Source organism: Melanostigma gelatinosum (genome assembly GCF_949748355.1).
Source record: "Melanostigma gelatinosum genome assembly, chromosome: 5".
Taxonomy (NCBI): Eukaryota; Metazoa; Chordata; class Actinopteri; order Perciformes; family Zoarcidae; genus Melanostigma; species Melanostigma gelatinosum.
In genome coordinates, this window is record NC_136638.1 from 12,407,442 (window position 1) to 12,695,217 (window position 287,776).

General features: G+C 43.9%; 15 protein-coding genes and 1 long non-coding RNA gene across 30 annotated transcripts in view; 5 read left to right on the plus strand and 11 right to left on the minus strand.

The window, feature by feature from the left end:
- The first annotated feature begins 570 nt into the window (after positions 1 to 570).
- LOC306777697 lies at positions 571 to 5,414 on the plus strand. The gene is made up of 2 exons (XR_013772000.1): positions 571 to 631; positions 5,064 to 5,414. It is a non-coding gene; the product is annotated as an uncharacterized lncRNA (long non-coding RNA).
- Positions 5,415 to 7,838: 2,424 nt separating this feature from the next.
- Positions 7,839 to 9,283, minus strand: LOC306777603 (homeobox protein MSX-2-like; the record flags this gene model as incomplete). The annotated part of the gene is made up of 2 exons (XM_079268766.1): positions 7,839 to 8,287; positions 8,995 to 9,283. 2 exons carry the CDS (start codon positions 9,281 to 9,283, stop codon positions 7,839 to 7,841), a joined length of 738 nt encoding a protein of 245 aa, XP_079124892.1.
- A 13,714-nt stretch (positions 9,284 to 22,997) lies between these two features.
- LOC306777167 (cytoplasmic polyadenylation element-binding protein 4-like) lies at positions 22,998 to 31,502 on the minus strand. 6 transcript variants are annotated; one of them, XM_079268178.1, is made up of 12 exons: positions 31,372 to 31,502; positions 29,312 to 30,416; positions 29,095 to 29,208; positions 28,263 to 28,353; positions 26,955 to 27,005; positions 25,834 to 25,857; positions 25,299 to 25,475; positions 24,577 to 24,666; positions 24,348 to 24,466; positions 23,636 to 23,750; positions 23,366 to 23,547; positions 22,998 to 23,227 (listed from the first exon to the last, which is right to left on the minus strand). In XM_079268178.1, the coding sequence occupies exons 2-12, from the start codon at positions 30,359 to 30,361 to the stop codon at positions 23,000 to 23,002; spliced, it is 2,241 nt and encodes a 746-aa protein (XP_079124304.1). In that variant the 5' UTR covers positions 30,362 to 30,416; positions 31,372 to 31,502; the 3' UTR covers positions 22,998 to 22,999. The 6 variants fall into 6 exon arrangements, with proteins under 6 accessions (XP_079124304.1, XP_079124302.1, XP_079124303.1 ...); XM_079268176.1 differs by having other exon boundaries at positions 28,263 to 28,356; XM_079268177.1 differs by lacking the exon at positions 31,372 to 31,502 and adding an exon at positions 30,901 to 31,001 and having other exon boundaries at positions 28,263 to 28,356.
- A 3,795-nt stretch (positions 31,503 to 35,297) lies between these two features.
- stc2a (stanniocalcin 2a) lies at positions 35,298 to 41,528 on the minus strand. Of its 3 annotated transcripts, none has more exons than XM_079269048.1 (5): positions 41,343 to 41,528; positions 39,290 to 39,432; positions 38,464 to 38,675; positions 37,851 to 38,228; positions 35,298 to 35,941 (listed from the first exon to the last, which is right to left on the minus strand). In XM_079269048.1, exons 1-4 carry the CDS (start codon positions 41,479 to 41,481, stop codon positions 37,865 to 37,867), a joined length of 858 nt encoding a protein of 285 aa, XP_079125174.1. In that variant the 5' UTR covers positions 41,482 to 41,528; the 3' UTR covers positions 35,298 to 35,941; positions 37,851 to 37,864. The 3 variants fall into 3 exon arrangements, with proteins under 3 accessions (XP_079125174.1, XP_079125173.1, XP_079125172.1); XM_079269047.1 differs by having other exon boundaries at positions 37,826 to 38,228; XM_079269046.1 differs by having other exon boundaries at positions 35,298 to 38,228.
- Positions 41,529 to 87,769: 46,241 nt separating this feature from the next.
- On the plus strand, positions 87,770 to 89,224 carry nkx2.5 (NK2 homeobox 5; the record flags this gene model as incomplete). The annotated part of the gene is made up of 2 exons (XM_079268303.1): positions 87,770 to 88,115; positions 88,611 to 89,224. The coding sequence occupies 2 exons, from the start codon at positions 87,770 to 87,772 to the stop codon at positions 89,222 to 89,224; spliced, it is 960 nt and encodes a 319-aa protein (XP_079124429.1).
- A 2,925-nt stretch (positions 89,225 to 92,149) lies between these two features.
- LOC306777095 (vesicle transport protein SEC20-like) lies at positions 92,150 to 94,408 on the minus strand (the record flags this gene model as incomplete). Its single annotated transcript, XM_079268066.1, has 5 exons — positions 92,150 to 92,346; positions 92,542 to 92,660; positions 93,140 to 93,231; positions 93,363 to 93,455; positions 94,328 to 94,408. The coding sequence occupies 5 exons, from the start codon at positions 94,406 to 94,408 to the stop codon at positions 92,150 to 92,152; spliced, it is 582 nt and encodes a 193-aa protein (XP_079124192.1).
- A 384-nt stretch (positions 94,409 to 94,792) lies between these two features.
- On the minus strand, positions 94,793 to 96,939 carry atp6v0e1 (ATPase H+ transporting V0 subunit e1). Of its 2 annotated transcripts, none has more exons than XM_079268827.1 (4): positions 96,739 to 96,939; positions 96,224 to 96,271; positions 95,276 to 95,403; positions 94,793 to 95,150 (listed from the first exon to the last, which is right to left on the minus strand). In XM_079268827.1, exons 1-3 carry the CDS (start codon positions 96,840 to 96,842, stop codon positions 95,310 to 95,312), a joined length of 246 nt encoding a protein of 81 aa, XP_079124953.1. In that variant the 5' UTR covers positions 96,843 to 96,939; the 3' UTR covers positions 94,793 to 95,150; positions 95,276 to 95,309. The 2 variants fall into 2 exon arrangements, with proteins under 2 accessions (XP_079124953.1, XP_079124954.1); XM_079268828.1 differs by having other exon boundaries at positions 94,793 to 95,153.
- A 2,982-nt stretch (positions 96,940 to 99,921) lies between these two features.
- rpl26 (ribosomal protein L26) lies at positions 99,922 to 103,606 on the minus strand. The gene is made up of 4 exons (XM_079268405.1): positions 103,522 to 103,606; positions 102,632 to 102,803; positions 102,399 to 102,539; positions 99,922 to 100,087 (listed from the first exon to the last, which is right to left on the minus strand). Exons 2-4 carry the CDS (start codon positions 102,797 to 102,799, stop codon positions 99,959 to 99,961), a joined length of 438 nt encoding a protein of 145 aa, XP_079124531.1. The 5' UTR covers positions 102,800 to 102,803; positions 103,522 to 103,606; the 3' UTR covers positions 99,922 to 99,958.
- A 972-nt stretch (positions 103,607 to 104,578) lies between these two features.
- ppp2r2ba (protein phosphatase 2, regulatory subunit B, beta a) lies at positions 104,579 to 151,379 on the plus strand. Of its 2 annotated transcripts, none has more exons than XM_079268401.1 (10): positions 104,579 to 104,691; positions 141,639 to 141,736; positions 142,715 to 142,880; positions 143,784 to 143,896; positions 146,177 to 146,354; positions 146,559 to 146,723; positions 148,906 to 149,075; positions 149,632 to 149,723; positions 149,810 to 149,933; positions 150,599 to 151,379. In XM_079268401.1, exons 1-10 carry the CDS (start codon positions 104,613 to 104,615, stop codon positions 150,752 to 150,754), a joined length of 1,341 nt encoding a protein of 446 aa, XP_079124527.1. In that variant the 5' UTR covers positions 104,579 to 104,612; the 3' UTR covers positions 150,755 to 151,379. The 2 variants fall into 2 exon arrangements, with proteins under 2 accessions (XP_079124527.1, XP_079124528.1); XM_079268402.1 differs by lacking the exon at positions 104,579 to 104,691 and adding an exon at positions 134,069 to 134,260.
- Positions 151,380 to 153,274: 1,895 nt separating this feature from the next.
- Positions 153,275 to 154,594, plus strand: gpr151 (G protein-coupled receptor 151; the record flags this gene model as incomplete). The annotated part of the gene is made up of 1 exon (XM_079268767.1): positions 153,275 to 154,594. One exon carries the CDS (start codon positions 153,275 to 153,277, stop codon positions 154,592 to 154,594), a length of 1,320 nt encoding a protein of 439 aa, XP_079124893.1.
- Positions 154,595 to 162,930: 8,336 nt separating this feature from the next.
- Positions 162,931 to 179,737, minus strand: adam19b (ADAM metallopeptidase domain 19b). The gene is made up of 23 exons (XM_079268879.1): positions 179,291 to 179,737; positions 178,915 to 179,027; positions 178,744 to 178,814; positions 171,903 to 171,981; positions 171,608 to 171,684; positions 169,905 to 170,106; positions 169,729 to 169,794; positions 169,222 to 169,293; positions 168,948 to 169,114; positions 168,633 to 168,717; positions 168,199 to 168,338; positions 167,875 to 168,052; positions 167,701 to 167,790; positions 167,299 to 167,494; positions 166,598 to 166,706; positions 166,262 to 166,478; positions 165,954 to 166,031; positions 165,196 to 165,304; positions 164,974 to 165,103; positions 164,772 to 164,853; positions 164,311 to 164,667; positions 164,127 to 164,224; positions 162,931 to 164,051 (listed from the first exon to the last, which is right to left on the minus strand). Exons 1-23 carry the CDS (start codon positions 179,412 to 179,414, stop codon positions 164,045 to 164,047), a joined length of 2,847 nt encoding a protein of 948 aa, XP_079125005.1. The 5' UTR covers positions 179,415 to 179,737; the 3' UTR covers positions 162,931 to 164,044.
- Positions 179,738 to 182,488: 2,751 nt separating this feature from the next.
- thg1l (tRNA-histidine guanylyltransferase 1-like) lies at positions 182,489 to 187,006 on the minus strand. Of its 2 annotated transcripts, none has more exons than XM_079268071.1 (7): positions 186,821 to 187,006; positions 186,289 to 186,492; positions 186,024 to 186,200; positions 185,766 to 185,935; positions 185,583 to 185,671; positions 184,151 to 184,258; positions 182,489 to 182,973 (listed from the first exon to the last, which is right to left on the minus strand). In XM_079268071.1, exons 2-7 carry the CDS (start codon positions 186,480 to 186,482, stop codon positions 182,812 to 182,814), a joined length of 900 nt encoding a protein of 299 aa, XP_079124197.1. In that variant the 5' UTR covers positions 186,483 to 186,492; positions 186,821 to 187,006; the 3' UTR covers positions 182,489 to 182,811. The 2 variants fall into 2 exon arrangements, with proteins under 2 accessions (XP_079124197.1, XP_079124198.1); XM_079268072.1 differs by having other exon boundaries at positions 182,939 to 183,019.
- A 630-nt stretch (positions 187,007 to 187,636) lies between these two features.
- Positions 187,637 to 189,923, plus strand: lsm11 (LSM11, U7 small nuclear RNA associated). Its single transcript, XM_079269400.1, has 4 exons — positions 187,637 to 188,109; positions 188,660 to 188,799; positions 188,880 to 188,963; positions 189,438 to 189,923. The coding sequence occupies exons 1-4, from the start codon at positions 187,650 to 187,652 to the stop codon at positions 189,774 to 189,776; spliced, it is 1,023 nt and encodes a 340-aa protein (XP_079125526.1). The 5' UTR covers positions 187,637 to 187,649; the 3' UTR covers positions 189,777 to 189,923.
- A 2,520-nt stretch (positions 189,924 to 192,443) lies between these two features.
- clint1a (clathrin interactor 1a) lies at positions 192,444 to 202,739 on the minus strand. 3 transcript variants are annotated; one of them, XM_079269039.1, is made up of 12 exons: positions 202,603 to 202,739; positions 199,568 to 199,672; positions 198,562 to 198,658; positions 198,143 to 198,251; positions 197,540 to 197,701; positions 197,232 to 197,412; positions 196,604 to 196,820; positions 196,424 to 196,505; positions 195,846 to 195,911; positions 195,059 to 195,351; positions 193,650 to 193,848; positions 192,444 to 193,508 (listed from the first exon to the last, which is right to left on the minus strand). In XM_079269039.1, exons 1-12 carry the CDS (start codon positions 202,641 to 202,643, stop codon positions 193,243 to 193,245), a joined length of 1,818 nt encoding a protein of 605 aa, XP_079125165.1. In that variant the 5' UTR covers positions 202,644 to 202,739; the 3' UTR covers positions 192,444 to 193,242. The 3 variants fall into 3 exon arrangements, with proteins under 3 accessions (XP_079125165.1, XP_079125164.1, XP_079125166.1); XM_079269038.1 differs by having other exon boundaries at positions 195,059 to 195,354; XM_079269040.1 differs by lacking the exon at positions 195,846 to 195,911 and having other exon boundaries at positions 195,059 to 195,354.
- A 23,704-nt stretch (positions 202,740 to 226,443) lies between these two features.
- LOC306777329 (transcription factor COE1) lies at positions 226,444 to 279,854 on the minus strand. Of its 3 annotated transcripts, XM_079268398.1 has the most exons (17): positions 279,153 to 279,854; positions 278,145 to 278,301; positions 277,132 to 277,195; positions 276,434 to 276,489; positions 275,178 to 275,251; positions 273,723 to 273,791; positions 250,563 to 250,644; positions 249,569 to 249,710; positions 247,128 to 247,258; positions 245,490 to 245,616; positions 238,123 to 238,211; positions 234,716 to 234,781; positions 233,963 to 234,125; positions 232,624 to 232,797; positions 230,518 to 230,715; positions 230,245 to 230,313; positions 226,444 to 229,050 (listed from the first exon to the last, which is right to left on the minus strand). In XM_079268398.1, the coding sequence occupies exons 1-16, from the start codon at positions 279,284 to 279,286 to the stop codon at positions 230,246 to 230,248; spliced, it is 1,794 nt and encodes a 597-aa protein (XP_079124524.1). In that variant the 5' UTR covers positions 279,287 to 279,854; the 3' UTR covers positions 226,444 to 229,050; position 230,245. The 3 variants fall into 3 exon arrangements, with proteins under 3 accessions (XP_079124524.1, XP_079124525.1, XP_079124526.1); XM_079268399.1 differs by lacking the exon at positions 230,245 to 230,313; XM_079268400.1 differs by lacking the exons at positions 226,444 to 229,050; positions 230,245 to 230,313; positions 230,518 to 230,715 and adding an exon at positions 230,756 to 230,872.
- A 7,703-nt stretch (positions 279,855 to 287,557) lies between these two features.
- Positions 287,558 to 287,776, minus strand: part of il12ba (interleukin 12Ba) — a gene marked incomplete at both ends in the record, with an annotated part of 1,793 nt that continues 1,574 nt past the window's right edge. Inside the window, one exon of the mRNA XM_079268768.1 lies at positions 287,558 to 287,686. Coding sequence (XP_079124894.1) covers positions 287,558 to 287,686 — 129 coding nt within the window. The remainder of the gene's footprint in view (positions 287,687 to 287,776) is intronic.

Genomic DNA, 287,776 nt, shown 5'->3' on the forward strand with positions numbered 1-287,776 from the left:
CTCACTGAGGATATGAATCTTGCATGACTTGAACCCCCATTGACTCTTCTTCCTGCGGTTCAGACTCAGATTAGCTCACTCAGTATATCAAATAACTCCTCAAAGCACTTTTTCCAAATTGGCATGTCGATTTTATGTCGATTTTGATTCCTTTGACGTATTTTTATATGAATGTTTTTACTGATAAGACTCAACCCCTCGTTTTCTTCTTTCGAGGCCAGCTGCTCCACTTTGGATTGTGCTCTTTTCCTCCACATTGGAAACATCTGAAACTTGAGGCTGAGGTTATTGGGCAATCAAAGCCATTAAAGACCTCACTCTCAGCTTAATGCCGGCCCTAATTTCAAAATGGAGGGAAGCAAATGGACTATGAAATATGTGCTAATGGTAACAAGCTTTTCCCAAGTTTACAGACGGAGAGAGAAAGCGAGAGAGCGACCATATAATGCCCTGTGCCGTTATCACCAAGTCTCCACATATAATTTAACAGAGCGTTGGAGTCAGAATTCAGCGACAAGGACAATTAAACCAGGGACTGCAGGGACAGCCTGGCATAATGTTGTTACACACGGAGAATACTCCCTCCCGGGCTTCCGCTACCCTTCAACCCTACTCGTTGGCGCAGACGGAGGTAACGTTAGCTCAACGGTTAGATGCAAGGCTTAGCGAGATAGAAGTACGGCTCCGCACCATGGAAGCTAAGACGCTGGTGACTGCGGGCGTAGCCGATGCGGCCCAAACAGACGTGGCTCCCGCTAGCCGTCTCCCTGCAGCCCCCGAGCAGCCGGGGGGCCGGGTGACTGCTCCCGGGAGGCTTAAACCTGGGGCGAGGCACTCGACTCACCAGCAGCCACCTCGCGTTACAAACGGGTCTTCTGCACCCAGCAGAGTTCTGGTCATAGGTAGCTCTATTCTGAGAAACGTGAAGCTAGCAACACCAGAGGCTACAGTTACATGTATACCCGGGGCCAGAGCAGGCGACATTGAGTCCTACCTGAAAGTACTGGCTAAAGATAACCGTAAATACAGTAAGATCGTTATTCACGTCGGCGGGAATGACAGTCGGCTACGGCTCTCTGAGATCACTAAAGTGAATGTGGAATCTGTGTGTACATACGCAAAAGCCATGTCGGACTCCGTAGTTTTCTCTGGCCCCCTCCCGAATCTGACCAATGATGAAATGTTTAGCCGCATGTCATCGTTTCACCGCTGGCTGTCTTGGTGGTGCCCAGCAAACAATGTGGGCTTCATAGATAACTGGGACACTTTCTGGGGAAAACCTGGTTTGCTTAGGAGGGACGGCATTCATCCCACTTTGGATGGAGCAGATCTCATCTCTGCAAATCTGACCCAGTTTCTGTATGGACCTGGTGCGTGACAACTCAGAGATCAGACCAGGAAGCAGAGTTGCAGTCTTACACACTCCTCTGAGCTTCCATTAGAGCAGTTACTCACGCAACACCACATAGAGACTGTGTCTGCCCCACGGCCACTTAAATTAATTGAATCAAAAATAAACGATCGAGGAGTTAAACAAAATAACTTAATCCAAGTTAAAACTACCGCAACAGTACAACAAAATAGGATAATTAAATGTGGACTCTTAAATGTCAGATCTTTGTCATCTAAAGCTGTACTAGTAAATGAGCTGATATCAGATCATCATATTGACTTATTTTGTCTTACTGAAACCTGGCTGAGTAATGATGAATATGTCAGCCTAAATGAATCAACTCCTCCAAGTCATATCAATACTCACATTCCTCGAGGCACTGGCCGAGGAGGTGGAGTAGCAGCCATCTTTGACTCCAGCCTATTATTACACCCTAAACCTAAACTAGACTATAACTCATTTGAAAGCTTGGTTCTTAGTCTTTCACACCCAACCTGGAAAACAATACAGCCAGTTATATTTGTGATAGTGTACCGGGCCCCGGGTCCGTATTCTGAATTTCTATCGGAATTTTTTCAGTTTTTATCAAGTCTAGTCCTTAAAACAGACAAAGTAATTATTGTAGGTGACTTTAATATTCATGTGGATGTCGAGAACAACTGCCTCAGTACTGCATTTATTTCATTATTAGATTCGATTGGTTTCTGTCAGAATGTACAGAAACCCACTCACTGTTTTAACCATACTCTCGACCTGGTTCTGACTTATGGCATTAACATAGACGATTTAATAGTCTATCCACAGAACCCTCTTCTGTCGGATCATTATCTAATAACTTTTGAATTCTTACTAACTGAGTTTACACCGTTAAGCAAGAGTTACTACACTAGATGTTTATCTGATGGTGCCGTAGCTCAATTTAAAGAAGCGATTCCGTCTGTATTTAACTCAATACCATGCTTCGATGTGACAGAGGACTCCTGTGCTAACTTTAGTCCGACCCAGATTGATCATCTTGTCGACAGTGCTACAAGCTCACTGAGAAGGACACTAGACTCTATTGCTCCTTTAAAAAAGAAGTTGGTAAAACAAAGGAGATTCGCTCCATGGTATAACCCTGAAACCCGCAAATTAAAGCAAACATCGCGAAAACTTGAAAGAACATGGCGTTCCACTAACTTGGAACAATCTCGGTTACTCTGGCGAGACAGTCTTAAGACATATAAGAAGGCCCTCCGTAATGCCAGATCAGCTTATTACTCATTGTTAATAGAGAAAAATAAGAACAACCCCAGGTTCCTCTTCAGCACTGTAGCCAGGCTGACAGAGAGTCACAGCTCTGTTGTGCCGAGTATCCCTATAGACCTCAGTAGCAATGACTTCATGAACTTCTTTAATGATAAGATTATGATTATTAGAGACAACATTAATAATCTCCTGCCCTCGACCGATCTTTCCACAAATAGAGTAACCTTAGAAACAGCTGTAAACCCTGATATATGTTTAGATGGCTTTACTCCCATCGACCTTGACAAACTGACTTCAACAATTTTTACATCTAAACCGTCCACCTGTCTCTTAGACCCTATACCGACTAGGCTGCTTAAAGAAGTGCTACCATTAATTAGCACAACTTTATTAGATATCATCAACCTGTCTTTAGTAACAGGTCATGTACCACAGTCCTTCAAAGTAGCTGTGATTAAACCTCTTCTTAAGAAGCCCACTCTGGATCCAGAGGTGTTGGCCAACTATAGACCGATCTCGAACCTTCCCTTCCTCTCTAAGATCCTTGAGAAAGCAGTTGCAAATCAGTTATGTGACTTTCTGTGTAACAATAGTTTATTTGAGGATTTTCAGTCAGGATTTAGAAAGCATCATAGCACAGAGACAGCTCTGGTAAAAATAACTAACGACCTTCTAATCGCATCAGACAAAGGACTCGTCTCTGTTCTTGTTCTGTTAGACCTTAGTGCTGCGTTCGACACTATAGACCACTACATCCTGTTGCAGAGACTGGAACATTATATTGGCATCAAAGGAACCGCACTGAACTGGTTTGGATCCTATTTATCGGATCGATCTCAGTTTGTTTATGTAAATGATGAAGCCTCAATGAGGACCAACGTCAGTTATGGAGTTCCACAAGGTTCTGTGCTTGGACCAATCTTGTTCACCTTATATATGCTTCCTTTAGGCAATATTATCAGAAAACACTCTATAACCTTTCATTGTTATGCAGATGATACTCAATTATATATATCGATCAAACCGGACGAAACCAACCAGCTTGCTAAACTGCAAGCGTGTCTTAAAGACATAAAAACCTGGATGACCTGCAACTTCCTGATGTTAAACTCAGACAAAACTGAAGTTATTCTACTAGGCCCAGAACACCTCCGAAATCAGTTCTCTAATGATATAGTTTCTCTAGATGGCATTGCGCTGGCATCCAGCAGCACCGTCAAGAATCTTGGAGTTACCTTTGATCAGGATTTGTCTTTCAACTCTCAGATAAAACTTATTTCTAGGACTGCCTTTTTTCACCTACGTAATATTTCAAAAATCAGGCACATCCTATCTCAAAGCGATGCAGAGAAATTAGTTCATGCATTTGTTACCTCTAGATTAGATTACTGCAATTCCTTATTTTCAGGCTGCTCTAATAAGTCTCTTAAATCTCTCCAGCTGATCCAGAATGCTGCAGCTCGTGTACTAACAAGAACTAAGAGGAGAGATCATATTACTCCTGTATTAGCTTCTCTGCACTGGCTCCCTGTAAAATCTAGAATAGAATTTAAAATCCTTTTACTGACCTACAAAGCCCGAACTGGTCAGGCTCCATCATATCTTAAAGAGCTTATAGTACCATACTGCCCTACTAGAGAGTTGCGATCCAGTGATTCAGGGTTACTTGTGGTTCCTAGAGTCTTAAAAAGTAGGACGGGAGCCAGAGCCTTCAGTTATCAAGCTCCTCTTCTGTGGAACCAGCTTCCCGTTTCTGTCCGGGGGGCAGACACACTCACCACATTTAAGAGTAGGCTTAAGACTTTCCTCTTTGACAGTGCTTATAGTTAGCGCTTTATAGTTAGGGCTGGCTCTGGCTTGCCTTGGACCGGCCCATGGACAAACTGGTATAGGCAAAAACTACAGGGGGACTTCCTACACTGAGCACCTCTCTCCTCCTCTTCTTCACCTCCGTCTGTATGCATTGATGTCCCATTAATGCTCATTACTAACTTTACTTCTTCCCCGGAGTATTTGTGCTTTTTCGCCTCACAGGATGACCGCAGTTTTATCTGGACACTGGTTCTTCAACCAGCCATGGCCCTGCTGACATCTACTACGATCTTCATGATTAACATTATTAATCCTATTACCGACACCATTAATGCACAGTACTGATTATTAATCCTATTACCGATACAATTAATGCACGGTACTCATTTTGTCTCTTCCCCGGAGTCCTTGTGCTTCCTCTCCTCACAGGTTTCCATGGAGCATGGTTTCATCTGGACCCTGGTCCTTCCTCCTACCATGGCCCTGCTGACTCCAACTGCTAATATCACTTTTATTATTACTCACATTACTATTTCATACTACCGATACCATTAATGCACATTATTGACCTGCTTCTTCACCAGAGTCTCTGTGCTTTCTCGTCTCACAGGTTCCTGTGTATCCGGGTTTACCTGGACCAGGTCTTGCCTCCTGTCGTGGTTGTGTCATACATTGAATGTGCTGTAATTACATTGAATGTGTTGTAATTCACTATCCTGTTCTACACATGACATCATTGCACGCCTGTCCATCCTGGGAGAGGGATCCCTCCTCTATTGCTCTCCCACAGGTTTCTTCCTCTTTCCTCCCCGTTAAAGGGGTTTTTGGGGAGTTTTTCCTGTTCTGATGTGAGGGTCCCGGGACAAGAAGATGTCAAACGTGTACATATTGTAAAGCCCTCTGAGGCAAATTTGTAATTTGTGATTTTGGGCTATACAAAAATAAATTGAATTGAATTGAATTGAATTCACAGAGAGAGAGACTAAGTTCATTTAAAGTATACAGCTTAGAAATACAGCTCACATGAAACGAATAGATCTCAACCTCTGTGGTGTCCAAGAGCAACGTGAAAACACATGCTTGCAATTAAGACGAGGCGAGGTGTGCTATTTGCAGAAAACAGTCAGATTTGCAGACATAATTTCACATCTTTAGAGGAAATTTGGCTGGATAAATATTCATTTGAGAGTGCAACACCTCCCCACCCGGGCCACCCAGTTGAACATCCGCCCATGCGATGCATACAGTGGATCCGAACTTCTCCATATGTATGAGGTGCAGACGACCATACAGAATAACACCAAGCTTTAGTAAACTGAACAGCTCAGCCTTTTGACTATTCTTTGTCCGCGTGAAAAACGTCCATACTTCAAACGGTTCCTTGATTACAATTGTAAGGGGCAGGGTAGTGGGAAGAGACACACCTGATCCCGATCTCCTCATCAGGGAGATGGACAAAGGGAAAGCAGGGACACTGAGCAGAGAGAACATGCGGGAAGAGGTTTGGTTTTTAAATTCCTTTTATTGATCCAGGAGACACCAGATCACTGTCACATCAATAAAAAAAAATTAAAAAAACTCATCCAAACACACAAGAATATCAACTTATCATACACGAACAATCAACTCTCTTTATTTGGATTTCCAATAAGTGTTCATGGTCGATGCAGTCAATTGAAGCAATACATTCCTCAGTGCGTGATCTATTGACCGAGCAAGCTGAGTGTTCCCGCTTGCGGGGCACGTGCCGGCAGCGACATGTACAAGGGCAGGAGCTTCTGATGCCCTAACCCTAACCCTAACCCTAACCCTCGCCAGAAATGTCCTCTTGCGCGGCTAAAGCAGCCGCGGCCTTGGCCTCTTCTTCAGCTGTATACGCTGGCTCGAGTAAAATGTTTCCCCGTAAAGTTTCCTCGTCCATAACATCTTTTGCACTCATATTTCGGGATGCCATTCTCGCTGTTGGAGACGTAGCCAGTAAAGAGAGTTAGTAAGTTCTGATTTAATAAGCCCCCGTCTACCCGGATCCAAGTCCATCTACGTCACTGTTACGTGAAATGACGGCGCTGGATGCAGGAAGAACAGATTTTTCAGTTGCGAACTCACCTCTTTGGGCCAACATAGCTTTAAGACTTCGACACTGTTGTGAAGCCAAAATGATTTACTGTTATCGAATGGACTAATCACGGTGTAAAGACAAATGGTTTTATAAATTACTACGACGCAACAGGATCTCAACTTTAAAAAAAGTAAGTTTTGCATACTTTCTTAAGCAATAACTGACAACTAAGGTAGGAAAGGCAATGAGCAAACTTCTGTCCAGGATGAAACTAAATCATTCATGACCACAAGTTAAAAATCCAGCAGGCTAATACATCTTGACATATAATGGTGGCAAAAGAAAAAGTGTGAATAAAATGAACGTCCCACCATCATGGCTTACTGGGATATTTGAATGCAACGTTGCCATCGTTTGTGTTATAAGTTTCACCTGTTCTTAGATGGGAAGTGACGGTTGATGTTGGGAGTAGCTGCACTTATAAAGGTGATCTATAATACTAGATGTCAACAAACAAACAAAAAAACTATCTGGTGGAGCTCACAGTGCCCCTACTCTGCTCAAGATGTGATGAGTGTGGCGGTCTTTAATTTGTGGAAGAAGCGTAGCTCGCGAGCACCGGAGCAGTGTGCTCGATGTGGAGGACACATGAGGAGGCAGGAAGTCAGACTCAGATGGAGAGCTAACGCACACATAAAGGCTGCGTATCGCTACACAACTGTATTTGAGCTAAGCTAGAGCTAGCTCACCAGTTAAGTGTGGAGATCAACAAGAGAACAAAACACAGGTTTAAATAACAGCTTTAATGTCAAACAAATAACATTAATGTAGATATTCATTATGATATGAATGAATTTAAGGACGACTGTGAATAAATATGTCATTGGGAATGCTTTGGCTTTTAAGGAAGAAGGCACTTCTCCAGGCCAAAAGGCCTCTTATTGTTCTAAGATGAGTATGATGTGTAATATCCCCGCATATTTAAGGCTAACAAGGGATTTTTTAAATTCCCAATGCTGGAATCATCCAGGAAATACAAGAAGTAGGCTGCGACAAATGTAATCTGCCATTCAGGACAACAGTCATATATGCTTGGACTGATATATTCTATTCATATTCAGTGACCCAAGCTGAATCACAGGCAAAGGATCTTCAAGATTCTGTATCTTTGCAAAATGATATCAATAAAGACAAGACCAGAGAAGATCATAAAGCTTCGGCTCCACCTCAGGTCCTTAATGAAGTCTCTTATAAGGTGCATGACTTCACCATACACCCATGTCCTTCTGTTTTTAACACATCCGCATCACTCTGTGCCAGTTCCCCTCAGGAGAGGTGGAACAGGCCGTGGCCGACCTGTGAGGCACACATGGCCAGATGTAGAGCAGGGAGGATGGGGCTGCGGCCGTACGAGCAGCCCAGTCCGTACAGTGCCGCTGATCCAGCATGCAGGTCAACACTGAGGGGGAAACCTAAAGACGGGAAGCCTGGGTGGAATACGGCTTTGGGTCCGATGCCAGCCGCTATTTTGAGTTTCTCCACCTCAGCCTCCTGGAGCCTCTTGGCTTTAGCTCGCCGGTTTTGGAACCAGATCTTGACCTGGGTCTCAGACAGCGACAGAGAGGAGGAGAACTCGGCCCGCTCGGCGATGGAAAGGTACTGTTTCTGATGGAACTTTCTCTCCAGGGCCAGGAGCTGCGTGGTGCTGAAGGGAGTGCGAGGCTTGCGGTTGGTTTTGTGCTTCCTCAAGGAGCAGACCGCTGGACTGAGCTTCCCTAGAGGACATGGGGGAGATGAGTGAGGCTTACACTTGGAGTCAGATACACTATTTAATTGGTCTAATATCCAAATAACTTAATGAGGGCAGAAACCATTCATCAATTATTCAAGTATTCATCTTCTTCTTCTTACTTTGATAATGGATTGATACTTTTTTCACAGAAAAGGGAAAAACCATCCGTTTGCTATTTTCCATTTTAAATCGATGTAATAAGATTATCATCACATCCATTTGGACCGTTGATCATCACCTCATTAACCTCTAGCAAATCGTGATGACTATTTGCCATTCTTTTTTTGACAATTTTCTTTTGACGAAATGATGAATCAATACAAAATCTGAATTTAAAAACTTTTTTAAAATTATCGTCAGGTGGAGCTGTAAACAGACACAATATTTCCAAATTATGAATACAAGAGTTAAAAATGTTATTAAATTGTTTATCGTTTCCCTTTTACTTTATTCTTTAACTTTAAAAAAATGACTGAACGATATTGATTAATATATTTATTGGACTTGAGCCCATCTCTCCTTAAATAGCGTTGCAGTTATGAACTTCATTAACTTATAGAGCGCGTTAGATGAGATCCTTCCTCGGGTGATTTAAGGCACCAAAAGACGTTTAACTACTGTAATATAATTATTAACAATAAATCTGTATCAGTAAATCTTCAAATCCAGACATTAGCCCGGATCACTTACTGGGTGGTGCTGACATCTTAATGGGGCTGGACATCCAGGACGCACATCCCCCTCGTTCCGATGGCTCTGATTTAACAGATACTAATTGCCGGGACAAGTCATCCAGCCTGCGCGCCTCATCGTTCAAAGAGCGACTTCCATCTTTGCTGTCCGTCACAATATGCGGCTCTTTGTCCGACATGAGCGCCTCCACGCTGAAGGGCAGGCAGGACACCTGCGCCGCGCGGTTCTGCGTCCGCGGAGGTTGTACCTCCTCGTCTGTTGACAACTCGTCTCCGGGGGAAGACATGCTCCGTTTGTAGGGTCGATGTATCTAAGTCCGATCCAGAAAACGCATAACTTTTCCCTCACGGAGTGCAAACATTCAGCGTAAGTCGGAGGAAGTTGTTACGAAGTTGACAAAGTTGTGCTGGAAAAAAACAAACTTTGGGAGAGGTTCTAGGGAGTTTCAGTGGATGATGCGTCCTCACTTGTGATTGGACGGTGTGCTTGGGGCGCTTTGGACGGGATCCCAGTGCCACCCCCCCCCCCCCCCCCCCTCCAAAAAAAAGGTCAGCTGCACATCAGCCTCATCTAGCAGTAATTACGCAGGGGAGAGTTCAGGAGGGATTAATCATAACTGACAGTAACAGACCGTATTTTATTCACTCTGCAAATTGCAAATGCTCTGCGTCCATTGAAAGTATAGTGCTGAATTAATGCGCATGAATATTGTTTGAGGCTGATGCCTGGTATTTTTTGGGAGAATAAAAACCGACTAAAATGAAGTAAATCAATCCCCTGTCTACTCCATCCTGCAATTAGGCTGGTGGATTGGCCTGGCTGTCTGTCCGAGCGTCCGCAGCACCAGGATGAAAAGCATCAGTGTGACATCTGAAGAGCTGTATTTCCACTGAACAACAGCTGACGGAGCTCCTGATTCAAGCCCCAACTTGCAGGACCTAACACACCGATTGTGGGAGTAATCACAATGGTAATCAATAAGAATCAGGGTGCTTTTAAAATTTCAAATAGAGAAACCGTACTTAGATGCGCGAGTCAGTTGGGAAATGGATTATGGTTTTGCGCAGGCTTTAAAATGACTGTCATTACATTGTTATTATTAACACCTTGTAATTAGGTCTGTGGAATCCGGTTCTTGAAAGCGGGATTTAACAGTAATGATGGAAAATTGCTACCTTCCTGAGGTGTGTGGCGCCCGCTGCGATTAGTCCCAGTCTCTGCTCTGTTGGAGGAGACGGAAGTGTCTCGTGCCTGTTTGAAGCTCATACCTGTAGGACTCCAGAGCATTAGGAAACATCAGGAGAAGAACAGCAGCAGCAGCTCTACGGCCTCTAACCGCTCCGTGATGGGATGAGACGAGGCAGCGTTTTAAGAAACAGTCAAAAAGGGGCATGGATGTTAAGATTGCCATGAATAGCAGACGTGCTTCATGTCTTTCTGCGTGAGATTAAATGCACCCAGTACGGAAAAAAACCCGACCTAACCTGACCCTAACTTTACCTAAACCTTCTATATGTATCGGGATATTTAGTCACGAAGAAGAGCAGAGTAGTGATGAGAGTAGCTCCTTGTAAGAATAAAATCCTGACGATAACTATCCCTACAGGCCACCGTAGTTCTCCGACATGCGTGGAAAGGTAGGGGTGAGCGGATTGGTATTTAGTTGGTTGCAGTCTGCAGCACACCCCTAACACACTGTTCCTTTAAGTGTTCATTCAGCCAAGGAAAACATGATGCAAAACCTATGAGCTTATTGCATGTTGTGTCCTATAGTCTGCCCCCCACGTTTCTATCTTTACTCTCATGTCTGTCTCCTCGTCTACCATACGAGTCGGTCTTGTATACAGATGCCCACACATTCAAACGGCCACCTGTGAGGTGACTGGAGTGGAGTGTGCTGTCCACAGCTCTGTGATCAGCCCTCAGAGTGGCTGTGTGCTCTCTGTAATCAGCAGGATTACAGTGGCATCAGGGGCTCGACTCCCCAGCGCTTCCACATCATTATTCTCCACGTGAGGCAAAGTGCTCCCACAGCATGAGCTCGCTCTCCTGCAAACACATGCAAATCAATTAAGTGGCCAATGTGTCACTTCAGTGTGCGTCCAATAAGAAAGAAATTATTTAAAATTCGCAAACTGTATGAAACAGTTCTCAACCAGTATTTAGACTAAAAAATACAGACATATAGAGGACGTGTGGAGTACGTATACACACACCTTCACACACACGTGGCTCAAATGTCTCCAATTTGCAACTGTAAAATCTTTTTTAAGAGGAGCCATGTGCTGAATACAAAATAATTCCTTGTATTTTCACGAATGAAATATGGTAATATAACCTTCCAAACTGTTTTACAATGGGAGGTTGGCCTCTACTTCCATTTTCAAAGCTAAACACATTAACTCCTGCTACACACAGACAGGCCAGTCAAAACTGAATTAATATTTCACCTGAAGACAGTCAACATGAACGGCCCATAAAAAAGAAAGGAACAATATCAACTCATGTCCAATGTCTTTATAAGTACAGCGTAGGAATGGTTGCAGCTAAAAGTAACATCAGCTCTGAAGATGTTTATCTGGGGGTACATTTTTGGACCGCGTGCCTTCATACGAGTCCTGTGTTATAACGCTGACACCCTCCACTTCCAGAACAGTTTATTTACTGACGCATGGCGTTGAGAGTGTACTTTTCTTACACTGCAGTCCTGTTCTACATATTAATGACTACCTCCCAAGTTTGCAACGTATTTCCAACACCCCAAAAGTCCAAAAGCACAGAGGACATCAGTTGTGCCCCCTTAAGCTAATGTACATTAAGGTTTAATCAACGTTACAATTTGAAGTCTGACATGATCCATGGGGGGGGGGAACTGGCTTTTCCAGACATTGTACTACAAAGGAAAATGAAGCTACAGGGCTTTACAGTAGCACTGTTGCATGGTATAACATGGCTATTGACTGCAAATATATGTAATGCAGAGGACATTAGGGCTTTAATTTATCTTAATACAACTTGCAAAGGACAAACTAGCTTCAGTCTGAGAGGGTAATTATCTCCTGAGAGGCTGAAAGTGGTGCGATGTGTTTTCTCATTACTGCTTCCTGAGGCCCCTCAGTCAGTGCAATCATTACTTCATGCTTAGTTGATGGATCTTTCAGCGCTTCATTGTGTTTCCACACAGTTGTTTAAAGTCAGTTCATTATGTTTAAAAAAAAGCCAAAACACATTAAACTAATCCTCTGACTGACGAATGCACCGCGGCTACGCTACATCCCCGTCTCACCGCAACAAATTACAGATGTGCAAATGTGCGTGTGAGACACTATCCCCAACCTAGTAGCACCTCAAACTGTGAATGAAGTCACGTCTTCAGATCACATTTGACAGTTGGAAAATATTGCGATTAAGATCACGAGCGACAGAAAAAAAGACACGCACACACGACCACAATCACTAAGCGTGCCGCTGAATGGTTATTAAGCACTGCGTGTTATAAGCAAAGAGGAAGTAACAGCTACTTCATGTCACTGAACTCTTCCTCTTCCATATGCTAATATCTAGCCATTAGTACTGCATGAGTCAGTTTAATGGAATATATATATTGCTGAAATGCAATCACCAAAAAAAGATGAATGAACATCGTTAACGATGCAGGGAATAAGTGTGCTACAACACCGCGACACAAAGTAAAGCACGCACAGAATGACAGCACGCGTTCACAATAAGACATTCAAATATTGATCCAACAATGACGACAAATGGGAGTTGGTATTGTGCTTTGATAATTGTATTTATCAAAGCACTATTGGCTGCTAAAACTTTAAAACTGTTTTCATGCTTTACAACCTGATGCCAATAGAGAAACATGTCTATGTATTAAAATATTATACGTTAAATTGTGTTGTAAATATGAATGTGGAGATTGACAATAATTGACACAAACATGATTTGAAGTTGTTCTAAATGCATTAATATCTCAGTCTGAGGAGAGTACAGTACAGATGATGTCTGTAAAATAACCCGTTTATAATCTGATAAAACTACCAAATCAGATACATAAAGAACTCGTGAACCAATTCTTTTTCATTGTGTCGCTGCCGTGTGTGAAACACGGTTTAAATGAAGGTTCGGAGGACAGCCTGGTTGGTTAATGTCTCGTCTGTTTCTCTGCAGATGTCACCAGAACTAAAAGAACCACATTAGTCTTCAAACAGCAGTTTAATCCTTAATCCTTTCATTCTCCCAGGGATGAAAGCGCCTTTCAGACTGGACAAAAAAAACTAAAAACACGAACACGCCATTAACATCTGGCTTTTACCTCCAGTGGGAAATGCAACAATCGCCATTAACTCTCGGGACAAATGACTCTGCAGTATTCATGGGTATTCATCTGCTCCAGCTCTGATTAAGGCCGCAACTAACAATTATTTCCATTGTTCACTAATCAGTTTGAGTTTCTTGATTGGCGTGTGGGCGGGCTGGCCCTCTCCGGGGCATTTCCTCCGCAGCGGTGCCCAGCGACCAGCTCTAGTTCGGATCAAAGAACAGCAACACCTCGCCCGGACTTCTCCGCTTCTCAGGGCTGTGAACTTAGTGCTCGCTGCGCCCTCACTTCCTGCAGAGAGACGAAGCCCCCTGTTGCTACCGCAGAGGATGTGAAGAGCCGGTAATTATTCATATTTAAGAAGCTGAAATCAATTATTAATAAGACATTTAACGTGACACACTGGGGGGGGAAAAAAACAGAAAAGCAAGTGAACAGCACACTCTCAATGGGAAAGACGTCTATCTAATATACGTTCTAATGTTGGTGGGGAAAGCGTTTAGGATGCCAGTATTTGAATAGACCCAACACACACTCCAACCTCAGAAAGCTGCTGACAAGACAAAAAGAGACTTTGAATTTTAAAGCAACAGAGGGAGACTTAATATGTTGAAATGAATTCATAGCTAGGCCCAAACAATACTTAAAACACAACACACTTTGTTGCTTGAATAAAACAATTACAATTAAGTGTCTTTTACAGGTCTCCTCTCCACCACTGTTTCTGCTGACTATATTATTTTCTGAACGGGTCATGTACAACAAAACCAGCTTGTTTCAAACTGCACCACATCACGGGGCCTCTGTCCACACAAACAATGCAGAGAGTAGTCGGTCATCAGGCTTCTCAGTGCAGTCTGGAGGTACAGCTGCCAGTGTGCCGGTCTCCGTGCAGACCACAGCTCTGATAAAGAAAGTCTGTAGAACTGATAATCAAAACCCCAACAGCCATTTATCCTTAATGCTGTAAAAACACACGATAAAGCGTCTGTTTACCGATTTAAAACCCACCAGCTCTTCTGGCTTCAGAGTACACCGGCCTGTGATCTTCAGGACACGTTCATGAAACTGTGTGTTCACACCTAGCTCGTTTGGACTACCTGTTTATTAAAAAACCCTGGATGTGTTGCAAAACAAGTGGGCCTAGAAAGGGGGGTCTCGGCTCCCCTCCGCTCGAACTCTGGAGGGTTGTGTTCCCAGTGAGAACGCAGGCTTATCTAATAAACTGTATCTAATTAAAATGACCTGATTCAGTGTCTGAAGAACAATTGTCTCCGACCGGCCGGTGCCACGTCTTCAGGTTCTAACACGACATTGTTTTCTAGTCGCATTCTAGTTGCTGGCTGAGGCTGGGTATTTTGTTCATTTAATGAACACTGGTATATTAACGACATGAAAGCAATGGAAACAGTGATCAGTACATGCTGCTGGTGCTCTATGACGAAGAAGGAATAAAAAGAAAGAGGAGGCGTTTTGAGGCAAAACTTTCTGACCGAGAGAACAGCTTTGAATCGCTTTGTTTAAACATAATGCGAATTGTTGCAAATGCAACAATTGACCTTAAGCTAAGCCCCTCCCTAGAACAGCCACTATCCAATCCTTCATTAGCAACCCTAACTAGATGCAGGAGGCCTGTCCAGCTTTCAGCGGTGCGTATGGAGCCTGCAAGGCTGAAGCAGATAACCTCATAATTATTAAGAGTTGTATTTTTCACCTTCCCGAAGTCAAAAACCCAAAAGAAGAGATGTCCGACATTAAACAGTGAAGAAGACTTCATTCCAAGCTGAATCCATCGAAGATTTTCAAAAACAACTTTGTTTGCTCCAATGTAAGATGCTTATAACATTAGCTAGCTTAACACACGAGCAAAGACACACATTTGAATGTTAATAATTATTCATCTATGAAGTAAATTATCATGATGCCACGATGGCGTGCTTTAAACTTAGATAAGCTAGTTTTATATTCGATGATGAAAGGGAGTCATAACTTACGTTAACGTGTGTTACAGCCCGGCTCAAAGGCTGCAACATGAATGGGAGACCAGACGAGTGAAAAGTAATAAATAAACCACGTTCATTTCAACATCGAGAGTCAGTATTCAGTAATGTCGGCATGTGTGGAGCGATCTAAACGAAACAGCAGCCGTGAAGAAGAGAGGTCGTTCATGTTGAGACTGTATAGCTGGAACCACAGCGGGCTCAGCGGTGGCTCATCAGCTGACCATCAGCATCCTGAGAGACAAAGAAGAGCCAGCCCACAGGACAAGAAACCCCCAGTGGAGGGGAGGGGTCGTCACAGTTGGCTTTAAAAAAAACAAACCAAGATATTGACCTACCCTGCTGTGCAGGCACATTATTGTTCCTATATAGGGTTGTCCTGCACATGAGTTTTCAAGACGTGGGGCGTCTGACACTTTGAATTGGGGCCGGTGGGCTTTTCCCTCAACTTAGCAAAGAGTCAATTTGATCAATTTAGTCCCTGAACAAAGACAACACACTGCCTGTCTGAAAGCAACCAGAATGAAAGCGTCTTTGTGAAGCTACCTAACCTCCTCAGCATTTGAGTGAGAACTCTGGTGAATGTGTCATGTTGTGTTTAGAGCAGAAAAGGGTAAAACGGGCCTCCAAACACAGAGGCAATGAGGCTAATCAATCAAAACATTAACAAACCTGCAGAACAATTTTAAGTAAATTGCCCGTGGTTTAACAGCAATTATATCACTGTTCAAATAATCACAGCCACATGCTGCTCTCAAGCTGATTCAGTAATATATACATTCTGATACAAACCTCTAGTGACACATTCATCACTGAAACCTTTGATGAACAATGACAATAAAAAATAATAAAACTCTACACTCAAAATATTCAACTCATAGAAGCACAACACGGGCCACTGTTTGAAACGTAACAAATGTTTATTTTTACATTTTTAAATCGTGAAAATTATAATCATTAATACAGCGAGGAAGTTGCACCATCAACAGGTACAGAAATGTATTAGTTTCCTGATGCTACTTTAAAATAGTCTGGTGAAATGTTTGTGAGCGAGGCGTCAAAAGGAGAGTTCACAGTATGAGAGTATAGAGGGTTGTGTGAGCGACAGCTGAAAACTACCACTCAGGTATTTATAGTAGAGGAGCTGGTGCCCTCTGGTGGAGACTTAAGAGAGTTGTATCTGAAATAATATAATATAATAATTGTAATTCCTGCAACATGGTGTACTATGAGTTGTTAAAGTAAATATCATTAACAGCAATTCAATCTCATACAACTCAACTTACTGATATTTTACGAAACAGTCGTTTGTAGTACACTGTTAATGTGTACATAATATTCTCTCCATACATTGTTATTGAGGGGGACAAAATATTATAGTACACATTACAGTATGTAGTACACTGCTCTGAAACAGCCTCAGCCACGTGTGCTGCAGTCACTATACTGTACTCCATTTATGTGTATTTTAACTCACGTTTAAAAACTAAAAACCATAATTTGCCTTCATCATGAAACTGAGAATGAAACCAGACTGATTTGAATCCAAATTTTAGCACAACGATTTGAATATGGACTCTTTTAATAAAACAACACTGTTAATTGAACATTGTGTAAATGACTGTTCTTTGGCAAATGCATTATATATATATATACATATATATATACATATATACACATATATATATACACATATATATATACACATGTATATATACATATATATACACATATATATACGTATATGTATATGTATATATATATATGTATATATGTATGTATGTATGTATGTATGTATGTATGTATGTATGTATGTATGTATATATATATATGTATATTATACACACACACACACACACACGTATAAATGTAGATGAACCACTATTTAATGCCTTGTTGTAACGATGGTTTTAAACATCCCATGCTTAAGGAACTCAATGAATTAACCAGTAGGAACTTTGATGTGAAACTCTGATGAGATCTCTGAGTTAAAGAAGCTCAATGACCTGCAATGGTTTCAGTCAGTCGTGCAGCCTCGGCTGACAGTGGCCAGTCTCTGTCGGATAAGCTGGTTCTGCTTCAGCATCTTGGAGATGGTCCTAAGAACTGCAAGCTTGGCCTACCGAGACAGGGGACACATTCCCAGTAAAAGGAGGAAGAAATAAAAGACAGTCGGAAAAGCGCAGGGATTTACTGATAACATTACCAGTCACTCTGTGTGTCCCACAAAGCCTTTGCAGTGTACTATAATCAAAGGCAGGCATCATTCATTTTCTCTTTTACGCCTGTGCTTTTCCTACTGTGATGTGTCATATGTCCTCTGTAATAAAGGACTATGGATTTAATAGAAACACAAGATTACTTTGACTTGTATTGGCGAGTATTAAAGTCCAAGTTGAATCATAGTAACATAGTAGTGTGTTATCTAAACAAACATGCTGAATAGGTAAATATCAGATAAAGTACGTAGGCCTCAAAGCCAATGAAAGATAGATCGTTTTGGACTATGACTGGTGGTTGAACTCAAAGTGATTGCGACACACGTGATTAATGTTAACCTCCAAAGATGCTGCAACATACAGTAGTGCTGAAGATAAACAGTGAGCGCCCGTATTAATGATAATGTTTATCTTCACGAGAGGGTCACACAGCCCACCTTTTTGTCATCTATACACGCATAACATCCAGTGTCATAGCTCAACGGGGAACTGGTCATATTCAAAATAAGTTACAAAGTGGGCCTAATAAAATGTCACCACGTTTCACATGTTTGGTTTTTCATTAAGTTAAAAGGAAAAACAATACACGCAAATATTTTGTAGTTCCATCATGTTGAATTATTTTGAGTGTATCGTTTTTTCCCATGATGCATTGCACATGTACAGTTTGCATAGGTCCTACCTTCTCCTCCTCGCTTTTTGCTGTGCTGGTGGGTATTTGGGAGAAGAAGAAAACATCTCTGACAACAGAGTCAGAATCAGTGGCAGCACCTGACATAAAACAAACAAATGAAGAGGTTTCTGACAGTTCAGGCTACAATATGCAATACTAGTTCATAGCGTATTTTGACTGAGTTCAGCCAACGTGAATAACGCAGGTCTCTGTTTGATATCTAAACATCTAGCTAGCTACACTATGTATCCAGATATTTTAAGTCAAAGTGATCCGGTTTTTAGATTTTGACCTTTGGAAGGTGATCTAAAATGTTTTCGTGATAATAAGAGTAAACTTGAGGTGAAACAGATTTTGGGATGTGGACGCAAAAACAGTTTCATGAAAACAATTTAACGCAATCCTATGCACAGCACAACAAACAAAAAAACTTCTTCTTCTTCCAAAATCTAATCTAAAAACTTAATTATAATCATATAGTGTTTCGCAAAGGAAGTTTGTATAATATATTTTGATATAAATAAATGAATTTATATATTTTTACAGGGGCCATCTTTAGTGTGTTGTGTTTCTCTTATTATGTCCACTCTAGACACGCTCCTGCTTATTTTGATGGTTTACTCTGGTCCACAGCTAGCATTACGGAGAGCTAGCTCAGTTAGCTCATTTAAGCTAACCTATTTAAGCTATCATTAACAGCAACATTAGCGTTAATGTTAGAGTTACCTTGTCGGCTCACAGTAGTCTTGGTGTTAGTTGCAGAGGGCTCTCCCGTCCATCTTCCCGGTGTGCTGTCCACCTTCTTGTTCAAAGTGCTGTTGACTTTTTGTAACTCGACTTTTAAAAGGAACCTTTTTTTTCCAACTCTAACGTCACCCATCTTGTTCCCGCGCTTGCCACTCTGGTGCCGAGAGGGGGACTTGGTCTGGGGGGTCCGGTCTACTTGTAGTTCTTCTCTTTGACTGGAGCCCAGCAGCGCGTCAAACCAGGGAACATGCACCTTTTTAGACATATTTCCTACCTCTCCGTGGCCAACCATCGTGGAGTCGCGTCTGTCCTGCAGTCCTACTTTGTGCGCGTTGTTCCGCTGTCAGCCAGCAGGGGGCAGTAATCCGGTTAATGTGACCCAGGTGCGATTACACCCTAAACTACAGCAGCTTTCCCACGAAGCAGTTACGTTAAGTATAAACATCTTTTCAGTAAAAAAGCAAGTTAGTGATATTAGCAAAATGGAAGTGCAGAAAAATGCCCCATAGTGTTACTAATTGTACTATTATATTTGCTGATGCTTTAAATTGCAAGTATCATTAAAACATAGCTCAAGGTGTTGCCTTTTTTAACAAATGTTTATGCTGTTACATTAGCTTAATCTATTCACAATGCATCACATTTCATAGCCCTTCAGAAGTTGTGTGTATGTCAAATTTTAAAAATTGTGGCAATAAATAAACAGTGGCGTAAAGAGTAAAAATGTTCCCTCATAATTGCAGCAGTATTTTTATGTGATTTAGTTTTATTTTCTATATACTCAATACTAAACATGTCTAGTTCTATTCTGAGCTGAGGTTTGGATGGAGGACTAAACCACCATGTTTTTTAAGACCTCCCTGTTGTAATAAGCATTTAAGTACTCCATTGTTAAATGGAATTGTGTTTAAGTGTATTGTAGTTGATATTTTGTGGCCTATGTGTATACTTTTAATGAAAAACAAATACGGATTTTCTTTAGACTAGAGCAGGTTTGTTGGGACAAAAGGCAGGCGGTTTAGGTGAGCTCAATAGCACTCACCAAGGCCTGAAATAAGCCTAAAGGCTGCCGATTAATACCTCTGACCTGATTCAACATAACCCACCAGATGTGCCCAAAAATGCTGTCGCACAACAATAGCATCAGGAGTGAGATTCCCAATAACTATGAAAACCTTCAGGGGGCAAGTTAATAAGCGCCACTCAGAAAATGAAAAGGGGAAACCCTTAATTCTTGTGAATCAACATTCGGCATAGAATTCTTCCTCACAGCTGTTTTATTCGTTCAACAACTCACATTACAAATACTTCAAATGAATGCATACAGTTACAAACAGTTGGCAGCAAATGAATATATGACATTAGATCTTTGTTTTACTTCAATACTACAAACCAACTATAAAAACTGACGTCTGTATTGTTGCGTAACTTAATCAGGAGGAAAATATAAAAGTTGGAACTTACGTATAAATGTGAAATGACTTAATAAAAATCAAAATGATATCCGGTAAAAAATAAAAAAAAAGAAAAGTTAATAAATATAACCGTCCCAGCATACGATTAAAAACTATTGAAATTTTGCAATCAAGTAATACTAACAGACATAATCAATCTTTTTTTCATCTGAAAATGTGGAGCACAATACAGCAATTAGAAAAACTAGACACATCAACGAGTTTAACACATCACCCAAAAACAAAAATATAACAAAAATCTGATCAAAATGATAGTTATACATTTCAATTGAAAATATAGCAAATGCTAAATACATTATCGACCTAGTATATACACAATGTTTTCAATCACAGTAGCATGGTAGTAGCAAAATAAGTAAATAAGCACAAAACTAATGTTTAAAAATAAATTCAGGTATAAATTATTTTTTTTTTCTTGCAGACATCAGCATGAACAATAGGAAACAAACAGTGTAAATGACTGCATGGGTTTTATGAATTAAATGACTTGCACTGCGGAGACTTGTTTCTGGAAAGAATAAGTATTGCACATAATGGCTCAAAGTTAACTTGCAACATTAAATCACATTCAGGTTATGTCCCAAAGCATGCCACATCACAAAGGGGGTCAAGTGATCAAGTCTCCTCACCTATGTCCTACTGAGTATCCTCTACATTACAAAACGCATCCAAAGTGTTGTCACTGTGTAGATTGCATAAACATCATGTCTGTGTAAGGAAGGCAGACTCCATCATGTAAAGAGAGGCTACAAGAGAGGTGATCTCAAAGAGACAAGGAAAGGAAAGTTAAAAAGGAAAAAGGAGATCTAGTGCATTACATTAGGTCCTGCATTAACACTAGCCATGTTATTTCTGTATTACATTACGCATGCCAAGAATAAGTAGAACTTACAGGCAGTCCCAGAAAGAGGATCTAAATATTCAAATAGCTGATACCCACTCCGGTGATAGAAGGGAAGATTTCACATTGACCAAAGCCAAAACATTTACCCTATTGATAATCTCATTGACTACACCTAGGAGCGAAATATCAGAATATACTTTCAAGACTATCAAAATCAGTTTAGAAAGGTCTTGTCATGCCTTAGGATCCTGTAATTATGTGTATTAGGACAGAGGAGAATCCATATATGACTGGCTAATGATAGCCTCGGTTTTTTTGTTTTTTTTAATATATCTACAGAATCACACCAATGCACCAGACAGTTTTCAGATTTACCAGCACTTAAATATATAAAAGCTAATTGAAAATTATATTAATATCATTCATTTTCTTTTTTAAATTAAGTTTACCATAAATGCAGATCTCTTAGTAACAAAGGTACAAAATTATTTTTCACCAAGTGAAAAAAATGAGGTATTGCAAAAGGAGTTCTCCCATCTGTGAAAAATGTGCCTAAAATGACTATTGAAAAAAATATTTAGAAAAGTAGTGCATAATAAATGTATATATGTTCATGACAAAATAATCAGCTATAAAACACTGTACAAAAATCAGCAGGCCATGTATAAAATAATATCTTTATCTCTGTGACAGCAAATTCTAGCTACTACCATATCCAACCACAACACTTGTGATAGAAGCTCCAGTCATGGTAGAGCGTGCAGTGGTACACCATGAGGACAGCTCAGGGAGACTGGACTGTGCGTTCCCATTAGTTTGTACTACATTAGCATGTTAGCTTCCAGTGCTAATATCCCTGACAATATAAAGTGAGCAAATACTACTGCCAATACCTGAGCCCCGAGGGCCGTGTCTTTATTAGCCGACACCCACAAACCGAAACTCCAGACAACTCCAGCCTCGTCCTCCGCCGAATGACGAGAGGACGCAACATTATCCTGAAAACCCTCAGATCAACATCTGCTTTTTGATGATGTGTTTTCGGCCAATCTTTGGTTTGCCCTTTCTGGTTACAAAGTGTCGACTTTTTAAACCAAAAACCTAAAAACTCATGCCAGCAATCGAAACGCATGTGCCAGACTGAAGGGAGATTTTGTTTTGTGACGTGGCCAGATGCTATACACTGAGCTTCTTGAGAAACTCAGCCGCCCCACCGTCTGAAACGGTGTCCCTCCTCTGTTCAACCCAACCATTTGCACTCAACCTTTGGTAAATGGTACAGCTGTTCTCTAATCCTGCAAGCAAAAAAGTAAGAAAATGCACCCTTCTTAAACTCAAATTCCATAGTTAGTATACTGATTTAGGTATGATGAACCTCACTTAAATTTTTATGTTACTCTTGACAACAAATGTAAGCAGCTTTGCCAGCTAACACGAAAAGAAAGTACAGTCAAGTCAGAAAACATCTAAATCCAAATCTAATGCATCCATATGCTTCATGCACACTTAAAGTCAAAACATAAATGGGATTTCACTCTCTTAGCATTTACTTCTTTTAGAAGGCCCAATTAAAATAAAATAAAAAAATAAATTAAGTTTATTTGTTTTTTTAATTAAAAGAAAAGTGCATTTATTTTTCATATCGTAGCCCGTACCCCTTCCCTTACTACCCCCTTCCTTTCAATCCCTCCCCCATCGTCTCCCTCGCCCCCTCGCCTCAGTTCCAGCGGAAGGAGATGTGTCGAGGTCGGTCCCCGCCCTCCTTCACCAGCGGCTTGTGGAACTCGCGTCCGGCCCGGGAGTGGATGGCTGCCCAGCAGTACTCGCAGTAGTACTGCAGACAGGTCACGTTGGCGCAGAAGAACGGGGCAAACTTGCCCCCACAGCGGGTGCCCTGGCACTCATCACACAGCTGGTCGTCCAGGACGTATGGCTTCACTTCCACCTGAGAAAGAAGAGACGAAATGGACGACGGCAAAACTGTTAAAATGGAGGTCGAGGAAAAATTTTAACGCACGCACGGCAGCATGTCGGATAGGTTTTAAAGATAGTAGAGGATGCTGCAAACATCAGAGGGACTCACCCGTTTATCAATCTCCCCGTGCTGCAGTTGAACAAATCGGGCACTGATGGCCGCAATGTAGCTTTGCTGATTAGAGAAGGCTACTCGCCCCGCCCCTTTAGGATACTTCAGTTCAGGGTCTGTGTCGATCCCAGCGTAACACACTCCCCCATACAGACGATCCATGATCATGGCGAGCTCCACTGGGAGAGCAATGCACAATGCCATTAATGGGATCAAAACAACACCTTGGAATGAAACACATTTTAGTGGATCAGCACACACGCTTACCTGCACGCAGGGGACGAGGGACACCTCCGACAAAGATAGTCTTCCTGGGGTCCAATGGCTGAGAGCCGTCCATCACAAAGTCACTGTCGTTTAGGTTCCAGGGCCGGATCTGGACCTGCAAAAACAAATTTCCTCTCAGTTAGGCCTCACTCATACATTGGATTGTGGAAATAAAAGCAGCTTGTTGCTCATGTAATTTGGATAAACACATTTCCTTGGTTCCTTTTGACTGCTATTGCAGGATGTTGTTGTTGGCGGCGGCAGCGGCCGGGGATTTATACAGAAAGCCTCTGGAATGATGGTGAAATACTGAAGATGTTGAGGTAAGGGAAAGTATACTGCAGCAGCTACATAAAAGTACATAATAACTGATGAAATAAACTGAAATGAGCCTTCAGTTACTCAAGATTAGTACTTTACATGGTTACCAGTGTTTTTTAATAACGTTTGGAAGTGAAAATAAGCAGTGCACTAAACCTACAGGATACATCTGATGGATTACCTCACCAACGCCGTCCTTTGGGCAAACAAATTGAGCTGAACAAATTGAGCTGAACTTCCCTTTCTAGTTTTCCAAGATACAATAACCAGACACACTGAAACAAAGAAGGCCCGTGTGAGTCTACGATTTTAACATTCCTGTTAAAGTTCTGTACTTGACGGGCACGACGGACAGCGAGCATGCAGCAGCTAAACGGAACAACACACTCACGGGCTTGTCCTTGATGGTGGGGCTGGAGACACACAGGTACAGCTTGCCGTCCTCCTGAATGCAGGCGTCAATCAGGGCCTGAACAGAGCTCTCGTCTTGAAACAGCAGGAATGCATATCCTGGAAAGGTTGGACGACAGAACAATGAGCGCGCACAAATACGCATCATCGCCGCGCTGTAGAGTCAACACGCTGGCGGGAAAACATGACGTTCGACTGGTTTGACTCACCTTTCGGTGGGAAATAGGACTTGCTCTCTGCCTTGTGAGGCCAGTCAACAAACAAGTGACCGAATCGGCGGAAACTGGCAGTAATTTCATCTGAAATAATGAACCCAAAACCATCAGTAACGGCATTTTGTGTTGCCCTAAAATCAAATTACGTTTAGTGTTTCACATATGACAGTAAAAATGTATATATATTAGGGGTGTAACGGTTCACAAAATTCACGGTTCGGTACGATACAGTGGAGCCACGGTTCGGTACAGTAGAAAACTATAAATGCCAGAGAAATGTACTTTATTTTAAAATATATTTATTCATTACAACTAACATCATGAAGTTATTCTTTGACTTTGAACAATGATGGAACTATACCTGAGTGACTCATCTTCTGGGGTGTCTTCTTAGCAACACATAAGCATAAAAACTGCTCCTTGATGTTATGTTGTATTGTTACTTACATCTTGCAAAAGAGATGTTTAATCCCTTTATTTAACTACCTGGTTAAATAAAAGGTTTAAAAAATATAATTTAATTTTTTTTTTTTTCTTCAAACTTATTCGGTTCGTCATGCGTACCGAACCGTGAACATCGTACCGAACGGTTCAATACGAATACGCGTACCGTTACACCCCTAATTAAAATAAATAAATATATATAATTTTTTTTAAACTTTGCTCTACAACCACGTACATTGAAAGCATCCTCTGCAGCCATAACATGTCTTTACCTTCATCTATGTCTGGGGGCAGCCCGCCAACAAACACTTTGCGTGAATAGCGCTCCACGCGTTCACCGTTGAGGTGGGGGAAACAGTGGGCTGACCCGAGGCCAGTGAGCCCCTGGTCGCCGGACTCGTCCTCTCCAAAGGAGCGCTCGTCCTCCATTGGGAACAGAGACGAATGGCCTGGTGGAGGAAACCATCTGGATTACACATATTAGTTCACCACCAGGGAGGTTGAACCACAATATTGCAGTATTAATGAGCAGGGAATTTAATTAGATGTAAATGAATTAATGTCAAGAAATACACACACACAAAAAGCAGCCGTGATTGCTATATCTGATGAAATCATAGTATTAACACTAGTACAACTCTGGAAGGAAGAAGGGGCTTAAACCCTGAATTATTCAAAAGCAGGATAATCAGTGACACTGAACAACGGAGCAGACAAACACAGAGGCAACACCACAGAGTTAACATTTCAGGAGTCTGCTTTCTAGAAATCACATTGAAGAAATCAAGACGTAGTCACAAGCTTTACCTCGTCTTCTGCCATAACTTCTTGCTGCATGTAAAACACAAAACACTTTGATATGGCTTTTTGAAAAATGCACAAAATAAGAAGAGCAAGCAAAAAACCGTCAGGGCTTGAAATTAAATCCGTTAGATCAGCTACCAAAATGGCGACTATTTTAATAAAGTAATAACCAGTAGGAATCGCCACCAGCCAAAATACTTTATCAAATGTATCCATTTAGACATGAATCCATTTTAACTATCTCCTCCAGCATCCATAAAATACAATCAATACCAAATTGTATCTTTCAGTTACTCCAGATATGTATGAAGAAACATTGAATCACGGGTTTTTTTTTTAAATTAAATGCTCATTATTATGTATGGAAGAATTGATGACTATTTTTCAATATCACTACAAAAATAAATACAATTTACAAACGTACAGTATCTGCCTCTGACGACATACAGTTACTCTCTGCTGTATCTGAACCTCTCCGACAACAATACTTATTTCTTACTTGAAGAAGCCTGGTCATATTTCAGTCAGACATTTTGGTCGTGTGTCACAGCGACTACCACGGCTCTTTAGACGTGTAACAACACGTAACATGACTTAAGGCAGAATGAGTAGGATTTTCCTGAAGAACAATGTCTAGACTCACACATAAATAATCCCTCTCAGTCATCACTTATGCCCTCTGCCTGTACGTTCTTATTGTGCTGTATTCAGGACATTTCTGGGCACTGACCCCGTAGAAAAAAATGAAATGTATTGACCAGGTGCCATTTTGTAAGCACGCACCCAAGCGGAATCTACGACGATGGTGGACACGTCCGTGGAAAAACCGCAAATATCCCCATAAAAACAGCCAGGCCTGGTGCCGCTGCGCTAGGAGGAAGGCCCAACTTTAAAACGTTGCCTTTACAAACAAACGACAAACTTATTCTGCCTTTAAGTGAGTTTGTGTTTTTACCACTTGTTTTATCTCTGTGTGATTACGTGATATCCAGAGGTTTCCCTTTTTATTTTATATGAGCTCACCGAATTCCTATCAATGAAGAATTTTGTACCCAGACTTGCGTTATAAATCATTAATTTCAAGCCCCGACTGCTGCATATTAGTATGCACGTCATTTACATACCGTTCATAGGCAGAGGCCCGTCTCCACCCTGGTGAGAGAAGCTGTAGCGTCCTACATAACAAAAAACAGGAGGCCTCAGAACACCATGTCATGACATTTAACTCCTTTCACTTACGTTTAGATTCCTCCCCAACCCATTGAAGGTACATTGTTTTCTAGATTGTTTCGGTGTCCATAAGAAAAGGACCATGATAGCAGCCACATTTGGGATAATAATAATGAAGAACTCTGCAGACAAACCAAATAGTGCTTCAAATGCAGCTCAGCTTATTCTTACATGTGCCCGTTAGTGTGATATCATATGCTAGAAAAATACTGGAATACATCCGAGAGTGTGTGTTAGACTTGCAAATAATTAGGTCATTCTATTATTGAGGAAGAAGCTGTAAAAAAAACTAAAAAAGTACATGCATCAGCTGGTCTAGATTAGCATCAGATGGTTGTGATGCGGGGAGAAAAAAAAAAAAAAAAAAGTCCTTGTAAGAGTGGCGAACATGTTTTTCATCTCATCCAACTCTCTATAATAAGAGTCTCCGCAGCAGAAACGCTGCAGGCGATTGTTATCATGAGTTACGGAGAAAGACAGTAATGTACTGTAATGCAAGACTGCACTGTCACTAATCTGAGAGAGTCTCATTCATAACATGTTCACCTGATTTAAGTACAACATACGTGTAACGACAAGATAACAAAATACTTTTTGAGAGGTACAACCAGCTTACTCTACAAGACCCTCGTTGTCACTGGACAAGAGAAGCCATATTCATCCAAGATGAATAGTCTAAACTTAAGCAGCAGTCAAAGCATAATTATGCCTGCATGATCTAAAAAAACTGGAAGAATCTTGATTTAAATTAGGAACTATATGATCAAAGAATCTACCCAGACATTCAATGCCAGCTTTTGGCACTTTTTAACTGCTGTGTACACATTTTGGTCGACACTTAAGACGTACTGATGTTTGACAGCCATGTGTGCTGACGCTGCATTTAAGTCACAGTCGAATGAAGTTAAGAGGAAAACATATACTGGTGGTGTCCAATATTAAAATATATATTTTATATTATACATTTTCCGTGGCCACAGTGCGAGGTATCATATTGGCACAAATATATTGAAAGAGTTTGAATGATACCCAGCCCGACATAAACTACAGCATGCATTGTTCAAACTGAATCAGTTGGCAGCATTGTGAAAAAACATAATTTCTTCTTGCTGGGAAACACGTGCAACAAACGGCTGTATTTATCGACAGCCAGCAGTGAGGAAGCGTATCCTTTCCTCACCATCGCTAGTGTGGGAACTAACCTTTCAAAGAATCCTGCTCAGCCCTCATAATGTCAATCAGGGAGTTCTCCAGAGAGTGCATACTAAAACCATCAAAGGAGCGTGTTCTCTCCTGCTGAAAGAGAGGTAGACAACAATTAGCCTCCTCGCTTCCCACATCGCCATCTGAAGCTGCAGGAGCCCCGACAGTTTGCCATGATGCTAATAAAAACTGCAGAGAATATCCCCCGCAGAGAGCTTCAGCGGAAGGCACTGTAAACAGAACATGGAGCCCAGAGTATGTTACAGAAAATCACCTGCATATCTCTGCAATCACATCTTCCGCTCTGTCCGATAGCATTATAAAAGGAAGATATGCTACTCATGCAGCCTTCCACGTACACCGATTTCAGATCAATACAAATTCTAATTGAATATTCTGAGGTAAAAAGAAATACAAGCATTTAAAACATTTTAAAAAAACACCCAGAAAAAAAAAAAAAAAACCTATGGTGAGTAATACATAACATGAGAGAGTGCTTCACTAAATGGGTTGCGAGCATGCAAAGCTGCAGAGGAGCACAAGACTTCTCAAATCAGGACAAGAGGAAGGCCATGTGATCAGAGCAGACAATAAGACGCAATGATCTCAATAAGAACCGAGCGCACACAATACGTTTCCATTCATCCGTTTAGTTGGCTTCACTGTCACGCGTCCGGTTTTGCTCGGTGGTATATTTATTGCATTTGACACAGCCATCTAGCGTTTAAGTCAACATCAGTCACCCCTGGAGGACACACTGAAACTGACCTACTCTTAGGCTGGTGTTTTAGGGATTTGCTAGGTCTGATGCCTCATAGAACTGAGTATTACCTGTGATATGCTCGCCTGGAAAGGGTAGACACTGTCACTGCGGCTCATGCCGTCCTCCACCCAGCCCTTGTGATTGAAACCAGAGCTATTTCTGGGGAACTTCTGCGATGGAACCTGTAGGACAGTCGGGAGTTTCATACACGCAATCATGTCAGTTATTGCAAAAATCTGTGAAGATATATTAGTGCATGAGATGAGTCATGACAATTATGTCTACCTGATTGTTGGGGAACGACTTCTTCAGCGGGGAGATGGAGTTAAGACCCGTCACCCCTCCACCGACCCCGCGCCTGTACTCCCGGACACCCTGCGTGCCCCCCCAGCCGCCGTACCCACCGGGGCTCCAGGAGGTGGATGTGGGAGTGGAGGGACTCTGGTAGCTTCCCCATGGTGAAGGGGGTTTGCTCTGGGCAGGAGCGAGGTGGGGCAGCTGGGTGAACGGTCCAGTGCGATGGGGATGCGGAGGGAAAGAGGGCTGGGTTGGATGAGGGCTAGCTGGGGAGCGTCGGTGCTGCTGTGGGACCCCCTGACCGTGGGGGTGGTAGTGCTGGGGGTGAGGTGTGGGTGGGTGGTGCTGCGAGATCTGCGGGGAGAAACTACCTCCGCCTCCAAAGCCAGGCGCGGCGTGGTGGGAGAAGTTCTGGAACAGCATGGGAGGTCCGTTGGCGTTGGAGCCAGTTGGGCCGAAGAACCCTCCGACGTCTTCCCCGACCACTGGAGACTGGTTGGATGGGACAGCAGGCGACCAGTTGTTAAAACTGGTCAGCGAAGATGAGGAGGACTGTGCACAGCTTGTACCCATTCCCAGGCTGTCCTGGTAGTCGAACCCGCTTAGCACAGGGGACTCCATCCTCAACTTCTCCTTTCCACCGCTGCTCTCCAAGGAACCCTTCTCCAATTGGCCATCTTCAGGAAGAGCTCCCTCAAGCTCTCCTAGGCCTCCCACGGCCTCCTGCTGGCCCGGGGACAGGGCCTGAGGCTGGGTCTGGACCTGAGACTTCTCCTGCATGTCCTGGAGGTCCAAGGACTTGGACTTGTCTGACTCGAGAATCTCATCTTGCATGTTACCGTGTTGGGCTACGGCAGGGAACAGCCAAGCACTGCCCCCATTGGTGGAGCAGGTGTTGTTTACGAAGGAAGGGGGGCTGGGGGGGTTGGAGGGGTGGTGAGGGTGCTGTGGTTGGAGGTGAGGAGGGATCCTTACAGGGAAAGGAGATTTATTACCGCTGCTGTTCTTCACCAGAACTCCAAACCCGTAGTCCCCCATTTAAGACACCCAGTAGATCTTCAATTCACTTTTGGCTGTCACCGTCGTCTTTATCCTAAAATGTGGGTCGAGGAGGGGCAGGATAAGGGGGGAGGAATGGGTGACAAAAAGCATAAGGCTGTTACAGCTCAAATTGATCTGGCCTACAAAAAAAAAAACAAGCCTCGCCATACCCTGTGAATGTGCTTAGGCTGCACCCTGTCTGGTCTTGTGATGCAATCAATGAGATTAAATCATTGACTCGCGGGGCCATGGGAGGCCTGGACGAAACATTACACTATAATAGCAGGCAGCCAACTACGGAAAACACACATCCGAGCCAGCGCCGGCAGCTAACAGCCGGGGCCGGTGGCGCTGACGTCTCTAAAGGTCGTTACGCAGCTAGCAGCGAGCTAACAGCTGCTCCGCCACCTTCCATGTGTTCTATTAAAATCATGCAGATCCCAGCGGTCCATTTTTTTAATGTACTGCTCTATGCGTTACAGTGCACCCGTGAAACGCACCAAGCGCTGCGTTGGCTCACAAGCACGGACACTTACCGAATAATCCTCCTTTTTCAGCGATGACCTCCTCATACGCGACCATTTAAACACGGGGAAATGTTGATGACGTCTCGTGTCTGCTCTGAACCGGAGGGTAGTTCCCTTCACCGAGCCGCTACGCTAGGATAATAGCCGACACCGCAGAGACGCTGTAGCATATTTGCAAACCAGCTGGGAGGCAATAAATGAATTCACTGGCTACAACGTCATCGACATTTCAATGAAGTACACGACAGCGTTAGCAACGACACGACGGTGGAAATTTCCAGGACTTGTGCGGTTAGAAACGGTGCAGCGTTGTGGCTCTTTAGACGACCTCGTCTGTTTCGTGTCCTGTATGTTCAATGTCACACAGCCTACCAAACCCTGTCATCATTTACACGTCTGGAAATAACGTAACGCAACCTCGACGGCTGTTCTAACGCATCGAGGAACATGTGTAATCGGTAACATGTCGGGTATAGCTACCTTCAGTTCGGCGTCATGATCTTATCGTTTAGATGTTGCCATATTTTAGCGTTTTCCCTTTTTCTGCATTTCCTAGGCAGCCGGTGTAAATGGTCTCTTCTCTCTTCTAGATGACAGCTGGACCAGTCGGGAGACACTTCCGTCTACAAGCCCCGCCCTCTCCATCAGCCACCAGCCACTGTGTGTCAGGATTTCCCTCGAAAGCCCCGCCTACTTTACTAAAGTCTGACATGTGATTGGGTGTTTGCCGTGAGGTCACGCCCATAGCACTCCTTCTCAATGAATGGCACATGCACTCCAAACCTTCTCCTCCCAAATAAGGATGCCTTGAAATCAATGGGAGGAGTTGATGTAAGGTAAGGAAAACACATACAAGATCCAGGGAAATGTCTATCTAAACCCTCAACCAAGACTTTAAAAAAGCAATTTTAATACAAGAGTACCGCAGGCCAATGGAACACAAAGGGTTAAAACCCAAGCTTTAGAAGTTGTATTTGCATTTAAACCAAATGCAGATGAGTTAATTTGACGAAGCAATTGTTTTTTCCCTCCACCTCAGCCTACAGCATTTGTCTAGTTGAGCCGTGTATCAGACAGGCCCTGAAAAAGAAATGCATTAGATTGATATTGATGGAAGACAGATAGACAAATAGATCCTTATGTTTGATTTGGTTGAACTGTTATAAACCATAGCAAAGTACTGCACAGCAATCTCATTAAAATAAGCTGCTGCTATTTTCAGTACATAATCGAGCTTAAGAGCTGGATTCATTTTACTTTGGTCAGATCTGTGCAGTGCTCTGATCATACCATCATATCATACCATCACATGGTGTAATGCAGGTATCTTTAGGACATACAATATGGTCTTCCTCATCTGATGTCTACTAGCAAGCCAGAACCTCAAATAGATGTGCTCTCTCTTTTGTTGAAGCCAATTCATTAAAAGCTTAATGATCCTTCACCAGGAGAGGAAAAAGTATCCTTTTCAATAGAAGTACTACTGCTAGACCTGCAGTATACATTACTCAGGCGGGAGTACAATTACTTGTTAAAGCTACCCAAGCAAAAGGGACTCATTTAGACAGTCCTAGTAAACACTGCTGGGTCCTGTGTCATATTAACATGAACTTGAGCAACAAATTCCTGTGCAGGTCAGTAATGCTGTTTTGACTGTCGACCATTTTGTCTGTGAGAGCATGAGCAAAGGTTGCCTTATTTAGACAAGGAGTTTCAAAGCCAGTTCAAATAGAATACCTTCATGATTTTGCCACATCACCGCAACTGTAGGCTGTCAGGTGACTTTTTTCTCTAAACGCAATTTGACTGCAAACCCTCATCAAAATGAAAAAAGCTTGACATACTGGTTTTACCATGTACTAAAAAGTATCTGAAAGACACACTCAGTTCCTGTCACTTTCCAGAGAGAATAATTCACTGCTTGCTTGTTGAGTTCGTCTTGTTAACATTGTCTCTCTGTCCCCCAAGGCAGACCCACCCTTCATTTGTATACTGTAGTAGCACACCCCACCCCTCTCCTATGTGCAGCAGGGCCTGTCGGGGTGGTTTAACGACACACACAGCAGAGTATCTTGAGCTTCTTTAAAAATAACAGACTGCTGGTTCACGTATTACTGGTCTACCAACTCAGCAAACCATTGGTAGCTCTGGCACTCACTTGACTTAATACCAGTTAGTACACTGTGTGCATGCCGAAGGTTGAGAGTCTGAATGTGTGTCGGGCTCCACCATCTTATGTGTGCTGCTGCCTGCTGTAGTTCTTTTGAGGCTGACAGTAATTTGAGCACAGTGAGTTGCGTCAGCGCTTTCTTCCCTGAGAGCAACTCGCTCTGTATTCCCCAGTGCAACTGAGCTTTGCTGATTCGGTTCCACTTATTTTATGCAGTTTGTTGTTCCAACTTTAGGTAAATATAGGACATTGATCTTTCTGATGCTTAACAGGAGACAGAAGCTTGGTGCACCCGTTCACCCTGTGTGGTTCTTTAATGATTCATCCGTGGAACTTAGGCACCCAGTCATTAATTCATTAGTTCAGACTGGAGCACGGGGCAGATGTTCACAAAGCACCCGAGGCCAGCTATCTCGGGTTTCTCTTCTCAGAAGTGCCGTCTCTCTCTGCTGCTCAGCCTCCTCTCATTTGTGACTTATTCTGCCTCCGTATTGATAGAGCTACGTTGCCATACCAACCATGGAAACCGGGAGATTTCTGGTCCAGCCGGCAGCCCGTTGTTTGGCCGGGAGGTCATCCATCTCAGCCTCAACGCATTGTTACAACAAGCTGAGTGTGACGCAGCATGAATTCTCCCACACACTGTAATCTATACAGTGACTATAATGTGTGACACCAACAGTGTACAGGCCATGACGTCAGCAAGCAGCTCACATTGCCCTTTTCATATGGGGGCAGAGAGAATAATATAGATTTCACTTTCTGTCTACACTGGCACGGTTGATTTATTGCAGTTATTATAATTTGTGTGTGATAAGCGTGGGAACATATTGAGAAATTCGACCCTATTTTACAAATTGCGTACAATAGGGTCATCCCAGCAATATCTTCTCTGCCTGAACGAGCAAAAGTATTTTTTTTTGCTATGTATCAAGTGTGTAATAGGGGGACAGGCTAAAGGAGTACCATAAAGAAGGGGGACTCACAAGAGATAGATTTTTAAAACAAGGGTCAATCCTGAAGCCGCAGAGAACCAGATATTCTGACTTTTAGATCCTAATCTGGGTCAGTCTGCAATAATGCTCGATTTTGAATGATGCAACTTGATCATGTTTTCCCCCCAAACTGAGATAATAAATGAGATCATTTTTTTTCAAACGTTCTAAAGCTCTGCTAGAGCCACAGAAAACATGAAGGCAAGGTAGTACTCTTTGTGATGACTAAACTCAGTCCTCCTTTAATATGAAACATGATTGAAGTGCATCTGTTTTCCCTTATTAGACTGTTTGGAGATGTGCTGTTCATGTGTGCGTCCTTATCCAAGGAAGTGAAGACACTTTAGATTCAAATTTCAAATCAAAAACAGAGACATCAAATACGTCAATCAACTTTTCATTTCAGTTTCAAAAGCATGTGTAGCTTCAATCAAGCAACTCACTCGCTCCTATTACAAATCAATCACTTGCACCTGCTCCCACCAGCTGCCTTCATGTCAATAACAAGAGAGATGTCCCCACCCAGTGGTCACTTCGCATCACTACACACTCAGAGATGACTCGTTCAGAGCTGGTGTCGCTGTGACAGAATGTGCAGGGCAGATTCCCACTGAACGGCAGAGGGGCTGTTATCACAGAAGCTTTATGATGCTTTATGACTCTGTGGATACATTCTTTAAAAACAGCAAGGGCAGGATTTGTGTGTCAAATTCCCATATATGGCCAGTAGAAACGCACCTCAGTACACTTAACTTGACCCTTGAATGACTCAAAGCTACAAATCAACAGTTGGAAGTCCTCCTTTAAAATAAGAGGACTGTCTAAATGTTTATTGAGGCAATGTACACTGTTGGGACAATTCATAAAAGCTGACACCCTGAACCCATCCCAAGCATTGCATACAATCCAGAGCAGCTGACGTAAATGTTTAGGCCTTTTCAATGGGGAGGATATTTCCAGCCCTTGAAACTCTAAACAAAGCTTGTATCTCACAAAGCCCGTCAGAGGCAACAAGTCAAACTAACTTGTGTGTATACCTGAGACGACAGAGGGCTTCTCTGCTAACCTGCTCAGGGATCGTTGGTTTACCACTGAACGTCACGTCCTCTTGTATGAACTCTTCATCTGACGCACAATGTCATGGTGTTTATGCCACGATTTTACACTATTTCAATGTTTAAAAAAAAAAAAGAACTATATTGATGCACACAAATACAGACAAAAGTATTTTAATGGGAACAAGATACATTTGATTCCATGAGTCCAAAGATATTGATAGGCTCATATGCCCAATGTCTTACAGGTCAGTTACAAACTTCTAGACCATGTCCTGTATTTTCAAAGGTGAGAGCAGAGTCCTTGTGCTTAACGGATGAAAAGACGTAACATGGTGATGGAGCACTAACAATAACTGAAACGTGGTTAGTTTTATTTTCCTCTGAACACATAAAGAAAAGCCATTCAAGCCACTACATTATTACAAAAAAAGGCCATATCAAACCTAATGACAGCGAGCTGAACAGATTGTCACTTCACACACATACAGTACATTCTCAATAGGATTAGCTTATGTCTCGTGCTGGGATGTCACAGGAATCCAAACTTCAAAAAGAAAAAAGGAAAGAAAAGCCTGAAAAGCCTCACTGATGATTCAGAGCCGCTGCGCTTATAATAGTCTCTAAATGATTGGGAGGAAAAGCATTACCTTACTGTAAGCACATCAAATAGAAACATGAAAGAAACCCTTAACTGAGCAACACAATCTAAGCAGGTTTTATTTCTTTGCACCAATCCCCCCCCTCATGTGGTGTAATGTGTTCACAAACTGCACTTCCACAGCTAAAAGCACGTGACCGGCCTGAAATGGTGAAAGCCTGCCTGTGACCTAAAGGAGGGAGAGAAGAAGAGTACTAGGAGAAGTAAAAGATGGAGTGAATCATCACATTTAAAAAAAACATTGTCTCTCTCCTTCTCGCTCCACTCCCCTCTGCCTCTGTGTTGCTGGCTCTTGGCTGTGTCCCAGAGGAATTCTCTGGTGGCCTCAGTAAATATAACATTTAGAATAACAGCGCCAGAGCCCCCTTGTGTGGACTTAACCCAGTTCCTGGTTCCTCGCTGCGTTGCCCGCAGCTCTAACGAGTAGAATAACAGGCCTTCATGTCTCTCCTGACCTAGGTAAAGGACCAGAGTGGAATAAGGGCTAATTTAGAGGGGCCAGAGATCTGGAGGGTTTCTGTCAAGCCTCTGTCCTGCCCACTGGGACGCCACAAAAAGGCAACATTGATCTTCTGAGAAAGGGGCTCGATCTGGTCCGAAGGAGCACGTGGGGACACAAAACTTGCTGCCGTTTTTGATAAGGGAAACCAGGGTTGCTCAAATGAAACATCCTATCCAGTAAGGTCTGGTTGAGAGGGTGACAGCTCTGGTAACTTGGTCTTCTCTCCTAACCTGCAGCAGCCCAACACACAACTGACAATCATCCAAAGTGCAAAATCTAAGACTTCTGTGGCTCAACAGCGTCGTAAAACAGCTCAACATTAAATCTCCCCACGACACAGTATCATCCATTCACTTAAAATCACAGAGAAGCGGTCACTGCGGACAATAACAACTTTAGGCACCTTGATGTGTGTGACTTGATTGAACATCCTCTCTTTGCTGCTGTTCACCGATAGCTGACAGTAAGACGGGAAAACCAATTCAAAGAGAGAGAATGCACAACATTGGAGAGTTCAATTATCATTCGTGAACAAGAACAATGACGTCTCCTGAAGCTATAAACGCGACGTTAATCTGGATTGTCACCGAGACATCGTTCTAAGGTACGATTAACAATGAATGAGAGCGACGGGATACCTTTTTGCGTCGTGCCAGAGTTGCACTAATACGTATGAAACAAGAGAGTGCGTGTTTGTCTCCCCAGTCATTTCTGCCCAGACAGCAGTGCTTGTTGACGTCAGAGATCAGCCCCGGCTCACTTGTTTCTAGCTTTGTGAAAGACTTATCAATACATACATGTGTGGAATAAGCGTCCATATTCATAGTATTACTTTTGCATCCTCTTTAGAGTGGATTTTCACTTTAAGAATGCACAAGTTTGGTGGCTTCGTGGCCTATCATGCACTACAATTCATATGTGCCAGAACTGGACTTAAAACCTGTACAATATGTATTTAATCATCAAGTATCTATAATTATAATACACATTCCCACTTTGAAACAACAAATGGTGTATGTTACATATCTACAGACCGATGTGTGATGGGTGCAATACTGTGAGGAGAACAACAGACCGCACACCATCTACTATGTCATCTATAGTATATCAGTGTTGCATATTGTAACTATATTTATACATGTTTATATAAATATAGATAAGTATATTTCTATGTACATTTTGATACTTCAACATTGCATACAGGATAAAATAAATAATACAATCAAATCTTACAGTAAGTATGATTTGAGAAATGCTATATTAGAGCCAAAAATAATCCGAACAGTTGAAATCATCATGATAATAACATTATTCAATTATTTAAAAATCGAGGCCTACGGTCTGGCATGACAGTACACGCTACACCACAATTACCCTGCAAGTTTACTATGTGAGATTGTTGGAATGACTGGAGAGGGCGGAATAAGGACAGGAAAGGGCGGGGCTTGTTTCCTTTTGCTCAGTCTGTCTGGGATTGTGTGTGTGTGTGTGTGTGTATGCATGTGGTTTTGTGTGAAAGTGTGCATAAGTCTGCAAGTGTGGTTTTTATACGTTGTATGGAGTCAAAGGTCGGTACCGTCTCCTGCGCTTTCACCTCCGGATGTCGGTGGCCCTGGGGTCTTCCTGCTCAGCCACCACTCCGGCCTCTGGACTCTGGCGGCGGGGTCCCTGACTGCGATTGCGTGGGTGAGCGTTGAAGCCGGCCTTAGCGGGTTTTTCCTTGTCACCTTGCCGCGGGGGGCGAGCGTGCTCCGGCTCAGGATGGGAGGGCAAGGGGCGGCGGTGGTGTTCGATGGCAGAGCCGGCGGGAGACGGAGCGAGGGAGGAGCAGAGGCTCAGACTGTCGCACAGAGCCCCCCAGTTCTGCTCGCACTGTAGCCGGACACTCCGTGTCAGTGCCTCCTTCACCTCCTCGCCACAGCTCAGGAGAATATTCACCAGCTCCACATATGGGCTGGGCAGAGAGAGGCAGATAACCCACATGAAGCTTATTCATGTTTGGAAGCACAATAGATCTAGGTCTAGGAAATGACAGGAGTAAATGGCATGATGCTATTACTATACATGGAAGAAGAGAACAGGCTTAAAGTGGCAGAAGAGTCCAGGGAAGGTAAACACTCAGAGATAAAAAGAGAAGGGACAGGCTCGTGAAAATGTATCCAAACATGCTGTCCAGAGCAGCCACTCACCCTTTAGGGAAGAGATCCTGGAAATGGATCATCTCCACCATGACGGCCACATTGTCCTTAGCGGCAGAGCACAGGTTGTGTTTGATATAACACTCTCTCTGGAGCTGGAACACCATCTCTTTAATGGACACACACTTCCTGCTGATACAGCTGAACTTGTGCCGTAGCCCATGAGCCATACATTTCAGAGCATCCTTGATGAAGGACTTCCCCTGTGTACATAAAGAGACACAACTGTTGAGTGAACTCAGGACAACGTTCCCTGAAGTTGTTGAAACCTGAGAGCACACACATCCGCAAAAGAAAACCCTGGTTTCAGTAGTGTCTGACAGTATGTGTGGATGCATTGGAGGAAACTTTGTATGTACATTTCTAATACAGAATGGGGTGATGGGATTCTGCATGAATAGCAATAAATTGTGTTACTCTGCTGCTGAAATCTTCTGGATTTGTCAGCCAAAGATTCCTAGAAGCTGACCCTATAGAAATGTGAAGACCCCACTCAGACCCGGCTTGGCAGGGCTTCAGCCTTCGCTATGTATGAAAAGGGAGCAAACTAGGCGTCTGGCCAACTGGCTCATGACCCTTAGTGCAAACTGTACACCAAGTGAACTTCCCAAGAGAGGAAAACAGATGAGGAGGAGATCAGTGTATGTAAGATCTCACTTCTAGAAAAGGTTCTATGTTTTGTAGAAGAAAAAAATAAAAAGCAAAAGTAAAGAAATCAGTCCATAGATGAGTGTGGAGCAGCAAAAACAAAAAGAAAAGGAATGTTGCCTCTGGTTATACCATTTTTGCAAAACACACAGACGGACCAGTTTAGTACCTGAGAGTCAAATTTGCCAGCGTTGTGCAGGAACGTCATGCAGATTTCCTGTAGCCCTCGTATCTCGCAGGAGTTATTCTCAAAGCACTCAAACACACCACAGCCGACATCCCCTGCACTCACCAGGCAGTGCTGGATCTCAGCTGGAAAGAGAGAACAGGTTAGGGGGGGGGGGGAGGGACCTTATCATCTGTTCACAGCAGAGACAGCGGCAGACTGTTGCAGGCGTGTCTGCAATGAAGTCCACACAGCTTCAAGGCACAACTCCACTTTTGGCACTTCAGATTGCTGCACGAATCACAAAGCTGATGTGGCCAATAACTATTCCCACAGACGCAGGCAGAGTGTGTGTGTGTGTGTGTGTGTGTGTGTGGGGGGGGGGGGGGGGGGTCTAATTTCCCAAGCTGAGGGGTTCCTGCAGAGGAACACTTTGACAGATATTACGGTGTCATTCTGCACCACAATCCATCTGCACTGCCTATAGCATTGAGATGGGATGGTGCATTGCAGATACAGCCATGACTACTCGTGGAGGAGGCAAATGCAGTCATCTCTATTGTCCGTCAACTGAATGTGCAACAGCAAGTCCCGCATGATTGCATTCAAATATAACCTGAGATTGCATAATGAAATGACAACATCGAGGGAGAGAAAAAAAAGGTCCCTCATTAAGCGACAGCAGCAATGCAGGCAAAAGCACTGGGGGGGGAACATGCAAGTACATGTGAATACATAATATCAGCTCCTGCACATCACTCGCTGGCTCTCCAGTGCCCCTTTTCTCTTTACTGTGGCCGTGAAAGACAGGAATAAAACAGACGTTGGAGGACAGACATTACCATGTGAAAGTGAAGGTCTCTCTTTTAGCCCCACATTGCTGTCATAGAGCGTGTATTATGAGACATCTGACAAGCAGCAGGGAACCTGTCACAGAAACGGCTGCTTACCATATGTGACAGCGTGTTTTACTCTCAAGTTAATAATATGGCAAATTGCAGGTTAGCTCGGCAGCCAACGGGTCGTAGTTTACACAGATCGTAACTGTTGACTTCAGTAAAAAACATAATTACACGCGTGATTTGCCTTGAAGCTCATAAGTTACGGGCGTAATAACATTTCCCCCTCAGTCGGAAGTGCGCGCCGTTGCGTAATGAAGAGAGAAAAGAATGATCGAATGTGACTTTTGAGAAATCACGCTTGTCAACAAAGAGCCTCTGTTTTTTTGGGGGGGGGGGGCAGTAGAAGGGGGGTTAGGGGAAGATCTGCTGCGGGGTTTGTAGTTTAACTTTAGTGCGCAGGAAAAGTGAGCCGCTGTCAGCAATGCTGGTTTTGGCATCACGGGAATGTGCTTGGATCGTACGCGCTTGGCCGCAACGTGCGTTGAATTACACAGTGGTGGTGCTACCGGGGTCTCTGTTGTGAAACATGCGTTACAGTTTGGCCCCTTTTTTTTCATTGTAGAGGCAAGAAAACAATTATGCTGTAATATTTTACCACAGGTCCACATGATGCGCTTTTGTCTTTACGGTATTTCCCCTAGATGATTGGTTCAACAAATAAAAGTCCTGCTCGCCTTCAGCGCTGAACCACTCTACGACAATCATTACTGCCCCGCTAACCTGCGTGGACACATCACTCAACAATCACTTCAAGAGACAGCTTGGAAAAAAACCCGCGAAAACACAGATTTCGTCCAGAAAACCACTGAAACTGTTACCTAGAACGCGCTCACACCAGCGCACACGCACGCACACCTAGATGCGCTGCCGTATACATTACCTATTACCTTGTGCCATTCTATTAATAGTTTACTGACATATTGGATTTCTGTCTGTGAGTATTTACAAGATATCGTCTTTCTGAGTGATCGAAACGGGTATACTGAGAACCGTGGCGCCGGGATTTAAGTTAGAAGCAATCGGAGGAGTCCCCGGCATGGTTTTAATTTGCAGCCAATGAAACACGTGTATGGACAAAACCCACGGAGACGTGCGAGCAGTTGCGCCAACGGAGAATCTCCACATTCCTAACTCTGTTGACACTTAGTTCATACCTGTATTCTGCAGGGACAGGCGTCCTTTTTGGCTCACGGGCTTCTCCGGGAGGCTGTCATGGATATCGATTTTATCCGATCCCTCCACTTGCTCCAGCAATGACAAAACCAGCAGCGCCACGGCCAGTTTGACCATCATTGCGTCCCCGGTAGTGTGCTCCGATTTCCAGCAAAGATCCGGCTGTGTGTGTGTCTGTGTGTGTGTGTGTGTGAGTGAGAGTTCACCTTGGATCAGTGATCAGCGCAGCTGCGGCTTGGTGTCTAGTGGGGCAGCTGTGGGACTGAATGCATGAGCTGGAAGGGATGCTGCCTATATTTCTCAGAACCCCGGGTGTCAATTTGGATGAAGGAGTTAAGCAGGTGTTGTCGGTTGAGGCTTCACAACCAATCAGAGACGCAGATATCCACGTCCAAGGTTTTAGGGGAGTGTCCAGTGAAAGTCCCCGTTTTGCAATAAAAGTGGCGCTATAAAGCAATATTCATGAGCAAACTGAGTGTGGCAGCTTTGGGGTGATCAAGCAGTGTTTAAATAGACCAATCGGAGAAGCTCAATCATATAATGTCCAATATAATGCTTCCTAATTAATTTGCATATATTGTAAGATATCCAGATCCTGCTTGTTGTTGCAGCAGCAGTGCAAAGTCAACAGAAAAGTCAGTTTTTGTCATAAATGTGGAGCACTTATTTAGGCTAAGTATGAGAGCGGTGGGAGGATCAAGAAATACCAAGTTTGCCAACAAACTGGAGAAAATGGAAGCATATGATGTTCAAGCAGTCCACATAAAATAGGCTTAACTTGTGGGGTTTTCAACCTACTAAGTCATTAATGCAAGGTAGTAATTCAATTCAGCACAGCTCCAAAGCTGTGGACTTTACTTTCACAGAGAGGTCTGCAAAGTCTGCAGAAACACTCAATGAAAATGAATTATCTTAATCTTGCCATCGATATTCTTATAATTATCATACACTAACAACAGGATATGGCAATAGTCTATATTGATTTTGAGATGACGCTATAATTACTGGATACTTACAAGTGAAAGCTCCTAAAAATAGAATGCCTTTATTAACATTTATTAACTTCTAACCGCTACTGCAGGGACAGATCTAAGAATAGAGGACCAACGTTGGTATGGTTGAGCATTTGGAGACTTTAGAGGAATCTTTTTCAAGAGCAACCCTTGAGGATGCCATGTGGAATAACTGCAAGAAGACTGAGCTTGCAGTAACAACATAAAGTCTCTGTCTTCGAAATGTTTCCAGTGACCTCATGGTGTTAATAATTTCAGGTCAAGGCCTCAGTGGTATGATGCTGGCCGCCATGTCGCTGTTTGGAACCAATGGCAGGACATCAGAGTGCAGGATGGGTAACTGCACTTGGGTTCCAAGCCTATAGGGGGGCCAGTGATACAAATTGTTCCTTCCTTTTTCTTAATTATAACATCGCACTAGAGCAACTTCACCATAATGGGCTTCCAGGCAAATCACAGGCCTAGAGATAAATACAGGAAATTCAGATTTTTTCTTTTCACCTGACTGGCATGTCTTTGGTTTGTGGGAGGAAACTGGAGCACCTGGAGGAAACCCAGGGAGACATAGAGATGACAGCCAGTGGTTGTCTCATCTCTGTTAAAATGCTCGTTCGAAACACAATTCAACCTCCCTCATAGTGTGGCAGTAATAATGAAGAGCGATGTGATGTGGTTTAGTGTCTGCGTGTGATTGGCTGGGCTTGGAGACCAGACTAAAACTCAGACCCCGAATGAAAAACGGTACAGCACTGCTCAGGCACCCCATAGACGAACATGGGGAAACGATTGGCTGCGGTGTGTGTGGAAGACAGACAGAGGAAGAGACAGACAAACGGGCATCTGATTGTGGCCGGAGGAATTTCATAGATCAGTGACTTTGAAATGTGTTTATCGTAACATTTCATTTATTTTTATAAACTCCTTTTCGAGGAAGCGCTGGTTCTGTCTGCTGGAAAAAACTTTAAACGATATTTAGACCATCAGTGAAATTAGCCTAGAGCAGGAATTGGACTCCCGCTCTAATCTAACTAAAATGACGATCAATTATTGCTCTAAATATAGATAATTATTATCATCAGACTTCAGTATCTATCGGTTTAATTGAGGTTTTAGTCAGTGGAATGAATTTTGGAGAAGTCACCACAGCTGAGAAATGGGAGGTGTTTTGGCCAGGTGCACCAGATGGTGCAGCACAGAAAACCTCAACATTTTTAATATTCTCATTATGTTCTTTGGTGGATGTGGTAGACTTTGTCTGCATGAATTTACGATGATCTTATCTTACGTTTGTCTCCTCATAATATTACTCGAATACAAAAATAGTATGGCCACATCTCAATGTAACATAGCATCATTATGAACTTTGTACTCAATAAAAACAAGTTGTTCCAGTCTGTGTGCCACAAAATGGATTAATCTTGTCGAGCACAGAGCGGAAATTGCAATGCAGCAGTATTTTCAAAGTCCACTAGATTTCCAGCACGCTCACACAGGAGGGTGTGTATGTGGCGCACCGTGGCGCGCGTCTGGAGATGGCTTGGATGGCTTCCAGTTGTGCCTACACCACAAACTGGAATCTCCTGCTCAATTCACGTCTGTTAAAAGCTGCCCACGCTGTGAACACACCCTCAATTTGGACCAATCAGTGTGCCGCAGCGGTCCACGGGCCTATGAGAGTGCGTCACCGCTACCGACTGGTGCTGCGTTCAGGTCACATGGGAAAACTGCAAGAGGTCTTCAAACCAAGAGTAACGACCTAGAGGCATTCGAGCATTATAGTTATTTAGAGACTCATGTGATTCTCCAGCACTTTAAGCCACTTAGAAGACATTAGTGAGTTAACAGCAGATATAATGCCAATGCAGAAATTCATCTTTACTCTGTATTAAAAAGATATTATGAAGATATTTTACAACATTTATTTTGACCACTAATAGTGCCACTGAGCACAATTTGCTTGTCCTGTGCACTAGTGCACCAACAAAGGCAGGAAAGAACACTGCTTTCTAGTTCATGTACTAATGTTCACTGTAATGTTGTATCCAAACTTAAAAGAAAAAAAATGTCTTTGAGTAAGGAAACACATTCAACACATTTATTTTAGAGCTCAGTGAGACACACAATGCATTTTAGTCAGTGAACACTGTGTGAACATAACTTTTGTTTGTTCACAAGAAAACTCCACAGAACTGTCTCGTAGTAAGAACATTCAGAGGTTTGACCGATCAAATGAATGCACATCCTGATTTTAAACTTCATTCACAAGGTTTAAAATAATCACATTTCTCAGATCAGCTTGCAAGGAGTGAGCAGGCAGCGGCCAACTGTATATTTTGAAAGATATCTATAACACATATTTGAACTACATTTAAATTTGACAAAGAATTCTCACCTCAACTTTCAATCATATCACGTGATAATTGTCAGCAGCAGAGGGAGCAAAGAAATATATTCCATTTTGGATTGAAAGTTTAACTACATTATATGTTCAAAATGTAATGAAAGTGTGTCATTTTCTATGAAGACCTTCTTCCCCCAAACACTTGTCAGTCATAACTTGGCTGCATCTGTTACGGCCACCCGGATATTTGAACACAATGCAGAGCCGTCACTGCCTGTAATGACAATCATGTAGTATCTACAGTGTGGTGACTGTCACAGTCTGGTTGCCCCGGTTGGTCGCGTGACAGCGAGTGATATGTTTACATTTTTATTTCCACATTTAATCTGTTGTGTTGTTTCAGAGGTATTAGAGTGTGTTTCATGTTTATGTTGCGTTGAAGGCATTGTCTCCTTTTGGTGATGCTGTCCAGAATAGACAAGTGTGCTTTGACAGGAGTAACGTTCATTCGCTTTGACTGCTGTACTGTAAACATACAGAAAGCAGACATGTGTTCTGAGTTGGGACCCCTGGGGCCCTGGCAAGTGATCAACCAATGAAACCACAACAAAGAGGCCAGGCTGGGTTGTGTTGTGTGCGTGTGCGTGTGCGTGTGTGTGTGTGTGTGTGTGTGTGTGTGTGTGTGTGTGTGTGTGTGTGTGCGTGTGTGGGGGTGACTTCACTGGGAGGGAGGCTTCTGTAACAGCAATTAATGTTACGAGTTTACAGACTCCTTATAGTACTTTGCAGGAAGCATGTGGGTGTAATTCGGCAAAAAGTTCAGGCTAAGTTGTGTAAAACTGCTGGACAATAACTCCTGAGTGACCCCACAGAGACTTAAAAACTTAAGTCTTGGATTTATGCCTTGGAAAACGTATCGTATCCTCTTAATTGACACTCACACACTGGCTTTTTGTTATCAAATCAGTGTGAATATGACTATAATCACACTGCAGGCTAAAATGGCCCCTATCTGGTATTTTCTCCATAAGTTTTCTCTATGTGGTGCTTGATGTGATACATATCTTACATGTTGAAAATTGTGACTTTGATGTTTGAAAATGTCTCATTGTTCTGCACTGGCCAAACATAGTACAGCTGTAATGGAGGTGTCTGGCTGCATAATTATTCTTGGAATGGAATTCGGCATTTTGCCTCAATGCCAAGAAGAAAAAGAAAAAGAAAACAAACAAACACGCAAAAACAGCTCCAAGTGGTGTAACTGGTGTAAAAAGTGATGAGTAAGCAATGCAAGGTAAAGAAGAACGGTTTTATAATCTGGGAAATTTGCTTGTTCCCTATCTTGCTGAGAGTTAGAAGAGAAGACTGTCAGCAAGAAAGTGAATACATGTTTCCCAATATTTGGAATCATTCCTTTAAAATGAGAAAACATGCAACTTCAATGTACGTGCCAGTTTTACACTGAGCTCGACTGTATTTTGTGCAATAAACTGACTCTCTCAAGAATGCCACATATTTATTCTTAATAACAACATCAATATTTGGCATGAGAGGTTAATTTAGACTGATGCAGGACATGGCCACAAAAACAGACAAGTCTAAAAAAAAATATGAGCAGTAAATCAAAGCTGATTACAGATTCACATAGCTTATAAAACCTCCCGGGGAGAAAGAGCATGAGAAGGGAGCAGGGTCTGGCTATGAGAAGAAGAAGCCGTGAAATATAAAATAGCAATGTCTTCGAGGAACCTGAAGATGATATCTTAGTTTCTAAATTTGACTCGGTTTGACTGTGTGTGTGTGTGTGTGTTCCCCAAGGTGTCTGGGGAAAACCTTGTGTCTCCTAAATGTCTACATTTTGGAGCCACCTTTAAGAAAAACAAGCTCTTTTAGCAGCATGACAGTGCATGTTTGGCCTCATCCAACAGAGTCCAAGAAGTTGAAAAAGTGTCTCAACTCATTAAAGAGCATGTCAACTTGATGTTTTGCACTGCGAGTGTGCGTACCACAACAGAAAGAAATACACAATTTTGTAACACTGAGCTGCAAAATCCTTCTCTCCCCCTCCTATTAATGCACTCTTTGGTGTGTTAGCTCACCTGACTTGTGAAAAGAGAGGTTTTACTGGCCCAGCTCAGCAGGCAAACTCTGGGCTCTGATTCCAACCGGCGTGAAAGCGCCACATCTCAGACCCTCACTTAACTTGCCTCAAACAATGTGCTATTATAGACTTTTCTCTGTATGGGTTATATTGCTAGAGCACTGGCAGATTACAAAGTGCTCCGTCTCATTACTGTCCGTATAAGCCCACAGGCCTCTCCAGCACAAAGGAGTGATTGAGCGATAAGGAGAAAGAGATGGCCCGTAGCTGCCCATGAGAGCCCTCACCTTGGCTGCTCTAGCCTCGATGAGGGCAGAGGTGATGTCATCATGGCTGGAGACACAGGGGTCGACCCCTCTGATATAGGTGGGCATGCTGGAACAAAAGAGAGCAGCTGGGACACAAAGGCCCCATTTAATGAGAGTGAGACATGAGGCCAGAGCGGACTCCGTGGGTGGCACATCGTGTCATAGCTGCTGAAAAGACCGGTGAGCAATTAATCATCTGATTCAAGAACTGGGCAAAGGGCTTATTATGTAAGGTCATTTTGGACAGCATCCTTGAGGCAAAGGGAGCCTTTCTGGGTTACACTTATATTTGATCACACTGATGTCCTAAAATGTCCTCAATCCCATAATATTGGATCCAGGGATGCTATATTTATCATGATGATCAGGTCCAACAATTGTGCAACATAATATGACACACTTACCCCTCATGAGAGATGAAGGGTCCTTTGTGGCAGCCTGACAATCATTAAAACTTCTCCCCTGGCTTGGCTTGTTTACTCTGTGGTAATTACCAGGTGATTGTGTAGCCCGTGACCCACATTCAGTCGGGTCAGCCAAGACATGGGGGATAATTGACAATTTTCAGCGAAGTGCACGTAGAGAAAGAGTGTTAGAGTGGATAGTCATTTGTTCCTGCCTCATTAGACTGTGTTAGAAGACAAGCTGGCTCACAGTATTCTTGCAGTGGAACAATACCCCTTTCCACTGGAAGACCAAATCGTGGGCTCTGGTGTGTAAATGTGTTTGAGAGGGCATATGGCAGCCTCATTTATCCATTTATGCATTCATTTATTCACTCGCTGTTAATATGGAAAATAAATGAATGAACTGACTGTGTAATGTATATGTCCTCTGAGGTGAACTCATTTGACCCAATATACCCTCCGAGGCATTTTTGGACCACATGGCTCTTCAGCTTCACTCAATTCACCTGTCCAAGGGAGTACACAACTTCTCCTGGCAGCACTCCAACCATGACAGAAACACATGACTGACTGCCTCCCTTACACACACAACATAAAACTTCTGCCCTATATGATATGAATCCTTCTGTGTATGCGTATGTATATATATTCATTGGCCGGAGCCTCAGGTTATTGAATTTCTGAATATGGTTTTGTGGTTTTGCAAATCTGCTTTCTGCTTCTGCTATTCAATGTGTTTCTTATGTGATTATCTCCACAAAGCAAGACTGGCATAAACACGACCAATTAAAGCAAATGCTAGACCAACCTGTGAAAAACGAATATGTGTCATGCCCCCACATCACTAAGGCTGCCAAACTAAATTGAATTTAGCAGTGCTCTCAAATTTCTTTGACATGAGGTCTCGTCTATGCGATGTGATTCCAGGTCTATTTGTTTGAAGGTGTCCACACAAGAAGGTAGACTTTGTGGGTAAAGTTGGGAGCAGAAACCACTCTTTAGTTCCTCAACACAAGAAGTACCGGTAATACTAGTAGGATGGTGAATGAGGCTGTTTAAAAATGTTTGGGTGATCACAGCCAAATGTTTTTGGTTGCATCATGCACTTTTAAATTGTAAACCAACTTCTGAAAATGTCATAAAAAGGCTAACCCACTTCTCTGTTTGAGCACCAAAAACTAAAAATAACAACATTAAACGTATTTTTTACGAACTCGTCAACTTTGTTTTGTGTGGCTGTTTGGAGTTCTAAGAAATTTGTATTCTTGTCTGTGATTATCCAGTGCCCCTCAGACACACGTTGGACAATAAGACTATGCATTTGTGAGCAATATAACCTTTTAGGTAGCTCATTAGAAAAGTGTTTTTTGACATGTCTTAATTGTTTCTATACTGGCGCCTGTGTCTACAGCATTGGACGGCCTCATTCTGTTTGTAAAGAATAAATAATTGTATTGTACTGATGAGGAGTGCATTTAGCATTTGTTTTGTTGTTTGGAAAGAACTGTTTTCTGATGGTGGTATAAACAAAGCACATGATATATTTAGAATAGTTGAGGTTAATTAGCCAGCCCATGAATTAGTGGTTGGGTCCAGATCAAACCAGCATGTCACAGATGCTTGTGAACCTCAGTACCATGAGATTACAATTTGATGTTTTGGGATATTTGTTGTTTATAATGTGTTCTACTGTTAGGGTTAGTCAGGGTTACAGATCAGTAATTGATTGCTGTGATGGTGCGTGTTGGAACATGTATTTTTCCATAGAAGGCCAGCGGCTGAGAGGGGGCTGGGCTGCTGCAGGAGATGAACGGTTCTAGGACCGTCCAACCTTACCAGGAATTCCCAGAATTCCAGCTCCTAATTATGACATCCGCGGCACAGAGGCCCAACAACCACCCCCACCACCCCACACTTGTGTGAAGACGTGCACACATTCCAATTACCCCTTTGCTAGCGTCATCACAGACAAAAGAAGTGAGTGAGTGAGTGAGTGAGGAGGAATAGGATGAAGAGCCTCAGAGCATAAAGAGGAAGATAAGAAATCAAAAAAGGAGGAAGAGCTGGTCTGTATGTCAGAGAAAATGGATTTTAGTGGATAGTTGTGTCATGCTATTTCCCTTTCTGTCTCTGCGGCATTTTAAAAGGTATGGTGAGCATACCTCAGCTTGGCCCAGTTCCTGGAGGTCTTTGGGTCAAGTAACAGGCCTTGTTAAAGGTTAGGAAATACATTACACCCTCACCAGCGTTTAATACTTTGTACAATTAGCTGATCAGCTTTTTTTTTGATTAACTTACACAAGTTCGTACCGTTCAAAATTAGAACACATGATTGTTGGAAACGTTTTTCTAAACTAGCATAATTGCATTCATCCGGCATTGGGTTGATGTAACTGAAAGTATGAAATTGTTAGTATATTTTAATAACTGATCTAAATTGAGCTAAGCTAGGCTAAACTCAGTTGTCAATGTAGTGCACACTGCACGCGGAATAATTAAATCAGTTTTTGTTACTTTAGTTAAACTTACAATAACTAATATATTTTGCCACTTGGGGGCAGCAGGAATAAGCTCTAAACACAACACTGAGATATTATCACCTTTTAACTTTCTATGAAGGACTTGTTAGTACAGTTGTCTATTTGCACATCCGGCCAACAGATTGGAAACATTGGCATTCATTTGGAGTTGTGTTTCTCGTCACCTCATAACGAGTCCAGTATTCTCTCTTTTTAGCACTGTTTATGGCCTCTACCAACTCTTGAGGGGAATATCTGGCTCATTAGCCGCTAAATGCTCCACTATGTTCACTAGCTAGTCCGTCGGGCTGCCAGTTTACATTCTGATTTTAGTACTTCTTTCATAAAAAAGTGGGTATTGCGCCCAAGCAGTGAGAGAGAGAGAGAGAGAGAGAGAGAGAGAGAGAGAGAGAGAGAGAGAGAGAGAGAGAGAGAGAGAGAGAGAGAGAGAGAGAGAGAGAGAGAGAGAGAGAGAGAGAGAGAGAGAGAGAGAGAGAGAGAGAGAGAGAGAGAGAGCGGCATGAGTTGGGGCTAGAAAACCAAAACAATGAGTTGAAAGATGCTAAAGTCATAATGCTCTCTAAAAATGAGGGAAGTAGAAGAGGCTGGTGATAATTATCTGTGGGTTCATCACTGACCCCTTTCAGATACACAAAGTCATGTGATCAATTGTTCGTACAAGAATATTGCTAATAGTGGCTTTAAGTAGGAAACATATTCAAATTCTTTAAAAAAATGTGCTTTCTAACTATCAAGCGCCCACATTTCCTAAACAAATCAAGCAATATAGGGCTGATTAAATGGGTAGTCAGCCTGGCTTTATATACAGCTCTCTCATTTCATGTGCCAGAAGTGCTTTGGGACACAAATTCTCTGGTGTGAGTCGTGGGAGGTACAAACTGTGCATGGGTGTTTCTGTTTGCTCTGTACATTTTGTTCCTTGGGGAAATCGCACTGATTAAGTGCTGCTATTTTGACAATATGTCAACTCACAGGGAGTGAAGATGAATTTATGTGCTTGGCAGTTCTGTAAACAGCATTGCTGACCAACATGTTCCCAACCTCATCCCAATGCCTTCTGAAAAAAGGGTCAGAAGACTGCATATTTTTGTGCTGCTGTCAGCCTATAAAATTGTAATGAATAGTTTTAATTAAAACCCATGAAGTACCCTTTCTTTTTTCTTTTTTTATTTGTCTTCTGAATAAATCTCTGGTGTGAGCATCAGTGAGTGTGCATGAATTCTCTATGACACAAATATACCAATTTCTAAAATGCATATGCTTGTTTCTTTATTTTTAGGATCGAGCCCCTGGCCAGCCCACTCTGTGAGTCGCCGTGAGGATAGAAGGGCCCTTTATTAGAGATGGCACACAGGGGTCCTTCATAAGGCCCACATGGGCACTTTATAACATCTGACATAAGCATATGAGAGTGTGGTTTTACTCACTTTCTCTCCCCTCTCCACTGCTCTTCAACCAAGAGAAATAGAATGGGAGAAAGAAACAGACAGGCTAACCGTAAAAGCAGAAGAAGGAGAAAGGGGAAAATCAAAATCGAGTAATACTGGACAAAAAAAACATACAGAAGCAGTTGGATAAACAACTTCTTTTTTTTAACTTCATATAAAAGCTCTAAGGGGCTTTTGCAGAAAAAACCTACGAATAATTGTTAGCCAATGCTATATTAGTCTACATTCAAGGTGTTGGCTGATTTCATTAATGTGTTATAAAAAAGCAATTCCAAATGCTGATTTATGATCCCTTGCTCCTATCGGAATCTTTGTCAACACTTTCCAGATAAAAAATGCATACAGCCACCACAAATACCATTCATATCTCCATTTCTGATCCAACACCTCTATGGCTAAGGTTTGATTTGGTTCATCCATTTGGTATGGTTAGGGGAAGATCATATTGAGTTGAAACACGGTGAATCGTCTAAAGTTATGTTAGAAGGTCTGGGAAAGTGAGCATAGCAGTGCTTTAAATGGGATGCAAACACCAGCATGACAGCACACTCACAATGAGATACAGCCATGTCGAAACAGTTAAAAACAAGAACAGGAGGGACAACATAATACAACAGTTACAGCAAGAGCAGAGAACTATCAAGAAGATGTACCAGGTGGCCAGTGAAGAGGAATACGAGCCACTAGCAGAACTGCGAGACATCCTGAAGAAAAAGCTCATGACTCTTCATAGAGCACAGTGGCACCTAAGACAAGGAAAAGAGAGGCCCAAAAAGTGGTCGAAGAACATCTTTCATTGCCAACACCTTTGGCTTGACCAAGAAGCTGATTGGTGATAAGCAGAGCAGCCACCTCAAGTGCTCAGCAGACAAAGTCATCACTTTTCTTCACAGCACCCAGAGGTACCTGGCAAGAAGGCAGGAGCTTGGCCACAACAAAGCCCTGACAAATCCAGCACCCCCTACAAGTAAATTTGACATGAAGGATCCAAAGTGGAAAGAGGTTCAGGCAGTTGGTTAGGCAGCAAAATCAGCCTCTGCCATCCTCGGCACACCTCCACTGGTTGACAACTCTTCTTTTAGCCAGGCAACTAAGTTACTGGAGGAGTCTGGGACAGTGTTTGTACTGAGGCTGATGAAGACTTGGATATACCAGTATGCCGTTCTGCCCAGGGTTTTGTGGCCCCTATCACTATGTGATGCTCCTATATCGATTGTGGAAGCCCTGGAGAAGAACATCATCAGTCATCAGCAATCATGCAAAGGTTGATTGGCCTGACAAGGAGCTTAAACAGTGCTGTACGGGTCCACCAACACCCTACAGCTCCCATCCAGGAGCCTCTCTGAAGAATTTGTGGTGACACAAACAAGAGAAGCCATACAGTACAGAAACTCCAGGGACTCTAAAGTGGCAGTAACTTGCATTGAGGTCTGTACAGGAAAAAAGCGGAGTGCTGCCAGAGAGTTGCAGGTGGCAGAGGCACAGTTAAGGGAGGAGGCTCTTGTTGGGACGGCAACAAAGCATTCAGGCCTAGGCTACTTCCCAAGCCGCCAGATTGGCAAAGCCAAAGGAAAGGAGCGACAACATCTCCTCCAGGAAGAGGTGTGCGCATGAGTAGAGTAGGTATGGGTCCGCAAGATCGTGGGTCAGCAAGGAGCCTGGACAAGGTGAGAACACACTGCAGCAGAAGATTTATGGCAAGTTGCACCCCACAGTGTCAGATTCCTGATCCAAGCTGCCTGAGACCTTACCGAGCCCAGCAAACCTTCACACATGGGGAAAGAGTAAAACTCCTTCCTGCTCTCTATGTGTTGGGGCGAGGGTCCTTTCAACATCTTATCAGCAGCTGCCCCACAGCCTTGGCCAATGCCCTCTACTGCTGGCCCCATGACCAGGTGCTCAAGGTAGTTGCAAAAGTAGTTACGACAGCCATTCAGTCCAATAAACACCTCCCCGGGAAGAAATCCATCCCTGTTCTCAAAGCTGGAGATAAGCCCCATTCACTACCACAAGCAAGACAGAGCCCACCTTCCACAACCCCTAAACTGGAGGTGCAGCCCAGTACATCCAAGAGATGTGTCTTGCAACCTATCTAGTAGATGCTAAGATCATTCTTTCAAGAACTGAAAGTCAAAGGTTCACCTAAGACAGATGGCTTTATCCTCTAGAGACCATAAATGTCTGTAAAAAATGTTATAACAATCCTTTCTGTATTTGTTGAGATGTTTAATTCTGGACCAAAGTGGTGGACCGACATGTCCATGACATGTACATCTCTAATGCCACTAGCATGGCTAAAAACTTCTTGGCCAAGGTCAGACATAACATACTATACATATATACATAACATATTGTGGTTTGGGTTAGAAAACATAATGTGGTTAAGTTTAGGGAAGGATTGTGGTCACAAAGCAATGTTGACAGCTGGTAGTAAAAGGGTGCCGCAAAAGCAGTTGCTGGTGTCACCCAACCATCCATTCAGACCTCTTCCCTAACAGCTTTTGCGGTACCTTAACAACATCACTCTGCTACCACCGTTGCTTCTGACAGACAACAGTCATAATTCGCATGGCCACATGAGGTCCTTCTCAGAAAATCGTTAACTTTTAAGGCATTTGAACAAACAACCAGTGCTGTTTTTTGTGGGGACTGGTCTCCAAATTTAGCCAATGTCTTCCAGGTCAGGAATGTTAGATTGCCTGCTACCAGCTTTCAGGCCATGCCTGAGTGTTTGTGTTTGTATCCGTATGTGTGAACATTCCTTGCACGGCCAAGCATCAGAGCTGAGTGCACAGAGGGGGGTCAGTGGAGTGCTTGCAGACCAACTCAGTGAACCCTGGAAGTCATCATTACCTTGTGCTGAAAGATCACAGTGGGAGAGAGGGAGCAGGCTGCCTTCTGCCGTTTGTACACACACAGAACACACTTTAATCCAGTTCACAATGCCTGATCTGTCCCATAAACGCTTACTTATCCATTGCGCCTTGGTACATTCATGTAATAAATCTGTTCTGTGTGTGGTTGGTTGGATTTCACGGCATACATTTAAGTGATTTGCTATGTCTGAATCCTAATTTCTTAAACCTTTGAATTGATGAACGAATTGAAAGTCCCCAAATTCTATGTGTTATAATTCTGTTTTAAAGATCATTGAGGAAGCTCCAAATAGATCAAATAGTCATTGTGATCAATGTTCCCTCTAATTTTTCATGTGTCTGGGCATACACACAAGCTCCCTGAGCACACTGAGGACCACTGTGAGCAACATCAGATGTGCACGCTGTGGCCACACACCAGTATCACACCTGTTCAAAACCTTGGATCATAGCAAGTTACATGGCTTATTAAAATAATCAAATTACAGCAGCAATTTTCACTAGTTTACTTTTAATATAAGTGATTTGACAAACTTTAAAGGAAAAAGACAAAAATCTTGTTGTTCATGAGATGTGTAGTATGTTTTATGTGAGAGTCCTGCTTGGCCATGGGAAGAGTCTTGCTTTGGCCTGTGTGAGGTCCTGTTGTGGCCTGTGTGAGGGTCCTGTTCTGGAAGAAATGATACATATACACCTTTCAGACATAACATTTTGTTCACATTAAAACATTCACATTTTGCACAATGACGTGTGCTGTAGCTTGTGATACAGTGTAAATTCCTGTAACTCTGTCTGTAAAATATGTAATTACTCAGTTTTTTATTATCATTTCTACTACCCATAAATTATCTAGTAGTAACATAATTTAATGATTAATATCCATAAGTTAAAAATCTTAATAAATGTCACTAGAATATGCACAAATCTGACTTAAATTTTACCTTATTTTTCACGTCTGTCCTTCTCACTTCTCCAATGGTTGTACACTTTGTCCAGGTTGATGGCTTCGTCTGCTTCTTGCTTTGACTTTATGCGCATCAGCTGGTCCATATTTCACCCAGTTTCACCGCTTGTTCTTCTATTTCAACATACTCCGACAGCCATTCCATCTTAAAAGAACCACATTTCTTTTTTCCAATGGCTTGGTGAGTGGATGTGTCGCTGCCCGTTCGTTTCGCCATGATAAGGGGTTAGCATTTGCGTCTCGTAACTCCGCCGCACTGTTGATAGCTAGCTAACCTGCACGGCGCGAATGGGCAGGGCAATAGTGTCAATGCTATGATTGGCTGCGTAGCGTAAGTGAACCGAATCGTATCATTGGCTGGACACCTGTCACTCACTGAGTTACGTTGCAAAATAGTACAGAAAACAAAATTATTATTATTATTATTATTGGTTTAATTGATTAGATAAGATTAGGACTAATATTAGATATTAATTAATACGTTTATGTTGAATTTTATTTTATGCGCTGCATAGATTTTCTTGTGCGCTGAGAATGTGCGAGCAGTGCGCGATTGCTCAAGCGCGCAGCTTAGAGGGAACATTGATTGTGATATATTCAAAGCTTCTTATATCTTACTATAAAGCAATGAGTCGCTGTCTGTCTGTTTGTATGCAGCATTGCAGAAACAAGTGGAGACAAATAAGCTCCTACAGAAGAAAAACAGCACCCTGCACGAAGAAGTGAGGGAGCTCAAAGCGGCTCAAGCAATCAGTCAAGAAAAGTTCTTAGCAGAGCTCCAGGTTGAGAACGATAAAAGTGAAGCTCTCCAACAAGAACTTGAGAAGCTGAAACTTTCAAATACGATCAATCTGTGGTATGAAACTGAGCTTGAGGCTGAAAGAGTAAAGAGTGACAGCCTACAGGAACAGCTTGAGAAAGAGACACAGTCCAAAGCTGAAAAGGCCAAAGAACACCTGAAGGCCATAAAGCAGCTGATGGCAGAGAAGAAAAGTCTGGACGAGGAGATCAGGACCCTGAAGGACAACGCTTCTGAGAAAGAAAATACGTATTTGAAAGACTTGGAGGACCTGAAAGAAAAACAGGTCACTGAGCTCCAGGCTGAGGTCAGTCAAGGCCTCCAAACTGACATTGATAAGTTCAAGGAGAGAAGCAAGACAAAACCAGGAAGCAGGACAAGTACACCCTCCCTGATTTACCAAATGTTGAGGTGCTGATAGAATGTAGAAAATAGAATCTATATAATATAATATAATCTATATTTGATATAATATAATAAACTATAATCTATATTTGATATAATACAATACAATAAAAAATAATAACCAAAAAAGAATAATAATAACCAAATATAATTAAAAATGCTTGCCTGTTCTGTTGTATTTTCTTTCGTACAGGTGTGTTGGGTCTATACTGGACTCGTTTTTAAAGAATCTGCTATTTTATATATTTATTCACTTTTTCTATCAGCTTAAAACCTAAGACTGCTTAGCTAAAGTTTGCAAAAGATTTACGTCACGGTTAAAGAAAAAAAAGCATAAAACATATGCCTACCAGCACCTCTAAAGCAACAGCACAGCAGCATAGTACTGTGTGTGTTTCTTGAGCCTAAAGCCAGGTTTGGATGTTATGAAGGCGGCTCTCTTTTAACCTGGCTATATCATGCAAACTTGCTGATGCAGACCCGACAAGAGCCCTGTATTACGAAGCAATTCGTTGGGCCCAGGCCTCCCTGAGATGACTGGCATTCATTGGTACCATAAAAGCAGTGACGAATTGGGAGATCAAATGTTTAGAGTTTGGCTGTGAGAGAAGTAAATCATAAAAAATGTGGCACTTTGGTTTGCTTGTGAAATATCTGGGATACACTCCCACACCAAATGCCTGACTCGAAGGTAGCGGTAAAAATATATATATATATTAGTTATATATAATTAACAATATCTCCAATACGGCACAGTCCAGAAACACTCTGTCCATCAGCACTGGTTTGAACAAGTGATTGTATGTTGGTGTGTAGAAAGACAATCGGCAGTTCAAGGGATTTTTTGATTTGATTCGAAATCTTCAGGGAATTTATGAGGATGAAGTTCTGACTAAGTAATTTGTAGGAAGGCTGTGTTCGAGAAGAGAGGTTCCTGAGACTGACATGAATTTGATTTTAAATCAGAGTGGGTACACAGCAGACCAGTCATCACCAGTGGAACCGCATTGCCAGAAAGGGAGAGCCCTCCCATATGCAGCCCAGTAATAATGCCTAAATACAGGAAGGCCGAGGCCAACCCTGTTTACATTCTTCTGTAAGTGGGCTTAAGAGATGCGAGGGGGTTTATTCGCCCAGACAAACGAGAGGATAGTTGAATCTGGTCGTTTAAAGAAAGGCAGTGGTAGATAGATAGGAAGGTTTTGGAAAAGGTACAGGGACCTTTGAAGTGCAACCATTTTTATAGCATTGATGCTGCCAATAATGGAGAGGGAAGCAACTTCCAGTTCCTGATGGTAGCTTTTAGTTTTTCTACCATGTCCAAAAAATGTAATTTCAGTAACAGTTGTTTTTGTTTGTAAATGTTAAATCCAAGGTTGATAAAGGTTACCAATTTAAATGGCAGAGATTTCAAGAAGGGCTCAGATTATTCATCAAAGCCATGAACTTACTTTTATCTTGGCTAATTGTATATTCTGACAGTCTATTACTGATTTAATGTAGTTCAGTAGATTGGGAACGGAAACTACTGGGTTAGATAAACAAATCAATAAATCGTCAGCACATACATTTTATTAATTTCATTATCAAATTATCTAAAACGTTCTCCCCAAACCCGGATTGTTTCAGTGTCTCAACGCCTTTCTATCTGATCAAATGCCTTTTGGCGGTCAAGCGATAAGATGGCAGCTTGTGTTTCCTTTGCATGAACTGAGTAGTCTATTTAACAGCAGACAGGCATCACTAAATGAGACCCCACCAGGAATAAAACCGGTCTGATCAGGATGAAAAATTGTAGAGATGTGATTACCCATTTTTTTGGCCAGGATTTTAATCATTACCTTCTGATCGCAATTAAAAAATAGCAATGGGTCTGTAACTTTCACGGTCGGTCTCTTCCTTTCCCCTTTTTAGATGCAAGCAAATATTTGCTTCGTAAAGTGAGCTGGGGATCCTCGTATTTTTCATTGAATCGTTTACCGTCCTTAACATGAGAGGAATGTTTTTTTTCCATGGAACGCCTTGTAGAATTCACAGCCAAAGCCATCTGGGCCTGCTGCTTGAATTGCATCCAAAAGGTCAACCTCAGAGATCGGGGTGTCTATGTCATCGTCTAGTTGGGGAAAATCTAGGTTAATAAAAAAAAATGCTTCATTGGCCTTTACTTTACTGGAATATAGTTCCGTATAACTCCTTGAAGTAAGCATTTATCTCCTTTGGGTTAGTAACCACTTTACCTGATTTAGATTTGATCTCATGGATGGCTTGGTACTCCGTTCTCCGCTGAGTATACCGGTACTTGCTAATCATTTCTCTTCTCTATCCCCAAGTTCAAAATGTTTCTGTTTGAGTTTTAGTAGAAGGCTGATACATTTGCAAGTGATAGTATTATATTCATATTTCAGTTTTAAAATATGATTGTAGTCAGACTTTAAGAGGAGGATCTATACGCTTCTTCAAGTACTGGGAGCAATTTTTCAATATCCATAAGACGGCCATTAGGTTTTTTTTAGATGATTCAAATGAGATGATACGGCCCCTTATCACAACCGTAAGGCCCACAGAGTAGAATCAGAGACAACCTCCCCATTGTCATTCGTGGCAAGAAACTCATCTATACAGTCATGTGCTCAATGAAAGAGAGGTCTTCAAGCAAGAGAGGGTTGAAGCGCCAGCTGTACTTTTGTTGAGACAGGATATTTTGAAATTGAAGTGAGACTGGGCTATGATCAGATATGAAAATATTGTGATAAGTAGAGTTGGTAATGCTGGGTAGTAATTCAGAAGATATGAGGAAATAGTCACTCATTTTGTCAGATATTTCAGGGTACAATGAGTTAGGAAAGTAACATAATTCAATATTTCTCTTAAACATCATCATGAAGTTATCGCTGTTTGGGGCACAAGGCCCAGGTTGCCTACCGTGCCTAACTACAAAGTCTGCCTCTGGGAAAAAACCCCTGGAACCAGTGTTTCTCCAGGGTTTCTGACCATGCATAGCCATGACTTCGGTGCGTGATGCAACTGTGTCATGGCAGGTGTAAAGCCCAAGACCGAAGAAAGCAAATTGTTGAGTGTGAAGTTTGTATGAGTGGTTCCAGAGAAAGCTGCAAGCAGAAACACCACAGGCAAAGCGTTTGTCTGAACAGGCATGTTTTGAACGGGTTCACGAGTTCTATCTTAATATATTATATAACATTCACGTATGAGTTTGACGAATCGCCTGTGATTCTGTTTGCATATTAAGCAACCACAAATAGCATCTTGACAACTCTGGTGTAAACTTTTTAAGCCCTGCTGCTCTTGTGCAACAAGTTGAAATAAACTGTACCCCTAAGTACTTGTTGCAATGTTGATGTCTTCCTCCAGTGTGAACCTCTTGTTTGGCTCTAAACTCTCTATCAAGGGAGACCACATTGCATAGCGAGACATTTTTAAGGTCCAGGGAGCCTCAGCGCAGCGAGCTGCAGCTTAGTTTTCATGACATTGCGATGGTGGGCGCCACTCATCTTCATGGTTGCGGATTCCAACCCCCAATCTGCTGATTACGCTGTCTTGGCCATCCTAGCGTGCGTAGTCATACCTGTGGGTTGGACGGGAGCTGCAGGCAGCTAGTGAATTGAAGTTGAGCGTTTATGGTGTGAGGAGCAGCCCCGGGGTCTGAACATGGTCTTAGTGGAGTCTGTCACGGTAGGTTTGGTGAGAGGGGCAGACAATGGCTCCTCTGGTGCGTCTGTGGTTGTCAGCCTCTGTGGTTGGAGCTGATCTAGGCTGCGATATCACATGAATTGAGTTATCTTAAACCTATATGTTAGTGGACTCATCTTTTTGTTTAACAGCTAGCCAGCCAATTTGTGTTGCGAGTTAGATTTAGCTGTTAACCCAAAGCCGGGCTTCTTTGCGAGACCTTGATGAAGTTGCTGTTTGGGCTCTTTGCACGGTTGCTTTGGGTTAGAGGGAGTTGGCCTGAGGAGCTGAAGATGTAGCAGACATGCACTGTGGTGGGAAGTATGTGATAATTATTGTGTTCAGGACTGCCGTCTGTCAACTCTCCCCGTTTAGATATTTACAGGGCCCGCATTCGTCCTGCTGGTTTTGTGGATGGGATTCAGTGTGTGTGTGTCTGATAAATGCATGTGTAAGAAATTTGAGTAAAAAACTGTAGTTAGTAGATATAATAAAAGTGTTTAATAATTCATAATTAATAATTCATAGTTAGTCATAATCATAAGGGTTTTGAGAATGCATAATTAAGATAAACATAAGCATAAACATAAACATGCAGAAGCATGAAACTTCTGCCAAGTGCAGAAGTATAACTTTTATTTTGAAGGATTATTATAGAAGGGTTTAAAACGTAACTGACAGTCATTGAATGTGATATTAAACTCAGAGCCAGACAAGTGAATACGCTCCTGGAGGATAGCCAATAGGAATCGGGATAAACGGAGGAGGAGGTGTTTCGAACAGATGTGGGAGGATTAATTTAAAAGACTTTTTCCTCGCTCTCTCTCTCACCTGGATGCTCCCGGACGACAGACGTGTTTTCACCGGAGGAGCCGAGCGAGGTTTTTTGCAAATGGGGTTTTATTGATTTAATATGTCATAGGAGTGCATACTCCAATGTATAACTGTAATCGTGCTTACATCAGTGGAATTAAATTCCTTATAATTGTAAACCAGTTTTGGTAGCATTATTGGTGCAGCGTGTCGACGGCACAAGCCGGCAGCATGGCTCCGGCCTCCCCTTTGTTATGAGGTAAAAATACTATCTTAACAAATTTGGCGAACCCCAGATGGGACAGTCTTACCGGCCTCGCTGTGTGTGCGGAAGGCGGCGTTAGTCAAGCAGACAATCCCGGGCCCACAATATCGGTAGGCAGAGCCGTTTCATGAAATCTGTGAGTTAGCTACTAGGAACCTTAGGGGAATCTCTGCTTGGCTAAGCGCTGCTAACGGCTAACGCTCCGTTGCCGGTGGGTACGTTCCACGAGGGAGGCCATGTTCCACTGAGGTAAGTACGATTTGCTGTCTGAAGTATGATGAACTTAAGGGATTAGTCAAGAGTATAAGGATCCTAAGAATTAATTAAAGACGGACAGCGCTGTGTAAGTAAATCACCACATTGGAATCAAACAAGCTGTGGTACGGGCGAAACTGCTTTGCTCATGCTGGGAGTCTCCTTCGGCCCAACATAAGTATTGTTAGGCCTGCAGATAGCTAGTTTAAAGCAGTTATGTAGCGAGGCGAACTGAGATGTTGTGGCTTTGAGAGGCTTAGGTGTGCAAACCTTTGTGGGCTTAGTCCACGAATGTCGGGTCACGTCGCATAAGCTGCTTAGAGAGCTAGGCTAGCGGGAGTTAGCTTCTGAGGCTGTGGCTTCAGGAAAGACACACTCGCTTGTTTTGGCTGTGAATGGATAATTAGTGGATCGTGTGGTTGATTCGGAAGACGTAGAATAAGGGCTTTTGGTGAAACTAGACAGACTGGGTGAGTGGTTTGTGGCGTTGGCAGTGAATAACTCGCGTTTCACATACGTAACAGTGAACTCAGGTCCGGATGAGCTAAAGCCCGTTAACCGGAGGTTTAAGGGTTAATAAAACGATAATACGTGTGACTAGTCTGTGTTTTAGCAGCGTGGAAATACGTTTAAAATGATGACTAAATATGTCCAATAATACGTGTGACTAGTCTGTGTTTTAGCAGCGTGGAAATACGTTTAAAATGATTGATATTGCATGATCGCGCTGTGGGGAGCTAACGCCAGCTACGTGTAGCTCCGGCGTTGCGGTACTCTGTATGTAAAATAAGTGCTTATAAAATAAAATAACGGCTGGATTGAGAGAGGAGACAGAAGGCGTATGAGTGGAATTAAAGTGTGGGATTTTGGTGATACTTGTGTGTGCGTACGCTTTCTTAGAAGCTCCGTTTTTGTCGTTAGCATTGCGGTTAGCATATCTGTTACAAAAAAGCCGGTTTCATGACAACTTCCGGTTTGGCGCAGAACAACTTCCGGTTCGGCGCAGACGGCAAGGCAAGTTTATTTGTATAGCACATTTCAAGGTGCTTCACATAAAACCATTGGAGGCATCAAAACATAAGGCAAAAGAAAAGGAGATTTAAAAACAATTAAACAGAAGAAGGAGGAACTGCAGGCAACCGTAAAGAAGTGTTTAGAATCTGAATTTTTCAGAGATTCATTGTCTAAGAGCTGTGAGCTTATATCCTGACCTTAGTTTTAATTAAGCATTATAACTTTAGTCGTTGACTTTGGTTTTAATTCAGCATTTTAACAAAGATTAATGGTTTCAGGTGTTCTTCAATTCTTGAACTTAATTGTGACTCATTACTGTGCAGACCAGAGTGTAAGTGCAGTTCAACAGTTTGACTTGCATTGGTATTTCTGATTGAATATCTTTGAACACAGTTATTGATTTTAAAGTTGAATTTAATATTTAATTGATTAATTATTCATTGTTTTTTAATTTCATTTTACTTCCAATTTTAAACCTTTCGAATTCTGATTTGGAACTGGATTGAGATTGTGATTCTGATTTAGATGTTGAGTTTGATTTCGGAATTCTAGCTTCAATTTTGGATTCGAGATTCCTTCACATATCCAGTATTGACTAATTTTGGTACACTTACTATTTTACATAGTTCCTAAGAATCAATTTTGACACGGACGGCGCAACATATTTGAGAGATCATTGACCTCTCGTACACTACAGACGTATGCTAACATTTACTGCTGAACTTTTGGCAGTTCTGTGTTTGTTTTAGTCAAGGTGCGTGGTTGAGTGGGTCCAGATCTGGGAAGTGGAGCAGCGGATCCCAGCTTTGGAGTCAGCGGCCACACGCCATACAGCACAGAGGGTGAGTTGACTTTGATTCATGTGATGACAAGCGTGCACATTTAATACACACATTTGAATACTCCTAGGCTGCATAATGTTTACATTAAAGAAGCAGAGTAAGGAAGTAGGAGCACTGGTAAGAAGACTAAAATGTGAAGTAAGAGAAGTAGAATGCATCAGAAAAGATTTGCAACAGCAGATAGAGGAAAGACGAGCAGAAAGTAAAGAAGACGAGGATATAAAGAGCATGCAGCGGCGGCTGCTGAAACTTCAAATAGCGGCGGCTGACAGAGAAATAAGTAGAAAACATCTGGCCAAGAAACAGATGGCCGTAGCCAAGGCTCAGGCCTCACAACAGCCCCAATATCCAGCTGCACCCCCGACCTCATACCAACCAAATCCAGCAGTACCAGCCCACACAGTGGTGTACTACCAACCTCCACCACATTATAGAGGCAGAGGACGTGCACGAGCATCTAACAGAGGGAGAGGTAACTACAGAGGAGGTTATGAAAGACCTGTAGGTAGAGGGAAGTGCTACGTATGTGGGAGAGAGGGTCATTGGGTAAGAGATTGCCCACATAAAAGGAGAGGAAGACAGATCAGTGCAGCACCACAACATGCTCCGTTCCCACCACAACATCAGCAGCACCTACGACCAGGTCCAGCTGGACCTCCTCCCATGAGACATCAACAGATGCCCATGCTGTCACCAGGACCATGGGGGGGTTCACTGTATAGCCAAGATACATAGATGGTTGCCATGTGATCCCTTACAGCAGAGATATCGAGGTGAAGGGGGGATATGGTAAGGTGTCAAACATTTATGGTAAGGTGTCAAACATTTTTTGTAGATCCACATTTAGAATCGTTTTCAGTAAAGGTGCTACTCACAAATTTTGAGATTTAATAACGTCATGATAAACCACAACTAGACTTGCTAACTCTAGAAATTGAGAAATATACGGGAGCTCTAACTAACATGAGCCGAGTGTTGTTTTCTCAGGTGACAAACGCAGAAGCAGCAGCTGACGAAAGGAAGCAGGCTGATGTGTCACCAGGCAGTCTGGTGTGGATAAGAGTCCACAAACGCAAGTGGAGTGAACCAAGGTGGACCGGTCCATGGGAGGTAGTATTGGCAACCTCACATGCAGTAAAGGTGAAAGGTAAAACTGGAGCTACTTGACACCACCTCACTCACTGTGCAGCAGCGAAGGTAACGAGTGTGACACTCGCAGAGACAGGAGTGAACATCAGACAGGAAAATTTGAAGCCAAAGACACCTCAACAGAGGGGTTAGACAGTACTGAAGATGACGTTTCCCCCACAGTTTAAGCGAGGGCGTCCTGTAGGAGACTCTAGGGTCAGTGGGTTATGGAAGTCTGTAATTATTTTATTCCTGAGTTCAGTAGCTTCCCTCTTAGTATGTGGAATTAACCACAGACAGGAACCAGATCACATGCATGACTACATCAGGATTCGACATTTAGCCTCAGTAGCTAATCAAACCGATCTTAGACCACGTAGAGAGGCTTCTCTGACGACACTCACCTATGAAAAGGTAACTCTCACTCCTATGTTCAAAGAAGGTACAACATCAACGGTCCAGTTCGACTTCTGTGAAGTAATTTCCAGTCCCAAGTATGAACACGCCTGCGGGTGGATGACCAAAACCGTGTGCATCATAACTGACGAGTGTGGGCCCGCCACAAATAAGTATGGTAAGCTGTTATCGTATTATAACTGTGCGTGTGAAGATTGGGGATGGGCAACGATGAACACAGGTGGCGAGGGTTTAGGAAAAGACCCCAACCCAGGTCTTAAAGACCGACTAAAGATGTTAAATGCCCCAGCTTCTTATCACATGTGTAGAAAAGGGGTGGGTAGATGTAATCCTTTAAGACTTACCTTAACAGACCCAAAATTGACTGACGGAGGACTTTACGTAGTACAGGGAAAGGCTACTGATAGTCCTGCCCCACAAGGGCTCATTAGGATTATTGTTAAGCCTGTAAAAAGACCAGGTTCGACATACGACTGACGCAGAGAATGAGGTAAGGGGTGGAAACTGGAATGGCAGATGGGAATTTATGGTGGGTACAATATACGGCTTCAAGCCAGTAGTACAGATTGTATTGTGTGTTTAGGATCTAGACCCCTAGCAACACCAGTTCCTTCAAGATTCAGACTCCTAAGTCCTGAATTAGTTGTATTTTAACTCTGTTTACTGATGACACTTTGCCCCTCCAACACACTTGTCAGAGGCTACACTGGCATTACCCACCTGTAGAATATAATACCCCACCTCTGTTCAAGGTTTCAGAGGGTCCATTTGATTGTATAGCCTCAGATACAGCTATGGGGCCCAATGTAGGCAGTATTATTGAAGCAAATTGTAGCAACAGTCACAACGCTAGCGACTATCTATATAACAGTGTGTTAAGACAGACAGCACCTAGAGCTGATTTAGGATGGTGGTGTGGAGGAAGAACCATATATCCAATCCAGCCTAAAGATTGGACCGGTAGATGTGCGTTGATGCAACTTATATTGTCATTCTATATCCTGCCTGTCACTGATGCAACTTATGGAGAACTCATCTCTCCACGCCCACATGCTAACAGAAGATCCAAAAGAGATGCCGGTGGCCCGAAGGGAGCCTTTGATGACCAAGTGTACATAAGATGTCATAAGACTGCCAAGGGGGGTGTCTAATGACTTTCAAGCCAGAAATCAAATAGCAGCAGATTTAGAATCTGTTTTCTCTCAGAGGGTGATGATTAATAAAAATGTCGATTGGATCAACTACATTTACTATAACCAACAGCGTTTAGTAAACTTCACCAGTGACGCCATATCAGGACTGCATGCACAGCTGGCGAAGACTAGTTTAATGACCTTGCAGAACAGAATGGCATTAGATATGATTTAGCAGAGAAAAGTGGCGTGTGCCAGATGTTTGGGTCTGCGTGCTGTACTTTCATTCCAAATAACACAGCTCCTGATGGATCGGTGACCAGGGCTCTGGAGGGACTGACAGCACTCAGCCAAGAGCTAGCAGCCAACTCTGGTGTCACGAATCCGTTCACCGACTGGTTGGGAAGTATGCTTAGCCAGTGAAAACATACATTTTTGGCAATCGTAATTATTCTGTGTGCTGTCATCATAAGCCTCCGAGTTGTCTGTGGATGGGGGTTCCCTTGCAGCCGTGGACCTCTACAGGGGTTTGTTGCTTCACCGATGAGCCAGACACCAGTCCAGGCAACCAGTTATGTGACGAGGATGAGGACGAATTGGAGCTTCTGATGGCCACAGTCTAGATGAGGCCACCAGAGGGACTTCATGAGCGGTTCCTGACCATCCTCTCGGAGATCCTGAAGGACCTGATAGAGGCCCAGATGGACTTCTAAAACATCCAGTGAGATGTTGGAAGTTTGGAAAATAGACGGATTGTTTTGGATGAGTATTTGGAGATTAAATTTTTTTTGTTTAATTGGGTTATAAAGGGATTTTAAGGTGTAAAGATTAAGAAATGCAATTTTGTCAAGTGTAAATGAACAGTCAAGGCTTCTCAGTATGTGTTCTCTAGCCTACAGGCTGTATCCTGATCCTGCCAGCCCCAAGACATGGAAGGCAGTGACTTTCAACGCACTCCATCTTGAAACGAACTGAACAGAAATACTTGAAATGATATCTGTGTGCATGAATTCTTTGCCTCTGTTTAGATAGATAGGAAGCCTCTCCCTGGATTGAGTAGGGGGGAGGTCTCCAGGGACATTTGAAAAACTAACTACATTTGAGTAGCTAACTCACAGTGAACTGTGAGTTAGGGGGGAATTGTAAGAAATTTGAGTAAAAAACTGTAGTTAGTAGATATAATAAAAGTGTTTAATAATTCATAATTAATAATTCATAGTTAGTCATAATCATAAGGGTTTTGAGAATGCATAATTAAGATAAACATAAGCATAAACATAAACATGCAGAAGCATGAAACTTCTGCCAAGTGCAGAAGTATAACTTTTATTTTGAAGGATTATTATAGAAGGGTTTAAAACGTAACTGACAGTCATTGAATGTGATATTAAACTCAGAGCCAGACAAGTGAATACGCTCCTGGAGGATAGCCAATAGGAATCGGGATAAACGGAGGAGGAGGTGTTTCGAACAGATGTGGGAGGATTAATTTAAAAGACTTTTTCCTCGCTCTCTCTCTCACCTGGATGCTCCCGGACGACAGACGTGTTTTCACCGGAGGAGCCGAGCGAGGTTTTTTGCAAATGGGGTTTTATTGATTTAATATGTCATAGGAGTGCATACTCCAATGTATAACTGTAATCGTGCTTACATCAGTGGAATTAAATTCCTTATAATTGTAAACCAGTTTTGGTAGCATTATTGGTGCAGCGTGTCGACGGCACAAGCCGGCAGCATGGCTCCGGCCTCCCCTTTGTTATGAGGTAAAAATACTATCTTAACACATGCATGCAGTACACAAAGTGCATATGGTGTGTACACCAGATTTTATGCCCCAGGCCAGCTTCCATCCTATTATCTTATTGTCCAATTCTCCACCCCCCCCCCCCCCCCACCTCCCTTTCTTATTTCCTCATGGTTTATATCTCCTCTACAGATTCAGTTTGTCTTTTTGAGTTATTTACATTTTTCAGAGACTCAGTTATTCATTGAATATACAAATGTAACTTGGTCTGTTTATGTGTGTGTGTATGTTAGATTCCAAACATTCTCCATGTAATGATTTGCAAAGAATGAGATGCATTAGTATGTCTGTTTGAGGAAAGAGGGGATGAATACCCTTTTCCACATTTTTGCTTTGTATAGTTACCGGTAGTCTTTCCAAGAAAAACAAATAAGAAAATCTGTGGGGTTGAGTTTGTCTTCACTGTTGGTTTTAAGTGTACCTGTCATGGTGTGAGCTGTGTTCACCTCCACAACCTCCTACAAAGTTTGTGTTAGAACTGATTTTAATATTTCTGTCCATTATGAGCACCAGACTTTAGTAAATAGAAACAAGCTGACCAGCATCGTTAAGAAGGCAGGGAAGATATAGGTCGCCAATAAAAGCCATCAGATGACCTCTACTGCACAGCTGTACACGGGAAAGCCCTGCCAATCATAAATGTTCAAATACATCCCGTCCCCCCTGAGTTTGGGTTGCCTCCCTAAGTGTGACACTATATAATACCCCCGGCAAGAATATCCCAAATGCAATTACCTGGTCAACAGATCAATCAACTTCAATATGAGATTGTAGACTTTACATCATTGGTATGAATGCGATGACTGTTGTCTTTGTTTTTGTCTTTGTTCTGTTAATGTGACGTTCTTATCTTGTGGACATATTTCGTGTTTATATTTTCCTGGGCGTGACCAAAAACAATTTTACTGCCTCGACTGAATAGTTCGTTCTGTTTTACTTCACTCTGCAGGGAACACAAAATAAATAAAGAAGGATTAATGATGACATGTTTCCCTTTCTCTTTCCTGGTGTTTCTGGCTTCAGGAGGGAGCAGCTTTAGTTGCAACATCTTATTCATGGGATTATTACAATCCATTTAGCTGACAAAGATCTTATTTTAACAAGAGCTCAAGAAGCCTGTGAAACGGTTATGACTCAAATGAAAACAATGCACAAGAGAGACATGAGGGACAAGAAGAAAGGCAGATGGGGACAAGCTGAAGGTGATGCAAGACAGGCACACATTAGGCCAGTTTTACCAAACTTCTCTTTCTGGATGTCCTGCCTCTCTAGAGACTGGAGATGGGTAGCTACTTTGGTCTGAGATGGGATTTGTTTTAGCTCCACACAAGTCTGCCTACCGTCCCCTCGCAGGCTGAGATGTACAGTGATGTCAGGGGAACGACTTGTGTCTCAGAGCTGCTCTTGGCAACAGACCAGACAGGTTGGTCAGTAAACACGGCACGTAGCATGCTCAATGTTTGAAGTATATACAGCAGGCAAGGTGCGAGCAGTGGTCTTGGCTGTCATGGTGGGACCCTTGAAGGAGTGTTGTTATAGGAAGGGTCCCAAGCCACGGCATTAGCTCTTATTCCCCACAGCCACTCATGACAAACCAGGAGGCTTCAGATGTGGCTTTTCCACACACACAAGAGCAGAGTGGTTCAGACTAATATTTTATAGACCTGTAAAAACAGCACCATAAACACAGGCTTCACTGAGTTACACATGGGGGTCTTGTCCTGTAAACCAACAACTCAAAGAGGCAATGATTCATGTGTTTGTGTATGCAGCCGTTAAAATGGCGTCATCATGATGTTGAGTGTTAAACCCCCATCTGTAAAATGAGGTGTTTGATTATTTTTAAGTGAACTCAGAAATTCATAAAATTCTGGCAGTAGGTTTTGCACGTTCAGTGCGTTCAGCTTGGATGTAGTCTCCTTAGAACCGTGGCAGCGACGACTTTACTGACATGTCGGCAACGGTATATTTCTTTGAATGTCTGGTTTTCTCATGGCCATAAACTTTATTTGTTGGCTGCATGCCCCATTGGCCCAATGTTCAAAAACACTTTCGTAAATCAAAAATTCCAATTAAAGATAATTCCTGGAAATACTTTATAGTCGAGTGTTCCAAGAATATGCCGTTACTAGAAAACTGGGTGCTGAATCTCAGAAACGCATCTAAAACCAAGATGTGGGCCAAATGGTTTCCACAAAAGCCAAATTTGGAAACAGATTGACGCGACTCTTTTTGGACTATCAATAGAGAGCATTGTAGTGTGTGACGGGATGGTGAGAGGCACAAGGGGAGGAGGACGAGGTGGGTGTCCTATAATGATCGCGTGGCTCATGAGTCAAGTGCTAAGATGATTGATCCCGATTGAGCGAGCACTCTCCCTGGGCAACCTTTATGGACTAGGCGTTGGGCACTGAGGCCGGAATTGTTTTGTGTTTTGTGGCACACAAAAACAAGCATGAGAGCCACACCACATGAACAGAGATAAATGCAGTGAGTGCCTGAGGTTTCCAACGTGGCTGTGTTATATGAGTAAATGATTAATTTGCATAGTTGGACCCTGTCTCCTGTCCGCAACAGCACACTCCAAGGCCACACAGCTGGTTACAATTTGCATGCCCCCGCCACATCGTGATCCAACGGCATGTGTAGGAATCATGGCTTATCGCGGCAGTAATTCACTCCTTCCTCTCATGCCAAGGCTATTCTTGGCCTTTCTGCCACGTTATTTTTAGTCATGGCTGCTTCGCTGGATCATTGAAGTGGTCTTGATTTGGTGCGTCAGCTCAAAGCAATGTACTCTCGGTACCTTTGGTATGCATGCTACAGTGCAGTCACACCCTCTCTGATCGACACAAAAACTGCTTTGTGTTGCTTTGTTCCTCATAAAAGCTACAGATGTTACCACTCACCCAGATGAGGTGGGACCAAGGATGCATCTGTGTTTTTTTAGCTCTTTTTGAGCTCTTGTGTGACTGTTGGGTCGTGAGTGCATGTTTGCCTCTGCCCCTCAGTTCATCAGGTCTAAATGGTATCTTGTACAAAACAATCTGGGCCCCATTAAAGCTTTGGGAAATGAGAACAAATTAAAATAGACTGGATAGTCTCTGATAAATCTACGTTTAAGTATGTCTTCTGTAAAAGACATCAAAGTGGTAACTCATGGCACATGTGCTGTATTTCCCGGCTGCGACAGACCCTGAGGTGAACTTGCAGAAAGATGGATGGCCCCCCGGGTTCCTCGTTTAAAGACTTCATTCATTGTTCTCTCCGTCAGCCGCGGGTCCATGGGTGGACTGAGAACAACAGAGAATGGAGTGCATCCCAGATTAACATAATGGAATTAATTGATCAAATAAAGTCCCTGAATGAGCTCACTCCTTTTCTGTTTGTTACTCACTGAGGTCCAAGATTACCTCACTCCATGCATCGCTTCATACCTGAATCTGAGCTCTCAGGTCACAGCAGATCGTACTGACAGCTGCCTTTGTCTATTTCTGGAGCCTTTTCTTTGTTTAGCTCTCTTATTACTGTTAGGGTCAATGGAAACCAGTGGCAGATGGACAGTTAGTTCCAAGTTTTAAGATTAATGTAGATGAATCATTTCTAAAGATATTGAAGGAATGGTTTGCTATTTTGAGAAATTGACTAGTTTGTAAATTAGAAGATTGACACCACTTTCTAATGTCTGTATGCTAAATGTGAAGCTACAGCCAGGACATGGTTAGCATGGTGTAGAAGTAAAGTGCTTGCTTGACACAGAGTCTATGGTATCCACCATTATGGAAATTTCCTTCAGGAAAACAATCAGGATAAACTTCAGTCTTGTCATTGGTTGCAATTACGAGCTGTAAATAGGTTAGGTACACCATAACATGGCTATTTGACTCCAAATAGCTCAGAAAAACCATAAGTTCAGCAAAACCATGTCACGGTGGGGTGTGCTGGTAGTTAAAGCCCCCCCCCCCCAGAGCAGTACCACCCACCTGAGGTTCTGGGAAGTTTGGGCATGAACATCATTCATGGTTGTTACATGGTTGGAGCTTTTTAACCAATGTGGCCCCGATTTGTTTACCCACTCCAGGTGTTCAGCATGCTCCCGAGCCATGGCAGCGAGCCCTCCAGTTGTGTCACCAGGCTGAGATTCAGTCCCCTAGTTCACAGGCAGGCCTTGCTATGGTGCATTGTAGGAGCACGTCCGCTCAGTTTGGGTCCTCCGGTGCAGTCTTGTTGGAGTCGTTGACCAATGTCATCTACCTGAAGGGTTGTTAATGCCTTCTGCCGTTTGTGTTGCTCTGGGAATAGCCTACATATTGATTGTTAATCTAGGTCTTTAAGCAGTCATGCTTCATCCCCACTGCCCACTCTGGGCTTTTGACAAAGGCAGAGGTAGTTAGCCTACCAATAGAGGTTGATGAGGTTGGGAGTGAGTCAGGACAAGTCAATGTAATGGTTAACTCCCAAGCAGGGAAGGAAAGAGTCGAAGACAGTAGAAGAGGAGTCCTTGGGTGTACTCTCTAGAGCTAAGTGGTTCTCCATAATGGACTTAGTTAGCCAGTATAACCAGGTACTAGTAGCGGCCAAAGACAAGCCAAAGACTGCCTTTTGCACAACTTTTGGGCTATTTGCGTTCAACCGACTGCCATTTGGGTTGTGTAAAACACCAGGTACATTCCAGTATATAATAGAAAGGCTGTTTGCAGCTAAGCATCGCCAACCACTCCTGTCGTTCCTAGATAATATCATTGCCCTTTCTTCCATGGTAGATGAGCAATCGAGCCATGCTGGCTGACCCTCACCGTGTACATTTCGTCAATGGCGGTGCGCATCAGGCAAGGAGTGAAGGTGGCTTGACAAGAACACAACATTGTTTACAAGAGCACAAAGTTCTTCATAGATCCAGCCTCTTAATTCTTCTCTCAAATTGCACCAGATTGACGCATTTAACTTCAACCTCCCAACACCTGATGCCCTAGCGCCGCCTTTGCCCATAAACAGCCTAAAACAGACAGAAGCCAAATTACAGCCTAATTTGGGTCTTAAATCATTACACCTGTGTGTGACTGGCTTGGGCCTCTCCGGGCATTAATGAGTGTGTGTGAGTGTGTGTGTGTGTGTGTGTGTGTTTGAAGGGTTGTGTGCTGCCAACACTGTCTGGCCAAGCACAACACTGGCATGGTAGCAAAATGGCCATAGCGAGCGCCTGGCAGCGGCATTCGGGAAGAGAATGCCAAGCTGAGGTGGCAAGAATCAAGTCTATGTAAAAAAAAAGGTCACACCCTCACCTCCGTCCTATACACTCCAGACTACTACACAACACAGGCTTGACAGACAAATTAGCATCTCAGTCTAGTTGTCATTAAAACACCAATGCATTCATTAAGGTACCTCTACAGCAACTGGGGATGTCTAATGACACTAGTTTCGTGCTCATAACATCCACTGAACTCTAATCTTTCACGAAAAAAATATGCGGCGATAGAAGCATCTACTAAAGGCAGCTACATGTAAATTAGGAGAAGCAGTGGTCCCAGACAGACTGCTGGCTCTGGCCTCTCACAGGGCTCTGGCACCGATCATCATATCATATCGCAGACATTTAGCATTATTCAAACTGAGGCATTGAAATCCTTCCTGTGTGTCAAAATGACATCTTTACATTTCTTCTGGTTGCACCATAACTATTTAACTGTTTCCTGGGAAACAGAAGCACTGATGGATATTATTTGTCAAATCCAGTTTTTCCACCATTCATCACGGGGGCAGCAGTAATTGTGGAGGTTACAGCCTATGGAACATTTCTCTCAGGGAGGAATGATGGGGGTGGACAGATTCAGTATCTCTCCTGCGCTTGACAGGGCCTTCGCACTGTCCTCCATTAAAGCATGTGTTCTGATGAGTGATTCAGTGTGTCTATATTGGGCAGGAACTCGAAACAGTGACATGAAAACGCAGTTGGCAGCAGCTTCACAAATCCCACATCAGGCCCAGAGAAACCATAATCACCACTTTCATTTTTCAGCCTTGTTTATTTCGAAGGCTGGGGTTACAATTAAGACCATTTGCCTTGCAATTACTGTGTTAAAAATAATAAAACAATTTCGGCCTACCTAAAATATCTGCATTTTGTGTAATGATTCAGGGCGTGCAAATTGAAATTGCACTGTTTGGACATTGTCGGGGAGCTGTGCGAAGCTGCCAGAGTGATAGAACTATGTTTATCTGGATGTTTGTCTACTTCTGGAGTGCTAGCACTTTGTCAGAATGCGGCCAAACCCTGGTCATAATTTTTGCCTGACCTTCATCGGATAATTTTAGCTGTGTGGATGTATAATGTCATGATTTACTGCAAGCATTAGTTTTTCAACAGCCACAACGTAACTGAGAAATGTCTCCCGAGAGCCAGTAAGTAAATTCCCTTGTCACTATTCTATTATGCTCATTTGTGCACAAAGATGTTTACCGTGTAAACATCTTTGTCCTGTGATTGCCTCTCATCTCAGCCCTTGTGACTTAACTTTATTTTCATGTTTTTCCACAGTCGCAGCATTTTAATCTCCTTGCATCCCCTTACTATTACACTCACACGTCAACCCAAACTGTATCAATCAACCTTTCCCCCACAACGTCTTTTCCCAACAGCCCTCTGTTATCTGTTAGAGGCCTTAATCCATCCACTCTTGTAACACTTGTGAGACGTTTGGCACTGGTGAGCGCCACGGCATGTGTGTGCGAGAGCGGGCACGGATGCGGATGTACGCGTTTTATGTTTTTGATCCAGTTGTTGTGGATTCTTGTTCAGACTGTGACACATGTGCTGTTAAGATGAGAAATAGCGAGCAAACAAATGTTGTGCGGCATATCCCACGCAATGCAAGCCATATAGGCACGAGGTCTGGCTGTGCCGTGTGGGGGAGAGCTCACCAAGCTCTGTGCTGCAGGCCCACATACACTAATTAGACCTGATACACAGCCTGATGTGGGCTGATTGAAAACAGGCTCATCTAACTCAGGACAGGGTCCTGTTGCACTGCTGTGGGACGCCGGAGGGTGTCATTTTGTTTAAGGTCAGTCTCATGGTCTCCAGACAGATTTCTTTGGTATGATTTAGAGCGGGTAAACTGATGTAGATCTAGGGGTGTCATGCACCAACTTATTGATGGTGTAAAAGGATGTGGTGGTTTGTGCTCTCACAGGACTCTGCAGCTCACAACCAGCTGTCCATGTGGCGACAGCTTCAGCTTCACACAGAAATGAGTGGCATGCACCAGACCAATAGCATGTAGAGAACAGCTGTACCCTTGTGATTTTACAGCTGGTTTGCAATTACAGAGTATTTATAGATTAAGAAAACACGACTTGTGTCAATGAAATAATGGCAGCCCATCGACAAATGTACTTTTAGCAGCCCAACAGCTGGGGAGCGATTAAATGTTGGGTTTAACAGCAAGCCAGCTTGAAAAGAACACAGCGAGCTCATTGGGTTCATTTTTCCAACATTTGTCTTTGTAATGAACCAAAATGTCTCTTTGGGATAAGAACAGAGCTTAAGCAAAGTGTGTTCCAATAACTTTCTCAATGAACCAGAGGTGATTTGACTTTCCTTCAACTCGCACACTATTAGTCAAAATATCACATTTCTGTTTGTACTATGAGGACTGTCTGTACAGTCTGTAGCAGAGTGGTTGACTTGGCTGATGGTGGTCACAACCTAATAATAGACAGTGGCTTTTATCTGCCAATTGCGCACATGCTAATACTGGCACAACTGATTCCCAAGCGGACACGGGTAATAAATGAGTGAATACTATACAGGTGGGACAGCCAGCCAACCTGAGTTAAAGACTCCAAGCTGCATTCAATTAACTACTAAAACACAATTGTTCATACAATACTTTCACCAATATAACAATCGATAACATCAGCTCTTGGTAATTGCACTCTTTTGAGGTTTTAGATAATACCAGCCTTTACTGGAGACAGGGGCAAACAGCTGGCCTGGCTCTGTCCAAAAGTAACAGAATCAAACTTTCCGCACCTCTAAAGCTAACTAATTAACGCTATGTCTAGTTTTGATGAATCCATACAAAAGAATGAAGTGTAAAAACAATATTTATGCAGTGAGTCACCAACTCATTTTTACACTTTCGTTTTTGTAGGGATTAAACAAACGAGAGACAACGAGTTTGAGAGCTTTAGAGACGCCGGTCGGCAGATTTGGTCACTTTTGGACGAGCCATTTCCATCGTGCATTGCATTGTGGGACAATAGTGTTCACCAGTACTGTCTACAGTCATACATTTAGTGGTTTCAACTGCATACTGTACATCTTGTAATCCTTCATGCACAAGCACACAAAGAAATGTAGCCGTCGTAAACGTCTCCACCACAAATTATGTTTTTATCTCATTATCTCTGCACTTCAAAAATGAAATGATTTTGTACGGAATGACTCACGTATGAGCCAACTTCGAGACGCAAGTCTGGTGTCAGAATGTGCTGATTCAGCCATTCTTCATCATACTTTGTTTGAAAGAGAACAGGCTCTGTTAGTGGCAGAGGATAAATGCAGAGAGATGCATGATGGGGGACGTCAGTTTGTCCTGTGATTTATAACTACCAGTTGGAACTGCTCACAGCGGCACTGATTCACTTATACAAGTCGTTTCAGTAGCGTCAGCTGAAGCCAACAGTATGCCGACCACATGGTGGATGCTGCCTCCTCAGACCCCAGACTGTCTGGACAGAGATACACCTTGCTGTTTCAGTGGTTGGGAATACAGGAGTGTGCCAAAAAGCATGAAACCATTTTCCTCCTTTAATCAACTGACCTTCTTTTCTTTGCCCGCAGGTAATGGGGTTGATTCCGTTTGTGTTGTTTCACATTTTGTTCTCTCTCTCCATCCAACTCTCTTCTTCCCGTCTCTCTCCTCCTCCTCCTCCTCCTCCTCCTCCTCCTCCTCCTCCTCCTCCTCCTCCTCCATCATCCCTTTTCTGTCTCCCACTTAAAACTGCTTCTCTTCTCTGTTGACAGCTTTGCTCGTCTGAAAAAAAAGAAGAAGCAGAAATACTGAGTAAAAGGGAAAAAGAGAGCAAATAACAGCTCTTAGAATGTTTGGATTGTGAAACCAGAACATTAGTACAAACCATAATGGCTGGCCCAGAGAGGCCAGCGCCTCTCCAGAACTTCACTCTCACAAGCAATGATGTAACGCCAGCCATTTCATATACAGCACTCGCTTGTTGCACTCCTCAAAGTCTATTTATACCTTCTTCGTCCAATCAAAATAAAGCAGCCTATGTTAGGCTGATGCCCTTTAAATAGCCTGTTTGTTTAAGATGAAGGAATTGGAATACAACTTTATGGTGGTGATAATTTAATGTTGTTTAATGCCAGCAAAGTACAAAAAGATGTGAGCTGTTTATCACAAAAATGACGAAAAGAAGAACATCATAATGTCTGGGGAACTAGCCTGTTAGTGATGATGTTCTCCGCTCAGATACCCATAAATGACTGAATTCATGGACATTAAATACAAGTGACTCACTCAACTGGCAGGTACAACCTGCTGCGCTGTCCAGGATATACTTTTACTACTACAAAGCGATGTGTGTGTGCTTGTGTGTGTGTGTGGCACGTGTGTTTGTGGTGCCAACCAGGCCTCAGTGTATACGACGCAGCAGAATAAACAAGTCTGTCTGTGTTCGCAGTCTGTAATTAAAGCCGTATAAAAGTGCACACGCATGCAGTAACGGCACACGTCATGGCCCACAGAGGCTGTTTCCCTCAGCCCTCAGCATGGGCTTGACAACAGCACATAAACATGTCTGTGCGCTTGTGTGTGACACGGACACACACACACACAAGCGCACAGACATGTTTATTTGCCTACATACATGCATGTGAGCTCGAGAGACTCTTCATTATTGTTTCTGACCAGATTTTGCCCTCTGGTGGTGCAACTTAGGCAGCAATGTTTTCAGCATCACCACTCGGCAAGTGAAAAGCATCACCAACAGCTGCGGACCACAGATGAATGGTGATTTTTTTCCCCCCCGTTCAAACTAAGGAACATGCTTCAAATGAAAACTTTCGTGTACCTTTTAGCTTAAATTTGGGGATTTCGTTGGCACACTCAGCAAAAAGCTGCAGGTAAGTAGCTCGGATGAACGCCTGTTGCAGTCAAGCATTACATGAGGGGTTGTTGATAGGGGTGAAGTGAATGAATAGCTCTACGCTCAGTTGTGTGTGTGTGTGTGTGTGTGTATACCCATGCATACATGTACGTCCGTGTGTCCGTCAGTCACCAAACAGATCCCCTCGGAGCCAGTGATGGTCCAAAAGTCCCACGCATTTCCCATGCTCACTCACACCAAGCAGTGAGTTCCACCACACTCTCTCACTCTTCTCTCTCTCTCTGTCTCTCATTTTCACTCCGTCATGTCCTCTTCCACTCTCCCTTTTCATTCGCTCGCTCCCGTTGTCACCGCTGCCATCATCATCCCACTTTGTTTTCAGCTGGTTTTCAGCCTGACCTCATCTCTGGGGGAGGATAATTACCAAATGGGGACACCGTGTTTTAACAGTGATTTTGAGGTCAGCGACTCACTCACATTTGCAGGTCTTTTATGCTCTCGGCTGTGAAACTTTCCAATGTTCTTGCCCCCCCCCCCCCCCTCATTACCCCCTACTTCTCTGACCCCCGGGCATACATCAGTCCATAGTGAGATTGCTTTAGGAGTAATCAGTGTAATTTCTCACTGTCTGAAGAGTTGGCAGGCCTCTGTGCACTGCGTTTTGGAACATTTTGTCCATGCAGTGCTAGATGTTAAAGAGTGGTGATTGCGGAGAATGTGGCATGGTTTTGCAGAATGCCAGCCTATTAAGTTCAGCCATGCCAGAGCTATATTTGTGTTCCAAATGCTCTGCCCAATTACAAAGCAGAATGTACTGTACATTTTTTTCGCATGAAAACAAAAGAACTGGCTCCAGTTGGTAAAGATAAAAATAAAAAACAACTACATCTTGCCCTCATAATCATCTGAGTTGTATGTGTGTGTGTGTGTGTGTGTGTGTGTGTGTGTGTGTGTGTGTGTGTGTCTGTGTGTGTGTGTGTGTGCAGTCGGAGCGGCTGCCCCCATACAGGTTTCATGAGTGTGACCTGGTTAGGGGACAGTGTTGGAGCAGGTGGTCAGTGGTAGATAGGGCAGAGAAATGGGGGGGGGGACCCTGAGCAAGTAAAGCAAGGAGCTAACAGGAGCTGCGCTGGTATTCCACTCACCTTGAGCATGTAAAACACTATCCCGGTGGAAGCAGCATGAGGCGTGGGGGAAAGGGGTCAAACTGCTCTTCCCTGCCTGGACATGGATCACAGAACTGAAATCAACAAGAAGGGACAAAGTCAAGATGACCCTCTTAGTTACCGTCCCATTTTAGCGCAGTTTTAATTAAATCAGACACATCGCATGGACCCACATCCATCACTACCCTATTCATTCTCCACTAACACCCATCACTGCCCCCGAAGTGTCAGTTTGAAGGAGCAGCATTCGGGGAATGTTACTCATGTGGTACGTGCCTCGAGGTTGCCACAGAAATTAAGCACATAGGTGCAAAGAAATGCCAGTCAGCCTCTCCATGGCTCCTTCAGTCCAGCTCCTGGCAGAGTGCTGGCGAGGCCAGGAATGCTGTGCCCATCTGTCAACACAGAGCTGCCTTCCCTGGCAGATGCCACAGAGAGGATTTTTGTAACCTGGCCCAGGGTGGATTTCATAACCTGGCCTGGCAAGTATAGCATAGAGCCTGAGGGCTGCAGGAAGAGTATATGTGCTGGCATGGAGCTGCATACGTGAGTGTATGTGTACGTGAGTGTGTGTATGTGTGTGTGTGTGTGTGTGTGTGAGAGAGTGTGTGTGTGTGTGTGTGTATCCTATGAAGCTGCTTCTCACCAAAGTGAGTTTGACTTCAGGCTGATAAAGACACTGAAAAGTTTACTTCTGCAGAATGTATTGAGCTGTCATCTAACAAATATCCACCATCCCCTCTGCTTATCTCTCTGTCCTGCTTTCTCCTCCTTCACCTCCACCTTCTCCTCCCTCTCTCATATCTCTTCCCACCGTTCCTGCTCTGCTCCCGTGATATTTATAATGAATGGTGTTCTCTATGTGGGGCCCGAATGTGTGTGGTGGAGCCGAGGGAGCACCACCTGAGTGATGATTCTGTCTGCCCAAGTCTCTCTCTCTCTCTCTCTCTCTCTCTCTCTCACACAAGCACACATACACACACACACACACACACACACACACACACACACACACACACACACACACACACACACACACGCCTGACCTGCTGGGAACACAGGGTCTTGCTGTATCAGGCCTCTGTGGCAGGGGCAATTAGAAAGGTCCAGACGGAGCACAAGCTCTCTTCTCATACTGTCCCCATTAGAGAGGGAGAGACAGGCAGTGAGGAAAGACAGGAAGAGGACACACATTAACATACTGTCTCTCGCTCTCTCTCTCTCTCTCACACACACACACACACACACACACACACACACACACACACACACACACACACACACACACACACATACAGTGCCCGTACAGTAACCTTACGCAGCCCTGCACCCTGTCACTTGGCATAATTCTACACTTCATAGTGAGTGCCCGCCATGTTTGCCATGTGTGTCTAAGAACTCCACTGTCAAATACTGAGAATAATGGGCTGGAGTTGGGTGAAGCGGCGTCCGATCTATCCAGACACAATCTCTCTGCCAAGATGACGGCACAATGATCGCTGCTCTGAATCCCGCAGAACTTGCCACACAATTAGAGGTGACAAAAATGGGTTCAGAGTCATTGAATGATGAGTTTTTGCACATGAAGTATTATGCCAACGACTTGGTGGCCTCCCTGGCAATATATGTGCGTCAAGGCTGTGTGCCTGTGTGTGTTTGTGTGTGTCATGTGGCACAGGGCTCACAGTTGAAAAGAGACGTGCACGGAGACCAGTGCTCTTTCCACGCCACCTTTGTCTCCACATGAATTATCCATCAAGGCCAACAGTGGTAATCAAGCTGCTCCGGCGAGCCTTATTACAATGTTGGTCATTTAGCCTATTAGCAATGCTCTTACCTCATTTCTTGGTCAACTCAGATTGCATGGAAAACAGAGCAGTCAGCATGTTAAATGGGCTCAGGGAAGGCTGGGTGAGTTAAGGGCCATAAAGTGACGGCAGCTGATACAGCACACGCAGGCTCGCGGAGAGACGCTGTAAACCTCAGGGTACATAGTCGGTCCTGGGTCACTGCACAACTCTGGTACGATGTGTTCCTGATCATGAAAACTAATATTTAATGAGGGGACAAGGCAAGACATGGAGCTATACTGTATAGTTACAAATAGGCTGAGCATTAGGGAAAATTACAGAGCTTACTAGTGTAATTTAGACTTGGAAAAGCTCAAATGAACAGATCACTTCAACACTTTTAGGAGACAATGCGTCGGTTCGTCTCACCTGCTGTGAAAACAGGAGTACAATTGCAGGAAGTTTCCATCTTCAAAAGGAGTTGCAAATGGGAAAATATCTGTTTTCTAACAATCTGAATATGATATGACGATGTGATAAAATATTCAATGATGGTTCCTTTAGCCAAAAAGACATGTTCAGTTTGAGCTACTATTTTTGGAGCAGCAATAAATGACTGTGTTATGCTGCCCTCCTCTGGCCACTTTGTGTACTACGTGTGCAGTAGATCACATGGCACTTGAAAAGAAAAGTAAAGAAAAGTAGTGACTGTACCGGGAGTTCACAGGTGGAGAAGATCCCCAAAATACCACAATTTCTAGCAACACTCCTACAGTATACAAATGCAGTGAAATGAAACGGCGACCGGTTGAACGGAACGTTGCAAATACTGTGCAAGATATGAAACAATATCATTTTGACGATGCATTAGTTGTATAATCTTTTCGGTTGCTCTCGACGGAGCTTTCTGAAGTCTGAGGAAGTAACTCAGGTGATGTCATCGGGGTAATCTCGGGTTGGACTCGAGACTTAAAATGGTTCTCATATAAATAGATGGACAGCGTTAATATAGTGCTTTTCTACATTAAACAAAGCGATTTAGCAGAGCTGCTTGGGGTTTAGTGTGTGTGCTCAAGGGCACTTCAACATGCGGACAGGGGGAGCCGGAAATCCAACAGTCAACCTCGTGGGCTTAATGTGTGACCCACTCTACCTCGTGAGCCACCACCGCATGTCTCCTCGCTACTCGTGTGACCCGGAAATTGATCTGCTCCATCACGAAGGATGTCCCGCTGCGGAGGGTTCTCGGAGGCGTTTAAAGTGAGAATGGAAATAATCTTTTGAGGAAGTCTTTTATCAGAGAGATACAACTATGGTGTCCTATGGTAACTATGGTAACTATAGGGTCTCAAAATGTTTAGATTTAATACGTCTGATTCAGCATCCATTCAGCAGCTAGTTAAGGGCAGGGACTGGATGAGAAGGTCTGATAAAACCTGCTGTTGAATTCAGGCAGGGAATATGGAAATAGCATGTAGTGGTTCTGAAGCTTGACTCATACAAATGAGTACAATTCAGGCTATCTCGGCCTCGGCCGCTTCCATTTGGAGTGCAATGCTCAATCACTGGAGTACCCCTTTCAAATTCCGGTTTCGTATCCAGTTTGCAAATGTCAACAGGGCACAACCTGTCCCTTAAAATCCATTCACCAGCTCATGAGCCACAACGCAGCAGCATCCTACCACTGACCTCAAACGTCAGCTGTAGACAAAACTAAAGCAGCCCCAGAGGAGAAAGCCTCCTTGTCTTTCCCCCGGGCGGGCTCTAACATCACCTTGAACTCAGCAGAGGACTGTGTGAAGCCTTGCCAGGCCTATGAACATGACCTGGGCAGTGCTCGTCAGGGGGTGGAGGGGTGGGCGGGAGGAGGCAGAGGATGGAGCGAAGATGAAGGGGATGCTGCTGCCTCCATCACAGACAAGACAAACGACGCACAGACAGATGGCACTTGACATCGCTGCCATATTCAGTTCGTTTCCAGTTACAACACGCTGGCTCTGGATCAGCGGATGCTTAAGTCACACAATAAATGATACAGCGTCCTGACCGCTGAGCGATCTTTGCCACAACAGAACCTCCGCCGCAATCATTCGTATGATTAAAAATCCACATTTTCATCATAAACAGCATACGGGTTATGGATTAAGTCACCGTTTGGGTGTGTTCTTTCAACGGCCACATGGTGGTGGTGTAACTCATGAGGGAGGGGTGGAGAGGACACAGGGCCAAGGGGCCGAAGATTGAACTCATCGGCTGGTAAACCACATCAGTCACGTCTAAATCAGTCAGTTCATGATATCTCCACCGCCGTTACTAGTAGTATATGAAACATCCAGGGTGATGGAGACACAGCGTCAGACTGCAGTTGCCAAGGCCTGACCTTGAACTGAAAGCAAATTGGACAGTATCAACCATTGACTGACACGTGAGGTAATAAGGAGGCATACTGGGAAATATAATATAGGATGATCTCTTCAACAAAATATGCAACAGCAGGTGGTGATATGGATTTACAACCTATCAGGGTCACACAAGAGCTGTCTGGTGTTATGACTTGACCGTAAAGGGAATCAGCTAAAGGTCGATGTTTAATTTGAAGGGAATGGATTTCAGGTCGAGTCAGTATACATGTTGTGCAAGTGTATCTTTTAATTTGTATGATTGTGAGAAGAGGGCAGGCTGGAGCTGATTGCATTACATGTAGTTGAAAAACATCAATAGGAAACATCTTAATTGAATATGTTTACATCAAAACTCAGGATAATTACTGGCAGGAAGAAAACTAACTGATAACCTCAAAATTACATTAATAGATATATGCATATATATATATATATGTATATATATACATATATATATATATATATAGATATGTCTATATATGTATATATATATATATATATATATACATATATATATATATATATACACATGTCTATATATGTATATATATATATATATAGACATATATAGATATACATATGTCTATATATGTCTATATGTATATATATATATACATACACACATATATACTTTTTCTTTACCAAATTCTCCATGGAAATGTATTTGTCACATCAGACAATTCATCCAAAAATAGATAGTACCCCACAATTCAATTTCCAATTGTATTTATTATATTCTCCTTTGAAGATTGGTGCATTTCAACATAATTCCCATTTGGACCCGAACACAGAATATGATCAGTCTGAATCATTGTATTGGTCCACAAGTTTGCATTGTTGAATTGTTGGATTCTCCTTCTAACAATCTCATTTTGTTGGTGTTATAGGTTTGTGTTGTTTGTAGTTTTTCTTATGATTTAATCTCGGATTTAGCAAAACAATGTAAGTGTTGTATCAAGATTGGTGCTCTTCTTTTTGTCTTCTTAAACAATAAAAGAGTTTCCATTTGACTGAAAGTTTGAATGTCTATATGACAAATCGATCTGATACAATTTTTAAAAATAGAAAGCAATCGTTCTGTCCACCAGAGTTTAAAATGCCAATGAAGTTTAGAGATTTTACAGATTCCGACATCACAGATCTTGTAACTGTATATGAACCGGGGTGTGTGGTAAGATCCTCAAACAGGTCCTCCTGGCTGTCCAGAGCTCCAGATTAAAGGCATCGTGAGCGGGCTCTTTCTGTTGGAGCCTGGAGACTTTGGAAGAGCCGGTCTGGTCAGGCCAGTTCATTGTGTGTCCTCGTTTGAATTCTGAAAACTCACTTTCTCTTTCTTCATTTGTGAAACGTTTTATTTGATTTCACTTTATTCAAATGGTTTACACATTATTTCACTGGGTTATGGATGGAGACGTTTTTCTATTTGTATGTCTGTGTGTGTTTATATACATTGGTATGATGCAGTCAAATACAAAAAAAATAATGTGTATTATTTTTTATTCATGTGTATCTGTGAATAGTTATATATGTTTTGAAACTTATTTCAGGCTCATTTTCTAATGCTTTCATTGTTTAGTTGTTTTTAGTTGGATTATTAGCCATGTGTTATTATTTGTATTTCTTATTTGTTCTTTTAATCTAGTGTATCAGGGGTTGAAAGTGATTACATGTTCTCATGTACTGTTATATTGTATGGTGCTATATAGAGAAAAGATGAATTGAATGTACTGTGGATAAAGATTTTGAGACACTTGCATGATATATTTTAACATTTCTTGAGACTTTCTTTATTTACTAGTTTTAGGGAAATGTTGGATTTTTTCTCACCTCTGACAGATTAGGTTTACTGCTTCCAATTTAAGATTACATAAAAAAAATATAAGTGCACCTCATAAAATATGAGGTAAAACTGTAAGCCAATAGAACAAGTCACAACTCGGCCAACTGAAGGACCTAAAACATTAACAAACAGCATACAATGCATCCACAACTCAACACACATCCTTCAGAACGTGAAGGTAAACATTTCCCAATTCATAATTGCACCTTTTATACATCAAACGTTTTGAAAGCAGGGACTGCATGTTGCTACAAAGTTTTACAAAGGCCACTGCTACTGGTATTTTGAAAAGGTAAAGGTTTTTGTGGAGAAAGTGTAAAATCGTTGCTATGCCATTCTTAACCAGATTACATCCACATTAGTCTAATCACCAAAGAGTTAATGGATCTAAATCACCAAAAAGGCCTCCAGGACAGAGAGCCCTTTTTAAAGAGGTATTTTGCGCCACCAGGAAGGTTTAGGCAAGAGGCAATCATTTTAATTTAGGTCACACACACACGCGCGCACGCGTACACGCACACACGGAGTGGCTCCCAACTCCGACCCTCAAAATACCCACACGTTCGTGCAGCGGAAGTTTTTAAGCAACCTTATCTGAAGCTTTATCTGAGTTGGAGATGTGCTGCAGAAAGACAGGTCAAAGGGGACCGCGGGGCTGCTGCGGGACGAAGCATTAGGGATATGAAACACATGCCAGACCTGTCATGTTCAATTTACAGTTGACTGAAAAGTTAACTCTCCGGTAGAACTGAGGACGTGTTCAATTTGGTGGATAATGTATCATTCCAGACGATTCGTCTTTTAGAATTTCCCTTTAAAATAATACTAGAACACAATGAAACTTTACAGTCAAACCGCTCAAAGCAGGCGAAATCAATCACGATGAACACATTTTCCTCACGTATTTTGCCCCCCCCCCCCCCTCCAACCCCCTCCCCTGTGCGTTTACGTTATTTCACCAATTATTACAGCAAGAGCCGGGCCAGTGTTGACTCTCGCTGCGCCTGAGTAAGATCGTCCAGCCATTCATCAGCTCTCGAGGCGCACAAATAGTCTTTAAAACTATAAACACCATCGCTGGGTCGGAGACAGGGGGACCCATTTACCCCGTGGCTGTGCTAAACGCTGTAGATAAAACAAACGATAATACTGTCTGTCTCCTGTGACCGTCTCCACAGGCATTAATAGCAGGTTTAGTGCCAATCGTGCAGGGGGAAACACGTGTCGGTTATACGCGTCATTACGCACAGTTGTCTCCATTGTAATACCGTCCGGCGAAATTAGTTGTGCTTTGTCATTTCTAATCCATACTTTATTGATTGCATGTTTAATTTGACAACATCTCATTTAACTATGAAGAATGCACGAATGCAAGGAGAGAGAAGTGTCTTTTTTTCCCCAGTGGAATTTACAGCTGATTGCTGGTCTTGGAATTGAACAAGAAGGCAGTGAAATTTGCGAAATCAAAAGCGTAAAAGCAATAGAATTGGGCTGTTTTATCGGTTAAAAACGTGGGTGTCATATATGACACCGCTTTAGGGCCTGCAGCGTGGGTGGGAGTGTGTTTGTGTGTGTGTGCAGGTTTGTTGTCGTCTGTTATCACGTCCTGATAACGCAGACAGTGGCTCCAGAATCTCTTGGAGGCAGACAGCAGAGTGTGTCGCTCCTGGTTTCAGGTTCCGTGTTGAGGGACCCAAAACCTGTTGTCTGCTCCCCTCTTTCTTGGCGCTCGTCTGCTCCGTTTCCCATCGGATGAGGGACGGGTCAACACCCCCCAAACACACGCACGCGCACGACCAAGCTTATCAGACGCATCAAGCCCTTTTATAATTCCTCCCAGTGCCCTAACTGATGCACGTTTTGACTCGTTGGTCGCTATTATAGATCGTTGATGTTCACGGAGTTCGATAAATCATTTATCTTGCTACTTGAATGTGTGTGTGTAAACATCCGTCTAACGGCTGGGCTTGTAGAATTGACTGTAAACGCATTTGCATTGTGCGTATAATGACTGGAAAACTGAAATATATTAATCTAAAAAGATATTTATTAAGTTTCACTCAATTTATGAAGTTTTTGAAACAAGTCTATCCTCAAACAATGCATGATTATATTCCTACCAGGATCAAGCTGATTTAGCAAATGCTTCTAACAAGTTCATTTGCGCTGGAAAGAGCGTAATTGGGTCAGGGCTGGAACATTTGGTGATTGAACGCATGTAGCTGTATATGTACCAGACTTTACGTCACGGAATGGGAGTAGTACCAGTGGCTCCATGCAGAGCGTCCCACTGGCTCACCCCTCCCTCCCTGCGTCACCAGGAGGAGAGGGAGGCCAAGAAAAAAGTTTGGAGACAGGGTTGACATTCAAAATGCAAACTTCACTCAAGATCAGTCTGCTCCACCAAACTAATACTTAAATCCAGTAAATATTGCCAGGAAGGAGAGGGAGTTTGTTGACGTATTCTTTGTTACGTCCTATGACAAGTTAATAGATTTTTTTCCCAGTTCTTGGCAATGTTTCCCAGCCCCAGCAGCACGTCCACTCCCTTCTCTGTAAAGGATATATTAAACCTGGAGCAGAGTCATGACGTTACGGTGTCCTCTCTGGACGTTTCTTCTCGTATGGACTGCTGCACCGTGCCGACCTCCTCCTCCTGTATGCTGGCCCGCCTGAAGCAGGAGCCTTTCCGGGACATGTCGTCCGCGGCCGCCTCGCTGTTTGCAGAAGACCTCCACGACTCCAGAGCCGGCAGAGGCAATGCACTCAACTTCGCCACTGCCTTTTATGGGAAACCGCTCATGGAGATGGATATAGTTAAGGATGGGGAATCAGACGCGTTTGAGGCGAAACGTAGAAAAGGTGAGCTGAGGAGGACATCATTTGATTTTGCAGGCCTGTGCAGAAATGAGGCCCACAGGCTCGTGCTCTTTTGATTTGTGCGAAACGCATCAGATGCAACAACTCCACTAAAGCAATAAGCATTCATACAGGAGACACTCTTATATAAAACAGGCTTCAAACCGGATGTTTTCAAAGTAAAACAATATCTAAAAGTTGAGTTTATGGTTATCATTTTCTTGTAGGCCTGCTAGATTTATTTTCCAAAGTACATTGAATGCATCATGGGAAGCCCAGGGAACTGAATTATCAATATTGGCACAAATTAACAATAGGCTAAGTAATATATTACAACATATTATATACTACTATTATTATTATTGGTCAGAAGTATAGTAAACATAGCTCATATATAACATAGAAAATAAATATCCATCCAGCCCCTTTGTTAACACAACTTTTACAGATATATGTATATATATTTTTTCATCCTTTATTTCTGTCTGGTGTGATCAGAGGAGTTCAGTCCTCCGACCGAGGCCGCGGAGGACATAAAAACCGACGACCCAGACCGAGCCAAGCCCCGGAGACGCAGGAAACCGCGCGTGCTCTTTTCGCAGGCGCAGGTGTACGAGCTGGAGCGCCGCTTCAAGCAGCAACGATACCTGTCCGCCCCGGAGAGAGACCACCTAGCCGGGGCGCTCAAACTCACCCCGACCCAGGTGAAGATCTGGTTCCAGAACAGGAGGTACAAGTGCAAGCGGCAGAGGCAGGACCAGAGCCTGGAGATGGTGTCCCTGCCGCCGCCCAGGAGAGTGTCGGTGCCGGTGCTGGTGCGGGACGGGAAGCCTTGCCTGGCGGGAGACACAGCCACGTACAACCCTTCCTACAGTATGGGTCACATCAGCCACTTCTCTTATAACAACTATCCAGCCTTCAGTAACTACACCGGCCCCAGCTGCAACACAAACTATGCGTGTAATTACCCTGCAGGCACAATGCAAACAATGCAAGGATCGTCCAGCAACGGGAATTACATGAACTTTGGGGTAGGGGACCTGAATAATGTGCAGAACACATTTTCCTCCAGTAATGGGGTGTCTTCGTTACATGGCATTAGAACATGGTAACCTATTAAACACGTGTGTTCCCGATTCAGTTTAACGGGATTATTTTATGACTGCATGCTTTCTTTTTCATTGTGCCAAGACTTTGCGGAGTTTGTGTAACTACTCCTATATTTAATTATTTACTTTTTGTAGTTTATTGTTTTAGTTCTCAGCACAGTTGAATGATCTACATTTTAATTTATTTCAGTGACATTTGCAAAAAAAACAAAAAAAACCTAGTCGGCAAACAGTTATGTCAATTTAAAATGTCAAATAAAATCATTTCTTATTCTCATTTTATTAATGCTTTTTTTCCCTTCACACAATGGCTAAATATTTTACTTTTATTCATTCTAGGCTATTATTTTTATTTGTCAATATTGTTGACATGCAACTATTTAATCCTAATGCTTTAAGTTGTTTCACGTAATAATTTGCCTCAGACTTTCAATCCCTAAATCATAAAAGAAACTGTAAAAAATATAAAATAAAAGTATATAATATGTCACAGTGAACTATGGTCACATAATGGTTGAACTGAACCATAAAACCTGTCGGCCCTCATGTGGTTTGTGTCTGGTTAAAATGTTCAAGTGGCTATTAGGAAGCTTCCTTCAATATGCTTAAACAAGGTTAAAAGGTTGTAAAAAGTTTACACTTTTAACAAGCCGCTGTCAGCCGTGTGTTCGCTCTCCACGCATGTTTAAAGCTGCTGGGACAGAGATGGCTGTGAGCCGTGACCTTGACCTGCAATATGTTATTAAATGAAGCTCTGCTGAGGAAAGGCTGTTTTTAAACAAACGTTTTGATTTTCATTTACTGTATTTTGTGTACAAGCATTTTATATACAATCTGGCAAACGCCATCCTGACAGTCAGCAACATTTTCTCTGTACAAATTCAAGATGTTACCTGATCCAAGACATTAATCTATTGTTGAACAATACTTGATGATTAAAGACTCCTGTTTTGACAAAAAATAAATCTGTCTTTGCTAAATCGTCACTGTGATGTATTTGAGAATTGACCAAGTTTAACGGGGCTCACAGTGAGAACGTACAGATAATGAATATAACAGATAAATAGCTGAACAACTTCAGCTGTAGAAATGACGACATGAACGCGGAGCTGGAGGGATTCTGTCTGGTTGTTTAATGGCATCAGTGTGGGGCAGTTTACGCTCCCCCTGAGACCCCAGTCCACTTGTCCAGATACAAACCCAAACACTTGATTGACACTATCACAGTGCTAAATGCAAGAATAGTCCAATTTGCTCGACAGAGAGCCAGAGGCCTCGTCTAAGTGTGCAGTTATAAACAGGCTACCCAACTGCCACCACTTTACAGGAGTAAGAGACGCTTAGTCATCTCTCAGCTCTCTCCACACACGCTCTGTCGTCCCGTCTCTTTTTAAACAACACACGGTCGAGAAACATGTCAAACATCAAGCCAGACGACTTTATGTTTATTGAATATGGACAACATGAACACATATCAAACAAAATGGCAATGCCATGGCAATTGCAGAGAGGGTAGCAAGGTCATGTATAGCTCCTCTGGCCACCCTCTCCTCCGAGGTGTTGAAAAGGCGATGTCAGATAACAGCACCACACAGACCTAAAAATATCCCCCCCACCTCACCCTCCACCCAGCCTGGAAAAGGGAGAGGGGAAACGGGTCGGAATAATCTGCTTTTCCGGGTCTTATCTGAAGAAAGGCAGGGATGCATGCTGCTCTATCTCTGCCAGTGTGATGAACACGGCTGCTCCTCTGCAGGCCAGAGCCACGCTGACGCGGGCGGAGATGGAGGTGTGCACACTCGATTTTTGATTTTTTTTTCTTTTTTGTTTGCGCACTAAATTAATAAAACATTATGGACAACATGAAGTGCACATATACAAGTAGAAACACTGATTATCCAGCTGGGGAAACACAAACTGAGCAGGTGCAGAAGGGCTTGTATTCAAAGTTAAAAGCTATTTTAATATTCTATTTGCAATAAGTAGCATTAAGTCACTATAATGCTGTAATAAATTATACTTCACACAAAACATTATAAATAACAATTAAACAGCGTGCTTCATCATCATAGTGTACATCATTTGCACAGTTAATGATATCAGGTGATGAAAAACGGTTCGGTTCAAACATCTGTTAGTAAAGAATATATATAGGAATATATCCTAATATCTTTCCCACAATATACGTCCTCAATGTTGTGACATTTACCAGGACTGTTGATTAATCGTAATATACTACGATAACGTTGCTTAAATGACATGCAGGCCAATACAAGCTTGTTCAACTGAAATGAACAGCGGCACTTTGTTTTGTGATCAGATTCCACTGAAATTCTGTTTGCGTTATGTTTCTTAGACATTGTTCTTATGAGGTGAGTTTTACTGCATTCAGCACATTATGAGCTGTCACGACAACATCTGAAGTAAGGTAAGAGAATATTTTAGGTGTCTAAGAATTCATTTCAGTACACACACGCACGCACACACAGTATGGCCACTGATATCTTCCACAGGAATGTAAAAAATAAATGATTATTATGCGTCGTCCATTCCTCTCACGATTGATATCATTAAAAGCAATGCACAGCATCACTGTCACACCAACCAAGGATGGATGTCTGACACATTTTGTGTCACCAACACGTACATTTTTCCCCCCCCTCACGAAAATGAATTATTCCCTTTGTATGTTGAACCAAAACCTTCTCAACAAATAAAAAAAACACCGCACGGAACGAGAGGTTTATCTTCACCCTTTGTTGACAATATTTCAAAGTTCAGCAGAGTGAGCAGTCCACATTCCACCGAGCAGACGCTGGTGTGTGTGTAATATGACACGCGGCAGTCAGGGTTGTTTAAAATCATTGGCGCTGACCACGGAAAGTACAGTATGTGGTAATGGGAGTGCTCCTCAGAAAGGTACCTGGTCTATAGGAAGGGGAACAGTCTCTTCTTGAGGATGTAGAGAACTGTGGCGAGGAAGAGGGCGATCGCCAGGAAGATGAGCAGTTTATCAGTGAGCTCTCTGCGGTTGTACTTGGTGATGAGTTTCCTCCCGAGCTGGATAGTCCCCGTCATGGTCTTAAACTCCTCATTGGTCTCTTGGATTGTCCTCGAGGAGGTTGCTGCGAAGAAGAGATACACAGTTAACATAAATGGATAGACATTTAAGATGGTGTGCATTAACATCAAATCTGTAAATCCTGTTGAGTCTTCTAAAGTCGGTGGCCATGAGGTTTTTAACCCAACCTAGAGTATGTATCCACTGCAGGCGACACAGTGTTAACACAGACTTTATATCAGGTGTTTCCTTCACCAACCTAGTGACGTCATGGTCTCCTCGCTCTGTTGAACCTGCTGCGCCATCATCCGGCTGATGCTCATGAGATTCTCTGTAATATCACTGGTGGTCTGGGCCAGGCCCTCTTTGGTCATCTTCCTGAGAACAAGACAGCAGACACAACTATAGCAGTCCGAGAACTAAATGAATGTATTCTATAAAAAAAAAAAAAGGACGAGAAGGATGTAGAAACAATGCACTTTTCTAAATACAACTTTGAGAGGATTTGGTTTGTTGTTCCGAAAATACTTTGCCAAGACATTAAGCTGATCCCCGTCTCTGACTGAATCTCATTTAAGAGGAAGTAGCACACATCCGCTCACCTCTGCCTCACAACGCTATCTGCTCCATTAAGAAGTGCCTGCTTTTCCATATTGTCTATGGACAGTTTGCTGGCCAGGTTGGCTTTCCTCCAACCTGTCTGGTTACTGCTAGAACAGACATAAATAATATGTATGAATATTTTCATAAAGTAGACATTATGCAAGTTTAAGCTGGCGATTTGCACATGCTTGTACAACAGTTCACATTTATACAAGTCAGGGAGTGGCAACATATTTAAAAGGTATAGACATTACCTCAGCATCTGTTTCCTGTGTCCCTCTACCTGACTGATCAGTGCTTGCTTGTCTGACTCTTTGTCCTGCTCCATAGCCATCTGCTCAAAATCCTGTCAAAGTGGCACAAATGTTTCCTGAGTTATTGATTATCATTGAAAGTGGTTGATGCACAGCCCATAATGGGGTTCTGTCGTGTTTGCAGAGACATTTAAAAAATAAAAATAAAAAGAGTGTTTCTTACCTGAATCCGCAACCTGAGATTGTGGAAACTCTTTTTCACGTCTGCGTTCAGTTCGGTCAGCTTGCTTTGAGGGCCTGAGCACTCAGTGATGTCCTGGTGAGACATCAAGACCAGGATGAGACAGACACGTGCATATACGTTTTTATTGTCACTGTAAGGTGAGGTTAGTGGTATCGACATGCTGCAGTTACAGTGAACTACCATTGGGACTCTGTAAGCAAGAGGTGCATTGTTCTGTTAGGTGGCAATAATCTGTCAACATGGGACACCAAATGTGCTCAGAAAATAAAGCAACTAGCCTGCAATGATCATTTGCATTATCAATTAATCACAATTTCCCACAGTCCAAAGACGCCTTGTTTTTCCCCCTAAAGAACAGTTAAAAAACGAAAGGTATTTGATTTAAAATTATATATAATAGAGAAAAGGGTGAATACATATTTCGTATTTTTGCTTACAATTACTTTTAACCATTAACTGATAGTCAAAATGTGTCAATTATTACAAATATACAAAAAAATATATATAATATAATTAGTGGGAAAAGGCTAATCAAACTTGGTAAATAGTAGTGTTGTCGTTGATCCTACTGGAAATCAGTTAAAATATGAATCATCTCTCACTGACGGAATAACGTAAACTTTAATTATAGCCAATTTACGACACTGGTGACGTCAGTCCAGTTGTCTTCTTTTACTGGCAGTTTTGATTTCCCACTTGGTACAATTGCCTTATCAGTGAGGACATTAGGCACATTTCAGAGATACGCTGCAGCACTTTTGCTCTGCTGATACCGGCAGCTCATCCTGAGAGCGGCTCGAGCTGCCGGTACACCGGCTGCCTGCAGCTGGGACCGGGTAGCACGAACGCTATCAGACAACAACACGATTCCTTTGAATGACAAGCTAAAACACCAGCGTGTATCAACGTGGCGCCAAGTAGTCTTACCAAATAAATACTCGCACCTGGATGAGCACTTTGATTTCCAGGTCATATTTGAGTATTTCTTGTTCACTTATTCGGTCGTTGACATCTGAAGACGCCATTTTGCCAAGGTAGTCGGCTCAAACTACGGAAAGCAGGAAGCCTGTTTTGAACGTCGACTGTCAACTTTGTCCATACAAACCGAAAAGTTACAATTTCTGCTATTAAAAACAAACCAGCCCGAATAAAAAAACAAAAAACATTCTCTATATAAAACAATAAATAATTAAATGTATTTTATATGCAGTCTGAAATAAAGAACTTTCAACAGACTAAAATGACCTATATGGTAATAAAATGCATACATCTTTACATGTCAACATAATGAGGACAAATTATCATATCTACAATGACATTACTGACTAGGAAAATGAAGTCCGAACAGTTAACACTTAAAAGGTAAACATCATGAGCTCATATAATAGGCAACACAAGTTACGGACCAATGGTGCTGATTATTGGTTTATTATTAACAACTACCAAATGTATTACATCCATCACTAATATTATGAGACAAAACGAGATCACATCAAACACACGTCATGAGGCACGGTCATTCATATTAACAATAAACAGGATTACACAACATATAAACCAAACAACAAGGTTGTTTTAATTTAACGTAAAGCACATTCAGTGAGATCTCTCAGAAATCCTTTGGGAAAACATTTTTTGTACAAGGCACCAGTGTGGGCGTCACTCAGTAATCACACAGGGGTCTGAGTTTAAGGCGATTCAGAAGGAATGATCTCTGCATGCAATTAGGAGACATCTATTGGTCTGCAGCCGTGTCAGGTCCCCCACCTGCTGGCAGAAGTTACAATCAACAAAGATTTAGAAAAACAAACAATCATACATTATCTGTAGACTACACGTACCGTCTCTATGAGCTGAATAAAATCAAATGTCTTTCAGAGGACGATGTTTACCTGCATGATCAGGAAGAGGTCCTGGAAGAGTACATTACTGCCAGTGATAGTTCAGGTACCAGATGGTGTCAGTGGACAGAGTTGGTCCAAACAGTGGGTTCAGCTGGGCCAGAATCGCTATCAACCAGCTGATGGACAGGTAGGATATTAAGATCACGTGTGTCAATACAAACAACTCTGCAACAAAACTGTGCAATTGAAAACACACCTTTTAAAGCTCAATTTCCTATTCTCTAAAAAAAAAAAAAAGGAAGCTAATTCTGAATTTAGGCCCACATTTTCAACATCAAACTGAGGGCCTGAGGGAAAATAACTTCACTTGCCTCCAACACTACTTTGTCTCTGCTGTGCTCTTATGTCCATCTCACGTGACACCATAGTGCACCATATATTAGGAATATAAATAATTTATCACAAGACAGAACTACTAAATGGATGTACTAACCGCAATGACGAGCTTTGTTGCATTATGACACTAATGCACACATTAACATGGAGTAAAGGAGGAGAAACAATTATCTCCACGGTGTCAGTTACACAAATGAACATCCACTTGTATACTCTGTTTTATTATTGATGATGCACGTTATTAATGTTGCAAACTAAGATTATGTTAGAAAAGAATGCCCATTACAATTTTCTAAAGCCCAAGGCAACATCTTCAACAGTCCAAAATGAATCAATAATACAAAGAAAAGCAGCAAGTCGTTACATTTATAAAGTTTATTTATATTCATTTATAAAGTCATTTTTGCTAATCAAACTACTTAAACAATTAATGTTAATTATTATCCAAATAAATGGCCATAAATTGTATATAAATGGTTGAATCGTGATCATTTCAGCGATATATATTATAAACCGGATTAAATATGCGTTATTGGTGAACACCTGTCACAACTTAGTGTTAAAGAAATCCTGGTACATTTCCAGGATGATGATACTTACAACAGGTAGCAGCAAACTGCAGTCAGCACCAGCATCGTGACAACCACTCTGTGGGAACAGGAGGAACATTTAAAAGTGGTAAACTTAACATCTAGTGACACTAGAAATGGGTTTGAACATCACAGGCTGTTAACAGCTTGATCTCGTGATGCGAGTGACAAACAGGCAAATAAGGGAAGTTTCATTCTGCTCATTTTCCAGAGATGGAGTATATTTACTCTTGATCTAAATATATGTGAATAGACAGCATAGATGTGTATTAGCCATGTGGCAATAACCCCAGAATAAAAGAGGTAACTGGCTTCAGTTAGCTAACGCTTACTTTTACTTACTAGCGAGTTCAGTTCGCCCACAAGGTTTACATTTCATAAATCGTTCAAGTAACGTTGAGAAACCGTTTGTAAAAAGTAGCGCCACTGTGTACACGGTGCAGCTACTTGTATCCAGAGTCACGGGACAACATAGCATTAGAAACTTTACTTGCTAACTAGCTGAAGAGAAGCTAACAAACTCACCCTTGGTTGGGTCCTTTGGGGATAAACCAGGGCACCACTCCTCCAACAATGCCCCAAAACAGAGTCACCACGGACATAGAGATCACAAAGCCAAGGTCCGCCATGGTGGTGTTTTTCTTAAAAACCAACAATAACTCCGAAGCACAAACTTTAGACGACTTCAGTAGAGTCCAGCTGCCAGACAGGATCCACAGTGCGACAGAGAGCACGTATCACGTGACCATTAACCACAGAGGGCGGAAGTAAAGTGAGTCTTTCTGTGTACTAGACATGGAAAACATCTGCTTAAAGATGCAACAATGACAATCTAACCTTATGTCCCCCAGTAGATCAGCGAAGTATTTGATGTATTATGACATTCAACAGTGAAGAGAAAGTAGTAAATTAGCTTGAACAATATCATTCATATTTTTCTTGGAGGAGTATAACTTGGTTAGGTATGTTGCTTGGACTCTTCACTCGGAAATTTCTGTCATGTAGTATTTCATATCAGAGTTCCTAGAATTTGGGAAGGTTCCGTCTGTGGTAAAAACGTGCCACCTGTCGTTCATTTTATAGAATTACAGAATGATTCGTACCACACAGGCAACAGGCCCCTGATGGTAACAATGTGGCAGAAGAATCTGATTTACTTCTACTTTTATTAGAACCTTTACCTAAAAATGTCAATAGCGAAAACATTTGAACTTATAAGTATCACCATGAACTTCCCCAGTGGATTACTTACATTACGACAGCTACTTGTATGTCTTACAAGTTTTCTGAAATGGAATGTTTAAATGTACAGATAAGACAATTGTATTAAATATGTGCTATAGATATGAATGAAGCTTGAAGGGTTTGTGTTTGTAAGTAATGAAGTGGAGATTTCTCATTTGGAGAAAACGGTCTGTAAATATATGGATTGTAAAATTATATATATTTTGAAAAAGACTTCCAAGTGATTTGGGAAAAAAAATGTTAATAGATCTGGAAAATGCAAATGAGGCATTATCTATATTGTTAATTAATTTTGAGATAATCTAGGAGAAATAGACAAAGTGTATTAAAATAAACACCTAAATATGTATTTTGAATGTTCTTTCCACTAACCTGAAACAGGGTTCATACACATTTTGACCAATGGATTTCCACGACTTTTCCATGACTTTAAACCAAATTTCCATGACCAAACATTTTGTGAAATCTCGGTGTATGAAAAAGTGAGAAAATGTAGTATTTAAAACAATGAGAATTCCAAAGCATACAGTATACCTTAAATGATACAAACGAATGAGAGACAATAGTTTGATTAAAAGAATAAACATTTATAAATATACTCTGGTTGACAGGCATTCATAACACTGACATCAATAAGAGCTTTAGTAGGTAGTAGCATCCAGCTCGTGCACATATTGCTTTCCCTTTTGCAGTGCAAAGTTTTCATTGAACCCTGTTACTGTATGGCTTAATATTAACTTCCAGTTACTGCAAAGCTGTTGGAATTGTGGCCTATCTTCTATTTGCAATTAATATGCATTCAATCCAGTTCAATTATTTAAATGAAAATGATAATCTACTCTGGCTGAGGTAGCTTATCAAGAGTAAAATAATAGTTGTGATCGATACACACCTCTGCATTAGCAACCTGCTGAAATGAAGGTACAGGCACCTTAACTCTCATTATTTCAGGGTTCTTGGGAGCAACGTGGGACAGTTGGGACTGTTTGTCCACTGGCTGTGGTCATCACAGTGAACAGTGTGATGAGAGGACATGTGAGCCTGTGTTGCTGTAGTTCATCTCCTTGGAGCAGAGGCTGCATTTAGCATACCCTAAATAACAATGTATTTAAAACACTGTGACAGCAGGAAGCTGTACTCACGTCTGTTTAGACCTCCACCTTTATGCAGGCCCAGCTCCATCTTAATGCAGGCCCAGCTCCATCTTAATGCAGGCCCAGGTCCACTCACAGCTCAGCCCTGCGTCAAGCTGCGCTACACAACCAGCCTCCTCTCCCTGAAGCTCTTTGACCTCATCATCTCATCAGTATCTGGGCCTCATGATTCGTGGTCATGGAAGTTATTCTGACCACGAAATCATCTCAATCTACTTTGAGTTAAAACAAACAACCTGCAACCAAATGCGCCGTTGTTCCGGTTTAACGTTAACGACTGACCCCATGAACTGAACCGGAACCCGGGGGGGCTGCACGTTTTATCACGTTACGTTTTTTCCTTCTAAATCGCGATAATGACGAACGTTAACAGTCGACAAGGTTCCGCATGCAGTGGACGTTAACTTAACCCAGCAAGTCTGAACGGTAGCAGACATAACGTAACTTAAACTTTAAAGGAGGGAAAGACGCTGTAGACATCTAAACGCTGATTGGCCAAGACTTGACACGTCACATCAAAGATGTTCTATTGCGAAGATCACATCACATTTTCTCCTCGTCTCACTCCAATCTGAGAAACGCTGGCTGGCAACTCAGCGCAAATGAACGACATGAAAATATGAATATAACTAATTTCCATGACTTTTCCAAAACTTTTGGGATTTGATTTTTTTTCCATGACTTTTCCAGGCCTGGAAATAACCATTTTAAAATTCCATGACTTTTCCAGGTTTTCCATGACCGTACGAACCCTGTGAAAGAACATGTTAGGGAAGCAAAGTAGGCCAAAATCTCAAAATGAATCCACCACGAGCATTTCATTTCGACAACTTCCAAGAGGCCAATTTCAATGAAATATAATTTCTATGCAAATATCACATCTGGGCCTTTGCATCACTTAGTGAGCTCAGTTTTGACATCTTTACACCCAGACGGGCCCCGTACACCTCTGCATCTATACATGCACACCTCAAACAGGAGCACAATTCATCAGCTTTCAATTAGATTCTCTGTAGAGCAAACTACTGCTGGCAGAAACTCGTAAATAAAAACAGTTCCCTTCACATGGCTGGTGCAAGATTCATTTGAGCACTGGATTAACATCAGTGCACTACAGTGGGCTACATACAGACCGTTCATAATGATCAAATCTATTACAGGTGATGAACGTACAATAATCTTGGTGTAAAAAGTACCTCAAAACAAGTTGTGCACATTTTAAATAGAAATCCCTGGACCTACAAATATATATTTGACACCATGCACAACATTCCCACCTCCACAGCTAAAACAAGACAGACAAAGTATGTTCCATTTATACAGTTTATTGACACGAAAGATCATTTTCAGTCCTGCATCTTCTCAATGGTCTCCTCCTTGTATTTGCCCTTCTCCTTTCCATCGGCGCGAGACTTGGCCTTGCGCTCCAGGATCTTCTTGCGGTCCTTGTCCAGCTTTAGCCTGGTGATGACCACCTGCAAAGGAAAAAAACATAGCAGGTTGTTGAACAAGTCATAGAATGCCTCTTTGGTGGTAGTATCACCCATAAAGAAAGCCAAAGAATGGCTGAAACTAATACAGTGAATTCACAACTCCTTTTCTAATGACTGGACTAGTTCTCAGTGGGCATTCTGCAGTGTGTTGATCAAGCAGTAAAACTACAACAAATACACAACTTTAAATCCAATGCAACACAAATGGCACCACAACCTAGATGTGACAAAGGTCTGACATGTTTGATAGTTGTTAGGCTTTAATTATTTGCTCATGGTGTGCATGAACCACAAAGATATGTATATTTAGATCACAGCATTACATACTGTTGTCAGTGGAGTTACCCACTAATGTCAAGTTCTCTTAAACAGTCAAGTAAACCTTTTCACAGCAGATGAAGAGGCCACAAACAAGTGTCAACAATTATGGCTGAATTCCATTGAATTTCACTACAATTTTAATATTTATTACTGGAGTAATTATGGCATATTGCGGAATACACTTAACATCGTACAAGGAAGTGTCTGGATTGAATTTAATATGTAGTCATATGGCTCAACGTAGCCAGAGTTAAAGCGGAGTCAAGGGGAGGAAAACCGAGATGGAAGCTAAGCTAACCCAGCTAGGACCTAAGGCTATTCCACCACCCAATCTGCTCCTGACTAATGTTCGTTAGCAGGATAATTCAGGCTAACCCAGCACCGGGAGGTTGGCGACTGTCCAGTGGCACAAGAGAGGGGGGCAGACTATTTACAGCAATGATGCTAGGTGCTCAAACAGTCAAAGCTAACGGACATAATTTCCCTGACATCCAATTTTTCATGTTAAGATGTCGGATATATTGCCATCTTTCTGACAGCCCAACAATTATTAAATTTGATCATGATTACAAAAATATCTGTGCGCTGTACCGAACATCATTTTTAAATTAATTAAATACAAGAAAACATTGTGGTGGGGTCAAAAAAAGCCACAGCAGCACGGTGAAAAATGACAAACTGTAGGACTGGCAGGTTTGCTGCAGTGGGTTGAACAATAAGACTGTCACAGGGCAACAGTTCATCCTGTTAGTCAAGTCAACTTTGTATGAATGACCCAATATACAGCTGCCAAATGGGGCTTTACAATCTGTTATGAAAACGACACCCTCTGTCCTTAGACCCTTGCATCAAATAAGGAAAAAACATCCAACAGGCCTTTTGCACAGCAGACATTTAGGAGGAAAAGCACATGTTAATAATAATAATGTGGGCTAAAGTCTGTCCAAGTCTCTCAGTGAGCCAACAGGCATAAGAAGAAGACCTACAACCTGAAGCAACTAAAATGGAATGCAGCCATCAATTGCTTTTATCATATTAAAACCGCTCTATTATTCTATTATCTTTTCAATCTGACCAAGTTAAACGCTGCATAATTTGTGTTGTATCGCTGCAAGATCCACTTGGTGCTTCCTTGTTTCCTACAGTCTTTAAGATCTTAAAAAATTAAGTTGGACATTCATTTTAACAAACACTTCCTAGTTACGCACACAACAATTCAAGGTTGATAACAAGAGAGCTCGAGTCTGGATTATATGATGGACCTATCGAAGGCTGAAAGTGGAGAAATATTGTCGACAACCAGTGGTAAGAGACGCACCATTTTATCGTTTAAGACAACTTCGTATTGCTGAAGTAGCTGCCTCACACATTATGGATGTAAATGTGGTGGAAAACATCAGAAACACTTCTCAATAATAAGCAGTCCAGTGCAACTCCACAAATGACTGCCTCACAGAACACCACAAACTTAAATCTGCGCCTCTTTCACAGTGTTAAGAACCGAATAATCCCCGTTTACTTCAAGCCTTTCACCTGATATACATGGGTTAAATGAAATAAAGTGTGGGGCTGCAATTTTTGGCAAATAATGAAATCTACAGCACAATTGTTTGCCGATCCCACCTCTATTGCAGAGTGCTGATAAGGGCAGCCATACAACTTCTGAAGCATAATAAAAAACATGTTATTTCCAGGAACAATAGAAGGAAAGTAGGATACAATTCTCCTCAGGGAAATGGTGTTTATCCTGTAACAGTTTCTGTAACACTTATTTTTTACTTCACTCAATGAAATGCCAAACAGGAACAGGGACACATCTCAAAAGTGTGCATCTTAACACGGCTAAATAGGTTGAGATTCATCGACTTTCCTGGTGGAACGTACAGTGTTGAATAACACAACACATTACGCAAATGTCTTGTTCCTCTGAGGGAGGCACACCAATTTGAGGATGTACACGACCGTGGCTCACCTTGCTCGGGTGGATGCCGACATGGACTGTGGTTCCGTTGGCCTTCTCTCTCTGCACACGCTCAATGTAGATGACGTACTTTTTCCTGTAGACCTGCACCACTTTGCCAATCTGCTGGCCTTTGTAATGTCCACGGACAACCTGTTTGTGAACAACACAATTGAGTCAAGCATGTAAAGCTTACTCTTTTAAGACAACTATGACAAACTTTCAGCAATCCAAAAGTACAATACCTGGACTTCATCATCTTTGCGGATGGGCATGGACCGCACGTTGTACTTCTGGCGGAGCTCCTTGGAGAGGGGGGAAGACATGATCTTCCTCCTGATGTGTGAGGGGGCATTGAAGTGCCTCTTGCGGTTCTTGCGGCGGGAGGACGTTACGAATGGATTCAGCTTCATGATGCTGAGCACAAACAATACATACGGGATATTAAAAAGGATTGAAAACGTGCAGCTGTTGACAAGTCACTCAACAATTGCTGAAAACGTTGAGTTTCACAACAGTATGGAGGCAAGTTAGCAAAAAGATGCTAATCTACAAACGCCAGTATCAACACGTTTGAGTACTTTGGGGAACTTTAGTTTATCTGCACACCAACTCCCCTGAAACCTAAAAAGTACCGTAATGCGACTAGCATTGCAGCTACTCCAACACCTCAGCTAACGATATTAAAACAGTAATCTAGCTGGCTGGCTAGGTCATGGCTTGACTTCAAATGCTAAACTAGCGAAAGGATGCTACTTAGTTAGCATAATATAACAGACGGGCTGGAGCGTTAGCATTTCAGTGCCAACAGTAACTCAGAAACATAACCGAGCGAGTTGCAAACAAACCAGAAAACCCATTCACGGTAAAGGAGCCGAATATCAGCCGCTAGCACCAGGAATCAAGCACCTTCACGACCCGTAGCCGACATGCGGAGACTGGCGGATCCAACAGGGGCACCAAACAGTGAGAGGTTTAAACAAGCAATCTATCATCAATATGGGTTCAATATTGGCCGAATTTTAATGGTGATAATGTTCCCGAGGTGTTTAGACGTTTATATGGATACACGGTGGCACCAAAGGGAGGATGGATGGTGATAACTTTAGTGAAATAATCTGCCAGGAATTCTTACCCTGCCGTTTGCTCCTCTATGGCCGGCGGAAAAGAGAGTCACATAGTACTTCCGCTGGCATTAGTTCACACTCAAGTCTCGCGAGATGCACTTAAAATGGGAATAAAATACACATGAATTACAATAAATATTAAAAAAACTAGCACTTACATAATATCATATGAGTATTTAATAAAATGTTGCGTGTATTTCAAATTTTCTTACATATGATTATTATTATTTTTTACTTTTTTGTGATCGTGATACTTTTTTTTTACCGCAAGTTAAAGCATAAATTTCACGAGACCCATTTGTTAAACATCTTTCACTCGTTTTATACCTGGTTTTATTTTTGCGTCATTATAACTCTAGTTTGGTGTCCACGCAGATTACCACAAGATGGCGCCAACCCAAATGAATCAATAACCTGGTCAGTTGGAAACAAGTTTTGTCTATGATTCATCAAGTTCTGTCCAATGTTCATTCCACACAATAAACTATCGCGTATTTGCTTCTTTACCCTCAGGGATTTTCCTGCCACTTAGAATAAATAACTAGTACACAAATATACCGGCACATCACAGTGAAACCAGGAAATGTGTAAATCAGGCAGGCTTTTATGGATGATATGTAACAGCGGTCCAGATTCACGTGGGAACAACATAATCATCCCCATAATTGCTCTTTTCACTCCAATAAACTGACACACAAACACGAAGGGGTGGGGGTGTTTACACCGTCAGACCACACATACATTGACCTCCCTTCTGAGCGGACAGAAGACGAGCCCCCCTGCGCTGCTGTCACTCCAACAACTATATTCACGGAGTAAACTGCCGACACGGATGCGGAGGTGCGCTGACATTGTGCGCTGTTTGCTCCCCGGGCAGCGCGCAGTTTCACCGGAGCCTGCCTGCCTGCCTGGCTGCGCTGTCTTCCTGCGAAAAGTGATGCTGTCATAGCCCCCTGCACCGCGGACAGAGAGCCTCTTTCCCCTCCCGCACCACCCCCCACCCCCTTGGTTCCTCTCTAGCTTGCTGTCGCGGCGGCAGTGCGGATGTGGAGCCCGCAACGCAACGCTCTTCACCCGTCGGCAAGCATCGGAAAAGAAGATGAAATGTTTTTCCCGTTATCTGCCGTACCTCTTCCGCCCTCCGAGCACCATCCTGTCCTCCACTTGCCACACCGAAGGTAGGGTGGGACCCCGAAGGGGGGGGGGGGGGGGGGGGGGCTGCCACGGGCTGTCAGTTAATGCTTACTTTGTGCGTGTGGCATGAATGTTTCGGCTGCTCCTCCGTCCCTGACACATACAGCGGGCCTTTACGTGTGTGTTGTCAGAAGTTAAATTGTCCAGCTGTGGGGCTGCTAACCCACTGCAGATGTTGTCACAGTGCACGAAGTTGTTGGAGCCATTCACAAATGTAGAGGTGAGGAAAAGAAAGATGCAAATGACTGAGAGGATTTGTGTGATTGTGTCTCCCTCTGGGGCAAATAGCCCTCCTCGTTTAACTCATTTTGCTTTCCTCAGAGCTGTCAACACACAAGCCTTCGGCATGTCAAGAGAGGCACTCAGTTTGTGGAGTTGCATGACAAGTATCACCCTTTCACACTTTGCTTCAAACTCCTATGGCAACATGGGTGGCAATAGGCCTTTCTGAGACAGGATCAGACTTAATTCATCTGCAATTCACTCAGTTCAGAGGGGTGGAATTTCCTCCAAATGCCAAAAGCCTTATATGTAAATACACCCAGTGTATACACAGTCATTGTGCTGGAAATGACCAACGTCGTGACAGCAATAAATGAGTGAATAAGAGCGGGTCCATTCATCCTTCTGCTGTCAGACTGGGCCCATGAGGGTCTGAGTGTTTGTATAACCAGCCATTTAGGTCATAATGTGGAGACTGAGCCACTGCATTATTTAGCTTTGCATGGTTGCCCTCCTTCCTGTGCACGCTCTGCCCTTCAGCCCCCTGGCACAGGAGGGAAGATAGTGTACAGTAAAGTATGTGGTGGCCAAAGTCAAGGCCCTTCACAGCCTGTAGAGCTGACCTATATACTGTATATATTTAGTAAACAGGAGGAAGATGTGGAAGTAATTTATTCACCATTTCCACTATCCTCCTGAGCAATTTTACATTAATTAGCCATTTAAAATATGATAAAATTGCTCTTGATTTGTAGGAATTTAGGCCTCAAGGATTAAGAGTGAAAGATTATTTGTTGACAAAATATTGAATTCAGTGTACGAAAGATAACATGAGCTTGACACAGAACAAAAGAGAAAATACATTCTGAACGACGCTATGAAAATAAATATACAAAGATGTATTTTACATGAGTTTATGCTATGTATCAATCATGAGGACATGTTGGGGTTGTGGTCTAAAGAAGGAAAGGCAAACTTTTCAGGCATTAACACATTTTGAGATTCAGCCAACAAAGTGTAAAAAATGACAATGCACTCAAAACAATTATTCTTGAAGCAAAAGTGTATTAAAGAAACTGGTCTTTGTTTTTCGAGTTACTTGTGACAAATTCTCACGATAACATGGTGTAATCATCGTGACAAAAACAAAAAGTGAGATGTGGTAGAAAGTTCTGGAAAACGTGCGAAAGCGCATCTTGAGTTCAAAACATTTTTTTTGTCAAAGTTACGTTCTCGTAAAAAAATGTTCCCATGTTAACAGCTTTGTTGAAATGTGATATTTGAACGATGAATACACCACACTTTTTATAAACATAGCCAAAAAGATTCTTTGCCAAGTCAAATGTTGAGATATGATCTGAGTCATAAGTGTGAGGTCAACAAACACGATCTTCCTCTCCCGCTCCCTTAAGACTCATTCCTTCTGCCTGAGATAAGGGAGTGGTATAAGAGAGGAAGTGATAGCTCAGTAAACATGGAGCTGCTGTGCTCCGCCACAGTGTGATATATGATCCTGATTCCTGCGTTGCTCTCTGTGTGGAGAAATGCGAAACAGTTGCACTAAGAAAGCGAGTGAGAGACGATGAATCTCATGCGCTGGAGGCCAGCGGGGTGTGGTGACACAGCAGATGACCGTGGAAACATGATGTGCCAAAATAACAAGAGGCCATCTCATCGGCACGTTATCTACAGTTTGTGTTAAAAAAATACGAAAAAGTAGAAGCCAGTAAATGTCGGTTTGTTTACGCTAGCAGTTGCGCTTCCTGCCTTGACCTTGCTACCGGGCTTCGCCTTTCCATAAGACCTCCTGGTCCTTGAGGAAGCTTCTCCGTGGGCCGCTGTAGCCCCCTCCTTTCGTCAACATTTCCCAGCATTCATGTCCGGCCCAGCTGAGCCGAGATCCCCCCAGGGAAGAGGAGTATGCAATACATTATATAAGCCCCGTACTGGACCATATTGGGTGTGTGCGCGTGTTCTCTTTGTTTATCTGGACCATTGTTGAGAGTGGTGTGCCAGCATCAGTCAGATTCACCTGGGTCAAGTCTCTGAGGGATACACAGCTTTTTCCTGCCTGTGTGTGTGTTTGTGTCCCTGTGTAAGTTTGAGTCAGTGGTTTTTTTTTCCTTCTGTATTTTCCCCCCATTTCACATCAGTCAGTTCATCTGTCACCTGTCAGTTCATGTGTGATGGATTAAGTCTTAAAGGTTTCTGATGGGGGTGTGATTGTGTGTGTCTCCCTTCTGCTGTCAGGGGAAAAAAAAATACGAGTCCCCAACTGACACCTCGCCACATCTCACGTTGCCATCAGTCAACGCAGTGTTGAGAATAAATCTCATGTTGAGGAGAAAACTCAGGTGAACAGACTTAGGTCGAGGCGTTTAGCTCAATTCAAGCAATAAGGTTTATTTGTGACAGAAGTATTATGTCCAGCAGTTAAACGTGCACGGACCTAAAAAGTTCACTCTGTAGGAGTGAATGAAAAGCTAAAAGGCGCTTAGACAGAGTGCGCATGCGTTCATATATTAGGTCCTCCTTTTGGAGCCTATTGGTCAAAGCAATAGTAGGAGGCGGATTTGTTTCTAGCATTCAAATGGCCCGATGGAGCACTGAGCATCTCCGCCCACACTGGCTCACGTCCGGGATCCGCCTTCTCTGGAACATCAGTGTGAGATGTTGATTCAGCAGCATATTGTTATGTTCGGCCAACTAGATAAGCTAGGCGCTAGATATGGAAGGGCGCCTCTTTCTATCTCTAAGATGGAGCAGGCAGTTGAGACTGGTTCTCTGTAAGACTATGTGACATTTAACTGGGGCAAAAGCTATCCTTCAGAGTTCTAGTAATTTCCACTTTGTTCAGGCGAGTGCGAGAGTGCCCCACCTGGCGTTTTTGACCTTCTTGTACTAGAACTCACATATCCGCGTATAAGCTGTGTTTAACATTGAATGAATGTATATTTTTATTTACAAATCCCCCTTTTCACACCTGCTAGGTGTGAACTTCTATGTTTTGGAACTACTCATTCAATGGCTGTAACTCTATGTTTAGGTCCCTATCATCTGAATCGTCTGGATCGGAAACTGGTGGGGTGCTATGTCTAGTTCGGGTGTGTGTCTGATTCGGGGATGGAGAGGGAAGAGGGGCAGTTGAATGAGATGGGTGCTGGTGTGTCTGATACTTGGTTTCTAATCCCCAGATCAGTAAGGCAACTAGTATGCCCATTCCCACCCCCATTATAGTTTTCTTCCCACATCCCACCCTTTCCCAGGTGAAGCGCTGCCGACCTCGGTCGGCGGGGTTTGCATAAGATTGCATAATCTAAGTTCCTGATGCATTTTCCAAATTAGTGCGAATTTCTCCTAGTGTTCTGGTTGGTACCGGTGCTGGGACACAATGTGTCAGGTGGTGCCAAGGGGCGCCTGATTTGCCCTTGACCTGGACCGAGTGTGAAGTAACCTCCTTCACCTCGTACGGCCCAGTCCACCTGGGGTCAGTCCACTTGCGCTTGTGAACCTTGACCCTGACCCAATCACCTACTTGTATCTGCTTTCCAGCTGCCGCTGCTTCAGGTACTGCTCGAGTCCTCTCGATCTGCTTGGAGAGAGCTTCAGCAAGAGAAGTTAGGGCACTCATATAGTCAGACATTTCAATCTGCTGTACATCCAGAGGTGGCATATGACCTCCATCTCTGGGTGGACCTGGCATCGGCCGGCCAGTCATGATCTTGTGTGGGGAGAGATGTGTTTCTCCCCCTTTTCCGGACCTCATGGCCATAAGGGCCAGGGGCAGGGCCTCAACCCATGTTAATTTGGAGCCCGCGCAAACTTTGGCAATTTTGGCCTTAAGGGTCTGATTCGCTCGTTCCACCAGGCCCTGAGATTGCGGGTGATAGACTGACCCGAATCAGTGTGTGATTCCCAGAAATTGCTCTACCTGTGCGAGCATGGTGTTGCTAAAGTGTGATCCGTTATCAGAGCGGATGCATCTCGGCACTCCGTAACGGGGAATCAGTTCTGTCTGCAGCCACCTTACAACTGTCTGCGAGTCTTCTCTCTTGGTGGGAATTGCTTCCACCCATCTTGAAAATCTGTCTACCATTACCAAGATGTACCTCTTTCCCTGCACTCTGTTCTCTAGTCCCATATCTGTATAATCTATGCTGATGTCTTGGAAACAGGCAGAGGGCACGGGATAGGATCCCATCGGTGTCTTGAATGGTTTTCTTGGGTTGTGATTTCCACAAATTTGACATTCATCGCAGAAGAGGAAAGATATCGCTTCCATGTGCGGATGCCACCATAGTTGTTTTAAATTGTCCAATGTCCGTCTCTTTCCCTCGTGTGTAGGTCCGTGGGCCCCTGGTAGGAGTGCTGCACACAGTTCTGCTGAGGCAACCACTCTGCCGTCGTGGGCTCTCCACAGACCTTCTTTGTCTTTTGAGGCTCCTTTTCGTGTCCATTCGGACCATTCCTAAGGTCCTGCTTTCTTTTGATGTTCTTTGATGTGCTCGATTGTGAGCTCAGGGCGGATGTTGGCTTCCAGTGGATGGCCCATGACAATATGAGATTTTCCACAGTGTCAAGTTTTGATGTGTGATACATCAGTACCTGTCTCTCACCCCCCTTTTTCTGGAAGAGTACAGCATTGAGTAGGCTGTCTCTTTCGGAAACATCAAGGTGGAACGGTAGGGAGTAGTCTGGGGACATGAGTGCAGTGGACGTGCAAGTGCTTGCTTCAAGTGGGAGCTGAGAATGGTGGTGTTGTTGGTGTAGGCTGGGATATGGGCTCGTGAGTAGCCTGTTAAACCCTAGATTTCGCGGCGGCCTCAGCCGCGTCGTGTTCTTTGAGTTGTTTCTTGAGTAGGGCCTTCTGCAAGGTCTTAATTTCTGTTTCACTTCCAGCCTCAGTTTGAATGTGCTTGGAGAGGTAATGTCGGAGCTGGGCGTTCCACATGTCTTGTGTCATTTCCTCTAGGCCAACCACTGCGTCCATGCTCTGGCGAGGTCCATCAGGTAGGCCTCGTTTTACCATTGTGCGCCATAGTGCCACTGTGGTAATGCTTGCATCATGTGGTTCTCTGAAGGCCTCGCGCCACACCTGTTCTGCTCTGGCCAGATACAGGGGTGGGGGCTCTGCCGGGGTCCAGATGAATGCTGCCACTGCGCCTTGGTTCACTGGAGTGGGGAACTTAGTTCTGAGCTCCTGCCACAACGCTGTACGATATCGATCAAAGGGGTCGGCATCTGGTGCCACACCGGCGCCTGCCATGTATAGTAGGGTAGTACACTGGGTTGGGTCCAGACAGCGGAAGAGAAGTGCTCTCAGGTCGCCTACCGCCAGCTGACGGCCAGCTGTCAAAGCTTCCGTGAGCTGAATCCACGGATCGGCTCCTGCATGGAGGGATGGAAGCTGTTGTACTATGCTGGTCAGGTCTGCAAACCCAAAAGGCACAAATTGAACACGCTGTGGCTGCGCGAGGGTGGGGGCTGCTCTCAGGGGATATTCACTGACAGTCTCCTCTGTTTTTGTTTCGGGGGGCGGGCCATGGGACCGAAGGTAATGGTGGGGGGGAGGAGCGATAGTCCCTGCCCGAAGGGGGGTGACTTTTCCGTGTAGAATGCCCTTCACCTCATATGTTGACTGCTCCACCGGTGCTCCTTGGTTGCTGGACTCTCTGCCGCCGCCCATAATTGAGGTTAGAGTCTGTACTAGTTCTTCTGCCTCTGTTCGCACGACAGAGAGCTGCTCCAATGTAGTTGGTCCGCTTGAGTCTCTTCGTGATGGCTGTCTTTCAGCTCCAGGATTATGGTACAGGTTGTTTGTCACATAGGTATCTTCTGAGTGCATGGGGCGAGGTGATGTGTCAGCGAGTTTGTCGCGAAGTCGCTGAATGTACTCCTGATTGAAATCTCGCTGCCCCTTGTCGTCTCCTTCCTCCTCGTTGTACCACTGGCCTCTCGCTGCTCCTTGAAGATCCTCTTTGTGTTCCCCACTGGTGACTCCTGTCACAACTCTTTCCAACATCTCCATCCTCTTCATCATGTCTTTCATTGCTCGCTCTGTTGGGGTGGAGCTTGTCTCGATGGTGCACCCATCATCTAGTGCCATCTTGAATGCTCCTGACAACATTCCTCCTTTCACTGTTCTCACTGGTGCTTGTATAAACGGATTGTTGGAGGAGTATGGGGGAGCAACTGGAGGGGGTGCTGGATAGAGGCCAGTTGAGGGCGGGGGAGGGGCCGAGGCCAGAGATGCCTGGCCCGGTTCCTGTGCAGTCTTTTCCAGACCTACCGGGGCTTGTGTGGTAGGGGTGATGTCGAAGGGGGTGATGTCGAGTAACTGATGGGGCCTGGTTTGTTCTTTTTCGGTCAGCATGTCCACCTGTATCCGATCTGTCATGGCCAATTCTAATGCTATCATCGCCACTCGATGTTCCTCTTCTCTGTCTTTGCGGGCTTGCTTCAGGGGGTTAATGAACACACGTCGTTTGGTTTGATTATTCTCTGCTGTCTGTGCGTAGGCCACTCGTTTTGTCGAATCTTTGGCAAAGAATCGGAGGTTGTTGGCTGATGGAGGCAGTGGACTGGCCGCCCACCACCAGCCCTCCTTTGTCCATCGTTTCATGCAGTTATCCCAATGAATCTTGTCTCTCTTCCATGCAGTCTTGCCTCTTGTGTCTGTTACAGCTTCTTTCAGTTTTGCACGCAGTGCTCCTGAGTAGCCACCAGATGGAGCCACAGCTCCAGCCATGTCTTCTTGTGTTGTTCTTTTCTTTTTCAGTTCAAGTTTTTTTTTTTTTTCTTCAATCAATCTTTTTCAATTCCAATCCTCTTTTCCAGTTCCAATCCTCTTTTTCTTTTCAAAATGTTTTTTTTTTTTCCCAATTCCAATCCTTTTTTCAATTCAAAATGTTTTAGGTGCTGTACTCCCGAATGTCCAACAGAGGGAGCCAAAGCTCCTGTGAAATGTTCTTGTGCCCTCTGTACGTTGTTATCTCTCCCTGCTTTGGCTGCAGCTGTCTTTCTTATCTAAGATGTTCACTCCCTTGCCTCTGTGCCTTTGCCTGCTGTGTCTTCGCTCCTAACTCTGTTCACGGTTCCTATGGAACACAATTTCCAATAAATCTGTAATCTTTGTAACTCTACCAGTAAAACTAACACGTATATTAACCCTCAGCTTTCCTCTTCTATTCTAGTGTTTTGTGGTTCTGTGTTTGAGTGCAAAGTTTGTGTCTTATGCGTGTGCTCTGCTCCACTGACCGTCAATCTCTGAGAAGCACACCAACCTGGTGAAAAACACTACAACTTTACAACTACACATGTACTCTCTAACACCTGTACGCTTCACACAGTCACTCACATCCATACCAGATTGACACCATACACTGCCGTCACTGAAATACGCACAAATCACATATAGATCTGCTCTTATAGCGTTTTCACGAGCACGGTCCCGAAGGAGATGGATACCTAATAGGCATTACTCAACACTCAATCGACCATACACTGCCGTGATTCCACAAATAATCGCACACAGACCTCGTCAGGAAAGGTCTATTGACCTTATTGTTTACAGTGTACGCCTTGTGCGAACCCGGTCCCTAAGGAAATGGCGAATTCTTGTGCATTCTCTGAATTCCGACCTGTGTCTCCCTGAGACATTACCCAGCACTCAATCGACCACACACAGCCGTGATTCCACAAATAATCGCACACAGACCTCGTCAGGAAAGGTCTATTGACCTTTTTGTTTACAGTGTACGCCTTGTGCGAGCACGGTTCCTAAGAAAGTGGCGATATCTTGTGCTACAATTGAATCGATGTCTCCCTGAGATCATCTATGCTGCATGCAAACCCATACACTGCCACTTCTGCAATACTGGTACACAAACCTCATCAATTACCTCAATTTGACCTCATCAATTTATTTTTCTCAATTAAAATTCTCTGGATGGATCTTCGTTTTACAGTGTACAACATTGCATGAACCTGGTCCCTTTAGGAAATGGCGTTTTGCAGTCTCCAGACACACTACAGTCACATCAGCGTATTCCAACAACATTTCTATATACTTGATCCAAATCTCAGCTTGCAACTTCGCATAAATCAACAGTGTGGCCCGGAATTCAGTCTTTCAGACCGTCATTGGTCAGCGAACCGAAGCTTTCGCCACGGCTGTGTAACCTCCGAACAGTTATCAAAACTTACACGGTGAACACGATGCCAGTTTATAGAACTTACAATCCTTAATTTCTGTTAGATCCACTCACACACATGTACATTCTATGCTAAAAAACCCCCACTGCTGTCATAACAATCCTGTCACAATGCTTCGTCAATTTATCTTTAAAAATTTAGTCAAAGCAATTCATACTCACACCCGGTACTTCTGATCAATTCAATTTGGTTTTTCCTACATACAATTCTGCAGATTTCATTTAAATAGGCTCTGCTCACCTTTTGATTCAGCGCTGTTTGATCAGTTCCCCGAGGTGATAAGAATCGTTCCGGCAGGCCTCCGGAATCCCCAGCCTCTCGGGAAAACACCTGTTGTTTTGTCTGTGGACAGAAGAAAAAGTCCGTCACGAGATGTCTCTCCTACTGATCGTTAAGAACCATCGCTGCTACCATGTTGAGAATAAATCTCATGTTGAGGAGAAAACTCAGGTGAACAGACTTAGGTCGAGGCGTTTAGCTCAATTCAAGCAATAAGGTTTATTTGTGACAGAAGTATTATGTCCAGCAGTTAAACGTGCACGGACCTAAAAAGTTCACTCTGTAGGAGTGAATGAAAAGCTAAAAGGCGCTTAGACAGAGTGCGCATGCGTTCATATATTAGGTCCTCCTTTTGGAGCCTATTGGTCAAAGCAATAGTAGGAGGCGGATTTGTTTCTAGCATTCAAATGGCCCGATGGAGCACTGAGCATCTCCGCCCACACTGGCTCACGTCCGGGATCCGCCTTCTCTGGAACATCAGTGTGAGATGTTGATTCAGCAGCATATTGTTATGTTCGGCCAACTAGATAAGCTAGGCGCTAGATATGGAAGGGCGCCTCTTTCTATCTCTAAGATGGAGCAGGCAGTTGAGACTGGTTCTCTGTAAGACTATGTGACATTTAACTGGGGCAAAAGCTATCCTTCAGAGTTCTAGTAATTTCCACTTTGTTCAGGCGAGTGCGAGAGTGCCCCACCTGGCGTTTTTGACCTTCTTGTACTAGAACTCACATATCCGCGTATAAGCTGTGTTTAACATTGAATGAATGTATATTTTTATTTACAGCAGCCAGTCCTGCCTCAGCTTCCTCCTTCCTGTAGTGTCTGAGGGCAACTCTGCGATATATCATTTGTTTGAGTGTGACAGGGAAAAGCAGAACAGAGTCATGAATATTTGAGATTTGATGTGTGACAAGAAAGTCTCTGATTAAGCGCCATCGTCGACACTTGTCTTGCGGTGTGTATGTCTTTGCATTTTGCAGTTTTATCCGGCTGTATTATTTATAAGAAGCGCAGTGAGCTTGTCATGGCAGCGCCTGAGGGGAACTTCTGTCTGCATTTAGTCAAAGCATAACATAGAGTTGAGGAGTTTTGTGTGTGAGGACCGCAGCGTATGCTGGTGTGTATGTGTGCCGTTATGGAGCTAAATCCAGGTCAAAAGTTTCGTTCACTTGAAAAAAAAATGTGAACCTGAAAGTCCCAAAATACAGCAATGTATTCAAAATAAAAATAAGTGAATGAAAAGTTTTTTTGGGTTGAATATAATTTTGATTCACTTTTGGAATTTTTTCGAATACATTTTTTTTTTTCAGTTTTCACGTTCATATATATTTTGATATTTGAGTTCTTATATTTTTCAGTTTCAGATTTTATATTTTCAGATTCAAATCTTTTTTTTTTGGGTTTCAAATCTTTTTTTCACGTTCAGGTTTTTTTTTTTCACGTTCAGGTTTTTTTTTCAGTTCAGGTTTTTTTTTTCAGTTCAGACTTTTGACCCAGATCTAACGTGGGGGGCGTGGTATCAACTGAGAGGGGCGTGTCATCATGAGTGACAGCATAACAACGAGGGCTGAGGAGTTCCTCAACCACGTTGCCTTCAGGTAACGTGGGCACCGCGAGAATTATGATTCAACACTTTCTATTCACCATATTCACGTGATTGAAAGTTTAAAAAATGACGCTAGTGCCAAAATTCTGTTTAGCAAGCTGTTTTAGCCTCTACTTGGGACGAATCACAGTAAAAGAGCAATAAACTATGCCATATTGGGCCGTTCAACTACCACACTTTAATATATGACGTTTCGCACTTCCACACACCACTGTGAACGCAGCGTAGTATCCTTGTGATGGCGTCCGCTCCACCTGGACCGCCTGCTGGCGCCAGCGCGCAGGTAAGAAATCGAATACATTTTTATACAGATACTAGAAATTATCCTAAATATTACAATGATGATTGTAAGATAGCGTCATACATAAAGGGAGAAGATTTATTTAAGTGGGGATTTCGCCAAAGCTAGAAATTAAGCAACTAGCTGAATGCTGTTAGCTTGTGTTTGTGAATTGTTCCCTCCTTACACTGACCAGCTCAAGTCCTTCAATGTGTGTTGTCTTTCGTAACAGAATGTCGACTATAATTCGACAGTGGCTGCAGCTGCACAGAGCCTTATAAATGTTGCTTGGCGTCACTGTTTACAGAACTTCGTCGTTCATCAGTGTGGATCCTCACATCGTTATCACTGTGGTTATCTATAGTTATAGTTCTTGGTGTGGACGGACCTTTAGTTTACACAGCATAACCTTTGCAGTCCTCATTGTTGTTGTATTCTGATACGTAATTTAGGCTATGATAGACGCCTTCCAAGTTGGCCACTTTGCATACGTTTTAAGTAATAACTTGCATGCTGTTTGTTTGCATGTATTTCTTCCACGTCTGCAGAGGGATCTTGATGTCTTCAGGATGGGTTGGGATAATCATCCTTTAAGGACAGAGCAAAATCTGACCCCACAACAACTGTGGACAATCGGACTCCTCCAGAATCCTGTTAATGCTCCAGACCTGGCAGAGGTAGCAAATCTAAGTTATTTTTAAGCAAACATAGTATTATACATTGATAGTTTTGACCAGTGTTTCTACTTCATAGAATAGCAAAGCTCACACCATTTCCTTGAATTTATTTTAGACACAAGCATTGTGCATGAAACAGCTTTTCAACACTGTAAAGGAAGCCCTCAAAACTTATACCATGAAAAAACATCTTGGTACAACTGAATTTAGTTTACTTTAGATTACACTACCAATTATAATTTGGGGTAAGAAAATTGAATATTGCTTAATAACAGATGTGTCAAAGTTTTTTTCAATCACCAACGTCAAATTAATGAAAGAGATAACAGAACAAAAATGTGTTCAAATGCTGATCAGGGCTTGTATCTCTTTGTTCACATTAAAACTAATTAAATGATACTATGTTGATACTTGCATCAGCATAGTATCAGTTATGTTCACATGTTGATCTATTTAAAATCTGCTTACCTTTATAGTTTTACTTTATGTCCTCAGATTTCTATGTGACAAATGTTTAATTAAGAAATCTGCTTTTTTTTTTCTTGATGAAGGAAATCGAGGATGCAGATCTTGATTTCAACAGTGCCAGTGAGCAAAATGCGACCAGTTCTGGAGTGATTCTTCCACCCATTGCATGTCCCCTATGTGAGGAGGATATGGCACGCCTTAGGGCCGCTATTGATGTTGCTAGACCATCTGAGTCCTACGGCGAGACATTTATTTAGCTGTATTGAACTGTGTACTAACTCATGTATCATAAATGCAAACGTTGTGTTTCAAGGGTTTTACCCCTTTAACACCAACAAGTATACAATGAATGTGTTTTAAATTTGTATTTGTTGTGACTGGCAACAGTGAAGCCACATGTAAAAAGAAGAATAAATCGTATAAAATCTTTTTTTAATTCCAAACCTTAACATTTTGTTCTCTTTTATAAACAGTCAACACAATTTTTGTGTGTACGGAACTCATTTTTCAAAACAAGTATTTTTAAATATTACAATTAAATACTTTTCTTTTCTCAGAACATGAGAGTATTAAAACAGCAGTTTTTGCTAAACATGAACGGAGGCAAAAAAAAAAAAAAAATGGAGGGTAGAGAGAGACAATTGTCTACACATTGTGAAATTCCTGCCCGAGATGAAAAGCCTCCATCATAACCTTTTTCAATTCGACATATGACCTCATATGTCGTACGGGTAGTGCAATTGTCTTTGTACATGCTGAGACGACAGGGTAACAGATGCTGTGATGCCCAAAGTCTGCACTGCAGTCGTGGTTAAATCTGAGCATCACAGCAAAATCCTTCTTCTCGGATGGGAGAAGTGGGATGTGACCTTGGCCCGTGATCCACTGCAGAAACCTTGCAGGTGTGATGGACCGTGGGCCGTCTTCGTCCTCTTCATGATCTTCAGCTATGAAGCAAAGAGAAGAAAAAAATAAAGTTATGCGACAGTTTAAAATGTAGTTTTCCTTTTTTACTGCAATGCAGGTCTTTAGATTTAAAGAAGTGAAATAAACAGAGGTACTCTCGGTCACAGAAGAACAGCTGATCCAAAACAAATGTAATCAAATGTGTGTGATTTCCTGAGGTTTAGAGATATTCGACTATTTCGGCCAACCACAATGGTTATAAATGGCATTCTGTGTTAACATTAAGTCTTTTTACATAGAATGGAGATATAGATTGGCCTTTGTAAAAGTTCTCATTAAGAACTAGAGGTTTAGGAAAAACAATTCTCATTTGTATGTATAATGTCTGTGCAGTTGTGGAGTGTAACTAATTTCATTTACCAACTTCACTTAAGTACTATTTAAAAGTACTTGTACTTTACTTCAGTATTTGCATTCCATGCTACTTTATACTTCTACTCAACTATTTCAGAGGGAAATCTTGTACGTTTTACTCCACAACATTCATTGAGAGCTTTAGTTACTGGTTACTTTGCAGATTTAGATTATCAATACACATTACTAAAATGAACTAAACTAACTCTTGAACATGGAGGGCCAAAATCTGCAAAGGGAAACTCACTTTGCACGTTTGGCATTGTGCTTTTGGCATACTTTTGAATTCAATGGCATCTGGAGGTAATGGATTTACATCAAACTCATGTTGCAGAGGCACAATAAACAGGGTGTTTCTCCCTGACCCTGTAACACTGCGAATTAGGGTCCCAGTGTAGCCATGAGAATCAGGAGGAATCATTATCAGTCTCCTTTTACCCTGCCCACCTGTAAATGCAACATTGTTTAGATCAGTTGTGTTTGTTTGGGCTACTTATTTGAATGGCAATGTATTACAATGGAATTTATATAACAAGTTTTCTCTACCTGCAGCCTTGTAGAGTAGCCATCCTCCTGTCAGCCCTTGCATCTTAGGATACTCATCTTGTAGTAGTCTGAAGAACTAAAAGAACAATAACATAGGGACTAAGTGATGTCTACATGCTTGAAGAAAAGCCAAACACGAGGATGAAGTTGCATGTTTCAAATATAAACAATTGTGCAATTTGTAACTAGTACGTTTTCTTTATGCAATACCTCTTCATGGCCCATATCCCTGTACATGTTGAGATGTCTTTTTCCAAGTCCTGCCTGGGCAAGGTCAAACTCTTCAGAGGAGGTTGGGGTTGTCTCTGCATTAATGTTCAACAGGTATGCATAGAAACTAAAAGGCCTCCAGGTCTTTGTGGATGCTGTGCCACAGGTCTTTAGACTCTGCATCATTCGCTTTCCACGGTTACCTTCTCTTGTGAAAAACCCAGGGAAAGATCTACATGATTAAAAAAAACAATTTGATTAAAATATGATGAATATACATATGAACTTGTCAAACTACCATTAAATTAACATGAAAAATGAAATTCCATAAAAACTAAAACCTGGCCATGTCCTGTTCTACAGAAGATGATGGCTCTTGCTGCGTTCTTCCTTGCTCTTGCTGTCCCTGAGAGAGGTTCTGTGCGAGCACATTTATAAGGCTCTGTGCAGCTGCAGCCACTGTCGAATTATAGTCGACATTCTGTTACGAAAGACAACACACATTGAAGGACTTGAGCTGGTCAGTGTAAGGAGGGAACAATTCACAAACACAAGCTAACAGCATTCAGCTAGTTGCTTAATTTCTAGCTTTGGCGAAATCCCCACTTAAATAAATCTTCTCCCTTTATGTATGACGCTATCTTACAATCATCATTGTAATATTTAGGATAATTTCTAGTATCTGTATAAAAATGTATTCGATTTCTTACCTGCGCGCTGGCGCCAGCAGGCGGTCCAGGTGGAGCGGACGCCATCACAAGGATACTACGCTGCGTTCACAGTGGTGTGTGGAAGTGCGAAACGTCATATATTAAAGTGTGGTAGTTGAACGGCCCAATATGGCATAGTTTATTGCTCTTTTACTGTGATTCGTCCCAAGTAGAGGCTAAAACAGCTTGCTAAACAGAATTTTGGCACTAGCGTCATTTTTTAAACTTTCAATCACGTGAATATGGTGAATAGAAAGTGTTGAATCATAATTCTCGCGGTGCCCACGTTACCTGAAGGCAACGTGGTTGAGGAACTCCTCAGCCCTCGTTGTTATGCTGTCACTCATGATGACACGCCCCTCTCAGTTGATACCACGCCCCCCACGTTAGATCTGGGTCAAAAGTCTGAACTGAAAAAAAAAACCTGAACTGAAAAAAAAAACCTGAACGTGAAAAAAAAAACCTGAACGTGAAAAAAAGATTTGAAACCCAAAAAAAAAAGATTTGAATCTGAAAATATAAAATCTGAAACTGAAAAATATAAGAACTCAAATATCAAAATATATATGAACGTGAAAACTGAAAAAAAAAAATGTATTCGAAAAAATTCCAGAAGTGAATCAAAATTATATTCAACCCAAAAAAACTTTTCATTCACTTATTTTTATTTTGAATACATTGCTGTATTTTGGGACTTTCAGGTTCACATTTTTTTTTCAAGTGAACGAAACTTTTGACCTGGATTTAGCTCCATATGCCGTTATCATACATCCTGCTGTGTTGTTGTTATCCTGACAGACACCCACTTCACAGCTCAGAACACACTCCTCGTAGTCGTCCCATTCTCACATGCCACCGCCGGGGACAAACACCCTACATATACCCCCCCCCCCCACACACACACGTGACTGTTCGGTCAGCTTTTCTCTGCAGAGGGTAGAATGATGGGAGAACACCGAACAAAAGGATGCTACAAAATATACCAAAGAGAGAGAGGGAGAGAAGTTGTCGGTCCAACCCGGTCCTCCTCTTTATATTTTACCACCCTGACAAGCAAAGTAAATCATTGAGAAATAGAATATCCTGAAAGGGGTTGGCAGTTCTTGACGTTGTAGTATTGCACTCCCTAAAGCCGGTGGACTTGCAAGAGAGGGATTGTTAAATCAAAGCAGCAGAGGCAGAGATATCCTGACTTTTAATCTCTCGTATGGGACAAGCTCTAAAAAACACTGGACCCTACATTTCCCATAATGTCTTTTTTTTTTTACCCTTTTTGGTAAAAGTTGCCCAAGCTGAGATGACATTACTATGACATCACTCGGGCTGTTTTCTCAGACTTTAAAAAGCGTCTCCAGAGCCACAGTCGATATCATTCAACTGTTGTCACAGGCTGAATAGTCCTCTTCAAGTGACCTTAACTCGATGTGTCCGATTGGTGGATTCCCTCTCTAAAGTGGAATACATAAGCTCCTGTGATGACAAACATCTGCTCTGCCGGAGTGCCCCAGAGCAGAACACTTTCATGCCTACTTGCCTCAGGACTTCTGCTGCAGAGCTTGTGGTGTAGTTTGAAGAAAAGAGGGTTCCTTTCAAAAATGAGTGACAAAATAAGAAATGAGTTTCTGTTTTTTGATATTTATTTATACATTTCAAAAACGCATTTCTTTTTGCATTGATGAAAAAGTGTTATAATACGACAGTGTGTCAAGGAGCCACATGAGACGCGAAGGTTGATCTGCATATCAACTAAGCCACATTGTTGTAATGCAGTAAAGTTTAAAGCTGCATGAATCAAACATTTTATATTAACATCAGATCAATAACTGTGTAGTATGAAATGTTTCCTTTGTAGTGACAAACAAAGAATTATCACATGACTGCCATCACCCGCAGCTCTATGGGGACTTTAGCGTCTTTCAGTTAATTGTTTTGGTTTTCCGACCAGCAACTATCTATCGCATGGCTGCCATATCAACTTTATAAAATGATAATATGCATTGCGTTTACAGCTTGTTGCGATGCCCCCAATTGGTCAGATCATCAATGAATATCGTTTTAAATGACCATAATGGTCATGTTTTCACTAAGTGAAGCACTAATCCAATAAACCGGACTGGTATCGATGCCGATATTGACCTTACTAAAAAGATCATTTATCAGCCAGATATGACCCTTCCAGTTCACATGAAGTGATGTTTTCTACTTACAGTGGTCATAAGATAACAATGTTAATAAAATGTTTGTGATCCTAAAAAGAACGCAGGTGTAATACGCTGGTAAACCTGTGTGGGTATCAACAGACTCCTTCTGTTTGTTATAGTTGTTCGTGTGGTTGGACGTTAGCAACAGTTATGCCCTAAGCTCCTCACTGGTCTGTGAAAAGCAGCAGTTTGGCGACTACCTGTGTATTGCATCAAGCGTTCGCGATGCATGGTCTGCAATACAGCGTGTACACTCCCGAGGCTAACGGGGGGAGTTGGCAGTGACATGGGGATTGTCCAGTCCACATTGGGGCAAAAGGGAGCGGAATGACAGACAAACTGGCCTGTTTAGTCACATGTTTAGGTATAAGATTAGACATGGTTATGTATAGACAGTCGGTTAGAGGTGGTTAAATTTAAGCTTCTTTAAATCTAAGTCAGGTTTAGTGTAGTTAGGTCAAACTAAGTACATCGGGGAATAACCCCCAACAGTTAGGCTACTCCCCTTCATTCGTCTGTATTACCGCGTGATTATGACGCAAGTTTCACAAACAAGAATGTTCATATTGGTGAATTACATACCTCTGTGCTGCTCAAACATTTTCATACAGAAATGAAAGGGAGACAAATGGCCAACTGTAAGGAAGGCCGTCAACATCAAAGCCGATGTATGCTTGGGAAAATGGTGAGCGGCAACATGGGCTAAAACGTGTCCATTGAGTCACATTAGTTGGATCTCTGGGGCCTCGGGGGACGGATATGAACCTGACGTTCTCTTACACTGCGAGATGAAAACACCATAACAGCCCAGCCACTTTCTCACACAGCACTCATCTGCAGTCTCACGTTACCATCAAACACTTCCTGCCAGGTCTCCACAGTGAGTCTACACAAAAACAAGGAAAGACGCATCAGTATAGTATCACAGCGACTCCCTTCACAGCCTACAGCCTCGCAGGAGTTAGTGTATCATTACAGCACAGTGACATAGGTCTTATTCACTCCTTTATCACCGTTTCACAATGTGTTAGCACCAGTGCAAACGTTTCGCCTGTGGCCTGCAACTCAACGGTAAGTCTCAGTGTTTTCGAGCCCCTTGTGTTATACGCCACCGACTATACTCCTGTTGGGAGCTATAGAGGCAGACAATGAGGCTCCTTATCGAGCCGGACTACTGGGCCTCTGCTCATGCCGGCAGGCTGCAGCACAGAGACTACTATTGGGATAGATAGATATATTTTAGGGGTGTAACGGTTCACAAAATTCACAGTTCGGTACGATACAGTGGAGCCACGGTTCGGTACGGTTCGGTACAGTAGAAAACTATAAATGCCAGAGAAATGGACTTGATTTTAAAATATATTTATTCATTACAACTAACATCATGAAGTTATTCTTTGACTTTGAACAATGATGGAACTATACCTGAGTGACTCATCTTCTGGGGTGTCTTCTTAGCAACACATAAGCATAAAAAACAAAAACTGCTCCTTAATGTTATGTAGTATTGTTACTTACATCTTGCTTACATCTTGTATTGTTACTTACATCTTGCAAAAGAGATTTTTAATCTCAATGAGACTACCTGGTTAAATAAAGGTTGTAAAAAAAAAAAGTTATTAAAATGTTTTTTATTCAAACGTATTCTGTTCGTCATGCATACCGAACCATGAGCCTCGTACCGAACGGTTGAATACTCGTATTGATACACCCCTACATATATACATACCAGCTATACAGTATGCAAACAATCATGACTAAATGATCTCAACTATTTGATGTATTGCTACGAAATACAGACATTCATGGTCCCACCAGAATGAATTGTAATAAATGTGTTGATTACCTGACTTCTCTATGCTATCCATCATTGATTGAAATTGCATTGTGTCCACTACTTTGGTTTATGCCCAAATGCCTATAAAGCAGACTACAGTCATCTTTAGCTGTACTGCTAATTAACAAATGACATGCTAACACGCTAAACTAAGATGGTGATCATAGCAAACATTAAACAAAAACGGCATGTTAGCATTATCATTTTGAGCATGTTGTGTTTAAATCAAAGCACCACTGTACAGCCTCACAGAGCCATTAGTGTAGCTGAAGAGATTTCTTTTTTATGTTTTGTCTCCACCATGTATGTACTGCAGCCCTTCAACTCATTGAGGGAATAACATCTTTCTTTTATAACTGATTGGAATACTAAACATATCCAGTTTAATGTTCATATTTCCATAGAATTGAAGGCATGGTCTTCATTCTTTAGAATTCAAGCCCATGCCTCAAAGTTTAATTTTGTACACAATTCACATGTGAATTTTACACGCTGTGATGATAAAAAATCATCAAGCCAGGTGTGTGGCTCGCATACAACTGAATTAAATTAAACAAATTGATTCAGCAAGGAGCCCTGTTGACCAGCTTTGTCTCAGTGGAATTTAACCAGGTTTTAAATCCCACCAATGATAGTGTAAACAACAGCGTCTCCCTCTTCTCTAGTGGGATTATGCAGACGTGACTGAATGAGACTCTGTGGGATCAGTACTCGACATATTCACAGGCAGGCTCCAGAGACAGAGACTCTTTTTGCTCATTTCAGTCAGAGGCCAAGGACTCCAAAAGAAAAGAAAAAGTGCAGATTTTTGTCACTTTCGATCACAAATGAAATCGAATAAGTCTAGTAAATACTTTGGATCAACAATGTGTGATCTTAGTCTGGGCGCAATTGTTGAAATACATAGAGAGCTACAAGTCATTCACTCCAACCTCGACATAATAAACCAGATCATCTGAAATAAAGACAGTTATCCATCAACATTAAGCACCAACAACAGCCATTCAAATGAGTGTAAAAAGTTACAAAAATAATTGTGATTTTAGAGTGCCAGATTTTGTGCAGCTAAATTATGATTGGATGCTGATAAAATATGGTTACTCAGTACAACAATAACCTGGCATTAAATTACCTCTAACAGACGTAGTCTCATTGTAACTAAAAAAGGAGGCGATACGAAGACCTTTGATCCCATTCTGTTACATCAAAAGTGCTTTGTTCAGTTTGTTCTCAACCTTGGCTCTCAGTGATTAGCTCCCATTGATCCAAATGGCTCTGTGACCCAATAGCATAACATGTGTTTGGAGGCCTGATGTGTGACAAAGTACAATACTGAGCCTAAATTAGGTTTCCCACCAGCAGCCAATTTAACGCTCGGGAATTACTTACAGTACATGTTTTTGAGGGACACGGCCTGGCTCGACCAGGCCAATCTATCATAAAAGCATTATGGGGTTTTTTCTATGGATTGTAATGACCTACACATTGCCTCATACCAGGCCTGCTCAAAGCGACGTTGTGCTAAGCTGGTTTTGTCGTTGACAAACTGGCAAAACTGTACTCACAAATAAAGCAGCTCAGGAGAGCAGTGTCACTACGGAGATTTAGACGGCTGCAAACATTTGGATGAATTTCATTGAGCCCATCTGGCCTGTTTGAAAGTGTTGCTGAGTCTAAGAGAGGCAGTCAGGCGGTATAATAGAGAGCGTGATGGATGGGGTGATGGATGCAGGGGGAGGGGAGAAGATGAGAGTGCAGATTTGGGGGGGGATAGGAGCTCTTTTCCGGCAGAGTTGAATCTCAGGCTTGGCTGCGGCACAGTGCTCTGCCTGTTTTCATACGAAGCACTCGGCTCTGGCTCCTAACCAGCATCGACCAGCGAAATGCTTCTGAACCCCGCATCCCACCCGCACACTCTGTTTCTCTCCCTGACATTTTGGCTCCCCCCTCTCTTCCCCCTCTTCATCTTTCTGACTCTCATTCCCAACTTCCTTCCTTTCACCTTTCACTCGTTCTTATAGATTTTTCTTACCTTCACTCTGTTTTTATTCACCCCCAGTTGGACCCCCCCAAGCCTTCCGGGAGCACAGAGAGGTGTGTGGGTCAGGGCCAGAGTCTCCAGGTTTCTATAGTGATACTTTGTATTCTGATGTCATTAGTATTGACGGTGTGCAGCTAGGCCAAGCTGTCCTGGCACAGGGGCTGTTTACTGTTTACCCCAAACTTAAACCATTCACTGTGAGATGTTTGTGTGTCTGTGCACGTGTGTGTGTGCAAATGCACAGTGTGTGTGTGTGTGTGTGTGACATCAGAATTCAGTCTGTCTAATTGTTATATTTCACATTCAGATAGGGAGGGATAACGATGACTTGGCAACAGGTAGAAAAAAAAAAGTTGTTCATTTGTGATTTGTCTGATGAAAAAGCTCTCGGTGTGAAGTGCCGTGGTGCGGTTCCAGGAGCTGGAATTACACGCTTGGCAAGGTGGAAATGGCGGTTTCATGAAGAAACATCCCCTCTGTGTGCTTGCTCACTGTATGATTACTGAAGCGTGTCTGTAGAGCACAACATGGGCGCCTCCTTAGCACCACTCCCCTCGGAAATGTGCATGTGTTCATCTGCTCGCTCTTGTGCCCACGTGTACGACGTCATACGTCTGCGTGGAATACTCGGATTGCAAGGGCTGCTCCCTCATCTCCACTTCCCATCGATTGCTGCAGGCCGTCATCTGGCAGGTTGTTGCCGGTGTAATTAGTTCTGCTCGGTGTCTTAGGCCAGGGGTGGACAAAATATGGATCCCCATATTGATGCTGTCACATCACATGCAGGGAGAGCACATCTACAATGCTCACTCAGGACACATGCACAGCTTGTTCCCGCATACATGAATAAAAAGCTTCCGCATCCTCCTCTGGTGGTCCTTCATGTGTGATATAATAGCTGAAGATCGTCTTGGGATGCAGACAAAACTGTTGATGCATTGATTGAAATTTGAACTGAGCCTTGTCCTTTCACACACACACACACACACACAGAATGGTTCATTTTTGGGGACATTCCATGAGAGTCCAACCAACAACCAGAAAGCAGATACTATATTACAGCTGATGTTTGTTTATCTCAGATAAATCAGATACGTACAGTTGTAGCCCTTCAAGGTTTTAGAGAGAGAAGGGCAAAGACGTGTCACAAGGGTTCCCAAGCTCTTACTAGTGCATATCCACATTGGCATCTGCCTCAAACGTCCAGTGTTTTTGCAGTTCTATATGTTGCCTTGCCTTTGATTTGATTGATTTATTCCCTGGAGTTTTCCAAATGCGCCTAAAATGCGATTTTAATCTAATCCCAACAAAGTCAGGAACCATGACAGCTTGTGAGTAGTTCTGTAAATTCGACCGGCTGACAACTAGCTCCTGGCCAAGGTTAACGCATGTTTTTCATGCATCATACACAGAACGTTGATCATATTACCCAGGTTCAAACATGTAATATTCCATTTGGCCAGATGGTGGTGCTCTAAGATCATCTCTTTTAAAGCTGAAGGGAGGTTCATGTCAGGACGCTCAATTTCATTTACTCTATGTGTATGTATGCTGTACCATACATACACATAGATACATGAAGGGGATTTACTTTATACTGCACATCTGTATACTTCATAATGTAGATGGTATGAGAATACATTAGATCCCATTAAGACTTTACAATGCATGTTATTTCAGTGTTTCATATGTGCATCATCTCACAGCACGATTAACACATTGATGGATAGATCACGTTTGCCAGTCAGTCTCCTCACACATGTCAGAAATGGCGAGTCCCTGAGGCTACTTTGCAACAGATATCCCTCATGCCAGATCAATACATTGAGCAATAAAAATGAAGCCCTGTTCAAATGAGAAACTGTCTGGGTGAGCCAAGCGACATGTCCCTATTAAAATAAGTTGAATGAATTTATCATCACAGTGGTAGGGTCTGATCCCACCTTAAGCGCTTCTGTGTGTGTGTGTGTGTGTGTGTGTGTTTAGTTGAATAGCGGGGATGGACAGCTTGCCACCCAACAGTCTATCTGTGATCCACGCTGGCAGCTGCTCTGCAAAATGGGATTTTCCTGGAGATTACAGCCTTTAAGTGTGACACGCTTGCATGTGTTTGTCTTTGTTGTTGACGGAGTGCGTGTGAGGACTATTTTAATAAAGCTGTGTGTGCTCGTGTTTAAGTGTGTGTGTCGTGAGCCGAGGTGCCCAGAGAGCATGTTCGGTTGGAACATGACTGAACTCCCTCTGGCACGCTGTACGCAGCAAAAGGGAGTGGACATGTTCAGAAGTGTGGTCAGATCCACACTGCTGCTGTTCTCATTAGCACCATCAACCCTCGTTGAATAGATCTATCTTGTGGATATAGCTAGAGCCTATGGATGGTGAAGAACAAGATGATTTTACTGTTCAATATATACATTTTGTATTGAATTGTATTTGAAAGCCATGGTCATGGTTCATGACCAAAATACCTGCAAATCTAATGACATGTCCATCAGCCTCATCTGTGCTTTGTGTGCTAATTAGTAAATGTTAGCATGCTGACATGATATCCGTAAAAACATCAGCATGTCGTAATTTCATTGTGAGCATGTTGGCGTTAGCGTTTAGCTCCAAGTGCACAAAATCTGCAGTCTCCATGGATTTTATCATTTTAATTCAGTCTAGAGTCATATAATATGTCGCTAATACGAAATATTTAAAGGGAAAATTCATAAAATCCTTAACATTTCCACTGTGCTTTTACAATCATTTCTGACACTGTATACAAATAAAGACAATGTCGTGTCTCACCAAGCATCATGTTTGAATTGATAACGTGACTTCTGGAATTGGTCCACTTCCTGACACTGATAGAAACATTAAATGAGTTTTTGTTTGAGATAAGACAATTAAATTAGTTTTATTTAAATGTAGGGCTTATAGATATGGACTGTAAAAGCTCCTATGGATGCTTACGGGTGCTGTTATCATAAGAGTTTTCCCATTATTTTATTAAATCTTTCTGCAGTCTATGAAGCAGTTAAAACTGAGCTGTGGTATATTATACATTATTAGTAACATTTTTTGGGGTGGATTTTCCCTTTAACCCATTCCTGTTTGCCTCAGCTTCTGCTCTGTGAAGAGCTGTCCGGGGTCCTGAACATAAGCTGTGCACGGATCCCTGGTCACGTATGGGGAGGTGGCTTTGTCGTCGCTCACTAACCTGCTTAACCTACTTTCTTCCTCCCGGTCTTTCGTCTGTCCACAGAGAGGAAAGTGCTGTAGGACAAATACGGCATACTTCACAACACACACAGCGTCCGTCCAAGCTTTCCAAGCAGCACGGACGGTACCACGCTTTGTTGTATTTCAGTATTCTTACCCTTAATGCATCGCTGATCATTTCCCCAATGAAATCCAGCTTCACCACAAACATGAACTCCTCATGTTCGGCCCATTAACCCAACTGGTAGAAAACGTGTCGGGACGCGCTTGAACCTTCATTGAGATGAATATGACCAAAATAATGACATTTTAAGATCTTAATTGTCCAATTATGTTGACAGCTGTTGTGCTGCATTGCAATGCCAGTTCAATTGCAGTTTCCTAGCAACCAGAGAGGTACAATGCAATGCTTTCCTGTTAAGTGGCATCATTTCCTCTCAGCGAGACGAGTCTGTATATTCACAAAACAAATCTAAATCCGCCACGTGTGCATGCTGCTCCACCTTTTATGCTAATGTTTCCGACGCTTTACTGCTAACACTGTAATACAGCAGCAACAATCGCAAGTGTGTGTGTTTCGTGATAGGGCGCCCGCTTATATAGACATCCATATGTGTGGTGTGTATACCCTCGAGGTGTGTCAGTGCCTAATAAAATAGCCGTGTTTCTGCAAACAAAATCATTTCAGTTGATTAATGTTCATCCAAGCTGCTCTGTCCTGAGCTAATCATTGTACATGCATTCTTTTCAATTAATTAATTATCAAGGGAGGTAGAGAGAGGGGGAAGGCTGGGGGAGGGGAGTCAGGGGGAAACAGAAAATCCAATCCTGCTGGTCTGACGTCTCTGAGCAATGGAGCATTAGTCTCATCCTGATGTAATTGGAATGACAATAAGAGTAAAGCCCGCTGATTTCGGGACAGCCTCTAGGCTTGATTTAATGCCCCCTTCCAAAACTATACAGCCATCTTTTTTATCTTTCTCTCCTTACCCTCTCGCAGGCCCCTCCGCTCTCTTCTGTGTTCCTCCCCCACCCTGGCGCTCCGCATTCACCAGCTACTGCCATGCATCTCCATCTGTACTCTATTAACAGAACAGTAGCTGCATTTTACTATATCTCAAGCCAGAAGGTCATAAACTCTCACAGAGGGCGTATTTCTTCAGCATTTTACTTACTCCGGATGGCATTCACACACTTGAATGGATGTGTTTTACTCTCACAGAGGTTATGTTTTATTACTGAATTAATATCTCCAGAGAGGAGAGTGCAAAAGAAAGGGCAGACTAAGCAGGTGTATCCAGGCCAGGGTGCTGCATCCCGGGGTTTGCTGCTGCTCAGTCCCCCTGACAGATGGACGGCCAGGGCAATCCTATTACCCCCATGTGTTTAGCTCCTCTTCATGCCAGGGTGGGTTGCATGGCTAATGGAAGGCGATGAATGTTTGAAGTGAGCATCTCATTCTGCTGACTGATCCCAGTTTTTTTAAATAACTGAGGAGATCTGAAAGCTGTGGACAGGCAGTGAAAATTACAACCATGATGACTTTTGTAGCTCAGCTAGCTTGTCTCACTGAGGGGTGTCATATTAAGTCAGCTCAGCCACTAAATGGGCTTTGCTGTTGATATTTCACATGGGGATTTCATCCATCCTTGTCCAGCAAAGACGAAGAAAGTGACTTTTTAAAAGTCCCATCACGAGCTTCAACAATCTGGACTCAAATTGAGTTGAAATACCTTTCTCATAAAACGTATTATATCACAGCACAGTATCACACAACTCACATGCCGTATTATGGCATTTATGAGTACCCTGACCTGTCCTGAAGACAGTAATATATTGCCAGACTGAGACATTTAGTGACTGTACAATAAACCTGGAAATAAAGGGAGCTAAAGACAGCTTTCGATTGAATCTGAAGACAAATAGCGGGAGTGACAGTATTTATGACAGTATGGATTATTTAGCCATGCAAGCAGCTCTATGAATGGCAATATTGGTTGGTTCGTCGATCCACCACTTTTGAATGGATTGGCATGAGATTGTGCACAAACATTCTTGGTCCCCAGAGGATACTGACTTGTTCAAAGTTTATGACCAAATACCTACTAATGTACTCTGTTGTTTAGTGCTGATAATATAAGATAACATCCCACATACCCCTAGTCCTACCCATAGACACTGTCAAACATGCTACAGAAGACGTACCACATATGTTTATGGTCTATTTTTGTCTGGAAAACAATTGAAAATCAAACGTTCATTCAAATCATTACGAAACATTACAAAACATATCTTTTTGGGCTAATTTAGTAGCATCTCTCGCGTTCAATGGTATCTGATACAATATCAGGGACTGATTTGCGTAAGAAATGTGATTATTTAACAGTTTAACTGTTCCATTAGTTATACCATATGCATCTCAAAATATGATTAAGTATATGGCTCTTAAATAGATATTGTATTGATTTGTCTTTATCTCATATTTGTTGGATTAACTGGGGGAAAATAATCAATATTCTAACCTATTTAAACCGGACATTTTCCCGCGGTCGATACAGCCAATGACTGCAATCTCGAACTATAATGGAAATGCAGTGAAGGTGGAGTACAACATGTGCTGTGTGGTCAAATATCTATACCCACGTGTACATGTGTGTACATGTGTATGCTGCTTGGTATGCAGACAGCGTCTTTGCTGCCTGTAGCCCCACAACGGCATCCCCAGGTCAAGCAATTACCACACATCAAGCAAAGCAATTGGGCATGACTAAAATATCATTGCCATGTGATCGTGTCCCTATATGTTTGGGCTGCTAGAGACTAATTTAACCCACTTTGTCCATACGATCGAGGAGAATTGAGGACACGCTCTCCAATTCCGGTGGCCCCCCCGAGCATTTACTGCAAGCCCGACACGCAGCAGCTGCTGTAGACGCACCGTGACTGGTCTCCTACCCAGCGGAGTGGGAGACGGGGTGTAATGAGCAAGAGAAGTGAGGTAGCAGAGGAGTACAAGTGGCAGGAGGAAGAGGAAGGGAGCATTAAATGAGCCATGGGGTGCAGAAACTTGAGGCATTTCGAGTGCGGGATCTCAGACTATGCCTCGTATCGACTCACTTGCAAGGTCACGTGGATCGATTTGAGAGTGTTTTCCGATCACGGTTGTTTCTCCGAGATGCTTTCCATAGGTGTATGAGCCAGGGGGGTCACATTTGGACTTGGCAGGAAAGGGGGTGGGGGGGGGAGAGAAGTGGAAGGGGTTCAGGAGAGAGGAGATTGGCATATATGCACAGGGAATGGGACAGAGGCAGGGAGGGAGACGGCGATTGATCCCGGGCTCTAGCTCCGAGCAGCATTTGCCACTTATTCCCTCATTATACAGTCAAATATCTCGGTGCCTTTAGCTGCCACCCCGGCCCTTCATCTGTCTGTCTCTCCGCCTCATATTTCCCCCCACGCCTCCCGACAAAATCTGACGAACCTGAGCCTCTCATCCATGCTGCTTCATTACTAAATCCATTGTTTTCACTGATTTCATTTCAATTTCATCCGGTCTTGCTGCTCAGCTGTAACTTAGTCTTTTGCGGAAGAGGAACGCTCTGTGCTTCTTTTGTCCTTGTAAAGCCTGTTTAAATATTGATAGAGATGTGAAGCACCGCTGACCACTCGGTCAGATCTGAGAGGGTCAAGGATGGCAGAGTTTCTCTGCAGATTTCATTAAGGGGGCAGAGGACTGTAAATATGGAAGCATGTGAATCACAGGCCCTCGCAGACGCTCGAGCAACCTTCATTATCCCACTGCATGGATACCGCCCTGTAATGTATTCCGATGAAGATGGAGGTTGGAGGGCGATGGGGTGTAAAATAGCATGTGTAGGAAGGCCCTGTTTTTCAGCTACGAGCAGCCTGCCGCCCTCACAGCCAGATACCCATTAGTACAGGAGCAGAGGATTGGATGTGCAAATGGTCCCATGGATTAGAGAGCTAATGCATTTAGGAGCGGGGACTTCACAATCTCTTAATTGCCGCTGCTGTGTGTGTGTGTGTGTGTGTGTCTGTGTGTGTATGTGTGTGTGTGTCTGTGTGTGTTGAGCCTCGTGCAGGGGAGATACCCTGTCCCTTTGTGGACCCTGAGAGATTTAGGGTAAAGTGAGTAGATAAGGGCAGGGATGCACTGCGCGCACAGCCACACAGATGCAACGCACGCACACACACACACACACACACACACACACACACTCATCAAAGCTTACGGCTTGACCAGAAGAAGGCTTGTTGTGTGTGCTGTTAATAAAACTCAGCATGGAAATGAGATCTTTCCAGTAAGAGGCGTAGACGGCGGCCCTGCTGATCTAATTAATCAGCGTCTGGGATTTCTCATTTTCTTCTGCCCTCGTTTCTGTCCCTCGTTGTTGCTCACCAGGCTTCTCCCTTACACAACTCATCCTCTTCGCCTCTCTCCTTTGTGTCCCTCTCTGCCCGGATTTATCTGAATCCGAACTTCACGCCCCAATCTCAAGCGTTGGGGCAGAAATGTGCCACATGCGCTTCCTAAAACACATCTTATAAAGCCTCTGATGTCCTCTCTCTACCCGTTAGCGGCTGCTCTTTGGGAGGCATATGTAGAAAGTATAGGCCCAGTGCTCAATCTGCTGGCTGCGAGGATGTATGGATGCCTCTGCAGCAGGATGGAGGGATGGTGATGCAGGATCTACCGGGCTTAAGAGGCAACCTGCTACCAGACCAGAAGGAAGCTGTCGGCTTTACAAGCACCAAACCTTTCATGGTAATCAAGCTGTGAGCGAGCAGAACATGAACTCTTCCTCCGTGTCTGTGGTTCGAGAGTGTCACATTTGCTGCTTGTGCTTTTTTAAAGAGCCAGCCGCCAGGCAGCATGGGAGGGGCCCTCAATCGCTGAAGCACAGCAGCAGAAGCAGCACAGTGGGTAACTACAGTACAGCTCTCTGCTCTGCGCACTGTGAGTCAGCTGAGCTGCCGGGATCACAACCGCCGATGAATGAATGACTGGTGAAGAGAGAGAGAGGAGACCCTGCAGTGTTTGGACACTGGAGAAGGCTAACAGTGCTACACTCTGGGGACGATGTGCGGAGCTGAGAGGCTGACATGGAAATAGTGAAGTGATCGGAGCAAGCTTGTTGACGCATAATCCCGCCCGCCCCGCTGGCGCTGGGAGGGGGCAAATCTACCCTTCCTAAACTCAAATCCTCCACAAGAGATTTACGAAGTGCGCTGCTGCTGCGGGTTCAGCCACCATCAGGACATTTCTTTTTTTCTCTTTGACCAGTTGTGTAGTGAAAATCAGCATAGTTTTAATATTTTGGGGAGATGGATATGTCTCTGAAGCAGGGGACCTAATGCGCTATCGTTATTAGAGTATTAAATCCACTGCTGGAATCGGCACTGTCACTGCGCTGCGGACGGTGGGCGGTTGGATGCGCCCTGAGTTGTGCACAGGACCTGCCCGTACATCATCATCATCATCATCATCACCACCATCACAGGTATTTGATCGTGACTGTGTTGATTACACCGGAGATCTGGAGCCATGACAGGCCCTCCGCTGGTCCGACAGCCCGCGTGCTGACGGTACCGGGCAGGATGGGATCAGGTCTGCCGCTTTCAGGATCCCGAACGAGCCGATTTATCAATGGAGGAGGAGAGTGACACCCGGAAAATCAACAACAGCTTCCTTCGCGACCACAACTATGCAACCGAAGGTATTTAAACAGATGATGTTGGGAGTTGGGACTCATTTTAAGCTCTTTTACCGCCACATAAAATAACCCGAGGCTGCAGCTAAGGAAGCCAATATCACCGCAAAAATGAGTCACTGCAAAGGAAGATTAAAGGAATCAGAAGAAAATTGGGCAAATATCACGTAGGCCTATATAAATGGTTTGGGTGATAAAATAAATACATTATATTCGGCGTTATAGCGACGCTGTTTGGCCCATAATGTGCGTAAATGCGCATTTAATCATCTCAGATACAATGTAATCTGCTATCGGGGTATTAAAGGAATATTCCGGTCATGGGTCATCAACATGGAGCTTGTAACATAGCGTGTGGTGTCAATAGCAGGAGATGATGGCTTCTCGTCACGCCTGCTATTTTGGGATGACCATCCTGACCGAGGGGAATCAGGGCTTTAATCTGTGTGGACTATGAGCAGCAATGGAATAAAGCCTCCTGTACTTCGGCATCTGCGGGCTATGTAGTATGTGATCAGTTCAAAATGATGCAATATTGATGAAAGAAACGTGTTTTCCTCAATCTGTGTTCACTTGTTGAAATAATTAGACAGAGAAGGTGCCCTAATTTCAAGAAGCAGTACAGTAAAGTCTCTCTCTCTCTCTCTCTCTCTCTCTCTCTCTCTCTCTCTCTCTCTCTCTCTCTCTCTCTCACACACACGTTTTGCTTTTTTTCTGCACCACCACACCTCTAAACTGTACGTGTGTATTTCCTCTTCATTGACCACACATCAGCCCCTTGATGAGCCTGTTAACTAATTGATGCAAAATAGTTCCCTTATGTCAGTTCCACCAATCAGCTCCACCTCTGCCCCACAAGCTGCTTAGATCACTGGTCAACATAAAACCAATATGTACCAACATAACACTGTCATAAATCTATTTTATTTGGGTCCCCATTCACTGATTAAAATAACTTTATTTAATTATGCAGATTGGTTCTATATGTTAACTGATGTGCTGATTAGAAATGCTGGTAATAAATTCAACTGAGTGAAAAACGGACTTGCTTTACACAGGCCAGACATACATGTGGTACATTGCCTCTAAATGACACACCAATACTTATTTTGCCAGATTAATACAAGATTTCAATCAACTTCTGTCGTACATGTTGATGTCTATATTTTCTTTCCATTTAGTGGTCTTTATTGATCAGTCTAAAGCACAGTTTTAATCATTTTTAATAATAGTCTATGCAGCACTGGGGCAGCCATCTATGCTTTCATTTCAGCACCCAACCATAAGGTTTGAAAATCAGGTTACTGATGCCAATGCAGGCCAGAGGAGAGACAAAGTCAAAGCTCAGAAGACAGCGAGTCTCATTCTCACATCCTGCTGCTTTCCTCAGTGTTTTTCCCCTCTTAAATTAAATATGGGAGAGCATCATCATTTGCTCCGCTCCTGCTCTTACATATGATTCCCTGTCAATGCTAAACACACTGTCACCGGTTCAGAGCGAGAAGAAGTGAAGTGTGTGGGGGGGGGGGGGGGGGGTTTGGGTGTGATGGATAGCTTTGTTTGATGTGGGCGCTGAGATGAAAAACAGGAGGGGATCTTCCTCTTACAGCTTCTTCCTGTTTCACTCTTCCATTCATGTGAGCAGGAGGAAGTGGCTGAGAGTTGCCCAGGGTGTAAAATGTGTCCCCTAAAAGCAGAGGACTGTCTGGTCTGCGACCCATCTGTGCTTTTCAAACAAGGAACGTCTACTTTTGTTATTCTTTATTGCTGTAATTTATGACTGATCGTCACACCTCATATACCATCAATGAGTGTGTGTGTGTGTGTGTGTGTGTGTGTGTGCCCATTCACACGCTCGCATCCCTGTCTCCTAAAGTGAAGTCAGTCTGAAGCCAAAGATCATACATCCCAGTGTCTGGGTCCTCATAAATTCATCAAAGTGCACATGCTCCGTCAGGCCCGGTCCGTTCAGACCACACACAAACACACAGTCTCACATACATACACAGGTCCCAGTGGCGCGGGCTGGTATGGGATTTCCCTCAGGCCGTGCTTGCCCACAGCAGCAGGACACTTTAATGTTGTCACATTTTAATGATGTCACTCGCGCTGACCTTTGGTTTGCACCAATCCCACGCCTCAGTGGGTCTGTGGGCGGCTACATTGAGTTGATGTGTACGTGCGCACACTGTGAGGAAAGCTGTGCTGGTCCTCCATAGTTGGAAATAATTTTTTAAAAAGTCTTCTCAACCTTAATGCAAACATTTCCAGATTCATCATTGTTGTCTAGATGAACAAAAATGGCATTACAGTCTGATTTGCATTCGCCAGCAGCCTGCAGATGACACTTTGCTAATGGTGATAAAATGAATGGTGTGTGTCTCACTGCAGCTGTGTATATCAGTGTGTGTTAAGTCAATGGACTGTTACGCTGCTACAACATGCGTTTCAGCTCATTTTCATAATCTGCACCTTGGATGTTCCTTTAATGGATGGAATTGTCACATAGCACAACACCACTTGGGGTGTAGAAATGTAAATAGCTTCCTCGCTGTGAGGCAGCGCCCTAACCTAATGTCCGCTTTGGTATTGATTTCTGGTCCTTTACAATTTAGCTACCGGAACAATGACCTAAAGATCTATTGGTCGGACATGTAATCCCTTCCACCTCCTCTCCCCCTTCCCCCTCGTTTCTCTCATTTTCCCTGACTGCTTATGTGTCTGATGCGAGTACAAGCTTGTGTGTGATGTGACCCCTCTAGACCCGCCGAATACTGATGCAGTGCCGCAACATAGAGCTCACAGCCTTTACTGCAGCTGCTGATGAGCGCAGAGCACCGCCTACGGTTGCCTGTGCCAAGGCAAACGGCCTGGGGCCACACTTTAGGACCCCGGCATGAAAAGATTTAGCCCAGCATACCCCCAGGTCCCATCCATTATTCACTGCGAAACACTCAAAACGCCCGAACCCCGCCTCGGCACATAGCGCACGGAAGATAATGTCCTTGTGTGTGTATGGGGGGTTTGTATGGGGGTAGGGGGGGGGGGGGGGGGGCGGGCGGGTGCTTAATGGCAAGCTGTGAAGTTGGGGCGAGTCACACTCCTTATTCAGCAGCTGCTTTCATCCCGCTGATTAGCTTCTTATTAAGTCTGCAGCTCGATGAAAATTTTATGAGAATTTATCAAAGAATACCCGCGGTGTTGCTACTGTAGGACCATCACAAAAACGATCCTATTTCTCAACTATGATAGATGTACTGTACGCGAGTCATTCGGCGCAGTGCTAGCCTGGAGGGTAAAGCACTGTTTGACCTTTCTGGACTTCATAATGGGATACATTTGTATGTTTTGATCGCTAATTCCTGTGTCCTGTCGAGGAAGCAGCGTCACTCGGACCCTTTGGTGATGAGGTCACTGCAGATACATGATTTCAGTCTGTTCAGCAGCCATCTAATGTTTGATTCCCTCCAGCCTTGGCAACAGGAAGATGAAAGGGATCCACCAAAGCAACGCAGATGGATAGAGAGGGAAGAGACAGTTTTTGTTTTGGTATTATGCACCCCCACTTCCCCACCATCCCCCTCCTGCATCTTCAATTTCTAAGAGAATACCAAATAACAAGCATTTCAAATGATCTCGCTTGGTATTCATGTAAGCGCATGCAGGAATCGATCGCCGAGTTCACCGCTTCCCCCCCACTTCTTCTCGTTTCGCCCTGTCCTGTCCCGTGTCCGTAATCAGATGTGTGCCACGCCGACGTGTTAATGAAGTGTGAGAAGTGAAGCAGTAACACGTCTCGCCCATTTCACCCTCAACTCCCTGGAGTGTGGGGATACAGAAAAGCGCACACACAAGCGCACACACAAAGGAAAGACTACACACACACACACACACACACACACACACACACACACACACACACACACACACACTAAATTCTGTCTCATTCTCAAAGGGCTGATCCTGGAGAAATCAGGTTAATTAGCTTGTTCACTCCAGATCTTACAAAGAGCCATGCTCTTCAGATGAAGAGAGCTGCATTGTGCTCTGTTGCTTTGTGTGCAGCTATTAAAGCCTAATAAACCTTTAATCATACGGCCGGGCACCGGACCAGTAGGTTTATTCAAAATTTCGATTGATATACGTAGTTTGTGGCGTGAAAGAAGTCGTTACCAGTCGCCTATTCGACACGGAAATGGTGAATCGAATTTGTTATACGTGTGTGTTCATGGTTCTGAAAAAAAAGACAAAGTGCAGATTGATTCATATTGGAGGGACAAGAGCGGCGAGTGAAAGAGTGCGAGAACGGACCTGAATTATCCCCCGGCCTGATCCTTTGATGCAGGCTGCTCAGCACAAGTGCTGTAATGCTCTCCTCTCCTCTCCTCTCCTCTCCACGTCTACTTCTAACAAAGCATTTACACGACACCATGTTGCTCACATCCCTCCCTTAACCTGGAATTATTGCACACCACTGATGCAACTAGCTTTCCATGCAGTCACACCTTTTTGAGTCTGACTGCCTTACACAACCCTCCAATGCCACAGGATCAAGCCCTCGGTTTGTTTTTTTGTTTTTTTCCACCCCTGACAGGATGACATGTTGTCTAGAGGTTAGCCAGGGTGCTCCTATTTTGGTCTTTGCTGTAGTCTGTACTGATGAGATGCACTGTACGATCTTTTATCGACCTACTTACCTCCCCAGACTTCCCCCCTCTCTTCTTTTAGTGGCCCTCTCTGTTATGCGTGATAGATGTTGCATGCACGGGCGTCTATAAATATATTCAATATCCCCGCTCCCCGCCCTGCGTTTCTGGCTCCTCGTGCACGCTTTTCATTCCAGAATCAATGCATATCTATGTTTCCATCCAACGGGTTTGAGTCTCGATTCTATATTGCATTCCGAAGGGGAGTTATTGAGGGTCAGATCGGTGGACAGAAACAGATAGGAGCCTGTGTTATTTCAGTCATATACACACACACACACACACATCACAGCAGCCGGCTTTGTCTGTGTTATTACTGGTGATGGATGTGTGTTATCTCGAGCATCCCTCTGATGCATCAAGAAGCGCTGACCTGTCTGTGTCAGACCTGGCTGGCCACAGGATTTATGGGCTTCATCTGGTTATGGTCGGCTGATGAAGCTGTGCGTGAGAGATAGAGAGGGTGTGTGTGTGTGTGTGTGTAAGTACACATGTGATCAGCCGGATCACCAACCTGCTACTACTACTACTACTACTACCAGTTCACTTGGAACCTGCTGATGCTCACGTAATAGAAATCGGATCTGGTGGCGAGCGGAAATCACGACAGACCCCGCCCACATGCTAGTCAGCCTGTTTCCTTTAATGAAAGTTTATTTGAAAACACTGTACGTTGCCATTTTGACACAGTTCCATCAGTGACTGAGGTGTTACTAGATTGCCTCGTCTGCTTTGAATAAATTTGCATGAGGAAGAACTCATTTGGGGAAGCATTCCATCACGTTCCTCGGGAGTTTCAGCTTCACTGGCTCCCACCGCTTCTTCATTCAGCGAGATGATTGAAGGATGTGTTCGTGTGTAAACTCGTTAAATGGCACCCATCAATTGCTGTTTCTCCTCAGTGACTTAATGGGTTGATGATGAGGGGAGGAGAGGGGGAGACAGAAACAAGTATGGAGGGCAAAAAGAGAGAGAGCGAGAGGAAGAGAAGATTCGAGAATGCTGACTGCAAAGCTGATTCCAGCCGATTCACAGCAGTGGCGATGGTGTTGGTGACCATTGTGTGTGTGTAAGTGTGTGTGTGTATGTGTGTGTGAGTGTGTGGAGGGGTACTCCACATATCTGTGCATGCAGATACAGAAAGAGAGATAACTACGGCGTCTGTGTATGCAACGATATGGTGCGTCAGTGGGGTACTCCATGGATGTAATTAGGTCAGAGTGTGTCTTGTCTGTGAAACATTAATTAGTTTCTCGATTCAAATATGATTAGACACACACACACACACACACACACACACACACACCTCAAGCCATTATCAACACAGACATAAGAATCCCTCTAGTGTCTTTCACGTCAACAATTAAATGAAACAAGGGAAAGACACACACACTCATTCATTCGAAGACACTTAGTCATTCCCACAATGCACAGCAGCTTGATGTGAAGAGACGAGCCCGTCTACAGGGACTCTATTGTCTGAAGTTGTGTGCTGCATTGAACAGCGCACACTCCCCCAGATGCAGTAGCAGGTTTTCACTCAGAGCGAGCAGCACTCGCTCTGTCTGCTGAATTACAGCTAGCATCAGCAACTAAGTCTGAGAGCTATTGGCACACGCGCACACACACACACACCCCTCCGACTGCCGCTAGAGATGGAAACGGTCTCCATGGCAACATTCCCCTCTCCTGTTCAGCGCTCCGCCAGTAGCAGGTCCACTGAGGGCGTGGGGGGGTACAAAACAACAAGCTCTTTCTCTTTCGCTCTCTGTCTGTCCAATATTATTGTCACTGTTAAACAGAGGGCTAGCCTCTGCTGCGATATGTGTGTGTGTGTGCGTGACAGACATTATGCTGTGCCTTTTTAGCCCGGGGCTGTATAATAATTACAGTCACCATTAGCCTCTCCTAAATCCAGGCAGATGTATGTCTTTGAGGAGGAGAGGAAGCGCTACCTTAAGGGTAGGTGTCTGCTATTTACATTTGGAGGAACTGGAGCTATGCAGAGACATCGAAAACATTTTGGCAATGGAGTATATATATATATATATATATATATATATATATATATATATATATATATATATATATATATATATATATATATATATATATATATAGCAAATATATCATATTGCTCCTATATTTTGTTCCCCTTTTCACTGCACTGCATAGATTGAAAGTAGAAAAAAAGTGTGCTACACATGCATAGACATATATCAGCTGCAAAAAGTGAATGGTTTCAAGGTTTATGTTTTTTAATGAAGGAGCAGGAGAGTCACTGAGCAGCACGGGGTCTCGCAGCCGGGAGGAGAGAGTTGAATGGCGTTATTAGTCTGGCGGCAGCGTCCTTTAAAAAGCAGGAGTTCAATTAAATGACACAAATTGGCTCACTTCAGTCAGACGAGGGGCTGAATTAGTTGATATCATGCAGTGACTCATTCAGTGGCGTCTGCTAACCCATATTACACCAAACTAGGGTATCTGTGCCGGAGACTCCTCTGTGATTTCGTCACGAGATTCCCCCCTCCCTTCCCCAGACATGCTTTTTCTAGAAGTCACTCCACCAGATCTCGCTGAAAGGTCTTTCTTTCTGTCTGACTGATACCTTGACAGCTTTGTGTCTACGTCCACACTGACATTTTCTCCCCCTCTCTGCTCTGCTTCCTGTGTTGCAGCTGACATTATCTCAACGGTTGAGTTTAACTCATCGGGGGAGCTGTTGGCCACCGGGGATAAAGGAGGCAGAGTGGTTGTATTCCAGAGGGAGCAGGAGGTAGGAAATGCCAACAATGCAACACTAATTATGCTGCCCTTCTGCTGAGAGGGTTGGACAGCCCTGAAACATTGAAGTTGATGTGTTTACTTTTAGATAACTAGCTAGCAAAAGGATAGCTAGCTGTAAATTCAGCAGCAAATATCTAAAAACCACAAACAACAGAAATCCAAACGCTAATCATCATTATAATCATTATATAATATAATCATTATCATTCTAAACTCATGTTACATGGAGTGGCATTGTTTAAAACCACCTAAATGTATTCTGAATTCCAGTTAAGATGCCAATGTTTCCAATAATACCAAATCCATCATGCTGAATTACAAAGAAATGTGTGCAGATGGTGCATTGTACCTCTATAATTTTGCATTTCATTTAATGGAGAAGCCATAAAGATATAGCATCTTGGAACTGGCTATTAATTCAATATGAATGTGCAAAAACACTGTAGCTGCTATGGAGTGGTAGAACAAGCAAATAATGATAATAAAACAAAGCATATATACAGTATGTGTGTGTTTACGCTTGCGGCTCTATGGGGCTGCACTAGGTACACAGCAGAGCTTTGCGCTAACATCAGCATGCTCATACAGTCACAGTGACCATGCTAACAGGCTGATGTTTAGCAAATATAATGTTTACCATGTTCACCATCTTAGTTTAGCAGGCTAATATTTGCTAATTAGAACGAAACACAAAGTGAAACTGAGGTTGATTAGACAAATTTAGTATGTCACATTTGTGATCATAAACAAAAGTATTATGGATTTAACCTTTGAAGCTACTTAAGGGGAAGTTTAAGGAGACTAGAATGTATATTCATACCAACCAGCAATGCTTTCTTTTTCTCAAACGTTGCACACCTTGTTGAGGAATTAAAGTCTTTACAATAAATTTGTGGGAAACAACATTTAATCTTGTGGAGTCAAACAGCAAACAGGTCAATCTCTTACCGTGTTTCTCTTCTTGCAGAGTAAGAGCCAGCCCCAGCGTCGAGGGGAGTACAATGTTTACAGCACATTCCAGAGCCACGAGCCAGAGTTTGACTACCTGAAGAGTTTGGAGATTGAGGAGAAGATCAACAAGATCAAATGGCTTCCTCAGCAGAACGCCGCCTACTTCCTGCTCTCCACCAACGGTCAGTCAGTTAGCTAAGGCGGCCCCCGCTGCTGTGGGCAAAAAATGGTCAACGAGACCATTAATCTGTCATGAGAACGTGTTGAGATGTGGGCAGAGTGTTGCTGTTACTCAATAACGGTGTCAAGTAAAGGCAGGATTCATTTCTCACTTTGCAGAATGGTCAGATATACAGCTGATGTCAGCGATGTTATTAATATCACACACAAATGTCTTTTTAACCGTGTTTTCGCTTGACTGAGCAAGTGCCACCAGCAGAAGCGTTTCAGATTGAGAACTTCATGCATGGCTGCCACAGCAGGAACACACACACACACACACACACATATCAAAGCATGTGCCACCACACGCCATACATGCACGCCAGCTCAAACAGACACACACACATCAGCGAGAGAGATGTCTTGCAGATTGTGGGCTTCATGCATGGCTGCTACAGAAGTGCTAGCGGTGGCTGGAGCAGATGGAGGAGGGTCCTGTGGCGATGGCCTCGCTGCTCTGACACCAATATTCACAGCGGAAATTAAAAAAAAAAAAAAGAAGGCAACAACCTGACTGCTGCCGCCATCCCCCTCTCCAGACAGACAGAGAAGATGGGGTGTAACTGGTGTTTGTGTGGTGCAGAACTGAAAAGCGCCCAGATGGCTTTTCTGGGGGGGGGGGGAGCGTATACTGCAGCCTGGAAATGTAGTCAACATATAGATTGATATCAGTGACATCAGAATGTACACAGGAGCTGCCATTCATCATTCCCGCTGGCTCCAGACCAGATACATGCCAGATTGGGCCGCCCAACCCCCTGCATCCATCTTGTGTCTGAGATTCACTGCAGTGAGCCATGATCCAACTGTATTTTGTGTTTGTGTGTGTCTCTGTGTGTGCTTGTGTGATGTATCCATTCCAGACAAGACGGTGAAGCTGTGGAAAATCAGCGAGAGGGACAAGCGTCCGGAGGGCTACAACCTGAAGGATGACGATGGACGGATCAGAGACCCATCGACAATCACCTCGCTACGGGTAAAGGGGTCATACATGACTATCAGGTCTAACACCACCCTAAATGTCACATGGAGTAAGGGACATGGTTTCAAGTCATGTCTAGCTGGTGTGTTCAATGTTCCGAGTCAAATATCAGGTTATGAAATTCCAGATTCACCTTAAATGGAAACAAAAACAAAAACAATTCAAGCGACAGTCTGATGGCCTCTTGATGAGACACCTGGTAGCTTAGCTTAGCATTACGACTGAAAACAGGGAATCAGCTAGCCTCGCCCCACATGGGAGGTGCATTTTCTGACCTTTGGAAAGAGCCACGCTAGCTGTTTCCCTTGTTTCAAGTCTTTATGCTAAGCTAAGCTAACTGACTGCCATCATTCATTTTATAATTAACACCTGCTTGTCCGACTGGGACATGTCAAAATGTTTTCTGTGACAAAAATCTATCATATGTTTGCACATTGATGAGTCCAAATACGTACAGCTCAGATGAGCTGATTAAATATAAATTGAGCATTCGGTCATTATGCTATGATAGCCTTTAACCCTAGATAAACTTCTTAGCAACGCATTCTGTATGGCTGCACCGTATCTGTCAAAACTGACACAGTTTTCCCTGTAATATATGTTCACCTTCAATGCTGATAAATGACACTCACACCAGCAAACACACAATCGTTGGACAATTTTGAACTTACACTGGCAGAAGAAAGTGAGAATGAGTGATCGATATGTTCACTGAGGTGAAGACCATGAAGAGATCATCCTCTCTGCCCCCCCACTCCCCTACCTCTTTAATTTTCACACAAAGCAGGCAGGCACGTAGCACAGTGTGTGTGTGTGTGTGTGTGTGTGTGTGTGTGTGTGTGTGTGTGTGTGTGTGTGTGTGTCTGCCATCGTAGATTAGTGCTGTGTTCAGCGTGTCTGTCCCTCTTTGTCTGGCTGGCCAGGGGATCATAGCAACCTGGAGGACAGGCCGGGACTGTGGCAATCCTGTTTAGAGGCTTTGAAATCTGCACATTGGGGGGGAGAAGGGGAGGAGGAAAGGGCTCAAAAAAATGATTACAAAATGTAGCCAAAAGAACAAACAACAAAAAAAACTCTTTGTTTGCATTGTGTAACGTTAAAACACAAAGGATGTACTTTTTTGCATTTTATCCGATTGCTGCTTTAAAAGAGGAAAGCGCTTTAAAATGATGTTGTGAACAGATTTCTAGGGAATATTTATTTATTTTTAAAGCAGAAATATCTAACACTAAAATATTCGGCTTCACATTTTGTGAGGAGGAGAATCGTGTGAATCTCTCGTAGGTGCAGGAGCCAGCCGAACAGTGTAACTGTCAGTGTTCGGGGTTATGGGTTAATACGGTCCGTGTCTCTCTGGACGGCCGGTGAAAGACATGGAAATGAAGTGACACCCATGGAGATACAGCAGCCTGCTGGGCTGCCATGTCTTTCTGTCAATGCCAGCAACGGACGAGAGAAAAAGAGAAGAAGCAGTCGATTTGTTCTCCTCTCTCGCTCCCCTCCCTTCTCTCTTTGTCTGTGTTTTATCTGGCCAACGGGGGGCTGCATGCAGACTGGGGCTGGGCGGCTTTGAAGCCCGAGCAGCACTGTGTTTGTGTGTGTGTGTGTGTGTGTGTGAGTGTGAGCTCGTCTTAATTCTGCAGAGTTCAGTTATCATTCCTCAGCAGGGCCTAGCGATGCCCCCGGGCCATCTCTCCTTCCACCTCCTTCGCTTTCTCTGTTTTCTTGCTTTCTCTTACATGCAAACATGAGAGCAGGAGTGACGTCTTCAGCACTTTCATGAGACAGTGCAAGAGGGAGGGAAACAGCCGGTGTAGCAAACAGATATTCACAGTCTGATTAAAGCGGCTCATCAAACAGCCTCTGAGCCCCTCAGTCACTGTCTCTGTTTCATTAAGATTTGTGGAGTAAATGTCATGTGAATCCCTGGAGTCATCCGTTTGTGGTTCACACACACACACACACACACACACACACACACACACACACACACACACACACACACACACACACACACACACACACACACACACGAAGATATTCCTCATAGCCACAGATACAAAATTCATGCCCAACATTTACATTTACATTTGCACATCTGCAGATAAATATACAGGAAGGCCTCGAGGAAACCAGCCTCAATGAACAAAAGATACTGGATCAGTGTTATAAAACCCATCAAAGCTTTCGAGATGAATTTCTTGCATATTCTTTCTGTGTTTCTTTACATGTGCTTCCCCCCCCCCCACCTAACTGACCTGTCTTTACCAATAGGTGCCGGTATTGCAGCCAATGGACTTGATGGTTGAGGCTACAGCCCGGCGTGTATTCAGCAATGCTCACACTTACCACATCAACTCCATCTCTGTCAACTCCGACCTTCAGACTTACATCTCCACCGACGACCTCAGGGTCAACCTGTGGAACCTGGAGATCACCGATCGCAGCTTCAGTATCCTCACAGTCGGCTCATCGGTGTTTGGGAACTGAAAATGTGGGGAAAAAGGGGACGAAAAGTAACCATGTAATTCAACTCTGTACAGAAAATGTAAGCTAAATACTGAGGGTGTATGTTGATGGGTGTGTGTACTGAGAGTGTTGGTCGAAATGCCCACTGTCTCAAGATTGTAGTTGTTCCTTAGTGCCTGTCTCTCAGACATTGTGGACATCAAGCCAGCCAACATGGAGGAGCTGACGGAGGTGATCACCTCAGCAGAGTTTCATCCCCAGCAGTGTCACACCTTTGCCTACAGCAGCAGCAAGGGCTCGATACGCCTCTGTGACATGAGAGAGGCCGCGCTCTGCGACAAACACTGCAAATGTGAGTATGGAGTGCATCATGGGAAACATGATAAAAGAGTGACGAGAAGGATCAAAACGATTTCTTTATAGATCTTCTTTCATGTGAAAATATTCTATAATGTCAACTATCATTGTGTATTTTGTGGCAACTCAACTCAAGCGTTTGCACGATTATTGGATTTCTTTTTTATGGTTGTTTTATTCATTTAACCGTTTTATATTCTGTATCATCTAAATGTTGCTTCAAAGCTATCTAGCAAGTGTCTGCATAGAATATCCCTTACTGGGATAAATAGTTGAACTGTATCAAATTGAACTACAGAATCCCTTTCATTTATTTTAACGACGCTCACATTCAGTCAAATAGACATTAGAGCCAGTCTTCTGAAACCCACCGTGTGTAATTTGAGTTTTATTGTAATGTAGCTCCTTTTCCTGCCCATTAAATCCCCTAAAACTACACAAAGAACTTGACCTCAGTGAAGCTGAGTCGTATAAGGAGGATTAACTCAAGAAGAACAGAAGAGAGCGCTGCAGGTTCATCTAAATCTTTGAATTCATGAGAGTGATGGAAGTGATGGAACAGAAAGACTTTCAACATGGTGGCACCCCGGTTGCGAAATCACACTGGTTTTTTTTCTGCTTCAGCGCCACCTTTGTGTGGCTCAATATGCCAGGATTGATAAGCCATCAATAATTCTCGCCGTGTGTTTCAAACAATGAATGGCCTTTTCTAAAGCCAAATGAATAATGAATACATTGACATTTTCTCTGGAAAATCAATGGCTTAAGAGCAATCGCATTAGTCCCTCACGGACACACCTTGTTAATCAATAACGTCAGTCACGTCCTCAGACATATTGATGCGTTCACTGGACCATGCGCTCACGCGGCCTGTTGCAATTTCACATGAGCAGTTATTTACAGGCGAAATGAGTATATAAGAGACATGAAATGTTTGGAAAATTGGTGTTCATTTTAAGTTGTGGTATTCACGGCTGTTTTCATATCGGCATGTACGTGCCATTAGGTGCGCACACACACACACATGCACACACACACACACACACGCTGGGCAGGCAGGTGCTCTCGTTAGCCTCAGGACACGGTCTGCTGATACCGACCTACTGTCTCACTGCATGAACGCTGTTTTAGCTCAGAGCGATGTATTATGCCGTCCCTCCCACGCATGCACTCAAAAACACAGCTTCTCCTTCCCTTGACGTACACGCACACACATATACACACACAAAACCTCCTGAACCTTCCACATAAAATACACAATCATATCACATCCCCTCCCATACCTGTAAACGTGAGAGGCTGCTGGTATCAGTCAGCGTTAGATTGAGGATGGATGGAGGGATTGGGGAGGATTGCCAAAGCGCTGAGCCCCAGGACAGAAAGAGAGGGACCATGCCAACTCCCCAGGGACCCTATTATACACCCCTGGAGTGGGACGGGAGGGAGGGCAGGGACACACACACATGCATAAATACATGCACATATTGCACACACACCCACTTATACACAAACACTCACACACACACACAAATCCAGTGGGGCCCAAATGGGCCCAGCACTTTGACATTGATTTGTTTTTCTTATCCCTTCCTCATCCCCCCCCCCACCAATTTTTTCATCTCTCCCGCCGCATCCCTAGGTAGACTCCCCATTGACACATCACAGAGCCATTCTCCAGGCCTCAGCTGAGGAGGAGGGGAGGGGGAGAATGGTGGGGGCATTTTTGGAGCAATTGAGAGGGGAAGAAGAGGGGGGGGGGGGGTAAGAGGAGGAGGAACAATAACTTGACAGCTAACGATGGAATGCCTGGCTCTTATCCCCAGCGTGTTGGCCTGCACACAGATCAGCAGCTGCCAGAATCAATATGAATCATAACCAATATTTACCCAGCATGCTGACCCACGACTCTCTCCCTAAACACACAGAGAAATAATACCGTGAAGAGATGCAGCTGCTGCAGAAAAACCCCACATCCAGGCATTGTTGTGGCTCTTATTGTTCGCTAATGACGGCCCCCACCACCCAAACACAATCAACTTTGTTTTATTCTCGCTGCGAATGATGAAAAAGTCTTGCTGGAGGAAAAAAAACATCTCTTTTAAGCATCGACCTCCCGCGGTGTAGACCGTGTTGTCTCTGTCAGATGATGACTGCCTTTTGTTGTTTGTCTCTCGTAGACTTTGAGGAGCCAGAGGATCCCTCCACTCGCTCCTTTTTCTCTGAAATCATCTCATCCATCTCTGACGTGAAGTTCAGCCACAACGGGCGCTACCTGATGACAAGAGACTACCTCACTGTCAAGGTGTGGGACCTTCAAATGGAGAACAAACCACTAGAGACGTACCAGGTAAGCCTTCGCCTTGCTTTAATGTGCCTGTTGGACACTTCGAAGGCTCCAAAGATAATCCTAAATAACAGCTAGGCCGGGATCAAATCAAAACGTATTGATTTCAGAGTAATCACTCAACATAATCCTGTTTCGCTGTCACCCTGCCAATCCGTAACATCTTCTGCAATTACCCCGGGCGGGCTTATTGAGCCAACTGTTCTCAAAAAGACAGATAGTGGCGGTGCTGATGCAACCTGAAGGGCAAAACCTCCCACTGTGTGGTCACCGGGGTCAGAGCCACTCTGTGTGATCAGGGGAAGCCATCTTAGTGCAGGTCATGATTGATAAGGCTATCAGCTGGGCTCAAGGGATTCTCTGTCCAATTCCACCTGCTACCTAGCATCTTAGCGTGGCTCACCAGGTCTGGAGGGATTGTTGAAACTAGAGCATATGGCAGTGCAGCTTAAGGTTGTATGGTTGTTCACTTAAAAAAAAGGTAATGTGACGAACTTTGGGTGCAGGGAAAGTGTGGTCGTGATCCACCAGCCACTTCATGTTCTGACTTGTTTTTCAGGTGCATGACTATTTACGAGGCAAACTCTGTTCTCTGTATGAGAACGACTGCATCTTTGACAAGTTTGAGTGTGTCTGGAACGGATCAGACAGGTGAGATTTATTTATTATCCATCCATCAATCTATCCATCCATCCAACTATCTCAATAACCCGCCGCTCTCCTCTGCTCCTCCTCAGCGTCATAATGACCGGCTCCTACAACAATTTCTTCCGAATGTTTGACCGGAACACCAAACGGGACGTCACACTGGAGGCGTCCAGGGAGAACAGCAAACCCAGAGCAATTCTGAAGCCTCGCAAGGTACAGCACCGCTCATCAATACAAGTTACCGGATTCCTAAGACATCTGGATTTGTTCTATATCGCCAGGGCCTTAACTTGGCTTCAAATGAGTGTTGTTTAGATATCCTGATGACTGTGAATCTTCATAGATAAGCTACAGTGTAATTGTGATTATATCCAATCATATCCTGTGTGAAATCCATGCACTGAACTAGCTGTGGTTACTAGCACGAATGTGAAAATTAAATAAAAAACTTTTTACTAAGTTTGTTTAGGTTGAATTACTTTATTCAGACTTTTAGCTGCTCTTGTTCTTTTTACATTGTTTATCTTACTTTTATCTAACAACTATTTAACTAACATTTAGCAGCTAAAGAGCCAAATATGTCCCTCAGAGGCCAAAACAGAGCGTAAAGCCTAACACAACTCCAAATGAATGCCAATGTTGCTCTGTGTCTCCTGGATGTGTAAGTTGGCAACTGTTTGCAAACTTCTTTGCCACATCTACTTCATGAGGTGATATTATATCAGTGTTGTGTTTCACAGCGGGTTCTGGTGCCCCAAGTGGGCAAAAATTAAAAAAATACTGCTTTAAAAATCACTGAAATCTTTGTGAACTTATGCGTTAAAAATGGTGCAAACTCATAACCTAAAAGCACATCTATCCCTACTGTTGTCCTCCAGGTGTGTGTCGGTGGGAAGCGTCGCAAGGATGAGATCAGTGTAGACAGCCTTGACTTCAGCAAGAAGATCCTTCACACTACATGGCACCCCCATGAGAACATCATCGCAGTAGCGGCCACCAACAACCTCTACATCTTCCAAGACAAGGTCAACTAAAGAGCAGTCTGCCCCTGCCGAATTTTGGGAAGTGGGGAAATTGACACAACCTGGATATAGCGGGAGGAAAACGGTTCCTCGGAAATTCGAGAATGGACTTTCATTCGTCAATTTGACTTCTAATTTAATTTATTTAGCCGTGCGGACACCTGGAGAAGTGAATCCCATGCATTCATGCAACGAGAGGATCGCTGCATGAATGTAGCAGCCCTCCGGACCCCCGGAGAAAGGGGTTGGCTGTGGGTACACTGAACATTAAGCAGAGCACACTGACAGAAACCTATCGCTGACATGACGGTGGCTCGTTGTCATGTAGCAACAGTGCCCCCTCTCTTTCAACCTGCTCATGCTACAGTGCATGTGATCAACCCTGCGTTTTGGACAGTGCAACCTGCTGCAGAGTTCCTACAAAAGAGACTGTTAATGTCTGACCCCAGAACAACTGAGTTGTGAGCTGCGACACACAACATGGTCAGTCTTTCAAGTACCAATTCTGTGTCTCCCTGGTGAGACTGCTGTAGTCTGTAATGTGAATGAAGCCCTTCTGGGCCGTGTCAATGGTTTTATTTAACACTGTTGTTTTATTGAGTCCTTCGCTCAGTCAACGAGTCTGTCTAGAAGCTGTGGTGCCTTCTTTTGGTATGTGGGGGTTTGATGTAGTGGGAGCGGGAGGGGGGGCGGGGGGGGGGCGGACTGAGAAACAAGGAGACTGAATGTTTCAAATGAAATGTTAACTTTTATTCTTTTGTTTTTTTCCTCTCTCTCTTTATTAAAGAAAAAAGAAAAAAAAAAAAAAAGCTCCACTGAGGTCCGAAGTGGAAAAAAAAGTGCTTGAAGCGACGTAGTCATGATTACGTTATAGCACCGGCTACATGCTTGTGAGTTCAGGGGGAGGACGCTGTGATATGTACAAAGTAATTGTTGCTCTTATCACATTGCAGTCAGTCTGTCAGTTTGCAAGAGACACGACAAAGCCACATTACATTTGGATTGTACCGAAAATGATCTGTAGATGGTAGAACCGTAAACTATTCATGTCATAATATTGAGATTTCTTGGAGCAACCTAATGCTAGCAGGCATTGCTCTTTTTTTGCATTTGTTAGATCTGATTCTGATGACACTGACCACCTGCATATAGATGTTTTAACATCTACAGATCATTTCAGGCACCATGCAAGTAAAATATTTGGCTTTGTCCACAAGAAGCCAGTTTAAAAGTGTTTGATTTGAGATTGCTGCGGTGTCTGTACACGGTCCTCTTCATGTTGACGAAGGGTAACGTGGAACAGCAGCAGGTTTGTATGTCAGCACTCGGCTCTTGGCAGTTTTGGAGATCTTCATTTGTCTCAGATTTGTTTTAAGAGCAAACTCCCATAAAGAAAAGCGGTCAAAGGTCTAAATGAACTCTGTGAAATCAGGGAATTATTAAGTGTGATTCCTTTCAACGGTAATGTCTTCTAAACGACCTCCTTTGTGACACTTCTAATTGAAAAAAACTTTTATAGCTCAGAATGTATTGAAATGCAATTAATTACCATGCAATCTTCATGCTTACTGGACTTTCTTTAAATAAAAAAAGAATAAAGATGTGCAAGTTGAAAGCCTGCGTTGTTTCACTTCCTGTGTTAATGCTGCAGAGTACATCAAATGATTCATTGCTGCTTGCGGTGCAACAGCGCCCTCTTATGGATGAAGAGTAAGACATATAAAGGCAGTCTGGCAGTTCCAAGAGAAAACGGTGTTCATCAACTGGATGAAACCACAGTTGGTGGTTGATTTCAAATTACGAGCCACTGTCACAATCGTCTTCATGTTTATTCATATTATACCAATTGCACCATATTATAAGAACAGAAATCCAGCTTCCAAATGCAGGTTGATGACCAACTTTAACAGCTCATATAACAAACTCAAATGACAGAATCCATCTGGATTGCTGGTGGATGCTTCAGATGATATGTTTCCCGTACTGCCTGTAACACATTTTAAAATGCCTTTGCTATAATAACAAAACATATATGTAATCAGCACTTAAGCATCAGTATCTCTTAACTATAAGAAAAATGCACTCAAACGATGACTAATTCACAAACATTAACACTAATTAGAAATCAGACACGTTCATCTGCTGTACGGTGCACACGATGCAGAGTTTTTCTAATTGGCCCCGAGAGGCTGTCGTCGACGCACAGTTTGTCAGCTGGGGACAGCAGCTGTCAATCAAACAGCGTCTTTATAACCAGCCGCAGAAGCTGCATCACCGCGTCTCAGGATAAACCAGGGGACAGACAGGAGCTCTGTTGTGATTATTGATCGACAATCCATACCTTCTCTGATGCGATTATAGTAACAGGCTTAGATTCAGAGTGCTAGTATTGCTAGATATATCAAATCTCACTTTTGAGCCCTTACATTTTGGAAAATCTTCTATCGAGAACCTGTTTTCTTCTTCTACTGGCTGCCTTAGACTATTCCTATTATCTCCTCTCATATTAGCTGACTATCTTTTTTGGAAAAGATGGATAAGTTGAGTGGAAACAATGTGACAGTGGTGAACAGCTCCATAGACAAGTGGTCATTCAATGAACGAGGCTCACAGCAACACCTGGAGCCTGAGGAGCTGAGGGTCCTGGTGCCGGCTATTCTAGGAGTCATCTGTGTCTTGGGTGTGGCTTGTAATCTCACCGCGATGGTCATCTTGTTCTCCAACGCTCATAGGGGCAAACTGTCTCTCATCAACTCCCTCATCTTCAACCTGATGTTTGCTGACGGACTGGTGCTGTTGTTCACGGTTCCCTTCAGGGCTGCCTCCTACTCCAAAGCCAGCTGGAACCTGGGCTGGGTGGTCTGCAAGACGGCCGACTGGTTCCTCCAGTCCTGCATGGCAGCGAAGAGCTTCACATTGGCTGTCATGGCCAAAGCGTGCTACCAATACGTGTCCAACCCCACCAAACAGGTGAGCATCCGACTGGCCTCCATCCTGGTGGTGTTCTTCTTCATCTGGCTGTCCGCCTGCTCAGTCACCGTCCCTCACTGGCTGTTTGCCACGCTGCAGAGAGAAACCCGCGGGCTGGTTTGTATGCTGACGGTTCCTCCTGAAGCCCGGGACTTCATGGCTGTGTATGTCAAAGCATACCCCCTGGGGGTCTACTGTGCACCACTCAGCTTTGCCCTGGTGTATTTCCTGAGGGCTTACAGCCAGTGCCAGCGCCGCTCCAGTAAGACTCAGAACCTGCGCACACAGATCAGATCCAAGAAGCTCACCTTGATGTTGTTTAGCCTGACCGTGGCCATGGCTATTCTCTGGCTTCCGCAATGGGTGGTGTGGGTTTGGGAGCGTCATATCGCAGAGAAGGAAATCAAAGGACCTCAGCCCCTCATCTCCTCTCTTCCCCCTCTTCTAACCCTCTCTGCCCAGCTGCTCACCTTCTCTCTGTCCCTGGTGAACCCTCTCATCGTCCTCTTCCTCTCCGAGGAGGTCAGAGAGGGCTACAGGGGGCTGTGGAGGCGCCTCACCCTGCGCAAGCAACCTCCACCAAAGCCAAAACCCGGACCTCACACCCCTACATCTCTCCAGTCGCCTTGCCCCAGACCAGAGACTTCTGGCCAACTGGGGGGGGAGAGGAGCCTTCGGTCAAGCTCCAGCCAGGGTCCCAGCAGAGAGGCTCAGCCCCAGCCGGAGCAAGGAGGAGAGAGAGACGTAGACATGGTGAGCCTCAAAGATGGCATCGTTTTTCCTGATGTGGAGCAGTTCTGGCACGAGAGGGAGTCTGGAGCGCACACAGAGGAAAATGACCCTGTGCCGTGGGAGCACCAGAAGGAAGAGGGGGGGAAATAAACCACCTTTCAGCTGATCTTTAATACAATCCTCAGACAGCAGCAGCAGCTTCATCAACAGACCTTCATTTAAGAATTGAGGCTGCTGCTGAGTGCTGTGCCGTAAATCATTTGTATTCTGTCCGTAAATCATTTGTATTCTGTCAACTGTGTTTATATTGTTCAAAGGTGAAGACGTGCATTCAGAGTGGAAACCCAGAGTGGGCGAGAAATAGAGCAGTATCATCTGTATATACGTATGGTGAACATTATATAATATTGTCTTTCAATTGTGTTTTTACGAGGAAGAACTCGATTATAGTGCAAGGTGGCTTTTGGTGGCTGTAAATGAAAGCCTCTGGTAAGTATGGCAATGTGAATTCAACACTCAGTAATCTATATATATGTTTTCAGTGTAGTGTGTGAATTAATATTGGCAATTACAGATTTATTGAATTACTCGGACACACCTTTTAATTTATGTACTTAAATTTGCATCTTAATTGGAGGTAGATGTTAACACCTAAATGTATTTTACACTCATGTGCAGTCATTGTTTACGTATACCCATTGGATGTTAGAGATGTTGAGGTAGGCAGTTTTTTACGTCACAGTGAGAGAGTCCGTGTTTCCTGCCCTCTGTTTGTGAGAGATTGTTTTGTATTCATTGTGCATCAATGATCAGTGTTTTACAATAAAGACAATTCTATAAATGTTGCCTGTGTGTGATAACATTGTTCCGTGGTGTCAAAGATCATATAGATTGGAACGGAGATACAGAAAACTAACAGCTTTTTTTTTTTTTTTAATGTATCTGTGTTCAGTTCAGTCTGGAATTTTTGTGTAATTGTGTCAATCAATGACACACACACACACAGACACACTAGTACAGTCGAGTCTTAATAAGATGGATCATTAACAGATGGTCTCCTGCTGATATTAGGTTATTAAATATATGTTCATAAGGGTATTCATTACAATTGCCAAGGGTTCTAATTAGAGGAAAGGAGCTTTCGTCTGAACTCAGACAGTCGTGTCAGTGAACTCACCTCTGTAGGAATCTCATAAGGAATTCTCCAAGCATTGATCTGAATACGCATAACAGGTCAAAACCTCACAATTAAAGGGATAATCAACGTAGAGGAAACTGTGCCTGAGCTGATCTGGGATCGATTTCACTGTGTGATGTAACAGCAAACCCGTCTTTGATGAACATTAATAAATAGTGCTAATTTTCAATCTAATCAAAGACCAATACTGCACATTTTGACATGGTGTAAAATGTATAAGGCTGGCATCATAAAATGTAAAAGTAAAAAACTAAATTAGAAGGTATGAGTCATCCCCAAGTTACCTTTACACCTCTTTTCACTCCCTCCCCTCCCTTATGACATTTTCCTTTCATTAATCATTTATGTCGACCTTTTATTGCTAGAGGCAAGTACCTCAATCAGAGCAACACTTAACTATATCAACCGCCATCAATCCCTCGGGTTGTGACCCGGCCATGAACACTGAAGGCAAGAAAATATGCACTCATTGTTGGACTGCAGTTTTAACCTTCCCTGTTTAAATAGAGAAATGATGAAAGGTCATTGTACAGGAACACCACAACAATACTAACTGTGAACATTAATGATACGATCTTTAAATACACTATGTGGCGACTATATACAGCCGGCACTGTTCGGCACCTCTGGCATTTACTCTGTTAAATGAGCCAGTCAATCTGCAGTTGTGGGATTTTATCCAATTTAAGTGTCAAGGCCTGAAGCTCCTAATCACTGAACAACGGGAGCAGTCCAGGCCATCCTGTATTTAAGACATTAAAAGCTGCATGCCTCTGGTCCAGCAGCCCCCGTGTTTTCACTTGTTTTGCCTGATTAAACCAGGAACAGTGGGCAAGCGCTTGACTGGCAAATCCTTTGCTCACTTTGTACCATCATGCACATAAGACACACAAGACATCTCTACCAGTAGGAAAAGAGCAGGTATAAATGACAATGTTAAAGATGGCCCATTTCGACACTATGGATCAGGGGCTGTACTCCAAGCTCCTTCCGGATGTCTGGGTTCCTCATCCTATCTCTAAGGCTGAGCCCTGCCACCCTACGAAGGAGGCTCATTCTTTTGGTCTCTACATAACGCCCATGACCATAGGCGAAGGTCGGAACGTAGATGGACTGGTAGATTGAGAGCTTTGCCTTCCCGCTCAGCTCCTTCTTCACCCGGTCCGGTACAACGCCTGCATCGATGCTGACGCCGCACCGAACCACCCTTTTCAATCCCACCCTTCATTGTAACCTCACTTGTGAACAAGACCCTGAGATACTTAATTTGGGGCAATGACTCACTCCCAACCCACAGGGTACAATCCACCGTATTCCGAGGTACTGACTCTCATCCCAACCTCTTCGCACTCGGCTGCAAACCACCACTGTGGGTGCTGAAGGTTACGTTCTGATGGAGCCGACAGAACCACATCCATCCGCAAAGAGGAGAAGTGCAATTCTCATTTTCATGGACATGCGATTGTCCATGAATCGGTGACAAGGGAGACAACCCGCAGTATCCCCCCCCCACCCACAAGACTATATTCTCTATCGTCTCTTTCTCGTTTTCTCTTGGTTTCTCTATGCTTTATTGCATTGTTGTAGCTTATCAAAAGAAAGGGGGAGACTGTGCAAGGACAGTTACTACCAGTTGATTATTATTATTTATTAATCTCAGCATGCCCTTGTGTAAAATAGCGCTTACTGCCTACACATTGAGCCCACTTTGTATTTGTATATTCATATCTATTTGCCTCTGGCTTTTTTTTTAAATGATAATTTCGTTTATCTGTGTTTGTCTTAAAGCAATATCGTCAGCAGGGGAATTTCAATATCACCCAACCATACTGTTAACAAGCTAACTTTACCTTCACTTTGTTAACAAGCCTCATGTGCGGGGCGCTTGGTAACGTTAACATTTTGCCTCATGGAGCTATGAAGGAAGAAGTCACCCTAGTCTATTGTTAATGTTAAATTTATTAACCCTAACGTTACCAGTTTATCAACAAATTAAAAGTAACCCCCCTCGTGAGTGAGAGAGTGAGTCAAGTAAAATCACAGTGTGATCGGACAGTAGATTCATGCTGGCTAAGGCTGGGCGATATGGCAATATGTATTGTCAAAACAATATAAAAATATTTTATCCGTCGTCATTAACCAGCACAACATACCTTTTTTGTTCTTCATCTTAATGACGGACTACACAGATATGCGTCAACACAATGTTTTGTTTGTGGCTACTTGTGTCGAAACAGTTTCTCTGTTGAACGTGATCCAACGGTTATTAGATAAATAAAATAATCTGTGGAGAAGCCGTGCACAACCCCAGACAATAATAAAATGGGTAGTGGCATATTCTCGATTGGTATGAATCACACTACATGTCCATTACTTGTACATTGCAATGACACCAAAATGTAAACAAAGCAGCAGGATTAAAACCAGAACCAAAAAACTATGTTATGTTCATTTTGCACAAAATTCAGAATGTAAAATGTGGCTTTACCATGTGGCTGTTTCATATAGACAATTTATTTATTGAAAACATGATATGCATATCAGTTATCGATTATTATTATGACACTGCATATTGCGATATAGACCTAATCATGGGTGTACATCTTCATTTAACAGTATAATGTTATGATGGTCAGTTATATAATTTATTAGCAGTTCAGGCTTAAGTCATTTGAAAAACTTCAGGGAAGTCTAATCGTGGTTGCAGCCATGCCAGCAATTGGATCTCTTGTAGGTTTAATCTTGCTTTAATCTTATTTCTCTAGCTGTCTTGCCACATTTAATTAATTCATTGTATTTTCGTGCAGCTGCGAGGAGAATTTATTTTTCTGGAGATGATGATGGAAGGAGTGAGACATCTCGCGTCCTTCTCATCTCTGTTGAGAGTTGCACCTGCAGCACCGGTTGTGCACTCACAAGAAAATGGCAGGAGAAAAAGTGATGAGCTGAAGTGCAAGCAAGCGTTTAAATCATCCTGGAAACAGGAGTCGAGTTGGGTGCCCAAGGATACAGGAAAAACTCCAACAATGTATTGCGCTGTTGGCCACAAGTTTAAGATAAAACAGCAGTGGCGGCTGGTCAATAGAGGGCCATGGGGCCTGGCTCCACCTTGAGCCACAAATAAAAATAAAATAAAATTATAATAATAATAAATTATACAAATTGTCAATATTTGTGTGTTTGAACTATGGAATGTACCCAGTAATGTGTGTAAAATATGATATCTGCGCAAAATATATGCTTTTCCTGCTCGTCCTCTCCGCCTGTGTGAATACCACAGGGTAGTTAAATCAAACTGTGTCAGTGACAGGGTTGTTTTCCGAAGGCACTTGGAAGTTTCGAGAAAACAAAAAAAATCACTGGAGTTTCAGGCTGGACGACATCGCTTAAAAGTAAAACCCCTGAGATTTTTTCACATCACATGCTATTTACAATTTGAATTGTTTTTTTCCCCCCAATTTAAAACAAATTTGGCCGACAAACGACAAAGTAATTATTATTAACTTTCACCAAGTTCCATGTTATAATTGATCTATCTCCCAGCTATGCTGGAATGCTAACAAACAAAACAATCTGTATCGTGGCAAGTTGGTTTATGGTTCGATGTCTACTAAACTTTCACTGACAGCTCAAATGTATCCGTCTTATAGCCGAGACGTCGGGTCTACGTCTTTTAAACGCAATATTTCCTGCTAGGATCCCAACTGTTTTCGGTTATTGTGTCAAATTCGACCGCCTGACAGATAGCTCCCTCACGCTTTCCTGTTCGTTTAGTTGCACCGGTTAGAACAGGAACATTTACAAATGTATCACACTGCCAGTGTCTGAAATCCCGAATTCACTATTTCCTCCACTATCTTACCCATAGAACTCACAAACAATCGGTGCATTTATAGGAAGTTAACATGGTCCTGTGAATAGGGACTGATTTCAGCCACAGCCTCTGTGTAGTTTTGTGAGTGAAGCACGGCTCTGCCCGGATACAACTTGAGTGTAATCAGCAGAATGCAGGTGTGCAGGGTGACAAGGCATTTTCACAGCTGGACCTCGTTAGGTCAAAGTGCGACTAAAGACTTTCTGTGGGCAAGTTGCAGGTCGTCGCTAACTAACTCATTAATTATATAGCTGGAACACAATATTCTACATTGTATCAGTATGTAGATGCTTATTCTTAAACCCCCTGGAGGAAGTAGTAGTAAGGCATAGTACTGCTAAGATGCATGTACATTGATGCATCAGCTGATGTTTGCTCTTAGTTGACACTGTTGGTTTTGGTAAATGTTTTTTCTGCAGAATATTTAGCATCTCCAATAAAAAGTCTACTGACTACAGACCGATGATGAAGCTCAGGATAAAAATAAATCTGAGAAGAAAGGAGGGACTGATTGAGAGAAAATTGGTGAAGAAACGAGTGTGGTAATCAACATTACAAGTGGAAAAACAAGTCAGGCTTAATTAGGTCATTATACAAAGCAGGGGAGCTTTCAGCAGGTGAGATCCTCTCCTCACTGCCCTCCTGGCTGTGCTCCCCTGTGTTTTATCTCTCTCAGCCAATCGTCATCTCTAATAAATGAAATTTCACAGGAAGTGACATGCCAGCTAACACTAATTATACTCAGCAGGAGAGGCTGGCTGCAATTAAGCCACTTGCTAAAACCTTTGCCTGCCAATGCCACGTCTCCCTCTGGGGCCGTGGCCACACGATTACGTTTCCATTTTAAAACACATATCTTTTGCTACGTTTACACAGAGCGTCCCCACTAGGCCGTGTGGAGTCTAGCGTGGAGTTTTGGCGCACCGAAAACGGATACGTTTAAAATGCTCCCAAGGAGATACGTTTGAAAACCTTGTGTGTGAACAGGCCGAATTGATAAATTGTAGCGTGAGTTTAATCTGCGATCTGTCTTCACTGTTTACATGTTGAAAAAAATCAGATCATTCCGATCGGCTGCAGCATCCAATCACATAACTGATGAACTGAATTGATTTCACATGGAGGACTGATTACAGGTGTTGCTGACCTTGTTGTCTATAATAGCAGCTGTTGTGCAGTTAAATTCCACATTTTATAATTCTCTTATTGTTATTGGAGCAGTAAGCGAGCAGCATGTCCAGCGGCGTTATCAGCCATGCGGAGCAGACGTTTGAAGTCACAGTTTGCGGCTTTGAGGAGGACGACGGACGCAAAACGGAGGACTTTCCTTTTCTTATTAATGCTTATTTTGTTCTGCACAACTATTGTGAAGTCCACACATGAACTGTAAATGAACAAAAGCATAACTGCTCTCCAGTACGACAGGGACTTCAGTGAGAAGAGACAATAACGAAACCGAGGAGAAACGAGTGAGACGTGTGTTGACCACATTTATTGACCGATAATCTAGTAAACTTTGATTTCTAGGTGTTCACTTTAAAGTAAATTTGATGTGAGAGAGAGACACAGAGCAAGACACAGAGAGACACAGAGCAGACACCTTGCAACTAAGTTTGAAAAATAAAACTTCTAAAACTTTCCACGAAATGTCTGAGTTTATAGAGGAAGTATCAAGCCCGACCTTTCATTATTAAAGATTACTATAAAACATATTTTTTGTAATTTAGCAACAAATCTACCTGTTTACACTGGCACCCGTTTTTAATTAAATTATGCTGAAACGGCCGCGTGGACGGAGTTTTTTTGTTTTGTTTAAAAACCCCGGTTTTCAACAAAAACGTATCGGTGTGGATGCAGCCCGAGTCACAGCTGCCTTCCCCTCCCTTTGGACGATCACCTGGCTCTGCAGTCTGCAGAGAGTCAACCAGAAAGTGTGTGCGTGTGGGTGTGTGTGTGTTTTTGTGTTGGAGGAAGGTTGGTTCAGGGGGTCTGGCCTTGGTATTTAGCAGCCTTTTGATTAGAATAAATCAGAGAGCTTTCATCTCAGTGAAGGATGTGGAGATCTAAAGGGCAGGCACCTTTCGGCATTTCCAGCAGCGCTAAGAGGGGATGTCATTTACACATACCATACACTGTCGATTGATTATCGATCGTTTAATAAGCAGAGGAAATGCGCTGTGACATCAAAGGCCTCCTAAACCACCACAAATAAACAAGGAAGTGATTTGAATGTACCACTTTCATTTGGTAAATAAATGTCTCACTTTTAGGGATTAAGCCAAAGATAACTACCCAACTCTGCTGTTGCCTTTAGCTGTACAGACCGTTTTAACATATCTTAGCTCATTATTTTAGTTTGTGCCGACGAGTTAGTTACTTTGGATCAGTCTTACATCACCTGTTATCTGGCACCAACCAGCAGACAGGACAAAGTTAACAAGCAGGTGAACAGTGGGTCACCATTGAGCACCTAAAGGGTCAGTAGTTGGTGGACACTGAAACAGAACTAACCGTCGAGTGACTGACAGACTTACATTCTTCAGAGGCCAAAAACACGACTCCAAATGGATGTCAGTGCCGCTCTGCTTCTGCCTCGTGTGCAAATCACAGACTGCAGGTGAACATCAGCAACGGTTTGCTCGCGTGTTCGCCATATCAACATGACGACGTGATGAGTCCATGTTGTGCTTCCAGGTTGTTGCGCTGCTCCCAAGTGGCCAGGATGTGAATTACATTTAACTCAAAATAAAAACGTTTTTTTTTCTCAAAACACAAAGTCCATGCAATATTCAGCTGTTCAGGAATTATTGTGGTCAAACTATTTACCTATTTTAACCAAGCATGTTAGAAACGATAGAGCAGAGAACAAAAAAACGTGCTATATTGCAAGACACAGGCTTCATTTTTCACTTTTTAACTACACTGTCAAACACCAGTTTAACATTCGTACAGACCTGTGACGAGCAGCAGCAGATCTTTTGGCTGTGTAAGATTTGGCAGAAGTAGAACTTACTGTATCTATAAAATGTTCTCCAAAAGAACCCTGAATGTTGAAGTCGTTGTGTGTGCATGAAGTGCTGCTTGCAGCTATATTGAAAGGTGTAACAATTCCAATGTTATTCATGCACTAAGCTACTACCGAGCATGCTCTTCAATCCGCCAGCGTTTAAATCGAGGTATGAACAAGATTACAAGCATTGACAAAACAAAACCGGTTAAAATGTATAACACTTCTTTTATTTTCCCATGTGTTTATTTGAATTCAAGTTGAAGACACAGTGTTGCACAGTGCCAGGGTTTGCATAGATCTGATAAGAAGGTAAAACATGGCAGCTGACAGACTGTTTTTACATATTACAGATAAAACCAGGTCACCCCCCCCCCCCCCCCAAGTGGTCAAATGGACCACAGTTTTTAACAGTACCTGACATTAATTACAAAGGCATCACTGTAACACAGCATGGGACATTTAACATAGTCTTCTTGGTTATTATGGAACTCCCACTGAACAGTTTCAGCAACATTGTCGGACGAACATGCAGTGATTCAAATCTATGGTGAAATTTTGATGTTTAACTGACACATGTAAATACAACTATGGTGACTTTTTTTTTTTAATCAATGTGAAATGATTTGAAATGTTGCCATGGACAAAGAGGAATTCATCGCTGATCGTAAGTGACAGAACTATAAAACAGTGTGTGTTCAAATCACCTTAAAGTGATCACCAAAACTCTTTTTGACACGAAAATGATTGCTCAAAGTGCAAGACAACAACAGTATAAAATCACTAAACGAAAACTAATAACAAACAGACAAAACCCTAACATTCCCTGCTACATGTCAGATATATCTCTCTCATCGTTAGCGTACATTACAGCATGCATGTAGGGCTTTCACTGGTCCCATTTCGTCCAGTTCAAATCCCATTCTTATTCACACATAAGAAGGCTAAGCACTTCAATATTGGCATCTTTTCTTAATATAAGATATCCCTTTACAGCTGATGCTCTTAAAGAGACACCATGTCTAGTACGTTATGCTACGTTGTAAACATGAATTTCCCTTTGCAAATAAATACTCCTGGAACAGTTTTTCAACACTGCTGCACACGTGGAACAACTTCACATTTCCATTCACTTTTGGGAAAATAATGAAAAGTTCTTAATTAAATTCACAGCGTTTGCTGTTTCAAGTTGTGAAAGCAGACACATAGCGCTAATTCACAAAACACATATTAAGCATAAATCTTAAAAGATTCAAGACTTAAAATGTACTCATTGTGATATATATATATATATATATATATATATATATATATATATATATATATATATATATATACTATGGCTTACTGTGATTCTAGCATTTTCCCTCAATACACAAGTGTAAGTGCACTGTAAACCACTCAGTGTCAAGTATGCAACATATCGTACAGTTTCCTCGTCAGCCGCTAATATTCAAAAAGACAGTTTGCACCAGTCCATTGTTGGATGTAAGTGGTGGACCCCAACGTCTCCCTGAGCTCTTAGTTTCTATAAGATTAAAAAAGAGACGTTAACATGGAGTTTGTACAGATTTACATTCGAAAACGGAACCAGATAAATTACCTGTTCGGCATTTTCTGGCCAGCAGATGGAGCCAACGCAGCTTTCCCTCTTTGCAGGGCATTACTGGTCACCTGCAGGCCTTTCATTTGTTGCTGTTCCTGCATCCAAATAACAAATCAGACATTTCACACCCAGTAAACTAGAACAAAATTGGTTTTATTCAAACACATACAAACCTACTCACCCCTGATAGTCTGTTGACAGGACAAGGTGGTGGAGGTCTGTTTGGGGGTTCTGGTCGGGGCTTGGGTACTACCGACTGCTGTGGGTGGGTTTTGGTGTCCAGGAAAGGTAAAGGTGGGCGTCCTGAAGGTGTTGGAGGGGCCTGGTTTCGTCGTTGCTCAGTGAGCTGAGCCGATTTAACCGAAGGTGGAGTGTAACCCTGAGGAGAGTATTGTCTGTCTACAGGTTGGATCAGAGGTGTTTGGTCTTTCGGCTCTGCAGCACACGCAGGGACGGGAGGAGGCTTCACTGCCGGACGCACGATAGCATGCCTGGACCGAGTTGAGCAAGATGAGCTCGGACGAGGAGAGGGCTTCCCCTGGGGAAGAAAGCAACCATAACAAAGTTCAGGGGTTTCCTCTAATAATAAAAACAAACAATAGAGAATGGCAGTATTGTCTGGGTCATAGTGGGCTTCTTTACCAGGTGGTCTGAGTCTTGTTTTTTAAGCAAGAATATCGGGTTTGCGTGACCGCTCACATGGCCCTCGACCGGGACTGAACAACTGAGGGTTAAAACACAAATACATATTTTCACATCCACACAACATAGAAAGTAAATTGTCAGCGAACCACTCTTCACTATAATGTAGAGTATTGGTATTTTACCCTCCAGAATACCATACCTTGACACTGGCGGTGGAGCAGAGGTTTTCAGTGGGTGGAGTTTATGTCTGTAGCAGCACCAGAGTCCAAAAGCAGACAAAACCACAAAGAGAACCAGGGGAAGGACCACCAGGACTGGAAGGAGATTGCCTGTTGGCAATAGAACATTAGACAATAGTCAGAAAATTACATCATTTCAAAGACATATTCTAAACTGTCAGTGTATGAAAAAAGTGCCTCACTGTGGCTGATGACAGGTCCACTGTTTACACTCCCACCTGCCCCCTTCTGGTCACACAGAGGAGGAGCCCAGCCCGCATCACAGTGGCAGTTATGATTGTTGTTGCACAGCTGGCGAAAGAACACATTCAAATTACAACAAAAAATGGTTGATTAATTACATTGACACGCAGGTTTAGAAATGAATGACACTTAACGAGATAGGTACGAAAAAAAGTCCAAGGTTCAGTGGTGACTAAGAGCATTTAGGTATGAATAAATTAAATTGTTCTTTTCTTGCATTTTCTGCTACTTTATACGTCTACTTCTCTGCATTTAAGAGAAAAATAATGTCCTTTTTATTCAAGTTACTTTATATATTGTTTTCTGATAATACTTCTGTACTTTTACTTTGAGCAAGATTTAGAATGCATGACTTTTCCTTGTACTGGGCTATATTTACTTTCATATATTGCTACTTTGATGAAGTAAAAGATCGAAATACTTCTTGCACGACTGCAAAGCTTTTTTATATTAGTGGGCTGGCAGCCAAATCTTCCAGCACTCTTTGGAAATTAATCCTCCCAGCATCCTCACACACACACACACACACACACACACACACACACACACACACACACACACACACACACACACACACACACACACACACACACACACACACACACACACACACACACACACACACACACACACACACACACACACACACACACACACACACACACACACACACACACACACACACACACACACTTACCCCGTGTCTATGGCACTTGCCATTGCACTCATCAGCTCTGAGGAAAGATGCATTGCGGCATTCTCCATTAAAGCAAATCTGTTGAAAGGAGTGGTGCGAGGATGAGAGTCAGTGAAGGGGTTAAAGAGTAGTTCCTATAAGGGGTACAGTTTTTCTTTCTGAACATCACAAAGACTGGAACCACAAAGTTAGTAAACAACAACAATTAAATGTGGCTTTCTGGCAGGTGATAGACAAACCAACATCTCAAACAGAGATCTAAAGCATGCTCTCTGCCACAACAATAAATTCCATTTATTAAATCTCACCGAGTCAACACCACACTTGGTGCCCGTCATGACCAGGCCCGGGTCCAGAGTGTCACCCTGCCCCTCCTCGTCCCCGTGCCCAGGCTTGTACACGTGTGTTCCCATACACTGGATCTTGGTGTTGCCCACGATGACGGTGGTTTCAATGCGCACAGCGCTGTTCTCAATGGGCTTGGAGGCTGAGGTTAAACACTGGATTTTCCCACATTGAGCATCCCTGGCAGAGAGAATAAAAAAGGTTATCATCAGTTTGGTGAGACTGGTCATTCTCAGGAAATGTAGAGGAACTCAAATGTGATCGATGAAGTACATGAACCAAATCGTTGAGATCTTCACCTTTCCTTACAGCTCCTGTACTTCCCGAACAGATCTTTGCCACAGTTCCCGTACATGTCCCCAGCTTCGTTTACCTTCTGAAAACACAGGTCAGGGGCCGGGCGGCCATCTGTGGTCGGAGGGGAGAAAGTGCACAGAAACACATGAATAAGTCTGCACACACAAAATAACACACACATGCAGTGAATGTCTGCACAGTGTGTAATGTGACCACCTGATGGAGACCAGATGGCATCCCTTACTGTTCAGTGTGGCTCCTGTGGTACTACAAAGGCTCTCCAGGGAGGCTCTGTCGTAAAGTGAATATGGACACTGTCCAATAATAACCCTTAATCCTGTGACCCACTGAGGCGTCTTCTCCAACTCTACCCGGCATATCCACTTCAAACTGAATGTTTAACTGCTTTAAAGATCAAATATGAGATTGTTTGATGGCTAAAATGTTGCGCATGTACATTCGTGGTATTTAAACTGAAACTGATAATGCGTATTTTCGAGAATATTGCATCAAGAATTCGTCTTAATTTGCAATTAGACTGCATTAGTTTTAGCCAGGTGTACCCAATAAAGTGGAAATGAGTGCATACGCATGTCTGAAATATGCTACATTTACAATGCTGTATACGCTGCATGTGATCAAAATATACATACCCCCTTTTGGGACAAAAGGATAATAGATTAGAAGCATTCAGTTTACCCACCTCGTCCCCAGAGGGAGCGACACTGCTGCTCCAGGGTCAGACACATGCCGGTGTAACAGTAGGCCTGCCCGCCTACACACGACGTACCGTCCACCAAATAGAAATTAGCAGGACAAGACTCCTCCTTCCCATCGCAGTACTCTGGCAGGTCACACGAGCCAGAGGGAGCGCGGCACAGCACACCTGGCCTTTTCAACTGGACAGAGACGAATAAGCAGGAAGAATGGTTAGGAAACACACTGAAGAGGACGACGACAAGAGATGTGAAGACAGAATTAGAGCCATAACTCAATTGCTAAAATGTTCTTCACATAGTGAGAATCAGCCTAGGGGACACATCCATCAGGGGACACATCCATCAGGGGACGATCATCAGATTTAAATGACGGTGAATGTTAGTACCTTGCAGTTATGACAGCAGACGCCATGGGCACACTCAGCTCCAGCTTTCAGAGTGCAGTTGTTTGCGTTGCAGCAGGGACTTTTACACTCCTGCACAAAGAGTGTAGAGTCAGGAGTCCTGGCGAAAACATACAGGGAAAATATGTATGGCAACATTCAAGAGACACAACACACCTCTTCTTCTCCACAGTCACATTCTTCTCCATCCTCCAGGTAACCGTTGCCACAGCGCTGCCCTCCATACATGGATCTGGTGTTTGGCAGGTTGAAGAGACACTTCCCTCCTCCAGAGCTCAGGTAGCTCTTCAGCTCCTTCAGGTTGCAACCATTGAACACGCGTGGAAATGGATGCCTGATTCGTGACAAGGAAGACGCACACAAACACATTATGCAAACTTTATTGTAATCAAATGTCATCTTTCAAATCTTCAGTTTTTCTCTTCCATATTAGTTTAATAGCGGTCGTTCGTTTGGCTGTAGGACACCTGCGTATCGTACCCAGTAGCAGCAGCCATGATACAACCTCCGTCTTCGGCCTTCGCCTGGCAGCAGGCTGCACTGTCGTGGCTCATGCCGAAGTTGTGGCCCATCTCATGTGCCATGGTGGCAGCCACACCCACAGCTGACTCCGAGTGGTCCTATTCAAACAGAAGGGTAACAGATTACTTAAAGATTTGTAGAAAACGTACATTACACACTAGAGTAATATGCTATATTAATCTGGGATACACTTTTGGTTTTTAAATGTTTTCCCCACAAGTACATTCGGCTCACAATCTGGGGTTTGCGTCTTGCTCAAATCTACGTCAACACACGGACAGCAGGAGCTGGAGCTCAAACTACCAACCCTACGATTACGTCTTAACCATTGTACCACCAGAGTTGCAGCCACCCCATCTGGATTAATGTTTGTTTAGATTCTTGTCTCTCACCGTGTTCACTCCACCGGACTGGTAGTCGGAGCACATGGCTTTGAGAGGTGCCAGCCCGATGGTGGTGCCTTGGAAGCCCTTCCCCCTGGAGACACAAAACACCACTGATGATTAGTTCCAGCTGGACAACGGCCCACAGGGATACAACCGGTGATAGTTATTGTCTCACACAATGCAGATAGAATCAATTGAGAGATCCCCCCCCCCCCCCCCCCCCCACGGGACAGGAGGCTAAGAGAAGATAGGTGGGACACTAGCGTTGGAGTGGGTGCAGAATGACAAATGGGAAGATTAGTGGGAGAGAGAAACACTGACGTGATGAGCTGAGCGTTGTCGTTGGGGAGCGTGCGGAGCTGTTTGCCTCTCCAGGACAGGAATGCTGCCAGAGTGCTGTGAGGGTTGTCTGAAACGTTGATCATGTCATGGCTGTTCCACACCTCCAGACCGATCAACGCCACACGGATGCTCAAGGCCTTGTAGTACTGCGGGTGTGGACAGGAAACACAGAGAATTTGACTTGTACTCAATATGGGTGAGATGAAGCTGATGAGTCTTGATTGTGGTTTTCATGTTCTGCATCAGACGCTACCTTGTCAACCAAGTTGGCCGCCTCCAGTAATTTCAGTTTGGTCTTCTGGAGACTACTCCCATGCTTCTCAAACTGCAAACGACATAAACCACATAGTACACCGAAATAGACACACACCCATTTCTTGCTGAACCTCAAAAGGGGACTTGAGACGACAAACAGGATGTGATTCAGATCTTTATATTTTCCACAACCTGCTCCAAAAGAGTGATGGTGCAATTTACTGACATATTTAAGTATACATTTATAATACTGAAATATACATTTTATGCTGCATTTAAATAGCTCATAACAGCTTCACAGCTGACATTGGGCGAGAGGCGGGGTACGCCACAGGGCTGAGTCATATAGAGACAGACAACCATTCACACTGATTCACACCTATCTACAGCGTGTTGCCATCATCTCATGATACCTGTCCTCCCACATGTAATGGTGTCATCATTTGTATTTCCTGTCAAGTTAATATGTGGCCAAATGTGACCAAATCCACAACCGTGTCCTCACCTCAGCCTTGTCCGCCACTATCAGCAGCTCCACGTACTTCATATTCTGGCTCACGTCCCTTTTCTCCTGAAAACAGGTGTAGAATATGTGGTGACAATATTGTCATGATTTTGTGGAAAACCTGCAAAGGATTGTGGGTTGCAGGTGATTTTGTCCATTGTCCTCTCCCAACTCACCCTCGCGCTCCGCGATGACATCATTCCGTGGATGAAGTCGTCGAGACCCTCCTCCTGCTGCCCGTTGCCACGGTGATGCAGGCAGCTGCCTCCGGGTAGGCGGAGACTCTCGGCTCTGAACACGGCGTGCTGCTGTGCACCCGTGGAAACGGGAAGAGGCTCTATCAGGTAGCTGACGCTTGTGTTCAGAGAAATCAGTCCCCTGGGGAAACAAGACACTGCTGATGGTTCCATCCAATCACAGCTCGAGGAAATCAATGTGGGTCGATGAGCCCGTCTGTGTGTTTGCACACTGTGGCCGACTGGTAAATCGATAGCAAATAATGTAAATAAATCTTAAAAACATCAGATTAAATGTAATTTCCAACAGCTATCCTTCATTGGGATTCTTTTTATTTGGCTGTGGTGGTTTTACGGATGGGTGGAGCGGAGCGAAGTGTCTAAAGCTATTTACAGCTGTTTATAAATGAAAATCAGCTGGGGCAGACAGCAGTACACAATCTTTTGGCTTCTTCACAAAACCCCTCATAAACGCAGATGTCTATACACAAACACGCGAGCATGCACGCAGCAGGAGCTCAAGCAGCTGCGTGCAAACATCTGGAGAGGTCAGACGCCCACATGTCAGTGTCCTGCTGCGTTTGCATTTCTCCAGAGAATCTACATTAGCAGGAAGACGTATTCATTCAGTCGTCCTCCAGATGCAGAGCACTGAACCCATGGAAACACACATGGGGCTACGATTTCTGTCAGTGCTCTCCAGTTCCTCCACTGATGCCGGTGTGTCTAGCAGGAAGGCTCAGCTGCCTTGGATCGACACCAGCAGAAAGCACAGGATCTCCATTCTGAGCTGTACTCAATGAACAGCTCCCGAGCCAATGACATACTGGACATAACTGTTTCCTGTTACCTCATCTACTCAGCCATGGCTTGATCACAGGCTGGACCGATGTGCAGGCTTTGGTTCTTTTCATCTACTAAATCCTGTTCACAAACAATCTGAGGATTCTTTCCGAGAGCTCTCAACTTGCTCTCAAAAGTTCATAGCTAGGATTCCCAGCTGAGGGAAACAGTCTGATAGATGCATTTTTTTGTACTGATCTTAATATGGCAATAACCTGATTTATTAAAGGTTGTGTTGAGGAGAAACCTGGTTCATGTAACCGGGGAAGGGGATTATCAGCTAGATTTCTTACATATGTATTTGTGTGTGTTATGTAGACAAGTATTTTATCAATGACTTAGAAAATAGTAAGAAAATTACAACGTATCCATTAATTGTGTTTTGCTGGCCCAATATGAAAAGAACTGAGGCAGTAAAATTGGCATTAATGGAGCTAAAAGCTTCCATTCATTGAGCGAGCGCTGCCAACACATCGTTCGTAACATCAATCAGAAATACCTTCCCTCCATGATTTATTCTGCAGCACCAACTCCCGGCTAATGCATATTGGGAAAACGTTCCTCTTGGCTCCGTTTCTTGCGGCTCTGTAATCCTTGGCTGAAGTAACGCTGAAGCTACAGAGAGTGCTCTTCCCTGCTCTTAACTCTAGGAGCTGTCTTAAAGAACAGCGTTTTACTTTTAGAGGGATTTAGTCTCATGGGACACTTCTTAGAATTCTAAGAAATGTCTTTCAGCATTGGGACCAACACTAAATATTTGAAAACTTAACGAAAACAGCCCGTGGTGGAGTTTCACTTACCTGAGTCCTGAGCATGTGCTCACAGCAACACTTGAGCCTTTCATGCCCAGAACCTCCCCATGGTAGAAACAGTGTCCCTGCAACACAAAAACAATTAAAGCTCAACACACGCACAGTGATAAGAGAGACGGTCATCCAACCAGAACACCTCGTTATGGAAGCATGAAATGCAATATTTTATGACCATAACGCTCGTTATTCTCCTGCCATAGGATTTGATGAACTGCATTTGTATCCATTTCTCTTCTATGATCACTTACAGCTCCCCGCTGCATTTTAAGAGCATCAAACTTACAGTGCTGGCAGGAGAGGAGGACCTGCGGGCTCCATCGGGAGTGTACCATATTTCCTGATATCCAGGGGCCAACAGCTGCCTGGTGGAAGATGGCACACAACTCAGAGGCAATTTGCAAGAGAATATATGTAGCGTCTAACGTTCAATCTCCTGAAACAGCAGCAATATGGTGGAACAATGGTGAAAAGTGAGTAAAAGCTGGGGCAAACAGAGGAGATAGAAGAGGACGGATTCTCTCCAGCATCCCACAGCTCATGAAACATTAACTCTGACGGAGACAAAACCAGACCGCTTTAAAGATTTAGACAAAGATCCTTTCAGAAATACGAGGAATAAAGTGGAAAGGTTTTGGGACTGGAACAAAATCCATATGTATACTTTCCCAAATTACCCTTTTTACTTTCTGTAAAAGTATCGCTCAAGTAAGAGATGGTAACTTCCCTATGCTGAGAGTGTATTTGGTGGTATGCATTGGTTTGACAGGGCTATTATTTACAAAAGTCCTCTTTTTCTTTTCTCCATTACTGGAATTTCTCCATTAGTATACAATACAGACTGCGCAGGAGAGGCTGATAAATCAGGGAAACACACACATACCGAGAGAAACATTACATTCCTCTTACTCTTCCATCTGTGTATGTGATTGAGTGAGTGTCTTCAGACTCGGGCCGTTTCTGTCAAACTTCTGTCAACCTACCGGCCCAATATTTACATCTCGTACAGATGCTTGTTTTCCTGTCTTTCTCCTTCCAGCTCTGTCTCAATCCATTCTTCCTGTTTTCATTCATAAACTCTGCCTGACTCACAGCTGGTTTTCTTTTGCTCTGTATCGCTAAATCTCCCCCTACGGTCAAACTCGGATGCATCAAACAGCCTGTAACGGCAATGGTATCAAGCTCTAGGGAAACCTACAAGTATCTACTGGTGCTGATCGAAAGACTGGACTTGACTTAAGTCTCAAATAAACACAGACAGACCCCAAGATGTCCCACTCATCATGTATCTCCACCTATTTTCCATTTTAGCCAGCTTGTGGCTTCACCTCAGGGTAGTAGCTATGTATTCTGTTCTTCCTTTTTCATATTTGCCAGATAGAATTCGTGAAAATCAGTGGGGTGAAGTTAAATTAATAGTTCAACAGTGCTAATTCTCATTTTTTTGCAGAGCGTTAGATGAGAAGATCTATCCACTCTCATATCTGTCCATTAAATATAAGGCTACAGCCAGGAGCTGGCTAGCTTAGCTTAGCATAAAGACTGGGGGAAACATCAAGCCTGGCTCTGGTTTCAGTGACTCTGCAACTTTTTGTACGTATTAAAGAAATGATGTGTTAATTAATGAGCCTAAAGGGTGATTGCTGGATTTTTTTTTTATTGTTGTAAAGAGCCAGGCTAACTATTTCCCCCTGTTTAAAGTATTTATGCTAAGCTAGGCTAATCAGCTGCTGTAGCTTCATATTCAGCACACAGACATGAGAGAGGTATCGATCTTCTTATCTAACTCTCGGCAAGGAAGCAAGTAGAAGTGTGTTTTCCAAAATGTCAAACTATTCCTTTAAAGGATGAAGACAAATGAAGGGAAGATGGGGATTTTTCTGTTCTCTTCCGTCAGATGCCCCGAAGGAGACAAGCCACTTGAAACAATGACAGCCTGTTGATGCAATCAGCCACAGAGCAGTACAAAGACAGACAACGTCTGCTTCATCCTTTAACAGATCACCACCCTGGGGTTGGGAGACTTAAAAATGATCAGTCAGCAGTAATGCATCCGGCTGACTCACCCTAAACTGGGTAACCCCCCCGTATTGTGATTTGACCTTCTAACCGCATTTATATCTGGCCTTCCTCAAGTTTTCCTGCTTCTTCAACTCCCCGAATATTCCCATCATGCACTCCTCTCGTCTGTGTAACCCTCTCTGTCGCTTTAAAAAGGCAGAATTAATGGCAGAGTGGCTGATGATTGATTGAGCTTTACCCGGCTGCTATATACAGGAAGGCTCCCTTCTTCCACGAGAAGACGCATAATGACTCTCTCTCCTCCATTCTCCCTGATTCTCCCATGCCAGTCAGCAGCTGAGTACACCCATAGACTGTATAACATGCCGCTATGTGACATATAGACACAACATGCTGTTAACAAAGCCATTGTCACTACTGAAAACCTAATGCCAGCTTAGTTTTGTCTTTTCCCCCATTACTAAAATGCTGGTGAAAGGCGACTGTCTCTTCTGTGGAAGCTTAAATAGAGTTAATGCCTTCTCTGTTTAGGCAGTGAAAATAACTCCTTTGACATGACTTTTTAATGCCACAGCCACTGAACTTGTGCCAACTGGTGGTTTATTTAAACCGTAAAGAACTGAAAGCTGAAACAATGCATCTGTCATCCGGCAGAAACAACCGCAGGAACCACCCAAAATAACTTGCAGGTGCGGTTAAACTGTGTAGTTTCAAGTTGACTACCAGTGTCTCCAGTTGTAAAAATTAAAAGAGTGTAGTTCAGGTTAGTGGAGCGTTAACGGTGTGATAAAAATATGAGGACAACTGCAATGCACATGCAGTTAAGCATGATGGAGAAAAGCTTGTTTTGACATGAAAAAGTGACATAATGCATCTTTTAACATTTGATCAAGATCAACCTTCCTGCTCAATGTCTTATTGCTGCTCTGCATGCGTGTATGCGTCAAAAAATGGTTGTCTTAATTCTTAGTTGTTGCTTCGTGTCACTTGCATGGCTAAATGTACCGAATGGTGGATATTGTTGCTGTATTATTGTACTAATGTTTTGCTGTTTCTTGTTGCTCTGCTTGAGAAAGCTTTTTTTTGTTGCTCTTGCTATCTTTAGGGTGTCTGGTTGTCGTCTTGAGTTTTTCACCAATTTGAACCATTACCTGCCAAGTCTAAAATGAATAATTCACATATTTGCTTGCTAGCTGTGAGTTGGTTGAGACAACTGATATCACTTTCACATCTGTAGGCGAAATATGAAGCGACAGTTAGCTAGCTCAGCAGAAAGACTTTGAACAAGAGGAAGCAGCTATCCTGGCTCGAGCAAATGACAACGAAATCTGTCTCGCAGCATCTCTGAAGCTCACTGAGTCACACCCTTTATCTCATTTGCTTCCCCGTACAAAAACAGAGATTAAACAAAGCCTATAATTCGGTTTTACGCGGGTTACGCAGAGGACTACTTCTTGGCCGGGTGCAGTGACCTCCGAGGATCTTGCTGTCACAGTGACGCTGCTGGCAACCAGCTCCAGGAAGTCACTGCGCCTGCTAAGAAATAGTCTGTCATATAACCCCCTTTAACCAAATGATTGTTTTTAGACTTTGGTGTTTTCACGGATTAAACAAACAATATATGGTGTTAATCAGCTTTAGAGGTGCTGTTAGGAGGAGTTGGCTGAGTTCCCCTGTTTCCAGTCTTAATGCTAAGCTAAGCTAAGCTGCTGCTGGTTGTAGTTTCGTATTTACCGTACAGACTTAGAAGGTCTGTCCCATCTAACTCTCAACAAAAAGAGTCAACCCTTGAGTCTAATTGCATTCTGTGAAATGCTGTGAGAGCTTTCAAATCAAGACTGCGCACATCTCTGTGCGATGGTGGGAGAGCTCCACAGAGTTTGGACTTAGTCCAGTGTCCAGACAGATGCTGTGATTGAGGAGCTCAGTACTGGCTGAATCAGGACTGTCTGGCAGTGAGGCTGAGACAAAGGCTTGGTTCAGCCTCATGAGGGGAGAGACGGGGTGGGGGAGTAATGCTAATGTACTTGGGAGATAGTGAGGGGTTGGGGGGCGGGAGTGGACGTGGGGTAATGCATTAGGGTCAGTGGGTCGCATTCTCTCATAGGATCAGATGACATCACCGCATGCGAGTGGAGGGAGGGAGAAAGCTGACGCAAAGTCAAAGTACCACTCTGCAACGGATGATGAAGAGGCTTTTATTGCACAGGGAGGCCAATGTACAGTGGTGCGAAGCCCTTTGTGTGTGTGTGTGTGTGTGTGTGTGAGTGTTTCCCTAACACACTGGCCTACATTAAGACATCAAAGCAGATGGGACCGAGCCACTGTGAGACTAAACATAGAAACAAGGACAAGGCGAATGCATCCCTGGTCTCTGCTCCCCAGACCTGTGATCCATCAGGTCTGAGCTTCCAACCTTGTTTGTGTTCCTTTGGGCGGCTGCTGCCATATGTGTGTACAAGTGTGTTTGTATGTGTGTCGTCTGTCTGCGTGTGGCCTCAGTCTCCCAAACCCTGACCGCAGCCAGCGTGTGGGAGATGCATATTTGCACTAGAGCCCTGGGGAATATCAGACGAGGTGAGGAAAGAAATGAGAAAGAATGGGGTGCTCGCTTTCAGAGTGGACAGTGGAAGACGTACGAGGTGTGGACGAGTTGGGAACAATGATGTGCGCATTTCACAAGGGGGAGCTCAATTCAGGTTCATGCACTTTAGGGTGTGCAGGAAGGGCATTAAACAGAAGAACAGAGGAAAGTCATGCAGAGGAGGAAGCAAGAGCATCCACACGATTCATATCTGAACCAAACGCACATTACTCACAACCAAACTGACCCCGACCGTCGCCACTTTCCTCTTTCCATGACTTCTCTCACCTCAACCCTTCTCCTCCGGTCCATCATTCATTTTCTTACACCACCCCCCCCCTCTCACTCACTGTTTCCTGCACTCCTGAGTCAGCACACTGGCCGCTGCCTGGCTCTTAACCAAATCAACCCTCTACGGGAGCACCTTAGCCTTTCATTAAGATAAAAGCTCAGGCAGACACACACACACACACACACAAGACGCTCACAGCGATGCCCGTACAGACCACAAAAAAAAAAGAGACACACACACACACACACACACACACACACACACACACACACACACACACACACACACACACACACACACACACACACACACACACACACACACACACACACACACACACACACACACACACACACACACACACGTTGACAAGAATGATGTTCGTTTTGATTAAGACAAAGAGTTTCTAAAATCTTTAATTGAAGTCCCGACTCATACAAACTTAAGATACGTTACCCAATTGAAAAGGGTGTACAGTTAAAAACGTTGTATGTTAGTTGAACAGTCATTTTCATAATAGCCACCAAATTGCACATTTTGTTGACCAAACATTGCAGCCACTACATTTCTGAGGCAAAAAGCTAGCGAACTTAACCGCTCTGTCAGTGACTGAATGAATGAACTAGCACAGCCGACAGCTTTGTGCAGCTCAAGGGAAGGCTGACATAAAATATAAATCTGGTAAAGATGTTGAAAGTCCTGCACTTCTAAATAAATGCAGACTACCCTCCCTTTAGAAAAAGAGAAAGAAAACACATGACCCTCCCCCCTTTCATGACCCCCTCTTCCCCTAATACTGACTTTCATACAGTCCCGAAGAGAACTGTGGCATAAAAACATACAAGTACTTGCTGAAGTGAATGAAGCACAATAGAGTATTTAGATGATTTTTTTTCAATAAAGCTCTCAGACACAGTGCATTAAAGGATCAATGTCAAGGAAATGTGTTTATTTCATATGAAACTGTCTTCTTTAACTTAATTTCTTTTTTATTCCCAACTCTTTTGGTGCTTTATGACAATTAACAGTTTTATTTCTACAATTATTTTCCTTTGTTTTTTTACAACAGTCTACCACATTACGATATGTTATATCATATTTCATTCTATTTCATATATTTTATTCCAATACTTTAACTACTACACTATTGCATTATGTCTGATATTCTCATTTGTACTTGATTGATTGTGATTTTCTCTTTATATATATATTGTATGAGCACTGTTGGAGGGAGCCTCAGGACAAAGCATGTCACTGCCAATGACTGCGTCACTGTAGTTGTGGTGCACATGACAAATACCTCACACCTATTCTACGGTAAGTGTAGAAGTGATTGGCACGGGTGAAGCAATTCAGCTTTCCTGTGTCAGGAAACCGTTGAGAAGTTGCACAAAACGGTTTCAAAATACATTTGTCTTACGACTGAAATGAATTGGATTCTTTTCTACTGCATCGTGTTTCCTCTTTCTCAGAACGATCTGCAAATATTGATATCAGTTATTAACACCATCTGGAAATCAGAGGAAATCTGACAGTGTGACCACCTGCTGGAGAGGGAGAGCAGGGGGGGGGGGAATCCCTTAGGGGACGTTTAGTCAGACACAATGGACTCCATTTCTAATGTTCTTAAAAGCTTTCCTTTTCACTTGTGTGCTGGCTCAAATCCAAAAGGGATAAAACCACAGCTCTGTAGTCATCAACAGACGTCGCCACTGCTCCAGTTCTCCCCGCCGTCCCACCCAGCGACCATGCCGTCCATTTAATGAGACAGATACTTCCTATGACCATCCCATTGTGGCTGGACAGGAACCGCTCCATCAGATTACAGGATGTCAGATGCAGACGCAGAAGTCTTACTTCCTGTTTGCCCAAGGCACAAGGATCGGGTGTCATCATCCTCCTTTCCTCCCTTCATCCCCCTCTCTGCATCCACAAGGCCACTGACCTTATAAATGTACTCTGACAGCTAACATCTGGCAAATACACGGGGCCAGTCGGCCCGTCTTTGGGGACGTCTAAGAAGACTGTACACAAGCTCAGTGTTGGAGATTCTCAAACATTCAGTCACATGCAAACAGGTTGATAGAGGAGACTATTTGAATTAGTTTTTTGGGGGCTTTTTGTCTCATTTTGGTAATCCTGGGAGCGCTCAACTGCACCGAAAGTTACCAGAGACATTACTACTTAAAGCATTTGTATGAAACACAAGGGAGCACTTCAATCACTCACTCATTTCTCTCCAGGTGTAGTTTGAGCTCCCGGCCCTCGGCTGAGATCAGAACCTGAGCCTCTGCAGGATGCTGGAGGGAAAAAAAAGAGATTGCAGGAAGTGGTCAAAAGAAAGCGTATACACAAGATTTTTTTTTGAATCCGTTTTCTTTTTTATTATTACAGATTCACCTCTTTGCCAGCAGACCTCCTGTGTCTGTAAGGATGCAGCCATGTGGGATAAGTAATCTCATAACTCTGTACGTGATCAAGGATGCTCCTCAGGGAACCCTGCTTATTTTCTCCTGATGAAAAACAGAAAAAAAGGAGGAAACATTTCAAATGACCATGTTGGGGGTGGTCTGCAGCGTATGCACTGAAATGACCTTAAATGTATCTGGTTTTTTTCCACTTATGCATTGGATGATTCACTTTTAACAGAGATAATTATGCATGCCCAACAAGCACGTTGCATTTTGAAACTGGAAATACATTCCAACGCAATTACGATCTAGTTTCCACCCCCGAGACATGCAGTCTACATATTCGGGGTAACAATCAAACTCACCGTTGTAAACAGCGCCTTCAGACAGAGCAGCAGCAGCCTCGGCGCAGTGGAGGAGAAGTAGGAGGCACAGCCACAGAGAGGGCTGCACGGCATCGGCAGGAGGACGACGCGCTCCTGGACGCATTCTAACAGCGCGAGCGGCTCCCGATGAATCTGCTACGCTGAGACATACATGTGCGGTAAACGAGCCTCGGGTGTCTCAGACCAGATTGAGAGGACGCCGCCGGCGTGACACCGCGATAAGCCGCTGCTGCTCGTCCGAACGAGATGCCTGCGGAGTCCGCGGGGCGCTCATCTCTCTCGTTCTCAACCACTCCCCTTCGTCATTATTACTCACTCACACACGCGCGCACGCACGCACGCGGAGAGGGACAGTGTGCTCGCGGGCTGAGGTGAGGCAAGATAAGGAGGGATATGATGAAAAAGGTACGAGAGAGCGACACTGACATCCTGATTACAGCCTGATGGAAGAAACGGCAGTAGGAGCTGGCTCAAATCGTGGCAGCGGCAGCTAGTACAGGCACTTCCTGTTGCAAGCTCAGCTGCCACGACTTTCCGTGGCAGCTGAGCCTGCAACAGGAAGTGATTGCCACTGTATGCTGGCAGCTGCCACAAGATGCTAGTGGCAGCTGCCAGCATTTCGGAGCGGATTCCGCGGTAGTTTAGCCTTTATTTGTCGTTATTTGACATTATATGACAATACATTAAGGTCATTGAAGGCATGACTGTTGGTAGTTGTAATTAGTTTATTAAAAAAAGGCGGAATTATCATGGTATGGCCACTCGTTTTTGTCAACAAGCTAATTGCGGGCTAACTTTAGTTGATACCTGTTACCCATGGCAACGATAAACACTTTCACGCTGCAGACTAAAGGAATGCAAATTATAAATATGGATGGTTATGCATTGTACTGTTTAGAGTGATAGCAATCCAGATAGCCTATTGACTTGGCTATATATACGCAGTACATAGATATATATACAGTATGCAACAAGTTGTTGCGACAGTTACCACCGTTGTGTGGTACCTGCCACTACTTTTCGCGACCGTTTTCACTGTTTGCGACTGCTGCCACTAGCATCTTGTGGCAGCTGCCAGCATACAGTGGCAATCACTTCCTGTTGCAGGCCCCGCTGCCACGGAAAGTCGTGGCAGCTGAGCTTGCAACAGGAAGTGCCTGTACTAGCTGCCGCTGCCACGATTTGAGCTTGCCCTTTCTCAGAAACGGGGAACAATGTGGACCACTTTTTTTTTTTTGAGCGTTAGCTTAATCCTAGGCATTAGAAAAGAAAAAACGCAATTAATATTTGTGTATATATTTTTTCATTCTTAATCTATAATAATGATAAAAGCAAGCATCATTAAACGATTGTGCAACCAGTTTCACAATTGAAGGGGTTGTTTAAGGAATATCTGCATTTTTTCGTCACCAGTTCTTAAAGGGGTATCCTAGCAATTTATTATCATACTTGGACTAAGTTGGTGGACTCACAAGAGACATTAAAAAAGAAGAGAAAAGACCGAAATATCTTCACTTTTAGTTATTACAGTATGTTTCAAGTGGAGATAACGCTGAGGACATCACTGCATCTTCAGTTGTCTTCTCAGACCACTGAAGCCATTATACAACTGTTTTCACCACCGGAGTAGTTGTCCTCATGACAATTAAACCAACTTTTTTGCGTGGAATTGAGTACATTATTAATAATCAGAATTCATTATTGTAATGCTGCATTCACCCAACATTGGCAGAATGAGAAAAACAGTAAAACTTCCTTTTATTGTGAATTGAGAGTGTTCACGCATTATTCCAAAATGGTTATTATCCCAACTGATGCAATATGCCTTGTAGTCACTTATATTGCCTGAAGTATTTGGAGGGGTTTCTTAACAAGTGAAAACACAAACGGATAAATCACCTTTTGAGTTAGCTGAATCGATTGCATTACAGCACAATGGATTTTTCTCAGCTGTTCGTTAGTGGCTCTGCAGCCATGTTGGCATCAGTTTGTTCTGTGGTTCTTTTCAACAAGTGGGCGATGCCGTCTCCTTGGCCTATGCACATTTTGTTTCCACTCGTTTGCTCGTGATTGCAGTCTGAACAATACGATGTAAAAGCAATTTACTTCTCAGGGGCTACGTGACGAATCACAACCAAGTACAGGAAATATTTTTCAAAGAGCTATTTAAGGACAGTTTTATTGAGGTTGTGTCGACTTTTTCCTCGTTTTTTTCTTCTTTCCCAAACAGGATTACGTTCAGGCCCTGCAAGTAAACACATGCTGTCTTTAAATAACCACACCACTTGCCTCAACATGTTCTAGTTACTTAGATACCTTCTATACTATAAGGTCGTATGTCGACTCACGTGTTGGCACTGGTCCAAGTGAACTGATCTAAGCATTTAAGTGCAGTGTGTAATTGTTCACTAACTTATTATAGAGGTCTTACAAATGGGCTTTAGAGAAATAATTTCATCCCAAATGCCGAAGAGCTGAGAGTTGGATCCTGGTTACACAGAGAAGCTACACGATTTCCTTTTTAAAAAACAAGGTCAGGAGACCAGAAATACTGTAACCGAGCCTACTACGCAGTATCAAAATACAGTTGGCTTCTACCACTCCAGGAATCCAGCAGCCATTCATACTGAGCCTGTCATTTATAAGTGCAATGATAAATATGCCACAGAGCACATGTCGGAGGGCTGGCGTGTAAGCAGCAGGGTGTGTGAGGTATTCTTAGCACCGGTGACAGTGCAGGCCGCCAAATCCATTCACATCTCTAAATGGCGTCCTGGCTGCAAGACAAGGCCACTCGGTCCTGCCAAGGTATTGGTTTGTGCTCCACTCTGCTCATTGCTGGCTCAGATATGCTCCTTCTTACTACAGACTATATTGAACACTTTGCAGATAGGCTTCCAGAAACATTTACAATTCAAAGATTAGGAACCTGAACAAAGCGAAGAAAATAAAACAAGATAAAGAGAATGGCGGGACCAAGAGGTGTCATGTTAAAAGAAAGATGGTGATGGTAGTATTTAAATGTTATTCATGATATCAAATGAAGATATCTTTTTGGGAAAGCAACCTTAGTTGAGCATGACAAGGAGTGGGAAGACCTGAGGCGCAGAATCAGACTGCTGTGTGTGTCCTCAACACCCGCTGCTAAAAAGATTATGAAATCATCTGCTTCCCTTTGTGCATGACAGGCATCATCATCAATTTAAGCAGAAAACGTCCCACTTTAAGGCAACATTATGATTGAAGTTTAATACGTAGAAGTATGAATATGTTCCAGCTGTGAGAGAGTAATCGTACAGAGTCAACCATCAAAGGCTTCAGTCTCGGGAAAAACGCTCTTACAAGGGACCCAAGGGGCCCTGAGCTTCACGGGTAGGTAGCATGCTGTTTGACACGGTTGTTCATCTACATCAGTCAACATCAAGCCGCTCTATCATATGTCCACTGCTCGCACGGCTCCGCTCAGTTCAGTCATGTTCTCCTGCAGAGCACAGGAGCCGTCAGCAGGCGTCGTCCTCCAGGACGTCCGGGTGCTCCTCCCAGAACTGCTCTCCTATGATGTCGCCGTGGTGGGCGTGCACCTGCCTCCTGCTGCGAGTCACGGCGACGTCCTCCTCCTCTCCGTTCGGCCGCTTCACGCGCTTGGTGGCAGTTTCATCTCGCTGGACACAATCAATGAGGAATATTGGTAGTACAGTTAAAGGCAACCTGGAGGACAGCGGTGTCACAATTTCATTTAAACATTTTGTTTAACGGTGCTTTCAACAGTCAAAAAAAGCCACTGGATCCAGCCAATCACGTCCTGCTATATTTGTCGTGTTGCCTGAGGTGGTGTGTGGTACCTGTGCGTAGCATAGCCCACAAACTTTATTCTGTCAACGAAGTGTTCGTTGTCTACAGGACTCTTGGGCAAGGCTAAACATTGCCACACCAGTGACCTCAGGGAAGCAGGAAGAGTTTCCAATTCTGCTGTAGAAAGGAAATTATGGTGACACCCCTATTAAAGGAATAGTCCAACATTTTGGACACATCAGACACACAGTTTCCACACTTCAGGAAGTCCACTAGTCCAGCACATAAGTCCCAGTAAAACCACAACTTCTTCTTCTCACACTTCTGTTTTTGTACGGACTAAATGAGCAATAAATAACGTGTTAATAAGACCAGTAGGTGTTGTTTTTTCACAATGCATAATATGTTGAGGTAATGCACATGCAGCACTGCAGCATCCTGTGTAAAGCACAATGACGCTCACCACTTTTCATAGCATGCCATACGTTTCTAAACCTGCCACGCAGCCGTTCTCTTTCATTTCACTATGTATGAAGATCTAACAATCGTCTTGTAAGCTGCTTGAGTTTGTATTCATTCCATCATCGTGAATATTTTTGTCATTTGACAATAAAGGACATGCAGGGACCTGTTGATGCGTTGAAAAATACTTTGTTTTAATGCAAGACAAAAAAGACGGTCAATACAGCTCCTTTCGGCAGCTGAGTATCAATTCTCACATGTTGGAGTTTTGAATGTGTTACCTGTAAGCAAGTGGACTATGAGGCAACTTTGACCAAAAAAATAGAAACCTACATTTTTATGGCCAAAAATAACAAAGTAGTAAATGAACATGCACAGGAGAACATTTAGCTTCAGAGAGAGCAGAGAGACGATCCTCTGAGCTCAGACAGAGAAGCCATGTTGAAGAAAAACACTGACTAATGTAGATGACGTGTGAGGCGGAGGTGGCTGCAGTACGGATTTAAAAGCCTTCATCAGACGTTGGGAATCTAAGATATCTAACAGGAGTTATCCAAGTGTAATAAGCTCTTTGTAGCAGCTCACCTTTTCCCAGATGAGAGTGGTGCCTTTCCTGTGGAGGGCCGACTCGGTGTTGTAGTTGATATCAAACTCAGAGAACAGGATCTCGTTTTTGTCTGCAGCTAATGTTCCCTAGAGGGAGACATCACACAGTTATACATATGGATGTAAAGATTACAAAAATGTGTGTAAACAAAAATCATCTCATACGAGAGGCCTCACTGACAAAGTCATCTCAGCCACACCACCATTAAAAGGACCACACCACCCACTGGTTCTATTGCTGTTTGAATGAGGGATTCCATCGAGGCGATGATCTATAAGGAAGATTATCTTTGACGTCTTTGACTTGGGCAGGTTTCTTTCCCCAAAGAAACATTTGTAAAGTGATAAAAGGAACTAGGAAGCATGACGGGTTGATGGGACGACTCGCGGACATTTCCACAACCCGCCACTTCCCTCAGAGCCCACCAGAGAACGAAGCGACTTCAAGAGGACAGCTGTGTCAGTCAGTCACATGTGTTCATCTCCAACGAGAATAAACCAGAAGTAAATAATGTGCTGACCGTGTTAACACGCGTACAAAAATGGGCCAATGAAATGCAGTCACAGCTTCATATGCATCCACCTGACATCCAGAAACATGGCTTCTTGGTAACATAACACATATTTATATGATCAAAGTTTACCGACTAATAAGTCTGTCAGTGTATATTGTGTTTTTTAATACATAGTTATCAATAAGGGGAGCAGCTGTGTGTTTGAACTTTATTTGCTGCTAAGAATATTGTTTATTTTATATATATTGATTTATTTACATTTGTTGTTGGCATTGAAATAGTATAGTGTACAACACCAAGTTATTTAAACACGGCTGCTGTTGCTGCTTAGGAAAAACGATGCATCTTTTTTCTAATTTATTCTTTTTTCCCCTCACAAAATAATAAAAAAATAACCAATAAGCAGTATCGATAAGAGTACAAGTATTGATAAAACCCTAACGATACCCATCCCTAATAATGATATGAATCAGAGAAAAGAGCTTTAAAGCTGCAGCAGAAAATGTCTATTTATTTGACAAAAGACTTAAACAATAAATTGATGGTTTATATTGTATTTGATTCATTTCTTGTCAACTGACTGACTAATCAGACAAAAGTGGCTTACAGTTTAAAAAAGAAAATGTTGAGCATCTCATCTGTAGCAAGACTGAAACATTCATTGTGTGTAGACAGTAATGTGTCTTAATAAATGTATTCATGTTTTATAAACCATACATATGCCGGATTTGTTTTTAATGTTGGTTTGGAGATCTCGCTGTTCTTCTCTTGTTCTCTTTAAAGATATTCAAAAGGAATAAAGATAAAAAGAAGAGGGATTCCCATTATCATAACACACAGTATATCTGTATAAACACATGCATCTGTACATGTACACACAAACACACAGTAATCACCTTTAAGCGAACCTCTGCCTGGGCTGTGGTGAGTCCCCCCTTTTGTACTAAAGTCCAAAACACTGTGTTGTACAGATTATTGATGTGACCTGAAAGACACAGGAACACGTGTGCAGTCGTCAGCTTCATGAACCGATGCATCTAGAAGTCAAATGCACGACCTGTACAACGGTCAGCACTTACAGTCTGCTTGCCTCCAGCTGAGGTAGTCTCTGAGGTTGCGGTTGCTAGGATACAGGACCACGCGTCCGTCAAAGCCCGGGGGGTACAAGAGGGGCTGCTCCCCGAAAAACTCCTTCCAGTAAAACACATATGAGGAGGAGAACTGGGAGGCCACATGAGTCATGAGCTTACTGCCAGGAGGGAGAGAGAGAGAGGAAGAAGTTAAGTGAAAAGCGTGAAAAGCTTGTGTGGGAATGACGTTGGACGAAACATTGGTACCTGGCTCTCCTCTTAAACCAGGTAGAGGTCCTCTTGAAAACAAAGCTGAACTCGTCACTTTGACCATAAGCAATACAGACGTCTTCCAGTTCTTCCATGACAGAGCGTGCACTCCGGGTCATCAGGCCCAAAGCCCGGTTATCACTGGGCTTTATAAACTTGTGCTGCTCTGCAAACCTGAAACAAAATACGTGAAGAAACTTAGAACAAGAGAATCGTGTACATCATCCTATGGATCGGCACACAGCTTGACGAGGAAACTCACTTGTGGAAGTTGCGCCCATCCAGTCTCACAACAATGTAACAGTTTCGGAGACAAGTGTCATCGGTTTCAAAGTTGCGGACGTACTCGAACTTGCTCTTGGCCATGTTGCTGGAAGCGGTAAAAAGACAGGCCAGAGGTTGGACAACACAAGACCGGACACGTCCGCCGAATCTGCAGGCCTTCCCAATCAGCATGAGGGTGCTCCTGGAACGAAAAAGCAATAAGCGCACACATAATGTACTTTACAAAGAAATTTCCAGCAGGAGCAATTTATAAAAAAAATTATAAAATAATGAACCCATCACATGTTAGGTCACAGCCTGGGCACATGAACACTCTTCTTAATGCTGCAATATTCGTATCTCTGCTGCTTATTGATATTGTAATTGTGTGCTATCGCCCACTATCCAAAACAACTATATTATGACATCGAAGCCAATTAAAAAACACAATTAACTCATCACGGGGCTAATAATGTGATGAATACTGTTACAGGTTCCTCTGACCATCTTTAACATTGGTCATTACTTACACTTGGCTGTCTTGTGTTCTGCTAACGTTAGTCCTATGAACCCGCAGTAAGTTCGCTAACGTTGCTCCGTTTGTTTCATGCGTTAATGTCTTGATATTTCGTAAGTTACACAAACACCAATATTCAGTATAGAGTCGAGTAATAAAGCACTGTCGACGACTGATATCTACATTTATCCTCAGACGGTTTTCGGGTCACACACGTTGGTTTGTGTATAGTCCATCAACGAATTATGTCGTAGTGAAGCCGCAAACCACCGAACAAAGGTTCCGGAGCACAAGCCTGAAATTAACAAACAATTAATTAAAATGAAATAGCGTGTTACTTTCAGTTGCTTGTTCGCCCACTTTAAACGACCATTATCATACAAATTAATTATCGTGCTGCTGCTTTGGAGTATATGTATATCAAAGCAAGCAGACGTATCATACTTATATAGGAGCTAGAAAATATAACCTGTGTTTTAGCGCCATCTTGTGGTTATGGAGAGAAAGTGGAGACCAAAGATCGTGTATGTGTAAGATGAAACACGTCGTACGTAACTGGTCGGCGGTTTTCTGGGGGAATTCGTTGGGATTGTTTCATGAATGCATACCTAATTAGGCAATTACTGTCAAATTATTACAGGAAATAAAACATAACGTTAGATAACAACATAAAAACGCTTCCCGGATTGAAAAGCTCCACAATAATTGCGTGCTCGCTCGTGTCTCTGACGTTTAGGGTCTCCTGAAATAGGTGCAGAGTGTAACCTCAGCCTTTAGCTGACGGCAGCTCCTTAACCAGGATTCTTCACTTTACCGTGTGCTCGTCTGCGGCTGTTTCAAACATGGAGGAGAGAGAAAGAAAAAGTGCAAAGTCTGACATTAAAGAAACGGTCGCGTCAGGCTGTTCACGAGCGCCACCAGTACCCGAGCACGAAGCGGCGGCGGGCAGCAAAGCCGGGGACGATGACGCAGACAAAACGGACGTCTGCTCTGATAACTTTGACCCGCTCTTGGCCTTGTACTCGCCGACGGTACCGCTTCCTTTCCCGAATATCAAGGGCTTCAACAATGTGGCGGCGTACGAGAGTTTCATGAAGGGCGGCCGGGGCAGAGCCAAACCGGAGAACGTGGAGAAAAGACGACGGAAGGCGATGAAAGGGGTGGCGGACCCGGAACGCATCGAGAGGCTGAAGAAGCTCATTGTGAACAACCCGGTGACCGGGAAGGGGGAGAGCAGCAGCGGCGGCTCGGCGCGGAGAGAGAGGCAGAAGCCCCAGAAAAACGTCCTGACGAGGATGCCCCGTAGGTTCAACAACCACCACTAATAACGTCAGCACATTAACCCTGCTTCTGTTGGGAGTGCAAGTGCTGCATGAAGTTGCACTCAATGCACAGGGCATCTCAAAGCCTATCCTAATAATAAGTTATGACCCAGTTATGGTTATGACTCCATAATAATTTAATTTCAGACACGTCTCAACCCTTACAGTCACTTTACGGCAGGGCATCGTCCTGCTCTTCAAATGGGAAACCACACATGTTCCATGATTACCTTGAAGCTGAAGGCACAATACACAGTCGTGTTGTGAATATCTATGAAGATGGGGTCAAATCCCCATTATTCTGAGGCTATGATGTGATGCATTTGAACATTAAGATTGACAGTGAATCCTTGCAACTCAGAAGCTGTAACCAGAGATTCTCTGTTCATCATCCAATAGAAAAGTTCAAATCTAGTTCTAACTTCTTGCATGTTGAGCATTGCTTGGCGGAAATGTTTTTGTTGCTTTTTCGTCGGTCACTTATTGGTCGTAGAGACGGTCGAGTAACCGGTTTGGTCGCGTGTCTTCAGTGTGCACAGGCAGTCCGTTGGGCGAGCTGTACAGATGTGTCCAGGAGAGGATAAGAGTCAAAGTTCACATCAGGACCTTCAAGGGACTGAGGGGAGTGTGCTCCGGCTTTGTCGTGGCCTTCGACAAGTTCTGGAACATGGTGAGCTCTCGCACTCGTGTCCTTGTCACCGTGACGTCTTAATATTGTCCTCCTCGCTATTTTTTATTTCTCCTCACCAGGCAATGGTCGATGTCGATGAGACGTACAGAGAGCCTCTGCTCGGAGAGGCGTTCTACCACGAAAAGGCCCTCACCATTTCACGGGTAAGCCCTAGTTTTCAATGTATATCTGACCGGAATACATTACTTGCATTACCTGTGCAGGGCACAGTGAGGTCCGTTACCCTGCTGAGGACTTGGACGTGTGCATGGAGCTCTTCGTCTCGCTGCGGCTGCTCCTTCCTGTTTCATTGCTCCCTGAAGTATTTAACACTGATCGGTTGTCTCAAAAACATTGTCTTGTTTTGTACAGACATCTTTGAATGCACATGTAGCTGTCCGTCCAAACATTAGGAATGCCTTGTGTATATTCATATGAACTACCAGCAGTAAGAAGTATTGTTAGTATTAGCAGTAACAGTGATGCTGGATTACATGCATGCGCCGCTTCTGTAAGTAGTATTACTATAAAGAGAGGCAATTAAAGGATGTTGGCTGTAGTTGGAAAAAAAGGACCCTAAATATTCAAATCAAAATGTGGTTTGATTTCACGTTAATGCGACTGACATCTCTGTGCAGCTCTTTGAGAAGCTGAAGCTCCAGGAGAACCCAGGAGGTGATGAGCCAGCAAAAACACACGAAGCACAGGAAACAGCCGGCGAGCATCGGCAGCCGGCGAACCCCAAAAGTGCCCCGAAAAACCCGACCGGCGAGAGAGGGGACGGCGGCACGGACTCCAAGCTGTCCGACGCTGTTGGAGTCAAACGGGACAAACGCAGAGTCTCGCTGAAGGCCCAGGGCCCCGAGGCGTGTCCGAGGAGAGACTCCCAGACCTACGGCAGGGTCCACACGCGCCACATCAACCAGCTCTTCATCCGGGGGGAGAACGTGCTCCTGGTTAACCCACAGCCACTCTGAGTACTGTCCTCAGTCTGACAACAGAAAGCTGGGCTACGAACAATTAAGTGGAACATCTGAAATGAACTGCCAGAGATTAGATTTCATTAGATTCAGGGGAATCAAACGAGGACTAATGTTATATCATATTGATATGGAGGTTTTCCTCTGCCCACCAGAGAAAGGATCTTGATTTTTTTTTAAGGAATAAAAGCTTCTCACTTCTAATTATAGTCATTTCTTGTCTTGTTTTTTATGTCTTGACAGCCACTAAATTCATTTTGACACAATAACTGCGTGTGTTATGGTTATTACCCAGCAGGTGGCAGCATAAACACATTAGTGCCATCTGCGGGGCCATTGTCATCTTCCAGAGCTTGTCCCTTTATGTTGCTTTCCCCGTTAGTTTGAGCAGGAATGACAGCGCAGTCTCAGCGGACTTCATAAATGCATTATGAATAATTGAGTTTGTGAAGCTCGAGATTGCAGATGGCACTCAAAAGCTGTCATTTGTCTTGACGTCTCAGATTGCTTTTACTCTTTAATGGGCACATTACCCATAAAAGCACAATTTACTGCATCTCATGGAAGTTGTAAAGATGTTGCTTCCTTTTTTTTTCCTGTTTGAAACCAGCAGAGGTTACTTTTGGATGATGAGCGGCACAGAATGATCTCATTTTGAGATGTTTCTGGGTCTGAATGTCTTATTTTAGTTTTTCTTAATTTGACTGCAGAGTTTAATTGACCCTCTTTCTATATATTTCCATGCCATAAATGGGACACATTCTAGCAGTAGCTGTTCATATATATACTGTTACTTTTCATATATATATTATTAGTGTAGCCCATTTAACAGGCCTCCTCTCCAGAGAGTGGAAAATGGGGCCAATTGTTTAACGCAAGCTGTGTTTTAGTCGTGTTTGTCACCAGTGTGTTCCAACAAACCTCGGTACTACGAGAAGGGCACAGCGCTGGTGGTGAAGAGACGCGCCGCAATTAGAACCTTCCTCCTGAGTGTCAGAGTAATCAGGGCAAACTGCACATTTCATCAGCTGAATGATATTAAAGGACAAAGTAACATTTCTTTACGTTCAACTTTATTAACTGCACCGGTCTCAGTGATCCATCCCATAATGTCTTCGTGTGATCTACTTTCTGCTCCTGCATGTTCACTCTGCAGTGGCACCCTATGGATTTGGTATCCGGCGAGATCATTTATCGTCTGATTTGCTACATTCGTGGCTTCCTGCCCTTGTAATTTGTGAATTGTGCATATTTACCGTTGACCTTTCTTTGTTACCTCAAACAACTAAGTTCACAAACTCGCATTAACTAAATGTAATTTCAAAGTCGAGCGCGGCGGCATCCCTTTTGCTGCTTGAAGCTCTTTTGAATGAGGCTAATGACACAGCACACCAAATAACACACACCATTAACACGTTTCAATCAACTGTTTAATGTTGTAGATAAAGAATCAATGTGGAAATCAAATCGAAATGGGAACAATGCAAAATTTCATTTTCTCAAAGGATTTTCTTTACATTTGCATATGCTAGTGTTTCAGTAACAATCCCATTTTAGAGAAGATCGAATCAATTCCAAGTACAAAATGAATAAAACAAACCTCGACTGATATATTTTAGAAAAAACAGCAAACAGATTTTGGTCATTTTAATGCTTCAGGCTCCGACGCAAAGGCTACTACGTGTTAGTGTGCTCGGCCTCTCGAGCCCTCGGGAGAATAGGAAAGCTTCAAGAACCTCAAAGCTCTCTGGGGCTGCAGAACCCACCGCCTTCTCCTCTGGTCAGTGAATTATTTATCTAGTCGTTGACGTGCTAAAAAAAAAAAAGTTAGGCAGCTGAGATTTACTTGTCACTCATTACAAGGGTCAGGAGGCGACCACCGGCAGGCACTTGAACCGCTGAGGAGCGATGCGTTTGTACGTCTAACAGATCAGCGAGCTGGTGCACTGTTCATCACGCGCTAACCCCCACACCCCCACACCGCTGACCTACTGGGGGAGTACCGACTGGCAAAAAGCGCTCCCCTCTCGTACATCTTCCGGTTATGACGGCAGCACGGTTTCTGAGATTGCTGTTTAAAAAAAAAAGTGTAACAGAGACGGAATGTGAGAGGTCCGCATTTACCGAGATGAACGTTCAACAGCTGGACGCAACCTGAATAACAGTCCGTGATTTAACATATGTTCAACTTGGGCTGGTTTGAAGTTACCGCTGACCTGCGTGTGCGCGTGCGACGAACAAAACGGGGAGCGAAGTAACTACACGATTGCATCCGATGTCTGTTCCGCCGGTACGCGTGGCTTGAGGCATTAGCACAAACACAGATGTTTGTACATAGTACAGAAGCTCCGGTCTGACAGCCGGCCTCAGCACTGCACGTCACATCGTTTCCTTCTAAGAGGTTTGAACTGAAGAGGAAAAAAAGAAAAGGCAAATGTCTTTCAGGCACTCTGTGCTGTAATTAAGAACCCACAACCCCTGTATGAGGCCTTCTCTGCTGATTATCTCATTGGGATGCAAACTGATTATAATAGTCTTCATAAGTATAATATATATATATATATATATATATATATATATATATATATATATATATATATATATATATATATATATATATATATATATATATATATATATATATATATATATATATATATATATATATATATATCAATAAGAAAGGCCACAAATGATGGTCTGTTGAAGGAGAAACTCCTCAAATTAAATGGATAACCTTCACTCCAAACACTCCTTCATTACTTTCACTGCAGCACTGACAGGCCACATCTGGAGTGTGTGGACACTTCTGTACAAAGACAAGGCGTCAATGCGCTCCGTTACGGGCCGGGATTGGTATCAGATTTGGTCTGCGTGATACGACTCTTCACACTCGCACACCGCCTCTCGTAAAGGAACTTCATAACTTATCTGCAAGGGCTCCAGATTTCTATTTACAGGTCAAAGGAAGAGCAATGACATAAAAAGAGGTAACTTGATATTCTTAAATGTACATTGGAAAGTTAAAATGGCTGATCATGTTATTCAAAAAAACATATTCTGTAAAGTTAAATTATGCAGCTACTGATATTGTTTTGCGATTCTGGTAATTTCACTTGATTCAGGTTATAAAGCAAACACCCCCCCCCCCTGACATTCTGGCACACTCTTCCTTCTTCTCACTTCTTAAGTGACCAACAAGGCACACTGCCATCAGTGTGAGTCTGACTACCACTCTGACAGATCGCTGGTTCACACACAACACAAACACGTTCATTTAGATCCATATCACTACACAGCATTTCTAAAAAAAATAGGAGATTGCAGGGTATTTGTATTGTGATAGTTGACATTATTCAAGTACTCTTTGTTTGCAGCTCATAACAATCCTTTACCAATGGACGGGGAGAGAGAGGGAGAGAAAGAAAGAGAGAGACCACCACATCTTTTCTCTCCAGTTCTATCACTTTCCGAAGTGGCCGAAGTCAGCAAAGGCGTGGTGTTTGGGTTGTTGGACCATTGCAGGGTTCATCCCCATTCCCATCCCTCCTTGTGGCATCCCCATGTTCATGCCCATCCCCATCATGCCCTGGTTGGTTGCCATCCCCATGCCCATTCCCATGCCAGCACCAGGGTGCATCATGGGATTTACAGGCGATTGGACTGTTGTAGTTCCGAGGCTCATACCAGAAAATCCCTGGGAGAGCATGTTGGCAGGTGTCTGGTTGCCTGGAAATGACAGAACAAAAATGCAATTAATAAGAGGACCAACATTTTTAAATCTCATTTGACTGGGGGGGGGGGGGGGTGCTTTGGAGGAGAGCCTGGTTACGGTGTCACCATTTAAGCCAGATCTACCAGTCCTCTCACCGTGTTGGAGGGTGTTGAGGGTGGGCTGGCTTTGCTTGGGTGGGAGTGCGCCCGGGCCCAGGAAGTCCAGGCTGATGTTCACGGAGGGGTCTGACCAGGTGGCAGGGAGGGCCGCTTTGGCACCGGCACCTCCAGCCATCCCCTGCTGCATAGGCAGGGCGGACTGCGGTTGAAGAGGACCCCCCATGTTCTGTAGGGGCTGGCAGAAGACAAGAGACGAAGTTAGACAGACGCAAAGTTAGAGAAAGAGCTCATCCAAACTAAAATCACAGACGTACACAGAGATAAGATGGATAACAACTCAGACACTGAAATACATGATGAGAAGTTACAGTTCTTTCTTATAATTCAAGGCCTTCCAAACTCCCACTTACCCTCAATACTGTCAGAAATCAGCTGCTGTCTGTCTGAGCTCATTAAAACATCTAAAGGAACTAAAGGGGAGAGGAGTGGTGGGCGTCGTCTTAGTGAAACAAAGAATGAGGTTTTTATTTTTTAAGTCAACAACCTTTTAACATGGAAATACAGTCGACATCCACAGCCTTTCTTTGGCTTTTTAATGTTTCTGGAACTCAAAATTGATTCTTCTCATTCTGCGTGTCAGTAGCAGGAGGAGTGGGTGGTTAGTGGGCGGTCTCTGGGGGGGAGACGAGCATCTGGTGAGGCTGCCTGTCAACCCTCCGCCATCATGCTTGTCCTCTATCGCTCAGTCACACAAGGCATGTCTTTATTATAAAAAGGCATGTGGAGTAATGTGGTTCACATCAGGGAAAACCGCGAGTGAATGTTTTTTTTTAATCGTTTAATATTTGCACTGGGACACTACTTTAAATGTAGAATTTCTTGAATCGTTTGACATCCATTTATTTCCTGCTTCATACAATGGCGTGACGTGGTTAAAAGGTTCTTTGTCGGTATTACTCGTAGCGCTAATAGTTGATGGCCAAGGCCAAATCAACAAGCCCAGATTCTATAAAAAAAAAAAAAAACACATCCAACAACTGGGTACATTTAGCCGCTGAGAGGCAATAGATCTGCTCTGAATTTCAAATTTAGCACCGTTAACAATGTCTGAAGTGGTATTTAGTTACGCGAGTCATTCTCTTGGGCGAATACTGATATTAAGAGAGATTTAAATCATTAAGTGTTTTTATCAACATACTATGCTGTATTTTAGTAACCAACACATATAGCTATGATAAAAAAAAATGATCCTAAAATGTATCAGTCTGCCTCTGCATTCATAAAAACTGAATTATAAAGTGCATCGTTATTTTCCTGAGGATATTTTGTTTCCACCTGTATAATTGAAGCACCCTTCATGAGTCTTGTAATATGTATATAAATAAATGATTAAAAGGAGGACGCGTGTGCCTGATGCGTGTTTGTATGAGTGCAGTCATGCATACCTGTGACCTAGACTGGGGCAGGACAGTGCTGCTCATGCTCTGTGTGCTGCTCATGCTAAAGTTGAGGCTCTGGGAGGAGCTGAGGGACTGGGTTGGCCCCATCAAGTCAAACAGGTCTGCTGAGGCAGGACCGGAGCCTGAAGCCGGGGCGAGGGCGGGGGCGGCGGAAAGACCTGCCATGGCTCCAAAAAGGTCATTTCCACCGGTGTCGACAGTCTGAGCAGATGCTGGCATCTGACCTCCGGGGAAAGCGTTCCACTCTCCAAACTCTCCATTACTGCTCGAGGAAGGTGCTGCTGCACCAAGAACCAGAAGAACAAAAAACAGTTGCATGAATGTCTATATTTGCCATCTTAACAGTGATGTTTGTGTTGTGAGCTGCAAAGAAAAGTCATGAAAGCATCTGGACCCGACATATCAATTAAGAATAAACAATCGAGTCTTCCGCAAGGCCAGTCTTGCTTTATCCGGGGCATTCTCAGTGACCACTGGTGCCATGTTTTACATTTTCATTGAACTGGCCCTGCTTGTTGTCTATCTCTGCTCTCAATCTCTTTGAGCTCCCTCCACCCCCACCGACGCCTTCCTCTGTCCCCGTCTCCTTGTCATCCATAACAGGAGTTGATGTGTGTCTGTTCTTGTTATGCAGAGCAGGTAGCAGGCTCCATATGGCCGGGGCTTCTCTCTGAATATTCTAGCAGTATGGCTGCAACAAGCACAGCACACACATGCACAACACACACACACTAACGCAAAAAAAAAGAAAGAAGAAAGTCTTGAAACCAACCAGATACTGAGGCGAGGCCGCCGGAGGCAGCAAGTGAGGAGAAGTCAGCAAATCCACTGATCAGGTCTGCATTGAGATAGACACACAAACACATCAATTGTAAACAAGCGAGCTCCAGGTGTCATTCTACCATAGTTAGCATTCCTTCAGTGTCAGAAGTGTAGGGGGGGAGGGTGGTGGCAGTGGATAGGTGGAGCGGACCAAACATCTGTTCAGTGCTCCCGCCCTCTGCATTCACCAGGGACTGCTCCAAAAACATCTGGCGCACTTAGTTCCTATACATCAAGTCCCCCCCGTGCTGTCCACAAAAATGTGAAGCTAGCATCAGTAGCTGGGCACCGTCACTGCAGAGTGTAGTCCTGCAGTCACTGTGGAGTTACTGGTGTCTAGCTTGTCTGCTGAGAATAAGGGACATATTTGGGGCTGCTGGAAGGCGTCGTTTTGCTGGTGTCAGTTGCATTTCTGGGGTTTCAGCATAGGAATTGATCCAAATCTTCTCGGGTGAGACAGCAACAACAACAACAACAAGTGCATTTCACAAAATGTCAGGGTGTTACTTGAAGTTAGTGACATTATACCCGTGGCGGCCGGCTGGCTCGGTGTGGGGTCCACCATAAAGAGGTCAGCTAGGATGGTACTGGAGGGCTGGGGGGCTGCTGGCTGGAATAAACAACATTTACAAAAAGATCAGGGTCCATGCACGACTATACACGTATCAATAACGTCGTATCTTCTATGTTGGCCTGTGGTCTTGCTACCTGTTTGGTGGTGGTGACTGGGCTCTTATCTCCCACATAGTGGGCTGCGGCTCCCAAGTCCACTGTCTTAGACGGGACCCCTCTCTTCCGTGTTGCTGTAGTCTCTGTTGCTTGGACTATGTGTACACTCTTGGTGGTTACGGTCTCCTCTTCATCTTTGAATTCTTTTCCTGACTGGCCATTGTGAAACGAGCGGCCCCGGTCCTCCTCGTGGTCACTATGGAGACAATAACGGACCAGGTTGAGGATACAGATCGTCTTCGTGTTTCCATGAAGGAACAAAAAGAACCAAAGTACAAGCCATTCTGGATGAGGCCTTACTGTTAGACAGTTATTTGTACTTGTTTTACTCTCTTTGTGACTATTACTGGCCTGATCAGTATTTCTTTTACCATTTAATTTACAGGTATATTCACAATGTATTTGAAAAGTTTCACTTGTTTCTCTAATGTGAAAATAAAGGGCTATTGAAAACAGTGCTCAGAAAACAGATTGAGAGAGAAATCAAGTGTCATTTTTTCTATTTTGGTGGTGGGGGCTTCTTATTTGTCCATATTTGGAACATGGTTTGAACCTTTCAGCTCCAAATGGCACTAAATATAAATAAGAGAACTTGTCCGTCTCCAACCTAAATCGATCCGGTGAGTCGTCTCTCTTCCTAAATCTGCTTATGGTGTCGTCGATGGTGCTGCCGATTTTGTCGCTGATCTCCCCCAATTTCTCGCTGAAGGGGAATTGCCCTTTATTCCTCTCCCAGTCGTCGTCCCACTTTCCCCGGCTGTTATCGCTGGAGTCGTACCTGTCCCCCGCTGGAGGGAAGGGATCCAAGTAGGTGGAAAAGGACATAGAAGCAAGAAAAAGAGGACACAAACTGAATTAAAACCCCAAACGTTTTTGTTGATCATAAGTCCGCTTATTACTCAACTGAGAACTTACAGTATCGGTACCCCATACTGTCTGAGGATACCCCGATGAATTTGTCTTTGAGCTTCTTGGACTTTTTCCGTTCATCCCTGAGCCTGTCGTCATCCTGGACAAAATCTAGCGTCTCCTTCACCTTCTGACGCACATTCACACCGTGGTCCTTCCCGTTCTCATCTAGAGACACAGAATGAATGAATCAGCAACTCTTTGTGTTAACTTTACAATGCATTCAAACCACACACAGGCAATAAATAAGAAATCGGGAAAGTTGAAAGTTATTTTTTTTGTAAACTGCACCTCAAATACACACATGGTTGGGAAGAGTGAAAGCAGCTTTAGAGCAGTGTGTGTGTGTGCGTGTGCGTGTGTGTGTGTGTGTGTGTGGGGTTTAAGGGTTTGTGGACTAAGCAGTGCTTAGGGCCTCTACTCATTCATTAAAGCTCACACTGAAGCTATTGTTAATCAACACTAAACTCTACAATGCTGAGGTGTGGAGAGTGTCTCTCATAATCAAAGCAACATTTAAAAGTGTTTCATGCTGAGCAAGTTTGTTTTAGGTCCTCCAACATGCACAGATGGTATAAATGAGAGAAATAACACAGAAGGATACCTTACCTACAAAGTGGTAGCTTTCTAATGATCTGAGGTCATACAGGTGTTCTCTGGTACTGGTAACAACCCTCTCTGATCCATTCCTGATGAGATGGGCCAGCAGCAGCAGGGACTGAGAAACACACAAGTGTTGAGTCTTAACTTGTTACGGGAACGATTTGATTCATCGCAACCCTCAATTCATAGCATGTTAACTGTGTGAAGCATCAGCTGTTTCTATTCAACGTCAACTGTTTTGTGAATTTTTATTAAAATTATTATTCCTGCCTGTCAGTAATGAGGAGAAAATGTGACGTTAAAGTTAACAGATGGCTCTGAGGTTTAGGTGAAATCACAACTGTATTTGTTGCTTTGGCCTTCAAGCCCTGAGTCGTAATCGAGCAAGTCTGTTTGTGGGATGTTGCAACAGTGCCGCGGCAGACCTTGTAGACTCTCCGCCAGTTCTTCTTGTTATCCCTCAGCATGCGCGCCCACAGCATGTTCATCACCTCCGGGAACTGCTCATACATGAAGGTGGATCTGATTACATAAACATTGACAGAAGAAAGAGGAAGACGTTGTACTGTTAGGGAATATGTTTTAATCTCCAATGCATGGCAAACAACAATTGGACTAGTTAGTCTGCTTACAGCATTTGAAGAAAGACTACTTTGTACTACGGAGTCCTAGGAACTAAACTCAAAGTATTTCAAGAGCGACAGGTTCCTTTGGGACATTTGTGTCTGTGTGCCACTGCAAGGATCAGCTAGTCAGCTCCATAATTAGCATTTAAATGTCACTAACAACAGACCATTTTAACACTCCTATCTCTGCCCGAGTACTGACTGCAGCAGCTTGAATGAATGCCGTAGATGTTGGAGGAGTTGTGAGGCTTGTGTTCAGTACCGACGACAGTGGGACGTAGTTTCTGGCCGGCAAGAAAAATACTACCTTGGAAACTTTTGTGGTCAAATGTCAAAAACCAAAGCTTAAAATGGGTTCCTGTGGTCGAAATGGAGGGGAATTTCCTAAAAAATGTTCCTGCAGTCAAAAACAGCTTTAAAAGGAATACATTAACCCCAAAATGAACCATTTGTATATCAATTATTCACCCCGTGATAACTTGAATTCGTGAAGAAAAACTTTATTTTTCTCGCACGTCTCCAAAGTGAAAGAAGAATACAAAAACAGAGGAAAGTCTAGATCGAATTAAACTGAAGTAAATACGATCAAAGCGGTTTTGCTGTTGTTAAATGCGGCCCCCCCCCATTTACTTCAGTTTGTGGATTCTTCATTCACTGGTGAGGCAAGATTTCTTTACAAATTCAAACTAACAGGTTGTCTAGCGGTTATACGAATGATCATTTAGGGGGGAAATCTTTCTGCGGTTTGACTTTATGAACAAACACCCGCGGTGCTTTTCAGCAGGACATATCGAGTTGTCCTCACCTGGAGATCTCACTCATCAGTTGTCCCGATGGTCCCCATGCGTCGTCATTAGTGGCCTCTCTGACTTTAGACTCCACCTCCGAGTAGTTCATCACCACGTTGGTTCTGTGCAGTATGATAAAAGAGACATCACTTCATTAATCATGCCTATGTTAAGTATTCTGCATGGCAGTTGACAATATGTGGCCTCCTAGATAACCACAACATGGACACCAGTAGATGAAAGGTTCTCTTATTAGAGCCACACCCAGACACTTGTCCTTTCAGAGGCTAAAACGACAATGGGACAATAGGGAGTGTGTGTGCGCTCTGAGTCTAACCACTCATCAAAACCAAAGATAGGAGACTAAACAAGCAAACGCAAATCTGTGTTCAAAATAAACATGAATGAGATGTCAAATGGAGCAGAGTAAAACTGTGGGGCGAGCTCTTGCTTGTTGACATTCTAAGAAAGTAACACGGAAATAAAAAGGGAAGTTAAATGAGAGGAAACCAACAGTATAAATGGTGGCTCACTAATAATCTCAGGTAAATAGAGAGCTTCGTTATCTAAATTGCGGAGTCAACAATGTTGGCGGGTTTGGCAAATATATTCAGAATCATGATTTATGTATTGTATTGCATCGTCTCACATTGTGTTGTATTGTGCTGTACAATAGTCAGTGCTGTCGGATTGTATTGATGATATTAAGCCACGAATTTGTCATAACCTTCCGAGGGGCTGTAGACAAACATGTGCTCTCTAGCAAACTCCGGCACATTAACATTGAGGTGGAAATTGAGTAGAGTATGTGCAGCGTATAGCTAAAACCTTCTCCGTGGCTACTGGCCTTGGTGCAATCATTTTGTATTCTATAACCTTACATGAGAATGGTTTCTTACAGGACTACAGACTTATAATCTATTAAAAAAACAGGCACCTTATTCCAAATAATTTAGTAAGTGCCGCCACACCTTCAGCCAAAAACAGTCTTCCTTCCTCACTACTGCCACATCAGCAATATAATGTGCAGGGTCTGAGAGAGCAGCATTGAACTGATGGGTGGAGATAAACACCTTCGCTTTGGTTATCGAAAAAAGTTGTATTACCACTGCAAGCAGCATGGTATGGTTACCACTCAGACAACATACACTCGTTTGTTAAATTTATGATGATGATGATGATGATGATGATGATGATGATGATGACGACCACAGGTTACAGTAACTGTATGTAGGAGAAGATCCAGGACAGACATTATCCTGTATCAAACTTAATTCTGACAGCATTGTTCTTCATATTACTCTCACTTCAGCCCTGGACGAGACTCTATCTGTGTTTCAGTATCAGTCATGTGTTAGTTCAGGTTTCATTCAGTTTTGAGGAGTCTTTGTGATTACATTGTGTGCTATGCTACGAACTGCACTTGTCCTGGGTCTCTCTATCTATGTTACCGATACTGCACAAAGCTACATGTTTGCACGAATGACAGGCAAAACACAAGAGGATATGATATAGTAGTGAGACTTCTTATCTCTTCGTAGTTGTGGGCCCTGTCCTAGATATCAGCCAGATAAAACGGAAGTTGTGATACTCTCTCACAGTGACAGATTTCCGCAGTGCGTGTTGTTACTCATTAATCCAATTGAACCTTATTCTTCACATAAGAAATGGTGCTTCCATTCATTGCAAGACCTACTTGAAACAGGACAAAACATTTGCTTGCATGTCCTGCCTCAGCAAGAGCCTCACCTTAACCATTAAACAGGAAATGTTGCATTATGTCACACTGTTGGTGTGAATGACTCCCAGAGTTCGCGGCTGGTATATACTTTCAGGTACATTACTGCTGCTAGCCATGCAGGCTCAGACTGTCAAGGCCATCAGACTATGACTCATTATGAGTGCACAAGCACCAGGGATTCACAGTGTACATATGTTGCATGCTTTTTTTTGGCACCGTCTTTACATTTTGCCAGACAAACTGCATCTTAATTCCAATCAAAACCTGGTGGAAAGTACAGCAATTGCTGTGTTGAGCTTATATCATCAAATCCTTGAACTTAAGTTAGCAGCTGGACATCCACCAACAGGTTGCAAAACACTGCAGGATCACTGGTCACTGGTTAATAAGTGCTCTGTTGTGGCGCTGTTGTTGTTCTTCAGCGTCCTACATCGCAAAAAAAGCTAATATAGTTTAACCACATTAATCTAGTGATATGACAAACATGTAAAAAGAGCGCTGTAAGGTAACATTGAACATGGTTGTAGTTGCTGCATCAGTTGTGTAGAGAAAAGCTGTAAAACGTTCTGTATTATGAGGTAATACGTTCGACATTTAGACATGTTGAGGTCTTTGTTAAAGTTGTCTTGCTAGTTCCACTATAACAGCGTTCTAGGGTATAAAACAACAAAGTAACTCAGTCATGTGGTGCTACTTTGTTTATCAACTGACTTAATCTGCAGTACGTTATTGCTACTTTAGCATGAAGTGTAACATTAACTTAGCTACAAGTGTCAACAATCATATAGGAGAGTAACGCATGTCGATACTCAGTGAACCTTTACAAATACTTCCAGACAGTAGTAGCCAAGCAAGGGTGGTATGATTTGTGCATTAACGTATGAACATGATAAAAACTGCCCGCTGATTATTGAGCCCAGGAGCTGTCAAACTATCTTAGCTGGCTAGCCTGGTCGGTTAGCCACCTAGCCAGCAGGCTATATAATTAGCTAGCTTGTCGGCTAAGTGAGTTAGCTTACACTGTCGGACACAATGCTTAAACAAAAAGCTAAAGTGATCTCATAACAGTGTAAATGTTATCCCGCACTAAACAAAAGACCAGGCAAAACGACAGTCACACAGAGAGTACGCTCTCAAGACAAATAGTATTTGTCAAAGTCAGCTAACTAACTAACTTGCTAGTAGCATACATGCTAGCTAACTTGTTCGAGTGACGTGACGTCAAAGTTTTGAGTACGTGTCTCTTTCAAACAGGTACACTACAGAAACACACAACGCGACATGGACGTACTGTAGTTGGGAGATACTTACGCTTTGTCAACCAACTCCCGAACCTTCCACATGTTCAGCATCTTGGCTCTGTGAAAATGGGCTTTCTGCTTCGGACAAAACCCTTTACTCCACACGAACACCGCAACCAAACCCTGAACTCTGTAAAGTAAACTATTCTTCACCTCTCTCTCAAGACAGGAGGCGCAAACGCACCAACAGGCAGGAAAGGTTACTCCGGGAAATGCCGATGTACGTCATCAAAGTTGCGTAAAGCAGCATTGGAGTTGTAGTTCCTGATTAGCGTCCGGGGCCTCAGTCTCTCGCATTGATACTGTATGTACATTAACCCTTTTAAATGGTTTTAAAAAACAGCTGTCAACTTCGTACACAATTAAAACCAATTGTATGGATATAAAACAAGAGAGAAAACCAGTTGCCCGAGGAAATATGTAACTGATTTGCATTTCTGAGGACCTCTGTAATCCCATCAAGGATCCATGGAGGTTAACTGGATTAAAAAGAACAACAGAAAAATCCCATTATAATATAAATGCCATTGGCCCTGGTTGGGAAAAGTAGTCCAACAGCATTACCTAAGGCAATGAAAATGTGGTTTTGTATAGGTAGCTATTGTGGTTTCTATTCATGTTAGTGATGCATAAAGTGAGCATTTATCCAGTTGAGTATGGCTGATATTCAATAATGTTGTTTATTGGTAGCACTGTAGATGTAAATAAGTAACAAGAAATGACAGCACAGAAATACCCAAATATGTTCGCGGTTATTTTAAAATGGTAAATACATTACATAGTTTTTCATCAGAGCGCACTGACAAGTTTATGTTTCGAAGTGACTCGTTTATTTAAAAAAAAAAAAAAATGTACATTTTAAGGGATCTTTATCAAAATATGTGTGTTATGTGTTTAAAATCTAGTATCGGCCAGGCTATATTATCAAGAAAGGACCATTTCTATGTTTTATCCTCAATTTATTATTTGTGTCCATTTTGAAGTGATATTCGTTGGCTTTCACTTTACACTACTAACTGTTGTCCATTGTAAAACCAGTTTTTTTTGTTCGTCCAAATGTGTTCAATCTTCCTCAAAACTATAGTCTACATCCTAGTCTGCAGGTCACCACCCTGTGTGTTCTCCATCCCTCCTCATCTGGCATTCAGGCATGCTACAATGACCCAGTGATGCTGTGTGACAGGCCAGGCAGGGCACTGGCTGTTTGTGTCACTCCAGATCAATCACTCCCTCTTCTGGACAGACAACGTCATCAACGCGCAGAAAGGTCACAGGGTGTACTCAAACCAGGCCCGATGTGGTGAGCAGGGAGGTCAGCGTAGCAAGTGAACACCCTTGACTGACTGAGCATCATCTTAAACAGACACAGTCGATTCATGAGGAAAAATAAATCGACTGTCGGTGGTCTGTTTTTTGATTCTCCTGTGACTAGGCGTATACAAAAAGTATTAAGACTGTTTGTCGTATTGATTTATATGCCAGTGGGCAAAATAAGCCCTCTGATGCCCTACTCTCTATTCTCTAATGATACGTGTAAATATGGCCCACGGCTTACACTTCTATAGGAGAGCAGGAGGAAACAACACAATAGCCAAAATACAACCCATTTGAGAAAAAAAAAACAAGAAACAGCACTTAACAGCCCAGAATGCACTGCACCCGAGGGAGCAACCTCAATTACTGTTACACGTCCGAAGAGGAGAACTCCAGGAGAAGTGATTGCCGGGATGGAAATGGCTCTGTGTGTGTTTGTGCATGTGCGAGTGTGTTTTTGTGCGAGTGTGTGGGTCGGAGGAGGATGGATGGAAAGGCACTCAGTCAAAAGATCTTTCAGAAACACTGCCTCGGTGACGTTGACGTGAGCTGTTGATTGACGTGCACTTCTCGACAGAAACCAGAGCGATCAACCTATCTGCCACACATTAAGAATGGCACGGTCCTCGGGGAGGGGCCTAAGTGGTAAATGATGTTGCTCAAGACACTCTCTGTCAACAATGTGTGTGTATCTGTGAGTGTGTCAGTGCTGAGGATGGCAAAGTATTCAAGCTTTGATTGAAAAACTCTTGTGTCCTTAAAGATCAGAATTCTGTACACTGATGTATAGGATGCATGTGTGTGTGTAATCAGGGATGAGTCTGTATGTGTGTGTGTGTGTTTTAAATACAGTATGTTATAGAATACAGTTTAGTGGGAAAAAATAGAGTTTGCAGAAAGCTTAATTGCATGAATCTGATCTCAAACAATATCCAGTTAAATTGTGCTGTCAAAGCAAGCTTTGTACTTTGTTTTGGACAGTTTAAATTTAAAGACAGAGAGAGACAAAAACATCCTCTGCAAGAAATCTTGTAGACCCACTTTCTCTCTTTAGATATGGAAAAAAAAGTCAGCCTTTCCTTGATATTTCATATTTTATAAACACGTTCCATTCATCATCTTGCTCCTCGGTTGATCGTCAATTTGGTCTACTGAGACCAAGTTGTCACTAACAACGTTGGAGTGGAAGGAGATGGAAAAAGTAAGCCGGATAAACAGGCTGTAATTGTAACACAAGCAGCACTAGGGGGCACTCTGACTTTTCTGGTGCTGCAGACGGCTGGCGTATTGCACAGAGGGTGAGTGTGTTCGAGGTCTGTGCAGGCGTGAGTGTGTGTGTCAGTCAGTGCGACCACTGGGGGTCCAGGCTGTGTGTTTACACGGCTGAAGTTCCCATGACAAATGTGGTCAAAACATCATCTCGCCTTGGGAATGTGCTCTACAACTCCGCTGTTATTCTTTCTCTGCAAAACATGTGCTTCCAATCTTTTGAAAAACTTTTTTTTCTTCTTTTTTTTGCTTTTGCAGTTTTACAATGTCATTAGAAAACAATGTTTTTTTGTTTTGCACATTAGCTGTGAATCAACAACCCCGCCCATCTTTGTGCCCACAGAAGAGGTTCTGATCTGTGGCGTCACTGGCATGGGGCCCGGCTTCCCTCCTGTCAGAGCGAGGGGTTCTTTCACTGCTGTTATATTTCAGGCTGTTATTGTTGGCCCTCTTGCAGTCCCGGTAAGATCTTTAGTCCTTTTCCCAAGCGATATAACCCCCACACACATCACACAGTATCTGACCCCTGTCTCCATGACACATGACAGGTCCACTGTGGTGCGCGTGTGTGTGGTGCATGTGAGTGAGGACTGATGTTTGAGTGTGTGTATATGCTTTCATGTAAATGTGTAGTAACTATGTGCGCGTAGAGCACGGATGTGTGTGCAAGTGCACGGCGCATATCTGTCTCAGTATGTAGGTATTGAATTATGCTAAAAACAATGAGGCCGCTTGTCACATGTTCAAAGTCGCACAGACAACCCGCTGTGATCTCAAAACACATACACAGATGTTCATAATGGGACTAAAGTAGCATTCGCATTCCTGTGGATAACCAGTCTGTTTATTTTACTCTCTAAACTGGACTGGATTGCCACTTTTCCTGGTGAGAAAAATGATAGAAAAAAAGAATACAGGGAGGCTGATGAGAGAGGCTCCCACCACAGTTTGGAGCTCCAAAGCCAACTGTCAGTCCTGCTTAACCGGCAAACATCAGCGGCCATGATTTAGGAGGGCATTAATTCAATGTATAATGGAAGTTGATGCGAGTGTGCGATTACTCCGCAAGTTAACACTGCTCTTTTCTTATTCCTCTACATGAGGAAATGAGCTGGGCGTAATTGTGAAGGCTTATGTTTATGAGTCAGGGTGTTGCAGTAAATCCTGTTGCTTTATACATGGGCCAGAAAGCCCACGTACACGCAAAGAAACCCACACAGGTATGCTCAAGTCCTGAGAGCATCTGCTCCTTTACAACCAGATTGAATTAGCAATTACAGAGAGTAAAAAACTGAACAAAACATCTGGAGCTGTAAGCAGCAGAGGTTATAAATCTGAGCGAAAGGGTGGGGGGGATATGAAAATGAGCCAAAGTGAGATTCTCAAGGACAGCGTCTCCGATTGGTCCATTAACATGCCAGGGGTGTCAAAAAGGACCCGAGGCTATGGTAGAAATGGGACAGAGCAGAGGGCTTTGGAGGGCATATGGAACACCAGTGAATGGAGAGGCACAGAGTACAGGGGAGAGCACAGCAGAGGTTCCAGTGAGATACTGTAGGGAAGTGAAATGCAGTCAGTATTGGCAAAGATAACACAACTGAGGAGATACGTGGATGTTGTTTGTGTCTTGAACCTCCACACAGGAAATCACCCCGATAAGCAGAGAGAACAGCCGTGGAAAAGCTGAAGGGAAGTCATGAAAAAAGACCCGGAGCTGTGTGGGTGTTAGAGTTAAGAAACAGAGGCAGAGCATCGCCACGTTGCCGAATCAAGGCATGTTTGGACACAGGACATGTTTCAAGTAAACATGAGGCTGGGTGTTCATGAATGTATTTTCACGATTATATCCAGTTTGGTTTAAGTCCATATAAATGTGAGGTTGGGAAGCCGCAGCACCATTACCACATCTGTTTTTGCTATTATTGGCACAATAAATTACGTAGGCAATTTGTTTGCGCTGTTGTTGGAGTAATAGAATCAAATTATCCCATGTTAGGGAAATGATTATGTACGAAGCGGAACCCATCAGGGATTCACAAGGCAATCAGTGAAGTAAGACAGAGCTGAAATGTTGGCACTCTGCACATCAACTGTTCCAGGTCCACGACGTCATCCGAAAGAACATCTCAACCTCGGATAGGAGATAATTGTACCTGAAGTCGGCTGTTTTCACCCACTAATCTGGCAGTGCCAAGAGTGCTAAGTCAGTGTGGCGCCACAGTGGCCTGCTGTTGTAGATCTGCAGTACAGCATCAATCCAGTGGAGCCATGTGAAACAGCACAGAGTCATAATTGAAAGAGCCTGACACAAGCGGAAAATCTTCGGAACGAAGGACAATATCAGATGAGTCTCATCAATTGAAAGTCAGTTTACATTCCCACTCCAAGACCAGACACTGGGTGGATGTTTCAAATAGGTCAAGGTTGGAGTGAAAACAAAAGTTAGTCGATGAGCAGTCGAGGTGCAACGTTCCTTCTTTGTATGCTAATCTGGCAGATCATCATATCGTGTAGGCGCTGCCTGCGATTCTACATCTGCACGCACTCGTTTAATTATCCAAACACAATTCACAAAAGTCACTGGAAACAAACCAAACCAAAATAAAATAATTTGCATATATTTAAAAGAGCAGATAAAGTCCCCCGGGGTTGGTTAATATTTCAGAGGCATAATAATAATATGCTAAATCATTCACATTTTATCCTGCACCAAAACAAAGTGGCTTTGTCGATGTAATTAGGGTGTTTTAGAGTTGAATCACCCTGGCAAATGACCATGTTTTTCTCTCTGGGAGATCTGTGTGTGAATGTATCTGAGCCTCTCTCCCTCTCTATAGGTGTGTGTATGTGTGTGTGTGTGTTTGTGTTTGTGTGTGTGTGTGTGCTTGTGTTGTATTGTCACCGGTCCTCCATGTGCACGCAGTCTTAGAAAAGGATTGATTAAAGAGAGAGTGTCTGTCTCAGAGCAGTTAATGAGGTTTAGTCCCATGAGCTGTGAGGTTTGGGCTTGTGTGAGTGTACGTGCATGTGTGTTTGCGTGTGTGCACGTGGACCTAGTGGAAGACGTTGTTAATTGGCTAAGACTTACTTTCAGCAGGGGGATAGTCAAGGGCACGGTGCCTCCACATTTGTGGAGTGCCATTTGTAGAACACGATATGTTCACTTTCCATATTAAATTATATTTTGAGGGAATGATGAGTCAGTAGCAGGCTGGCAGAACGAAATATGATTGTAATTACACTTGTAGTTTTGCGTGTAATTTAAATCGGCGATCGATGATCTGGAATGTTGAAGATAGACGCAAACTAAATGCGTGCTGAAAATTGAATGGAAAAATGTTGTTTTGCTGTTTTGTGTTACTTGAGTGTATCTGAAGATGTGAATGAACCTCATTCATTTTTTTCTCTGGGGACAAGAAGAAGACAAAAAGGAAAGAGAAAGAAGAAGAGGAGGGGGAAAGAGGAGGAAGAAGAAATATAAAAAGACAGAAAAAAGAAAGATTAGATGAGAGGAGGAGGAAGCGAGGCGGAGAGGGAGGAATAGAGATAAAGATATTCCACAAAGGCCAAGGCACTGTAGATGGATACAAGATCACCTGCATGCTGTCCACACAGACCTGTCCGTCTACATGTGTATACAGACCTGCATGTTCCTTTGCAGTGCAACACACAGCTCGTCTCAAACAGCAGGAAGCTTCGACGCTTTCATGTGAAGCACAGCCCAAAGTAGAGCAAGATCACAATGTGTGTGTGTGTGTGTGTGTGTGTGTGTGTGTGTGTGTGTGTGTGTACGTGCATGTGCGAAACCCAGGCTTTTCCCCCCTTGGGACCTGCACAAACACGCTTCCCATCTCTCCTTTGAGTTTCACATTCAAAGGTTCCACTCGTTCACCTGTCAATCATTCTCTCAGCCAATCAAGGCCCTTCGTTCTCAGTCTGTTTATAGATCAAGGCTGGTTTAAGCGTATGTATGTGATGTGACTGGAATTTTTACCATGACTAATACTAATACTGTAAATATTCATATTTATAGACATATATTTTTTTAAACACATCACCAGTGGTGTCAATCAGAATCAACACTATTGTGTCAAAACCGTGTGCACCCGCGAAGTCTATCACACTGTTTACGACTGCAGGTCTTGTCGGTACTAAATTGATGCCAGAAAATGCAGAAAAAAGTCTGGACTGTGAAATAAAAAATAAAAAAAGGTCTCAAACGGCAGAAAGGAATGAAGTAAGTCCATGGGTGTATGTAGAAAGAAAGAGAAAAAAATATTTTGCAGAGGCACAGATGGAGGTTATAAAGGAAGTAGCTTTGTGTGTGCGTGTGTTTGTGTGTGTGTGTGTGTGTGTGTGCAATATGTGTGCATTTGTGTTATCAAAAGAGACTCAGTGCAGTATGGAGGCATTAGTGTTATAGGGCTATCGCAACCCAGATATGTCACGCTTAATTTAGTGGCTAAGAGTAAAAGAGAAACAGGGGGAGAAGAAAGTACAAATGACTGTGAAATGTACAATATCTATCTGTAAGTACAAGCACATCACACAGCAACTGCACTCAAACACATGGGGACACTGAGAAGGCGAGAGAGCTCCAGTGGGAGAGCAGACGGAGCGTCAGGTGACAGCAGGCGTTGTCAGACCTCACCTCTGATTGCCATCTTTTATGATGGAACAATAGTTTCCTGTGGATCATGCTAACGACCTGTGTTTGTCAGCAACAGGGGAAATTAACCGGAGCCATAGGCCTACTTTGTCTGCTTTATGCCAGCAGGGAAATTGACGAAAGCGGAGAGGGCAGCGTGGGAGACGGAGGAATCACTCACACACCTGTTATGTAGTGATAGACAGCTGTCACGGGTCCATACCTGCACTGCGTGGGAACGGTGGGTGAAGGTTCTGCCTCCGACAGAGGGCAGCAGAGGGCTTCAGAGCCGCCGTCATCCCTCAGAGACCGCTTCTAAAAAAGCTCGGCCTCAGATTCACAGAGAACTGCCTAGATCTACATGTCCCCTCCACAAATGTCCACTCAACCCTCACCTTGTATTCGATTTAAAATGATTGAACGATGCTGCAGTGTTTGTCACTAAACCAATGACGGCTCCACCTCGGAGCTGCCACGGTGAGATACTTGTTTGTTTTTGTCAACTTTACCTATTTTTTTTCCCCCCCAGCTGAAATGCGGTGGGAGTGAGGCTTGAACTGCAGGGCACTGGTAATGGCGGAGTGTGTGTTCTACAGCACGTCTCAGCGAAGAAACTAGCTCGATCTATTCACGCTACATGCAGAGCCGTGGCCTCCAGGCTCGAGTTCCTGCTTCGGTAATGACTCTGTTCCCCTGTGGAATGTAGAACATTGTCTTTCCTCAAATGAGGGAAGCACACCATCACAGAAACACACGGACACACACACACACACATACACACACACACACACACACACTCCAGTATGCATGAAACTCACAAGGTTGTAAACATATAAAGACAAAATAGTGCACACTTGCATGTAAGTGCACATAAATACACACATACTTCCACCCACACACACACACACAGTCTCAGAAACATTGATTGGGCCTCCCTCTCAGGTCTGCTTGCTTCTACCATGATCAATCAGTGAGTTTATAGACCACAATGTGTGGCAGCTTGTATTGCTCTTTCTCCCTCTTCGTTACCGATCAGAGAAAATCCCACTCCAAGCAAGCGCAATGCACATTCATGCAATTTTAATGACTCTTAAATTAACCATCATATTTTTTGCTCTCCTCCTTCACTGACTAAATCGCTTGATATGCATCAACACTGGCCTTACTTGTGGGCTTGCCGTGACATTTTTATAATTCTTTGCATGGGCATTGTGTTTATTTATGTGCGTGTAGGCTTTTTTTGGCTGATAAATGGCACAATTAAACAGTGCTCAGACACTCGAGCAGGCGTTTCAGGCTGCTGACAGATTTTTAGTGTCCTCTTCCTTGGCTAACGATGAAAGTAAATAATATCTTAACGAGGTTGCTGGAGCAGTTGTTTGATGATTCATTTTATATTTCACATTCGCTTTGAGCAGCAGTGGTTGAACACAACACAAAAGTAAGGTTCACAGCCTAGATTTTATGCTTTGAACATAATTTAGTAGCTTGTCAACAAATTCCTGTACAATTATTACCAAGGTTACAAATGAAAATTGAAACAATTTCTGAATTTTTTTTTTTCAAGATTGTGTGAGCAGTGAACAGACTTATTGCATTATTCATGCCGATTTTCGTCTTTGTTTCAGCTAATTGAACCACTCTTTTTGCAGTATTGTTAGGCTTTAGGTGTCTATTTCTGCCCATTTTATATGTGCAGAACAGGATGGGTCAAATAAGACATTAATGTTTGTTAAGCTGCAGTTGGCAGGGTACCATGGAACTCGAATCTTCCGACTTCCTGTATGTATTATTCAAGGAGCCCTATTGGCTGCTGTGGGTTTTGTGATGAAAGCAGCCTGACGCAATGCACGGCAACAGTGTTTTACAGTATTGTTTTACCAACTATTGTAAGGCAGGGTTCGAACAAGGGAGAGTATTAGCCAAGCCCTGTAAGGAGGGTAGCTTTATGAGCCCTCTGAGGCCGGCTAGGGAGCGCCTGGGCTCCTGTGCAGTTAAGCAATGGGCTCCGGCGCTACAAGCTGCCCCTACATTTACAGAATGCCCTTGGACGGAGGATGTGTGTGCGAGAGAGAAAGTGTGGGGCATGCATGCTCATGGGCTAATGAGTGTATGTGTTAATGCCTGTGTGTGTGTTTGTGCGCACATGTGAGTGTGCGCGGACGAGATGTTGTTGGGTTGAGTCAGTCTCCAGAGGGAAGGAGAAGGACAAATGCTCCTTAAAAATAGCCCCTGGGCAGCTGGTGTACACAGTCTATCAGCAGTCCGTCCCTGGGGCCAAGGAGGGAGGGAGGGAGGGGGGAGAGAAAGAGGGAGGGAGAGAGAGAGAGACAGAAGATGGATGTAAAAGAGAGTGAGAGAAATGTAGAAAAATAGGGTAGAATATCTTTGGAATGGAAAGAGAATGAAAACATAGTTATGGATAAAAAAAATAACCCTGCTCTGAAGAAAGAAAGAAGATAGTATAAAAAAGGAGAGGGAACCAAAAGTCAAAGAAAAAAGGAGAACAAACTGAGATAGTCAGCGAAAGAGAGAAGGCAAAAGATGGAGAGTGCCTCCCAGTCCCAGTTGTGAATGCTCTGGAGGTCACAGTGGAGGGATAGGATTTTAGAGAGAGCAGCCATGTCCCCAGATGTCTTCGGTTACTAATATACCAGTGTGTGCTTCGCTATATCGCTCCCAGTCGACAGGCGTGGAGATCCTTGAGACCCACTGAGACCCTTTGTGGAAATAACTCTACCCCATTTGCTCTCAATAACTTGCTGTAACATTGCATGTGGTTGTGTATATTTAAATTGAAGGTGCTCATTGAGCATTTGTGTGCGTAGTTTTAATGGACATGCACATAATGGATAGATGGTTTTTACAACTGTTCAATCTACTGGGAGCAACAAAATCATCAAGCTATTAGATATTTATGGTGCTGGAACGCTCAGATTTTAAGGCTGCGGAGTGTGCTTTTTTTTGTGATCCTGGAGTGATCTCAGACGTGGCATTAACACATACCAGAAAAAAAAATTTGATGAAACTCAGACATAAGAGAAGACTCTCAAAAGAAAGATCAGGTAGAATATAGTTTGCAGCATGCGGCTGGGAAGGTTTGTGGGTGTATTTCAACTTTAAATGAGAAATAAAGAGCTGGAAGTCATTCTATGGTTGCCTGAAGGATCCCACACTCTCGCAGTATCATCAACACACCAATTAGAGCCACAGACTGGGGAAGGATCAATGCAGTTCTTAGTGTGTGTGTGGGGGCGGTGTGTGTGCATGTGTATAGATGTATTTCGTTAGTTCCTGCACTGAGCTAATTGAGCTGTTTTTCCTCAACAGTTGGGAGCTCTATAGGCTGCGGACAGATGCCCTTGGGCACAAGGTGTGTGTGTGTGTGTGTCAGTTTGTGTGCATCTGTGTGTTTGCCACTGCAAGCATGTGTTCCATCCTGCCACAGTACGATTGCGAGAGTTTGTCGGTGAATGCCAAAATGGAGACTTGTGTGTGATGTGTGTGTGGATTGGCATGCAGGCCGCTTGGTCTGTCAGTGGCGTATTTAGCGGTCTCCAGGCGTCATTAGTACCCTGACTGTCACACCGGTCCGTCTTAGTTGAGCTCTTTATAAAGCTTTGTTTAGAATACCCCGGCCACATGTGCTCCGCTGCGACTGATGAGCCCTGAGCGGGTGCTGATGGAGGGTGTGTGCGAGTGTGTGTGCGTGGAAGCAGGGTGGTGACGGAGCAGAGCGGTCCTGACAGAGATGTTACCCAGCAGCAGGATCCTGTGCCCCCCCCCCCCCCCCCCCCACACACACACACGCACTCACACACACACCACCATCACCCACCCAAACAGCCTCGCTCTTAATGTCATCGCTCGGGTCATGTTTAACTTGAGAGAAGAGGAGATACTTTGTTTATATCACGGAAAGGACAGTTGACCATTCCTCACATGCAGGAAATGCAGCATGCTGTGTAGAGGACAACAACGGTAAAGCTACACCGCAGCAGTGATGGAAAGTAAGCGAGTAACTCCAGCAAACACTGTGCTTAAGTGCAGTTTAAGTGACATGTGTTTAACTTGACTATTTCTATTTGATACTCCACCACATTTTAAAGGGGAACTTTTTACCCCACTCCAATTATTTTTGACAGCTGTAGCTGCTTTGCAGATTAAGATTGTGTGTATAAAAACACGTGATGAGCTGCATTAGCCTATAATGGCTTAAACTATCCAACAACATGCAAAGTTAAAATTAGCCCACCTTGGGGCGCCCTGGTATCCCACTGGGTAGAGCACGAACCATTAAGACTGAGTCGTTACGGCAGCCGCTATAGGTTTGAGTCTGGCCAAGAGCCTTTTGCTGCGTGTCATCCTCTTTCCTGTCTGTCTCTCACACTGGCAAATAAAGCAGATATACTGAAAAAATAATGGTAAAATGTTCTTTCCCCGACTTGACCAGCAAGTAAGGACAAGAGCCGCAGTCTTCCAACAGCATCTGAAACCGCCTCTATCACCTATTTTTAATAAGGGTGCTGTGACAATTTTTGTCCTTTTCCAAAACAGGAAAAAAGTCCAACATGTTCTGCAACGATTGGCCAGGTGTGTTGAAGTGTACGAGTGAAGCCAGGGTTTTACTGTAACTTCTGTCCCAAACAACGGCTTCCATCACTTTTACAGGAGAGATTGTACACCGGTAGCCCTATCTGTATGATTTATTACGTTGAAACTACGCAGACACAAAAAAACTGTTCTTGGGAATCGAGGCAAAGATGATCCAGCCAGGAGGAGGCTGTGATAAGATAAGTAGAAATGAGATGAGATGAGATGGAACGAGCTGTTTTTAATCCCCAGAGGGGAAATTCAAGCGTTGCAGCAGCACAAGGACAGATAAAAAGTGCAGATAAATAAAACAAGCTACGACATTAATGATTAGAATTACATAAAATAAAAGTAGAGGTAAAAATAGAAACTATAAGAGCAATTAAAGTCAAAATTACGAGGCATACAGTAGCCATGACCAGTCACTTAAACCAAAAGTGCAGTGCTGTCTCAAATGAAGCGACAGTGTGTTTAATAGCAGCAAAGTCAGCAAACCACAGTACACGTCAGAGTAAAAACATCCAGAACTCTAATTAGAAGCTGGATTTGTTTTGTTGTTGACAATCAATGCCTAACAAATGCATTTGTTGGGCACAATTTTCAGCGGAGGTTTAATCCACATTTGGTGAGTATTTCAAGCAGCCAGGACGGTGTTCGTGGTCTGACTCAAACTAAACGACAGTGCCCAGGTTCAGAGGAATAAGACACATCAGGCTTTGGCTACATGAGCAAAATGTGTGAGCAGGATCAATTCATTGTTCATTTGGTTTGTTTCATGGGATTTGTTGACCATGAGAAGAATATAGAGTACAAAGCTTTCATTTACAATGATGCGAAGCACGTTAATGCATCAGTGATCATGATTTGGTGTGGTATATAACGTGGGCCATTCTGCATTAAGAGTACTTTTCTTGTTAATACTTCAGGACTTTTTGCTGCAAGTATGTATTGTACTTGTGATTGAGTGCGTTTACATTGTTATATTACTACTTTTACTTCAGCAAATTATCCGAAGAGCTCCTCAACACTGTAATGTGAATTTCTATATGACAGGCTGTTTGGAATTAAAGCCCTCGCACATTCCTTTTTTCTGTTTTTTTCTATCTGCAATAATATGTAATAGATGTAAGCACCCGTGAAATCAACAAGTGTTCAGTGTTGTTTTCAAGGAAACTTCCCTGCAGCATCTAGCTGGTGCTGGTCGTCTCTCTTCACCACGGCAGCTGCCTGTGATGGTTATCTCTCATTCATTTTCAAACAGCTACACACACACACACACACACACACACAATCAGACCCACGCACATTTGCACACCCACTCTTGCAACTCGCGCACCTCCACATTTGCACGCTTGCACACACACACGTTCACACACTTGAACACGCTTGTTCTTTTTTCTCCTTTTCCTTTTTTGACAACACAACTTCCAACTTAACTTCCAGCAGAAGTCTCGGTCCTTCAGTGGGAGTCGTTACTTTGAGCAGGAATGCAGTCTAACTTTCTAGTATGAGACTAGTCACTGAGTCTCGCTCTCCTGGGACCCTTGCTATATAACTTATACTCACTTTACAGGACTTCCATATCAGTGGAAGGCATCTCTATCTGTGAAAAGCGCCGGGTAGGAGTTGGGATAAAGCTATTTGATGTTTTGTAGAGAACGCATCTGAGGTAATGGATACTGTGTGAAAGGCTATGGCTGCGTGAGTGAAGTGACAAAGTTAGTTTGGGCCTTACAGATCTTTAAATCCCTCTGGATCACTCAAAATGCCCCTTACACTCGCCGCTCCACTGATTGTGCGTGTTTGTGTGTGTGTGTGTGTGTGTGTGTGTGTATGTATGTGTGTGTGTGTCAGATGATTGGTACCTGGGCTAACAGAGAGGAGTCCCTCAGGTCCTTCTGTGGAGGTTCTCAGGTCTGGTCAGTTAACCTCCATCTCTCTCTTTGATCGCTGTGGCTCAGACGACCCTCAGGGAAAACACAACACACTCAAACCTCAGTCTTTCAGCAGATACACACACACACACATCCACACTTATCCACAGCAGACAAGCGGATTGACACATACAGACAAGAAAAACTTTGCACATATGCCAATGCATACACCCCCCATCCACAGATCCGCACACTCTGCCACACAGTCAGACCGAGGGGTAATGCTATACAGCCAGTGTCAGTGAGAGCAGGGTACTTATGGTGCTATTACACTCCCATTACCTCTACTCTCATGTGCAATCAGGGAGAGGTGATGGCCTGCGCTCTGGCAACACACACCATGTTTCCCCTTCTGACAGCGATGTGGACAGAAGCCCGAGACACGGGGCTCCGGGATCGTAACTGGGGTGAGGCGAGGAGATTTGATCTGAAGGGTGTGTGTCGCATATGGTGGGTGGAGGAGAAGAAATGCGTTGCGTAGCAGCGAGGCTAACAGGGAGGAAGCTCACACTCCGATTTGCAGATGATGATGATGATGGATATGCAGAGTTTCAGGTGTTTGTGAGTCGATTTTAATGAAACGTATGGAAAGAAAACATCCTTCCCCCGCCCCCATTTTCTACCTCTGTTTTTTGTGCCCTCTCTCTCTCTCTCTCTTTCTCTCTCACACTCTCTCTCTCTCTCGCTCTCAGCTGGCCCTAGATAGTTTTGCTCTTCCCCCCATCTCCTCTGGGACCCCTTCTCTGTGTCGTTAATCAGAGCTTCTCAGCTAGGCCTCTCTCTCTCTCTCTCTCTCTCTCTCTCTCTCTCCCTTTTTCTTTCTTTTCAACCAATACACACACACATGCCGCGCGCGCACACACACATACACACACACACACACGCACACACACACACACATACCCACATATGCAGTCTTATAGTCTCTCAGCCCTCCTCCCCCATGCATCCTCAGCCCCATCCATCATAAAACGGCAGTGGGGAGATGGGGTTGTGTGTAAGTGTAAAGTGTGAGTGCGTGAAAGTGTGCACGCCGGGATCCGTGTGTGCGTCTGTGTGTGTGTGTGTCGGCACACATCTTCCATGTCTTCTCAGCAAAAATGAATTGAGACTTTACAAGAAGAAAGCAATTAGGCCAGGGCTTTGGCCTATCATTCACCAGCTAATGTATCAGAGGCGGAGTGAATATTATTAACGGACAAGGATAAGGCTCTGTGGATTTTACAGCCACAAGGTAGGACAATAAAAGACTAATGATTGTGATGGAGTAACCCTGAGTTGAAGGGTTTTAATCACTTGTAGGCTTTGCGGCGTCGCAGTTGACACGCTCTTTATGATAACTGCACGGCCTCCAGCTCTCAGTCTCTGCCATCCACTGAACACTGGTAGGACAGGATCCAATGAGCCATTATCGAACATGGACAAGGATGGCTGAGTACAATGCAACAAGATTACTCATTCATCGCGGCGTGTGAGCGAGGGCCACGGGGCCGCGGGGCCGCGGAGGCAGACACAAAACAAATCGCGAAGTCAGAAAAATGGAAAGTATGATAAACAGAGGACAAAGAGACAAATTATGGGGGGGGGGGGGGGGTAGGAGGAAGAGGGCGCTGGGACAAAAGTGCAAAGGAGAGAGGGGTGAGCGAGGTGGAGCATTGATGGACAGAGTGAAGAAGGAGCAGACAGAGGAGAGAGGAGGTGAAGGAGCAGCGTTGGGTCAGTGATGCGTAGAGACAAACCATTTGCACCTCGGCAGCAACTGTGCAGAGTGCTCTTGACTTCAGTGTGTGTGTGTGTGTGTGTGTGAAAGTAAGAGAGGGTGTGTGTGACATGGGTCGGGGGGGAAACTGGGTTCAGATCTACGATAGGTCACACTATAACGGTGTCTTTTTTTTTCTTGAACAGCATTTTTGTTTCACATCTCTACAGCGCTCATAAATGTCATGCATTTTAAAAAGTCATGTCTCGGTGGGTTGCGCTGACATTGACGTGTGTGCTTTCTTCAAACGGGAACCTTCCTCTTTTCGATTTAAAGCAACATTTTGGGCTCTCTTGTTTCATTTGTTGACATCACTCAGCTCTCAACAGCAAATGTGATATGATAACTCAATCAGGCAAGACGCTAAATATTGAGATAAGCCCGTAGTGACCCTGAAGAAAAATACGAGGCCAATCTGTTCCAGCCTGTTTCTGTGTTACAGTCACAATTACTGGAGATTACAGCTAAATTGCTTCCAGATGGGCTCAATGAAAACTTTACAATCTCCCCCACAATACAAGATGAGGTGACTTTGTTTGGACTTAAACCAACAGCGGAAAGAGGAGAGGGGGTGAAAGAAGTAAAGTAGAGAGAGCAAAGGGGGAGAGATTTTGAGGGATAGGTGGAGGACTTTTCTAAAGAGCTTATTTTTGAACCATCATACAACCACTGTTTTCTCTCCCAAGAATTTCTGTTCCAGAATCTGTCAAATTGGAAACAAATGTTGTGGGCGAGACCGCACGAGAATAAAAAACATTCTTGTTGTTTCACAATCCACCACCAGAAAAGAGTTGGCTCAGAGGAGGAATAAAAGAATGAGCAAGCAAAGACAAAAATCAAAATCAGCTTCAACATCACAGAAAGCAGAAGAATGTTCTCAGATGGACCCTTTATGAATATATTTGCTTTTGAAAGACAGGCAAGGCATAGCAAGTGACTGTACGAAAGCTATTTGGGGGGTCAAAATTGTGGTTATGCATTTGTTTCTTTTTGCTGGAGGGATGGTAGTCATAATTTCTGCAGGAGTGGGGGGTGGGGGGTCTTTGAACTTTTTTCTCATTTCACAATTATATTTATTTTCAATCGTCCCTCGAGAGATTTACTGTAGATTACAAAAGTTTCATGGCTTTTGTGTGTGGCCACATGCAGAGGACAACAATCCTGTGTGTCCTTTCGTTCATATGACTACACACGTCCACCATAAAACACAACTCTAAAACCCACAGTTTCCAAAGCAGTTCAGCAAACAACATCTGACGGGCCGACATGGCCGTCCGTCCGTGGTGCGTGGCAGTCATCAGAGGTCCAGCGCACCACTGCATTTAAAGGAGAATTAGCACCAGCTGTGCCAATCAACTCACCTGGCACTGCTCTGATGAGCCATCCTCACACCTCTCTCTCCTGCAGCTGAATGTCAATTAACCACGCTCACCTCCACACAGAGATATCTGCTGTTATCGAAACCGCCCACTGCATACTATGCATTTGTATTTTGCAGAAGGTTAGGACATGCTTAGCTTTTAAATGAACTCTCACAGCACACAAAAAACTCATATAGCTATTGCAATATTATTGAAAACTACAACTTATTGAGCTTTGAGCTGTGGTTTTTTTTTCCTTATAAGAAGCATGGTTTAGCTTTCACACACCATAAACTATTCATTTCAACAACAAATGAGACAAACAAGATCATCCATGAGGGGAGACTGTTGGACTACATCAAACATGCCTCAACACAATTGTACAGCAACACAATAGTGGAATGCTATACAAATATAGAAGAGCGTATTCGTTTTAGTCAGTTTAAAACTAATGTTAAAAGAGGGTCATGTTGTCTCAACAAGTGTCTCTCTGCCCTGTCAGAGGCTGCTCTCCCCTCGCCACTGCCTGCTGCTCTGTAGCTGCTCTGAGCTTGACTGGTCCGCTTGCTAGCTAGCGCCAGTTTTTTGGCTTTGTGGAGCTTCCACGGTTGTTCTGACCACAGACTGTACCGTTATAACACTTTGCATTGTGGGACACGGTATGCGAGGTAAACTGTATCATGGAGATTTTCTCCAAATCAGTACGACGTCAGGGTATTTTTGACGTATTGCAGATGTTGCATTTGTTGGCATACTGCATACTACGTGCTACATTTTGACCGAATCAGTACGTACTGCTAGGATGTGGTTTCGAATATACAGCCATGCTCCTTTTATTGCATGCATTGTTCAGGTGTAAGCTACTAATGTAGCCGCGAGCAGGTAGAGCTGAGGAGCAGAAATACAAAGTTCTGGTAAGATCCCTTCTTTTTAACTCCACACCCCCAGTGACGTAACTTGAGGCATTTTATCAGACGTTGTGCCGCTCCCTCCGGAGCCACGCAAGGCTTTTTAGTAGCCTGGGGAGACCTTTTGTACAATTTCTTTCGATGAGAGTCAAGCATTTTAAATGCTTTTGCTTTGCTGAGTCTGGAGGCCGTTGTTGCTGTACTTGAGATTTTGGGTATAGTATGTTGTCATTAATTCTAACTGCACTGTGTAACTATTAGGGAGCGTAACGTTAGCAAATTGTGCACGCTAAATCTGTGGTTGCTTAGACAAAATGAAAAAAAATGCTGCTCTTTGTCAATGGCAAAATGAATTAAATGTAGTACTTTTACATTATTTTGAGATATCCTGGTAGTTTGCCCCCCCCCCCTCAGTAATTTGTGTACAGTGCCTGAGTCAGTGAAAGGAAGGGGCCGATTGTTCGAAGTAAAGTAGTTTCTAGTTTTTTCCCCACTTTTCCTCCATAAAGTGGACTTGTTGAAATGTCCTCTTTGTCCACAGCAGCTCGTTGATAAAACAATCCAGGGTAAAGTCAGAGCATGTGGTCGTTAACTCAGGCTGGCATGCCTGTCTTGCTTTCATAGGTGGCAAAAGCTACTAATCCTTCAGTCCCGTATTTACTTAGTCCAAGTTATGCTTTCCTGGACCCCAGCTATGCATCTCTCATGCTCCCTGCTTATATATTCTTGGCCCTTGATGTATTCCTGGCTCAGGAAACAAGTTTTAGTGCCCCGCAAGGGCTGAGCAAGAATTGACAGTGTGTGCCAGAGTGAGAGCGAGAGGTAGGGGGCCTGTTTTAGTTCCACTGTGTTTGTAAGGTCACTCAGAGTACATCTGTATGGAGTGGGAACCCACTCGCTTTCACTGTCACAACCACTCACAACAGCCATCTGTAATGCTGTTATGTGGAGCACTGTGTCCCTTTGTCCCTTACACACACAGGCAACCGCGCGGTCACTCACACACCCGCGCGGTGTCACCGTTCACGCCGACAACAAATGAACTGGCCCAAACGCACATTAGCATAATGCTATAGGTTCTAATTGCCAGAGCATGTGTTTCTCATGAAAAAGTTGTTTTAGGGTTTGATTCCGCTGGGCTGTCAAACAATTCGCCCGTGTTTTGAAATATAATTGTGGGGACCGTAACACTTTCGAAACCGAACCAAAACATTGCCCCGATCCTGGTTTCTAATGTTTCTAATTTGTTAAAATATGCTGAGTGAATGACAAAAGTAGAAGTCTGACATGCCAAGAAAAACATATCAGAGGCAGGGCCATGTGGAAATACAGAGTGTCTTTTAGAAACATGATCAATGTAACCTTTGTTACAGGAAGGAGAGGGAGAGAGAGAGGAGGAAAAGGGGGGAGGAGAGCGGGAGGCATGGAGACAACGTACAGAGACAGTGGGTTCATGTTTGTGTACATGTTTATTTATCACTATATCCGCGGCGCAAAACACACAGAATTCAAGTGGACAGTTTCGTTCCGCTTATGCATGCGGCACACACTGATGTATGTGCGTTGTTGTGGTGGTGGGGCGAATGTGTTACAGAGTTATTTTCACAAACTGTCAAATGCCGAGGGGAAGAGAAGTGAAGGATTTAATCATTTACAGATGGGAAGTATATCTTTTACTTCTCATTTATGCTCATTCTCTCTCAAGCTGGACTGAGGAGGATGTGTGCCCCCCCCCCTCTTCATCCCACACACTTCCAACCCAAAACTAACATACAGTCTGGAAGTGGGCTGAGGGTGTGTGTGTGTGTGTGTGTGTGTGTGTGTGTGTGTGTGTGTGTGTGTGTGTTGGTAAGAGGGAGACATTCATATGGTTCCAGAGCATCTCTTTTTTTTCTTCCCCCCTCACTGCTCTCCGCTTCTCTCTCTCCCTCTGTCTCCCCTTCCCTCCCCACGTATCTGTTTCTCCGAAGAATAACATACAAACCCTCTGTGAAAGGATTCATGGTTTATTAAACCAGAGGTCCTTTTCCTGTTTCAACACTGAGAAGAAAAAATAAATACCGCAGTTTGTTTTCTCTCCCTCTTGGTCCTCTCTCTCTCTCTATCTATTTTCATGCAACATTGTTTTTCCGATCGTCGTAGTCGTGTCCGTCAATCTTTCCACTTTGTTTTTCGTATATTTTTCCCCCCCTGAACTGTCCATACTCTTAACGCTGTGTCTACTTCCAGTCTCTTTTTTTTCATAGCTTGGACACCAATCAGCCACACAGCCCATTAAAGCAGAGTGTGTGACCGCTGAATGGGTCCCACTACTTTGTGTGTGTATGTTTGGAGGAGGGCAGACCAGGATAACTCAGGGTAATGTATTGTCCTGGGCGTGCACCCTGACAGTTCCTCCTGCCGGTGCCTGGTCATTCATTACTGCTAATTTGACATGTTTACGGACCCCCCTCCTAACATTACATACTTAAGGCAATCGACTGACCTTAAATGGAAACACCTACAGCCGCACGGCATGTCAATACCAGATGAGGGTGTTTGTGTCTGTGTTCTGTGTTTTTTTTTGTGTGTGTGTGTGTGTGCTGCTCTCATGTGCGTACGTACCTGCGAAGCAGTGCATCAATACTGAGTTAGCGGTTAATCTGGAGGAGCAGGTGAGTTATGCCTGCAGAGGCGGTTTCCAGCATTATCTGAGTAAGTGTGTGTAATGTGGCCAAGAGGTGAACAATTCAGAATAATGCAGGAAGTGTGTGTGTCTGTGTGTGTGCAAATGGGAGTGGAGGAAAGCCAGGTGGCGTGAGGAGGTAAGAGAGATTAGACCTTTAAGAGACAATATTTGTTTTGATTTCAATCACAGCTTGGCTAATTCCCCCCCTCCCTCCGTTTGTGTTTTTACATATTCAGCACTTAAATACAGTGTTGTGTCATTAAACGGCCAATCTTGCATTGTCTCTCACTGATACACAACATTAATCGCCAATTAGCTTGTCCTGCGACCGGCCACCTCTCTCATTAGAATATGATCGAATATAATGGTACTTAATGATGCTTAGGAAACGTAATTAAACGACTGAGCTGTAGAACATGTGGAGGAACCGCGGTGCATCAATCAAAGACGACCCTGTCAATCCAGCGCGCGTCATCAGCGCGCGGAGAGTAAAAGCAGAGGGGGCGAGGAGGGGGGGGGGGTGCGTGTGCAGAAAACCACTGGCCTCTATCGTGACCTCATTAGGGAGAAATGAAGGGTGGACGTGTCCCCATCACAAGATACCACTGGTGCTTCAAAGTGTGAATGACATTAATGTGGGACTGTCTGTGCCTCTGTCTGAATGTCAGTCGGTCTATCTGGTTGCACTGGAACAGATGAGGGGGGGGGGGTCTCTCTGAGGTATCTGCTTCTGGCTCTAATTAGCATGTGAATAAATGGAATAAATAATGTATATTATTTATGGATTGCTTTTATCATTAATGAACATAACACAAAGCTTTTCTAATGTGCTCGCTGCAGTTGCCACTGTACTGTCAGATGAGGGGAGGATGGAATGGGAGGGAGAGAGAGGGAGAGAGAGGGAGAGGAGGGGGGGGCAAATAGCTTATCTTTTGTGTTTTTTTTTCATTTCAGTAGAACAATAAAGATAAGTGTTCTACATGCTTGCTTAACACAAGCAGTTTGCCGGCCTCATCCCCTTCTACCTCTCTCTCTCTCTCGCTCTCTCTCTCTCGCTCTCTCTCTCTCCCTTTCCCTCTCTGCCGGCAGTGGTGAAATCCATCTCTCTATCGCTATCTCTCTAACATCCATTACATACCCCAGCCCCTCACCTCCCTGCTCATTAGGCCAACGCACAGTAAATTAGCAGCAGCAATTACAGGGAATATAAAGCACGGGCTCTGCCGGGCTCCCTCTGACAGGTACCACACAGATCATAGACAGACGTCGGGATAATTACTGTGGGAAACGACCACACACCCTCGCCAGCGAGAGAGCAAACCTGAATGCGAGTGCACACTCGTTCCAGGGTACGCATGCACTCAAAATATGCTTCGTCTTGCTGGCAGGCGTTTTCACTCATACAGAAAGTGTGCACCTGCAAACACACATCCACACACATTATAAACAAGGCCTGGAATGGAACTTCCCATTGCCTCTCTTCATCTCTCTATGATGTCCATTGTGACTACTTTCCAACGTAGAATATTGTTAATATTCATCCCTCCTCTCCTTGTCTTTTGCTCACTGTCTAGGTCTGCCTCCATATTGAACAGCCCCCCCCTTCTCACGTCCTCTCTCCTCTTCGTTTCTTTCCTTTCCTTTCTTTAGGCGGGATCCCCATGGGGACTCCTGTTTTTCTTTCAAACACGCCTCTCCGCTCTTCCTCCCTTCATGTGTCCATGCAGGGAGGAGAATGAGAAATGGGAGGAGGAGGAGGAGAGCGAGATAGTGAGGAATATGTGCATTAATATATTTCATTAGGATGGTAGCACAGAAGCTCCTGAGCAGCGCCTCTCTTGATGTGCGAAGGCTCCGTCTTCTGTAACCAGAGGAGTAGGCCCGTAGTTCTCCAGGAATATTGTCCAATGTTATGTCTCCAGAGGCCTGCCGGCTCCACGCTGCCCTCGGCCTCGCACTCCTACTGTCCTCCTCCCACACTGACCAGTCTATCTGGGCCCGAAAAAAGCTGCTAGAAACAAAGAGCAAAATGGGTCCACCTTTTGTCTGTGTGCACTTGTGATTTATGAGTGTGCGTGCGTGTGTGTGTGTGTGTGTGTGTGTTGCATTGCAAGCCACATTTGGGGAAAGCGGAATCCCTGGAGCCGCGCGGTGCAGCAACATGGCAGCGGTGCTCGACTCGCTAATCAAAAACATTAGGCTCCAGGACTCATTTTCTACAGCACCAAGTGTGTAACCTCCATAATTCAATATCCCACCTCTTACTGCTAAACCGTGTACACTACAACCCACTTTGCTGTTTGTCAGCAAACTATCAACTCTGTTATATGTGGGAGAAAAAGCCCTGTGCAGTTACAAACCTTTGGGCAATTAAGGAGGCAAACGCACACAAGCGCACACGGTGTTTATGAGTTTTTATTTCATCAGTACTTCCAGGTCGCCTCGCGCCCCCCCCCCCCCCTCCCCTCTGTGGTGCGGAAGCCTCCAGTTATACCGTGGAGACCCTGGAACACTTTGAGGTCAGCAGAATCCTGGGATCCGCTCTTTTCACAAGCTAATCCAATCGCAGGCCCCTAAATTAGATATGCAAAAAATAAAAAATTAATAAATTTTCTGCTGATGACCGGGTATGCAAATGATGACTCAATTATGGTGGGCTGGTGCGTTCGCAATTAATAACCTCAGAATCATCATCAACTAATATGTTTAGGAGGAAACTTGTCAGGCTAACCATGTTCACCATGCCATCAGTAATGCATTAATGAATTAGATTCATTAGAGAAATGGGGAGGGGGGGGGGGGGTTATATGCAGGCCTTTTTTTGACCTGTGGAATTAGTGTTAGCCAGTTCTCCTCTATTCTTACTCAACCGCCTGACAGCTATTTGGAGATGACGTTTTCAATCAAAAAAGATCAGGAAGTCTCAACAAAAAGAAATCTCACTGAATTGAGCGAACCGAAGTTCATGTTTGATGATCGTGTCACAGAAATCCAAAACGTGGCATTTTTCAAAATAACAAAATGACAACTGACAAAGTCACAGACAAGAGGTAACTTTAATTCAACATTGTGAGAGTCCAAAAGTTATCTTACAGCTCAGTTTTCATCAAAAACAATAACAATCTATACAGTGGATTTTTTTTCTCCCCTTATATCATAGAGCTGTTCAGTGTATTTGCAGTCAGAGACAAAACAGAGGGAAAAATAGACACCAGCTATTTGGTTTGCATCTTTTTTTTTGTTGTTTGTTACCTAAATACAAAACTTTATCACCCATTACCAATATTCACAATCAGGATGAAACTCTGCTTACAAAGAAGCCATTGTATGACAACAGACCTCTGTAGTTCATTTGAAACAGATACGGTGCGGCCCCTCCCGCCCCGGCCCCGACCAGCACAGGCACACAAGTGCCTGAAAAACACTCGTCTGTCAGCAGGCGCCTCTGTTAAAACGGTCCTTTCTACACACTTAACAAAACCAGGCTCTAGAAAGGAAAAGCAGAGAGAAAAGCCCTATTCTCTGTCCAGCAACAGCTTGAAGACACACGGCAGACACAAAGTAAAAGACTACAGAAATGGCTGAGAGGCCAAGGAGCTCTCTTTCATGCTTCCTCCCTTGTTCTTGTTGTGTTTAGCTTGTAATGAAGCTGTGATGTCCGAAGGCTAATCCATGGAGAGAAGGACTGAGGGGGATCGACTGTCAGATGCTGGAGTCAGACCGACGGCTCCACGTGTGAGCTTAAAATTGTGCTGTGACAGTGCTCGTCTTCACTGTGCGCCCCCTTTGTACTACAAAGAAAACAGCTCCGTGGTGTCACACTGTTGCGATCCGGTGGCTGATGAGAAATATCACCAACATGCGGTTGAAATTATTTCATTAATCTGGGAAAAAAAGCTACATAAATGCTACCAAAAAAAAGAAGAAAGAGAAAGTGTTTCTGTGAACACGAAAGTGCAACGAGCACAGCTGAGACAGGCCTCTCAGCGTAGACTGTCCTTCAAAGCGTGCCATTGCTGTAGTATTATAGTATATCGGGGTGTGTGTGTGTGTGTGTGTGTCTGTGTGTGTGAGATCGTTGAATTATGGCTCTTTGTATTCTTGTCTGGCTTCACCACCAAACACAGCGGGTTTGTGCTTTGTCCCCAAGTTCCCATGAATTCCTCTGTGGCAATAGACAATTGTGGTGAGGGTAGAAAACTGTACACGTGATTGAATGAAGAATGGGTTTGCATTGTTAAGGCATCTAGACTGCTGGTAAAGATTACAGTGACAGAAAAAAACAAAGAGTATAGATACAGTATGTAAGCAGGCATAAATAACGTTGGAAAAGAAAGAACATAGGAGGGGGGGGGGAAGAACTCAAAGAAAGAAAAAAAAAACAGAGCAATTTCTTAGTTCTCTTGGTTTCCACACACACAAAAAAGAAAGTGTCACTCAAGAGAAGAACCCATGCATATTATCAGTTCAAGAACAGTATCAATCTGAAAGCCTCAGAGCTCAAACAAAAAGATATAGATTTACAGTATATATTAATGTGTGTATATATTCTTAAAAAATCTACTTCAACCAAATACTCTGAATAAGATGCTACTTTTTTTGCCATACAATAAACATTTTCATAAGGAAAAAAAACCCAGAAGTTTTTTATTAACTTACAAATAATACAAAAATAGACAATGGCATGTTTTTGAATCAACAACTTAAAGCATGGTATACCAATGCAAAACAGTCAACATACAAAACAAACAAAAAAAGATTAAAAAAAAAGAAAAAAAGAAGTCACATTTAAATAGTGGGAGACAACAGTAAATAATGAAACAAAACACTGTGAAATATGTTCACTGACTGTATTAAACTTACACAACACAACTAAACGAGGGTGAGAGGAAATGTACAAATACAAGGGATAAATACATTATTTATAGGATATTTTACAGAATCCCCTTTTTTGTATCCAAATCCATGTGTGTCATGTTTAGCAGATGAGATAGTGACAACACAGTAAATCTATCTTCTGTACTGAGAAGCTGCCTTAAGACATTTAATGTTTACATTTCAAACTATAGCTATCGCAAAAAGAAAAGAACCGGTCAAATGAAAAATTCAACTTTTTTTTTTTATGTACAAAAATATATCACGCATTTATTCAAATTTGATATTTGCTCGACTCCTTCAGTACAGTGCTGGCTGGACGCACACATCCTCGGGCTTTTCAAGTCTCCGTTAAAATCTCAGACAAAAAGTCAATTTTGGCAAAATCATCACCTATTGTTCACATGACAAGCGGAAAAGCATATTGCAAACAGCTCAATCCTCACAGTTTTATTAAAATTCAAACCAACAAACCAAACGGGGGGGGGGGGGGGGGAGAAAGGCATGTTTTTTTAAAGTTGAGGGTTGACTTTCTCTATTTCTTTGTTTTTTTGTGTTATCGACCTCCGTTCCATTTGGCCAGTGTGTTGTTATGTGGCTTTAGTGAGCAGGCTGAGCTAAGGAAAGCATCCTCTATTGTGACAGAGGTTACGTAAACTTCATGGCCAAACCAACACTTCACTGTTGTTTGTGCGAGTTATGGATTGCGAGACGGCGTGGGGCCTCCAGTAATCAAACCCAAACCTTACAGGCATAAACATAAAGATAAATAAATGCTCTTTTCATGAGGTCAGTGTCACACTGTGGGTAAACTATCAGTCTTTATACACTCCATCCAACGCGGTGTCAGAGAAGCTACACTAATTCAACCAAGAGGGAAATAACATCACAAAGGTTGGTATTGTTCCGTCTTTCTTTCCTTCTCCTCCCCTATCCCTTCAGATGAAATCCCAATGGAAAGGCCTGAGTTTAACAGAGTCCTGCGTCTTATCTTGACTTCCTTCAGTTCAGCTCCGGAGCACAACAGAGACTCGCCAGACTCTGCTACTGTGTCTTTTCCTCTCAACATTCCCAAATCTCCAGCTATCCCAGATCCTCTACATGGGTGGAACGATCATCCCGGGAATCGCTGTTTTGTGGGAAAAGGCGGGTAAAAAAAGAAAGAGCGAGAGAGAGAGAGAGAGGTCAGTCATGTGATTGCTGGGTTTCATCTGTCATCACAACAGTCACATAACAGAAATGTGCTCCAGCATCTGGCGAACAAAGACGACTCTCCCTCATTATCTCTTCATTCCGAGGGCCCCCAAAATCAAAACATTTTTCTCCGCTGCGCCTCTAACTTGGCGCGCACCGACGGCATCGTTCGACTTTTCACAGGCTTTCTGAACAGCTTCATGCGAGAGCTGCCACTGTTAATTGTTAGCAGTTGCATTGTGTAAGCCCATTGTGCACTGTGGAGCATGATTCAAACAAGAGTGAGAGCGAGAGAGAGAGAGAGAGAGAGAGAGAGAGAGAGAGAGAGGGGCGCAGTGACGTGGGATGACAGAGGTGATGAAATTACGCTCGACACGTAAACATGGAAATGCGAGCAATGAGCTTTATCCACATCTTTACCTTCTTATATCATGCTCTCCCTTCAACTCACTCCGACATCTTCACCACCTTACTCCCACCTCCACATCCCCCCTTTTCCTTCCCCTCCCATTTTTACACAGCAGCCATCACAGGGAGGAATTTTTCATATAACATGTTGGCTCCCTATTGATTCCCCTCTCTCTTCAATCCACTAATTCCCTGGTTATTTCCTAAGTGTCTCCTGCTCGTTGGGATTAACAGCATGGTGAGTGTGTGTGTGCCAGCGTGTGAGTGTGTGTGTGTGTCAGTGTGATCAGTGCACAGTGGCCAATGGCCCTTTGGGTCACCGTGGTCAGCGCTCATCAACGCCGACAGAGGAAGTGAGGAAGTGCTTAGCTCGGGGCTCTGATAAAGATTCCCATCCATCATTTCTCTCTCTCAGGATCTCAACACCATACAACATCCTGCCTAGACGAACAGACCCTGCGCTGCGTTCAATGGAAATGGGAGAACAGAGTGACTCGTGGTGGCATAACAACCCAGAACCCCTCCCCCACGCCCCCTACGGCAACACCCACCGGAGCACAGGCAGGAAGCAGGAAGTGAAAACAGGAAATGGAACACATGTGGCGTGGCATGCTGTCTCTCTGACGAGCCAAGAGTGACAAATAAAACAGAAAAGAGAAGTAAGGCCAGGGCAGGATGAGCCGGTGTGGGATAGTGCGGCGTGGAGAGAAACTGAACGTACTTCAGGAGAAGGCCAGGCCCTGCAGAGAGTTGTTTGATGAGTACTTGCTAGAGTCCACAAAAGACTGATCTACAGTGAGGAAGGAGAGTGGAGGGGTTCAAGGAGGGTAAGGAAAGGAAAAACAGGGAGTGAGGAAAATCGGAGGAAGAAGTGGGAGTACAAGTGAGAAATCGTTATCATAAGGCGGTGTAGAAGAGCAGGATTAAAGCTTGATGAAGAGGCATACACATAAAAACAGTGGCTCTGAATTCATTATGCGGTTCACCAGCTTACCTTGCAGGTTGTTACCATTAGCGCTGTTGCACGTGGGCGGAGGGGAGTTTTGGGGTCGCACGACGGGGGCGAAGGCGCTCTTCTGCTTGACGGCGGCCGACACCATGTTGGCCGGGGAGAAGGAGAAGATGCCGGAGGAGCTGCTGCAGTTGGAGGGCAGGCTGGTCGACGAGGCCATGGTGGGGCTTGAGGGGACGACTGAGAGAAGAGAGACGGGTGGGAAAGGAGGGGTTAAGGGGGGGGGGGTGGTCAGGGAAGAGGGACAGGGAGGAAAGATGATGATGGAGAGGGGAGAGACGAGGTTAGAGAGAGGGCCGAGGGCAAAGGACAGGCAGACGGGACGAACAGAAAGGGACTGGTCAATGGATGATGGCGGGGGGGGGGGGATGACATTTTTCAGATCAACTGGCTCAGATATTTTCTGTTGTTAAGCAACCACCTGGCAAAGAGATATTCCATAGCTAAGACAACAAAATGTGTTTAGTTGGAAACTTGCACCAAAAGCATTTTCCCCCTCTGATCAGTCTGTTTTGATGACTCATCGCATTGCTCAAGGGATGCAACAGCTTGATGAGCATGTCCTCGCTAACTCGGGGTGCTGTTCACGTAACAAGGCCTTCCCAGACCACCTTCATCACAGACAATCATATAAGAGATTTTACTTCAGACCCAGAGTTAAATCAAACACATGAGCTGATAACATCTGCTGAACAATAATCGCTGCTTCTTTGTGTTTTCACTGCTATCTCATTCATTGCATCTGCGCCTTTGCGACATATTTATTGCACATAGTCACAGGGCGAAAATAGTTTATTTAGGAGGGGGGGGGGAAATGCCATACAAGCTACAAGTTTGCCAACTGTACATTAGTGCAAAAACAATCTCATCATCTCCGTTGTAAGTTTGTTTTTGTTGATATGTAACATACAGACTATTGACTGTAAACCATGTCGTTGTTGTGGAGAAGTTAATACTCCGACAGAAACGTTGACTAAAACGTAATAAATAGGTAATAAATGGTAACTTCCTCCATTTTGGATTATCCGGCAATCTAACCCTAACCCCTCAAAGTTCAGCAATGTCAAGACGGCTTGCATTTTTTCAGGCAAGTTCAAGGGTCAAAGGTCAACAAAAGTTGAACTCCACTGATTTGCTGTTTTATATTCTGGTGAGAACAGGTCGTAAGGCTTTACATTTGTTAAAGTCACATCATCACTAGAGCTCTGGATTACATCTGAAGATTTACCACATAAGACAGCTCAGTGTTTTAAAATAAAGCTTCAAGCTGAATTTTTGTAAATTACGCTTCATACATAATAGCTGTTTGCTGGATTTTGGCGGGAGACTCTTCCACAGACAAAAATGACCAGCAGGTTATCTCCACAACCCAAATCCAGTCTCCCTCTGACATCATCCCATCCATCCTCCTGCGTTTATCTTTTGTCTGCCAATACACTAAGAGCCTTTTCCCCCTCAGTGATTTTACAATCAACCGAGTCGTATTTCACCTGCCCTCTGATATCTGCTTCTGCCTTTATTGTTGTTATTATCCAACACTTAGCTTTTATGGCTCTTCCTGACAAATCCTCGCAATAAAGTCATAATCCATTCATGAAGGGGCCTAACTAATCAATTAATGAAAATTGGACCTACAAAGGCAGGCCGAGGGGCCATTGATTGAAAGTGTCTGTGTGGGGCCGATGAGCCTGTTAAAATACTTGTTAACACCCAGGAATCAAAGAGCTGAAATGGAATTGCTTCTCTTGCAATTAGTTTATTGATTTAATCAAGGGTCTTTAATGTAGAGGGTGAATGTGTGTGCGTGTGTGAGCAGAGGTAGTGGTCGGGGTGCTAGGTGATCTGCTCCCCTGGCCAATAAAGTGGGGATTTGCATTTGACTCTGTTCTTAAAGAAACAGATGAGCCAGCTGAACTACATGACTTGCCCCTTGTGTGTCGCTCCTTATTTCCACTTCCCTCTCTCAGTTGCTGTCAAATGCGTATTCTTTTATGTTCAAAAGGCTCAGACTCAATGTTCTCGCTTCCCACCCCTTGATTTTGTCATTCCCTCTTTGTTTCAGGTCTAGGATGTGGTGTGTTTACTCACTAGCATAGGGCGAGTTGCCGGCAGATCCATTGAGGAAGTTGGGCGAGGTGCCCAAGGTTGCCATGCCAGAGTTAGCGTAGCCGTTCATGTTAGTGGAGTTGTAGCCACCCTGCTGGGGAGTTGAGCTGGGGACATAACCATGAGGGGACACGCTGCTTGTATTCCTACTGAAACCTAGGGACAGCGAAAGAAAGGGAGACGGAGAGGGAATAGGTGTTAGGGTTACAGCAGATGGCAGACAAAACAAAACGAGAACGCGCAACGCTGCCAAATACTCTTTTCCCCACGCGGCTAATGGACATAGCGATACAAGCCAAAAGAAATTCTCGAAAACTCTTAGACAGCATATGGCCGAGCGGGGAAAGCAATGAACAGAGTGAAGGAAGAGTGATATGGGAGGAAACTCGCTGCAATCCAACTACTAAAACAAGAGGCCTTTAACCTTACTGGCTCCTCTCCCAAATTAGATCAATTGATAAGGCAATTAACAGTAAAAGGCCTCAGCAGCTCTCCCGTAATTTATAAAGAATGAAGCCAGTGTTCCTGACAGGACCTTTATTTCCTTTATGCTTTACAGGGGCAGCGAACAGAAAGGGGACAAGATGGAAAGGAGACTATAAATATACACCTCAGTTCCAATGCGCTGACACTGGAGAAAAAAAGAAGAAAAAAAAAACACAGCTGGAATTGAACATCAGGAATTTTCTGCTCTCTAGTGCAACGAGGGCTGCACTTCTCTACCGTGGAAGCCTCCTTTTTCATAATTAGGTACCACCTATTCCCATTCCTCATCTGTTACGAGTTGGAAACTGCAGGCCAGAAGTCTCACAGCTGATATCTGTTGTTTTCTTCACATCTGAGCATGTTACCAGATGAAGATGAAGGACAGAGGAAGCTCATTGGAAGTATTGAGACATATCCAGAGGCTGGTCCATCCGCTCCCCTCTCCTTCCCCTGATACATGTGATGAATCACCACTGACTGCGCCCGCATCTCTCTCTGTCAGACAGGGGCCGACCCCAGTCTAATATACACACCCCTAGGACCCACTCATATTTCTCCATCGTACTCCATCCACGGCTCCCTTTTTCTCCATTCTTCACTCTCTCACCCTCGTTCTTTCTGCACCTTCTCTGTTTCTTACAGCCTCCTCCTCCTCCTGTCCTCCTTTTTCAGCATCTTCCTAGTTTGTTCCACACTCTTAAATCATATCTGAATTTCCCGCATGAAAAATAAAATCTCCCTATATCGCAAAAAAACAACTATTATTAAATAAATAAACCGCCACCACATTTCCCATGATAATAGACTTTAATTGTTTCCTGTTGACTTTGCTCACCCTGATTGGCCGTCTGTGCCACCTCTGACCCAGAGAAGGAGTTTACAGCCATCATGCCAGCATGGACGGAGCCGCTGCCAAGGCCGGATAGCTGGTTGTGCCCTCGCGGCACTGTTGTGTAGAGGGCCTCTGCGATATCTGCTGCTCGTTTCAGAATCATCTCCTAACAATGAGGGAGAGAAAAAAAAGCTGTGGTCAGCAACAGAGGCAGCAGAGAAGAGAAGAGAAGAGAAGAGAAAATACGGCCTTTAATGCAGGCTTTATGGTCTCACAAGAACACTAGATCGCCACTTGAGATATTGCGCATGTAAACCTAGAAGGCTGAGTTTTTTTTATCCGTGGTCACTGGGAGTGGTGGGATTGGTTCCAGTAAATGGATGAAATGCCTAATTAGCAGACTCATCAAATCTTCAGCCTGCCTCTTCCTCCCATTCGTAATCCAACTTATCCTCCTCCTCCTCCTCATCTGCTTCTGTTCTCTCCCTATTCACCTCTTCTCCCTCTATATTCAGTTGTCATGGTAAATCTCCTCCTTTTCCACCTCAAGACATGAGCTGATAGAAGCACTAACCTATACCTATGTGTGTGTGTGTGTGTGTGTGTGTCTGCTGGTGCCAGAGCGTGCACGAACACAGCAGGGGGGCTGCGGGCCAGCGGAGACGCCGCCTTTGATGCTGCGTGCGGTCCGAAACCACGAGCATAATTTGAGGAAAAGATATTGATGTTTGTGTTCGTGCTGGTGTGAGTGTTTACCTGGTTATTGTGAGGCATCCCGTACAAGGCCTCCACCAGGTCTGCTGCTCTCTTTAAGATCACCTCCTACAATCAAGAGCAGAAAGAGGAAGGGGATTGATCACGAGTGCGACGGCTCAAAAGACTTCAGTCACTTTTATTACATTTCACGTCTTAGGTTATGCTGTGAATGCAGAACAGAGAGTGCAAGGGAGGAAGGAGGCAGACAGAGGAAGAGAAATGGGCCTGTCCCAGCACTTTGTTACCAGCCGGGCAGTTTGGGAGAGCAGAGGTAAGATACTGTTATCTGTGAATAAAACATGAGCTTGTATCTCTCCATCAGTCAGCGGTCTTCTACGTCGTCTTCTCCTCCCTACTGTCAACCGCCGGATCATGAATGTACTACACATGATCGCACATCAATCTCATTTAACACAACATATCATCAGGTTGACGGCCGTACAAGTCCCCTCGTCAGCGGGGATGCGGCCGTCTCCTGCCCTGAATTAACCCTGGTAATGATCCGAGTGAATAGCCCCGCATCCACTTTGTGTGATAAATGTCGAACATCATTGCTCAGGTGAAAACCGCCGAGTGGTATTTCCCACATCAAACATTCATCCTTCCGTAGTGTTTGCTGTTCCTCCGCGCTCATTTTCTACCGCTTACCCTCCTTTCTCTCCTCGCCCTGTCTCTATTCTTTTCCCTCCCTGAGTGTATGAGTGTGTAACTCCAGGCAGTCGTTATATGTGTGGGTGTGTGTGTGTGTGTGTGATGTAGACACCTACAGCCCTACGAAACCCTTTTTAAAAGTTAATGTGCCGGGGCCAGGATATATGCTGGAGGCGCGACAACCAGAAAATTGCAGCCCCCTCCCCTTCAACCTTCTCCTCGTTTCTTTCTCTCCCTCCCTCTCTTCCACTCGCTCACACACACACGCTGTGTGCTATACCCTCCCGAGTGTATCCCTCGCTGTGAACAAGCCCCGGAGCATGTGTGCTCTCTGTTCCGTGACACACCGCCTTTCAATCAGACCTCATATCACACACACACACGGGCGTAACCGCACACTCAGCCACGCACATGTGGAGGCTGTCGAGCACGCCCAGGACATGACGAGAGGGTCAGCAAAGCAATAAAGATTGTAGAGCGCTGTCCGAGGTGCTAAATTCACTCAATAATGGGAGCGCTGCCTCTGTGTTAACCTCCCATTACTAGCACTATCTAGGGGAGGCAGAGAAGGAGGTGGGGGGAGGAGGTGGTGGGGGACGCAAAGAGGGGAGACCAGAGAGGAGGCCTGCTCTGTTTGATTGAGAGATGTGGAGGCCCTAGGAAGGTAAGTGGTTCTTTAGTATGTATGCGCCGCTCCTCGCTTCCTTCTCTCTGCTTTTCCTCGACGCCCCATGCCTCCCAGGGATTGCCAGATAGGTAGATGGATGGATGAAGGGAGGGAGGGGAGGAGGGGAAATGAGGGAAGTGTGGGGCATTAGGACACAAACAGATCCGCAGCTGGAGTGTAATGATGTTCGGGGAGGACACGTGAAACCTCAGTCGCTCCATCTGAAAAATGTTTTTTTTTTTTTGCTTCTCTCGTTCAGACCTTCTGTCTGTCCGTGCATCGCTGTCTGTAATCTCCTCCTGCACTCTCTCTTCACCTGCGTCTCCAAACTACCTTCTCTCTCGTCTCTCTCCCATTCTCTCTATTAATCACTCTCTCGTGGTCCTGTGCCCTGTCTGTACCTATCAGTCTCTCGTTAGCAAAGGGATCTGTCCAGCGGCTAAACGCGATTAGCCAGCGCTCCAGAGTCGTTCTGATAAACAGATAAATGTGGTTAGCGCAGCGCTGCCTCCCTAGCTCTGCCGCTGTAAGGGGAGACCATTTCCTGGGCGCAGGGTCTCTTCCCGTAAAGTCAGGCCCACAGAGACGTCAACAGGAAGGGGAACCTGATCCAGAGCAGAGCCATGGCCTCGTCTGGCGGGAGCGGTCACTCATTAGCCGGCCCCAGACCCCCAGCTCCACCACAGCCTTAGCTAAACACCCCGCAGTCTGGCTGCGTCTGAGCTGCGTACTCGCTCTGACTGCCTGGCGATTACCTGCAGCGCAGTATGGGGGCTGGGTTCAGCTGGACACTGGATCATTACAACAACATACAGAGATAGAACAGGCATTGGCAGATATCCCGCTTGTTCTCCGCTCAATGTGTGTTTGTGCTCATTAAGAGCCCCCTCGAAAAAAAAAGGTGCCACTAGAACAGAATGCATTACATTCCCAATCAATTCCATCTCGATTCAAAATTGACTGAAGAACAGCCACAAAGAGGCATTTGCCAAGGTGACCACGAATGGACATTTGTAGCACAAGAAGTTGCCAGTGGATGCCTCCTCTCCTGCCCCCCCCCCCTGATGATTGAGGCCAACAGTTGAGAGAAGTGCGGTCAACAAACTGTTATTGCCTCAATAAAGGCACCAATCAATAGGGCTGAAATGAACAACCGGGCTTGCCAGCTACCGCTGTTCATTTATAAGAGAAAGAGACACCATGGAGCGATGGAGGAAGAGGAGGAGAGGAGAGAAGAGACGGATGGATACAAAGATATTTAGAGGGATACAGGGGGGTTGACAGGCTAAAGACCAGAACTCGCTAGGACAAGTCTTGTATCCACCAGACATGACACACAGCGAGGACAAGTGATTTCTCTATCTTCCTTCTGCATCTACCTGAGCTCTCCATCTCTGCCTCATGGTGACTTCCCTCCACTGAGAGTGTGTGTGTGTGTGTGCATGTACAGCCACAAAGAAGTGTGTGTGTGCATTTCTAAGTGTGTGTGTGTGTGTGTGTGTGTGTGTGTGTGTGTGTGTGTGTGTGTGTGTGCGTATGCCGGTTTGTGTATGTGTGTGCTGGAAGTAATAAAGTCCACCAGGGGTTGACTTCGATCCACTGACCCAGCAGGAGGTAAGACTGGACAGCTATGATGGATCACCTAACCTGCTTCTGCCTCTCTCTCTCCCTCTCTCTCCCCTCAACCTCCTTTCCTCCCTCTCTCCCTCTTTCCCTCCCCCCATCCATCCTTTTCCTCTCCCACTTTGCCAGTCTAAATGACCTTATACCCAGTGGAAGGATGAATAGAGTTGCTTGTGTGCGTTTTGCTGCGCAAATAAAGTGTTTGCTTGAGTAGAAAATGACCATGAACGTATGATAAAATGTTAATGTGCGGACGGCGTCACGCATGTATGGCTTACTGTCTCTACAGCACACAGTCATTCCTCTGTGTGTGAGGTCATGCTGCCCTTGTGCCATGTCTATCCCTACATGCTATGAAACTCTAGTAGTTGTCAATACGTGTCTGTGTTACCGAGACAAATTTCCTCGAAAATAATTGCGTGTGGCAACCTGCATGAGCGCAGACACATGAGAGGAGGCGCTGTACCTTGGGTAATCTCTCCTGGTCTCCGGGGTGTCTGGGGATGACCTTCTGCAACCTCTGGAAGCCGTAGTCTATGGTTGGCTCGTTCAGCGCTAAGCAGGAAACAGGAAAGAGGAAAAATAACTTTTAATGCTTGATCCTTAATGATGAGAACGCCTACTGTTCGACAGCAACCGAGAGATGCAGCAGGAGGAACGAGTCTACGGTGGAAACGGCTGAATTAAGCACGGTTTTACGCGAGTATTTCAACATTAAACTACACACGTCGAAAATGTGGGTGTTCTCTATTAAGTCTGGTGTGTGTCTTTGTTTGCCTGTGATGTAATGAATCTCTCTTTGTCGCATGCTTTGGTGGTTAATAAAAAGACTGTCAGGAATCAGGCAGACTGTGAGTGGCTGTGTGTGTGTGTGCGTGCGTGTGTGTGTGTGTGTGTGCGTGTCCTGTGGTCTTGCGTTGATCAGCGACTAATATAAGCAATTACAGAAACTGGTTCCAATATAACAAAGGCTTGATCGCTCCGGGGAACAAGCTAAACACACACACACACGCACACACACACACACACACACACACACACACACACACACACACACACACATAAAAACAGTCGCAAACACACACACGCACACACACACACACACACAGAGTCAGATCATCCAGGCAGCAGGGAGAAAGCACTCTCTCGGCATGCTGTGGTCGTGCTACGGTAATTGAATATGAGAAGATTTACCATGAATATTTAAACATTCGAATAAATACAATGAAGATCTGAGGCTTATAGTACAAACACTTCAGAGGAGGATTGTAGGATAAGTGCTCTCTCCACATAATTCATTCCTAATGTACTCTCTCTCTCTCTCTCCTGTCTCTTGTTAGTTGCCTAAGGAGTCAATGCACATACATGGATGACAGTCTTGCCTTCTTTTTCTGGGCTACAGCCGATAAGATGCTGCTTCTGTACAGTTTGTGGCTTCAACATGTGTGTTTGAACTGTAAAAACAGAAAGGAAGGGAGCCATTGTGCGTGTAGACTGCCTGTATGTGTCTGTGCCGTCCGTCTGTTTCCCCTGTGGGTCGCAGCTTGGATGTTTCCTGAGGGCTGATGCCCTGCTCGCCTCACATCTGAGCAGCCAGGCTGACTAGGCGGCCCCCAGAAAAAAGGCCCCTAGAGGCTATGAGTACAAGCTGTCCTGCTGGACCTCGAGTGACTTCACCATGGCTCCTCCTGAGCCGCTCGCTGGAAACACACAGACCAAAAGAGAGCAAAGGGAGAGAGGATCGGTGGTGCTCTGTTTTGGCAACACAGACACATTTGGACAGCTCTCCCAGCGGACCGTTCCAGTAATCCATAAGAGTGAGAGAAAGGAAAGGTGAATAGCTAGAAGCAAAGGCACAACAGAGGGGAAAAAGTAGAGGCGCCAGAGGCAGGCTCAACTTCTGAAGAATGACACGCATTACAGGCCAGCTGGTCCGCTGATAAAATAAGCCAAAACAATGAGATGATCACATGCAACAAATAAAGTACGAATTATTTCTGAGGACAAATATTTTACATGACTTCCCTGTTCTCTGATCTCGCTAAAGCCTTAAGGAGGATTTGCCCTGGATTAGGCCCGCAGTCTGAGGAGAGGATTGTTCCCGACAACATCCTCTCTTTCGTCTCAAAGGCTTTTGTTTTTATGATGAATTTTTTATCAGTTCTCCACAATGTGCCAAATGAGCCACGAGTGAACAATAGCATGAAAAAAACCCAAAGACGTACACAGATACCCCCTATTACAAATAAAGAGACAATTTTGGTAATTGACAGAAGAAGTGATATCGTCTCTGCTCATTTTCAAGGACCATAAACCAGCGTTTGTGGGGGACAATGCGCACCACTAACTACCTGGCTGTGTCTCTTTGGGGATTATCTCGGCATTTTATGCTCTTATATCTCTGCTCAATATCTCACATTTCCCAACAGGAATTAGCGCTGGAAGAAAAATAACCTCTCCTGCCTCGAAAATGGAGTGTCGTGCCGGTATACGCTCCAGGATTCAAAGCACACTCTCCTATACAGGTATATTTATAATCCTTAGCTGTCGCTCTCCAGAAGAGCAAATCAAAGCCAGTAAAACATAACTGCCATAAATAAATGAATAGATGAGCAACAGCCCTGGACTGAAGGGATTCACCTAGCAATCACCCACATCAGATCAGATCAATGCTCATGGAAATTTCATGAAGCCTAGAATCCACACCGCTTCATATTTCACTATAATAACCCACAGAGCCGCAGGGGGAGTGTGTATGAAGGGGTGAGGGGGTGGGGGAGGAGGAGGAGAGGGTGGAGGGGTGTTGGACGTATGAGCTTCAGGGGAGGAATACGAGAGGAAGGGGGGGGGGGGGGGTTGGGGTGCAAAGAGTAGGAGGTGGTTGGGGGGGAATTGAGAGGTCAGCACGGTGGAGTCTTCCTGGAAACCCAAGGGAGGAGGAGGAGGGGAAACTACAGTAAGTGTCCAGTCGCCCTGTCTCCTTCTCCTCCTGACTCACAGCACTGTGTGTGAGCGGGTACTGTTTGCAGGGTTAGGTAATTGGCTCTGAGGCTTGATGTTAACACCTTAACAGGCCCTCAGACAGTGGGTAAGGAGCTGATCATATCACAAGCCTCTGTTTCTCTCTCTCCTTCTCACTATCCGCTCCTTCGTCTCCCCTCTCCCTCCCTCCCTCTCTCCCTCCCTCCCCTCTGCAGTCTCCAGTGCTCAGGTGTGATCTCATAAGCGCTGCCTTGCGATCGATGCCGCCAGTGGCAGGGGGTTCAATAGCCCTGAATTACGGCTTCATTTCTCCCCCTCGCCACCCCACCCTCACACAGATGAGAGCTGCCTCCCCCCCATCACCGCCACACACACACACACACACACACACCTTTATATACACAATACCCCCACCGACTACTCACAATCCAGATCAATACCTTACAATCTAATTTTTATCCATTTTTCCACAAACCGCGAGATTGCATTTATTTGCAGAATCCGACAAGCTAAATAAAGCATCGCTTGAACATGTCAGGGAGACTAATGCATGGCTGGAAATTCATACACAGAAAACAGATGAGGAGAGCTTTTTGCTCCTAAAGGAAGGGAGAGGTTGAGGCTGTGGAAGAAGGAGAGGGAGGAGAGGACGGAGGGAAGGAGGGAAGGAGGGAAGGAGGGAAGGAGGAGGAAGGGGGGACACTAAGAGATTCTACAAATCAATGGAGGTGTGGATGCTACTACAACCTAAGCTCTGATTATCCGTTGCAAAAAGTGCATGATGACAGTTAACAATACCTGACAGCACGGCATCTCACTGGGAGAATGCAGATTCTGGGAATCTGGAGGGAAAAGTGTGCGCTTGAATTAAGATATAAGAAAAACACAAGAAATCATTTCCCCGGTGAACGCCGCTCATTTCGGCGGGGTGTAAAATAATCTTCGTTCGAAATACATTTACATCATCATCATGGACCAGATGCTCCTATAATAAGAACGGAGCGCGCTAAAGAGGGAAGACAAGCCACATGGTGCAGAAAATTAATCTCAATCTCAAATAGAGGTGTGAATTTCCTCACCGTTAAGACTGTGTGCAGTAAACGTGAATGTGTGCAGCTATCTCAGCTGGCCCCCCGTCTCCAGCTGGAGACCAGCCGTTTTAATCAACAGCAGGCCTCCACCCAAGCTCAATAAAAGACAGCATTCACAAATAGGAGCAAGACGAGTAATTGACCAGCACCGTGGCTGCACCCCACTTTTATTGCCAGATGACTACATGCTGCATTTGTGTGTGTAATGTGTGAATGTGCTTGTGCCCGTGTGGAGGTGTATGCACATGTGCATATGAACGTAGAATATATCTGTGGGTATATGTTAACAACAGACTTTGTCACCGATTCTGCAAATTGCAGCAACATCATGACATCAATCAGCATCAGATATTTTACTTCTTTGTAAGTACTCAGGCACCATCTGAGCAAAATCTTTTGTCAGTTCTTTTTTTCAGTGTGCTACCAGCAGATTTCATCACTACGTGGAACGGCTTAATTCAAGGCTAAAACAAATCTAAACTTTACAGAGGATGCTCATGATTACAACACTTACTGCGGCATCATCTGTGTTTCACTCCAGTGTCTGCAGTGAATAGAATGACAGACAACTGACAGTCCTTCCACCACTCCTAAAACTAATTTCGAGCACAGAGGCAGGCGGAAAAGAGACGAAGAGAGATTTCAGCAGCATCCCGGCGGGTTTAAATTCTGCTCTTGACTTTTGTCTTTTACCTCACTTTTTGCTGCTCCTCCTCACGGCACCTGAGTGATGTTTCCTACACACATAATCTGCACTCAGTGCTGAAAAACCACCCCTAATGTTTGTGCGAGCGCGTGTGCGGATGCGTGTTGGTGCGCACGGTGCCGACCTTAATGTGAGCCGGCAGAGCCTTTTAATATCAGCAGAAGCTGTAGTGGAAGCACTAAGCAGACAAGGCTGCATACTGAGGAGGGAGGGATTGCCTTTTGAACGACAAGGGTGATTCATCAACTCCCCCAATCTATGGCCAGTATCCCTGTGTCACACACACACACACAAGCACACACCCTAACCCTGGTGGCAGAGAGTATTATCACTCTATATTGCATGGGGAAAAGAAAAGGGAGAGCATCTCTGATGAATGTTACAAAGGACATCAATCCAGTAAAAGGTGATACACAACCAAACATGGAGACGCATTTGTACAGGAGAGATGGGGGAGAGAGGGGGGTGGGGGGCAATGACCTGATAATGAGAGAGAGAGAGAGAGAGAGAGAGGGAGGGAGGGAGGGAGGGAGGGAGAGGGAGATTAGGGAGAGCTCTCAGCCCCAGAGGTGGGTAAGGCAGAGGGCAGAGAGAGAGGAACAGAAGGGGGATAAGGGGATGAAAAGACAGAGGAAGAGCAGAGAATAAAAAAAAAGAAAAAAACATTATTTTATTCTTATCAGTGGAGAGCTTAATTGCCTTTGATGAGTCTAATTGGAGCTTTCTGAAGTCTAATGGCAGAGGAGTCCTTAGAGACGGCAGAGGACACATTACTGTAATAGCTTCTCTCCGAATATCCTCTGCACCAAAAGTCCGCTACTTGTCTCCTCTGTCCTGAACTATGGCGGAAATGTTTTGCATTGAGCGCCGGCTGGTTGTAGAGTATCAATGATCAGGCAGAGGAGGGTGGAGGAGGGTAAACCTATAGATGGGTTATGTGTGTGTGTGTGTGTGTGTGTGTGTGTGTGTGTGTGTGTGTGTGTGTGTGTGTGTGTGTTTGCAAAGTAGCGGTAGCAGCAGTATTGGTTATGTGTTGACTTAATTAGGTCTGTGAGCTGCTCGCTTTCCTCTCCTCAGCTGAAGTTGATTAGCAATGCCAGCTGTCCCCAATGTAATTCAGCGTGCGCATGTGTGTGTGTGTGTGTGTGTGTGTGATCGTGCGTGCACATGCAATATATGAGTATATGCATGTCTGTGAGTGTGGAGCTGTGTTGATGTGTGTGTGTGCACGCTAGCTGCCAGCTGCCACGCAGTGCTGCCAATCTTCCATGATTAGTACCCACTGGCAACTGGGCTCAAACTGGTGCCAAACAGACCCAGGAGGGCAACATGGCCCATGGTAATCCTCCATCCCTCTCTCCCATCCTTCGCCTCTCTTTCCTTTCTCATCCACCTCTCTCCACTCTCATCAATTGCCTTTTTTTTTTTTTAATGCTCCAAATTCTCCGCTCATCCCCTTCGTTGCTCTCTGCCTCTCATTGAAGAGCCCAAAACGTGAGAAGGTTCTTCCTCGCTCTGGGAACGTGAAACGCCAAAAAGGGGCAGATAGAGGAGCTGAGGGAGAGGTACAAATACCCACTGAGGGTGCACAGCAGTGGCTGAAGTGAAGTGTGTGAAGAGTGGAACTGGGATCTGTGCCTTCGACACGGTTGACTGTATCACTGTGAAGGTGCCAGTGCTTGGCAAGCAGGCAGCACAGTGTGTGTTCAACTCCCACTGGATGACCTCTTGCTACCCCTCACCTGTTGAGATTTTTCTATGTGCCTCCATGGAAGCCGAGAGAGAGAGAGAGAGAGAGAGAGAGGATGAATTCATCCAAAGAAGCAAGTTTTGAATAAGTGAATGTGACAAGGGGAAAGAGTGGAGGGCTGGGAAGAGATAGAGCGTTTATGCATACGGTTCCCACATGTCTGGCACATTAAAAGGATGCACACACACACACACACACACACACATGTGTACATCTACACACACTTACATACACACACAGCTCTATGTGTTTGGCAGAGTGCGGGCTGTTGGACAGCTCTGGCATGGCAAAGGCTGCCCACCCATCTGCCCTCTGTCTTAGTAATGCAGTTACTTGTCAATGTGCACGTGTGTGTGTGTGTGTGTGTGTGTGTGTGTGAATATACTCCAAGGACACACACACACACGTACAAACAAACACAGGTGGCCTATCGTAGCCTTTCCCATAAGTATACAAATACTAACTATGACGCACCGACATGGATTCTGTCCAGTAATTAGGACACGCACGAGATGCAGAAAATACACGGCGGCGATGTGACGCACACGCTCTCTTTCAATTGCGATTTTGTCAAATGTAGGCAATTCACAGCCGGGGCTTACGGCCTAAGTCTATCAGTGGTTGAGATTACAGACAGATTTATGTGATTCACAACCTCCCCGGGGACCTGCGGCCTCGCATTGGTTAATCACCGCTTCACTTTCACTCTCTCTGCCGCTCTTTTCACTGCACGGCTGTAACTCTGCACCGGTTGGCTCCGATGTAACACTCAAGCTATTCATGCCCCTTGCACTCACCGTCAAAAAACAAACAAACACATTCTCCTCATGGACCTCTTCCTTTGTGAGTCACGCCTTTGACAGGGTTAAATCTCAATAATCCCACTAATCAAAAGGTTAAACCTCCTCCCGACCTTCACCTGCTTCATAAAAGAGGGTAAACACTTTCCCCCGCCAGAACAGAAGGCTTTTGCGCTGAATTATTGAGTCGTGTTACTCAATTTTAAATTGTTTAGCATGCACATATTTCTCCGGAAGCGGCGTCGAGAAAATGACGAATGAATGTTTATAGACTGCAGCAGGTTACTTTTAGCAGATATTGCAAATAAACAGTCCTAATACAACATATGAAGTTTCTTTTTATGTGATTATAGTTTTTATTGACATTCTTCAAAGGGCAAGTTGTCGCTGTAGAAAATGAGAGAATCCAGGAGAAAATTGCACGAGAAAAGCCAGCAGATAGGTCGATTGGGGCGACACTAGCTCTGTTAATTAGTGTCATTAGTAAGTGTTAGTGCGTCGTACCTGTGTAGATGAAGCGTCCAGGTGTGCCTTTGCAGAACTGTTTGGATTTGTAGGACAGCGTGACCTCCACCACCCCGGGGATGTGTCTGGGTGGAGTTTGCACACGAATGGCGTGGGGGGTGATCAGCTGCGGGGGAGGGGGCAGAGAGGGCATGAAGATTAATGCAATGAAACTTCATATCATAACATGTGCTCAGGGGACGATTCTCGGCTCGCCTCAGACCTCTCCTTTTGCAGCTTTTGACTTTCTCTCTTTGTATAATCAGCCTGAAAATGATGTGTTAGCGCTAAAGCCCTCAGGTGGCCTCGTAGCCCGAGGCAATGTCACTGTGAGGCTTAGGATGGTTATCAGTGCTGACATGGACTCTGTAAGAGGGGTTCAAAAGCAGTTATCTGTTTATGAATAAAACACACCTTCCTCTGCATACATCTATTGCGCAGTATAAGCAAACGTATATTATATGCTCTGTTGCCCATGTCTCTGTCTCTGTCAGCCGCGGTTGCCTAGCTGCCGTTAGCCACATTAAAGCAACATTGTGTCTTAAACAGGCTCACTTAGTGTGGTTGATGGGCCTGCTTGCAACGTATGTCTGTGTGTATGTCTTTGTGTGTGTATGCTGAAGGGCCTTTGAAGGGAAACGGTAACAAGACAAAACACAGATGAGACCTCGCTGAGTGCTCGTTTTCGGCACGCTACAGTCAACTAGCACTCAAAGCTAGCGGCGCTCAAAAGCTATCAATGCCTCTGCCAGCAGCTATCGTGTATGTGCATGTGCGTGTTGTTCTAACTGTCCCTTTCATTGCTCACTTAGCTACGCTTTCATTCCACCATTGTCTGGCCCCACTCACCTCTCAGCTAGATAATATAGGAGCTTTTTATAGAATTATTCCTTGACTAAAGACAAAGCTGTTGAGCTGCGCCGCTCACTGACCTTCAATTTCACACATACACTACATTTACATTTTAGTCGTGTGGCAGACGCTCCGTACAAAGAGAGTCATACTGTACGGTGAGCACATATTGCAAGAAGGCAGATACTAACATACTTGAAGAAAGGGTGTGGAGCTGAAAAGAGATGTGACAAAAATAAAATCGGCTACAGAGAGAAATGAGAAAGCAGGCTGTTATTCGTTTGCAGTGGGGCTGCAATTAATGATCATTGTCATGAATAATTATCTATTTAGCATTTTGTATTGTCACCTGAACTGAAACGGACCCAATTTAAATTGAGGCGAAACACATTAAAGAGGAAAATCTTCTGAAGCTCAAACCAGCAGATGTTATCTGAATGGCATTTTACTTGAAATATTCTGTTGATCAACTGTTATCACGAGTCGATTTAGCACGAGTTTACAGCAGACCCTTTTCGCCAACGTTTTTTTCCATTTGAAATACTGCATAGTTTCACCTCTTTAGACCTCGTAAAAGCCTCCTAATGAAACTATCTGAGAAGCGAAGCATTTTAAAACTGCTAACAACTCATGCGACAAGGGGTCCAAACAGACATTGCCTCGTTTTCAATGGGAATCAAGCCGAAAAGGTTGGGAGCCATCGGTTTACACTAGAACGGCCTCCACACACACACACACACACACACACACACACACAACCACACCGATGACCAGGTGGTGACTTACCTCACTCCAGACCAGCATGGTTCCAAAGATGACCTGCAGGCCGTCAAAGAAGTTGTCCCCGATGATGATGACAGTAGCGCCCCCTGTGGTCCAGCCTTCACTGGGGCTGATGGCTTTGATGCTGGGGGTTGCTGCAAGAGTCACAGACAGAATAGATTAGATGCTAACCAACCTAATGACGGCCTATAAAGGTTTTTGCTGTTGGCATAATGTATAGTCCCCTCTTCTTCTTCCCATCACCTTCTCTCACACACACACACATCACCTCTCTCCTCTCTCCCAGGGGTCGGGGGCGAGCGAGGAATACTAATCAGAGTGATTATACGCACCCCGTTATTAAACATCACCTCTGCCCTGTGTGTGAGGGCAGCGGCGGTGCGCTTGTTTTATGACACGTGGCAAAGCGTGCAGGCGTGTAAATGTCAGGTGTGCCGAGTGTCTGATCAAAGGCCACGCGACCGGGGAGCAGAGCAGAGCCAACAGTAGCTCTGTCCTCTGAATACGCCGCCTTCATTAACCAAACACTTAGCTCATGCTCAGCTGTCTGCTTCTTATATCTGTGGTCGCTACTGTATCTGCAGCAGCCCACAGCGGGTCATTTCAGCTCCGGCTTGGACGCTTGTAATGCGTTTTTTTAAGCTTTCAATGTTTTCTCTTCAAACATATTCTTTATATCTTATCGGACAACGTACAGGAAATAAGAGCAATAAACCCCATTTTCAATAACTGGTATTCAATGTGCTTTTTGACCTTCTCAGTTGGCATTATTGACTTGGAGATAACTGGATGTGATTGAAGAAAAGAACAGCATTGGGAGAATACATGTTTATACAAGCCAAATCTCCTCTCCTTAACAGATATGCAGCCTGTCAGACATGCTATAATTCTGTAAAGCGGCATAATCCACTTTAGACTGGGCTGACTTTCGTTTTCCCCCGCAGCCTAGCCTTTGCTCTTTGCCTGACTCCCTGTTCTGTTGATCCTCCCCAACAAGCTGGAATGATATTTAGCCCCCCGATACGCCTGCAGAGATCAACGTTCACCAAGCAGCAATCTGTGGCCGTAATCATGGCCTAAGATGCCACCTTTTCACAGCCGCTGATATTATGTGCGCTCCATGTGCACGCGTGTTTGTGTGTGTGTGGATTAACCAGATGGTGGAACGCAAATCCATGTGATAGGATTATACTTTGGGGTGTTCCTCGGTGCCATCTGTTCAACTGCGTGCACTGCTCATCTATTACCGCCTGAAATGGGCCCCAAAAGTTGTGTATCCACACAAACTCAACACACACACACACACTAGAAACAAAAGGAAACCGCTGCCTTCCCTCTTTTCATCTCCTCTTCATGCTATCATGCACTTCTAACCCTTCCTCTCACTGCGCCTACATCTCCCCCCTGTCTGTCTTGCTCTCTTACTCCTGTTGTTCCTCCTTCCAACCGCCGTCATCAGGAGAGTAGAAAATCAGAGGAGAGGACATTCCCAAACAAATCTCTCTGACACTGGGAACATCTGTTAGCGTACTGAGTGTGCTCTCCGTTCTGTGTAAGATCCAAGTCTCGCTGACGCCTCCAACATGTCTCGTCTTTGTGAACTTTTCAAATCGTCTGTGAGACCAGTCGCAGGGACGAGTGCTCCGTCTTACCTCTAGAGAACGGTCAGTAGAAATACTTAACCATGACAGTCAATCGTAATGCAATCTACTGTGGGCCATCATGTAAATCCCTTCTTAGTTTTTTGTCATTATCATCCCTGAGGTTGACTTTCCTCAAAGACAAAAAAAAATATGTTTCTCTTATTCAATGTCTGGGAAATCGAAATGAGAAAATAACTGGATTAGGGACTTGGGAATCAGTGCGGGCTCCTAAATCATGTGCACATGTCATTATGAAGTATTAAAGGTTTGGGTTTGGCTGTGCATGCGGGGTGTGTATGTGTGTGCGTGGGCTGTTTTTTTGTGTGTGTATGGAGTAAACCTGAGGGATGGGGAGTGATGGAGGGTTGGAGGATAAAAGCAGGTCTCCGAGGAAATAAAGCCAGTGTTGGCTTTAAGCAGAACAGACCTCATAAGACACATAGTGCTTATGCGAGGCAGAGTAGAAGGCCCAGAGGCAGAGACCTGGGGGGAGCAAGCCACAAGGGAGAGACAAGAGACTCACTAGCTACCACTCTCTCCTCTCTAAGCTCGAGTTGGAAACCCTACAAGGGAGGAAAGTGAGAATCCGGGAGGAAGCAGGAGAGAGATAAGAAAGACAGCGAGAGAGCAGGTTTGAGAGGGATAGAGCGCAGACAGAAGAGGGGTTGAGTGCGGAGCCAGACAGGGAGGGGAAAAGGGTGAGGGAGAGGAGGGGAGGGGGGTTGAACAGAAAGAAAGAAAGTGAGGAAGACAAAGAAATCTCGGTGAGAGAGCACGGGTTTTTGTTCCTGCTTTTAATACCGTGTTCCAGGTAGGACGGCGCTCCTTCCGACGGGTCCAGTCGTCGAGCTCGGCGCCCGTGTTTGGAGTTGTTGTGCACAAACATGTTGTCGGAGACGGCCAGGACGTGACCCTCCACGCTCACGGTAGTCGACACAACCACCTGAGACAGGGGAGGACAGATGGAAACAACAATAAGCCTCACTTTGATATAAACACCTGCAAATTCTATATGGTGTGTTTGTGTTGTTGATCTATATTTTTTTTATATTTATGTGGATTGCAGACTTTTATTTTGACATAAGAACACCTCCAATGTTATGTTTCATATTTTCCTAAAAAGTGGTTAATACAGTTTTAAGGGAGTAAATATTTTCTGATGCAGCATTAGTACCAGAGAAGTAAAGTTGTACTTGTTCTATTTCATACATTTGACTGCATTTATGGCTTTTCGGCTTTATTAACTTTTTGTTCTGGACTAACTCTGATTACTTTTTGGTCTATTTTTGTTATATATGTGATGCTGAGTTATTTAAACCTGCAATAACAGACTTTTGGCTCCAAAGAAACCAAGTTGTGAACACAAAACGTATATATAATCGCCTTATAAAGTTGATATGGCGAACTTAGCCTATTATACATCCAGGAGACAGAGAGCAACATTAAAACATGCATTTCAAGTTGTTTTTCTGGCCACTAGGTGGGTGTCCAATATTAACCCTCCTTTTAGCTCTGCTTTTGGTCTCCACTGTCTCCTGAGGGGAATATCTGGCTCTTTGGCTGCCAGTTGCTCCACTATGTTTGCCTGCTAACTGCTAACTTTGATGCGAGCACACCGAGCATTCATGTGAGACAGACCCTATCAATGCTTTGTTTCTCTGTGAAACAAATGCTGGAAGGTCATGCTGGCGCCATGTCTGGTGCTTTGTATAAAACTTATGAACGCTAGTCCCAGGAAATGTGGTGTTTGTCCTCTACAACACACACTGTACGCACGCAGGCGGCTGCGTCTCACCTGAAAACGCCTCATGTCTCGAGGGTTCCCTGCATTCTTCAGGCAGTTCTGGTTGCACTTCAGGAAGAACTTGAGGAAGAACCTGCATATGCAGAAAGAAAAAAAGAGAGAGACAAATAAGTTAGAGAAAGAGCAGCTGTCTGTCACTGAAAGTACAGTATGAGCTACTTCAATAAATCACAAGATACAAATAAAACTAATAAAACAGCAGTGGCAGACAAGGCTCGCACACCGTCCTACTGTCATCCATCAGTTGTTTATGACAATGGGAGTTTTCAATGTAAAAACAGCTCCGGGTTATTGAGTAAGATGCTACCTTGTATATCCATCTCCGAGCTGCTGTCACAGCTTGCCATAAACTCACCGGGGCAGACGCAGCCCCCACCCCCCACCCTCCACCCCCTGCTACAGAGGCGTGTGACGGCGGTTTTGCTGTAGCTACTATGAATTTGAATGAATGAATGAATTTTATTTATATAGCGCTTTTCACAGACAGTACTATCACAAAGTGCTTAACAGAGCAGACATTTAAAAGCATAAAAAACACAATGTGACCCTAGGGTCAATAAATTACATACACAGAGTGAATAAATGCAGCACAGTGTTGCCATTCCTGCCTCTCTCAATCTCAGTGTGAGAGACCACATCAACAGCACCTGCCATGCATTATTAATAGGCTGAGATGGCAAGTATGGCTACCCACATCAATACTTAATGAGGGAGGGAGGGTCGGAGGAGTAAAGGGGGGAATGGGAGCACCGGAGGCCTGAAAAGCAGAAAAAAGGGGGCGGCTGACAATATATTCCCTAGCCCCACCCCAAGGCTTTAAGCCTGACAACTTCTTCTTTCACTGAAACTGTGCTGCACGTCTCTCTACCACCATCCCTTCTGCATTGTCTGTCTCTCTGAGAAGAAAAACCACACACACAAAAAAAAACAACAATATCAAATGAACCGTGAAAATAAACAGTGGCGTGTACAAATAAACAGGAACCCTCAAAAGGGGGAAAATAAAACTACAACATTTCCCGGTCCCCTCCTCCTCCTCCTCTCTTTGAGGTAGCTCAAAGAAGTGCTGACAGCTGAAACTGCTTACAATACAGATCTCCACCAGCCAGAGAGAGAATCACTCCTTTGCTCAGCTTTTCTTTCATATGTCTTATTTTCTACCCTCTGTTCATTTCTTATGGCTAGGATTCTGCACTGGGCAGCGCGTTTGGAGCCAACTGCCTTAGATATAATCACGCACGAGCAAACACATCACACACACACACACACACACACACACACATATATAGAGACATGTCAAGAGAAACACAGTAAGCAGCAGCGTGACTTGGACAATTGTTTCATCTAGAAGAAAACAAAGACAAAAACAAAGAGAGCAACGAAGATAAATGGACGGACCAGAGTTCTGTCTCATTTCAAGGGCCCGCGTACTGCTGTGCACATTACAAGCATCTGATGTAACTTGTGAATTTATCCCCGACAACTTTTAAATGCATGACAGCTGGTTGGTGGTAGACGCTCTTCTTCAAGTGAGGAACAAAAAGCCTCTCATGATCTGAATAACAGAACTGTCTCTCTGTTTCTCTGCTCCGCTCTCTTCTTTTTTCTTCTTCTTCTTCTTCTTCTTTGTTTGTGTTCTGATTTACGGTCTCGCTGGCGCAAGAGGCTAAATCTGAATGAGAAGGGGGAGAGGAAAAAAGGGAAAGAGAGGGAGGGAGGGAAGTAGAAAAGCGAGAGGAGAAAAATGATGGAAAGATAGACGGACGGGCGAGGTAGAGTATGTGAAATCCGAATGGAGAGACAGACCATCCTCCTGTATATTTTAGAAGCTGTAGGCCAATATCTCAATAATTCATGAAGCACGAGAGATGGAGGTTGTTTTTTCTTCTTCTCCACTGTGGCTGTTGGACCCCACAGGCTGAGGGTCTCCCAACTTTCTTATCTCCTCGAGGTCAGAGAGCAGCCTTGCAGACAGCTGTGGACCACATCCACTTGTCCAACATACTCCACCTTCCTCGCTGCACCTCCTGTTTAATTCATCGACTGCGCTCCTTTTCCCCCAAGTGTCCTCCTCCTCTTGAGGCATTCATGATGGACAGATGATGGATAAGTGGGTAGAGAAAAGTTGAGGTCACCAGAGTCAGAGGTGACCAAATCAGGGGGTTAAATATTAGAGTTTGGATTGGAGAGAGGAGGAGGAGGTAGAGGGAAAGGAAGAGAGAGACTTGGCTGAGATATTGAGTGCGAAAAAAGAGACAGTAAGAGAAAGTCAGCATGCCTCATTCGCTCAGCCGTATATCAGCGTGTACCCTCGATCTCCAGCACGCGGGGATCATCCGATTCATTATTTACATGACTTAAGGTGTCTGGAGTCAGCCGCACGGAAACATTACAAAACTGCAGCATGTTGATTCCTCGGTGCTCTATCTCATCTCCCCGGGAGCCGGGGGACTGGAATCACCGCTGCTCACATTTACATGGATCAACAGAGTGTGGGGGGGGGGGGGGGGTGGGGGGGGGGGAGCAGTCCGTGTTCATATGCAACAGCCAAGAGATTACCATAAGGATTTATGGATAATCTGATTGACAGCTGACCGGTTAATATGGACAGATAGCTGACGATAGCCTATAATTCTCATTTGCTCTGTTCAGCTCTCTGTTATCATGTTGATCTCACTTTTTAATCAATGAGAAGGTGCATTTAGAGATTCACAATTGTTGCTCGTGTTAACTTTGACAACCTTTTTTTCCAGCCTGACCCCCCCCCCCCCCCCCCCCCCATGTCCAAATCCGATGAGCTCAAGTGTCGCTTCAACAACAACATCTGGTCGTGTTCATTTGAACTGATTTCAAAGCAGATGTTAAGTAACAAAACAAAAGTGGATATACAATGGTTCTTTTACACAACGCGTTCAGGTCAGTTTGGTCAAGCTCGGATTATCCATCACTTTAAGCTAAAGATTTGAACTGTTTATTAATCATTTCTTTTGGAAAAATGATTTTCAACTCACTTACTCCTGAAAAGCATGCACTACTTTTAATGAACTATTTCTGCTTCTCTTCTCACTTGATGACTACTTTTCATTCGATCTTATTGGCAACACAACTGACTCAGACTGGTGGGAGGTGAGTACTGGGCAGTCAGCCTTTAGTAGATTGCTGATGCTGATGGATGTTTATTTTCCTCTTAACGCGAATATGTGTTTATATATATATATGTATTTAATACAAACACGTTAGTCTTTTTAATTAGCTACTCCACAATCTTTTCATTTACCCTCCTGACAACTCCTCCACACAATGGCATACAGATTCAGTTCAATCCCGCCTTTAAAGCAGATAACAGTGACTGAAATCAGAAATGGCTGGTATTCTTGAGTCTTAATATCTTTAAATTATATTTTTTTTCTGGAAACAGTATTTACATGGTGAGATAAAATGTACAGACTATTGATTAACTTAAAGGGTAACTCATCTCAAAACATACAGTCTCACTTCGTCGATAGAACATATTGTCTCCTGCACATTGTCTCCCCCCTCTTGTTTGTATTTGAGACTCTCCCCAATTTCAAGCCGCTTTACTGTGCCGACTCCACAGCTACAAATATTACCACTGCAAATTGCTGCGTCGGCCGGATTAAATGAAATCAAACCATTTTGCTCTCACGTAATTATCCCCAAATCCAGGAATGGCTGTGGAAGTGAATTTGTGTAAATAACTGCTTGGCCTCTTGAAGCCTCATGGCATAAATTTGTAACAGCGGAAAAAAGCCGAATGAATAAACACATGCAGCCGGTCGCCGCAGTAATTTAATGATCGCACACTTTCATCATATCGTAAGGGGCATTATTTGTCACTTTGGAGCAATTAAACACAAAATCACCCTCTGCCCATAAAAACAACAACAAGGAAAGCAATTACAACACAACTTTTAAGTAATCCCTGTAGCATCTAAATATTATTACTGTGGTGATAAAGATTGTCTACGCGATTAGCTAACAGCAAGGAAGCCTCCGAGGGACAATGCTGTTATATTTTCTAATAATTTTCCAACATTAGCAACAAATGAGGTAAAGAGTTGTTTTCCTTGTCAAATTCAACACGGATAACTTTAGAACTGTGTGTGTTTTTTCTTCTTCCTCTGTACTTCTAGTTTATTCATCTTTTCAGCCTTTTGTTGCACACTGTGCTGTACATCTTTGTGCCTCATTTCTTTATTCTTTGCCCCTCCTCTCTCTGTTTTGTTCTGATGCCGATGCGCTGTAAAAATGGCTGTGGGTGCCGCCATAACTCAGCCCTCTCCTTTCCCTCTCCCTCCATCCATCTCTGCCGCACAGATCATCTCCAGAAGAAAAGCACTGTGTCTGCCTCATAATATGCTTCATGAGGTGTGTAATTCACTGTGCTCCGGAGGGGAGCCATTTGTCTCGGGGGTTAACTAAGTGACACAACAGCACTTCCTTATGCCTGTTACCACCGTGGGACACGTTGAACTAATCTAGGCAGGTAGAGGAATGGAGGACCCTGCATTTCTGCAATTAAGCGTCGAGATTTGTTCAGGAAATCGATCCTAATGAAGTCAGAGGCGAGCTCAAATGAAATGTAAATATTTGTAAGCAAATATAATGTTACAACGGAAGACGAGCGTGTGACAAATAGGCGAGCAAACTTTAAGTGAAGTCAGGCGCTCTCAGAGTTTTGTGTATTTTCTTTTCCTCCCCTTGTGTTTCACTTCTCGTATTCTCTCTCTGTTCTGAAACTCTTTCGCTCTTTCCGCTATGCATCACTGACACTTCAACCGAGAGCCTGACTGGCTTGTTTTCGTGGTGACCTGTCCTCCCTGCCTGCAGTATATGTTTAAGCGTGGAAGCACACATACACACACTAATTTAGGGAGATTTATGAGGGGGGCCTTGCACCAGGAGCCATGCAGGCTGACCCCAGGGGTGTAGGGGGGCACTGGGTGGAGGAGGGGGCCCTGCCTCCAAAGAGGGGGGACATTAATAATCCAGAACCAGGTCTGTCTCTGGGCCTGGCCCTGGGCCTTGACACCAGGCTGTAACAGGCTGCGGTGGCCCAGTTTACTGGGAGAGAAACATCCAGTTCTTACCAACATCAGATAGCAAATATTGAATCCAAAAGACAAAACATAAAAGAAAATGTGCAGAACACATATTGAACACACAGAAACACGCAGACAGAGAGAGTGAGACCAACGCACACGCTAACACACACTTCGCTCCGTTCCTTTGGAGTGCTACTCCTCAAAGTAGCAGCGAGCACCTCTATATTGACCTCATGTCTATCTTAAATGTCATGATTTATTCAAATAGAACATCTCACTGCGCTGAAAAATTCATCTCCAGCTCGCTCCGTGCGACGTCCCATCCTCCGCCCCGTCTGTATCTGCTCATGTCGTGTCAGCGGAATTTGCCCCGTTGTTAAATATTTCTTAATGGACCCTGGAGGAGGGAGACGGTGGGTCAGGGAGGATCCACGCTGCGCCGCTGAGGGAGAGGCCCCACTTGGGAGAGATCGCTCCTCGCTTTCCCTGGAGCCGGAGCTCCAATCCCAGCTTGGGGACAGAAGTCCCAGAGACACTTAACCAATTGTGTTTCATCCATTTCATCCGAAAAGGATCATTCAAAATTCAACTGAGAGAAATCGTGCAGGGAGCATTGACAGACAGCCAATGAGTCGCTTGTGGGAGAAAGGAGTGAACTGGGTTCAACAACTTGCCTGATAACATCGCTACCTGTGGCCTTTACACCACAGCACCGGGGGGGTAAATGCAACCAAATAAACATATCTGCATGCGTGTGTGTATATGTGTGTGTGTGTGTGTGTGTGTGTGCGTATCAAAGCCATGATGAATAAGAGGCTGTCTGGGTGATGGACAAGCTTGGCAGGCGGTGCTGATTGAAACACTTCCTCTGTCGGGGCCTGGTCCATTAATCTGATGGAGACAGAGACAAAGAGGGAGAGGGGGGGGAGAGAAAGGCTCCAGGCCCCCAGACCACGAGAGTAATGAAGGGTCCTGGTCCCTCTCACCTTAGCGCTGTCCTGCCATGCTGGGAAATGCTGCTACCCTGTCCAGCCCAAGCCCTGCCCTCGTGGGACTGACCAGTGAATAATGGCCCTGTCATCAGCCTGCAGACGCCCGCGCACAGCCGAAGGGTGTGTGTGACCGCGCGCGTGCTTGTGTGTGTGTGTGTGTGTGTGTGAGAGACCGGGTGCCTTTGCCTGCCTGCGTGCCTCCCCGCGCAGTCATTTACCCTAACTGTTCTCCTCTCTACCTTAGTTGAAGACTGATATTCATATTGAATCGTGTTGATTTAAGCACATGTTAAACTTAATGCATAATGCATCGACTATATATAGCTTGATAAAGAGCATTGTGTCAACCCGGGGCCAGCCCCATACATTGTGGGGATGAATGTGCCCCTTGCAAAAGTTCTTTTTGTTCCATTTAAGCACCGTATTAAATCATAACTATGACTGTGCACAGGCTCAAGGTTATGTTTCTAAATGCAGCAGGATCAGAAATCAGAAACTTAATTAGTGTGCCGTGTTTGTTCTCGGGTGAAAAGTTGTTCCCTCCAATGAGTCTTGAGGGAGCAACATGGAAGCAGAGAGTGGGAGAGAAATGTGAGGACAGAGAGAGAGAGTGTGTGTGTGTGTGTGTGTGTGTGTGTGTGTGTGTGTGTGTGTGTGTGTGTGTGTGTGTGTGTGTGTGTGTGTGTGTGTGTGTGTGTGTGTGTGTGTGTGTGTGTGTGTGTGTGTGTGTGTGTGTGTGTGTGTGTGTGGCGGAGGGAGACTGATACTGAACAGAGACGTGTGGCTTGGCTGGTGTGTGTGCACATGTGTGCGTTTTGGCCTTGCATCCCTCGGTGTTTATCAAACATATTACAGCTCCTTCTAGATTCCTCACCTGCAAACCCCCAGCCTGCTGCATATGGCCCACCAATCACAAAATAAGGAAGCATGCATACATTAGCATAGCTAATGACCTACCCTCTCCATTTAATATGCAAATTTTCTGAAACATTACTGAATGCCGTCTGTTCTAAATGAATAAATTTGAATCGCAATTAGAATAATCCTTTATAATTAATGAAAACTGTCAATTTTGGTTCATAAGTAATTTGATTAAAGTGGTGATGGGACACTTATGAAGTTCATCGGGCTGTGAGGGGTGTGAACACACGCTCGCACGCATGTATGCAAACACACACACACACTGCATGACAACCAACAGCAGGTCCGGGGCTGCATTATTGATGAAGATGATTAATAAACTTATGAAAGTGGTTGTCACACATGCCAGACCTTCTTTCTTTTTTTTCTCCGCCAAACACAACTTCTTTCCAGTCCTTTACCGGCGTGGAGAAACAACAGATCAATCACAGCTTTCTGCCACCTGACAGAGAGGGAAAAGTGACGGAGTGATTGAAAAGGTTCCCCGGCCTCTTGGTGCTGTGTCAGTGGCCTGTCTGTCCGACGGGAGACACTGATGGACTGTCGAGGCGGAGGGAGCCCCAAACACACACATGCCAAGTCATTACAGGGGGTTGAAACGTCTCCCTGTTGTTTCTCACAGGGGGGGGACGAGCGGTGCAGCTGTTTTAGCCGGGTTTTTATCAGTCTATAATAACACGGTATGACAAGCACATTGAAGAAGAGCGCGGCCAGTTTGTACCTGTTCATCAACATCCCCTTCTTGGCCATTATCTCTCTCATGCTGTGCTATAGCTGCCACTTAAATTAGGGTCACTCAACTGTGGGAAATTGTTGCAACGTGCGCTGCGCGTGCATCTCCCCCCCCCCCCCCCCCCCCCGTACGGTATGTATATGAACGCTGGTGTTTGCGCGTCGACTCGAATGCGAGAGAGTGTGTGTGCGAGAGTGTGTTTGCATGGCTTCAACCCAATAATAATGGTCCAGATAGTGTAGAGCCTCGCAGACTAATTAGCCATATCACTGAGAAAATAGCAGCCTGCTAATTAATGGGTATTATGGCATTTCAGAAGTCACTGCTCTAATTGGGAGGGAACTGAGCCTCGCATTTCCATACTGCGGTAATACCAGCTTTATCCGCCCGTCTATATTTCTGTCTGTCTGTCTGCCTACTTGGCATACTTGCTTTTAAACACAATCCTCCAAATGCATGCGGGCAAAATAATTATCCTGCACATGCTCACGTTTTCAAACAGACACACAGCAATGCACAGGATGTATACATACACACACTGCCAAGTGTGTCCACATAAAGAGAACCGCTTTAACCACAAGGGGAAAAGAATACCTGCACAAAACATTTTTGTAACCTCTGACCCATTATCTATCTGTATATATACTCTAATTAAATGTCTTTATATTGCTTTTAGAGAAAAAAAAACGCCTGATGCGAGTGAATTGGTGCGTAATATAATCTATCTGAATAATTCCCTTCATCATTTTGTATGTGTCTCCGAAAACAGCTCTCTCTGGTACACATGCATACATGCATATCCCCTATAGGTTCCTCTTAACCCTATCAGACGGTGGGACAATCAAAATAGATTTGCATTCAAATGCCACATGCTCGGTATCAAATATCAAATCAAGCCCGAGTCACTGAGACGGACAGACCTCCTCCCTGCTTCCTCCACCTCCTCCCTTATCCTCTCAGCGTCCCAGGGACTCCCATTCTCCCCCGGACGAGCTCTATCGAGGAGTGACAGGCTGTGGCCAGGGTGTGATTGACAGCCTGTTGATGCTTCTCTTTTCCACCACACACACACACAATCCTCTTCTTCTAAACACACACACACACACGCACACACACACACTCCCCATACGCCTCCACCACCTCACTGCTTGTGCACTGGCCTGGGTGTCTGTGATAGCCCCTGGGCTGTGCCCTGCAGGCTGCACAGCACTATACATACAAATCACAGTGTGTCAGCCTTGTGAATAGGCCCATTTTGACTTTGTCCTTGTAAAGTCAGGCCCCCCCTTGGAGCAGGCTGGATCTGTATCCTGCCTCTTTTTTTTTACTTTCCCTCTCACTCTTATATGCACACAGAGGCAGATGAATGATGAAACATACACAAAGGGACACGTAGTGGGAGCGTGCACACACATATGCACAGAAACACACAAGGAAAAAAATGGCAGTTTTAAATACGGTGCTAATGGGCAGCACCTCACAGCAGCAGGGTATAAATACATCAACAACAACACACACAGACGGTCCATACACACCATAACGGCCAAGAGCCGGGGCCTAATCTCACACACTCAGCTAGTACACCTGGATAATGTTAAGAGGGCAGTTATGGTCAATTACATTCCCATATAACGCATAAACCTCCACCCCGCCTGTGCCGGGAGAGTAATTGAAAACAGGCGCAGAAAGCACTGGGGTCCAGACAAAAAGTCAACTTCCCACCCCTGACTTTCCCATTCACTATATTAGCTGTCTTCCCATTCCATATTCTGGAGCCCTGGGGGCAAATGTAAGGGGGAGGAAGGGGTGAGTTGCCATTTGGATATAAGGCAGCGAAAGAGCAGTAGGATATGGAGTCATATGAGGTACTGGAGAGGAAGACAAAAGCAGCGGGAATGGCGAGACGGAGAAGGCTTTGTCTCCCAGGTGAGGTCCAGGGGAGGAGCAGTTAGGGTCGGGGTGAGAGGGTGGCGGACTGGTGGTGTTCCATGCGGGTGGGGTGGGGGAGTCGAGGGGGACAGTGGTTGTAAGTAGGAGTTTGAGACTGACAGGTGACATTACCCTGCGTCATGGCTGGAGGGACAGAGGGACAGAGGGCGCGATGGTTATCCAAGCAGAGAAATGTCACCGTCCAGACACCGCTGTGACACACACACACACACACACACACACACACACACACACACACACACACACACACACACACACACACACACACGAGCTGCACAGACACACAAAGATCCAGGACAAAGGAGTCTGGAGTCTTTGAGAGCGAAAAAGGCTGGCTACAGTGGGCACAGATGAAGAGATTACATCCTCTCCATTTGAGAAAAAGGAGATGGTGAGAATAAAGAGACAAAGCCGAAGAAAAGGCTAAGAGTCACTGCTGCTATTACGAGTCGACAACCTTGCATTTATTCATATCGTCTGCTTTCTAAACATCTGCTTCTCATCTTTCGCGAAGTCCGTTCTTCCCTCACATTTCTCCCTCACCAATGTGCTGTCTGCCGTTTTCATTAAAGCCGAACCTAATTTTGGCAAAGCTTATAAAATGTCCATATTGCTGCTCATTCGACCCCATTGATTTAGTGTTTGGTTAAATATTCACGACTGTGGATGCAATTAACATGCTGTTAATGAATAATTGATCGCATCTTAAGCGGCCATAAAACTCATGCATGTTAATTATTGAAACAGGAAATATGAAGAAAAAAAAACAACCTTCCTTGTTTTGCCTCAATCAACCTTCTTTCATTTTGTTTCTTTAGTCAGGCAGGCATGTTGAGAGTATTCAAGGGGGAAAAGTGTAGCTCGTGTGTGTGTGTGTGTGTGTATGGGAAGCAGAAAGGACCTGGAAAGTGCTGTGAACACTATGCAAATGCCTCCCATAAACACTGCTTTAACAGCTCTTACATGCATTTAAGCTGCCTTTGAGTACAGCCATTCGGCATCGTGCATGCATCTCCAGCGTGTGCGCGGCTCGGTGTGATGTGGAGTACAGTGCAGGCTGAGCGCTGCGCCGACAGCCTCGGTGTGACAGAGGTAGTAGAAGCCCGTTTTGAGAGGCAAGTGTTTACCAGGAGCGAACACAACAAAAAACAAATCACGGCAACACGGAGTGGGGCTTGTCAATGCGAAGCTAGAGATCAGTCAGCCAACAATGAGCTTTCCCCTCGCACGGTGTCTACTAGTGTGTGGTTATCGGCTGATGTCACCCCCCCGCACCTCCCCGGGCCCTGGTGAGTGTAGAACAATGGTGTAGACAGGGAAGTGGGGGCAGCTTACATGTGCCTAACATTAATGCTGCGATGCACCTGTGGTCAGGTGAATATTCGACTCCCTTTCCCCGTATATATGCATGACAGCAAAACTGTGTGTTTGTACATGGTTTGGAGTAGGGGGGGGGGGGGTAGTTGAATTCATTATCCATACATCCTGCACTCCTAACCCACTCTAAAACGTCTTGACATGAAAAATACATCCCAGAAGCAGCCACACACTCCAGGAAAACACCAATTTACATCGTCGCTTGTTATTTATTTAGCACAGAAAAGCTCTCAGAGGTGTGTGTGTGTGTGTGTGTGTTTGTGTGTGTGTGTGTTACCTCCATCTACCTCCCTCTCCGGTACCTAACTAACTACTCGGCGATGCCGGTGCCTCGGAGCTAAAAGTGACAAGCCGTCAATTGTGTTCCAATATTAACCCCCTCTCCATGTCTGCGTGCCTGTCTTCTTCTCTGTGATGTTGGCTTGATCAAAGAAGCAGAACTTTGGCAAAAAAATAACCAGGGAGAGCGTGATGGAGGACACCATGCTGCTTACAGACTGATGAACGACGGCCCAGCAAAACATTATCCCCTTTTTTTCTTGTCTTTGTCTCTCCTTCTCAGGCTCTCTCATTATCTCCTTCGTTCTCTCTCTCTCTCTCTCTCTCTCTCTCTCTCAGAGAAGCGGCATGAGGCGTTGGCAGAGCATGATTCAGTATCTTCTACATACAGCCAGGCGGTAAGTAGTAGTTCATTGAGTGTACGGTATACAATTTTATGGAGAGGTTATAAGCTCAAGCTTTTTATATAGAGAGGAAGGCGGGCCTTGCCAACATTTCTTCCCCGCTATTTTGTTCTTACTATTCAGACGAGAGATGGCGAGAGGGCCAGATGAAACAGAGACGACGAGCACCAGAGTGGCAGAATATGACACAAAGATGCCCCGTGTCTGTGTTTCATCTTATCTTCGCAGGTTCACCTCGCGGTGAGATTCCTCAAACGCACCTACAGTCACTGGCAAGGGGGGGAGAGATAGTAAGCACACACAGAAAGAGAAAGGGAGAGAGGGAAAGAGATGGGAGGCCTCTCTGTGGCTAATTTTCTGGGTGTGGGAAAGCAGAGCACCTAACACAGGTTGGCCTGGTTTCAGTAATGAGTTTGATTCTTCTCTCTGCCTCTTCAGTCTCACTGGGGACCAAGACTGCATAATAACATCCTCCACACACACACACACACACACACACACGCACACAGACACACACACACACACACACACACACACACACACACACACACAAACAGGTCTATGGGGAGCTAATTATTCTCACCTGTGTTAATTATTGCTGTAAGCCAATCAGCGGACTCTGTGCTAATTAGGCAGTGTTAGGTCTGATTAGTGTTTTGCAGCAGGCCCACTCAAACTGTTATCTACCATACTAGTCCCCTCAGGCGAGAGAGGAGAACAGGTGGAGGCTTGTCCTGTGCGTGTGTGTGAGCGTGTGTGTGCGCTCATCTTTAATGATAAATAACTGAGGGACAAGCTTAAATTCACAATAAAACAAAGTCTAATCAGCTTCTGTTCGAATCAAACTTCTATGAAACAAAACAATGCATGCCATCAATTCAACTGGTCTCTGCCCTCTGAGTTAATTGGCCCTGGTTTGGGGTCATTTCTTTTATCTGGACAAATAGCCCCTGTGCCCTTTTAGTTAATGAGGGCTGATCCAGGATCAGGTCTGTCACTAATGGCATCTTTTTGCCAGGATAACCCCTCGGATTGATCCACACATCACACATGCAACCCCCCATCCTGACCCAGGAGAGTCATCTCCTGGGCAAGTGTGTGTGTGTGTGTGTGTTGTTTTGGGCAGAGAAGCCGAGATACTCAAAAACATACGGAGAAGGAGTGGTAAAAAGGTGTAAATGGAGGGGGCCTGGAGATGATCTCCCAGCTGAGAGGAATGAAGGGAGAAAGGCAGAGAAGGGGAGCAGAGAGGATGAGAGGAGGAGGAGGAGGAGGAGGAAGGGGGAGAGAGAGGGAGAAGGAGGGTGGAGGAAACCTTCCTCTTATGACACGATTGATTTTCTTTCAGAGGCTTGAGCCTGTCACTACTGAACACTTGGTCCCCCACTCCTCCAAACACACACACACACACACACACAAACACTCAATCACACACACATGCACAAACTCCGTGCCCTGACCTCCACGTGTGCCTGCTGGTCCATACTGGGTCTAATGACACTAGGGCCTCCCACAGATCAATACTAAACTGTCACTCAGCTGGCAAGCACGCACACACACACACACACACGCACACAAACACACGCGCAAAAGCAGTCGGACAGATGCAGACACACACACACGCACACACATGCGAGGTAGGGTATGCGTTTGCACATTTGTGTATGCTGGAAGCAATGTTTTCTACAACCTCAGCAGATGCCCTCCTCATCCCCCTCCACCCACTACCCCCTTACACACACACACACACACACACACACACACACACACACACACACTGGACCAAAGCCATATTCTCTCTCCTCAGCCGTTTTCTCACCCTCCTGCTCCCTCACAGTAAGAGTCTGGGTCCTGATGTAATATTGATGAGTGAGGATGGAGGCCCTATAAAAAGTGATAGGTCCTTGTGATTGTAAATTATAGATTGACATTGATTTTACCACATACACAGGCATACAAATGCACACACACACACACACACACACACACACACACACACACACACACACACAGACACACAGATACACGTACATGCGTATCAAAATAGACACACAAATGCTAGTTTTGTTTTCCCTCTCCTCTTGACTAACTTATTCCACGTCATTCAACGCCACCTCTTCCTGTTTCTTTTTCTTCTTTCCATCACCCCCCCCCCCTTCACTCTCTCCTCCTCCTCAACAATCTCAAGCACCCATCCCTCTCTCCATACACATCTCAAGTGCCACTTAGAGAACCAGACTGGGGCTTGAGCCAAACTCTGCTGTCAGTGGTTCTGTGTTTGTGTGACTTTTGGTGTCTTTTTGGAGTCAAGATCGCAGAATATAAACAAAATTTTTTAAAACAACAACTCACAGATCACCACCACCCGCGCATTTTCCTTCAATTCTGGACAAGCCCACATAATGTGTGCCCAACCGAAAATCTGTTGACTGAGAAAAGCTCTGGCTAAAAACATTTGTTTGTCTCTGTGAAATCACTAATTATAGCCTGGCACAACACAGGGCAGATGCAGGCTAATTCACCATTAGGCCGTTTGGTGTTTATTAAACTTTTATAATGTGATCACTCTGATAACGGCACAATTGTTTCCCTGGGCGTGTGTGATTATACTGTTGTACCCCTCTGTCCCCTCTTAATGGCTCCCGCCGAGTGTATGTGTGTGTGTCCGTACATGTGTGTGTGTGTGTGTGTGTGTGTGTGTGTGTGTGTGTGTGTCTTGGAGCTTGCGGAGTAGTGTTTTCCATTTCTCATTAGAGTGGCACAGACTCCTGCTGCAGGGTCAATGGAGGGGGAGAGGGTGTGTGGATATACATGTGTGTGTGTGTGTGTATCTGTTTGAAGGGGAGTGGGGTGGTAATGAGCGCAGGAACATAATACTACGGCGTCCATTAATGCTCTGAGGCAGTGACATTAGGCATACTTAACTAATAGAGCCAGTCTCTGCAATTACCCACTGTTATCTCTGCAGCTTTAGAGGGGAACCGGCTTTAATAAATGTTTGTAGTGATGTGATAAATGCCAGGTTTGCTCATTTGTAATCTACACTGCGGGACAAGGGGAAGCGGGTGGATCTAATTGTTTTACTCCTGATTCGAGAATGTGGTTGAGTTCAGAGAGGAAGAAAAAACATCTTTCCTTTTCGGATACATTTCTCCCTCTCCCTCTCTCTCTCTCTCTCTCTCTCTCTCTCTCTCTCTCTGTTGTCTGTCTATCTATCTCTCTGCGTCTCTCAGTGGGGTACTGTTACGACTGTCCTGAGCGTAATGTCTCAGGGAGACATCAATTATTGTTTCAATGTATGTTTTAAATCTCCTTTACTTTTGCCTTTATGCTTTTAATGGTTTCATGTGAAGCACTTTGAATTACCTTGTTGTTGAAATGTGCTATACAAATAAACTTGCCTTGCCTTGTCCTGTCAAGCAGAGGAAAGCAGTCCATACACGTCTCCGCCTCCTCTCTTTTTCCTCTCCTCTCATCTCCGTTTCATCCGTGATTGTGTGTGTAAACATCTTGTCATGCTAACACGGGCGTCATGACAGAAGAGAGACGCGCTGCATTAACGGCACGCTTGTAAGTTTGTCTTTGTGTTTGAACGTGCCTCGTGTGGGCTACATGTCGGTCCAGCACAGTGCGCTTCGTGAATTTAACTGGGGTCAGTGGCAGAAACGTTGGAGGAGCTACATTAACTGGGTTCTTCTATGATGCAAATGTGACTCAATTTAAGCAGTACCATCAGCTACAATCCCACAAAAGCGTAGCTAATACCTCCGCCAGCTTTACTCTATCTCTAGCACCAATAATGACTGTCAATGAACAAGAAAGTAAACATACACCAACAGTTTCAACTCCTTGCACGCCCCTCACTCTTTTGGCAGTAAATCTTCTTGTGTGAAGACAATAGCCAGAGGAAGAGAAAGAGAGAGGGAGTGGTGGAGTGAGAGAAAAAGAGGGTAAGGGAGGGAGGGGAGGGGAGGCAGACGAGAAAGTGGCGCTGTTAATTGTTTTCCAGAAAAAGGTTGCGGAGGTCTGCACGTTTGAACTGAATGTCACCTCATGTAAATCACAGCCTCTGTGTTGGAGAAGCCAATAACCGGGATAATTAGCGTGGCTGTCTGCCGCGCCGCACGCAGAGATCGAGCAAGCGCACGCTGCTGGGGAAGAGCGTTCAAAGGCAGGGGGACGATTCCAAGTGTGATTAACTTTTAAAAAAAAGAACCGTCAGAGTTAAATCTGGAGTTTTGAGTGGGAGGACCAAAGAAGAAGACACATCGACTGAAGGGGCAGGTAAGAGAGGGAAGGAGACATGAAGAGAAGAGGCACGTGGATGTAGAAATCACAGAGACAAACGCATGAGGAGACGCGGAAGAAAAGGAAACGAGTGAACATTCCTCCCGGCGAGGTCAAGCCACTCGGTAAACAAACAAACAACGCTAGCTGCACACACACAAAGGGGCTGAGGCGGTGTAAAACAACAAAGTGTCTCAGTCGCTTGCCTACGCCTTACTTTGTCTCCCCTCATCAGTTACATAAACACAAACAAAGGCCTTTAAATTCAGCTCGGCTTTTTGAAGTGGAACAGTGACATGTGCTCGGGTCTCATTGGCTGATGATTAATGCAAAGTAAAAAAGAATATATGAGGAATGTAAGAATATATCGTCCCTTTGATCGAACCATGCTGTTGACCATAATTGTCTGCATGTTGACGTCGCTGCCTTACGTTTAATTACGGCAGAGATACTCCCTTGAAGAATTCCTTTTGTCTCTTAACATTACAGCTCAAATTAGTCGAGCTCAATGTCACAAAACTCATATATAAGCAGATGTGAAATGGTTGAACTTGGATATAATGATATGGTAACTAAAAAGCCTATACAGGTGCCAGAGTATGAGTGTTAAAAAAAATAAATAATTCAAATTCAAAACCATCCAGCTGGGGAAAAAAACAGCAAAATCTCACATAAAATAATTTAGAATATCTGAAAAGGATCATTCCAGTGTTGCAGAGTCCCACCACCAGTATCACACTCCATATCTCTCCCTCCCTGTCTCCCCCATCTCCCCCACCACGCCGTGCATGGGTTTTCCTTCCATTGTGGCGTGTGAAACTGAGAGCGCCTGGCCAGCTATCCATTCTTCCTGGACAGATTGATGGAAAACAATCAACAGACTATACATCTTGCTCGGGCGCAGCGGGTCACCAGCACTCATCCTGGACAGCTGGACTTACATCCTGGGCCGCAGCGCTGAGGTAAAGCACCAAAAGAGGGTCTGGGAGGGAAACTGACTTGTAGGAGGTGAGACGCTATAGGTTGGAGGGGAGGGGAGGGGGGGGGGGGGGGGTATATGGAGCTGGTATGAGGCGTGCAGTCTGCGTTCTCACTAAGCAGGAATAATCAGGAAACAATGAATCATCAGTGAGGGCCGGGATCAGGGCGGCTGGGAGCTACACTGTGTCAGCCTGCTGGGAGAGGCCCGAGTATCCTTCACTGAGAGGAGCTGCTGTGTCTATTCAATTACGAGCAGCAACACAGGCGGCCATGTAACACATTGGCTGTGAGAGAGCACTTAGTGGGCCGTGCGCTCGACTGTCCACACACATCAGAGCATTGAGAAAACAAAGCGACCCCCCCCCCCCCCACACACACACACACATACATAACCATGCACGTCCGAATGTATAGCATCACACACCGAGAGGCACACGCTCACGCTCTTCACGCCTCATTTGAAAAGCAAATTGAGCGCATCTTCTAGGGCGAGTCACGGACTAAATCCTGGAACACGTTACCCTTTTTTCACTCGCAGCACCGCTCGCTCTCACACGTCACACATGAGACCGTTCGTATGGTAAATATATCTTCATTCTATTTCTCCTCTTCTATCTCTATCTCCTGCAATTTCCAACACCCAAATTGTCATAAAAATAGCTCTTCGAAGTAGGACGCTACTCATTTGGGTCAGCTGTGGCCGGCCAAACCCCTTCATTCTGGGACAGAACAAACACTGACACAAAAGGCAGTGGGAACGGCCAAGGAGAGCGGCCAGGTCAAGCAGGGAATGTCAAGCAGTGATGACAAAGCACTTTGCCGAAAAGAAATAGAGCTACAACAGCGCTATTTACAGTAGCTCTCGCCAAACTCCTCATGTCATGAAACCCAGAACTTTTCACTGATTTGGCATTTGTAAATTACATTTTTTATGCCCTAATAAACAGTTTGTTACCTGCATTCAGCTGGGGAGCATTATCTTAACTACCTACAAAGTGTGATAGCAGCTATGTTTGGTTTATTGGGGAAAGAATTAAAAACAGAAACACACACACACACACACAAACGTAGGTACAAGCTACTTATTTTCAGTGTGTTCCCTCCGAGTTTCCTCACCACAAAACAAAAACAGCTTGTGTTAATTTGACATTTCATATCATGGAAACAAACCCATGTTTACGGTACTCGAAGAATGACGTGTTCATTTTCTTTGTGGTTTGTTCGCAACAGAAAGCGAGCCAGTTAGTTGTTGGTGTTGAGAGTGCTGAAGGTCTGGATGAGACAGAAAGAGGCAGCGCAGTTTCAGAGGCTCCTCGACCTCCAAACTCGCTGCTGTCAATCAACGCAGCCGTCTTTCCCTTGGGGCGCTTTCCTCCAACCCTGGGGGGGTGGTGGTGGGGGGGGGGGGACCACCGCAGGGAAGAAAGAACACAACCAAACAGATGCAGAGAGCTGCAGGTCAATGTGTGTGTTTGTATGTGTGTGTCAGTTACGTTATATTGCCCGCCTGTGGATTCTTATAAGTGCGCATGCGTGTTTCTGCATATGTATTTGTGTACTGTGTATGGTCTATGTGTGTGTGTGTGTGTGTGTGTGTGTGTGTGTGAGGCAGATTTGTGAGGCGGCCAACACCTGAGGGAGGGGAGTTATGCCTGCATATCGATGAGCCAGCAATTCTGCCTCTTTGCCCCTCAGCCCTGCACAAACACCACAACCAGCTCAGGGCCAGTCCTCCCATAACATCTAATGCAGCTGCTGCTGCCCCCCCCCCCCCCCACACCCCATCCCACACCAAGACTGCACAAAAGAAACATCAACGAGAAAGAACTAAAAATGTCAAAAAAGAAAAGGGCCATGCCGAAAAGATCCCTCCTCCCACAAAGAGAAACAGCAAAAGAGAGATACTGTCAGGGGAAACTCATGTTTCCAACTTCTCTTTCTCTTGGAGGGAAATGTAAAGCTAGTGATAGGGAGACGAAGACACAATAGAAAAACCAACTGAGAGAAACAAGCAGAATAGAGAAGGAAATGAATGACTATGCTTCACAAAATTAAAAAAAGACCCAGGACGTGCAAAGAAGGAGGAACTAATGAAGACCTCAAACTTCAGACGTCAGACACATCAGCAGATAGAGTCAGAAGAATGTAGGATAGCTGCACTGTAAGTGTGTTTTCACCTTCTCACTAACACAGTCATGGATATGAAAGTGAAACTAAGCTGAGGGGACGGAAGGCGCTGCCAGTAAACCACATTAGCATCAAATGCAAATGAGAAGGGGGCTAATGGCTGGACAGGTGCAGACTGGGCCTCTAAATGACACACACACACACACACACACACACAAATGAGATGGATGAATTAAACATGGGTGGGCTCGGCTTGGGGGGCTGGCAGGGCTGACATAAAGTCAATGACATACATTATTCACTAGCGCACGTTAGCCCAGCCAAGGCAACACATGACCTCTCACCCCAGGAAGTGCATCCAAACATAACAACCAAAACAATGAGGGGGTTCCCCACTACAGAGGTAGGCAAAGAGGGGGGGAGAGAGAGAGAGAGACAAACAAGCTGTGCAGCAAAATGCATCAGCTTGGAAAATGCAATCCTCACGACGTTGCAAAGTTTCCTTGTTCCTTCCAGATGTGTCGGGTGATCTAGTGTGAAACCGAAGCAGGTGTAGGCCCATGGCGGGCCGGAGAAACAACAAAAACAGGTCCACAAGGGCTAACTAACTACCCACCGTGAAGCTGAGAGTCAGTCCGTTCCACCGGCTCACAGAACAGGAAATTGTCGGCCATGACATCATCCTCCCCGGGAGGAGCACTTCCTGCCCGACATTCTTCACTCAAGACACACACACACACACACACACACACACACACGAGCCAGGAAATGGCCTCTATCAACACACACACACACTCTCCCGGGGAAGTAGCCAACATCGATGCAGATACACAAGCAAAGACACGCATGCAAGGAAATGGGCCACATCAACGGCGGGCTGCAGGAGTGTGTGCAAACGCAAACACACACTCAAAAGCAGCTATAAACCTGAAATAACATCGGCTGTGCATGTAAACTACCCCCCCCCCCCCCCCCCCCCAAACACACACACACACAAACACACAATGGAAAGGATGACCATGGGAAATGCTGGGCTATGGATCCTTATCTGTGGTCACAGAGAGTTTCTCTCCCCCCTCCAGAGAGGCTCTCCCTGCCTGGGGGACACCCTGCAGCAAGCCTGGGGGAGCTGGCCGGGCAGGAAAGGGCCACGGGACACAGGTGGTAGAAGACAGGAGAGGACACATGGGGCCGGAGGGCCGAGATACTAGTCCACAATTAGATGGCTGCAGCAAATGAATGAACAAAAACAGTTCTGTGGGGAGACATATCTGAGAAAAGCTATGCAGAGAGATGGCAAAGGTCTACACGGGTGAGAGGCAAATGTGCTTGTGATTTGAGGCCCATCCAGGCACATGATAGACTGACTAGCAGTAGCTGCATGTGATTAACCCCACACTAACCAGGAGTGATGGAAGTGGAGTTGCTGGAAGGGGTTAAGGGCTCCCCTCATTTTATCCTGCCTCTGTAAGAGGCTAAAGTGGACCACACATGTTTCCCCGGGGAAGATATAGAGAGGCGCACACAAGCCTCTCACCTTTCAGCTGCTTCCCCCTGCCCAGTGTCAAGCACAGATCACCACACGTCCTGCCAAGGTCTGACTGAATTTCTCAGAATTCACCACCTCGGAGGTTAAATGCATGAAATATGGCACATGTTATCTTCATCTTCAGGACTGACTGATTCAGATCAGCTGGATTGTGAAAATCAGAGACAGTCAGCGATGCCAACGCTACATATGAAACTGAATGGCTCTGCTACAGTCCCAAACCAAAGCAGCATGAAAACAGGACAGATTGTCGGGGGTGTTTCTTTCAACTCTAGTAAAAATCTAAGAAATGTTAAAGTGCTTTCTGCTATCGTAGCCGAAAGAAATATCCTTCATAATTAAAATCTGCCTCGTATTGCTCCTTGCAGACGCTATAAAGCCCAAACAAATTCGCTTTTAGACAGCAGGGGAGATAAAGAGATGGGTGAGGGAGATTTTCTCGGTGAGCGAGTACAGTACCCAGAGCGCTGCCGATCCACACTGGACCAGATTTGTTCTCCTAACAATCAAATAAGTTTCTCATTAGCTGACTTTATTTTTCCTCATTCCTGCGGTTTTGCTGCAGTGGCCTGTTTCTCCCATCTTAACGAGAAAGAGCTAATTAGGCAATCAGACCCATTACTCTTCCAGAAGAGTTAGAGCTAGCCCAGCTAATTAGGGCTGTAAAATCTAATCATCTCTGCGAAACAGCAGAGAGCTAACGAGCCCTTATTTAACGAACTAAACAACTTCAAGGGTGGAGAGAGGCTGTTGATGGTATTTCTTTATGAATTTGAAGGAGGGGAACTCGTGGTAATTGAGTCAGTTTCACCCTCAGAGTTGTTTGTTTATGAATCCCTGATTATTACAACTGCCAAGAATATATTGGTACTAAATGAGCAAACGTATGAACCCTCCTCTCGTTATTCCCCTTCAGTCCCCCCTTTAAAGCAAGGTAACCCCCCCATTCGCTCTCCTCTCACCTGACCTATTTTCCTGTCCAGAAAGAGTGCTCGCTGGAGAGGAAAACAGAGATATTGCTGTTGTTTTCCCTCCCCCTGTTCTAATTTGTTGTTCGTTAATGCTGCCCTCACACCTGAGCCACTGGGCGTCGGGGGAATACGCCCAGTGGCCACAACACATGCTCAGTGTGGGGAAAGCTGAGATCAGCCTGTTTCACCAAGGTGGTTCTGCTCAAACTGCGGCAAAACCCGAAGGGAAAGTTTAACTCATGAGAAATTCAACAAGTATGCACACACGAAAAACAAAAATCTGAAATATGGCACGGAGTGATGGGCAGGCGAGCTGTCTGAGGCCACGTGGTGGGGTGCAGCTGTCTCAGGGAGCGCTGAGGTGAGGCCTTCCGCTTCACTGGAGCGGAACGAGGGTGACGCACACACACAAACACGCACACAACATGGACACACAACACACAAACACACACACACACACACACACACACACACAGGTAAAGTGTAGCTTTTGACTGCAGCAGCGAGCACAGGACAGCTGTGTTCATCGGGTAGCACAGGTCACTGCCTCATTAACACTCACAAATACACTCGAATGTGACAAATTCAAATCCTGCATAAAACCTAAATAACCTATGATGCGATAATGCAGTTGTTTGGAAGGGTTGAACACAGTCAGAAGAGGCAATACTTTATGGAAAAATCCCTTAAAGTTCAGCCTTAAATCTGAACGCTCTAACAACTGCTCAAGTATGAACAATAATTTCCCTCACACTGTGTGTCCACGTGTGCTACATGGACGCACAGGCTGGACCGTAAATCTGTGGCTTTTCTTCCCCCCCCCCCCCCCGACTGACCGTAAATCATGCGAGCTGCTGCATCTGTCAGAGGAAGTTAATGACGGCAGCAGAAAGGTGAACACTCAAAGAAAAGTGTGTGTTTGCAGGAGTGTGTCCGTCTGTGTCAAAAGCGGCAGGCAAGCTTCGGTATACCACACCCGGCCCAGGGTGAGATTTATACCCAGAAGCACACACACTCACACACACTCACACACGCCAGGCTGACGCTGTAAACCTAACTGCTCATCAGCTAAATCATCAGCCCAACCACACAAACACTGTTTGACCACACATGAAGCAGAGCTCAGCTCCGTGATTGCTCCTCCACCTCACACACGTACCGCTGGAATATTATTTACTAGTGTTTCACACATTTTGCGCAGAGATACGATTGTGGTTGCGCAAACATTAAACAAGCTGTGGCCTGCTTTATTATGCCTGCAGGTTGTGTTTTCTCAGCCAAATAGCATGTGGGAAAGAGCTTTTATCCATTTACTTCACTGGAAATATATATGAAATTTCGTCGTTCTTTTTTTTTTTTCTACACCAGTAGTGTGTTTCTGCAACATCTGCTGCCTGGGTATTCTGCACACAGTTCCTGTTCACACCCATCGGCCGTCATACGTGCTGTGTTTGTGTTCGCGATGACAGCGCGGCGTCACGCCCGGCCGGGGTCAAAGGGCAAAGTTTGCTTACCTGTCGATGATGACAGGGTCTGATGGGGTCTCGTTCCTGTTGCCGCAACTCTTCTTATCACAACATCGACTGCAGGGAGGCGAGAGAGGAGGGTTGCGGTGGGGGCAGAGACAAAGGGGAGTTAGTCACAGACATGTGAACAACCGAGAAATAAAGATAAGGTACATCGCAGACAAGGAGGAGGAAGTCAGATGAGCATACAGGAAAGAGAAAGAGGAGTAAAAGGGCGTGAGACTTTGGCAGAGTTTAAGAAGCAACGTGAATTGGATTTCTGCCGGGCTTCCCGAGGTAAGACCGGGGCTCTAGCGCTACAGTAGTTGAGATCAGCGGGGCGATTTTAGGAGAAGTTTGGAGGAGAAGAGCAAAAGCAGGGAGCTTGAATGGGGCTGGAAACAAACTTGAATTAGCCTCCAGGGCTCAGGTTAGCTCCATTTCTGTCAGACATCACACAACCAGACATCTTATGTTCTCTATTTTTCCTCAGCTCTCGTCCCCTCCCTCTATCCCGCCTCTCTCTCTCTCTCTTTCTCTCTCTCTTTCAGAAGTGGGTCACAGAGTGGTCCCACTGGACCTGGGGAGTAGTGCATGCTGGGTAGAAGGGGGTTGCATACTGATGTGACGAGTCCTTTCTGAATCATTTGACTGCAGCACAATGTAACAGTGTTGTTGTGTGCCGTCAGCCCCCCCCCCCCCCCTAATTCCCCCAAAAAGTATCATCTTGTCGACCGTTTCTTCTCTGTCTGCATGTACCTGCATCTGACTACGTGTGTGCATGTGAGAGGAGATGGAGAAAGACACAAAAGAGGCGGAGAGAATGGGGGGAGACAGATTGACCCTCCCCCCCTCTACTTTCTTGAGTCCCTCAGGACGGGAGGCTTGGAGAGCCAGATCAGATTTCTGATCTCGACCGTTTCCTCCAGCATATGAAAACAAGTGGTCTAAATTGCCTTGTGTGATAACCAGGAAGTGGCTACACTTTGCCACTGGCTCTATGTGGATTTCTAAATGGCTAAATGATGCTATTGTTGATTGTAAATGCAAGCGAAGGCCTGAAGATCTACATCACACACATGTGTGTGTGTGAGAATGCGTGTCTGTATTTTATGTGTAATCCGAGTCTGTCCCCTTCTGCACATAGCTCACTGTCAGGACACAGCAAACTGCATGTATTACACAGACTAAGGAGGATGGGTTTGAGTAATGAGCTTTTCCTTGTCCTAATTAGCTGAACATGAGAGGGATGCACACTCACACACACATGTACACACACATACACACACACACACACACACACACATATCCCTACTAACAGAAATAGGCCAGGGCCCATTTCCCCAACCCACTTTGAGGAAAATGATAAGATTTCTATTGTAATTTAGCGGTGCTCCTCGTGTCTTTGCCCCCTCTTTACACCAACAGATACGTCGCCAATGTGAGAGTAACATTTTGTCTTACCTGCACATGATCTCATGGGTCAGCAGGACCCGACACATCTCTGGGTTCTTATCCTGGCCCTCATAGATAATCGCCTGAAGGAAGGAGAGAAAATTCAAATAACAGTGATTTAGATTTTATTCATGTGTGGAATGCTGAAAGGAAAAAAAAAAAGAAGTGAGCCGTGATGCGGGGGCAAATAAAAAAAACAGAAAAGTGTGTGTCTTTCATCTGGGAGTAGTGCTGTCTATCCGGCAAATGTGTGTGTCGTGGGAATCCGGTCCTCCTGAACAGGAACGCTCTGTTCTGACAGAGACAGTAAGAGAAAAAGTGTGTGTGTGTGTGCCAGTGCATGTGTGTACTTCTGCGTGTGCATATGTGTTTGTGCGTGCACGTATGTTTATATGCTGTGTACAGTGAGCAGTTGGGCTGCCAGACTGGAGTATAGTGCACCATCTGGTCCATGCAGCACAGCGTCCAAAAATCTAGTCTGGTTACCCCTCCAACCCCACTCAACATGCTCTCCAGGGCTGTGATCACCGTGCGCACCCACACATGCACGCGCACACACACCGATAAACACGCCAACACAAACACACTCACACAAACAACATCCCCTCCTACTCCTTTCATTCTAAGGCAAACTCTCTTCAAGCCTAATGGCACTAGAGGCTGAATTGGCAAAACAAAAGACCCAATATCAAAACAGCGTCGAAGAGGCTTATTTTCATCGTATCTAAGTCGTCCGAACGGCGAATTCCCTCAGTGTGCGCCAGCCCACATGTGCTGCTCTGTATTTCGTTGTGTGATTGAATTGGCCATAACACACTCTGGGATAGTTTGTTCTGTTTCACATTGAGGAAATGAGGGTCAAGGTCCTCAAAGAGTGAGCTGGCATGCATCACTGTCTCTCTCAAACACTAACACTAACACACAAGCGCTTCTGCACCTCACTGAGATATCCACACAGTCACAGAGCCACACACACACACACACACACACACCATCCGCACTGACTGGGGTAGAGGTAGAGTATGAGGACACATGTCCTCTACTTTTCTGGGCCTCTGTAAATGTATTCCACAGGTAAGACAGGTCGTTTATCAAGCTGGCTGTGCTGTGCTGAAGTTGAGGGTCTCAGACACAGGCATGGGGGCAGAGAGGGGGGGGGGGGGGTGGGGGGGGGGGGACATTCAACATTCAAACCAACACAACCAACAAACTCCCCGATGCACAGTTTCATTCTTTGACCCTGTAGTTTAGCGCAAACCTTTTACCTGTTTAGTCATAGAGTCAATGAGACGAACGTACAAGTCCTGCTCGGTCCTGATTCCTGCAGAGTGAAATGGGTCAAATGTAAAGCTTCTAACAATGTACCACAAGTTTGATCTATTCTGACTTCCCCTCTGAGGCACTTTATGTGGACTAAGTGAGTCTAAACTGATACTAATGACTTTCAGTATTTGCTGCTGTCAGTTTGCTTGGAACTCAAAAAATTGAATTTACTTTCTCTTCCCCTGATGTTTTTCTCAAAATGTGCAAAGCAGGGAGAACCCCGTGGTTTACTGAACTATAATCAATACAGTTCGATGATTCAATCAAGGCACCAGGACTAAAACAATTAATGTTAAACGGGAGTTCAAGAAACATTGTATTATGCTTCCCGGATTTGTTTACTGCTGATCGGAGAATATCTTTTTACTGTACAAAGCAGCAAGCACAATAATAATATTTATAATAATTATTATTATTAAATAGAAATGCAGTAATAATAAAAGTAATGTGTAGATAACAACGTTTAAAGCATTTACTAAACAGATAACACAGTAGGTTTCCTGAAATAATAGAATAATACATATAACAAAACAGGATGTGACCTCTTTAAACATTTTTTCCCCGAATTTGCTGACGTTGGTTTGGCGTATTCGTCATTGTTTATTTTTTATTGCTTCATAAAAATGATGGCTAAACTCACCGTTACTGTAGAGGAGCTGAAGTCTATAATGGATCCCATTGTTGGTCTTTTCCCCCGTCGTTTCCTATGAAAATTAAGCCAAACAGAGCCGGTCAGAGCAAGAAAACCACCTCCTCCTGGGACTGTTACTGCGCGTCCACGGCTTGATTTAGACTGATCACATTTAAATCACTTCGTTATATCAAAAAGAAAGAAAACAAGGTTCTGTTTGTAACTTCAACAACTTTTCTTTATTTTATTTTTGACGAAATATAATATCATCTGATATTTTAGAGAAGAGAAAAACGTTCTCGACCAATAGGCCTGTTTACAACTTTATTGACCCACATTGGAAACGGAAATTGTCGCTACAGACAATTAACAAATGTAATAATACAAAAAATGACATATGTATTAATTACATATTCATAAAATCACATCGTGTATACTATAATATTAAAATGTGTTATTGCTGACCAACTGTAGAAGGACGTTTGGATTTAATGAATAATAAACAAGTCGATACTAAAAGGCTGATAAATAAAACACGCATTTAAAGTAAAACACTCACTTTAAACGCCACTTTCAAACAGATCGATATTACACCTGATCGACGCATCAAACACTAATATTGATGTTTGTTTGGATAATTAAATATCGTGTCTGACAACACCTGCAGGAATAAGGCAACCCGCTGTGCTGAACTGTCATACAAATATCATTCAGTGTCATTAGTGGCAACTGGGGGCAAAAGCGTTCATGCACTTGATTTATACCTTTAAATAAATGAGTTAAAATTGATTTCGAAGGGGTTTTTTTAATTATAAAGAGAAGCCAAAATAATCAGAAGTGTGTAAATCTTTCAGGAAACCACATCTAAAAAAAGCCTGGAGACTAAACAGCCAGTATACTGCGTTAGTCAATGTTCCAATAAAATGCACGCATTAGAAGCTTATTGAACAGATTTTATTATATCCTGTCATGAGTTGAAAATGCTTTTTGTGTGTGTGTGTGTGTGAAATGTGTAAACTCACCTTGTCCTTCTCTACAAAGTCGATGTAGGTGGTTCTCTCTATTTCCACAGGCTGACCCTGTCTGTCGTACAGAGCCAGGACGAAGTGGAAGAAGTTGGACTTGCGAAGGTTGGAGGGCGGCTGTTTCTCGAAGTGTGCCCGAGCAAGACCCACTCCGCTGCGGACACAAGCACAAACCAGCACCATCCACCACGGAGGCAATTTAAAAAATGTATTCAATAAAAATGCAACATACGAGAGATCTGCTTTCAAAACACAATCTACAGTCGTTTATGTTTTAGTCACTGTCCGATGATAAAATCCCGAACTAGACATCGTTTAATTAAAACCGATTTCGAATGCGCACAAATGCCTTTTATAGTTTAACTAACAATAATGAAACAAATGAGTTGAAATATTAAGCTATAGGCCCAAAAGGTTAATTGTACTAATTTACATTACAAACATAATTTGGAAAGTAAATTGCTTTCATGGCTGTTGTCAATAAAAGTTAGATATTATATTTTTACCATGACCAACTTGATTTATTACAGGCCTAAATATTTTCATTTTATTGTTTTAAGAGAAAAGAAGCCCTCCTAAATTCAAGCTGTATCAAAAATATCAAAATATGCACAAAGTAAGCTACTCTTTATCACAACCAAAGAAGAGAAACAACCACCGTAAGGTGAGACGCACTCAGCACACTTTTCACTCACTAAAGTGAATCTAAGCCTTCATTTAAACCCCGCAAGCAGTGCTTGGAGCTAACTGTGCTTTGCGTCCACAAATATGCTAAACCACTCTGAGCCACATGCAGCGTTATATCATGTTGGACTGACAGCTAAAAACTTAAAAAGCCAGCAGGAACGGTGGTTATCCAACTCTACGTCCTCTGGGAACGCGTGCTGCCCCAAGTGACACAGGCGCTCCGTCTTTAACGCCGCGGCTCTGAACGCGCTCTCTCTCCCACCCCGCCCGGTCTCCACGCCACGGAGCAGCGCAGCGCCAAGGCCGCCTCGGGCTCACCTCTGGGCGGCTGTGTTGGAGTCCAGCACTCCGGCGCCCTGCATCCATGTCCGAACCGCGTTCATCCCGGCCACCATGGGCTCTTCTTTCATACTACTCCCACTCCTCTGGATGCTCTCGTGGATGCCAAACATCAAAACGCACCTTCACGCTGTCGCTCTCACGCGCTCTCTCCTCTCTCTCTCTATCCTCCTCTCCTGGGCTCCCTCCTTTTTTTCCCGTGCCTCCCCTCCTCTTGCGTCTGTTTGATCGCGCTGTCAGAGGAGCAAAGTGGCGTGGTCTGTTTCACTTGGCGTTTAGTTGCGCGTGTTTCTCAAAGTAAACAAAAGATGCGACATGTGGAAGGAAAAAGGGGAGCTGTCGGCTCAGGGTTAGCTGCACCTCATGTCTGCGACTCCACGAGAGAGAGAGAAAGAGAGAGAGTGGGAAGCAGCAGCTGTGAAGATGAACAACGCTGAGAACGATGAAAGGGGAAGCGCAGGATGAGAGGCTGCACGGAGTTGGCGACAGTCCCCCGGATCAAGGTGCAGCTGACAAAAACACAAGCAAAATGTCACTTTCTGCAACAAACAGTCCGCGGTGGGAAAGAAAAACCAAGGAGATGAAACACGCGTCACACTCCTTCGCTCCGTGTCTGTATTTGCAGAGTCTTCTCCTCCGTTCAGATGAATGAAACGGAAGATTACGCGCAATTAAAGAGGCTGTCCTGGGCAAACTGCGGCTCCGCTCCTCGTCAGCTCCTGCTCGGGTGATTTGCACTCTATTCTTCCCTGAGGAATCACTTTGGACCATCTCTGGGATGCCAAACAGGAGAGAGAACTAGTAGGTGTGGGAGGCGGGGTTTACAAGGCAAGTAGGAACGCCCCCCAGTTAATAACGCGGACCATCAGCTGTCCACCAACCCGACCAGCACGCTGTCCGCCTGCCTGCTGTCCCCGCCTCGTCCCACGCAGCGTCCCGCCCTAGCCACTTAGACAGAAGCTGCGCACGATGTGTGTGCGTCTGTGTGTGTGTGTCTGGGCGCGCTCATGTGTGCCAGTGCGTGCGTGCGCTCTGTTTAGAGTTGACAATTAACGAATGCGCGACTAGCAAACATCAACTCGAACTCGGGGGAGGACATTAGTTGAATCCGTGCAGTTTGCACACTGAGGCTAAAGGGCAGAGTGAGGAGCAGACCCGCGGTGGCTGGAACATCCATCGTCCGTTCGCTGCGTTGTCACTTGAGCCGTAGCTATGGAAATGTGCCCGCATCTGTCTGCAAAACAAGAGGAAACAGAAGCCGAGCCGATGTTTTACACGAGCACCAGAATAAAGCGGAGTTTCGTCTCGTTACTATGTGACAAAACACGTGCGAGAGCCCAAATGAGATGATGTGAGGAGTGTACTTCCACCGCCTGTGCGCAGAGTTAATTGCGCTTATTGTGTCAAATGAATTCAACATTTACAAATGAACATCCGTATATCAATTTCCAAGTGTGCAAGAGTGTTTCTTTGGAAATAATACAAAAATCACTTAATTTGAACATTTTTTCAATTTAAATGTTTTGTTTTCATAATAAGAGTTGAATCAACTGCGTCGATCGGTCCAAGTGCTCATTCAGAGTATCTGCTCTGGCAGATTATGAGCTTAAGAAAGTTTCAGCTCACAAAAAGCCTGGCAGCCGCCGCGCGCATTTCTTTTTTTTTCTGTTACAGCCCGATGGTTTGAAATTAGCTGATTAGATGCATTACATATCTTGCGGGACTAAGTGCTGAATCCAACATAAATACGAAGATTACAGCTAAACTGCGCAGTGTCCCGCTGTCCAAAAAATACAATCACTCAAAAAGAACTGCCCAGAAACAAAATAAACAAATACAAAATGTGTGAAATAAATAAATAAATAAATAAAGCACGATTGCTCACAGAACCATGAAACTGCGAGGTGGGCTCACGTGCATGAAAAAGTGTGCTCCAGCTCGCAGAGAGTCAGCACGTTAGCTCTCCTCGTGCTCCCCATCAGTCCTGGTTTCCCCCATCATTACAGAGTCATTTCCAAATTGTCAAATTGAATTGTCTGAGGGCCATCTGTTCAATAAGTCTACTGTTTGGTTCATTGTAATGAAATGGAAAGAATGAAAGAGTCAGTGCGTCTGTTTGTTTTATCAGAGGGGGCATCTTTGAAAATTACGATTTTATCAGGGATTGCTGAAATGAATTGGTTTGACACGTTTAAGTTGTTGGCATCACAGTTTTGTAAAGCTGCACGAAGAGCCTCAGTAAAAAAAAGGTCATATTAGAACAAAATGTGTACAGTTTTGTGTAATATAAATAGATGTATGTAATTCTAATAATAATCGAATGACATTTCGTTAGTTAAATCTCCTCATCCCGCGTGCAGCCAGCAGACCCAGACATAAGAGTCTCAGCAGTCTGTATATGCCATAAACGGTCAAGGTTGGACACCACACCCCCGCAATCATCTCATCATTGTCTATAGATGTTTATTTATGTCTCCTGCTGTGGGGGGAGAAATGTGACCGCCCCACCACGTGAGTACACCATATAATAAATGACAAATAAAAGCAACGTGAGATAAAATGTCTCTCACACTCACGCTGCCTCACTTTTACGCACGCACGCGCGCGCGCGCACACACACACACACACACACACGCACGCACAGAGCTATCCTTCAGCACATTTGTTTGATTGTGGCCGGCTCTCTCGCCATGATCCTGTCTGCCTTGGTCGGCATGCGGGGCCGCGCGAACACTCGAGGCCCCTGGGGTGGCATATATTTATATCCCCGAGCAACCAACGCACACAGTTATCCCAAATATCTCCGTCTCAGTATCCAAAAACAGAGATGTCAGTTGGGGCCCGATGATCCAGCCATGTTAATACCGCGATAACTCCGTGGCACCCAGACATTAAAGGTTTGCAACATATCTCCGGCCATTACGCGCAGGCAGGAATGCGCACGCCATGTAAACGATGTAAAGGTGTGTATGAATTCCACTCAAGTGTGCACATATGGGAAGTCTATTTAAAAAATAAAATGCGTAATAACTCTGATAGACATTTTGAAGTAAGTGATCAGAAAGGAGTTGTGTAGGCGCTCTTGTACAACCACCAGATGTTCTCGTAAATCAAAAGGTTGGGCTGATGATAATAATGGCCTGATTGAATTGAAGACTCGTAAAAATGACGAGTTGTAAAAAAATCTGGCATATGCTTACGACAATGGGCCTTATGTCTACCAATATGCTCTCTAGTCGACATAAAATAAGACAGATATAGAAGTTTACCATTAAACATGGAGACAAGAGACAAACAGAATGCAATTTCCTTGATGCCTTAGTAAAAAAAAACAATGTTATCATGAGCGTGCATGTACTTAAAACCTAAGACATGCAAGGAGATATTCCATCGCTACTAAACTGAATGAAAAATGCAGATTTAAAGATAAAATCATGGGCAAACAGGGAGGAATAGTTTACACTTCTAACACATTGTGATGAACCATCGTTCAAATACCATTTTCTGTGCAACACATCTGTGGTGCTTCCCGATCATGACCTTTCCCATTTCTACTTCAGGGGACTCAAAGACCTGTGGAGCTGAAAACATATAGTCACAGTAGTTGGTGCAATGTTGCCATCTAGTGGCTAAAAAAAGACATTGCACGATTACGTTTACACTGTTTTGCGTCCACCTTAAATCAATTGTATTCTCAAACGTAGCACTTGCATATTAAGTGGAATGCAGATCAATGCCATCTGTTCAAGTTGCTGTTTCTCTGCGCCCATCAATGAGCATGGTCAACAAATGTGGGCATGGTGGAGTCATGGGAACAGGTTGGGAATGTAATTAATCATGTGGGTGATGTCATATGATAAACTGTTACAATAAAGCATGTGGATTCAGTCGAAATGGGTAGTTGTCTTAAAGGGGATTTACCAGATCCTTTCAAATGTTTCTGATTTTCTTTTGTTCTTGTTCTGAATGAATACATTCATTGTTTTGAGGTTATGGTGACTTTTCAGTTTTTGTGGGGAAAAGTTATCATAAAAGAAGGCAGAGGGTAACTTCTCCATTTGCAGTTCAGCTAGTGTTTGATTTCAAAATGACTACAATATGTGGGTTTTATTAACCATATGTGCTTTAATTATAACAAATGACATCATTTTTAATGAAACATGAATACAATTTCATCCATTCTAAGATTTAAACTGGGGCTTAACTTCCCGAAGCTCTTTGGCTTGTGACCCCTTAAAACCTAACAGTGTCTTCCTCACCAATTACATATTTGGGTTGAGACTAATTCAGCCAAAGACATTTGTTTTTTGCAGATTTTTGTTTGTCGTTTTATTGTATTACATTCTGAGAGACAGGGCAGACAGTATTAATATATCCAGTATAAATTGAGAAATAAAAGCTCAGAAAAAAATGATCATATGTTTGTGTAGTAGCAGTATGCTGTTCTGCAATGATCGATCAGCTTTACCCAGTGGTCCCTTCAGGAAATACATGTATTGCAGTCTGCTCACCTTTTTCATGTAGAGACCTAACTCCCTTTTTTTCTTGGATCAAATATGTTCACATTTCTCACATATGTAAAAACAAGTTGTGGTCTTGTTTTGCTTCTCCACAACATATCATAAAGCTATGATTTCTTTGAACACTTTTCATGTACTAAATTGACATTTGCCCTTTTCTCTAGTTTCATGTTTACACTTAAAAGAGCAAAAATGTTTCGGCCACAAAAAGCGGCACCATCAGGATTGGGAATCTGTTGAACATGCTGTGTACTGATGGATGAGTCATTTGTACCCTTCGTTCAGTTTGTTCCAGTGAATTCCTGTGAGACATGCTGCACACACATACTTCATTACAGAGAGATGGAGCCCAGGTCACGGCTGACTCATCAGTACTCATAATGTCCACATAATTATCTTCATATCGGTTTCTTCTGTCTCCGTTTCAGCTGTCCACGGTGAGCTTCGTCTGGAGACAGTCTGTGCTCATGTCCATGTATAAGATCGATAAAATTCCAAACACTCGCTTGTTCCTGATTTATTCATGTGAGGATTAGATGCCTTTTTTTGTCATATATAAAAGTAAACTGAATATATTTTAATTTCTGACTGTTATTCAGATAAAACGAGCAATTTGAATGTCACTTTGAGCTGGGAAATTTGGCATTTTTTTTTACCATTTTCTTACAATTTATTGACAAAACGTGTAATTGAGTTGAGTCGAACTAATTGAGAAAACAACTGTCAGATGAATCTACAATGGAAATAATGATTTGCTGCAGCCCTACTGTCACAACTCAACACTGATCACCTCTGTAATCCGTTATGTGAACATTCATGGACATATACTGACACTGAAGAGGATCTTTCACCAGTGCCCCACCCACACAGCATGCATTACAACATTGGTCATCCCTTTGACTTTTCATACGGGGGGGAAATGGAAGGACAAAAGTAGAAACGTTTACCAAAAATGAGTCAAGTGCCTCCTGAACACAAAGCGAACAACTACAAGTCTGAAAGGTCAGGGGTGTCGGGTTAAATATGTGCAGCATGTCGGCCCCGAAAGTGCTTACGTCACTTTACCGCTTCTGCTTTTTATGACGGGGAAGTAAAAAGATGGTTCACCACCACCTCCTGACCAGCCAAGGGACCAATGGGAAGAGTGGCCTGCTATTCTTTAGGTGTTTGTTGTTGTTAGTTGTTTGTTCGGGCTTTTCTTACATGTGACGTGGACCTTTGGTAATAAATAAATCTGTGTATCCATTTGTTGAATAATTCTCTGGAATTTTGGGTAGTTTGGATCTGCTTTTTTATATCTGAAGGGTGATTAGTTCCCATAGAATAGTGCATTAACGAATACTTTCATTCCAAAGCACTGAATCTGTTTTCTTTGAGTAGTAGAGTAAAAAGACACATTTTTCTACAGTGGGACTTAAAATGTAAATACATTGTGACATCTGTAATTTGGCTATTTGTTATTGGAGATAAACGACTACAAATTTGCATCGCAAATGGAAGAGAGAAAATACAACATGAGCTTTCAGCAAACGTTTCTCATCTTCTATGTGCCTTGTACACTTACTATACTGTCTCATTGGACTCTGTGACTGTATGATTACGGAGAATTCAGGAAGAATAATTGTATTTAAATTTTGAATACAATTCTGATCCGATACTTCCAGGTGAGGTAACCATTTTTTGTTCTGCCTGGCAAAGATGAATACAGAAAAGGAAGATAAATATGGAGAAAAGAGAAGATACAGGTGGAGGGCGGGGTCTTTGCAGGAACAGACCCCACCACACACTTCTATGGGTCAGGATGATAGAGAGGGATTCTATTTGGATCAGAGTATACATTGTTTTCCTAATGGTTGTATATTATACCATTCAGTAAAAGTATTGACAATGTGTGCTTACATTCTCCACTGTCAGTACTCCACAAATGAGTCCCTAAGTCACAGGTTGATGGATGATGAGCGAAACAACAAAAACAAACTATTTTGCGATTACAAAAAGAAAATGCTGATTTAACGAATTTTTTTACTGTTTTTCTTGTAAAATACTACTTTCTCCAAAACGAGAATATTTGAATTCTTATTTGGTTGAATTGCTCACAATTTATGTCCACAGGCCTTATCAGGAGTCACATGCTGACAATGCTTTCCTTTAACGGTCACAAGCCAAAAAAGGTTGGGAACCACTGCGTGAGACAAACCCAGTACTCACTGCGATTCCAGTTACTGCATGTGATAAATACGACTGTCACAAGCACTGGACTAATATATTTATATACACCAACATGCTGTTAGTGAACTATTAAACCTCAATCACTGTTATTGTAAGGCTGAGCAACGCAGACACTTCCTCTGCTGTCAGAGGGAAGAAGTTACTGGCATGGATCAGTGACTGATGCTGTTGCCTAACAGCAGGGACATGAGCCTCTTTTGTGATTTAGAGGTCCATGCCTTCCTGTTGGCATTTAACTATCAATATAGTGTATGCGAGAGTCCCCTCAGATGTTTGAAACGAAGCATATTGAGGAACCCTGTCTGAGAGCTCAGTTTTCATATTACTGTGCGTAGATCAGGGACTCTCAAGAATATTTCATTCCCTTGTTTGCATTTGACTTCCTACTTTTCGAATGTGTTTTATGAGGTAAAGCAGATGCAGGGTGATGGAGTCCCACAGTTGTGATTCGGCGCTACGTCTGACGAATCCATAGCCGTGCTCAGGACAAGGACCGAGAGAGAGAGAGAGAGAGAGAGAGAGAGAGCGAGAGAGAGGCAGAACACGACACAAAAACAAGATGTGTGTCTTGGCACGCTACAGAGGAAATACCACTCGTGCCATGTCTCCTTTGAGAGAACAGACACGGTTCAAAGCCAGATGGCAGTTTTGTGATGTGTTGCAGTGTGAGGGGGAGAGTTTCCACCAAAAGCCACACTCACCTAACTGGGAAAAGCCATAAGACTCAAAATTCAAACCTTTTGTTTGTTGGTCATTTAGAAACAACTATTGAGGTTTCTGTTCTCTACTAAAAGGTACGGGGTTGAGAGTGTATAGTAAAGGCCTTGTTAAAGGTAATACGAGAATGTGGTACAAGAAAACTTACAATGTTTCAATAAATACTTTGCCAATGCCATCATTCAAATCTAAACATCAGTTCTTCTAATTATGGCTTAGGATGAAGCTTCTGCTTGTAACTGTGAAACAAAGGGAAATCCAATATACAGCAACAGGACATGTGAGGTCGTAATGTTTTGTATGAGGCAAGAAACGAATAAGCTTGTGTTAAATATTTTAATTCTTCACTCGTGATGAAGGATGGCTGCATATTACAAACTGCATGATGTAAAAGATGAATGTAAATATATAAAAACATAAATAAACATGACATTTTAAGAGATTATTTTTCTACTGTAAGATTAGTCTTCTTCTTGCGACTCCTCAAACTGTAATGAAAAACAAATGAGGAAATTAGTCTGAAATAATAATAATTTTCGAATTATATTCCAAGGAAGCAAAGTGTTTGAATTTTGCACTTTTCAAAAACAGTTACGAGCTCGTCTACATCATGCGAGTTTCTGAGATGTAGTTTGGTTTGATTCCGTCAACAATGTGACGATGTAAAGCAAGTCTATTAATCAGTGCAAAAATCGGTGATAACAGAAGTAAAAATGTAATAAACAGAAACTATTTTCTCCCATTTTGATACATCAAAACTCACAACAGAAAGCCGTGAAAATGTCTTTTTTGTAGAAAACTGACAAGCAACATAAAAACAACCAGGCAGAGAGCTGAAGCTACCAACAAAGTATACACAGTTAGGTTTGCAGGCAGGAGGAGTCAGGTGACGGAGAAAAGCTTGGAACTGGTCCCACTTCACACCACTGACCTGACAAAGCTCCAGTCGCTCCACTGTGAGTTACACAGAGCATCCTTAGCCCGGATGCAGACGGCCTTAGCCCATCGCTTCACCTCGAACTGACAAGTAGAGTGCACCGTCGAGGTCTGAGGAATAAGAATAAATGACTTCTCATCTTTTTTTTTTTTTATGTGCAGTAACTTTATAGTTTGTCACACAAACGTGACATTCCTGTA

What these genes read in the sequence shown, in the direction of transcription:
- LOC306777167 (XM_079268176.1), bottom strand. Translation starts at nt 30,361, where the DNA reads ATGGGGGACTACGGGTTTGGAGTTCTGGTGAAGAACAGCAGCGGTAAT. An exon ending in TCCAGGCGAGCATATCACAG is followed by an intron (nt 28,357 to 29,094) that starts GTAATACTCAGT and finishes CCTCTCTTTCAG; the next exon opens with CAGGAGAGAACACGCTCCTT. An exon ending in CCACCATCAAGGACAAGCCC is followed by an intron (nt 23,751 to 24,347) that starts GTGAGTGTGTTG and finishes TTGTTTTTGCAG; the next exon opens with GTCCAGATCCGGCCCTGGAA.
- lsm11 (XM_079269400.1), top strand. Translation starts at nt 187,650, where the DNA reads ATGGAGGAGAGAGAAAGAAAAAGTGCAAAGTCTGACATTAAAGAAACG. An exon ending in CGTCCTGACGAGGATGCCCC is followed by an intron (nt 188,110 to 188,659) that starts GTAGGTTCAACA and finishes GCGTGTCTTCAG; the next exon opens with TGTGCACAGGCAGTCCGTTG. An exon ending in AGGCCCTCACCATTTCACGG is followed by an intron (nt 188,964 to 189,437) that starts GTAAGCCCTAGT and finishes ATCTCTGTGCAG; the next exon opens with CTCTTTGAGAAGCTGAAGCT.
- LOC306777329 (XM_079268398.1), bottom strand. Translation starts at nt 279,286, where the DNA reads ATGTTTGGCATCCACGAGAGCATCCAGAGGAGTGGGAGTAGTATGAAA. An exon ending in GAGACATGAGGCGTTTTCAG is followed by an intron (nt 249,711 to 250,562) that starts GTGAGACGCAGC and finishes CCCCTGTCTCAG; the next exon opens with GTGGTTGTGTCGACTACCGT. An exon ending in ACCAGGAGAGATTACCCAAG is followed by an intron (nt 234,782 to 238,122) that starts GTACAGCGCCTC and finishes TCTTGATTGTAG; the next exon opens with GAGGTGATCTTAAAGAGAGC.
- stc2a (XM_079269048.1), bottom strand. Translation starts at nt 41,481, where the DNA reads ATGATGGTCAAACTGGCCGTGGCGCTGCTGGTTTTGTCATTGCTGGAG. An exon ending in CCTGTCCCTGCAGAATACAG is followed by an intron (nt 39,433 to 41,342) that starts GTATGAACTAAG and finishes CTCTCTTTCCAG; the next exon opens with CTGAGATCCAGCACTGCCTG. An exon ending in CAGGATCTCTTCCCTAAAGG is followed by an intron (nt 38,229 to 38,463) that starts GTGAGTGGCTGC and finishes CTCTCTGCCCAG; the next exon opens with CCCATATGTGGAGCTGGTGA.
- ppp2r2ba (XM_079268401.1), top strand. Translation starts at nt 104,613, where the DNA reads ATGAAATGTTTTTCCCGTTATCTGCCGTACCTCTTCCGCCCTCCGAGC. An exon ending in CTCCACTTGCCACACCGAAG is followed by an intron (nt 104,692 to 141,638) that starts GTAGGGTGGGAC and finishes CCTGTGTTGCAG; the next exon opens with CTGACATTATCTCAACGGTT. An exon ending in CGACAATCACCTCGCTACGG is followed by an intron (nt 143,897 to 146,176) that starts GTAAAGGGGTCA and finishes CTTTACCAATAG; the next exon opens with GTGCCGGTATTGCAGCCAAT.
- atp6v0e1 (XM_079268827.1), bottom strand. Translation starts at nt 96,842, where the DNA reads ATGGCGGACCTTGGCTTTGTGATCTCTATGTCCGTGGTGACTCTGTTT. An exon ending in CCCAAAGGACCCAACCAAGG is followed by an intron (nt 96,272 to 96,738) that starts GTGAGTTTGTTA and finishes CTGTTCCCACAG; the next exon opens with AGTGGTTGTCACGATGCTGG. An exon ending in GCAGTTTGCTGCTACCTGTT is followed by an intron (nt 95,404 to 96,223) that starts GTAAGTATCATC and finishes CCTGTCCATCAG; the next exon opens with CTGGTTGATAGCGATTCTGG.
- adam19b (XM_079268879.1), bottom strand. Translation starts at nt 179,414, where the DNA reads ATGCGTCCAGGAGCGCGTCGTCCTCCTGCCGATGCCGTGCAGCCCTCT. An exon ending in CCTCCTCTCCTGCCAGCACT is followed by an intron (nt 171,685 to 171,902) that starts GTAAGTTTGATG and finishes TTTGTGTTGCAG; the next exon opens with GGACACTGTTTCTACCATGG. An exon ending in CGGCCAACTTGGTTGACAAG is followed by an intron (nt 169,115 to 169,221) that starts GTAGCGTCTGAT and finishes CCACACCCGCAG; the next exon opens with TACTACAAGGCCTTGAGCAT.
- rpl26 (XM_079268405.1), bottom strand. Translation starts at nt 102,799, where the DNA reads ATGAAGCTGAATCCATTCGTAACGTCCTCCCGCCGCAAGAACCGCAAG. An exon ending in GCAAAGATGATGAAGTCCAG is followed by an intron (nt 102,540 to 102,631) that starts GTATTGTACTTT and finishes GTTCACAAACAG; the next exon opens with GTTGTCCGTGGACATTACAA. An exon ending in TCGGCATCCACCCGAGCAAG is followed by an intron (nt 100,088 to 102,398) that starts GTGAGCCACGGT and finishes TTTCCTTTGCAG; the next exon opens with GTGGTCATCACCAGGCTAAA.
- thg1l (XM_079268071.1), bottom strand. Translation starts at nt 186,482, where the DNA reads ATGCTGATTGGGAAGGCCTGCAGATTCGGCGGACGTGTCCGGTCTTGT. An exon ending in TGGTTTAAGAGGAGAGCCAG is followed by an intron (nt 185,936 to 186,023) that starts GTACCAATGTTT and finishes CCCTCCTGGCAG; the next exon opens with TAAGCTCATGACTCATGTGG. An exon ending in CAGCTGGAGGCAAGCAGACT is followed by an intron (nt 185,672 to 185,765) that starts GTAAGTGCTGAC and finishes TGTGTCTTTCAG; the next exon opens with GTCACATCAATAATCTGTAC.
- clint1a (XM_079269038.1), bottom strand. Translation starts at nt 202,643, where the DNA reads ATGCTGAACATGTGGAAGGTTCGGGAGTTGGTTGACAAAGC. An exon ending in AGAAAGCTACCACTTTGTAG is followed by an intron (nt 197,702 to 198,142) that starts GTAAGGTATCCT and finishes CTGTGTCTCTAG; the next exon opens with ATGAGAACGGGAAGGACCAC. An exon ending in GAGCCAGCCGGCCGCCACGG is followed by an intron (nt 195,912 to 196,423) that starts GTATAATGTCAC and finishes ATCTCAATGCAG; the next exon opens with ACCTGATCAGTGGATTTGCT.